This window comes from Diabrotica virgifera, chromosome 1, assembly GCF_917563875.1.
Source record: "Diabrotica virgifera virgifera chromosome 1, PGI_DIABVI_V3a".
Classification (NCBI taxonomy): Eukaryota; Metazoa; Arthropoda; class Insecta; order Coleoptera; family Chrysomelidae; genus Diabrotica; species Diabrotica virgifera.
This window is the reverse complement of record NC_065443.1, coordinates 206,942,723-207,231,080: the sequence shown is the minus strand read 5'-3', so window position 1 is coordinate 207,231,080 and position 288,358 is coordinate 206,942,723. Positions and strand designations below refer to the sequence as shown.

Sequence of the window (288,358 nt, the reverse complement as noted above, 5' to 3'; positions counted from 1 at the left end):
ATATATTGTTTTTGTTTTACTTTTTTTTTGTTTTTATTGACGATTTATGTAAATTTATTATTATTGTGTTTGTCGACGGTTCTATAAAATTGTACAATTTTCAACGACAATGAAGCATTTTTTATTCTATTCTGAAGAAAGAAATCGAAGAAAGCATTTAAAGCGTTGTGCCCCTAAGAACTGTTGAGCTGAACTTTATATGAATTCAAGGTGCTTTCTTTTTCTCTTTCTTTTCTTCAGTGGATATACTAGTATAGACACAAGAGCAGTTTTTTCTTCTTATCCACCTCTAGAATATTACCCATATCAGAAATGCGCCCAATATTTATAGGTTGTTTGTAAATAATTACTTTTTAATTATTTGACTATTAGCACATTATTGTTTTGTAATTATGTATTTTTGAATAATTAATATAATGGGCAGATAGTTGATTAATGGCTTTCGTTAAATTAGCTGGTTATTATTGGAAATTTGGAAATTTTTTTCATACGTAAAGCGCAATGGTCCTTAAGTGGTTCACAGAAATAGGAGAAAGTGCTTATAGATAGGGCTGTATCGTCGCCCCCGTTAGCGAAATTATTCCGATTCGATTTTTTTGCACAAACTTACTCAAAAAGAGGTAGTTATAACAAATCCACAGGGTGCCAGGTAATTTGCCGGGCGTTGCCACGGCGGTGCCGAAATAGTTATTTATGAAACTATCACAAGGAAAAAAAATTCCTTTTACAAGATAAGGTTTTTATTTTTATTATATTTTTATTTTTATATAACACACGCGATGTTTAGGGCACGAGCGACAACGGAGCGAATGCTATATTCATCGCGTAATTTCGCAAAAAGTACTTCACGCACAGTTTCATACAATATTTTATCTATGATGAACAAATAAAAACACTGTAATTCTTCGTCACTGGAATTTATTTCTATTCTACAATTTTTAGAACAATAACATTTAAAAATACTAACTTATTTTAAACCACAAAACTGTCAAAACTTTTGTCGTAATTTATTGCTCATTATATCATCACCATGACAACGCGAAAGTTAAGGATATTTGATTATATGAGAGTGTGTCAAAAACAGTGCGAAAATGTAAGTCCCATATAAAATACATTGTTATTTCACGCACACTTTAAACACTTCAAGCACTGCTATTTATAATGACAGTTTTCACAAACTAAAAACTTATACATAATATGACATAGAGTAAATAAAATTGTTTTTCTACAACCGTGTTAAAAATGCAGTTTTTAGCACTCCATAGGAGCGTTAAAAATGCTACTTTAAAGCACTAGTGCTTTAAAAATTTTAAGGCACTGCAGTTCAAAGTGAATTGTCAAATTGTGAAACGTCAAAATATTTATATTTCATTTATTAACATTAATATTAATAGTACAACTTGCGCAATTTGAAAAAGGTGGTTTAAAAGGTTTTTTAAAATTTAATTTAAACTGTGTTATTGCATTTTTGACACGTTTGTAGAAAGAACAAGTTTATGTAACGGTATTTTTAACGGCTAAGAATTTTTAGATTTCCCCTCGATGGTAGACAACCAGTTCTACCTTTTACGGGTCATAGGTTTCATGGTTTCAGCAATTAACCAAAAATATTGTATTTTATAAATTTATAACATTTGTAGAAAAAATATTGTATGATATACGTGTTAAAAAGTTAAAAAGTAAAATTAGAAATGAGTATATTAGGGGAAGTCTAGGTGTGGCAACAATTGATGCCAAAATGAGAGAGCATAGGTTAAGATGGTTTGGTCATGTTCAACGTCGAGACGTTAATCACCCAATACGAAGAATAGCTGAAGTGCAGATTCCTGGAAGGAGTAGGAGAGGAAGACCAAAAAAGACCTGGGGGGAGACGATAAGGCAGGACATGTTGATAAAGGGGATTAACATTGCTATGACCCAAGATAGATTTGTGTGGAGAAATGCAATTAGGGAAGCCGACCCCGCATAGGGATAAGGCAAAGAGAATGATGATGATACGTGTTAAAAAGTACATTTTTATGGCACTCATGTGAATTGCAGAATTCGCTTCGCTCATTCTGCAAACTTTCACATGCGTGCCTTAAAATTGTACTTTTAACACTTATATCATAAATAACAACTATTATCTACTCTATGTCATATTATGTAAAAGTTTTTAGTTTGTGAAAACTGTCATTATAGATAGCAGTGCGTGAAGGTTTTAAAGTGTGCGTGAAGTAACAATGTATTTTAAATGGGATTTACTTTTTCGCACACTTTCAATGGGTTTTTTGGCACACTTTCATATAATCAAATATTCTTAACTTTCGCGTTGTCATGGTGATGACAATATGAGCAATGACTTACAACAAAATTTTTGACAGTTTTGTGGTTTGAAAGTAGTTAGGATTTTTAAAAGTCAAAGATCTAAAAATTGTAGAATAGAAATGAATTAAAGTGACAAAGAGTTACAATTTTTTTATTTGTTTATCGTAGATAATAGTTATTTATGAAACAGTTTGTGAAGTATGCTATTTTTAAAGTCAGAAAGTGATCAAAGCAAAGCTTAAAACCCCTCCTTCAAAATCCTGAAGAAATTTTTGTCATTATTTTATTAGAAAGCTGTTATTTTTAACTATTAACAATTAGCGCTATAGTCGAGGCTGTATCGTCGACCCCGTTGGCGAAATTAGTTCAATTAGCTTTTTTTTGCACAAAGTTACTCAAAAAGAAGTCAAATCCACATCTTATAGCAAATCCTCAGGGTGCCAGGCGGTGCTGTGGTCGAAAAATTGTCAATTTGTTTTAAACAAATTCACAAAAATAATTTTTTTACTTCGAACAAATTTTTTTAGATAATTTGGGTCATTCTGAGCAAAAAAGGTCTCTTGTAATTTTTCTCTAAAATTGATTGTTGTCGAGTTATTAGTCGAGGAAATGAAACTGAAAAAATGGCAAACATCGGAATTTTTTCTTCCAGCATCGATTTGTATAAAAATTTGGGATTAGGCTCATTTCACCCTCTAGTTCATTTTCTATATTGAGCCGTTGTACGCTTTTGGTTTTTTATGGGTTAAAACTACCCCTAATTGTAAAAAATTTTAAAATAACATTTTAAACTTTAATATTGTCAACATTTAGTTTTTGTAGTTACATAATGATTGTTTTATGATTTAAGATATACCTACTATAATAATATTTTAAACCTTAAAACCACCCTTGTTGAAGCTCTATATAAAAAAATTACTTATCCTAAAAGAATAACTTCGGCTTGCATCGATTTACATAAAAATTTGGGATTAGGATCATCTCACCATGTACTTCATATTCTATATCATGCTCAAGGGCGTTGATTATTTTTAGGGGTGTAAACTATCTCTTATGGTCAAAAATTATATAAAAATATTGTAAACTTTAATATTGGTAAAATTTGGTCTTGATTGGTAAGATAATGATTGTTTTATGCTTTAGGTTATTATATCATAATATTTCAACCCTTAAAAACCACCCTTAATAACATTACAATTTTTATAAGCAGTTAATTTAATAAATCTATACAGAAAAGAAAGTAGAATTAAATAATTACAGAAACATTTATTTACACAAAAATACGAATTTACAAATACGTACAAATACAAATACAAATAGTTTTTTAGTCATCTTCCAGTATGGTAATGGTAATGGTATATCGGGGCAGGGCCCACTTGTGAGCCCTTCAGACACTTAGACTTCCTACGGCGGGTCCATTGTATCACCCCTATCTTGCTGATCAGATCAGGTCCATAAGAACCTGGTCTTCGGGGTTTATGGGGCCCAGGCTGCACCGAGCTCCCATGCTAGTCCCCCAGAAACCTTATGGCCTCACAGAAAGCCACAAGTCTCTTGAAAGACAACTCCCTCACCTGGCTCGGCTGCATAGATGCCGATCCCAGGATCTGCCACCTCCGATAGGCCAATACCGGGCACTCCCAGAGGACATGTGAGGAAGTTTCCTCCTCCTCGTTACATAGACGACACCATGAGCCATCCGCCAGTCCAAGCAGATGAAGGTGCCGTCGGAGTCTACAGTGGCCAGTGAGCATACCGACCACCAGGGAGCATCTTCTACGATCCAGAAGAAGCAGTTGGGCTGTAAGACTTTTGGATGGCCCCACTATGTGGAGCCTGGCCTGTCTCATACCTCCAAAACTGGTCCAGGAGTCCTGGAACCTCCGCAGAAGAGCTCTCTAAGACTACCCCGACCAGTACTGAAGGTCACTCCAATCACAGGTTCGGGTCCTACAGGCAGAGAGGATGAGCCCCGTCTTGCCAGGGCGTCAGCCCGTTCGTTACCTTCCACAACTGTGTGTCCCGGTACCCATACCAACCTAACCCTGTTGGTTATAGCAACATGATCCAGAGCTTTCTTGCACTCAAGAACCAGCTTAGAGCTGATCTTGGGTGCTTCCAGAGCCCTTAGCGCTGCCTGGCTGTCAGAGCAGATAGAGATGGTCCTGCCTGAGCAAGCCCTATCTGTAGTCTCTTGAGTACATGCCAGGATCGCAAAGATCTCGGCCTGAAAGACTGATGCATGAGAGCCGAGAGCCTGGCTAGACTCAAATCCGACTCCACCTCCATACACTCCAGCACCTGTCCGCTCGTCTGTTCTGGACCCATCTGTGAACCAGGTTAGCCCACTCCGACAGATTAGTGTAGGTTCTCGTTCTACCCATTCATCCCGGTCAGGAAATTGGACCAAGAAGGAGGATGAGAAATCAAATTGAGGGAACATGCTGTCCTGTACCATAGAAAGCACAGGACAACATTCGATAGCCTGTCTCCAAATGTTACAATGGCTCATCCGCCCATTCGTTCCCAACCAATATCCAGAGCAGTTGAGACGATAGGCTGCCATCATGGCTTCGTGCTCTACAATGAGATGTAAAGGAGGTAAATCCAGCAGAACCTCAAGAGCTGCTGTGGGAGTGGTCCCCATGGCCCCTGTGATGCCCACGCATGCCAACCGCTGTAGATGAGCCAACTGGACCTTGACTGAAGACAGTCTAGCCCGGGGCCACCACATGATTGCCGCATACGTCAGCATAGGTTTTATCATGGATTGGTATATCCAATATAGAATTTTCGGCTGCAGACCCCATTTGGCTCCGAAAGTTCTTTTGCACGCCGAATAAGCTGCAGCGGCCTTCTTCAACTTAGCGTCAAGATGTTCCTTCCATGTCAGTTTAGAATCCAGGATCACGCCTAGGTACTTCACTGACCTGGAAATCGATAATATTTTGCCATAGAAGCTAAGATTTCTAGTAGATCCGATGACCCTTCTCCGAGTAAACGGAACCACAGCCGTCTTCTCAGGATTAACCTTGAGTGACTGCCCCCGACACCGTTCTTCAACGAGCCCGAGAGCCATCTGAGCGACCTCGTGCGCTGTTCCCGGAAAGAGTCCCTCAATCAGTAAAACTACGTCATCGGCGTAGGCTTGTGCATACATACCTTGTTCGGAGAGTCGCTGAAGAAGGCCGTCAACCACCATGCACCACAGCAGGGGGATAAGACGCCTCCCTGAGGGCAACCACGAGATGCCGACACCCGAACGCAACAACCGTTCCGGTACGCAGCTATCTGCCTCTGAGAAAGCAGGACCCGGATCCACCTGACAAAGTTTCGGCCAACCCCATGCTTTTCTGCAGCATCACACATAGAGTCAAAAGTAGCGCAGCTAAATGCGCCCTCGATATCCACGAAGATACCCAAGCTGTATTGCTTCCGATCTAGCACCCGCTCCACCCTGCAGACAAGGTGATGCAGGGTCGTCTCACAAGACTTCCCAGCCTGGTAGGCATATTGACGTGTATGCAAGGGGTTGCCCCTAATTGCTCCATCGCGTATAAATAGATCCACTAGTCTCTCTAGAACCTTTAGAAGAAAGGACGAAAGATATCTTCCAGTATACGAACCGGTCCTGTGGTATTATACAGATATTGAAAATGCTCCATAAGCGGACTATTCGAATTTTTCGAAAAATTTGTTTTACAAACATAGCTCTTTTATTTTTGGCGAGAAAAAAAAATATTTTCACGAATGATTTTGTAGGATTTTTAAAGAGCTATAAGACTGTGTAAAATAAATTCCGTAAGATCCCTTAGTTTTTAATTGGGGTCGGTTTAAAGGGCTTGAATAAGGGGGTGTTTGCTCGTAAAATAGAGGTTTTAAACAGCTATATCTCGATAACCGTTCACTCCGATCATATTACGAACGAAATGATGTTGCACAGAATTGGAAAAGACGGAGAACTTTTGACTACCATCAAAAGGAGAAAAACAGCATATTTTGGGCACATGTTTAGAAAGAATAAGTACGACTTGTTATAGTTGATTTATAATCATCATCATCTAGCCGTTGCCATCCACTGCTAAACATAGGCCTGTTCTAAGTTTCTCCATATCTTTAGCTACCATCCTCCAGCTGAAAATTAAAACTGATTATGAAGGCTAAAGGGTAAAGGTACAAGGGAACAAATCCTGAACCTGAGACAACTCATTGAAAAGTCTAGAGAATTTCAAGTACCTATGATTATATGCTTCGTTGAATACCAAAAGGCATTTGATTGTGTAAGCTGGATAAATCTGTGGTCAATTTTAATAGAAATGGGCACACCAATGCACCTGGTGACACTAATTAAAAATCTGTACCAGTCTAATATAGCGAAAATATGACTAGATCAGAAGTTCTCAAACCAATTCAAGACCGAGAGAGGTGTTAGACAAGGATGCGTGTTGTCATCTGACTTATTTAACATTTATGGTGAACATGTCATGAGGATGGTTTTAGAAGGATGGGCCGGTGGAGTAACAGTAGCTGGTAGGAAAATCTCCAATTTAAGGTTTGCTGATGACACTATACTTATAGCAGCAAATGAGCAAGAAATGTTTGATCTTCTGCGAAGAGTTGATTACGAAAGCAATAGAGTTGGCCTGAAAATCAATAAAGCTAAGACAAAAATAATGGTGGTCGACAGATTTGACACTATTCAACTGACTAATATATTACACGAATACCAGATAGTAAACACCTTTGTCTATCTCGGGTCTAGTATAACTAACGATGGTAACTGTGAAGCAGAAGTTCGGAGACGTATTGGTATGGCAAAAAAACAAAAATTTGGTAAGACAGATCTATCTCTCAAGATGTCAAGATGAGACTGGTGAATACCCTTGTATTCTCAATATTTTTATACGGAGCAGAGACTTGGACTCTTCGCGGATGCGAGCGCCAAAAAATTTATGCCTTTGAGATGTGGTGCTGGAGAAGAATGCTGCGCATACCTTGGACAGCTCATAGGACAAACGTTTCCATTCTAAACCAACTCAATAATAAAAAAAGGCTGTCCACAATATGTCTGCAACGAATTCTGCAATTCTTTGGTCACGTGGTTCGCGGAGGTGACGACAGTTTTTAGAGATTAATTGTTTCTGGAAACGTTCCGGGGAGAAGATCAAGAGGACGATCACCAACTAGATGGTCTAACCAAATAAAGCATTCAGCTGGAAACTCATTCTGCGAAGCTCTTAGAGCAGCTGAAGATATAGACCAATGGAGAAACATTGTTAGGAATATTGGAAGAAATCACGATCCTCAGTAATGGGGAAACGACAGGAGAGAGAGAGATGAAGGCTAAAATCTAAGGTAAGCGGGGTTCTGGTAGACGATAAATATCCTGGCTGAAAAACATTCGCGACTAGACCGGGTTAAACACACAGATTTTTTAGGAAAAGCAGAATATTGAGACGATATTTCAATGGTTATAGCGAACCTTCATTAGTGAAGTAGGTACTAGAAGAAGAAATCGGCAAGGCAATGGGAAATGAAATAATAAATTTAATATATTGGTAACCATGGCAAAACAAAGAAAGATGGGCAAGAACTTAAAGAAAATGTGACAATTTTAAAAAATATACTGGCAAAATAAATGATTACAGCAGTGAAAAGTAGTGATGTTGAATATAGTTACTTTTGAGTATTCGTTACAAATCGTTACTTTTGTATAAACTGATCATTTACAATATTCGTTACTTTGATTACTATGATTACTTTTGTATTTGAGTACCGGTAATCATATCGAGACTCGTATTTCTCAGTAGGTAGGTATTTTGTATTTTGTATGGGTATAGATATAGACAAAAACATAGGGTACTCGAATTCGATCTTTGTTAATGACATCCATTACATATTTTTTACCTCCATTATATCTCCCTCTGTTTCATCTTCTATCTCCTAAATACCGGTCCCGTCCGTTACTTGCTGGGATACGATTGGTAGAAAGTAATTAAGTGTACTGGTTGTAGAGACAATAGTCGTTACTCGCTCTGATACTATTGGTACGAAGTAAGCAGAGTAATCAAAGTAAATACAATAGTCGTTACTCGCTCTGATACGATTGGTACGAAGTAATCAGAGTAATCAAAGTAGATACAATAGTCGTTACTCTCTCTGATACGATTGGTACGAAGTAATCAGAGTAATAAAAGTAACGATGTACTTCTCTGTATAGTAATCGTTACTTTTGGTATTCGTAAGTAACGAGTACTTTGTAACGAATAGATACTTTTTCAACATCTCTAGTGAATAGAGGTCAGCGGAAATAAAAATATCCAAAGTCAGTAGATCCAAAAATATATAGAACGAGAAACAGTATACCTATATAGGTAAATATACACTTGTTCGATGTCATTTTGTGTTTTGTTTTCATTCTGTTGCAATCACTGCACTGCACTGTACTCTACTTTTAATCACTATCACTATTATTATAATATGAATCATCTCTTAATCGTCAATGTTCATCGTCTTGGTCACATATTTGGCATAAATTTGGCATGTTCTCTCTCCTGTTAAGCTATTAGCTGTATTTCTACCTTAATGGTTTACATTCCCAGGTCTCCACAAAAATATCATGACATAACAAATAAAGATGCATGAATTATGTGGTCACCTTGAAAGATAAAACGGAAAACATATACATTCTGTTTTTTATATAATTTTATTATATTTTTTATCTTTTTTCTGGTTTGCTTAGCATTTCAGATATAGGTGTGGATCCCGCGTATGAAAAAAAAGTTGATTAATAGCAAGCCGAAAATTTGTTAATAGCTTAAGGGTGTCTAGTCGGACAAACTTTGATATATGGGAACACTGGAACAGGGGCAGTTTTAATTGTGGAACAGGTTAAAAATTTGGAACGGTCAGACCACGAAAACGGCACATTTATTTTGTCCGACAGAACAGACTTAAACTCTCCGAACAGAGATTAAACTCTCATGTAAAAATCAGACTGCTATTTATCACCTGTCATAATTCCTGTCATTTAACATATTCTACATGTTCCACTCATTAAAACGCCCATTTGGTGATAAATAGCAGTCTGATTTTTGCACGAGAGTTTAATCTCTGTTCGGAGAGTTTAAGTCTGTTCTGTCGAACAAAATACATGTGCCGTTTTCGTGGTCTGACCGTTCAAAATTTTTAACCTGTTCCACAATTAAAACTTCCCTGTTCCAGTGTTCCCATACATCAAAGTTTGTCCGACTAGACACCCTTAAGCTATTAACAAATTTTCGGCTTGCTATTAATCAACTTTTTTTCATACGCGGGATCCAGACCTAATAGTTCCAAATAAAATATTGAACTACAGGTACCGCTAGATTATTTATGACTCATGTGTATTTTTATTTTTCCCTTCCATTCGTAAAAATATAATTCATAAAAAGTCCCCATCCCTAAAACCGATTTAAACTAAAAATAAATAACAATAAGGTATTAAGTTCCAAACCAAACTCGTTATTATGTCATTAATTTTTAATATTAAATATTATATAGAATGTCTGTGCTTCATTTAAAATCCTAAACTGCAACATTTTCGTCAATCTGTAATGATTGAGTATTAAAAATCCATTTTCATAATGGATTTAGAGTGTTATTTTGACTATTTTTTTATTAGTGTCTGTTTATTAGGAAAAGTTCATAAAGTATCGACCTTTTGAACCAATTTCGACCAATTGGAAAATCATTTAAATTCACTTAGTTTCTGTAGGAAAGGACTTAACTTATAATTAAATTTATTCGAAACCACGTATTCAACTATTCATTTTGAATTATTATTCAGTTTGTAATTATTGCACCTAATGCTATTTTAAGAGTGGATCAGCTTTCTATAATGTGAAAAATAAATAAAATATACAGGGTGTCCCGAAAAGATTGGTCATAAATTATATCACAGATTCTGGGGTCAAAAATAGGTTGATTGAACCTCACTAACCTATATACAATAGTGCACACAAAAAAAGTTACAGCCCCTCTAAGTTACAAACTGAAAATCGATTTTTTTTATATATCGAAAACTCTCAGAGATTTTTGATTGAAAATGGACATGTGGCATTCTAATAGCAGCAACATCTTAAAATAAAAATTAAAGTGAAGTTTGTGCACGCTTTAATAATTTTATGGTGGTTTTGTTTCCTTAAACCCCCCAAACTTTTTTGTACGTTCCAATTAATTCATTATTGTGATACCAGTAGTTAAATACAACGTTTCTAAAACTTTTTTGCCTCTTAGTACTTTTTCGATAAGCCAGTGTTTATCGAGATATTTTGAATATTTGTCGAATCCACCACATATTTGTATATGGTTAAGTACGATTTAGTCCAGAAAGCCACTGCGCATCCGCTAGGAAAAATATTCTAATTCGGATTTTTTGCACAATCTTACTGTCCAATAATAAATATTCAGAATTCATATTCGATATTGAACAGAATTATTTTATCACCCAGTAGACCGCACGAATTTATTTATTTTATATTCACGCACGTAGATTAATTAGTTTAGATACAAATTGGTCAATTATCAACAATATAATTTGGAAATGTCACGAAACTGCTGACAAAAGTAGAATTATTTACCTTAATTAGATATACAAATCACGGGGGACTAGCGTCACCTATGACCCAATTTAAGCTTCTATAAAACTAGGCTCTTGGGCCTAGAAAGAGAGTTCTCATTCAGTCTTCAGCTAATCGCGTATCATTTATCAGTTACAGTGTTCGGCGGTTCTCCCGGGATTGAAATATATCCTTGTGTTCGTCTATATCAATAAACGTATTTATCGCTACCTACGTAATTACACATGGTCCTTATCGAGAAAAAAAGGAGGCCTACAAGTACAGTCCACACCAATCGAAATCAGTAGCAAATAGACGACACTAGGCCCGGGAGAACAGAACCAGAGCGAAGCAGAAGCCGTAACCAGAAAAATACAGGTCAGAAGCCGTATCCAGAAAACTACAGGTCAGAAGCCGTATCCAGAAAAATAACGGTCAGAAGCCGTATCCAGAAAACTACAGGTCAGAAGCCGTATCCAGAAAAATACAGGTCAGAAGCCGTATCCAGAAAACTACAGGCCAGAAGCCGTATCCAGAAAAATACAGGTCAGAAGCCGTATCCAGAAAACTACAGGTCAGAAGCCGTATCCAGAAAAATAACGGTCAGAAGCCGTAACCAGAAAAATACAGGTCAGAAGCCGTATCCAGAAAAATAACGGTCAGAAGCCGTATCCAGAAAAATACAGGTCAGAAGCCGTATCCAGAAAAATACAGGTCAGAAGCCGTATCCAGAAAACTACAGGTCAGAAGCCGTATCCAGAAAAATAACGGTCAGAAGCCGTAACCAGAAAAATACAGTTCAGAAGCCGTATCCAGAAAAATAACGGTCAGAAGCCGTAACCAGAAAAATACAGGTCAGAAGCCGTATCCAGAAAAATAACGGTCAGAAGCCGTAACCAGAAAAATACAGGTCAGAAGCCGTATCCAGAAAAATAACGGTCAGAAGCCGTAACCAGAAAAATACAGGTCAGAAGCCGTATCCAGAAAACTACTGGTCAGAAGCCGTATCCAGAAAAATACAGGTCAGAAGCCGTATCCAGAAAACTACAGGCCAGAAGCCGTATCCAGAAAGATACAGGTCAGAAGCCGTATCCAGAAAAATACAGGTCAGAAGCCGTAACCAGAAAACTACAGGCCAGAAGCCGTATCCAGAAAACTACAGGCCAGAAGCCGTACTCAGAAGAGTTACTGCAGATCCAGAAAGAAAACTGCAGGTCAGAGGGCATAGCCAGGTGCGCATACAGAGCCAGTCCAGAAACATAAAAAAGAAAAAAAAACCGTAAGTTTTTGAACAAATTAACATTTTTCCAACTATTTCGTATCGTATAACGCTATATTCTTTCCAATTTTAAACCGAATTATTCGACCTATACATATTTACAAAAATTTTAGTGCATTCTATACAATAGTTGCCATTCAAATAAATTTAAAGATTTACTAACTATTTACTCTTTTATTTTTGTTAACTATATTTGCCTATATTTATTTATTGATTCTAACTATATTTGCCTTATATATTAACTATACTTTGACTATATAATAATAATAAACGGTTAGCCCTACAAATATTTACTACCTACCTATTTCTTTATGTTACAAGTTGATAAAGAAAAAACATTATACCCTAATAATTTCATAGTGCTTGGTATTTCATTTACATAATTTTAGATCGCAATATTTTAAATACTCATCGTAATACAGAGGTTGTATTCTTATTATTCTATTTATAACTGTGCAACATAATACTTTGATTGACATTAACCCACATATAACACTGACCTACAGATAAATAAGCAAACCTCAGCAAGGTCTACAGAATTACTATTTACGATTCAGCAGAAGGTGAATCACAGTAAATTGAAAATATAAATAGTTACGAAAAAATACGGTAAAAACATTTATTACTGCATAAAATAGAAAGTAAGTGGATTTAAACATGGAAGCGTTACAGAACAAGCAAGCTGAGCTTGGAGGAGAGATTTCTAAACAGGTGTCGTCTCTTAAGAGAGACCCTGGATCTCGCAAGAATCAACAATACATTAAAGAGCGTCAGGATAGATTAGAGGATTATTGGACAAGGTTTGGGCATAACCACGAGAAATTATTAGATAGCGGAGTAACGAAAGACAAGTACTTCGAAACAAAATACTACGAGCAGGTTTTTAAGACATATATTGAGGGAAAAACCCTATTGGAAGAATATGGAAGAATATTGAAAAGAGGAAAGACAACAAAAGGAAAGGAGATACAAATAAGAAAACAAAAAATCGAGGAATTATTACAAGAATATGAACAGGAGTTGCAGTACGATGAAGAACTGCAAGCAGAATTGAAAGAACACATGGAGAAAATAAACACACTCATCATAGAAGCAACAGTAAATGATGAGCTAGACGTTATAGACAGTGACGAAGTAGAGAGGATAGATCAGCTAAGGAGGAAGGTCAGGGAAACGATAAAGAAAATGCGGCCTGCAATGCAACGACCAGACAGCACACAGAGAAGAGAGGGAGTAACATTACCGCAGGTAAAAATCCCTGTGTATGAAGGAAGATATGAAACGTGGAGAACTTTCCACGATCTGTTTACAAAGGTAATACATGAAAACGAACAGTTGTCGAGAGCAGAGAAGATGCAGTACCTCAAAACACAAGTAAGAGGGGAAGCCCACAGGATGATACAACACTTGCACATATCCGAAGCCAACTACGAAGTGGCATGGAACATGTTAAAGGAAAGATATGAGAATCCGAGGATGATACTGTTTAAACTAATAGACAGGATGTTACTAGCACAGGAAGTAAAGGATTCTTCCGCTAGAGCACTGAAATCACTACATGACACCTTCCATGAGTACCTGGAAGCCATAGGAGGGTTGGGAACAGACACGGAAGCGTGGAGCCCATTGATAGCGCTAATTAGCATAACAAAATGGGACAATGAGACAAGGAGACTATACGAAAACCACAGCGGAGACAGTAGAGAGATACCGACGTTCAAGTCAATACAAACGTTTCTACAGCGACGATTCCAAACACTGGAACTGCTGGAGTCAGAAAAGAGACAAGAGAAACAAGGAGGAACGGGTAAGAAAACAAGAATGGGTTGCGTGATATGCAACGGAGATCACGGAGTACCATACTGCAGAGAATTTCTGGAACTCAAGGTAAAAGACCGGAACAGGATAATACGAGAAAAAGAATGGTGTGCGAATTGTCTAGCACATAAGAAGGAGAAACAATGCTTTTCACAGGTTAGGTGCAAACACTGTGGCGGAGACCACCACCAAACGTTGCATTATGAAACAGGAAACACAGGCAACAGAAGAAACACAAATGAAACAAGAGGAGAACAAATACAGGAAAGAAATGGAAGAGAATCAAACAGTAGAAGAAACGGGTACCAATCGGACAGGTACAGAGGAGGAAATAATTATTCCAACAACGCCAGAGAACAAAATAACGGAAGACGAGACAATACGCAAGGGAACAATGGGCAAAGAAACAACAACACACAGCAAAGAGGACAGAACTCAGTTAACTGTGCAAGCCATAAGGAAGGTGAAGCATTACTAGCCACAGCAGTGGTACGCGTAAGGGATGCGAATGGAGAGCCTCACATAATGAGAGCATTGATCGACCAAGGGTCACAATGTGCATTTATAACGGAACAAGCGGCGACGGCGCTAGGAACAAAAAGGCAGCCAATACAGGCGACCATATCCGGAATAGGCTCGTTAGGGGAAAAGACAGCCAACTGGAGTATGAAACTACTGATCGGAAATCATTACCAAAGTGACTTCGAGATGGAAATAGAGGCACTGGTACTACCGAAAATAACAAGGGATTTACCGGAACAGGACATAGTCCTACAGGATTACAACGAGAAGAATGTGCTACTGGCAGACCCAAGATACTACAGGGTAGGAAAAATAGACTTATTGCTAGGAGTAAAAGAATATAGTTACATATTGACAGAAGGGATGCACAGAAGAAGTAATGGACTACTAAGTCAAAACACCAAACTAGGATGGATAATTTCGGGGATAGCGAAAGAAAGGGAGACTACTAAAGCAGAAGTATGCTGTATGATATCCAGACAAGAAATGGACATACAAATAAAGAAATTCTGGGAATTAGAAGAAGTGAATCAAGAAACAAGTTTATCAGTAGAAGAGCAAGAATGTGAAGAAATGTATCGTCAGACAGTAAAAAGAAATGAAGAAGGTAGATACGAAGTGAGAATTCCGTTTAAGGAAGACGTCACAAAGTTAGGAGAATCTAAGCAGCAGGCATTCGCCAGATTGATGCAACTTGAAAGGACGTTCACAAAAGACAAACAGTTAGAAACGAATTACAGACAATTCATGGAAGATTATGAAAACCAAGGTCATATGGCAATAGCGGAAGTCCAGGGAGGAGGTTACTACCTACCTCATCATCCAGTGAGAAAGGAGGACAGCACTACAACAAAAATAAGAGCCGTGTTTGATGCATCAAGTAAAAGCTCATCAACAGTAAGCCTAAATGATATTATGCACACGGGGCCAAAATTACAACAGGATTTGACAGATATACTATTGAGATGGAGATCCCATAAGGTAGCATACTCAGCGGATCTGGAGAAAATGTTTAGACAGATCAGAATGGCAGAAGAAGACCAAATGTATCAAAAAATACTCTGGAGAAAGAACACAAAGGATCCAGTGCAAGAATATAAATTGAAGACGGTGACATACGGCACGGCCGCAGCACCATTTTTAGCATTAAGAACAATACAACAGTTACAAGAGGATGAAGGAGGGAATTTCCCTACAGCAGCGAAAATAATAAAAGAAAATATGTATGTAGACGATATATTAGGAGGAGCGGAGACGTTAAAAGAGGCAGAAGCAGCCCAAAAGGAACTAATACAAATTTTTAAGAAAGGTGGATTTACACTTAGAAAATGGTTGAGCAACGAAGAAAAAATAATGGAGAACGTACCGGAAGAAATGAGGAATGTAGACTCAAAAGCATTCAAGCAAGAAGAAATACGAAAGACGTTAGGAATACATTGGTCACCCAAAGAAAATACAATCAGATTCAAGATAGAAATAACGACGACAAAGAAAATAACGAAAATACACATACTGTCAGAAGTAGCAAAACTATATGACCCATTAGGATGGATAGCACCAGTAGTAATTCAGGCGAAAATGTTCATACAAGAACTTTGGGAGCAAAAGACCAGTTGGGACAAAGAATTAACTAGCGCGCAACAAAGCCGGTGGAAAGCATATCAGGCACAATTAATAAATCTTGAGAGAATAACATTATCCAGGTGGAACAATTTAAATAAAACAAACAGAGTAGAACTATATGGATTCGCAGATGCGTCTCTGAAAGGATATGGAGCGGTAATTTATTCTAGGGTATTAGACCCGGAAATTAAAACAAATCTATTGATAGCAAAATCTAAAGTCGCACCATTGAAAGGGAAAACGACATTACCAAGATTGGAATTGTGTGCCGCGGTACTATTAGCAAATTTAATGAAGAAAACCCTACAAGCATTGAACAGGGAGAACATGGCAATATATGCATGGTCGGACTCAACAATAACCCTGGCTTGGATAAAGGGATCATCAAAAAGATGGAAAATGTTCGTCGCCAACAGAGTAGAGGAGATAAAAGGAGTTATAGCGCCAGAAAATTGGCATAAAGTGGATACGAAAGAAAACCCAGCGGACATCCTCTCACGTGGAAGTACCGCTTCAGAGTTATTAGAAGCAGAGTTATGGTGGAAGGGACCAACTTGGCTAACGAGTAAAAAAGCACTGAGGTTACCGGCAGAGGATATACCTGAAACAAATGAGGAGGAAGTCAAAACGAAAGTAACGACGCACATGGTAACGGTAAAGGAAGACATATGCGAGAGATTCTCGAATTTAGAAAAAATGAGAAGAGTGGTATCATATTGTATGAGATTTGCAAACAACTGCAGAAAGAAGGACAAAACTCAAGGACAACTTACAGTCCGAGAATTAGAGGAAACATTGTTAAAAGTGATAAAACTCACACAAATTAACAACTTCAAGCTAGAAATAAATAAACTGGAAAAGAAACAGCAACTAGACAGGAAAAACAAATTAGCATCATTGGTACCGTTCCTGGATAAACAAGGGATTCTAAGAGTCACCGGAAGGCTAAGGCACACGAAGCTACAGTACGCGGAAAAACATCCTATAATTTTACCTAAGGACAGCGCATTAACAAAGTTAATTATATCGGACAGTCATACAAAAAATCTACATAGCGGACTACAACAGACATTACAATACATAAAGAGGAAATATTGGATAATAAACGGAAGAAGAACCGTGAAAAGTCAGTTAACTAAATGTATAAAGTGTAGGAGGTATAAAGGACAAGTAGCACAACAGTTAATGGGAGACCTGCCGGAGGACAGAGTGAACCCGAGTCATCCTTTCACGAATACAGGGATAGATTACGCCGGGCCGATAAAAATAAGTACTACGAAAGGCAGAGGACAAAGGAGTTATAAAGGATACATTGCAGTATTTGTGTGTCTGTCAACAAAGGCAGTACATCTTGAGGTAGTAAGTGATATGTCTACAGATGCATTTATTGCGGCGTTCAAAAGATTTACGGCACGCAGAGGACAGTGCGTCAACATTTACAGTGATAACGGAACCACATTCGTAGGAACGGCAAACTTACTAAAAAAAGAAAATCAAAACCTAGAGGACGAGATAAAACAAGGATTAATTGCACTAGGCACCCAGTGGCACGTCATACCTGCATATGCGCCACACTTCGGAGGATTGTGGGAAAGCGCCGTGCGAATAATGAAATATCATCTGAAAAGAATCATAGGGGAAACAGTACTGACATATGAAGAACTGAGTACGGTGCTAACACAAATAGAAGCCTGTATGAATTCGAGACCATTATGTGAATCATCAGAAGACGCAGAAGGAAAAATAGCAATCACACCAGCTCACTTCCTTATAGGGAAAGAAATTGTATCACCGAATCGGGAAGAAGAGCTCACGACGTACTTGAAGATGCCAGCAAGGTGGCGAATATTGGAAAAAATAAAAAGGGATTTCTGGAAAATTTGGAGGCAAGACTACCTGCAACAGTTACAACAAAGGAATAAATGGCATAAAACACACCCAAACATAAAAAAAGAAGAAATAGTCATAATTAAGGAAGAGGATACACCTCCAGGTAGATGGCCACTAGCAAGGGTAATAGAAACACACCCTGGAGCGGAGGGATTAACCAGAGTAGTGTCAGTGAGAAAGGCAAACGGGAAAATAACAAAAAGACCTATACATAAGCTGATAAAATTAGAAGAAGAGAAACAGGAAAAACCAAAGAATTCATCAGGATAAAGATGGAAGAAAATATTAATCGCAATAATGTTTTTAACACTATTGAAACCCATGAATGCACAACTGTATAAAATATATAATCCGGAACCAGGGTTATTTACTGAAGACCTTGGAGAGGTTTACATAGATCGAGGAACATTCCGAATAAAAGTGCTAATCGAAAAAGGAAGAGTTCAAAAGGAGCATCAACTGATAGGAAGTATGATACAAGGCATACGGGATCTGTGCCAAGAGACAAAAATCGTAAATTGTAAGGAGATAATAGGGAAGTTAGAGGAAGGACAAAGGAAGGCGGAGTCAATAAGTGAAGCGTTGACAGTAGAAATAAAAGGAAGAGAAAAAAGAGGAATATTAGGCACAATATTAACCTCCATATTTGGAGTGAACGACGAAGCCTATAGTGACATTGAGACACTAGACAAAAACCAGAGAGAATTAATAAAGGGGTCACAGCATCAGGCAAAGATAATGTTAGAGACAATAACGTCAATAAACCACACGGAGATGAGGATAAATGAACAGATGAACAAGTTTAACAAAGCACTATTCACAGGCCTACAAGAAATATCAAAAGGACTCAATGAAGTAGAAGACAAAGCATTAAGACTAGAAACCGAATATAGCACGTTACGAATACAAACCATAGCATTACAAGTTACGGAGTTCATAAACGAATATATTCAATTTTACGAGGGAATATTAAACCTGCACTACAACCACGGCCATTTCGTTGATATAATAAAGCCGGGTCAAATAACCAAGTTAATAGAAAGAGCGGGGAAGATACTACCATAAGGAGTGGAAATACGACGACAACCCATTATAGAAACAGAGGTCAGCCATGACGACAAGTATATAAAGGTCATCGGCTACTTCATAGTGACAGGGAGAAATAATTACAGCATGCTCAAGATCACCGCGATACCACTTAAGGTCGAGGGGTCAGTGTTGCATTCGTTTGTCGCCCCAAGAAATCTACTGATTGTAGATTATAACACTCTCCACTACCTCGAATTGACCGCAGAAGATAAAGCAAGATGCTTACAGCTGGCACGGGCACAGATAGCGTGCTCTCCAACGGCCGTAATGAACATGGATACCAAACCAAACTGTATACTGGAAGAAATTTATGAGCGATCTAAGAATAGCACATGTCCAGTGGTTACCCGGGCAATACATCAAGCTCAGTGGAGTAAGATGGGTACACCCAACCTTTGGTTAATAATCACACCGATTCCGATACACCTGTCCATTATCTGTGATGGAAATCGGAACGAAAGAGTTCTGAAGCGAGTCTCATTTCTGAAACTCTCGCCCCGATGCATCGCCCAAACGAAAAAGATTACATTACTCCCCACTAGCAGCGGGGTGGAGACAGCGATAACCAGCTACCTGAAGACTCCGATCACTCCTGTAGCGCAGTTTCTGACGATGCCAAGACATCTGTTAAATACGATTCAACCCACACACATTAACACACAAGGCGATGAATTCCGTACTATACTATTGGACGAAGAAAGTCTGGAGCAAGAAGTAGCGCATACGCCCTGGCGAAAGATACATGAGTCACATTGGACTTATTTAACGGCCACCGGGGTCATTACTTCGATTGTGGTGATTGGTCTGCTCATATTGTGGAGATACTGTCCTGGTATACGAAAATGTCGCTCAGGCAAAGCACTTAGGCAGACACCCGACCACGAGGTAACTTCTTTAGCTCGTAACCGGAAAGACGCCTCCCCGTCGACTTCCAAAGCCGACATCCCCCTCAACACTTTTTCATCTAGTAGTCCCAATTTTGATCTAAATATAGAGTCGGACGGTGAAAGCTAAGTTAACAGTTGGAAAAATATTGATTATTCTTAAACTACTTATTAATAAATTATGTATGTTGTCATATTGGAGATATGGTTGTTATATTTTATATTTATGTTATACTTGTAAACCTCGAACACTGATATTTGGGACAGCTTCCGGCGGGCAGTATGTCCAATAATAAATATTCAGAATTCATATTCGATATTGAACAGAATTATTTTATCACCCAGTAGACCGCACGAATTTATTTATTTTATATTCACGCACGTAGATTAATTAGTTTGGATACAAATTGGTCAATTATCAACAATATAATTTGGAAATGTCACGAAACTGCTGACAAAAGTAGAATTATTTACCTTAATTAGATATACAAATCACGGGGGACTAGCGTCACCTATGACCCAATTTAAGCTTCTATAAAACTAGGCTCTTGGGCCTAGAAAGAGAGTTCTCATTCAGTCTTCAGCTAATCGCGTATCATTTATCAGTTACAGTGTTCGGCGGTTCTCCCGGGATTGAAATATATCCTTGTGTTCGTCTATATCAATAAACGTATTTATCGCTACTCACGTCTTTTACATCCTACGTATTTGCACACTTACTCAAAAAGAACTCCTTTTAACAAATTTGCATGTTGCCAGGACCAAAAGGTGGTCAAAAATTTTTTAAACGTTTTTTTTTGTTTTTTTCCTAAAATTATTTTTTTTGCACGAAAAAAAGTTTTTTTAGGTTTTTTGGATCATTCCAAACAGAAAAGGTCTTTAGTGACTTTTCTCTAAAAATGATAGTTTTTGACATATCAGCGATTAAAAATTGAAAAATTGCGAAATCGGCCATTTTTAACCCTCAAAAACTGTGTGAAACACTGAAAATTTTAATGTTGCCAAGGTAGGTAGATATTCTTTAAACATCGGTTGATGAAATCCCGAAGAGTTTTTTGCAATACAATATTCAAAACTTCTTTGTTTTTTAATTGCTAATCAAGCGTGCGCGACACTATTTTCCACCGACATCGACAGTATGGTGCAAATGAAACGAATAAATTCGTTATTTCGTAAACCGGCGACTTTAAGGAAAAATCCCGAAATAGGTCGATTTTTATTTTTAAGTTATGATTAAAGACCGGATTATATGTTCCTGTTTTGACTGAAATATGTGCATATATATGTCTGAAATATGAGTAAAATATGTTGAAAATATTCCCTAAAAGTTTAAAATATGTTCCAAATATGTGGAATATGTGAAAAACATTTTAAAGTAACAAGAAAATATGCATTACAAAATGTATAAAAGTTTTATTAAATAACGGTAAGTACATATATTGACAAAATTAACCTAAATATACGAATGTATACCTATCTAGTACCTATTACTATTACACGTTTCTACATTTTATTCCTTCTTATAAAAACAATTCACAATCAAATGTTTTTAAATATTTTCAATAGTAAAATTATGTCGCCTATCCGTTAGTAGTAATTTGTATGTTGAAAATCTTTGTTCAACATCAACTGATGTGATTGGTGCAAATTTTATAACGTTAACAATCTCCGCATTTAAATTGGTATTGACATCAAAATCGCCCCAAAAATTATTTTTTTTTGCTTCCTATAATAATAATTTTAAATCACTATTTTTCTGTAAAGTTTCAATCCATTTTTTATTTATTGACTGTCCAATTTTTCCAGAAACTTCTTCAGCGTTTTCCTTAAATTTCTGAATTAAATTAAGGGACTCTTTTAGTGGAAACGATTCAGTTTCATGATTGAGGATGGTTTTATAAACAAATTCATAATTCGATTTAATAAAACAAAGCTCATTGTGCAGTGATCTGTTTTCTAAAATTGATTTGCATTTTAAAATCGCACCAATATTTGTTTCTTCAAAACATAAAATTAGTTCTTTTATATGGAGAAAATGTTCCGCATAAAAACAGGCAGCTTTTAAATATGTTCCCCAACTTGTGATTATAGGCTCCGGTGGCAAAGGAGTATTTGGTAATTTTTCTTTATATATCTGAATCCTTAAAGACGATTTTAAAAATATTTTCTTCACGTTGCTAATTAAACTATTAAATGTAGGAAATGAATTTCGAACGCCACTCTGTCTAAACCATGCGACAAAAATTGGGATATAAAACTTTTAGTTGTTGGCCAGATTTGACCATGTATGACGCAGCATCGGAAACCATAAGCAAGATTTTGTTAGCTGGAACAATGTCGGGAAGGAAAAAGTTCATGAATGCATTATTTATAAACCTAACCATTGTTACATGGTTAACTGTGTCAAGCTGTTTAGAGCGAAAAATATGTCAAAATATGCCAAAATATGTTAAAAATATGCCAAAATATGTCAAACGGTCGAAAATATGTTCAAACCATCAAAATATGTTAAAAAACCGAAAATATTCTAAATATGTAAAATTAAATTAGTGTCAAACGCCTTTAATTATCATAATTCGTCCACATCCTGAAGCGTTTGATTGTATCTTTGATGGTTATCGATATGCAAAAAACATATAATCCGGTCTTTAGTTATGATATTGTGGCATATATGGTATACTAGTGACGTCATCCGTCTGGGCGTGATGACGTAATCGATGATTTTTTAAATGAGAATAGGGGTCGTGTGGTAGCTCATTTGAAAGGTTCTTCAATTCTTTATTCAGTAATGTAAACATTTACATAATTATTTTTACAGGGTGTCCTTCTACTTCTTTTTTTGTAAAATAATTTAATTTGATAAAAATTTTTTGGACACCCTGTATAAATAATTATGTAAATGTTTATATTACTGAATAGAGAATTGAAGAACCTTTCAAATGAGCTAGCACACGACCCCTATTCTCATTTAAAAAAATCATCAATTACGTCATCACGCCCAGATGGATGACGTCACTGGTATACCATATATGCCACAATATCGTAACTTAAAAATAAAAATCGACCTGTTTCGGGATTTTTCCTTAAAGTCGCCGGTTTACGAAATAACGAATTTATTCCTTTCATTTGCACCATACTGTCGGTGGAAAATAGTGTCGCGCACGCTTGATTAGCAATTAAAAAACAAAGGAGTTCTGAATATTGTATTGCAAAAAACTCTTCGGGATTTCATCAATCGATGTTTAAAGAATATCTATCTACCCTGGCAACATTGAAATTTTCAGTTTTTCACATAGTTATTGAGGGTTAAAAATGGCCGATTTCGCAATTTTTCAATTTTTTAATCGCTTATATGTCAAAAACTATCATTTTTAGAGAAAAGTCACTAAATACCTTTTCTGTTTGGAATGATCCAAGAAACCTAAAAAAACTTTTTTCCATGCAAAAAAAATAATTTTAGGAAAAAAACAAAAAAAAAACGTTTAAAAAATATTTGACCACCTTTTGGTCCTGGCAACATGCGAATTTGATAAAAGGAGTCCTTTTTGAGTAAGATTGTGCAAAAAATCCGAATTAGAATATTTTTCCTAGCGGATGCGCAGTGGCTTTCTGGACTAATTATAATAGAGAGCTGTTAATAATCTGAAAATTTATTTATAATTTACATTATTAGGTATATTTTGAAAAAGAAGCTACATCTCGATAAAAGGTGACTTATCAAAAAAGACTAAGAGGCAAAAAAGTTTTAAAACACTGTGTTTAGCTAATGGTACCACAATAATAGTTAAATTGGAACGTACACAAACATTTGGAGGGTTTAAAGGAACAAAACCCCCATAAAATTTTTATATAAACATATTAAAAAAGAAGCCGCATCACGATAAAACCTGGCTTATCTAAAAAACACCAAGAGGCAAAAAAGTTTTAGAAACGTTGTGTTTAACTACTGGTATCACAATACTGAATTAATTGGAACGTACACAAAAGTTTGGGGGGGTTTAAGGGAACAAAACCCCCATAAAATTTTTATGGGGTGGACAAATTGTACTATAATTTTGTTTTAAGATGTTCCTGCCATAAGAATGCTCCATGTCCATTTTCCTTAAAAAATCTCTAATAGTTTTCGATATATTGAAAAAAAAATAGATTTTCATTTTGTAACTTCAAAGGGTTGTAACTTTTTTTATGAGCACATTTGTACTAAGGTAAGTTAGGTTCAATCGAACTACTTTTGACCCCAGAATGTGTGGTATAATTTATGACCAATCTTTTCGGGATACCCTGTATATTCGGTCCAAATCTAGCGCAGAACAAAGCATTAACACTACTACCAATTTTCACAAATATTTTTAAATAAATTTTTATTTATGGAAATTTAACATTATTGAGCAAATCCATATTTTTTATGCAATCATTTATTAACAATCAGTGTCAAACAGTCTATAAGTAAATTTGATAACAAGCATAACTTTTATGTATAGACTATATAGTCCAGGGCGCACTGTTTTGAGATGGACGTTGAGAGGTGACTCATATTTTTTTGCAGAAATTTCTTGAAATTAACTTACCTAATAATAATTGAGTTATCCTCCCACTCAAAAAGGTCCTGAACATTGTTTAAATAATCAAAATGTCAAAAAATGAAGAAAAAATTCGATTTTTTTCTTCGGTTTTTGATTATAAATTTTAAAGTATTCACTTCCGAGAAAAGTTGCACTGACATAAAAGTTGCCTAACTAAATTTAATCTACAATAGAGAATTGGTAAAAATTTTTAAAAAATGTCACCCTTGTTGCAAAATAACAATAATTGTGAAAAAACCATAAAAAACATGTATTCGCATTTTACGCTTTTCAACCATTTATGCTAGAGTTAGGACCTTCATGTTTTACCCTGAAAACTATATGATATAGTAAAACAATGCTGTAAATTTCATTAGGATCGATTCAATAGATTTTGCAAAATGAATTTTGCAATCCAGCTTTCGCAAAAAAAATTCATTCAAAATGTTGCAGTACTGAAAACAAAGCAGATAATAAGTTGAAATTTTTTTTAAATATAGAAGAATACAGTACCTTTCATATACAATTTGCAAAATTAAAATCGATTTACTACCACTGCCGGCGTGAGGAATTTTTTTAAATAAACATTAATTTTTGGTGCTACGCGCAGGACAGCGGTGTTCGATTCACACAAGTTGATTTCCACCAAAATTTCTTCCAATCTTTATCTAATATATTATTTTCTTACTCTGTATTTTGTTGTATTTTAATATTTTAATTCCACAAAAATCAAACTAATTTGATTATTGTTTGTGAAATACTGTTTAAACAATTGCATATGTTTAAAAATAATAAACTTTTATTCTCTAAGTTAAAATATATGAACAAAGAAAATTTTTGCTAAAAAATTGTTATTTCAAAGGACAGAGTATGTGTTTCTATTTTGCAATAAACAAATTTATTTATTTATGTCGAAATGTACTAAGAATTAAAATTTATTAATCATTATCAAAGGTCATTGGAATGCCCAATCAGAGCAATTACCCACTATCTTGCGCGTAGCACCAAAAATTAATGTTTATTTAAAAAAATTTCTGACGCCGTTATAGTTAACCGATTTTAATTTTGCAAATTACAAATGAAAGGAACAGTGTTCTTGTATATGTAAAAAAAATTCAACTTGCTATCTGCTTTATTTTCATTCCTGCAACATTTTGAAAAAATGATTTTTTTTGCGAAAGCTGGATTGCAAAATTTCTTTTGCAAAATCTATTGCACCGATCTTAATGAAATGTACAGTGCTCTTTTATTATATCATATGGTTTTTCTAGGTGAAATATGAAGGTCCTATGTGTAGCATAAATGGTTGAAAAACGTAAAATGCGAATACTTGTTTTTTATGGTTTTATTCGCAATTATTGCTACTTGTCCACAAGGGTGACAATTTTTAAATTTTTTAGCTAAGGCTATATTGTAGGAAATTTAGTTACACAACTTTTATCTTAGTGCAACCTTTCTAGGAAATGTATACTTTTAAAGTATACGTATCTCCCCGGCAAAAATGCCATACGATATTATTATTATTATCGAGAGAAAAGCAAATGCGCGGAGGCAAAAATTCATAAAAATTTACATATTAACGCTATTTTTTTGGTATTATTTTAAGTATTAAAATTAGTGTAGTATTTAAACAAAAATAAAATTAAACTGTTTAAAATATATTTATTTCGTTAAAATCATAATAGTAGAAGTATAACTTCTTACTCGCGTACAAAGTACACACACTCTTTTTTGTTATATTTTATAGTGTTATTTGTCTTATTGTTGTTTTGATTCATTATATACGGTGACATCTGGAAAATGTTCCTTTGTTTTTTTTCATAGCACACTACGTGCTTCTATATATTTCCACTTATATGACAGCAACAATTATTTTTAAAATTTACACGTTTCTTAAGATATCTGGAGACAGAAAAAAGGTATCGACATGCGGTTTTCGGTATTCTGTTGCTAATTTTGTAATACAGGGACAAAGATACATACTTGTATTTAATATTTTCCAAAGAAAACTAGATTTCTAAAACACAATAAATAGCGTCTTCTAGCCGGCATATTACGTAATAGGCTGTTTCCAAATTATAACTATTACATTGACGAAAAATAGCTGTTTTCAACAAGACCAAGTTTATAAAAATCGATTAAGCAGAACCGGACTTACAGCGATTTTTCATAACAAAGTTCCCACTCACCCCCACCTCTTATTTGCACAGGTAGACTTAAACTTATGAAATAAAATATGCACAGAATTGTATGAAGAATACGATGATTGGATTTCCAGTGCCCATTCATTAGGCAAATTTTGTAAAATTTCGATTTTTTAATTTTTGATATTCAATTACGCCCTCTAGCGGTGGACTTACAATTACGAAAATAATTTCCAGGATTTTCTCGGGGCAACTTTTGTTATAAAATTTTTTCTCCAAAGCTGTAGTATAAACGGTTCCTGAGATATGGCCGAGAGCCATTCTTATTGGGACACACGGTACACTAATATGGCTGAGGTACATCACCCAGCAGATCACCGCAGTTTCAGCGAGGATCTATGGGCCACAATATTCGCAATCTCTTCTGTTGTTTAGTGGCTGCAGAAGTGGTAATATAAACTGGTTGGGGTGGCCTTCCAATTGGGCCATGTTAAAAAAAAGCAACCAACCCTCAATTTATAAATTAAGAGAAAATTAACTTTTTATATTTTTCTATATATTTAATTTTCTGTAGCAATTTTATTACAGCTGTATCAAAATTATCCTAATAAATTTTTACAAAAAAAAATAGCCATATTGAGGGTTGGTTTCTTTTTGCTGTTCAAAAAATTATCGAAAAAACTTTTGTTTTTAATGTTTTATATTTAAAATAAAATTTTTACAGATAATTATAAAGTTTTCATCTTATTTATTATACTATACTGATCAACGTTACCAATTTTTCAATGTCAAAATGAAGCTCTTCGGTGTTAAAGCCATCTACATATCCCCGATTATTTTGTTGCTGCCTTTAAGATTAGTATAGAACTCCAAAGAATCAGATGAAATTAGGTGGATCATCTCATTAAGGTTCTTTAACTTTGGGTGGGCTATGGGTTTACCTTGTGGCCATAGTGGTGGTACCAAAGCTTCATGAACAGTTCCATTAGCATAAGGCCTTCCCCGAATATTCTTCTTAATATTAACTTTTTGGAAACTATTTGTAAATTTGTATGTGGCTTAGCATGTGAACATCCTGTTCAGCACTGTTGATGATCTGTATTTAGATCGAAAACGTTCTGCATTTGTGCCGTAGCCCTTTAAGGGAATTTTAATAAAATATATATACATATACCTTTTATAAAGTATTTTAATTAATTTTTTGTGATATATGGTATACAGCCAGCTACAGGAAAACTTTTTCCTTGTGAATTTTTAATTCCATTTTCATTAAATCAGAATTCGCAAATTCTTGATCTGATTGTAAAACCATACAGTAGAATTTCTACTATTAAACATAATATCAATACAAATAAAAAAATATGCGATAATCAGTCTAAACAACAAACCATAATATTTAAAAAGTAAGATAAACATAACCTTTCGCGAGCCGCTTTAATTATTTTGACAGGTCTTGATTTAAACGTATTTTTCACATTCAAGATTCACATATTGCTTCATATTAATAGATATAACACAACAAATATTTTAATATTTAAGCATGAACTAATATTGGTCAGTACGACCTACACGTAAAAAAAAAACAAAAAGATGCAACATTCCAGGAACCGTAATCGGCATAACAATATCAACCCAGTTGGTTGGTACTCTTAGACAGTGCAATGTAATAATATTATGTTCAGTTGGTTCAGTCACACAAACAATCTAAGTGGGTTGATTGTCTTATGCGAAATCTTAAGTGAACTATTATTAAACAGAAATAATTTGGAGTAGTATTTTTCACGGTTTAAAATTTAGGATGGCTTGATTGCTTTTTACACAATGTAGAATACACATTTTTAAATCGATATGTGACATTATCTTGTTTTCCTCAAAAATGTGGGTTGGTTGCTTTTTGCATAACAAGGCCCAATTGTTCATGGTATCTGTTAGCTCTTTCTTGAATAACTCTGCTGAATAAAGAGATGTTTTTTGAGAATTTTGACCGTACGATGGTTGAAATTTACATAGTGGCTCGAGAAATTATATTATGCAATCTTTCTCCCTTCACCGCTTGAAACGTTCGGCGAAGGGAGAAAGATTCCGTATGATTTCTCGAGCCACTATGTAAATTTCAACCATCTCAAATTCTTATAATGTGAAAAAATTCTTATAATGTGAAAGAGCGCAAGGTTTCTATGAAGTGTTTGATTAGAAATGTATCACGGGTGATTTGCGATGGTGCATAGAATTTTTGATTGGGTTCTTTTGATTATTTTTGTCTTTGATTTGCTGGTCTAACTCCATAATTCGATTCCGGACGTCCATATAAGTCTGATGACTGTTTTATAAATGAACAGTTTGCCTCAATTGATAGTCAAGATCTTCGACCTCTACGCCAATTAATTTCTTTCACTTAGGTATAACTCAATTTGTTTCTTCTCCTTTAAAATGTGTAATGTCCAGTTTAATTTAGAATTAAGATGAAGTCCCTGGTATTTGATAATCGTGAAACTGGCCAGAGATGCACTGAAAAACAAACGCTACTACACAACTGTCTTCTTACATGTTCCCCAGACCTTCGATAAGATATGAAGATCATGATCATGAAGATGGCTTTAGAAGGATGGGTCGATGGAGTAACAGTAGCTGGCAGGAAAATCTCTAATTTAAGACTTGCTGATGACACTACACTTATAGCAGCAAATGAGCAAGAAATGTTCTAAAGCTGTTCAAAAATCAATTAAGGTAACACAAAAATGATGGTGGTCGACAGATTCGACAATATTCAACTAACATGTTACAGGAATGCCAGATAGTAAACACCTTTGTCTATCTCGGTTTGGATAACGATGGTAACTGTGAAGCAGAAGTTCGAAGACGTATTGGTATGGCAAAAAATGCAATGAGTCGCCTAACTAAAGTTTGGAAAGACAGATCTATCTCTCAAAATATCAAGGTGAGGCTGGTGAATGCCCTTGTATTCTCAATATTTCTATATGGGGCAGTGACTTGGACACTTCACGCACGCGAGCGGCAAAAAATTTATGCCTCTTAGATGTGGTGCTGGAGAAGAATGCTGCGCATACCTTGGACAGCTCATAGGACAAACGTTTCCATTTTAAACCAACTCGAGATTTAAAAAAAGCTGTCCATAATTTGTCTGCAACGAAATCTGCAATTCTTCGGTCACGTGGTTCGTAGAGGTGACGATAGTTTGGAGAGATTAATTGTTTCTGGAAACGTTCCGGGGAGAAGTTCAAGAGAACGATCACCAAGTAGATAGTCCGACCAAATTAAGAATTCAGCTGGAAACTCTTTCTGCGAAGCTCTTAGAGCAGCTGAAGGTAGAGAGCAATGGAAAAAAATTGTTAGAAATATTGGAATTAATCACGATCCTCAGTAATGGGGAAACGACAAGAAAAAGACAGTATGTGACCAAAGTAGCTAATTTTTATTTCCTTCATGGTGTTTTAAAATAATTTTTATTTTAATAAAATATAAGTTTTTCTTTAGTCAATGCCACCGAAATAATTGCTTAATAATTGCTTTATAATTGTTATTAGTCCGTTCTTTAACGGCAAAATATTGCAAAACCTCTAAATTTTAAAGAACCGCTTGGATGTACATGAAATTTGGCATACACATAGCTAACAAGTCAAAGAAAAAAAGTGATATTGTGCCGATATGTGCTTTTGCCCTGGGGGTGGTTTTCACGCCCTCTTTTTGGTGAAAAAATATTCGTCCAAAGCAAGTCCGGAAATGGATAAACTGACTAATTTTAAGTAACTTTTGTTCTATAGTGTTTTTTCACTAAGTCAATACTTTTCGAGTTATTTGCCAGTAAATATGTTCATTTTTTCAACAAAATAACCACGCTTTTAGACGGTTCTTCGCAAATAACTCAAAAAGTAAGTAGTTTGTCGAAAAAACATTCTTAGAAAAAATATAGCCTGTAAAAATTTTTAAAAAATGGTGTATATATCACGTTTCTATACCTAGTAGAAGCAGAGTTATAGCTAATGAAAAATAGGTTCATATTCGTCAAATTCCAAATGGAATATTTTAACGTGAAATAATAAAAAATGATGCACATTTCGGGAAAAACTTATTACAACTTATTTAAAGTGTTTAAAAAATCTTCATTTTTGTATTAAAAAAAAAAAATTCTAGCATCAAAAGTAAACAAGTTACGTTCAAAATAAAGTTAGTCCCTTTTTTTTGGTAAAAAAATCGGGAAAATCACCCCCTAATTAGTATCTCAAATGAACTTAATTGTTACGACTTCACAAGTTTTTTGACTCGCGTATGTATTGTCTATATAATCTGTAAGTTTGATCGGTTCAAAGTCATTATTTTTGAAAGGGCTGTAGTTAAAAGGGGCTGAACGAGTCACTGATTACGAATGTATGCCAATTTAGAAACACCAAATCTTAATCAATTTTTGTCTAACAGAAGAACAAAAAAATACATGATAATATTCAGAAAAGCAATGCTGACTTTTTTTTGTTTTTCGAGATTTTGGGTATCGCTAACAATTTTTAAGTTATTTTGAAAAACAGCATATTTTTCAAAATTAAAATTTTTAAAAATTTTACTTTAAAACCAATTTTTTTTTAAATAAGCACTTTGAATCGATGACTCTTACGTATCATATAAACACAACATATAAGTAAAATAATTTGTGGAGCGGTAACGATTAATTTCATTTAAATTGCTAATTAGAGGATGGCATCCCGATTTTTTTTGTCAAAACAAAAGGGCGTAACTTGTTTAAATTTAATGCTAGAAACTTTTTATGAAAACAGAAATAAAGCTTTTCTTAAATAGTTCAAAAAAGTTATAATAGGTTTTCTACAAAAAGTGCTTAATTTTTTGAATATTTCACGTCGAAATATTCTATTTTAAATTTGGGGAATATGAATTTATTTTTCATTGGCTATACCTCTGTTTCTACAAGGACCAGTAACCTAACGTGTACACCATTTTTTACTTTTTTACAGGCTATATTTTTTCTAAGAACGTTTTTTCCGACAAAATACTTACTTTTTGAGTTATTTGCGAAAAACCGCCTAAAAATGTGGTTATTTTGTTGAAAAATGAACATATTCACTAGCAACTAACTGGAAAAGTGTTGACTTGGCCAAAAAGCTCTATAGAACAAAATTTACTTAAAATTAGTCAGCTTACCCATTTCCGGACTTATTTTGAAAATATATTTTGTCACCCCCAAAAGGGGGTGACAGTCACCCCCAGGGCAAAAACACACATCGGCACAATATCACTTTTTTCTTTGACATGTAAGCTATGCGTATGCCAAATTTCATGTCAATCCAAGCGGTTCTTTAAAATTTAGAGCAAAAACCGTGAAAGAATGTACTATATAGATCTGTACGATTTAAAAAAAAATCTCTCGACTTCAGTTGATTGTAAAAAACTTTCATTTTTTTTAAGTCTTTCTTTTGTCTTCGACAATAATAATCTGCAAGTCATAAACTCATACCATGTAAAACCTGAAATAAGGGGTTACAAAATTATTTTACGCATTTATTTACATCAGAATATGAAAATATATGTCTTTAGGGGGAAATAGATCTATGACTAACTCTCTATGATTTTTTTTAAGTTATAGCCTTCAACCGAAGTAACAAATTAACCAATCGGACTTAACAATTTTTTTTTGTATTTGGAATTGAATGATCGTCATTTTAAAGCCGTAAAGAATACAAAAAAACTTATTGTTGCAATAAATAATGCAATTGCAAGAATTTCGGACATTTTGGGGCTGTTTTGCAATCAAAAATTAACCAAATTAAACTTTCCATAGCTCAAATTGTAGGTATTTTAATTTCCTATAGTTTTCTATTTAAAAGTTTTTCTTTAAAATGGTTTACAAACTAAAAAGGTTATAAATGAAAACCCGCCTAAAATTAGGTGTTACATTCTAGTAGACGTTGTTCCTGACATCGTCCTTTACAACACCTGATAGGTTTCAAAAATTCGTGAATTATATCCTGAAATCGACCTGTTTTTCACCCACAGCTTGGACTAGGTATATTAATAAATTAGATCTTTCCCTTGACTTTTGTAAATTTTTGTTTTCTTGCCTTTCATGTTTTTTCATGGTTTACTCCGAAAACTCTATAGATTCTGTTTCTACTATCCAGCTTACTATATTTATTTTTATTTTATTTTAAGGTAGGTTATTATTTCATTAAAATTTCATTAAACATACAACGACTACATGAGGTGTTAAAAGCAATATTGAAAACACTGATTACAATGTTGTACCGCTATGAAAGTCTTAGTTGCTCTTAGTAGCATATTTTTGTATCATAGTACCAATTAGTGTTTTAAATAGAATATTTTTGTGTATATCTGCTAACGAATTATATTAATTTATTATATTAATTATAATTGAAAATCCCTGCTATTTGGGTGCTAATGAATAGGTCAACGGCTGCCCGATATTTTTTCTATTAGCTAATTTATTATGTAAGAATATATTCGTATTTAAGAAGGTTAACTTTATATCAACTATTACATTTTGTTGAATATTAAGAAATTTTAATTTACGTTTCGTACTGTGATCTGCGTAAGATCTCAATTTTGATTAAACATTTTTTCAACCTCAAGGTCGAAGAGAAAGGAATCAGATGAAACTGTTAGTAGACCAGGGCGCATCTGTAAAAATATTAGTACTTTTGGACGTTGAGAGGTAACTCAAATTTTTTTGCAGAAATTGCTTGAAAATAACTCAAATAATAATATTTGAGTTATCCTCCCTCTCAAGAAGGTCCGAAACATTGTTTAAATAATCAAAATATCAAAAAAAGAAGGAAAAATTCGATTTTTTTTTCGTTGTTTGATTATAACTTTAAAAGTATTCATTTCCGAGAAAACTTGCACTGACATAAAAGTGGCGGAATTAAGTTTCCGACAATATAGAATTAGTTTAAAATTTAAAAAATAGTCACCCTTGTTGCAAAATAGCAATAATTGCGAAAAAACCATACAAAAACAAGTATTCACATTTTACGTTTTTCAACCATTTATGCTACAATTAGGACCTTCATATTTCACCCAGAAAAACTTTATAATACTGTAAGACAATACTGTAAATTTCATTAAGATCGGTTATATAGATTTTGCAAAATAAATTTTGAAATACAGCTCTCGCAAAAAAAATTCAATTTTTTCAAAATGTTACAGGACTGAAAATAAAGCAGATAGCAAGTTGACGTTTTCTTTGCTTATAGAAATATACTGTGTCTTTCATTTTCAATTTGAAAACTAAAATCGATTAACTACCACGGCGTCAGCAATTTTTTTTAAATAAACATTAATTATTGGTGCTACGCGCAGGACAGCGGATAGTTTGCTCTGATTGGGCATTCCAATGAACTTTGATAATGATTATTATATTTTAATTTTTATTACATTTCGATATAAATAAATAAATTTGTTTATTGCAAAATAAAAACACATACTCTATCCTTTGAAATAACACTTTTTTTAGCAAAAACTTTCTTTGTTCATATATTTTAACTTAGAGAATAAAAGTTTATTATTTTTAAACATATGCAATTGTTTAAACAATATTTCACAAACAATAATAAAATTAGTTTGATTTTTGTGGAATTAAAAATACAACAAAATATAGAGCAAGAAAATAATATAATAGATTAACATTGCAAGAAATTTTGGTGGAAATCAACTTGTGTGAATCGAACACCGCTGTCCTGCGCGTAGCACCAAAAATTAATGTTTATTTAAAAAATTTCCTGGCGCCGTGGTAATTAATCGATTTTAATTTTGCAAATTGAAAATGAAAGGTACAGTACACTTCTATAAGCAAAGATAAATTCAACTTGCTATCTGCTTTATTTTCAGTCCTGCAACATTTTAAAAAATGAATTTTTTTTGCGAAAGCTGGATTGCAAAATTTATTTTGCAAAATATATTAAATTGATCTTAATGAAACTTACAGTGTTGTTTTACTATATCATAAAGTTTATCTGGGTAAAATAAGAAGGTCCTATGTGTAGCATAAATGGTTGTAAAAACGTAAAATGCGAATACTTGTTTTTGTATGTTTTTTTTTTGGCAATTATTGCTATTTTGCAACAAGGGTGACCATTTTTTAAATTTTCAACTAATTATATGTTGTAGGAAATTTAATTACTCAACTTTTAAATTTGTCCAACTTTTCTCAAAAATGAATAGTTTTAAAATTATAATCAAAAAACCAATAAAAAAATCGAATTTTTTTCATATTTTGGCATTTTGATTATTTAAAAAATGTTCCGGGCCATTTTGAGTGGGAGGATAACTCAAATATTATTATTTGAATTATTTTCAAGCAATTTCTGCAAAAAAATTTGAGTCACCTCTCAGCGTCCATCTCAAAACAGATGCGCCGTGGACTATAGCCAGCGATGTCTATTATTTGCGTTGGCTTTGTTTTACCGGCGATTTGATGAGCTTTGTGTGTGTGGAGAGAGAGAGAGAGAGAGATGACATTAGAGAAAGAAACTTTTTGCCTTAGAATTTTGTTTTGAAGATGTTCAAATTTTTACCATAGAATCGTTAATAAACTTACTGATTAAGGTATTATACACTATTACCCCAGGCTGTGGGTGAAAAATAGGTCGATTTCAGGATGTAATTCAGGAATTTTTGAAACCTATCAGGTGTTGTAAAGGACGATGCCAGGAATAACTTCTACTAAAATGTAACCAAAAATATTGTGCGCTTTTTTTTTAATTGCGATTTTCATTTGTTAAATTTGCAATTTTTATTGATTTTTAATTTTGCAGCTTAGGATATTGATTTTAAAGAAAAACTTTTTAATAGAAAGTTGTAGTAAATTAAAAAACCTACAATTTGAGGTAGGGTAAGTTTAATTTGGTTAATTGGTTATTGCAAAACAGCCTGCGAAAAGTCCAAAATGACCGTTTTTTACAATTGCATTTATTGTACAAATATTTTTTTTTATTTTTTAAAGCTTTAAAATAAAGATCTTTCAATTCCAAACATAAAAAAAAATTGTAAAGCCAGATTAACGAATTTGTTGCTTAGATATTATAAATTGTTTATCCCAAGAGGTCAAATGTCGAAGGCTATAACTTTTTGAAAAAAAATCGTAGAGAGTTGGTAAAACATCTAATCTCCTTCTAAAGAGTTATATTTTCATATTCTGATGTAAATAAATGCGTAAAACATTTTTAAATCTCTAATTTTTGGGTTTGAAAATAAGGGGGCAAATTTCGTTATAAACATTTAGAGCTGAAGCGGCCCTGTACATCCTATGAGTTTTTAACTTACAGATTATTGTTGCTAAAGATGAAACAAAGATTTATAAAAAATAAAAAATTTCTACGACCAATTGAAGCCGAGATAATTTTTGGGTTTGGAAATAAGGGGGCATATTTCGTTATAAACATTTAGAGCTGAAGCGGCCCTGTACAACCTATGAGTTTCTAACTTACAGATTATTGTTGCTGAAGACAAATCGAAGATTCATAAAAAAATAAAAATTTTCTACAACCAACTGAAGCCGAGATAATTGTTTTTTTTTTTCCTTAAGTCGTAGTGCCTATATTTATAACAATTAAGAAATTATTTTACAGTCATTGACTAAAGAAAGACTTATGTTATCTTAAAATAAAAATTATTATAAAATATAATTACATTTAATTATTAAAAATTATTTTTAAAATCGGTGCATTTGCGAGCGGCCGAATTTTGCAAATCGCCCGGCTCGCTTCAAATCCGCGCGGTCGGAAAATTTTTACGTAGCTTGTATTAAATTTGGAGAGAAAACAATTTAATAATGTTACCATTATAATATACAGTCTATTTACCAATGTATTTGTTTTTCTTGATAAACTTGTATATGTGAAATTACATTTCTGAAGAAATAATATTACAAAAATGATACATATATATGAAATATATAACTATATTTTAATTTTTCATTGTTATATAAATATAATAATAATAATGTTACTTCTTACTATAATATACAATATAAAACTTTTTCTTTTTTTAGTGATTATTCTTTTTGGATTTCACATATAAAAGTTTATCAAGAAAAACAAATACAGTGGTAAATATACTGTATATCATAATGGTAATATTATTAAATTGTTTTCTGTCAAAATTTAATACAAGTTACGTAAAAATTTTCCGAACGCGCGGATTTGAAGCGAGCCGGGCGATTTGCAAAATTCGGCCGCTTGCAAAAGCACCGATTTAAAAAATAATTTTTAATAATTAAATGTAATTCTATTTTATAATAATTTTTATTTTAAGATAACATAAGTCTTTCCTTAGTCAATGACTGTAAAATAAATTCTTAATTATTATAAATAAAGGCACTATGATTTAAGAAAAAAAAACAATTATCTCGGCTTCAGTTGGTTGTAGAAAATTTTAATTTTTTTATTAATCTTCATTTCCTATTTAGCAACAATAATCTGTGAGTTAGAAACTCATAGGATATACAGGGCCGCCTCAGCTCTAAATGTTTATAACGAAATTTGCACCCTTATTTTCAAACCCAAAAATTATCTCGGCTTCAGTTGGTGGTAGAAATTTTTTATTTTTTTTATAAATCTTCGATTCATCTTCAGCAACAATAATATGTAAGTTAAAACTCATAGGATGTACAGGGCCGCTTCAGCTCTAAATGTTTATAACGAAATTTGCCCCCTTATTTTCAAATCCAAAAATTGGAGGTTTGCAATTGATTTACGCATTTATTTACATCAGAATATGAAAATATAAGTCTTTCAAAGGAGATTGGATGTTTCACTAACTTTCTACGATTTTTTTTCAAAAAGTTATAGCCTTCGACATTTGACCTCCTGGGATAAACAATTTATAATATCTAAGCAACAAATTCGTTAATCTGGCTTTAAAATTTTTTTTTATGTTTGGAATCGAAAAGTCTTCATTTAAAGCTTTAAAAAATAAAAAAAATTATTTGTACAATAAATAATGCAATTGTAATAAACGGCCATTTTGGACCTTTCGCAGGCTGTTTTGCAATAACCAATTAACCAAATTAAACTTACCGTACCTCAATTTGTAGGTTTTTTAATTTACTACAACTTTCTATTAAAAAGTTTTTCTCTAAAATCAATATCCTAAGCTACAAAATTAAAAATTAATAAAAATTGCAACTTTAACAAATGAAAATCGCAATTAAAAAAAAAGCGCACAATATTTTTGGTTACATTTTAGTATAAGTTATTCCTGGCATCGTCCTTTACAACACCTGATAGGTTTCAAAAATTCCTGAATTATATCACGTTTTTTCACCCACAGCCTGGGGTATATAGATTTTTCAGAATAAGATAACATATTGCATTCACTGGTAGAGTAATGTTGAGATTAATTAAAAGGCAACATCAGCGCGCAGAAAACGCGTTCCAATATTGCAGCTTTAATCTATTATGACCAGAGTTATTCTTTTTTACAATTTATTGAACAAACTAGTATGTTTTTATTAAAAATGTATAATATTAGACAAATTCGTGTCCACTCTACAATTTTTAATGCTGGACTATCTGATCGTGAAGCAGTTTATACGGAGTTTAATATCTTCAACAAATCCTTCACGAAAATCCGACGTTTAGGCAGGATTTTTTCCTCTCGGAACTTTCGTAATTTCCAAAATTTATGCTTAAATTCTGAGTGGCGCTTTCCTGCTATGGCTGTGGATAATAATTTCAGTTATTTTTTAGATAAGCTTGTCTGTATCTTCAATAAAGCATTTCCTTTAATTACAATTAAGCCAAAACATCGCAAACCCTGGACAACTTTTATCTTCCAAAAATATGCGCTGTTTACTCTACATCAAGAAATTTACTACCAAACTATAAAAACAGCTAAAAAGTCTACTACCAAAATCGTATGGGAAGCTCTAACAGTGTTGCAAAAGAAACTTGGTCCATAATAAACGATCTTCGAAATAAAACCCACACTGCTCAAACATTTTCCCTTCCAGACCCTAAAAATCTAAATGAATACTTTGTTAATGTGAGTAAGAATATTACATTAACTATTTTGCTACAACAAGATCCCATTTCCTATCTCCTTAATTCAGGAAAGGTCTCGAATTCATTCTTTATAAAACCAGTCGATAAATCTGAGATGATCCAAACAATCAATAGTATCAAAAGCAAATCTTCCTGTAGTACAGTTCACCAAACATAGCTGAAAGTATGAAATTCCCATTGCCTGTGCTAACAATGAAGTGAGAACGCAGATACAAACGGTCTGGACCGTCAGTGCGACTGCGAGGTCCGTCGTTTGACGAATGCGCATCATGATCGTCACGCGTTTTCAGACTTTCAGCTATATTTGGTGAACTGTACTGATGGTCTATCGATAAAAATTTTTTCTAATCTCCCAGAAAATGTGTTGGAAGTCCTCATTTCACTGATTAATGATTATTTTGAGAAAGGCAAATTTCCAGAGTGCCTAAAGACTGCCATCATTTTTCTTTTTCATAAGGGTGGTGAAATTTCTAATACCTGCAATTATAGACCTATTAAACTACTACCGGTACTTTTCAAAATTATTGAGAGACTCAAAAAAGCTCGACTTATGTTTTTTCTCGTTGTAAACAATATTTTATCACAAAATCAGTTCGGCTTTTTAAATAATAAATGCATCACTGATGCCATGTTTTCTGTACTTACTACATGAGGTTTATCAAGCATTGAACAATAATCTTCACACTGCCACCGTTTTTTGTGACTACGCCAAAACTTTCGATTGTGTAAATCACAACATTTTGATAAAATAACTAAATTTCTATGGAATTCGAGGTATTTCTTTGAATTAGTTCCAATCTTACTTGGATGATAGGAAACAACTGGTTAGAGCAAATGATACAGACTCTAGTGTCAAAAACATTGTATGTGGGGTACCTCAAGATTCAGTATTGGGTCCTCTAGTTTTCCTTAATTTTATTAATGATATCACTAGTTTAAAAATTGATGGAAAAACCTTTCTTTTTGCTGAAGGTACCAGTATCACTTAAAGCAACCCAAATATTGCAACTCTTCATGCTACTATACCTTCTGATCTACTTACAATATAAACCTGGTCTGATTCTAATTTACTCTCGTTTAACGTAGATAAAGCAGTAGCATTATCTTATAAAGAAGCTCTTCAGCCCTTTCCTCTTAATAACAGCCAGATCAGTACCGTTTGATTCTATAAAATTTCTTGGTATTTTTTGAGACAGCAACCTTAAATGGTCCCTCCATATCGATTTGTTAAGGAAGAAACTATCTTCAGCTTGCTGTGATATAAGATCTGTTTCGAATAAACTCAATTTAGCATCTTCCAAAATAACATATTTTTCTTTGTTCGAGTCACATCTTCGTTATGGTCTTCCTTTTTGGGGTTCTGGTACAGCTGCCCAATTAGATGTTGTTTTCAAATTACAAAAAAGAGCAATAAGATATCTGTTTAGCCTCAGAAGAACAACACATTGCAGAAGCTACTTCAAAAATCACGAAATTTGAACCCTTCCATCTTTGTATATTTTAGAAACTGTTTGCTTAATTCGTAAACATCTACATTCTACATGTCTTTCCACCAAGACCTAATCATGACTACTTCACGAGAAATTCTACCTTTGACGTCTATTTACCGACCCCGTCATCTGAGTTATTAAAGAAATCTATATTATATTCAGCAAAAAACTTTACAACCATCTCCCTCTACAACTTAAATTTGCAGCATCTTCCCTAAATTTCGTAAACTGAAAAAATCCTACCTATCTGATAGACCATATTATGCAGTAGAAGATTTTCTTAATCAATAACTAAGAAATTAGGGTACCCTTTGCACAAGTAGTATTTTTATTATTATTTTTTATCTATATTTGGGTGTCATATGCAGCAACTTAACATTTAAACTTAATTACTAGGTAGACTTTGCAATTTGCAATTATTTATTTAAATTTTTAAATTTTGCAATTGAGCCTTTCTGTTCTTCATTATTATTATTATTTTTTAATAATACTGACGATTTATGTAATTTTAGTAAATTGAATTATTATTGTTTTGTTTTCTTGTCTTTTGTAAGCTTTGTCGATAAAATTGTACAATTTTTAATGACAAAAAAGCATATTTCTATTCTATTCTATTCTATTCTATTCTATTCTATTCTATTCTATTCTATTCTATTCTCTTCTATTCTATTCTATTCTATTCTATTCTATTCTATTCTATTCTATTCTATTCTATTCTATTCTATTCTATTCTATTCTATTCTATTCTATTCTATTCTATTCTATTCTATTCTATTCTATTCTATTCTATTCTATTCTATTCTATTCTATTCTATTCTATTCTATTCTATTCTATTCTATTCTATTCCATTAAAAATTATTTAATCCAAAAACATATTAACTAACAATAGTAAAACATGTGTAAAACATAAATGTAACGCTTGGTCAAGTCATTACAGTACCGTAACTAACATAAAGTAAATTCTTAAGAAACACAATGAAATGTATTTTAAAACTAGAATGTCTTAAGGGGATGGGTACGTATTTTCGGCTGCAATGCTATTCAAACGGGATTCATTTTTTTCAAATCCTGAGAAAACTAATAAGTATTTTTGAAAAATTTAAACGCAGAATGAAATATTACGTTATTACCGAGGGCCGAAAGTCCCTGAGAACTTCTATAATGTTTATTTTAATAAGTTACAGGGGTGAAAAACTAAGACAAAATTTAGTGTGATTTTTAATTTCAAATCTCTCATTCAAAATAAACTTTTTATTTATTCTAAGGGACTTTCGGCCCTTGGTAATAATTTAGTCTTTCATTCCGCGTTTAAATTTTTCAAAAATATTTATTTGTTTTTTCAGGATTCGAAAAAAAATGAACACAATGTCCGTGGTAATATTTTCCAAATCTATCTTTGTCATACAACACACTCAGTCGAATAGAATATTGTCAGCATATTGTCAGTCAGAGAGTGACAATCAGTGAAAACTTTAAATGTTTGACATGGCATCGGGAATATTTTGAGTTGTTGATTAAATAATATCGATAGTGTATTTGATAAATAATTGATTTAAGACGTGAACTTAAGAAAAAGTTATTTATTGTGTATAATTTATGGAAGATCCAAGCAGAGACATCAGGATATATTCTGTGATCCAAGTATTTTGTTGTTAAAGATGTTCAAAATTGTAAGCGTTCCATAGTAACAATATATTATTAAAAACACACTTTTCCCCTTTTCTCGACTGAGTATTAGTTTTTGTTGTACATATAAATTATTACAATCACTGAATATATAGTTAGTGAAAAATTATTACATTTATTAACTGAATTAATATTTTGCAATTATACAAATAACAGTTATCCAAGAACATTTAAAAGCCATCCCTATAAAGCTAATAATGACATTGTCAAGTAGAATGATATTCTAATCCATACCAGTCTACACGTAATTTGCCGTGTAAAGACAGAAAAAGTAGGGATAGCCGTAAAATATTTGCAAATTATGTACCGATGGCCTTAATAGGAAAAGTATAATTATTGCAGTCAATACGCATGCCAACATAACATTTGCTGCACATTGCTTGAGTACTACTGCTACACCCTTCTCCTGCACAGCGACGTCTTTTGTTGTGAAGACTTGGCTGTCCCAAAAATGTTGCTTGCTGTTGCTAGGTTTCCAATTTTATCCACTCGCGATGAGAATGGCAATGAATTTCTTCCGCCGGAATTTGAGGATGTGGACAGTTTTTAAAAATGGCGTACCTTCTTGTTTTTGCTTCTAACATAATAATATTATCATCTAACATTTTTTCAAACAGAGCAACAGAGGGTCGTTTTCACGCTACGTATTATTGTACGTTTTGTGTGTCATACAAAACGTACGACAAAACGTACGTTTTGTCAATAAGCTGGTTTAATTTTTTCGATTCGACAAGACGTACGTTTTGCTGTTTTCACGCTACGCCTTATTGTACGTTTTGTGTGTCGACAAGACGTACTTACGTTTTGCTGTTTACACGCCACATTGTACACTGGATAAAACGTACGTTTTGTCGTACGTTTTGCATGATACACAAAACGTACAATAAGACGTAGCGTGAAAACGAGCCTTTAAAAGTCAGAATTCTTGTTCCAGTTGGTTGTAATGTTTAGCTTGCATAATTTTTTTTTGAACATCGACCCTCTCCTTCTGCTTTTCGAGATTCTCATTTTCTATAGTTTCTCTGTCTGTGTTTTGTTCGGATGCACCATCTGAAGGTGCCTCGTCATCATCACCGTGTGTATATTTTTTAAATTCAATTTACACTTTAGACAGAAGTTGACGGCTAGTTAGATTGTCCTCATCCAGAATCATCCACTGCCATAGTCCTCATTTCCAGAATCCTCAACCTTTAATTCACTAGCATCCGGAAGTTCAATGAATATGTTATCCGCATCATCTATATTTGCTAATTCTGTTGCTACTTGTAGTGATACCTAAGCCTCGTTTAGAAAGAAATAAAGAACACTAATTAGACCGGGCAGTATCGTCGCCCCCGCTAGCGAAATTATTCCGATTCGATTTTTTTGCACAAACTTACTCAAAAAGAGGTCCTTATAACATATCCACAGGGTGCCGGGCGGTGCCGTGGTCGAAAAAAAATTATTTTTAAACAAATTCACAAAAATAATTTTTTCATTTCCAACAATTTTTTTTAGATAATTTGGGTCATTCTGAGCAAAAAAGGTCTCTTGTCATTTTTCTATAAAATTGACTGTTGTCGAGTTATATATGATTAAAAATTTGAAAAATGCGAAAATGGCCATTTTTAAGGCTTCATAACTCGATTAAAAATGATTATTATGAAATTCAAAAAGTGACATAATCAAGATTTAAATACTTTCTTCAACATCATGAAGAGATTTTTGTCATTATTTTATTATAAAGCTGTTATTTTTAATTATTAACAATTAGCGCTATTAGTCCAACTGTATCGTCGCCCCCGTAAGCGGTACTATTTCGATTCAATTTTTTTGCACAAACTTACTCAAAAAGAGGTCCTTATAACATATCCACAGGGTGCCGGCCGGTGCCGTGGTCGAAAAATTTTGTAAACAATTTTTTTAAACAAATTCACAAAAATAATTTTTTCATTTCCAACAATTTTTTTTATATATAATTTGGGTAGTTCTGAGCAAAAAAAGTCTCTTGTCACTTTTCTCTAGAATTGACTGTTGTCGAGTTTGTGCGATTAAAAATTGGAAAAATGCGAAAATGGCCGTTTATAAGGCTTAATAACTCAATTAAAAATTAATATTAAAAAAGTCAGAAAGTATCCAAATCAAAATTAAAACCCTTCTTTCAAGATCCCGAATAAATTATTTTATTACAAAGATGTTATTTTCAATTACTAAAAATTAGCGCTAAGTGTGAAATTATTTTCTGGTGTTGATGTTAATGGCAACTACTCTCGTCAAGTAAAAAGCCGAATTTAATATTTTATTTAGAATCAATTATATCAATTATATATATATATATATATATATATATATATATATATTGGTAATTAAACATGTAGGTACATAATATAATAAATAAGTAAATAAACGAAAAAAAAAATTTTTTTCATTAAAACGTTTATTTTTACATTTTTTTATTTAAATTACCTACGCGGTAGCATCAGTTTCAAGTGGTTTGAAACCATCAGCGAATAGTCGACCAGCGCGAGTAGATGGGATAGCACTGGTGACTGTATTATGTTCTCTCACTGACCAACTGTTTGCTGTCGTTTTCTGACTAGTTTGACTGTTTGCTTCTATTATAAAATATTATGCATTTAACTTGGCGATAGTTGAAGAAAAATTGAATAACATTCGCAAAAAAAAATAAATAAACAATATACTTGCAAAATAAATAAACAAAACAAAGTTTTAAACTTTGATGTGGTCACTTTCTGACTTTCAATAATTTTTAACCCTTAAAAATGGCCATTTTCGCATTTTTCAAATTTTAAATCGCGTATAACTCGACAACAGTAAATTTTAGTGAAAAATGTCAAGAGACCTTTTTTGTTCAGAATGACCCAAATTATCTAAAAAAATTGTTGGAAATGAAAAAATTATTTTTGTGAATTTGTTTAAAAAAAATTGTTTAAACAATTTTTCGACCACGGCACCGGCCGACACCCTGTGGATATGTTATAAGGACCTCTTTTTGAGTAAGTTTGTGCAAAAAAATCGAATCGAAATAGTACCGCTAACGGGGGCGACGATACAGTTGGACTATAGCGCTAATTGTTAATAACTAAAAATAACAGCTTTATAATAAAATAATGACAAAAATCTCTTCATGATGTTGAAGAAAGTATTTGAATCTTGATTTTGTCACTTTTTGAATTTCATAATAATCATTTTTAATCGAGTTATGAAGCCTTAAAAATGGCCATTTTCCCATTTTTCAAATTTTTAATCGCGTATAACTCGACAACAGTCAATTTTATAGAAAAATGACGAGAGACCTTTTTTTCTCAGAATGACCCAAATTATCTAAAAAAAATTGTTGGAAATGAAAAAATTATTTTTGTGAATTTGTTTAAAAAAATTGTTTAAAAAATTTTTTAAAAAGGCACCGCCCGGCACCCTTTGGATATGTTATAAGGACCTCTTTTCGAGTAAGTTTGTGCAAAAAAATCGAATCGGAATAATTTCGCTAGCGGGGGCGACGATACTGCCCGGTCTAAATACTAAAGAATTAATACTAATTTCAAGATCGAAAACGATACGTAGGAAAGCCTAGCGTTACATATTATACAGTGTGTTCCAACGAAAATTTGACCCCCCTCCCAGAAATTCAGAATCCAAGAGTTTCTTCATAATTTAAAAAAGCACATCAATTTATTTTGGACGGGGGACGAATTTTCATTCAAAATTCATGCTCTCACATTTAACCCCCTACTGCCCCGCCCCAGTTTTTTTAAATAGCAAATGTAGTCGAGTAGCACAGCAATACTTTTTTATTTGCGGAATAACTTTAAAGATAATTTTGGATTTAACTTATTTATAATAAATTGGTTAAGTTTAAAATTATCTTTAAATTTATTACGTAAATTAAAAAAATAGAGTGTCGTATAGAGAAAAAATTTTCTTTCAAATGATGTGCCACTCGACCTCACTTGCTATTAAAAAAAAAGGCTGGACGGAAGGGCCTCCCGAGAACTTTATCATACCGATCAATTATCGTTATCGTACTAGATACTGACATTCTATAAAAATAACAAAGTTACTCGTTATTTTGATATTTTAGAAACACCTTGTATACTTGAAAATATTTTATGGTTCTAACATCATTAATTCCCGCATTTGAGAAAATGTTCGGGGACACACTATAGATTATTGCATAAATCAATAGAATATTAGTCATATTTTCATTTCAAATTAGTCCATTTTTCTGAGAAATTAATAGTTTACAATATTTGCATTTTACTGCATGGATTGTAATGAAATTTTGGGAGTAGCCCAAAGCCCAATCTCCTAATTCAAAGTCTATCCTATATACTATGGCGCTTTTATCATGGGGGCGGTTCTCACCACTTCTCGGGGATAGAACATTTTTATTTTCGAATTGCATGGAGCAGAAGGAATAATTTTAAGAAAATTTAAAAATGCGCTCTACAATTTGATCTTATTTTTTTCACCCGTCCAACTTTTTGAAAGTAGAAATAACACTATATTAAGAGGTATTGCAAAATAAAAACAATGTATTTAAATTCTGGTGAATGAGGGGTTAAATGTATGTACTTCTCATTTTTCCTTAAAGTACATTAGTCATATATTTTTTTGCACCATATCTCGCTTAGTTTGAATGTAACCGACATTTAACGGTGCTCGTTTTAAAGGCCTTTCCAAACACTACAAAAGCATGAGCACTTCGGACTGGGACGTTTCGCCGTCGCCGTTTCGCCGTCGCCATTTCGCCGTCGCCGTTTCGCCGTCGACCCACTTCGCCGTCGGCCGTTTCGCCGTCGAGCCAGTTCGCCGTCGGCCGTTTCGCCGTCGCCATCCCGGCATTGGTTAAGTTTACAAGAACGTGACAACATACTATCTTTTTTTATACTAAATGTCGCAAGAAGGTGATAATATACTAACTTTTTTTTATACTAAATGTCAGTGTACATAAAATGCTGATGTTGCTAGTAAAACCAAGTTATATTTTCGTATTCAACTATACACTGTTTTCGTCTGAAAAATAAAATATTTTCAGGGATTTCAATTTCAATTGTTTTTACTGTATCAAAAATAAAAAACTTCATTATGCAAAAGTGATAGTATATAATCGTTCGAAAACCATTCAAAACTTATATATGTTACAGTTCAAGTTGATTCTCAGTTAGAGTTGACTCCAACTAGTTGGAGTCAACTCCAACTGAAACGAGCAATAAAAGTTGATTTTAAAAATTTAAATCAACTTTTACTAGTTGGAGTTGACTCTTACTGGATCGATTCAGTAAATGTTGATTATACGAGAATCTCAAGTGCATTTTTGATGAGTGTGCGTTTCTTTGTTTTGACCGTTTCAACTACTTATTAGTATAGTCTGTAACGCCGCCTCCGTTAGGTAAATTATTCTGATTCGATTTTTTGCACAAACTTACTCAAAGAAATATGTACATACGTATAACAATCCTTATAACAAATACACAGAGTGTCACGCGGTACCGCGGTCGAAAAATTGTTTAACCAATTTTTGTTAACCAAATTCACAAAAATAAGTTTTATCTACTTTATCTCATATTATGTAAAGCAGCGGTTCTCAATCTGTACATGGTACATGTACCACTGGTGGTACATAAAATTATTTGCGGTGGTACACAAAACACACAAAAACTTAAAATAGTAGTACATAGTAAATCTTGATTATACAATCTAAAAATATAGAAATACAATAAAATAAAGTTTAGATGGTACATGACTCATAAAGATTGAGAACCGCTGATGTAAAGGTTTTATTGTGTGAAAATTGTAAATATAGATAGCAGTACATGAAGGGTTTAAAGTGTGTCTGAAGTAACAATGTATTTTAAATGGGTTTTACTTTTTCGCACTGTTTTTTAGTACACTGTCATATAATTAAACATCCTTAACTTTCGCCTTCGGGAGGAAATCAGACACGCCCTTGCAGCGGCAACTGAAATGCTCACAAAACAGCGACCACGGAAGCAAAGATGGATGACAGAAGAAATATTGGATTTAATGGATGAAAGAAGAAAATGAATATTACCATCCTTGGATTATAAGCTTTTATTTGACACATCATTTGTCATATCGGAAAAGAAATGGAAGGCAGAATTTACAAATCAGTCATCAGACCAATAATGACACACGCGGCAGAAACACAACCCGACACAGAGAGGACAAAAAGATTGCTCGAAACAGCCGAGATGAAAACCCTTCGAAAAATCGATAGTAAGACTCTATGGGACAGAGCTAGAAGTACAGATATACGACGGAGATGCAAGGTGGATAACATTAATAACTGGGTAAGAAACAGAAGAATAGAATAGAACGTAGTCAGGACAGCGAGAGACGGTTACCCAATAGGAGGACGTTCAGTGGGAAGACCACGAAAACGATGGAACGACAACTTACTAGAGGCACATTGAAAAAACAGACACAGTAATGTCTATACAAAAAGAAGAAGAAGATTTGTCATTCTACCTAGTATAATGACGGAGGAGTTATATTCGCGGACGGACGGATAGACAGCCTAGGTTAAATTTGTCACCTTTAGTACCATCCTTGGATATTAATCTTTCCTTTGACACCTCATTTGTCATTCTACCTGTTATAATTAACGAGGAGTTATACTCGCTGTGGGACAGATGGTCCTAGGCAGTACCGTGGTCGAAAAATTTTTTAATAGTTATTTATGTACCAAATCAGTAAAGTGGCTCTTTATCGAACGAGTCTGATATTACGAGCAGAGAAAGCGAAGCGAGCAACAGACGCGTTCGATAAAGAGTATTGAGATGGTCCGTACAAAATTGTATCGTCAATCATAAAAAACATTAACACTTACTTACAACTTTGAGGAAATTTTTTTAATTTTAGACGAAATAAAAAATTCGTATAACAGTAATGACAGTAATGACAGATGACTTTTGCACGACGGCCGGTTTTGATGTTTAATCGATAGTTATCAATATTGTATACTTACCTAATTACTAAATCTGTAAAGTTTTGATTTATTTTGTATGAATATAATTGCGAAACACTACAGAATTTTACTTTTTGACATAAATTTTATTAATAATAAGATAAATTTTGTACAATATTTTTAATAATTAAAGTAAATAAATTTTAATTTCACTCAAATAAATAATCCATTGCTGCCATTGACCACTTACCTACATTCAACCTCGGTTAATTTGATTAATAATCGCGGCAGGTAAAGTAACATTCTTCTTTCAATACAACAAAGTGATACTTTACTGCCGAAAATGAGGGCAAATGAGTACAATAATGAATGATTTTAGTGACGTTTGGCGATAAACAATGATTTTAAACAAATTCGCAAAAATAATTTTTTCACTTCGTACAAATTTTTTTTAGATCCTTTGGGCCTTTTTTCTCTAAAATTGACTGTTGTCGAGTTATTAGCGACTTAAAATTTGAAAATCGCCAAAATAACCATTTTCAATGTTTAATAACTCGGTTAAAGATAATTATTGTGAAAGTCGAGCGAGCGGCCGTGGAGTAACGGCATAATCGCTGGCCTCATACGCCAGTGCACGTGGGTTCGAGCCCTGCCAAAGACAAACCATTTTCATTTCCAACAATGACACGAGCCGTCTCACCGTGCCTCGGAGAGCACGTTAAGCCGTAGGTCACCCTGGGCTAGTGTACATCGACACTAGTTACTTGAAACAGGGTTAAAGGTGTAATTGGCGCCGGAACTGTCCGAAAGGCAAAAATGCCATACGATATTATATATTATGAAAGTCAGAAACTAAAAAAAAATCAAAGATTAAAGCTACCTCTATAAGATCCTGAAGAAATGTTTGTCATTATTTCATTAATAGGATATTATTTTTAATTATCAACAATGAGCGCTAACCGTGTATTGAGGCGGCCGTCAATGTGAGTGCGAGTGAGATTCACCATTGGACGGCTGGAATGGTGCATCTCTTTAGCACTCACCATTGACGGCCGCCCAATATGCACTTAGCGCTCATTGTTAATAATTAAAGATTAAGCGGGATCTTGTAAGAGGGGGCTTTCTGACTTTCATAATAATAGATTTTAACCGAGTTAATAAGCCTTGAAAGTGGCTATTTTCGCATTTTTCAAATTTTAAATCGCGTATAACTCGACAACAATTAATTTTAGAGAAAAATCACAAAATACCTTTTTTCTACGAGCGTGCAAAAATGTCTACTTTCGCGAACGTGTTTTAGTTTAGAAAGTTTTACTTTTCCGCACGCATGTTACTTTTCCGCACGCGTTTTACTTTTCCGCACTCGTTTTACTTTTCCGCACGCGTGTTAATTTAGATATGTTAATATGGGCTTAAAGTAATTATAATACATACAATAAACTAATACCTATTTAGATATTATTTACTAATTTATTTCAAATATATCTTATTGTGTTCATGTTTTAATGAAATTAACGCGAGAATTCGATGAAATAAAATAATTTTGACATAATATTCGAAAGTCAAATCAGTAGACAATAACAGTGGTTTTGAATCGTCGTCAGTGAAACCAAGATCGTCGTCATGCTAACCAATTATGCTGAAAGTTTGGTTTTGACAACCTTGTCAAAGAATTAATTTGTGTATGTATTTTCATATTAATTAAATTAATTGATTAAGATTTGGTAATTTTTTAAAGACTCGTAAAAAAAATATTGTTCCTAACGCTTGCAGAAAGTCTCTTTTCCGCACTCGACTTCTGCACTTGTTAGGAAATAGTATATTGTGCAACAAGTGCAGAAAGGTACTAATTTCTCACGAGTTTGAAAAGTTGCGGTACGAGCGCAAGCGAGTGCCGCAATTCAAACGAGTGAGAAATTACCTTTCTGCACGTGTTTCACACTATACTTTTTCTACAAGCACAGTTTTTCCTAAAAATAAAAATCACAATTTCCAAACGACGATTAATTATAATAGGTAGGTACCTATGTGATAAATTTTAAACTGTATTTAATTAATACTTACTAATCAATTTAAACTCCTTATACCTACATAAATTGCACAGAAATCAGTTAAAAAATTAATGCACTGCCTTAATTTGTTTAAATTTAAACAATTATTACACATTATTGACATTATATTTATGCAGTCACGGATTTACACAAAACCTACTTCATTCGACGTCTCTTGCACAGGTTGCTAAATCCTTATTGGTTATTTGATAATTATAAAATGTTTAATAAGAATAAAATTGTAAAATAAAACAGTTGTAACATCCATAATTTAGTTTCTATGCTATAGTTAAATATAATAATTGTCTTATAGGTTATATATTTGTCTAAAATTTAACCACGGATGTAAACAGAATATAACGTTACTCAGAATGAGGTAGTCAACTGTGCAGAAAAGAACTTTGCGGCACAAAAACGTCAGTTTGCGGCACAGAAACGTCACTTTTCTGCATACTAATGTCAAATATCTTATGCTGTGAGAAAATATCAAGTTTGCTAACATAAAACCGTGCAGAAAAGTGCACTTTGAATAGTGGTTGTAGAAAAATTATTTTGTGAAGTGAAAAAATTATTTGTGTGAATTTGTCTAAAAAAAATTGTTTAAACAATTTATCGATCAAGGTACTTCCTGGCACCCAGTAGATTTGTTATAAGGACCTCTTTTTGAGTAAGTTTGTGCAAAAAATTCGAATCGGAGTAATTTACCTAACGGGGCGACGATACAGCCTAGACTAATTTGAACACATTCAGTAACATTTAATTTCTAGAATCGGCTGTTTGTGTGAATCAGAATCAACTTTTACTAAATGGCATTGGGAAGAGTATACTTTTCCTAGTTGGAGTCTACTTTTACTAGTAAATGTTGAATATAAATCTTCATTTTATATTTATAATCAACCTTTACTGAAATCAGCCGTTAGAGTTGACTCCAACTAGTTGGAGTCAACTCCAACTGGATAATCAACTTGAACTGTAACATATACAAATAATGATCATCCCGAAATTATAAGTACGAATGCTAACAACGAAATGGCGACGGCGAAATGGCTCGACGGCGAAACGGCGACGGCGAAATGGCTCGACGGCGAAACGGCGACGGCAAAATGGCGACGGCGAAACGGCGACGGCTAAATGTCCTAGACCCTGAGCACTTTGAGCATGCACCAAAAAACAAACTCTTTTACCTACCATATCTCTTTTTGTATTATAAATAGAAAATTTACGAAGGAACGAATCTCTTTGTTATTTATAATTACAAAAAATTTTTATATAGTGTTTTTAGTTTGATGCATATTTTTTAAGGTATTCACAAAAAACCGTCCGAAAACGTGTCATTTTTAAATGAAAATGGCCAATTTTCAACTACGCATAACTCAAAAAGTATAGAGTTCTCAAAAAAAAGTATAGATCAGTTTTTGCTTAAAAATAGGTTCTCTAGCCACTTCCATGCTTATTTTGACCAATAAATTTTCCACCCCCTTGAAGGGGTGGGAAATGCCCCAAGATAAAAGCGCCATAGTATATAGGGTAGATTTTTTTTCTTGAGCTATTCCCTACTTACTGTGAAAATATCAAGTACATCGATGTAGTAGGATGGAATTCGGAGCCAAATACCCTCATCGACTGCCCTATCATAATGCTCTGCTATGATCGCGTGAGAGGGGACACACACAAGATTCTAGCAAAATTTCAATTTTCTGTAACTTTTCGAGTTTTTAAGTTACAGCAACGAGTTTTATGTCATTGGAAATATAATTTTACATTCTTTCAAAATATGTAAAAATATACAGAGCGTATGTAAAAAATTGAGATATTTTTTTCATTTTCGGTTAAACCGGAAGCCACATTGTGGGTAAAATTTATTGTGCTAATAGATAACAAAGTACTGTATATGTCTGCCAAATTTAGAATTTTAGTTCCTATTACAGAGGTAGTTACATGCACTCGAATATTTTTTTATAAAAAATTCATAACTCCCCTCCTATGAGGAGTTAAAAAATCTGACTAATGTTATTCAATTTAAAGATAGGGTATCAAAAACATATTAAAAAATAAACAAATTCTTTGGAGTCATTTTTGAGAAAATTTAGTTCAAATGTATGTCAAATTTTGACCCCTTAAATATAGGCAACCCATAACTTTTTCTGAAAAACGATAATATTCCTGTTATAGCCCCATCTTTAGGCTATATAAATGTTTTTTCAAATTAAATTTATCTTAAACAAGTTTTTAGATTGGTAGGGAAATGTATCGGGTGGGCGGTCGGCCATGCTGGCCGCCATTTTGTATGTGGAAATGTCAAATTCCGTATTTCTATTTAAATATCGATGAGCTAACTTTAAGTTAAATTTCATTCGTTTCGGTCAAAATTTGCAAAAATGGACCCCAAATAGCCCCCCTATTTCGGCCCCCCTTTGAGAGGTTTTTTTCAAAAGCTTAGTTTCTCGACAAAATTCTCTAAAACTTACTCATACCGAATTTCATCGAAATCGGTCCAGTAATTTTTGCTGAGCGGCCACCGCGGTGGCGACATACGTACGTACATACGTACATACTTCCGACATGTTTTTTTATTTGCTTTTTAGACTCAGGGGAATCAAAACGTCGAAAAAAAGTGAAATCTGAAAAAAAATTTTTTGCACGATCCTATAACTTTATCTATTATACTCATACTGCGTATGTAGTACGATAAAGTAAAAAGTGGGGGTCGGTGTGGGGCAGTAGGGGGTTACATCTGAAGACATGAATTTGGAACGAAAATTCGTCCCCCTCCCAATATAAATTGACGTGTTTTTTTAAATTTTGAAGAAGCTGTAGGTTTCTGAGTTTCTGTGGGGGTCAAATTTTCGTTGGAACAGAGTGTATATGTAAATCTACAATTCAAAGCTGTTTTTATCAAACATAAACAAAGTAACGAACTATTTTCACAGACAAAAACAAAAAAGCACTATTTAACAGTATTTTTGTAAAAATATCATGCGCTTTGCTCTAAAAATAAGATTTTTGCCGCACATACTCGAAACGAATGTTATGTTCCATGGTACTTGCTAAATTATATTTATTTCAGACTGCAACTACTCACTTATAGGGATGGGAAAAACCTACCGGTTTAAACCTAAAACCGGTTTTTTTACTTCGCAATAACCGGTTTTACCGGTTATTTTTTTGTCCCGGTTATAACCGGTTTTTTCTTTTTAAAGAAAAAACCGGTTATTAGGTTTTTACGGTGATTAGGATTAGGTTAGGTATTATTTGGGATCCCAATCATAATTATTATTCTCAAGTAACTATTCCAAAAAAAACCATAATTCAAATTTTATTTTATTTTATAAATACAGAAGCGAACTGAAAGTGCAATCTCACACCAGCCAGCAGAATCGGTTATTAAGTTTTATTTAATATTTCCTTGAAAAGGTATTTGTAATCATAATATTTACATAAGAAGTGTCTGTTTGAATTAGACGCAAGCCAAACATCATCTATTTTTCACACTAAACTCTTTAACTCTTAACTCTTGACATTGAAAGTCGGTGAATGATTTTATCTGATTACCAAAAATAATGCTCTGCCTATGCATATCGTATTACTGATTACGAATTCGAATCTCCAAGAATTTCCCTACGTTTTCAAAACGATACACTCATACAGGAAGTATTAAATGAGTTAAAATGTACCTATTCTAGAAATATATACAAACGTGTTAAAAGTAATACATGATAAATTTTTTTTGATGGTAGCAAAAATAAAAGATATATTGCATTATCCAATTTATTTTTAAGTAAAATATTTATGTTGATATTATTTTTTTTAATCCCATTTCAAAGAGTCTGGTAAATTTTTTATAAGTTGAAATGGTTGGGGAATTTTTTGATTTTGGGAGGAGAGGAAAATTGTAATTGTAAATGTAACTTTGTAACCTATTGGATTAAAAAAACCGAAAACCAGTTTTTCCAAAAACCGGTTTTTTTGACCGGTTATAACCGCCAGGTTAAACCGTAAGCAAAAAAACCGGTATAACCGAAAACCGGTTTTTTGTCAAAAACCGCCATCCCTACTCACTTATTAAAACAACTACCAGTCTGGCTTTGCAGGGAACGGTTTCTTGGGTTTGTTTTTAATACCATACACACCACCATATGCGTTATTGTAGCCAAACTGAAACTTCGTAATATATTATATATAGCCTTCTGAGTACTTCTGGAAGCGTTACATAAAAGTAACACTAGGTCATAATGGGTTAATTTTTAATATTTTGTCCAGATATTTGGCACACATATTCGTAATTAAAAAAAATACACTTTCTTCAAATAAACTTTTTAATCCCATGCCTAGGTTTTGTATCACATTGGAATTACTAAAAATCGATTATCTACAACAAGAAATCGAACTTGCCTAACTTGGCAACATTTAGCGCGCCTATTATGAGTATAATTATTATTGTTGTTACAAAAGTGTACCTTCGTCTTTGATTGTATAGTGTCACTGTCACTGTCGTACTGTCGACGCACTGTTCCGCACTGTTGAAAATTCGCAGAACTTTCGAAAAAACAAATATTGAAGACACGCTGATGTAGCCTCTTAAACATAAGATCCGAGTCTGATCGAAGAATACATGGTTTAAATATCCAATAGATTCATTACTACACGGACAGAAGGAAGTTTCAGAGATTCCAATCCCATGAAGATGCTTTGGAAAAAGATCATGGTTAAATTTTAGCCGAGTTACCATCGGCCTGGCTATTTTTGTTATCCAGATACATAAAAAAGAAAGGAAAAACACCAGCTTTCAGAACTAACAACAACTTAAGCAAATATATTACAAACAATAAGAGCCGAAAGAGAAAACAACTACAGAGTGGTGTCTACCAACTAATTTGTGGTGACTGTCCGAAAACTTACATCGGTCAAACTGGCAGAACCTTTGACAAACGGATAGCAGAGCATAAAAGGGCTTTCAACCATAGAAAAACAGACACTTCTACATACGCACTTCACCTACTGTATCATGATCATTCTTTAAATGAACAGTTTCAAATTCTGCATATTCAAAATAAATGCCTTAAGCTATCTTTATTAGAATCTATGGAAATTAATAAATTAAAAAAAGAATGTGTGTGTACTTTGTACGCACGTAAGAAGATATTCTTCTATTATATAATAGGTAATTTAAACGAAGTAAATATACTTAAAAGGTTATTTGTACTTATTTTATTTAAAAATCAAACTAACTTTCTTATCTACCACTTTCAAAAAAGAAGAAAATCATCAAAAATTATATAATAATATACTTACAATCATAAAATCTATCAAAAAAATAAAAAAATAATAACTTGCTTGGAGCTTGAACCCACTTCACGTCAACCACGCCGTACGAAAGTTGACGGCATTTCAAACTGCACCACATTCGCGTGTACGTCATGTGGGAATATACACAAACTAAACGTTTACACCATAAATGTATATGAATTTAATAAAATTATTAGTTTGATTTTTGTCGAAATAAAATACAACAAAATATAGAGTAAGAAAACGATATATGAGATGAAGATTTGTAGAAAGTTTGTTCGTAATCAGATTATGTAAATTAAAGCATTGCCTACCAATAGGTAACTACATTATTTTGTTTATATTTGTTTAGATAGGTATTGAAACTATTAGGTATTTCCAACTGAAACATTTAGAATTACGTACCTGCGGCTTTTCAAAACTATTTAAAAAGTCACTATAATTATAAATTTGATTTTACTTCTGTCCACACATCAATAAAAACTAATATTATACAATATTTTTGTTTACCGATAACCTCCATATTGAACAATTATTGACAGATCATTGCAAAATTTCAACACCCAATCAGAGCCCGTATAACAACTAATAAGATACTGTCGGTGTGCGCATGCGCGCGGATCAATCAAATTTTTCCCTCAATCCATTCGCCGCTAAAGAAGAATATCTTTAAAAATACAGATATAATTCTGAATGACCAACTCGAGACAAACAGCTCCCCACTCGTCAACCTCTTCAGTTAAAGAATTTAAAAAGGCAAACCCATAATAAACTAAATAATGAAGACGACCAATATCCATTGAGACTGTTGGGAGAAAGGCTTGTTGTTAGCCCGACTGCAACCTATTTGGGAGTACTGTTTACCAGGACTCTTAACTGGGACGCAGATCTAAAGGCAACTTTAGATAGGGTAAGGAACAGGGCCAGACTTCTCTACCCTCTCTCTGGACGAATTGGCAAGACACATAAGAAGACTCTCATTCACACTTACAAGACCTTTATTCGACCCGTAATGGAGTACAAGTCATGCCTCTACTCTCTTTGCACAAGAGCAAAACAAGAGAGGTTGTTGCGAGCGGAACGTAGAATCTTGCGTGTATGCAACTACGAGCACTGGAGATATCCCTCAAACGAAATCCATAACATTTCAAACATCCCCAAAATCACCGAGAGAATAAACTCTCTGAACAGGAACTTCACAATCAAAGTAATCAACGATCCCCCCTCCGACACACAAGAAACTTTCAAATGTTCCTGTTCATCTTCCGGCCACGTACTCTACCGAAAGCCCAAACACAAAAAGATTCATTTACCGTCCGCTCTAATGCAAACATGCATTGACGAACTCCCGGTAGAGTACGAAAACATCCTCGAGGCTACCCCGTTAGCCTACCGTACCCACCTTTAACATATCCTCTTCCCTACCCCGAACAGGGAGAAGTTGGTTTTTTGCGGTTTCCCAACTTCATTGCACAATTATACCTGTTCGTCCCAAGAAAATAGCCGCAACTATTTTCTCCACTCGAACGCTCACTGTCCACGCTGCGCTCATAAGCCACCTCCTGACCGCCCACGAGGGACGCAGGTTCGCCTGTCGTTGTACAATGGTTTCTAGGGAGACTGGTCGAGAGCAAAGCACGGACAGTACACGTAAATGTCTATGGAACCAACAACAATCCATCAAACTTTCTTCTCTGTTGACTTCTTAGCCTTCTGGACACCACCGTCCGGCATAACCCAGAAATCCAAAAAACACCAGGATACGGCACTTGCCCCAGTGTGTTTTTCGGACTGTTTGCTTTTGCTGCCAACATTTTACATTCACTACAAACCCTGAAGAGGACTAAATCCTAAACGGGGACAATCATTGAACGCATTTCTACATAGCATTATATCTATACACGCAAATCAAACAATGATAGTAGTAGTAAACTAAATCACTTGAGAAAGGTACTCTGCCGAATCAGATCAGCTGTAGTTACATAGTTATAATAAATTTTGTGGAAGTATAGAAAACAAAAGTTTTCAGTGTTTTATTGTTAGATGAAATGAACTTTCATCAAGTAACGGTCGAATCCATCAAAGTCTTTTTTCAGTTGCGTCCGTAATTTTCCAGGCTTCAACTGCATAGAAAATGACAGAGAATACATAGCATCTCAATACTGTAGTTCTAATTTCTGTTGCCATTTTTCCATTGCATAATATTGTATTCATTTTATTGAAAACGCTTCTGGCCATGTCAATGCGTCGTTTTATTTCGAGGCTGTGGACTCATTGTTCATTTAGTTCACATCCTTCATAATTGTATCTGGGTACTTTCTCTACAGTTTTTCCTTTAACGTAGATTTGTTTGTCTTCAATATTGTTCTTACTGACAATCATGATATTTGTTTTTTTTTGTTCAGAATAATTCCATATGTCTCACAGTACTGCGTAGTGCGATCAAACAAAACTTGCTTTCCGCAAAGAGTATTGTATCGTGTGCATATCTGAGATTATGCACTAATGTTCCCTTATTTAATATGCATTCATTGATATCTTCTAGTGCCTCTAAAAGCATTTCTTTTGAGCACATATTAAAAAGTAGAGGGGATAATACACATCCTTGTTGTACTCCTCTTCTTATTGGAATCCCTTTAGGTTTTTGTTAGTCTACTCGATTTATGATATCAGCATATCATAATTCGAGTATGCTTTGCTGTGCATATGCTTTCTGATATCGACATAAATTTGTAATGATTCTCACATACTGATCATCTATTGGTTTTCGGTAATATGTTTGTAAGCCGTTTGTGTGGTATTTTATCGAAGGCTTTCTCAAAGTCAACCAGATATATGAACACATCACAGTTGCCATCTCGACACCATTCATGTGTAATTGTATAATATAACATAATAAGCGAGTCTTCTACAGCTGACGCCGCTTCTCGCATCCGAATTTCCAGCGTTTTTTGTCGAAGCAATCTTCAGTTTTTAGATCTCTGGCGGTCATTGCATCCTCGACATCTTCTCTCCAGGATCGTCTTGGTCTACCTCGTTTTCTTCTTGTGGGTGGAGTCCATTGTTCTATTTTTTGGCCATCTACTTTCAGGCATTCTCTGAAGGTGTCCATAGCAGTTGAGTCTTTTGGCTTCGATTGTGTCTATTATTGTGTCATTTCTGTCCTAATATCTTCGTTTCTCACCCTATCAAGTCTAGTGAACCGGCAACATCGTCTCCGATAGTTCATTTCCGTGGCCTTAACTTTTGATTTATTTCTTTGGTTTATTTCCCAAACTTCGGACTCGTACAAACCAATACTTTCTATTATTGTTTTAGATATTCTTCTTTTATTTTCTTTTGTAATGTTATTATTCCATAATAACCCGTGTAACTGTCTGGTGGCTGATCTTACTTGGCCAATCCTGGAATGTATTTCGTCGTTACTCCCTGCTTTTGAAGTTATTTGGACTCCTAAGTATTTATAAGTTTCTCCTAAGTATTTATAGTTCCCATTTCAATTTGTAGGCTTTCTGGTGTTTCTCCTTAAACTAAGTATTCGGTTTTTGTATATTAATTGTAAGGCCTCACTTAGTGTTCTCATCTTCCAGTTTTCTGAGCATATAATCTACATCACTCTCGTCTTCAGCTAGAATAGCTTGGTCGTCATCGAAGTGTATTGTGTACAATCTATCGTCATCGATTGGGATGCCCATATTGCAGCACTTTCTTCTCCACAGTGAGAGTGTCTGATTTAAGTATATTTTAAATGGTGTAGGTGTTATGCAGCAGCCTTGCTTTAGACCCTTACTAATGGGAATTTCTCTCGTTAATTTGTTTCCAGTTTTAATGTTTACCGTCATATTTTTGTAAAGCTGTTGTACTGCTTGTATATTTTTTTGGTTATCCCTTGTTTTTCCATTGCTACCCAGAGCATTGAAAGTGGTACACTATCGTATGGCTTTGTCAGGTCTATAAAGACTACATGGGTGGAAAGGTTGTGGGCTAATCTTTTCTCAATAACCTGCTTTAGAGAAAATATGCTGTCCATACAGGATCTGCCTGCACGAAAGCCATTTTGTTCTTCTACATCTGTCATCTCCTTTTCAATTTTAGTTTTTAATATTTTTTCATAAATTCGTGAAAGTGAATTTATGACACTAAGTCCCCTATAGTTTGAACAATTTTTTATATCTCCTTTTTTGTATATGTTGTTAATATGTCATGACATATGCCGCAGAAATTTGGGTCATAAACAAAAAAACCCAAAAAAGCATTCTGGCAACCGAAATGGAATACTGGAGAAGATGCTGTAGTCTCACCAGAAGAGACAGAATAACAAATGAGGAGATAAGGAGAAGAATGCAAGTGGAAAAAGATGCCCTGCAATATATAGACGAGAGAAGACTGAAATGGTACGGCCACTTACGCAGAGCAGAAAACACTTGGATAAACAAGGTTGCAGAATGGAGCCCAAGAGGAACGAGAAGAAGAGGACGACCTAGAAGATCTTGGAAAAATGAAGTCGACGAAGCCATGTCTAAGAAAGGATTGGAAGACGGAGACTGGGAAGATCGAAAAAAATGGAAGTCCTGGCTGACGGAAGGGAAACGGCATTAGCTGTAGACAACCCTTTATATATATGTTAATATGTGCTTTTGTCCACTCCGGTGGTAAGTCATGACCTTTGTAGAATAATGTGAAAACATACGCCAGTAATTCTCGTAATACTTGTGGGCTGTGTTTTAGTAATTCGTTCGGTATTCCTTGTGGTCCGCATGACTTTCGATTTTTTAGGGTTCGTATTGCATTATTGATTTCCTGTACTGTTATTTCATCGTCTTCGTCGTATTCTACTTCATATTATGTTGTTGTACTGATGTTCGTGAATTGCGGTCTTGTTTCAGTCAAAAGTTGCGAGTAGATAATGTTCGATCCAAGATCTTTCTTCTTCGTGTAATTGTATAAATAATAAATAATACCAATACCTCTCTGGTGCCAAAGTTTTTTTTCTAAATCCCAGTTGGTTTCCTGTTATGCTATCGTCTAGTGTTTTGTATACACTTTCATGGATCACTCTCAAGAATACTTTTAAAATATGGTTCATCAAACTGATCTTCCTATATTCCTCCCATTTCATTACTTTGGGTTTTTGGGTATAGGGTGAACTCAGATATTTTAGCGATTATTTGGGAATTTCCCCGGTATAGTAAAGTTAGTTGAATATTAGTATATCCATGTGAGTCTCTGTTAGTAATCTTATTCTGTAGGTATTTGATCCGGTCTCATAGTCCTGTCGCCAGGGGGGGTACAACGGCCTCCTTAATTCAGATGGACTTACCCAAGTTTTTTTATATATTTTGACCCGCAGAATACGAATTTTTTGGGTAACAGTTGATCCGGATGTCGATAAGATTGTTATAGACAAAGAACTTGAGGAACTACATAACAGCGATTTCTCGCAAAACAAAACATCTTTTTGAATTTTTTGGGTCATTTTAAGCAAAAAATATTCCTACAAGTTTTTTCGTAGAATGCATAGTTTTCGAGATAACCGCGGTTGAACTTTCAAAAAATCGAAAAATTGTAATTTTTGAACCCGAATAACTTTTGATTAAAAAATAAAGTAGCAATTCTGCTTACCGCATTTGAAAGTTGTCAAATTATATCGGTTTTGATTATTTGCATTGCTAAAAATTTATCACTTTATTGTTAAACAAAGCTATAAACACCTAGTATGTGAGTGATGTTTTCTATGATTTCTCATTTAAAATCGAACGAGTAGGTAGAGTAGCTACAAGTGTAAGCGAGGCATTTTCTACGTAGCATGCGTTAAAACGCATGTATTAGGCACGGGAAACACTATGTGTTTATAGATTAGTTTAACAATAAAAAAATTAATTTTTAGCAATGAAAATAATCAAAACCGATATAACTTGACTTAAACTTTCAAATGCGGTTAGCAGAATTGCTACTTTATTTTTTAATCAAAAGTTATTCGGGTTCAAACATTGCAATTTTTCGATTTTTTGAAAGTTCAACCGCGGTTATCTCGAAAACTATGCATTCTACGAAAAAACTTGTAAAAATATTTTTTGCTTAAAATGACCCAAAAAATACAAAAAGATGTTTTGTTTTGCGAGAAATCGCTGTTATGTAATTCCTCAAGTTCTTTGTCTATAACAATCTTAACGACATCCGGATCAACTGTTACCCAAAAAATTCGTATTCTGCGGGTCAAAATATATAAAAAAACTTGGGTAAGTCCATCTGAATTAAGGAGGCCGTTGTACCCCCCCTGGCGACAGGACTATCATGGCTTTATCATTTTTTATACGTTTTAGAGCTTTTTCAATTTCCCCTTTAATAATTGTAGGTCCAGTTCTACCTCTTGGTTCTATTGTCTCAATTCTTTTGTCGTCGTCAAATAGCTCGTTTATATATTCTTCTCAACTATTTATTTTCTCTGCAATTTTAATTATTATTTTCAAAGTTTATTGACTGTTTCCCTTATATGCCCACTGTTTCTTAAATTTTTCTGTAAATTTTAAAGCTCGCACGTTGTTGTCTAATAATTTATATCTCTGCAAATTTTTCTGGTAGCAACAATTCCTTCGCTTCTTTGATTTTTTGTTTGATTGATTTATTTACGTTTTTGTATTGTTCGTTGTTATTTTTATATTTCCACCTTTCTCAAATGACTTTATTTCTTATGTTATCCATGGTTTGCTTTTAGGGAATGTATCATCCTCCAGTTGTTGTTGTATGATGTTCCTCAGGAACATCAACAAAGGAACAACTTCGATAACTTCATTCTTACATTCTTCTCTAACTCCCCCCATTTTTCTGTAGCATTCTGTATAAATACGAGTGCCAATGTTAAATAACTCAATACTCCCTCAAAGTTATTTATATAAAATGCATTTAAAAATTAATTAAATATGTAATTCAAAAAATAATTTAAATTTATAAGGCATTGTTTTAAGTGGAAACGGTTTGTATTTTATTAATCTATTGAATAATAAAATAGAACGCAGTAAAAATGTATTTATTTCTCGTTAAATATAAATAATTTATATGTCGTTAAACATAAATTTTAATTACCTGAAAAATATGGGAAGTATTTAAATTTTTTGCTGTTTCGGAAACGGAATAGATCAAAAAATAAAAAAGTAATCATCCAGCGAATAGACACAGAATAGAAAGATACAGATACAGAAAGAAAATAAGATAGCAATCCTCATCGTATTTAAAAATTGGAACAAAATAACGAGGTTCTTGAACAAACTAAAAAATTGGAGTTTCGAACTTATCCATATCAAAGAATTATCTCAAAGACCTACAAACTCTGAAATTATGGGAAGGAACTCAATTGTCAAAGGATGCAAGGTATAAAACGACCAAGATATCAAGTGAAAACTTTATCACACAAGATAGAAACTGTAATTAAAGAAGATTTGAAAAAGAATAAACTTAGTAAATATTATAATCATCCATTATGTCGGAAGTTTTCTCATAGTAATAGATACCTACAACAAAACGAACAAATAAAACAACAAACACAACGTAGATGTGTAAAAAAATTAATAAAAGCAATATGCACTGATAAAACAACAATGAACTTGAACAGGCAAACTAGGCAGGACACTACCAGAAATGCTCAAAAGAAAACTAAATAAAAACAAAATAAACTATATATTCACAGTCGATGCGGACGTTTTAGTATATAATATAATACATATATTAATTGTAATATTAATTCAGTACATCCTTCATATGGGTTGTCTATTAATACCGTTGATTGAAATATAACACATGAATTAGCTCTTCCGCCCATCTGATTATTGTGCTTATATCAGGTATGTATTACGCAACCCCTATTAAGCTGCACCCTACACCATCGCAAATAAAGTTCGGACAAGGCAAAAAATGTAGTGCTATTTATGTGCTGATTAGTTAATTGCTTCTAATCCGAATATGTTTTTGCTCAAGCCGTTGACCAAAAAATCGCGTTGAAAGTGGGGGGTCCAGCTTAATGGCAAGCTGGACCCCCCCACACCAAATAAAGCTAAAACTATTTGATGTGTTTGGTGAAAAATTTACTTCTATTTATGTGCTATTTAGTTGCTCTATTTCTGATTTTGTTGCTCGAAGCGTTAAGCAGGAATCGAGTTTAAAATGGGGCGGGGCCAGCTTCTCATTAGACGTACAACGAAAGACTTGTATATTATGAGCTATACCAATGAGCAATAAAATCAGATATCGGTGTATTGTGTAGAAAGAAAACAAGTTTCCAATGCAGGACAATTATTCCACATTGCAGAAGATCTAGAAGCCTTCGCAATGGTAATCGCCAACCTTCGGATAATTCTGATATGGCACGTGAAGAAGAAGACTGGTATATTTCGGTGGTACGTGTTCCCAAAATTATTTTAATACTAACTAATTTATAACAATGAACAGAGGGAGAACTACAGATGTAGTGCGGAGCAAGGTCGGTTGGGATAAACTAATGCATTTGCAAGTTCTACGGTTAGGTACAAAATCGGATACCAATATATTTCGATAGTACTTATTCCCTAGAATATTTTAATATTACTAAATATCTGCGAGCAACTAATTTATTTTAGACGAGACAGAGGAATATAAAGCGCGGTGCAATGTTGGGAGGGATAAAGTAATAATTTTTTTAAGTTATACAGTTAGCAACAAACTCGACTACAGGCATTTTTCGATAAATCATGTTCCCTAGAATATTTTAGTACCAAATATGTTACTCATTTACTAATACTAATTTTAGAATACAATTACCAAATACTAATTTGAGAATACAATTTTGGTACCAAACCTGTACTTTAGAATTGAAAGGGCGGTAATCCATTTTTACAGTAAATGGAGATATGCAGCCAATAATACACTTAAAGGTGTAATCTTTCGAATGGTGGTTAATAGGTGGTTGTACAGGCAATATTACTAAAATTGCAAGCAGGGCCTATTTTACCACTAGGCCAGTGAGGCACCTGCCTCGGGCCCGCATTTTAATGGGGCCCGGAAAGATCATCAAAAAAATGTTATTGCAATAAATTTTCAAATTTGTCAACTGTGGTCTTAGAACCACATGAGCCACACTTTGAAAATCTTTCTACGTATCATCTACAGTAGAATCAGAGATAAATGTGAAGAAGACCAGGATGAAACACAATTTGGCTTCAGAAATGGACTGGGAACCTGGATCGCACTCTTCTGCACTAAATGTATTATTGCAGAAATGCCCAGATCAAAGGAAAGACGTATTTACTGTATTTATTGACTATGAGAAGGCTTTTGATGGAGTACAACATCAAAATTAATTAAAATATTAAAGGATTAAGGAGTTGATAATCAAGATGTACGAATCATAGAAAAATTATACTGGCGTCAAACAGCGGCAGCTTGCATAAAAAGAAAATCAACAGAAATATGCAAAATACAAAGAGGTGTCAGACAGGGTTGTATACTGTCCCCACGTTATTCAATTTATATTCAGATAGAATATTTAAGGAAGCGCTCCATATTTTGGAATGAGGTGTGAAAGTTAAGATATCAGATCAGATATGCAGACGATACAGTTATTTTGAGTGATGATATGAATAGATTACAACACCTTTTAAATGCCATTGACACAGTGGGAAGAGTTTGGTCTAAACATAAACTGTTCAAAAACAAAATACATGGTATTTAGCCGTTTGGCCCATCAAGATTCACAGTTATATGTTGATGGTCATATAATTCAAAGAGTACCCAGTTTTAAATATCTTGGTTGCCATATTACTGAACAACTAGATCCAGATAAAGAGACAAAATGTAGAATCGAGATAGCCCGCACATTTTAAAAATGAGGTCATTCTTCTATAATGATAAGTTGCAGCTTAAACTTCGAAAGCGCATGATTAAATGTTACATTTGGTCAGTCCTCTTGTATGGTGTCGAAGCATGGACATTAAAAATATCGACCATTAATCGTTTGGAGGCCTTTGAAATGTGGCTGCACAGACGTACACTGAAAATACCATGGACGACTACTCTGACAAGTGTGGCAGTCCTTAAGAGAGCAAATGCTGCCCGCGAGCTGCTTGATAACATCAAATATAGAAAGATGGCCTATTTTGGACACGTAGTAAGGGGAGACCGGTATAATATTCTTCAACTTATTATGATGGGTAAAATCAAAGGACGCAGAGGAATTGGTAGAAAGCAGGCCTCTTGGTTGAAGAATATCCGGGAGTGGACAGAAATAAAGAAAGCAGAACAACTATTTACAATAGCTCGAGAAATAGACAGTTTCGCCATGTTAATCGCCAACGTCAAGAGGACTTAATAGGGCACGTTAAGAAGAAGAAGAAGGTCTTAGAACAATTAAAAAATTTGATATCAATATTAACTAATTAACCTAATTAATATTCAAATGATGAAAGGGTTGCCAATGCTAGTCCATTATACAATTGGATATGGTAATTGAGTCAATACTCGCAATCTATAGTTTGTATTTTTTATTAGTTGTTATGTAATCATGGGGCAACCGGTTTCGAGTCTTACAATATATGACTCATCATCAGGCCCAGTACAAAAAGTCTTCTCTATACAAACTACAAGCTAAAAAACACAAAACGAGAGACATGTACACATATATATAAAACATGAAAAACAACTTTGTCTTGGTTTCAATCACATACAATAAAGCCAAGCAACTGTTTAGTATTGAACTCAACAGTCCATATCATGTAAAATGAGACATTATATCATTGGGAGTGACCAATCTGATGAAAAATGCTTGGGATATAATTTGATATATATACTACCATCAATCCTTAACTAGTCAAGGGTCGATGGAGTCTTGGTAAAATAGTATGCGATCAAAAGACATAATACAAAATTTCTTTAGTAAACGGTATCTACTTACATAACAGCCATAGAAAATGTTCCACAGCTAAAGATGTACCTGGAAGTCACCAGCCCCATAAGAAAAGTTGACCAATCAAACAGCCCTTAGTCTCTTATTGTTAGTTAGTTAAGTGCAATTTGGAACCGTTCAAGAAATTGTTTTATACTGTGTTCCAAGTGGTGTGTGTGGTGTGTGTAATAACACACACCACTTGGAACACAGTATAAAACAATTTCTTGAACGGTTCCAAATTGCACTTAACTAACTAACAATAAGAGACTAAGGGCTGTTTGATTGGTCAACTTTTCTTATGGGGCTGGTGACTTCCAGGTACATCTTTAGCTGTGGAACAGTTTCTATGGCTGTTATGTGTAAGTAGATACCGTTTACTAAAGAAATTTTGTATTATGTCTTTTGATCGCATACTATTTTACCAAGACTCCATCGACCCTTGACTAGTTAAGGATTGATGGTAGTATATATATCAAATTATATACCAAGCATTTTTCATCAGGTTGGTCGCTCCCAATGATATAATGTCTCATTTTACATGATATGGACTGTTGAGTTCAATACTAAACAGTTGCTTGGCTTTATTGTATGTGATTGAAACCAAGACAAAGTTGTTTTTCATGTTTTATATATATGTGTACATGTCTCTCGTTTTGTGTTTTTTAGCTTGTAGTTTGTATAGAGAAGACTTTTTGTACTGGGCCTGATAATGAGTCATATATTGTAAGACTCGAAACCGGTTGCCCCATGATTACATAACAACTAATAAAAAATACAAACTATAGATTGCGAGTATTGACTCAATTACCATATCCAATTGTCTAATTAATATTATTATTAAATTATATTTAGGGGCCCGAAAATTATGTAGTGCCTCGGGCCTGATTTGAAGTAAAATAGGGTCTGATTGCAAGTCGGATGTCTACTGTGAAATTTGTTGTAAAAAGCCCTATGTGGTACACCGGTCTTTTTTGCATGGCACACTGATTGTTAAAAAGACGGTAGTCCAATCTCTATGGACAACCGCCTGTCAGCTGTGTAATTATTGAGGTTATAAGCTAATGTTTTTGCATGGTTTATAGATAAAAGTAACTTTTTCTTTATCGAGATTAATGTGATAATAAATAACAACCAAAAATGTCTGAATCAAGAGCAAAAAAGATGGTTCTACTGAGTTCAATCTTCATTTCAATCCCCCTAACATTGATACATGTGACACCTGTGACAGTTTTGAAAATAAGCGAAAAGAGGCATATCCTAATGTTGAAGATATTTTAAAGAAAAAAGCAGATCATTTGAATGACGCAGATAACAGATACAAGTTAAAAAGGCAGGATAAGATAAGATACAAGCAGAATTTAAAAGAAGTCGTAGCAATGATGGATTTGCAAAAATGCCTCCCTACACCTATGTTAACTAATGGAAAATCGTTTGATTTAAAGCAGTTATGGATGTTTAATTTTACCGTCTATAATGATAGTACTGCCGAAGGTTCATGCTTCATGTGGGACGAGTCTATTGCAAAAAAGGGTGGAAATGAGATAGCTTCCGCTGTAATAACGTGGTTAAAAAATTTACCTTCTACAACAGAAGAGGTAACATTTTGGTCAGACAACTGCTCTGGCCAAAACCGATTTTTTTTTATTTTGTATGTATATGTCTATAATACCTCGGTAGTTAGAATTCATCATAAATATTTACTCAAGGGGCATACACACAACGAAGCAGACACAATACATACACTAATTGAGAGGAAGAAGAAAAGACTGCGTACTATGAATATTTATGTACCTCATGAATGAGCCCAGTTTATAAGGACCTGCAGTTTGTTAAAACCATTTATTGTTTATGAGATGAAAACAAGTGACTTTTTAACTTTGAAATAATGGGCAAAGAATCGACAAGCCCGTTTGTGAGTCGGAAACGGAAGACAGACAATGAACCCTTTCTATCCTCTAAAATTGTGCACTTGAAAGTTGAAAGACCCTGGCATTATGTTTTATAAAACAACATTTTCCCAGGAAAATTTTAAATCTGTCAATTTTAAAAGGAAACTGAGAAGTTATTTCGATGGTCTCCTACCAAAGACATTGGACCAAATAAATAATGAAAATTCAATTCCAATTGATAGTTCAAAATATAACCACCTAATGGAATTGCTAGAATGGGTACCTTCTATTTACCATTCCTACTATACATCTTTAAAACAACAAAAAATAAAGTTGTCGTTAACGAAAACAATTCTTCATGTTCCGAAGATGATTAATTGCTTTTTAACTTAAGTTTTATATTATTTTTGTAATGTTAAGTTCTGATTATAACGTTCTTTTCCTAATAAAATAATACCACAAGGGCGGCTGTCCTGTTTTTTTATTGATATAGTACCACAGAACAAAAAAGGCTGTACTCCTAAATTATTTATTATTTCAATACAAAACAACTTAACGCCGATTATGTTCCTGTAAAATAAAATACAAAGCATGCTTTACCACATTCCTTTAAATCATAAAGCTGCAACATCATTTGATAATTTTAACGGCATTTAAAATTATGGTGTACAAATTAAGAGCACTAATTTTGATCTACTGCAAAACAAACTGAAAGTGACTTCCACCCTTTCAATTCTAACGTGCAGAAATATGCTTACAAAGATTTTCAACAAGCGTCTGACCCACATACAGGGTGTTTGGTAAAGAATGGGCCATAGCTTAACCTTAGATTTCTGAGGTTAAGATAGGTCGATTTAAGCTAACTTATCTTAGTACAAAAGTTGAAAATAACGGACATACAAGTTGTCAAAGTTAAACTTTTATTTTATTTAATTTTGAATATTTCCTGACAGGCATGGGACAACAACACGAAATTTGGTAAGTGGTGCTGGCACTGTATATACCCTACGAAATTATGTTAAAAAACGTTTCTGACTACTACCAGAGGCGTACGGCAGGGAAACATGAATGGTTGACCCTTCCCAAATTCTACGCCACTGGCGGAATTTCTATTTTAGTGCAATTTTTTTATTCTCCATTACTTTCCATGTAAATAATATACTCTTTATTCGTAACGATAAAGCCATTAGTTTTCGAGATACTTGAAGCTAAAAACGAAGGAGCATAATACATTAATCAGAATAAATGCCTTTTCATTTTTAACTTCAGCTAACTCGAAAACTAATGACTTTATCGTTACGAATGAAAAGTATATTATTTGCATAGAAAGTATTGAAGAATCTAAAAATTATGCTAAAATAGCACATTTGGAAAGGGTCAACCATTCACTTTCCCCTGTCGTACGCCTCTGATATTAACCACAAACGATTATTTAACATAATTTAGTAGGGTGTACAGTACCTACACTTTCTGCCAAGTACCATAAGGATATGTCAAATAGTTTTATAGTACCGGTAACACATAGTTTACATAGAGAATAAAGTTTTAAATAAATAATAAATTATTAAAAAAAGGAATACTTTAAAATAATTTGACATATCCGTGTGATAGTTGGCAGAAAGTGTAGGCACTGTACACCCTACTAAATTATGTTAAATAATCGTTTCTGGTATTTTAACATAATTTTTATATTCTCCAATACTTTCTATGCAAATAATATTCTCTTTATTCGTAACGATAAAGTAATTTGTTTTCGAGTTAGTTGAAGTTCAAAATGAAAAGACACACTTATTTTGATTTATGTATCATGCTCCTTCGTTTTTAGCTTCAAATATCTCGAAAACTAATGGCTTAATCGTTACGAATTAATTGTATGTTTTTTACAGAGATAGTATTGGAGAATCAAAAAATTGCACTACAATAGCAATTCCGCCAGTGGCGTAGAATTTGGGAAGGGTCAACCATTCACGTTCCCCCGTCGTACGCCTCTGGTAGTAGCCAGAAACGTTTGTTTAACATAACTTATTAGATTGTGTATTGTACAATGCCAGCATCACTTACCAAATTTCGTGTTGTTGTCCCACGCCAGTCAGGAAATATTCAAAAATAAATAAAATGAAAGTTTAAGTTTGACACCCTGTATTTCGGTTATTATCAACTTTTGTACTAAGGTAAGTAATCGACCTATTTTAACCTCAGGAATCTGAGGTTAAGCTATGGCCCATTTTTTACCAAACACCCTGAATGCAAACGTGGGTTAGACTATTTTTACAAATTTCTGTTTTCATATTATTTGACGAATGTGGTTTAGAACTTAGTTCACAGAAACCGCCATAACCATGGATATGGCTTATACCATTTTTGCTTACTGTAGTATGCATTATCGTAGGGGAGGAAAGTATGCTAAATTTGAAGTTACTCGAGCGGAATCGGGACCTATTGTGTTGTAAAGATTAGGTGGTAAAACCAAAAAAGCTAAGTAAAGTTTATTATATATTATGTAGCCATATATGTAACACAGAGCACGATAATAAAAAATATGCCACTACATTACTTGCACGCCGCTGATAAAGTTTCGCATTTTATTTCTTATTTTTACATAAACAATTTGCTTACCATATTCTCCATTTTCACACTTTAACTATACAGTAAAACTAAAAGTTCTTAAATTATAAGCAGAAGAGAAGTGAGCGCGGCGCAAGGCCTCACGGCATAAACTAATGGAATTGTAAGTCTTGCAGTTAGCAACAAAATCGAGTACTAGTATATTTTCATTCCTCTATTTTAATTCCTTTGTCTCGTGTAAAATAAATTAGTGGCTCCCACATATTTAGTATTAAAATAATCTAGGGAACATGTTCTATCGAAATATGTTGGTAACAGATTTTGTTGCTAACCGTAGAACTTAAAAATTGATTAGTTCATCCCACCCATACTTGCACCGCGCTTTATATTCCTCTGTCTCGTCTAAAATAAATTAGTTGCTCGCACATATTTAGTATTAAAATATTCTAGGAAAAACGTACTATCGAAATATATTGGTATCCAATTTTGTTGCTAACCGTAAAACTGTAAATGCATTAGTTTATCCCACCCGACCTTGCTGCGTACTATATGTGTCTGTGTTATATGTTATATAAATTATCAGATTAGAGCAACTAATTAGCACATAAATAGCACTAAATGTTTTGCTTAGTCCGAACTTTATTCACGATGGTGGGGGTGCAGCTTAATAGGGGTTATTACGCAAGTATAACGAGTTACTGTAGGTAAAACGAGATCTAGTAGGTATCTACTAGGTATTAGGTAGGTATCTAGGTAGGTATCTCGTTAGGTTTTAGCTCTTCTTAGCTTATTAGGTGGTCAACCCATATAATTATGAGACACCTAAGATACCACATTTCTAAAGACTGCACAATTCAGAGTTCTTATATTAAATTAGACAAGACATTAGAATTAGACATTTTTTTGCATAATTACTTGTAATACACCCCAGAATAAGGTTCAAGAAGTCGCCCACGAGAAAAGTGGTCCAAATTTTTTTAACAATTGTTTTAATCAAATTGAAAAAATTATTATTTTTGGTCTGGACAATTTTTTTAGGTTTTTTAGACCATTGTGGACAAAAAAGGTCTCTTTTAATTTGTCTCTAAAGTTAATGGTTTTCGAGTTATAAGCAATTTAAAATTTGAAAACCGCAAAAATGGCCATTTTTAAGACTTAATAACTCGGTTAAAAATTATTATTATGAAAATCAGAAAATGACTAAATCAAAATTTAAAACCCCCCTTCATGATCCTGAAGAAATTTATATCATTAACTTATTACTAAGCTGTTATTATTAATTATTAACAATAAGCCGTAAGAGCGTATTGACGCGGCTGTAAATGTGAGTGCGAGTAAGATTCCCCATTGGACTGCCGGAATGGCATCTCTCTCGCACTCACCATAGACGGCCGCCTAATACGTGCTGGCGCTTATTATTATTACTTAAAAATAACAGCTTAGTAATAAAATTATGACAAAAATTTCTTCAGGATCTTGTAGGCGGGACTTTAAACTTTGATTTAGTCACTTTCTGACGTTCATTATAATACCTTTTAACCAATTTATTAAGCCTTGAAAATCGCCATTTTTCGTTTTTTTTTTAATTTTAAATTGTTTATAACTCGAAAACGATCAACTTTAGAGAAAAATTACGAGGGACCTTTTTTGTCCAAAATGGTCCAAAAAACCTAACAAAAATTTGTACGGGCAAAAAATAATATTGATTTTTGCAATTTGATTAAAAAAATTGTTAAAAAAAATTGAACCACTTTTCACGTGGGCAACTTCTTGAACCTTATTCTGGGATGTCTCACGAATGTGATTATGCAGAAAAATCTCATGGGAATATTTCTCTAACGAATCCGCCGTTTTCGACTTGTCTAAATAACCAAGCTTCTAAAAATTTGTTTTCCTCTCAGGGACAACAGCCCACATATTTGGGAGTTCTACATTGCCGTGATGTAAAATCAAGGACAAATTCAAACATCACATATTATAATGTTAAATATTAAATGCAACAATGTAACTATTTTTATTCGAAACTAGAAATGAACAATAAACTTAAACCGGCCCTGGAACTTTCTCAATATTATTATTCTTTTCTTGAAGGATTGTTGATGCGTTTGATGTGTTTAATTTTTACATATAACAATAATATTGCTAAATAAATGTCAACAACATTAGAAGTTTTCTTCAAGGCGATTAATAGACAATCTTCTAAGTGCATCTGCAGTGGTGTTACAAGTGGTGTTAAATTTAAAAAATTCGCAAGTAAGTACATCTGATTGGTGTTACAACATTTATAACTAGGCACTTTTAATTTGCTGTGTACGGTTTTATAGCAAAGAAATATTGTTTATGATTGAAAGGACGTAGTATTTATGGGCATTTAATAACATATCATAAATATTCGTAGTTATGATAGCTATTGTGGATACTTGACGGATTCGACCGCTACTTGGTAGAAATTCACATTATCTAACAATAAAACAATGAAAACTTTTATTTTCAATATTTCCACAAAATTTATTAAAAGTTAATATCACTACAGTTGTTTAGGCAGAGTGCCTTTCTCAAGTTATGGGATTTGACAATGCGTCTACACTTTAACACTAGAAAGTCTGAGGGGCCAGTTTGGCCACTGTTAAGATTTAAAGTTATTGTATTTTTTTTTATTTGATTCAATATTAATTTCATATTTTATGACTTTTAATAATTTGACACAAAGCCTTATTTAACACAAAAAAATATTGTTTACTAAATTTTTTTAAGGGTTTTTCAAACGAATCTACCATAGAAATCTAAAGGGGACAAATTGACCCTGTGTAAATTATTATCGTTTTCTGGGAAATTCGTCGAGCCTATCTTTCAAATTCCTGTCGGATGAGTAAAATTATATTTATGCATATTTATTGTAAATGGTTGCCCTTATACTGGTACTGATCATCTACGTAATAAAGATACAATTGTTGGTGAACGCAAGTGAACACAAAAATGAACATTGTTGGTGTAGAGGACCAAATGACGCGTCTTTATACTACAAAAGTAGTCAAGTCGATGGCCTATATACGTGTTTTATAATACTCTTGACATGGAAGCAATAAATGTATGGATTATTTATAAAGAAACAACTGGATGTAGACTCAGTCTTCGTAAGTTTATTCTTCGGCTGTGTGAAGAATTATGGGCCCCATACCTTGCCTCCCGAAATCTGGAACTACGCCTAGCAACACCAGGTCTACCAACAACTATCACTGTTACTATCCAAAAACGAAAAGAATATCAGTTGAAAATATTTTGTAAAGTAAATCATACTTCCAATCATTGCCACGGCTGTAACAAGGCAACGTGTGGCAAATATCAAAAACTGCAAACTATATGGTGTTCCGAATGTTTTTGATAGGCAGCGAATGTGTTAAACAATGAAAGTAAAAAATAAAATCAGATTCTACCGTCTAGAGTAGATTTAATTTCTTTAAACTGAGTTTTAATTGATTAAAGAACGTGGGGCCAACGTATGCTAAGCCAGACTTTCTAGTGTTAAAGCCTCTATCTGAATAGGTTGAGGAGTGGGGAGCTGTTGGTCTCAAGTTAGTCATTCAGAAGTATATCTGTATTTTTCAATTTATTAATTTCTATAGATTCTCAGAAAGATAGCTTAATGTCTATATTTTGAATAAATGGAAAATTTGATAATGTTCATTAAAAGAATGATAATGATCAAAAAGGTGAAGAAATTACAGGCCGTTTTTCTATTATTCAAAGCCATTTTATGTTCTGATATGCGTTTGTCAAAGGTTCTGCCAGTTTAACCGATGTAAGTGTTTGAACAGTCATCACATACGTCAATGTTTTTCTGAAGCTATTTCCTTGTGGCATTTTTATAATTAAGTATTTTCTATGGGAAATAAGCCACAATTTTACCAATAAAATGAATTTATTAACGTTTCGATGCCCAAGTCGGGTGTCGTTGTCAAAATATAAAATAATACTAAATAAACAAAAATGTTGTTGCTTAGTAAAAAATTCTTCTAATAATTTATTTAATCTGACTCATTTATATCGGCAATTCAGGCATGTATTATACATTTTAAAGTAGAAGACTTTAAAATGATATTGCCAATATTGATGAGTCGCGTTCCTGGGACGACTTTACTAAAAGCGAGTTCATTCGATTCCATGAAATCAACCCCAACTCAAGAATATCCGCAACAAAAAATCATAGCATGTGATCTGTCTTTAAAAAGGCAACGTGTGGCCAAATGCCACGATAGCAGTAAAATTCTCGCGCTAGAGATTCCATAGTAAATCACGAGGGAAAACCAGGAAAAAACCTCGTATACTATCCCGACATCGTAAGTATTTGGGCTTACATTTAGTTTACTCTCAAAACTAATACCAAATTCTGACTTCAATATATGAATATATAATATATAATAATATATATATATATATAAATAGAAATATTTTTATTCCTGGGTTTTCCGGTCTAAATAAATGAAACACTATTCTTGCTTAAACGTTTCGGCTATTTGCCATTTTCAATAAGCACTTTAATGATTATAACTTTACACTTTTTACAATATATTTTCACATACATGTTCTATATTTTAATATTCACAAAAATGTATGCTTCATTCTCGAGATGTTAACGGAGAATGAAAGAATTAGCCCTGTCAGGCTAGGCTGGCACCATATGTTAGACACTTCAAAACGTTCTTAGGTCGTAAATCAAGATTACGTATATTATAAAGGAGATCGAATTACACATAGGAAAAAAAATTAGATTAACATTCACTATTTAGAGAAAAGAAAGAACGACCTAAGAACGTTTTGAAGTGTCTAACATATGGTGCCAGCCTAGCCTGACAGGGCTAATTCTTTCATTCTCCGTTAACATCTCGAGAATGAAGCATACATTTTTGTGAATATTAAAATATAGAACGTGTATGTGAAAATATATTGTAAAAAGTGTAATGTTATAATCATTAAAGTGCTTATTGAAAATGGCAAATAGCCGAAACGTTTAAGCAAGAATAGTGTTTCATTTATTTAGACCGAAAAACCCAGGAATAAAAATATTTCTATTTAAAAATTCACGGTCAGGAAATAACAAACTATATATATATATATATATATATATATATATATATATATATATATATATATATATATATATATATATATATATATATATATATACTATTTTAAATTATAGATAATATTATTAATACATGGATATTACATAAATAATAATAAAATATAAAATATGTACTCGATAACTCGATATGTTAATGACTTACTAATCGAGGTATTTTCTTTCTATTGACTTCCTCTTTTATTATGGGTAACCACTGCATGGGTCAGCATGGGTAAGCTTCTTTGATTTTTCTCTTTTTACTATCTGTTTCTTTTAGGACTATACTTGAATCTCTCCACTGAACTCTATGTTCATTATTCTTTGCATGTTGGCATATTTGAGATCTATCAAATTCCCTATTTTTAATATAAGGTTGATATTCACTTATTCTAACGTCTAATGGTCTTGATGTTTCACCTAAATAAAATTGTTCGCTTTCACAAGGTATTTTATAAATACAATCCTTTCTTTTTCTTGTTGATTGTTAGGTTTAGTTTTAGATATAATGAATATGAAATACTGGATATGAAACTCAAGTGTATAGGAAACCAACACACGCCAACAGATATCTCAATTACAAATCAAATCACAACATTAACGGTAAAAAGGGAATCATTAAATCTTTATATGATAGAGCTAAAAATACTTGTTTTAACGAAAATTCATTTTTAGGAGAAAAATATTTGTTGACATCTGTTTTATTAAAAAATGATTATCCTTTATTGTTTATAAATAAGGAATTGTCAAGATTGGATCGAATGGAACAGAACAACGTAGAACGGGATCCTATAACATCCACAAGAAATAATGCGAGGAAAATATCAATACCATATATAAAAGGACTATCCGAGAAACTTAAAACAATAGGAAATAAATTCAACACTTCAGCAACATTCAAAACAACAAACACATTGAGATCTATTCTATCTAAAACTAAACCTACCAATCAACAAGAAAGAACAAAGAATTGTATTTATAAAATACCTTGTGATGCGAACAATTTTATTTAGGTGAAACATCAAGACCATTAGACGTTAGAATAAGTGAACATCAATCTTATATTAAAAATAGAGAATTTGATAGATCTCAAATATGTCAACATGCATGGGATAATGAACATAGAGTTCAGTGGAGAGATTCAAGTATAGTCCTAAAAGAAACAGATAGTAAAAAGAGAAAAATCAAAGAAGCTGCTCTAATTATGCTAAATAAAAACAATTGTGTCGCAAATTCCTCGGTAGAATGCAGTAGGATGTGGTTACCCATACTAAAAGAGGAAGTCAATAGAAAGAAAATACCTCGATTAGTAAGTCATTAACATATCGAGTTAGTACATATTTTATATTTAAGTATTATTTATATAATATCTATGTATTATTAATATTATCTATAATTTAAAATAGCATATATTATACATTAAAGTCAGAATTTGGTATTAGTTTTGAGAGTAAACTAAATGTAAGCCCAAATACTTACGATGTCGGGATAGTATCACGAGGTTTTTTCCTGGTTTTCCCTCGTGATTTACTATGGAATCTCTAGCGCGAGAATTTTACTGCCATCGTGGCATTTGGTTGTCTTTTTAAAGACAGATCACATGCTATGATTTTTTGTGGCGGATATTCTTGAGTTGGGGTTGATTTCATGTAATCGAATGAACTATTTTTAGTAAAATTGTCCCAGGAACGCAACTCATTAATATTGGCAATATCATTTTAAAGTCTTCTACTCTAAAATATATAATACATGCCTGAATTGCCGATATGAATGAGTCAGATTGAATAAATTATTAGAAAAATTTTTTACTAAGCAACAACATTTTTGTTTATTTAGTATTATTTTGTATTTTGACAACGACACCCGACTTGGGCGTCGAAACGTTAATAAATTCATTTTATTGGTAAAATTGTGGCTTATTTCCCATCGAAAATACTTAATTATCACATATGTCAGTTTGTATACACCATTCTGAATTTGCTTTGTCTTGTTGTTTCCGGAACCAACAACAACTTAAACAAATACATTAAGAACAATAACAGCTAAAAGAGAAAGCAATTATAAAGTGATGTATACTAATTGAAGGGTTAAGGGAAAAACAAGGAATGTCACGTTATCTTTGTTTTGAGAAAACATAAAATTTAATGTTTGTGACTACATATCTTTAAACCGTTGCACTGAAGAAATAGTATTTATTTTTATTTAGTAACCTTAAAGTACATTGTATTTAATACACAAACACAATTTAACCAAATTTTTAAAGAACAGAGATAAAAAATTAAAAAATACCTAACTACAAATAAAAACTGCAAAAAACAAGGACTGTCCAAACGTCACGTTGTATTTTACTTTACAAAATTGTTTTACGTTACAAACATTAGTTGCAGCAGCTGATAGAAAGACTGAAAACAAAATTATGGCAACAAATATGGCAATAAAAATTATAAAAAAAGGCAATGCAATATTTCTTGGTAGTCTAATGCAATGGCCGCCTGATTTTTTTTACTTTTTGCCAGCAGCCTTTTTAAAATTATAGAATGTCTGTGCCTTACGTTTGTGTAACTCATTTTGAATTATTGTTAATTTACGAATCTCTGCAGCAACCTTGTCTAGTTTTGTCAAAAACTAGACATCGATATGAACGATACACAGATGGGATTCAGAAAAGGATTAGGTACAAGGGATGCTCTCTTTGCCTTGAACGTTCTAACACAGAGATGCCTAGATGTTAACCAAGAGGTACACGCCTGCTTTATAGACTTTGAAAATGCAAAGTACGCCACAGTAAACTCAAAGAAATCCTGGAGAGTAAGAACATTGACACCAGAGACATACAAATAATATTAAATCTGTACTGGAATCAGCGAGCTAATATAAAAATAGAAGACCAAACATCGGACGAAATAGAAATACGTAGAGGGGTACGACAGGGTTGTATATTGTAACCGCTCTTGTTTAATATCTACAGCGAACAAATATGCCAAGAAGCTCTCTCATATGCAAACGAAGGGATAATAATCAATGGAGAAGTTATCAATAACATTCTATAAGCTGACGATACTGTGATAATGGCAAGAACAGCGGAAGATCTACAACATCTAGTTGAAAGTATTAATGAGATATGTAATAACTACGGCATAAGGATGAACGTCAAAAAAACCAATTATATGACCTTCAGTAAGAATCCAATAAATGACACTAGTATCACAATAAACGGTACCCAACTTGAAAAAGTAAACGAATACAAATACTTGAGAACCCTTATCAATGAAACAGGTGACCAAAATCACGAGATAAAAAGACGTATTGAAATTGCCAGGTCTACTTTTATAAAAATGAAAAAATTATTTTGTAATCGTGATATTAATATTCATCTACGAACTAGAATGTTAAAATGCTATGTATTCAGTACTTTGCTCTACGGTGTTGAGTCATGGACTCTTAAACAGAGGAATATTAAAAATCTTGAAAGCTTTGAGATGTGGTGCTACCGCCGTATACTAAGAATAAGTTGGGTGGATAAAATTACAAATGAAGAAGTAATACGCAGAATAAATAACAAGCCAGAAGTTCTATTGAATATAAAAATGAGAAAACTTGAATACTTAGGCCACCTGATGAGGGGACAAAAGTACACATTCCTACAAAATATAATGCAAGGAAAAATCCAAGGACGAAGAAATCCAGGCCGTAGAAGAATGTCCTGGATGAGAAATTTGAGAGAGTGGTTTGGCTGTACCACTAACGAATTGTTCAAAACAGCAGCAAAATAAAATTAGAATCGCCCTAATGATATCCAATCTCCGATAGGAGAGGCACTCAAAGAAGAAGAGCAGCAACCTTGTCATAATTTAATGATTTTAGTTTCGAATGGAATTCAGCACATGCTGAACATGTGTCTGATTTTGGGTAACCAAATGACAAATTAAATTTCGTGTTAAAAATTTGCCGATATGTAACGTAAGAAACTTTAATAGTCGGATGTTTTTCTTTAAACAAGTTGAACATTTTTGTAATATTCAAACTCTCTGGTAAATATTTTTTCTTAGATTCATGTAAACTGTAATGGGATAATCTAGTTTTAAAAGACTTTGTGGTTATATATTGCTTCACGCGATTCTGGATGCAACTTTCTCTGCTGGGAACTATGCTTACCACGTTTGTCTTGTCCAGAAGTTCCTGTAGCTTTTAAATTTTTTTGTAGGTGTTCAATTTTGCCCTTAGTTACACCATGTATTGACATGAATGCGTTAAAACATACATTAATTTGTTGGGAAAACTCCATTACGCTTAACTCTTACTTCATTGGCCGTGTTCTAACACTTCAGTCTTTGGAGCTGTGGTTGTACAGAAGGATCATGAAGATACCAGGCACAAACAAGGTCACCAATGAATAAGTACTACGGCTACGGAGGATGAACACAACCGCAGATTTGGTCAACATCGTGAAGAACAGTAAGCTGCAGTACTTGGGACATATAATGAGAAATCAAGGCAGATACGAGCTACTCCAATGCAGTTTACAAGGTAAAATTGAAGAAAATAGGGCCCCAGGATGAAGAAAAATATCCTGCCTTGCTAACCTGAGAGCGTGGTATAGAAAGATCTCAACACAACTATTCCTTATAGCAACAAAGTCATCATCGCCAGAATGATCGTCAACGTTCGGACGGAACGGACAGGTACCCTAAGAAGAAGAAGAAGTTTCTAACAAACATAAACAAAGAAAACTAAACGATTAAACTCGAAATAAAACCGTTCAGTTTTTATCCTTCGCAGTACTATTTTAAATAGGCATATTTATCGGACTGTCCAAGTTATTATCTACCAATCTACTGTTAATAGTAAATACATAAAATCTCTGTTAGATAGTGTCACTATCTCAATTTCTTATTAAATGTGACATTTCCTGTTTTTTTCCTTCACCCTTTAATTGACATGTATACAGATGTATTACGCCAGTCAATTGGAGCAAGAATAGGATATTACCTCCGAATTCAATCCTACTGCATAGATTTTTATGAAATTTTGGGCCTAGCCTCTACTTATCTCCTAATTCAAAGTCTACCCTATGCCGATGTGTGCTTTTATCTTGGGGGTGGTTCCCAATCCTTCTTAGGGGTGGAAAATTTTTTGGCTAAAATTACCATGAAATTCGCTAGAGAACCTAATTCTAAGCAAAAACTGTTCTATAATTTTTTTTGAAAAAATACTTTTTGAGATATTCGTCGTTGAAAATTGGCCATTTTCATTGAAACATAATACCTTTTCGAACGGTTTTTGCGAATCCCTTACAAACTATGCATTTAACTAAAAAAACTATATTAAACATTTTTGTAGGCTATAAGAAAACAAAGAGACATTTGCCTTCACAAACCTTCTAGTTATAATACAAAAAGGGATATGGTAGGTGAAAATCGTTTGTTTTTTTGGTACATTCTCAAATTGTTGTAATTAACTTGAAATAACAGAGAAACGGTCGATTTTAGGTGTGTAATGATACTAATACCTTTTGCAGTACTTAGAATAACCTTTAAAATGAGCTATAATCATGGTCCATTACATTAAAACTAAGCGAGATATGATGCAAAGAAAATTGATATTTTAAGAAAAAATGAGAATTAATTTTAACCCCCATCCACCAAAAGGTAAATGCTTCGTTTTCCTTCCACCTTTTATTATAGTGTTATTTCTATGTTCAAAAAGTTGGACGGGTTTAAAATAAATGGTTTTTGAAAAAAAAAAGATCAAATTATAGAGAGCATTTTTAAATTTTCTTAAAAATCTTCCTTTTCCTCCATGTAACTTGAAAATGATAAGAGGTACAGTAATGAAAAATTAAAAGGAAATTTTTAACTGAAAAAGCCCTACATTTTTATGTGGTATCTTTTTTTCGTATCTCTTATCATTTTCGAGTTACATGGAGGAAAAGAAGATTCTTAAGAAAATGTGAAAATGCGCTCTATAATTTGATCTTATTTTTTTCAAAAACCATTCATTTTAATCCAATCCAACTTTTTGAACATAGAAATAACAATATAATAAAAAGTATTGTAGAAGGAAAACGATGTATTTAAATTCTAATGGATGAGGAGTTAAATATATTTTTCTTCTTAAAATACATTAGTCATCAACTTTTTTGCAGAATATCTCGCTTAGTTTGAATGTAATAGACATTTAGTATTGCTCATTCTACAAAAGTTTTTGTATCATTATACACTTAAAATCGACAGTTTCTCTGTTACTTCAAGTTGAATACACCGATTTGAGCATGCAGCAAAAAACAAACTGTTCTTACCTACCATATCCCTCTTTGTATTTTAAATAGAAGGTTTATGAAGGAACGAATCTCTTTGTTTTTTTATAAGCTACAAAAATATTTTATATAGTTTTTTTGTTAGATGCATAGTTTTTAAGGTATTCGCAAAAATCCGTCCGAAAAGGTGTCATTTTTCAATGAAAATGGCCAATTTTCAACCACGAAAAACTCAAAAAGTTTTGAGTTTTCACAAAATAACTATAGAACAGTTTTTGCTTAAAATTAGGTTCTCTAAGGTTCTCTAAGAAATACACAATAATATGTTTCATTTAATTTGTATAAATGGATAATAATGCGTTTTTATGAAGCACATTTGTTCGGAACACACTGTAACTGTAATCGAATGAAGGTGATATTTTAGAATAAATTGGTAACATTTGTTTGACAGTTGCGGTGATGACAGTTCATATTTGTTTATATTCTTTACTATAAGTATCTGTTCTATTATATTTACTGTTTTTATTATTAGTCCATTCTTTCACGGTTTTTGCTATAAATTTTAAAAAACCGCTTGGATTGACATGAAATTTGGCATGAGTATAGCTTACATGTCAAAGAAAAAAAGTGATATTGTGCCGATGTGTGCTTTTTCCCTGGGGGTGACTTTCACCCCCTTTTGGGGGTGAAAAAATATATGTCCAAAATAAGTCCGGAAATGGGTAAACTAACTAATTTTAAGTAACTTTTGTTCCATAGAGCTTTTTCGCCAAGTCAACACTTTTCGAGTTAATTGCGAGTGAATATATGTTCATTTTTCGGTTTTTAGCAAATAACTCAAAAAGTAAGTATTTTGTCGAAAAAAAAGTTCTTAGCAAAAATACAGCATGTAAAGAAGTTAAAAAAAATGGTGTACGCGTTAGGTCATTGGATCTCGTAGAACTAGAGTTATAGCCAATGAAAAATATATTCATATTCACCAAATTTCAAATAGAATATTTCGACGTGAAATATCGCAAAAATTAAGCACTTTTTGGGGAAAACTCATTATAACTTTTTTAAAGTGTTTAAAAAAAGCTTTATTTCTGTTTTTCCAAAAAGTTTCTAGCATTAAATTTAAGCAAGTTACGCTCAAAATAATGTTAGTCCCTTTTGTTTTTGCAAAAACAGATCGGGAAGACCAACCCCTAACTAGCAACTTAAATGAAATTAATCGTTACCGCTCCACAAATTATTTTACTTATGTTGTGTTTATATGATCTGTAAGTTTCATCGATTGAAAGTGCTTATTTTTGAAAAAATTTGGTTTCAAAGTAAAATCTTTAAAAAATTAAATTTTGAAAAATATGTTTTTTTTAAATAACTTAAAAATTGTTAGAGATACCAAAAATCTCGAAAAAAAAGTCAGATTTGCTTTTCTGAATATCATGTATTTTTTTGTTTTTCTGTTAGACAAAAATTGATTAAGATTTGGTGTTTCTAAATTTGCATACATTCGTGATCAGTGACTCGTTCAACCCCTTTTAACTACAGCCCTTTCAATAGTAAGGCCTTTGAACCAATGAAACTTACAGATCATATTAACAATATATACACGAGTCAAGAAACTTGTGAAGTCGTAACGATTAAGTTCATTTCAGATAGTAATTAGGGGGTGATTTTCTCGATTTTTTTACCCAAACCAAAAGGGACTAACTTTATTTTGAGCGTAACTTGTTTAATTTTGATGCTAGAATTTTTTTTATAAAACAAAAGTGAAGCTTTTTTTAAACACTTCAAATAAGTTGTAATTAGTTTTCCCCGAAATGTGGTGCTTCATTTTTGGTTATTTCACGTTAAAATATTCCATTTGGAATTTGACGAATATGAACCTATTTTTCATTAGCTATAACTCTGTTTCTACAAGGTGTAGAGACGTGATGTATACACCATTTTTTTAAATTTTTTACAGGCTATATTTTTGCTACGAATGTTTTTTCGACAAAATACTTACTATTTGAGTTATTTGCGAAAAACTGTCTAAAAGCGTGGTTATTTTGTTGAAAAAATGAACATATTCACTGCCAAATAACTCGAAAAGTATTGACTTAGTGAAAAAACTCTATAGAACAAAAGTTACTTAAAATTAGCTAGTTTATCCATTTCCTGACTTTATTTGGACGAATATTTTTTCACCACCAAGAGGGGGTGAAAACCACCCCCAGGGCAAAAGCACATATCGGCACAAAATTACTTTTTTTCTTTGACTTGTTAGCCATGGGTATGCCAAATTTCATGTCAATCCAAGCGGTTCTTTAAAATTTAGAGGTTTTGCAATATTTTACCGTTAAAGAACGGACTATATTTACTTTACTATAAAAAGATCCTATACTATAAAAATATAAATTTCACCTAATTTTATCACGACTTGGAATAATCGAGGTGTCTGACAACTTTTTTAGTTGTTATTGTAGACATATAGGTACAAAGAAACCTATCGGCTTCTCCCAAGGGTTCGGAGCCGTTTTTTAATAATTAAACAATGCAGTGCAAAAACGCTTGCACTGCAAATCTTAAATGTGTATAACTTAATCCTTGTTCTCCTCTTCTTTTCTAAGTTTTTATTTATTTACATTGAATATTAATTTGTTTTGTTGTATAATCCACGTTTACAATAATTATGTGATCTATTTGATTTAAAATGGATTCAGGATTTTTTTATACTTTGGCAACTATGTCAACTTAGATCTCTGGCGTAGATAATGACGTGCAACGGTAAGTAAATTAGACGGACTGTACATAACTTGAAAGATTTAGTAACTAAACGCCATACTGTCTGTGTGCGCATGCGCGCAGAGTTATGAAATTTTACTCTCAATCGCGCCTAAAGAAGTATAACTTCAAAAAATAAAAAGTGGTAACGTGAAAAATTCGATTTATTTTTTTAATAACAGCTTTGCTAAAAGTTATTTTAAAATAAAACTAATAGCGTGTAAGTTCCTCTAACTCCCCGAACTTCTGCAAAATGTCCAGACATGCTTTCAATCACGTTTCCAATAGTTTCTTGATCTTTGTAGTTGTTCCCATTCTTACACGAGATCTTCCTCGGCATGTTGTAGGTTTTTTAGTGGCTGAAAATCCATCAAGCTCTTTCCGAGTGTATCCTAAATGTGTTCAATGGGATTTAAATCCGTGGTCTCCTGGCCACTCCATAATCTGGATATTGTGAGTAGTTAAATAATTTTGCACTATCCCGGTCTCGCATTATCTTGCTGAAGGATAAATTCTGGACCCATATTCTCAACACATGGGATATGTGGTTCAAGAACTTCGTTAATATATCGCTCTGCCGGCATCGCCACTCGTCGAATAATTACTAGGTCAGAGCGTTCATTTAAAGTTATCCCACCCCAAACCATAATTAAACATTCATAAAGAGCCTGGCTTACAGAACTCAAAAATCAAAGAAGAATTAAAGCAACAGATAAATGGTAACCTAAGAATGTTGTCTACAAAGGAACCAAACACGCACGTGGAAAACAAGTGGCAAGACTTAAAAGAAGCCCTAATAAAACCCGCTCAGAATATCCTTAGCAGAGGAAATACGACAAAAAGACAAGAATGGATGACAGAGAAAATTTTAAGTCTCATGGAGGAACGAAGACAGTTTAAGGGAAAATGCAAACAAAAATACAACGAGATACACAAGCAAATTAGAGATGAAATAAGGTCAGCGAAAGAAAACTTTTACAAAAGAAAATGTGAAGAAATGGAAGAACTGCAATTAAAACATGATACGTTTAACCTACATAAAAAGGTAAAAGAATTGGCAGGTATACAAAAAAGGAAGCATCCCAATGTGCTATACAACGCAAATGGACAAATAATAACTGACCTACAAGAAAAGCTTACGACCTGGAAGAATTATATAGAAGAACTCTTTGCCGATGAAAGAGAGGATCATGATATTGGTAACATACAAGGTGAGGAAGGACCAAAAATCTAAAGAAGAAATACTATATGATATAAAAACAATGAAAAATGGCAAATCACCGGGTCCAGATGGACTTCCATCGGAACTTCTTAAGCTTGTGGAAGATGAAACAGTAAATGTTTTGGTTGACCTCTTTTAAGGAATGGCTTCTGTCAACTTTTGTGACTATTCCAAAGAAAACAAACGCAAAACTGTGCACCGACCATCGCACCATAAGCTTAATGGGACACACACTAAAAGTATTTCTTAAAGTGATACATACAAGAATTCACAAAAAACTAGACGCTGACATCAGTGATACTCAGTTCGGGTTTCGAAACGGGCTTGGAACAAGGGAAGCACTATTTGTACTTAATATCATGTGCCAAAGATGCCTGGATGTTAACCAGGATATATATATATATATGTGCTTTATTGACTACAACAAGGCGTTCGATAAAGTTCGCCACGAACACCTGATGAGACTGTTGGTAGAGAAAAACTTGGATAAAAGGGACCTCAGAATTATTTTCAATATTTACTATAACCAGAAGGCGAATATTAGAGTAGAACGGGAAACAACCGAGGAACTCGAGATCAAAAAAGGCGTAAGGCAGGGATGCATACTTTCACCAACCTTGTTTAACTTATATTCAGAAGATATTATAAACAGAACCCTTTCTGACCAAGATATAGGAGTTAAAATAAATGGCACTTTAATAAACAATTTGAGATACGCTGATGACACAGTATTAATAGCAGAAACCCCGGAAGATCTCCAAACACTGATAAACAGAATAGTAGAGTGCAGCGAAAAGTTCGGTTTATCACTTAACATCAAAAAAACAAAAATAATGATGGTGTCGAAATCTCCACAAAATTTTTCTGACATAACCGTACATGATCAAAGAATTGAGCGTGTTAGAAAATATAATTACCTGGGAACTGTGATTAATGAAAACAACGACAACTCTGAAGAAATCAAGATCAGAATAGAAAAAGCTAGAGCTACTTTTACCAAAATGAAAACAGTTTTATGCGGAAGAGGGCTAAGTTTAAATCTTAAAATTCGCCTGATGAGATGTTACGTGATGTCAGTTCTTTTCTATGGAATGGAAGCTTGGACACTGAAAAAGATCGATACAAGGAAAATAGAAGCATTCGAGATGTGGATGTACCGCAGGATACTGAGAATATCGTGGACAGAGAGAGTGACAAACATGGAAGTGTTGCGAAGGATGCAGAAAGAAAAAGAACTTGCGCTTACTATTAAAAAGCGCAAACTGCAGTACTTGGGACATATAATGAGGGGACAAAAGTACCAGCTACTACAATTAATTATTCAGGGAAAAATAATAGGTAAAAGATCCATTGGCAGAAGAAAACATTCATGGTTGAAGAATTTAAGAGATTGGTACAAGTGCAGCAGCTGCCAATTATTTAGATCTACGGTATCAAAAATACGCATAGCCTTGATGATAGCCAAACTTCGAAACGAAGACGGCACCTGAAGATGAAGAAAGAGCCTGGTCTTCTACAGTCTCTAATACGTATATGAACATGATTTACGCCACTGTGACATGGTCCAATTCATGTATTCTTCTGCAAAAAAGCATCTGGCTCTACGATGCGCAATGGTGAAAGAAGGTACTCTAGCTTGCCTTCTTGCATACAACCCATGTTCGTAAAGCCGATTACGTATAGTTTGTGTGTATATACTCTTTTAGCCGTAGTTTCTATTTACTCATTTTGTAGCATTCGAGCAGAGTAGGTACTTCGACGCTCTCTGACGTCCCATAGTTGTAAAAGTTGATCTTCTCTAGCTGTAGGCGCCCTTGTAAGATGCATGTAAAGTGGTCTTATAATATCTCCATACATTTTATGTCTGCTTCAGGCTATATTTATCACAGCATGACTAACATTTAACATTTCTGCTGTACGGTGTCTTAAGTAACAGTCTTGAATCAAAGATTCTTGAATCTCTGTGAGATACACTCTGCGCCTTCGGGGCCTACAAGTACGTACATCAAAATCCATCATTAATTCTTAACAATTATTGTAAAGTAAATATCGACAGAAATTCAATAACAGAATAAATTTTATTACAAAATGTTTTAATTTTTTATTGAATACAAGAAAAACCAACATAAAAAATTAGTTTTTTCCTTTCATTTATAAAAATTATGTTTCTACTGGGTGAACGTACATTTAACTTTCAATAGTAATTGCACAAGAGCTCTAAAATTATCGAATTCTTCCCGAGTGACACTTTGACAGTTTTAATTTCACGACCCGAAGGGGAGTGAAATTATGTCAAAGTGTCACGAGGGCAAAAATTCGATAATAATTTTAGAGATCGAGATTTGTTGCGATTATTTCATGAATAAAACTGTTCAAAACCAAAATTTTATTGTAATTTATTTATGTAAGTACAAATTAGTACATACAATTAAACACACAGTTGTTATAAATATTTGACGGTTGAAATTCATCACTTTTTAAATTTTTAAAACAAATTGTCATTAATGTCACCGAACGTATTTTTTCGTAGCAACGAAGGGCATCTGACGTAATATACTTGACGACGGGATATTATCAGTAGTAATTGCACAAGAGCTCTAAAACTATTGAATTTTTCCCGAGTGACACTTTGACAGTTTTAATTTCACGAGCCGTAGGCGAGTGAAATTATGTCAAAGTGTCACGAGGGCAAAAATTCTATATTAATTTAAGAGATCGAGTGCAATCTGTTGCGATTATTTCATGAATAAATCTGTTCAAAACCGAAATTTTATTGTAATTTATTTATGTAAGTACAAATTAGTACAATTAAACACACAGTTGTTAGAAATATGTATTTGACGGTTGAAAGTCATCACCTTTATAATTTTAAAACATTTGCCATTAATGTCTCTTAATGTATTTTTTCGTAGCAACGAAGGGAATCTGACGTAATATGCTTGACGACGGGCAATTATCAAAAAAGTTATCAGTTTAATTTAGATTTTTGTAGCTTTCTATTGGTCAGAATCTCCTATGAATGAAATAATCAGCAGTAATTGCACAAGAGCTCTAAAATTATTGAATTTTTCCCGAGTGACACTTTGACAGTTTTAATTTCACGAGCCAAAGGCGAGTGAAATGATGTCAAAGTGTCACGAGGGCAAAAACTCTATATTAATTTTAGAGTTCGAGTGCAATTTGTTGCGATTATTTCATAAATAAAACTGTTCAAAACCAAAATTTTATTGTAATTTATTTATGTAAGTACAAATTAGTACAATTTTGTTTGTAGTACAAGTTTTTATAAATATTTGACTATTGAAAGTGTCACTTTTATAATTTTTAAAACATTAATTGTCATTAATGTCACTGAATGTATTTTTTCGTAGCAACGAAGGGCATCTGAAGTAATATACTTAACGACGGGCAATTATCAAAAATTATCGATTTAATTCAGATTTCTGTAGCTTTCTATTGGTCAGAATCTCCTATGAATGAAATAATAAAAAATTATATAATACAATAAATAAATTAATAAAGATTTCTAATTCACTTTAATATTTACGCACTAACATAAATAGAATTACGTGATGTACCTACAAGAAAGAAAAATTAAAAACATTTGAATGTTATTGTTAAATAGGTGAAATTCTAACTAAATAAATATTTACTTATAAAACATTATAAATGATGACCTTAACCTACAAGTAGCAACACAAATCATTAACCTTTAACAAGCGCTTTCTTGAAAATGGCTAAATTTGGGTTCAAGCCAGTTTCGTCAAATTTATATTTGATATTACCCTATACGCTTTTAGTAATACTTAATTTTATATTAATTGTGGTTGCATTACTTAATAAATGTTTGTGCAACTATCACGACTAGACATTGAAAGTTAAAAAATGGATTTTTTATTCTTGTGCCAAAGGCAGTCTGTCCCACATTCGATATTTGAAGAAATATTTAAAGAAAAAGAGACTTGATTGTAAGCTGCATGTTAACAAAAATATACCACTCAAAAAAATTTAGGCCATAAATCTTTATGTATTTTTAATTATAACAGGTTTTTTCATACCCACTTTTTAATTGCTCAACCCTCTTTTTTAAATCTGCTTTCATATTATGTTACATATAATTTTAATTACTTGAAGACGTCGTCGCGTCGTCCAATGATTGATTGAACACTATTTCAGTTGTCTATTGAATTACCGGAAACAGTAAAATTGTATTAGGACTCCCTTTTATATCCCTGTTCATATTTTCTGTTAATTTTGTCCCATGTGAATCCTTTTTCTTATGTTTAACATTCACATTTGTTTTTATTGTTCTCTCCTATATTGTTTTATTTCGCTTCTTACTTTAATGTCCGTCCAGCACCAACAACTTACATTAAGGGCTTACAGTCTCCATTTTGTACTCCTTATATTGACTTATAATATATTCCTTTTCTGTTAAAAGACAGTTTATTTAGACATATTAAAAAAGTTGCACGTAAACCTAACTAATAGGTAATCCTAAATAATAGACTAATAAATAAACTAATAGACCTAAAACACTAGATCATTTAAGAAAAGTGAAGAGGTCTTGACACGAGGAATTTGACTTGACACGAGAGAAGTCACGATCTTTAGTAAGCAAACAATAATACATAATTGTTAAGATCAAAAAAAGGATGTTTTTAACTGTATCATCGATAATGTAAACCACAAACTGATGATAAAATACCTACAACAGTTGGAATTAAGAATAATAAGAATTATCGCCAATCTATATTGGGAACAGACAGCAACAGTACGTCTTTAAGATTTCAACGAAATAGAAGATTTCTCAATTAAAAAATGGGTAAGGCAAAGTTGGATACTGTCTCCACTGTTGTTCAATTTATACGTTGAAAAAGCCTTCACAGAAGCAGTGGCCGACTCTACAATATACGCCAGTTAATGGGAGCAAGAATAGGATATTACCTCCGAATTCTATGCTACTGCATGGATTTTAATGAAATTTTGGTAATAGCCTCTACATATCTCCTAATTCAAACTATACCCTATGCCGATGTGTGCTTTTATCTTGGGGGTGGTTCCCGCCCCTTCTCAAGGGTGGAAAATTTTTTGGTTAAAATAACTGCGGAATTCGCTAGAGAATCTTTGATTCTAAGAAAAACGGTTTTGTAGTTTTTTTTTTGAAAACTCAATACTTTTTAAGTTATTCGTGGTTGAAAATTGGCCATTTTGGTTGAAACTTAACACCTTTTCGAACGGTTTTTTCGAATACCTTAAAAACTATGCATCTAACTAAAAAAACTATATAAAACATTTTTGTAGGTTATAAAAAAACAAAGAGACATAAATCTTCATAAATCTTCTGGTTATAACACAAAAAGAGATACGGTAGGTGAAAAGAGTTTTTTTTTTGGTACATGTTCAAATTGGTGTATTCGACTTGAAATAACAGAGAAACGGTCGATTTTAGATGTATAATGCTCGCAATTTCTTTTGTAGCGCTTGAAAAGACCTTTAAAATGAGCAATATTAAAGGTCGATTATGTTCAAACTAAGCGAGATATGCTGCAAACAAAATTGATAACTAATGTATTTCAAGAAAAAATGAGAAGTAATTTTAACCCTCATCCACCAGAATGTAAATGCATCGTTTTACTTCTACAATACCTTTTATTATAGTGTTATTTGGATAGATTTAAAATAAATGGTTTTTGAAAAAAATAAGATTAAATTATAGGGCGCATTTTTAAATTGTCTTAAAATCTTCCTTTTTCTCCGTGTAACTTGAAAATGATAAGAGATACAGAAATGAAATATAAAAACGAAATTTTTATCTAAAAAATCTGTTATTTTTGTGTGGTATCTCTTTTTCGTATATCTTATCATTTTCGAGTAACATGGAGAAAAAGTAATATTTTTAAGAAAATTTTAAGATGTGCTCTATAATTTGATCTTATTTTTTTTAAAACCATTCATTTTAAACGAATTCAACTTTTGGAACATAGAAATAATACTATATCAAAAGTATTGCAGAAGGAAAACGATGTATTTAAATAAATAATTTTGATGGATGAGCGGCTAAATATATTTCTGATTTCTTCTTAAAATACATTAGTGATAAATTTTTTGCATCATATCTCGCTTAGTTTGAATGTAATCGACATATAATAGTGCTCGTTTTAAAGGTTTTTTCAAAAAGTACAAAAGTTATTGGTATCAGTATACACCTAAAATTGACCGTTTCTCTGTTATTTCAAGTTGAATACACCGATTTGAGCATGCACCAAAAAAAAACAAACTCTCCTCACCTATCATATCCTTTTTTGTATTATAACTAGAAGATCTATGAAGGAACGAATCTCTTCTGTTTTTTAAAAGCTTCAAAAATATTTCATATAGTTTTTTTGTTAGATGCATAGTTTTTAAGGTATTCGCCAAAATCCGTCCGAGATGGTTTCATTTTTCAATGAAAATGGGGAATGTTCAGTCGCGAATAACTCAAAAAGTATTGAGTTTTAAAAAATAGTTATAGAACAGTTTTTGCTTAGAATTAGGTTCTCTAGCCTATTCCGTGGCTATTTTAATTAAAAAAAAATTCACCCACGAGAAGGGGTGGGAACCACTTCCAAGAAAACAGCGCACATCGGCATAGGGTAGACTTTATTTCTTGAGCTATTCGCTACTTACAGTGAAAATATCAAGTAAATCAATGTAGTAGGATCGAATTCGGAGCCAAATACCCTCATTGACTGTCCTAATAATAAGGTTATTAAAGTTAACGGCATATTTATTAATAACATCAGGTATGCCGATGACACAGCAATTTGAAAATAAATATCAAGAAGACAAAAACAATGTTTATAAGTAGAAATGATTACTCCAACACACAGTTTTACATCTCTAGGGGAAAATGGAACAATTCTGTCAACTTAAGTACTTGGGTTTTCTGCTGAACGAGGGTTGGGACCCTGAGAATGGAAGCAAGAGCAGAGTAGAACAAGCCAGAAATGCTTTTTTGAGGCTTCGTAAATTTCTGACTGATAGCAAGTTGGATTTCCACCTCCTATACAAGATGCTAAAGTGTTAGGTTTGGCCTATACTCTTGTACGGAATGGAAGCATGGACGTTAAAGGCCAGTTCCATTAAAAAACTTGAAGTCTTTGAAATGCGGTATTTGCGTCGAACGCTTAGAATATAATGGACGGGCAGAGTTATAATTGAGGAAGTACTAAGAAGGACGGGCTTACAGGATAGAGAACTTTTTAATTATGATAAAAGTAAGGAAACTGCATACTTAGGCACATATTACGAGTAGTTTTGCCCAAAATCGGTCTTGATCTTGCAGTCTTGGTCTTGTTCTTGCGTTTTCGCAAGACCAAGACCAAGACCAAGACCCCCTAATTATAGCAAGACCAAGACCAAGGCTTACCGTGGACAGTGCAAGACTTGAGCAAGAACAAGACTAAGCCTGCGAGACTTTTGCGTCTTGCAGTTAGAACTGAAGGTCGTTTTAGGGAGTATATAAGTTCGGCTATATTCTCAGATACTTTATGAGAAACAAAAAAAAAATTGTAAAAAAAAATTTTAAAAATTGGATTTATGCGCATTACGAACAATACCATAAAGATACATAGCGAATCAAAATATCCATTAAAAAACACGACACATTTGACATGTACTCAGAGGTCATTATTATAATGTAAAAAAATATTTTGTACATCTTTCCAGCAGCCGAATTCTTCGCTCTAAAATTAATTGGCCAGATTTTGAGAATAGTCGTCTTCTAATTATAATATAACATTCCTGCGTTGCGACGCCTACAGTAATATCGAATATCGGAGAGAAACTTTTTAAAAATGTGTGACCTTAGCTAATAGAACATAGACTTTTAATAATAAGTATATAAGCAATTAAATTTTTTTCATTATAAGTTTTCTAGGACTCGAAACACCAGAAATCGGTATACATAATATTATAGTAAGACTATTATGTATTGTTTACGCTGACTGTACTATGAGGTCACTCGGCTAAACAAAATTTGCCGAAACAGCGCGGATATTATTTAAAAGTATCATAAGATAATGATACGAGACAAAAGTACAGATAATGCCGGATATCGTGTAAACAAAAAACCGAAATATTATTTTAAAGCTATACCTACACTTCTCCAAGAAATTTTACGCACCACCTTAAAAACGGAACATTTTTAATTTCTCAAACTTTCTAAACCTGTACCTGTCCGATTTAAGTGATTTTTTTAATATGTTGTCTTATTTATAAGTATTACTGTAATAATATTGTTGCTAGACAGGTCAATTATTGTCATTGTATACCGGGTGTACCAATCAAACTATGTTTTTTTCACTCTGTGGAATATTCTAACATTATGCTAACTTATTATTCAAGCATGCAATAGCATACTGAAATTAAAACCCAACTATAGCCTCATATTTTCTTAGCATTATGTTTTTTTATTCATTCACTTATATTGGATAATAAAAAAGTTAGGTACGTTTTTAACCAGCAAGGTTTTTCATCAATACAGGATGTTTATAAATAAGTATGGCAAACTTTAATCGGCAATTCTGCACGAAAAAGTAATGACAGTTGCTTCATAAACGTTTACTTTATAAATGCTTCATTTTAAATATACAAAGAACAAGATTAAGCATTAACCTCAAAATAACAAGATTCAGCACTATGCCGTCACTTGTAAGCAGTCCAACTGAGTGCTGGTGAGAATTCAAAAGTGCAGGTAGAGTGGGTACATTTTGGTCATATATTTTTGTACGGCCTTTTTACCATCGATAGATCCATAAAAAATAATAAGAAAGCGCGCAGTGCCGTAATAAAATGATGAACCACAAAGTTGGTAATTTTTTTTTATTTTCTGACAATTTCCAGGGTAAATTTGGTCATTTGATTCTGTACGGCATCAGTTTCATACTGTTTCAATACAACTTCTAATCCATTATTCCGCAACGCCGTACAAAAATCATGCGACAAGTGGAAAAAATCGAGTGTTGCAATCCCCTCTCTTTCCGTGGCCCCGGGGGTGATTTGAAACAACATAAAATTAATTTATTTTGAAAGTATTTTATGCATAGATAACATTATTTTACATGCCGTACATTTTCGTTGGTCCAAAGGTGTGTAGGGAAAAAAAAACTCAAGAAAAAATCCACAGAATAAAATGTAAAAAAAATCGATATAACGAAATGTAAGGTGAAATTTATGACGATATTTTTTTATACGGCATTTAGATAGTTCATTTGTTCTTAATGCAATAATTTATAAAAAGTTAACGCCGTACAAATCTGAAAGTTCATATTGATAAAAAAAGTAATAAAAATATTAAATAAATATAATTTACATAATATATCGCTTAAGGAGCAACGTTCTGTTACGACGTTTAGTATTTGTAGGCATATATCTACACCTACCTATAATACTGTACTGTGTGCTAAGTAGTCGTTTTCTAGTAGTAATTTTTCTAAAAGTAGTTGCTTTATTTATTCGCATCATTACAATGAAACAAATCAAATATATACATGTATCAATAATGTTTGAAGTATATATATATATATATATATATATATATATATATATATATATATATATATATATATATATATATATATATATATTAAACCAAAAAGTATACAAAATTGTTGATACTGGGATTTAGTTTCAATTCTTGGATATTATATACCTACATTCACTTCAGTTAGACGTCATAATGATTTTATCATATAATCAATAATTATTGTTCTCTTCAAAAATATGTTAATACCGTACAGTATCAAATGACCATAAATAGTTCAGAGAAATAAGGAAAAAGAATATCCTGTTGGTAACACAACCCCCTCCAGGCCAAAACTAAATTTTTTGAGTAGTATGGACATCTATATTAATAACCTATATGTTTCCTGCAGCAGATTTTGATGAAATACATAGTTATAAACAAATGAAAACCAAAAAACGGTAAATTTTCTCCTTTTTCGTCTATAACCAGAAAGTTAAGTATTTTAAACAAATTTGAGAATGACAATCTCATAAATCGTATAAAACACTTCAATATGGCGTTTGCTGTATATGTCTATCCTTATTGGTTGCTTAGAAAATTGCAAAATAAATAATAAATTTTGAGTTTTTATAAATATTCATAACTTACGTAAAAATTAACTTAGAACATTCTTATTACACATGATCCTGAGACTTCTGGTGCTTAAATCATACCCTAAACTTCAAAGCAATTGGTCAAATAGTTTAGAAGGTATTTAATTTGTTTTTTCCAAATTCATTTTTTTTTCAACGCTATAAGTCAGAAAATGATGAAGTTACACTAATACTTTGGATATTTTATGAAAGAAGAAAATTTATAATATTAATTTAATTAAAAAACATATCAAAAATAATTCTAAATACCGCAAAATTATTTTGCAAAAACATGTAAATTAAAAAAAGGGGGCTAACTTCGTCCCTAATTGTCCTAGGACAATTATTGTTTTCTTTCCAAATATGTATAAAAATTCATTCTTTCCAAATATGAAAAAATCATTTTTCTACGGGTAACTGTTAAAAAGTTATTCTAATTGTTTATAAGTAACCAAAAATTCGACGTGTTTTTGCAAAATAATTTTACACTGTTTAAAATTACTTTTTGTCATTTTTTTAATTAAGTCAATAGTATAAATGTTCTTCTTCCATAAACTATCAGAAGTCTTACTGGAACCTCATAATTTTCTGACTTATAGTGTTGCAAAAAAAAATGAATTTGGAAAAAACAAATTAAATAACTTTTAAACTATTTGACCAATTGCTTTGAAATGTAAAATATAATTTAAGAACCAGAAGTCTCAGCAAGTCGTGTAATAAGAAGGTTCTAAGTTAATTTTTACATAAGTTACGAATATTTACAAAAACTCAAAATTTATGATTTATTTTGCAATTTTCTAAGCAACCAATACCAATAAGGATAGACATATTCAGCGAAGGCCATATTGAAATTTTTTAGACGATTTATGAGTTTCTTCATCTCAAATTTGTTTAAAATGCTTAACTTTTTGGTTATAGACGAAATAAGCGAAAATTTACCGTTTTTTGATCTTCATTTGTTTATAACTATTATGTATATCATCAAAATCGGCTGCAGGAAACATTAAGGTTATTAATACAGATGTACATATTACTCAAAAAATTTGGTTTCGGCCTGGAGGGGGATGTGTCACGAGAAAAATCTTATTTCTCTGGACTAAAAGGACTGCACCTTTAAGATGGTAGCGTCATTTTCATCAGCCTAAAAGATATTATGGTCTGCATTAAAATGTACGGCATCATTTTTTCCTAATTTATTTATCTTAATACTATTTAAAACAAAGGATAAATGTAGAAAATTGTTATATTTTGTTAATCTATGAATATTTCAACTTTTGCAATAATTTAAAAAATTTCTGTTTTTGTATTTCTCTATAATTTTTTTTAGAACAGTTTCTTTTGGACTGCAATACTATTGGTAGGGGAGCCCAAGCGGGGATTTTTGCAGTTACTCGAGCGCGTCAGATTATCATATGGGGAGAAACCTGGTACTCTGCAGATGTACCTCTACCATATATTGGCTCTTAACACAGGGGAGTTCGTTAAGGGGGGCCCGAAAAAAAAAATCTATCCTTAAAAAAACTCGAAATTGTCAGATTAAGATAAGGTAAGTTAAGCACATGCAAAAGAGTGTATATTTAAAAAATCTGACGATTTGAGCCGGGCATAAGGAAATGGGTGGGTCCCAAAATTTCACTAGAAAAAAGCGAATATTTCGCGAAATGAATGACAGATCGAAAAACTAAAAAATATGTGCTTAATATTTTTTAAAAATCTATCGAATGATACCAAACACGACTTCCCACGGAGAGGGGTGGGGGTAAATTTAATATTTTAAATACGAATTCCGCGATATTTCGCGAAATGAAGATCAGATCGAAAAACTGTAAAATACACTTATTCAATATTTTTGAAAAATCTATCGAATGGCATCAAACACGACCCCCTAGGGAGGTGGGGTGGGGGGCTACTTTAAAATCTTAAATAGGAACTCTCATTTTTTATTGCAGATTTGGATTCCTTACGTAAAAATAAGTAACTTTTATTCGAAACATTTTTTAGAATTATGGATAGATGGCGTTATAATCGGAAAAAACGATTGTTGGAAATGGAAAATTAAATTAAAAAATGGCAAGCGCCCGCTAAAATGGAAAACTTTACTTAACTTTTTTTGATTTTAAGACCTACTCTTCACATCCCAATAGGTCCCCAAAGCGCTCGAGTGACTGCACATTTAGCATACTTTGCTCCCCTACCATATATAACAATTTTATTTTACAATATCATGTTAAAAAAAAAGTTGCCGTAGAGAGTCAAATGATTTTTTTAGCTTTATAAATCAAGTATACCATGAAATTAATATAATTATTAATATACATTCAAATGAACAATAATTTTTTGACGGCATTATTTTTAATAGTACTTTTGAGTGCTAGATAATGTTTTGGAACCGAAGCCGTACTTTTTCAAATCACCCCCAGACCACGGAAAGAGAGCGGATTGCAACCCTCGATTTTCCCCTTGTCGCATGATTTTTGTACGGCGTTGCGGAATAATGGATTAGAAGTTGTATTGAAACAGTATGAAACTGATGCCGTACAGAGTGAAATGACCAAATTTACCCTGGAAATTGTCAGAAAATCAAAAAAAATTACCAATTTTGTGACTCACCATTTTTTTACGGCACTGGGCGCTTTCTTATTATTTTTCATGGATCTATCGATGGTAAAAATGCCGTACAAATATATATGACCAAAATGTACCCACTCTACGTGCACTATTGAATTCTCACCAGCACCCAGTTGGACTGCTTACAAGTGACGGCATAGTGCTGAGTCTTATTATTTTATGCTCTTATATCGTCCTATATACGTCACCTGGTGGTTCATATGACCTATCCATTTTTGGACATGGGCCTGTAGTCTATTGTTGCCAAAAATTTTAACTAAATACGAATTTTCCAAAAAAATTATATAATAATATACTTATAATCATAAAATGTATAAAAAAAAACAAAAAAAAATAGTAACTTGCATTGGGGATCGAACCCGCTTCCCGTCGATCCCGTCGATCCCGCCGATCGAAAATCAAAGGGCTTTCCCATTTCGCCAACTTCGCGTGTCTGTCATGTGGGAATATACACCAACTGAACGTTTACACTATAAACTTTTTGACAGTAGTTGTTTATTACTTATATGAATTTAACCAAATCAGTTTGATTTTTGTGGAATTAAAGGAATATTTGGTGGAAAAACAATATATTAGGTGAATATCGGTAGAAATTTTGATGGTAATCAAATTATGTATGTAATGATATTTATAGGAATAAGGACAGCTGTGTTGCTCTAGAATAAAGTATTTTATTAAAACATGTTTTAATACAACATTTACAATATTTACCTAGAATAAAGAAACGACATTTAATGTCAATATTCCCAATCTATGATTATTTCTACAAATAAGTGAAAATAAAAGTTTCATAAATGCTTGACATTTCATAAATGACGACGTCTGTCAATCCAATCTCTTCTCAGCTAGTGACGGTTCGGCAGGCCAGGAGTGTGTTCCGAATTTCTAACGTTGGCTGACTGCGTTCCAATTTGAAATTCCAATTTGAGATGACATCTTGGAGCACAGCAATATTAAAATGATGAAAGTATAATATGTAGTTTCATTACATCATCCTTCCCAAAGGTGAAAATATTCAAATATTTTCGTTACCATCTTCATCTTGACCTTCTTCCTGTATAGGGAATGGAACCAGCTTCGAGATATGGAATAGATTAGAGTCTGACTTCTTCCGATTCATATTTACTTTATAAATGGAATTTGATAGTTTTTCTGTTATTTCATATGGTCCAATTTTTAATTCGTCCAATTTTTTTCGGTTTAACCTGTTTCCATTTTCGGCAAACACCAAATCACCTATGTTGAAGTCCACATGTTTACGGTTCTTGTCATAAATTTGTTTATTATATTTGTGAGATCTTTTCGTTCTTTCTAAAGCAAGATTTTTGTTTCTTATCCAATCTTTTTCTGAATCTACTTCTTTCAGTTCAGATGGCAGTGTTGTTACTTTTTTGCCATACATTAAATATGATGGTGAGAAACCAGTTACAGTATGTTCGGTATCATTGTATTTGCCCACACATTCTTGTGCTATTGTTGTCCAAGCTTTTTTTTCTTTTGTCTCGTTAATTCTACACCTAATTTTATTAACCAGGGTTTGATTTAGTCTCTCATTGAGACCATTAGAAAAAGGAGAGTTAGCAGCAGTGAATATTAGTTTCGTAAACTTTTTCTCTAAAAACTTTTTAAAATCATTTGAATTTATTCCTGGATATTGGTCTGATAGAATCATTTCGATTTGATCATTTTCTGGAATACTATTTACAAGTTTAATGAAATCATTTGCAGTTTGAGTTTTCGATGTCAATATATATGCATATCGTGTGAAGTGGTCTACTAGAATATGTAAATATTTTTTTGTAGAACGGGAACCTCCAAAACCTCCTACTGTGTCTCTACTGACAATGCTGAAAGGCTTTGTGGCTGGTCCCAAATGTGACATTAATCCGAATTTTTCTAATCCCCTTGATTTATTTCTAATGCATACTGAGCATTTTTGGCAGGTTTCTCTAATGTTTTTTGTTAAGTTTTTTGCTGTATAATATGTTCCAATCATATTATGCATTTGTTTCACTCCTATGTGACACAAGTTTCTATGAACGTTTTTTAAAAATTCTCTACTAAAGTCTTCAGTCAAAAGGATTTTTTCTCTTCCTTTTATATTTTTGTAATAAACATTATGTTTATTTATTAATTTATACTTGTTTTCCTGTATGTCTCTATTTTTTTCTTGATCTTCCAGTATATCTTGGATAGTTATTGAATTTACAATTTTTAACTGTTCCTCAGTATTTTTATCTGGGCCTAGGACAGGATTTCTGCTAAGGCAATCAGCTTCTAAGTTATGTTTCCCAGGACAATATTTAACATCAAAATCATATTGTGATAAATAATATGTTAGATCTCCTAGTTCCTCATCAGTCCTAGATTTTATATTCATATTTTCTAATGGTTTATGATCAGAAAAAACAGTAAATTTCTTACCAATTAAGTAATGTTGCCAATACCTAACACATTCTTTAATGGCCAAACACTCCAAGTATATGGCCTTTTTTCTTTTTTGAACTTCATTTAATTTTTTTGAAAAATAAGCCACTGGTTTTTCTTCTTTGTTTTCCTGTGGTTGTTTTAATACCCCTGCTACTCCCAATAAGCTGGCATCAGTATAAATATGTATTGGTAGATTTGGATCAAATATAGTTAATACAGGTTGAGTTAACAATATGTTTTTTAATTTGTCAAACGAATTTTGGCATTCTGTAGTCCAAATAAATGGTTGTCCTTTTCTCAACAGGTTGTGTAATGGGTTCAATGTTATTGCAATGTTTGGCACATATTTGTGGTAAAAATTTATCTTTCCTAGAAATTGTCTTACATGTTTTTGTGTTCTAGGTATTGGAAATTCCTTTATTGAAATTAAGTTGTCCTTCAGTGGTCGTACACTATTATTTTGTATTATATGACCCAAGTATTTTACAGATTCCGCAGCAAATGTGCATTTTGTAAGCTTTAATCTGAATCCTTCACTTTTGATAGCTGTAAATAGTTGTGTTAGATGTCTGATATGTTCTGAGAATGATTTTGAAAAAACTAGTATGTCATCTATGTAGCTCACTGCAAAGTCAGCAAGTTTGTGTTTTCTTATTATATTACACATTATTCGCTGAAATATAGCTGGGGATGTTTTCAGCCCAAATGGTAAACAAGTCCACTGAAAATGTCCCTCTTGTGTAACAAATCCTGTTTTGTATCTATCTGTAATACGCATAGGAATTGACCAAAATGCAGAATTGATATCAAGGGTTGAGAAAAATTTACAGTTTCTCGTCTTTTGCATTAAATCTTCAATATGAGGAAATGGTTGTGATTGTGGCACAACAATTTTATTCAGGTCTCTAAAATCAATGCATAATCGTGATTTTGTATTTTCCTCTCTCTTGTAAGCTAATGTAACTGGTGCTGCGAAGGGGCTGTATGATTCTTCGATTAGCTTTTTGTCTAATAGCATTGCAATTTGCTTTTCAATTTCCTTTCTATCCTCAATTGAGTTTCTATATGGCCTTCTGCTGCAATATTTTTCTTCTAATAAATCAATGTGTGCTTCATAATCCTTTACTGTTCCTACATCATACTTATCTTTGGCAAATATGGATTTGTTTTCATTTATTAATTCATCTATTCTTAATTGTTGATAGCGATCTAAATGGTTTACATAAATTTCAAAAATTTGATTTTCAAAGTGTTCATTAAAATTTATTAAATGTTTATTTCCCATTTCATTTGACATATCAGATACCTTTGAATTATCATTTGTTTCCTTAGAAGCAAATATTATTTCTTCATTAATTTCCTTAGAAATTTTAGCATTTGTTTGAAAAGTTTTTTCTATTTCCTTAGAAATAGTATCTATATGTATAGGTGGTTTTTGACTTATTTTCAGGTTTTCATCTTGACATAAATAAAAATTTTTTATACAGTCTAAACCAATTAGAAAATCATAATCAAAATTATCCTTGTCAATCACAAAGACTTCAGTTTCTTTTTCTACGTCAAAAATTTTTATACTTAATTTGACCATTCCATTTGTTTTTTTAAGGCCATTAATAGTTTTTAAATTAGTACCTCTAGGATTAATTAGTCTTTCATTATTTATTTTCAACAATTTTGAATTTATTAATGAGACATTTGAACCTGAATCATATATTCCAAAAATCTCAAAATTGCTATTCAGTACTAATTTTACTTTTATTAATGGCAACACTAGCAGTTTTTTTGATTTTCATTTTGTAGTTCACATTCTATTTCTGAGTTGTTGATAAGTTGAATTTGACTATCTTTGTCATTGTGATTATCTTTTGCCTTATACCAACATGCTGATTCTAAGTGGTAACGTGTTCCTTTTTTAAGCTTTTCACAAATACTGCATATGTGTTTTTGTTCTTTGTATAATCTTTGGCTGGTTTTGTATTGTTTTTCTTCAACTTTTTCTTTAAAATCTAAGAATACTTTCTGTCTTTTACCTTGCTTGTTTACCAAGTATTCATTCTTGTTCAACTCACTAAATAGATGAGTAGTTGAAATCAATGAATATTTATCAAGTTTATTCATTATGTCGTCTGGCAAACCTAATACAATAAGGTTTATTAATGTGTCATTGTCGATTGTTTTATTTACTTCCAATAATAATCTTTCTTTTTTTGTTGCATATTCTATAAGAGAACCACTTTGATATTTGAATGTGAATGCGTATTTGATTTGAGACCAACCTTTCTTTTCATATGCATCACAAAAGTTTGTTTTCCAAATTTTCCAATCTGATTGTACTGTGTATTTAATTATCATGCTACTGTACCAATCTAAACATTGTTTTTCAAGTAAGTATTTTAATGACTCTATTTTCTGTTCATCATCTATGATTTCAAATCGTTCGCACTCTCTCTCAAAGTCTTCCATCCACTGACAAGCATTCGGTATTTTTATAGAAAATTTTTCAATCAAAAAACTTTCAGTTACTCTGCTTAAATTTTTTATTGATGGTATTTCTTTTTCATAAGTAGCAACTACAGATTGTGTTTTCTCATCTAAATACTGTTCCCCAAATTGTAAATTCTCACCATCATCTAAATATATCTTTCTCATTTCAATATCTAATGGTACCCATAAATTTCTTTTTTGACCTCTTTTTTTCAAAGAATTTTTTACTTTCATAAATACATTAGATTTCGCTAGGTATGTATGTTTATTTACCTGCTTGAATTCTTCTGGGAGCTCAAAAACACGTCCATCTGGAGTTTCAATTGCTGTTATACATATTTCATTCGTTTTTCCATCTGCGGATCCCTGTATTGTAAACTGGAACTTTAATTTCTCCATTTTTTTGACTAGTAATGTCGTTTTGTAATGATATTTATAGGAATAAGGACAGCTGTGTTGCTCTAGAATAAAGTATTTTATTAAAACATGTTTTAATACAACATTTACAATATTTACCTAGAATAAAGAAACGACATTTAATGTCAATATTCCCAATCTATGATTATTTCTACAAATAAGTGAAAATAAAAGTTTCATAAATGCTTGACATTTCATAAATGACGACGTCTGTCAATCCAATCTCTTCTCAGCTAGTGACGGTTCGGCAGGCCAGGAGTGTGTTCCGAATTTCTAACGTTGGCTGACTGCGTTCCAATTTGAAATTCCAATTTGAGATGACATCTTGGAGCACAGCAATATTAAAATGATGAAAGTATAATATGTAGTTTCATTACATGTATATCAAAGCTTTACATACTATTTTGGTAGATTCATTTTAAATTTTCAAATTAGGTAGGTACCTATGTATTTTTTTATTAGGATACTGAAACATTTACTATTATTACGTACCTGTCACTTATAAAAAACTATTTAAAAAGTCACTACAAATATAAACTTGCTTTTCTCTCTGCCATCACAACAGTAAAAACTAATATACACAACATTTTTTTTCCATAATCTCCATATTGAACAATTATTGACAGATGATTTTAACACCCAATCAGATCCCGTATAACGTTTGAGCGATTAATACAATAGGTACTGTCAATGTGCGCATGCGCCAGGGAATGTAAAAATTCACCCTCGTGCCTAAAGAAGTATAACTTCAAAAATCTCTACTAAAGTGGGGTTCCATAGATCTAATAATATCAAAAATTTAAAAAAGAGAATTTGTAATCAGGTAAGACTTACTCGAAAAAAAAAACGTTATTTGAAGTGTTGGAAGAATTTAGGAATAATTGTCTTGAATATTAGGAGGAAGTTGCCTAGCATCCATTTAAAACAATCAATTTAATTTTTAAATTGCTCTTCTTCTTTTTTCTTTATATAGGGTGGAAGGAAGGGGTATTATATCTTAAATAATAATCAAGTAGTAGAACCTGAAGATCTAACGGTTGGAACATATACTTTTGAAGGGGTAAGAGAGTTCGTATATCTAGGCTCACAAATCAACCAAAGTAGTACAGTAACTGTAGAAATTAACAGACGTATATATCCAGGAAATAGAGCGTACTATTTATTAAAAACACTTTTAACATCAAACATAGTTTAAAGCATCTTTTAATATTTTTTGTTCAAACTTGACACACAGTTTACAAATGTTATGGCACGTCCGCATTGGTGTTGTGCTTATTGAACTAATGGATTAATGCAACAGCTGGTACGCACGAAAAATTTACCAATGGGTACGCGGCATTAGGATACTATAATTAGTGTTAAAAAGATAGTTTTCCAGAGGCGTGTTGTAGGGATACATACTTCCTTTTCGCCCCTTTCCCCCTTACAATCTACGCCACTGTCGTAATAATCATTTCAGCATGTTTTTTTGATTTTTCGTTACTTTTTACGTAAATATCATACTTTCGTCTCAATGCGATATAGTAAGTAGTTTTCAAGTTATTTGCCTTTAAATGTAATGGATTCAATGGGATTATGTATTTTAAACACATAATCTTATTATTTAATGCAGTTTAAAATACATATTCTTATGGAATCCATTATCTTTAAACGCAAGTAACTTGAAAACTACATACTCTATCGCAATGAGACAAAAGGATGATTGATATTAATGTAAAAAGTAACAGGGAATCAAAAAACATGCTGAAATGATTCTTACGACAGTGGCGTAGATTGTGAGGGGGGAATTAAGTATATATCCCTACAGCACGCCTCTGGTAACAGCGGAAAACTATCTTTTCACACCAGTTAGAGTATCCTAACACGTGTAAACTGTTTGTCAAGTTTGAACAAAAATAAATGGAAGGTGTTAAAACAATGGGCTAAAATCATTTTAGAATATTTGTAATAAAACACTTTATCTCTGTAAGGAGGAATATTTTATTTAAGGCTATGGGTACATAATTCGCAAATATTTTAAGTGTATCCCTACTTTTTCTGTCTTTAAACGGCAAATTACGTGTAGTAAAATTCACACTGGTATGGATATGTAAACATTACTAGAATGTCACTCTACTTGAAAATGTCATCATTAATTTAAAGAGATGGGTTTTGAATGTTCTTGGATAACTGTTATTTTTATAATTGCAAATTATTAGATCAGTTAATAAATGTGAAAATTTTTTCACTAACTATGTATTCAGTGATTGTAATAATTTATTTGTACAACAAAGACTAATACTCAATCGAGAAAAGAGGAAAAGTGTAAGTGATTTTTTAATAATATACAGGGTGTTTCATTAATAATTGTCCATATAGTAACTGGAGAAACTTTTGCACAAAATACGAAGATTTAACCTAAAACACTTAAATAAAATGTGATTCCTTACTGAGTTACAGGGTGTTTTATCTAAACATTTAAAAATTATTTTTGCTCAGAATTTTAAAACTATTCGACATATACTTTTCATATTTGGCAGAAAGTGCGATGACTATACACCCTACTAAATTATGATAAACAAACGTTTCTAGCTACTACCAGAGGCGCACGACAGGGGATAGTGAAAGGTCGACCCTTCTCAAATTCTACGCCACTGGAAGAATTACTATTTTAGTGCCATTTTTAGATTCTCCAATACTTTCTACATAAATAATATTCTCTTCATTGGTAACGATAAAGTCATTAGTTTTCGAGATATTTGAAGTTAAATATGAAACGGCACAGTTATTTTGATTAATTTATGATATAATTCATATGATTAAAATTTAAAAATTATTTGTATCCAGTACTTTAAAACTATTTGGGATATCCTTATCATACTTGGCAGAAAGTGTAGGTACTGTACACCCTACTAAATTAAGATAAACAAACGTTTCCAGCTACTACCAGAGGCGTACGACAGGGGATAGTGACTGGTTGACCCTTTCCAAATTGTCCGCCACTGAAGAAATTTCTATTTTAGTGTAATTTTCTTATTTTCCAATACTTTTTATGTAAATAATATACTCTTCATTCGTAACGATGAAATGGTTAGTTTTCGAGATATTTGAAATTAAGAATGAAGCGATACAATACATTAATCAAAATAACCGTGTCGTTTCACTTATAACTTTAAAGATCTCGAAAACTAATGACTTTATCGTTACGAATGAGGAGTATATTATTTTCATAGATGGTATTGAAGAATCCAAAAATTGAACTAAAATAGCAATTCCGCCAGTGGCGTAGAATTTGGAAAGGGTAAACCATTCACTTTCCCCCGTCGTACGCCTCTGGTAACAGCCAGAAACGTGTGTTTAACATAATTTAGTATTTTGTACAGTACCTATACTTCCTGCCAAGTATGAAAAGGATACGTCAAATAGTTTTAAAATGCTGAGCAAAAATAATTTTTAAATTTTTTGGTAAAACACCCTGTAACTCATTAAGGAACCACATTGTATTTAAGTGTTTCAGATTAAATATTCGTATTTTGTGCTAAGGTTTCCCCAGTTACTATATGGACAATTATTAATGAAACACCCTGTATTGTTATGGAACGCTTACAATTTTGAACATCTTTAACAACAAAACACTTGGATCACAGAATATATTATCCTGATGTATTCTCTGCTTGGATCTTCCACAAATAATACACAATAAATAACTTTTTATTAAGTTCACGTCTTAAATCAATTATTTATCAAATACACTATATCAATAATATTTAATCAATAACTCAACATATTCCCGATGCAATGTCAAATATTTAAAATTGTCACTGATTGTCAGTGTCTGACTGACAATATATGCTGACAATATTATATTAGGCTGAGTGCGTTGTAAGACAAAGATAGATTTGGAAAATATTACCACCGCATTGTGTTCATTTTTTTCGAATCCTGAAAAAACCAATAAATATTTTTGAAAAATTTAAACGCAGAATGAAAGACCAAATTATTACCGAGGGCCAAAAGTCCCTTAGAATAAATAAAAAGTTTATTTTGAGTGATATATTTGACATTAAAAAGCACCCTAAATTTTCTCTTAGTTTTTCACCCCTGTAACTTATTAAAATAAACATTATAGAAGTTCTCAGGGACTTTCGGCCCTCGCTAATAACGTAATCTTTCATTCTGCGTTTAAATTTTTCAAAAATACTTATTAGTTTTCTCAGGATTCGAAAAAAATGAATCCCCATTTGAATAGCATTGCAGCCGAAAATACGTACCGATCCTCTTAAGTGTTTTAGGTTAAATCTTCGTATAGACCATTCCAGGGTGACGTCATTTGAAAGCGACTGCAGGGCAAAGATCTTGTAAACAAAGTAGGTTAAGTGTAGAAAACCATTGTTTAATTTAAGAATATGATTAAAATACCAGCGTTTTGTTCAGTTGTAATGTGTTCCAGTAAAAGTAAAAGAGATAAAGTGAGTTTTTTTATAGTACCAGCCGCATTTAAAGACCGAGATGTTTTAAATCACTATAATCACAATGCACTGTAAACAGAACGACGATATGGGTCAAGAAAACTGATTTTCTGATTATACCGGGTTTTTGCATCCCCTATATCCTATATTGCGTCCTATATCTAATATTTGAAATTTTTGTAGTTAAAACCACAGATTTCTTATAATAAAACGAGAAAGTAGCAAAAAGTACACCAAAAACACAATTTTTGCCCCTCAGCGACGCTGTCAAAGTCACGTGACCTGGAATGGTAAATTGTGTGCTAAATATACATCAATGTAATATTTGGGATAGGGTAACGATTGTTTATTTCGTAAGGATTTATATTACAATGGTCCCCGTTTAGGACGTTTGTCCTCTTCAGGGTTCGTGTTGGATGTTTCTTGTGAGCCGCAAAAGCAAACAGTCCGAAAAAACTCTGGGGCAAGTTGTGGTGGCGCTCTGCGATGTCGGACGTTGTTGGTTCAGCCAGCTATCAGAAGTCAGAAAAAGAGGTTTGACCGTTGGTGGTGGTTCTTATGGACATATGTGTGTACTGTCCATGCTTTATCCTCGACCAGTCTCCCTAGAAACCATTGTACGCCAACTGGCAAGCCAGCGGCCCTCGTCGGCGGTCAGGAGGTGGTTTTTGGACCGCGCACGGACAGTGACCGTTCGAATGTTAGAATGTTAGAAAATAGTTGCGGCTATTTTCTTGGGGCCAACAGGTGTAATTGTGGTGCAATGAAGTTGGAAAACCGCAAAAAACCAACTTCTCCCTGTTCGGGGTAAGGATGAGGATTAGATGAGGAGGGTGCGGAAGGCTAGCGGGGTAGCCTCAAGGATATCTTCGTACTCAGCCGGGAAATCGTCAATGCATGATTGCATTAGAATGGACGGTGGATGGAGTTTTTTCCGTTTGGGCTTTCGGTTGCGTACGTGGCCAAAAGAAGAGCAGGAACATTTTAGAGTGTTTTGGGTGTCGGATTGGGGACCGTTGATAATTTTTGTTGTGAAGTTCCTGTTCAGTGAGAGTATCCTCTCAGTAATTTTGGGGACGTTTGAAATGTTATGTATTTCGTTACTGGGATATCTCCAGGGCTTGTAGTTCGCTGCACGCAGGATTCTGCGTTCCGCTTGCAACAACCTACGATTTTGATCACGATTGAATAGGCAATAGAGGCCTGATTTATATTCAATGACGGGTCGAATATAGGTTTTATAAGTGTGCATGAGAGTCTTTCTGTGTGTCTTGCCAATTGCCCCAGCGAGGGGATTAAGGAGTCTGGCTCTATTTCTTACCCTATCTAAAGTTGCCTTTAGGTCTGCATCCCAGTTGAGAGTTTTGGTAAACAGGACTCCCAAGTAGTTAGCAGTCGGGCTGAGCAAGAGCCTTTCTCCCATCAAACTCAGTAGATATTGGTCGTCTTCATTTCTAATGATATTGTGTGACACAGAGGGAGCGCGAAACACAATGGTTGTTGTTTTATTCGCGTTTAATGTGACTCTCCACTTATTGCACCATTCTTCGACCGCGTTCAACAGAGTCTGTGCTCTTCTATGAATGAGTGGTGGGTTATATCGCATGGATGTTGTGAGCAGAGCCGTGTCGTCAGCGTACAGGAACAGACGAGTAGCTGGGATATTTTGGTTTGAGAGGTCACTGTTGTAGATGATGTACAACAGTGGTGCTAGGACTGAACCCTGGGGGACTCCAGCTTGTGGAGTAAAGGGGGTTGACTTATTGTGTGCTAAGGTTTCTCCAGTTACTATATGGACAATTCTTAATGAGACACTCTGCATAAATGTGCGCTTTTTAAACATACACTTAAATATACAGGTTGTATCGAATAAGCCTAGCATGGTCCATAAACTTTATTAATAATGGAACACCCTGTATATTTTTAAATTTTTAAAAGCTGCTTAACAACTTTATTTCAATGACCTATAATATGTATGGTTTATTATGAATAATACAGGGTGAAAATTTGAAATTATAATGTATGGAAACCACTTATGGAATAAAATTGTTCTGTAATGTGTAATCAGGGTATAGTATGCCTAATGTTCTCAGGTTTAGACAGTTTTTAAAGCATTGCTTTTGCTTTAACATATTCAATTTCCTTATGCTTTTTATTTTCATTGATTGGTATGCACATGCACATTATATTAAAATTAATTTTACCTTCAACAAGTAAAGATTTTCCATTCCATTAAATATACACTAAAAATAAAACTAAATGTGTTATTTTCAAAAGCACACTACCCATTAAAATCAAGTTAACGTAAATAAAGGCTCGTCTAATTCGTCTCGGCTAATAATTGGAATTAAATGACATGCAATGATATGACATAAATAATCGCAATTGGAGGATTTTTAAGAAATATTAATTTGGCAATAGTTTGAATAGAAATATTTCATGTTTTTAGAATGGACTATACTAAATTTACAATCAAGATGGAGTATAAATAAACAAACCAAGGCACGTTAAATGCTACAAGCAGCACTTCCGAATCATAATTTACAACGTATATGTTACGGTAAAAGTAGATAATCTGGTAATTGTACACAATTGTACCAGTAATTGTATACAATTACCAGAGTCGACGGTAAATGGAGGAAATATTCTTTAAAAACCCTTTATTTCCTACTTATACCGGTAATTGTATACATTTCCCAGAGGATCTTGGTAAAAGTAAGAAAATCAAATTGTAACGATCGACACGCAATCGGAATGCCACAATACATAACTGTAGAAATCATAGCGATTTATTTGGATCTCTGTGAAACATGCCAGAAAAAAATCTAAAGTTGCCAAAAAAGGTTTAGTAGTGAAACCTTTACTGTCAAAAAAAAATGAATAGTAGATGTCAAATAGATTTGATTGATATGCAATACCAAGCAGATAATTAAATCAAGTTCACTTTTATCTATCAAGATCACTAACAAAACTTGTACAATTATGGCCGTTGAAAACGAAACTTGCAGAAGAAGTTGAATTAGTTCTTCTTGACATATTTTTTGCCTTTGGAGCTCCTACCATTCTTCAATGGACGAGAATTCTTTAACATAATTATAGAAGAACTGTGTTCCATGTGAAAAAATTTGAAGATAGTGGATGGTAAGCCAAGACACAGTCAGTCACAAGGATCTGTTGAACGTGTGAATAAAGACATTGAAAATATGCTAAGTTCCTAGTTGGAAATCACCCAAACAAATAAGTTGTCAGAGGGTCTTTGATCTGTACATCTGTACAATTCGCCAAGAACCGAGCTTACCCTTCTGGCATCAAGTGCAATCCGTATGAAGCTATGTTTTTGATTCCTGCCAAAATTGGTTTCAAACCTTCATCACTGCCAGATGATGCTCTAGAAAATCTATTGATTGAAGAAGATTTTGAAGTCGAGGAACAAGTAGAAGAAACCCAGCCATGTTCTGATTCTGAAGAACGTGAATCAGCAGAAATTAGCTTTTAATAGAACAAGATGCAGAAAAACCTGAGCAACCATCAGTGAATGAATCTGATGCAATTCTAGAAGAACTATTTTCTAATAAAATTTCAGAGAGGCGAGATTCTCTTGCAATTAAACGGACATGTGCAAAGGAAGGTCTTGAAAATGAAGCGAAGAAAATGCTTATAACATCAAACTTGAAATTTCCCCCTGATAATGTCGGTGATACGGTAAAATTAGGAGTGCCATATGATGAACAGGGCACGAAGTGATTCTAGAAGAATTATACGAATTGGGTACTAAAGAAGGGCGACTGCCATAGTTGTATAGCACAAATCAATTTACCATCTGCAAAGAATAATTTATTTCTCTAGAAGTAGAGTATGTTAGAAAAATATATTTTTCAGGTGGGCAAGACTATCAGCAATGCGCTTGAAAAAGTAAATATATAAGACAGATAAGTGTAAATGTAAAAAAATGTAAAATTGTTGTAATTCCAAGACCCATGAGAGTTTACCATGTGACAATAAATACTAAGTAAGTAAAGTAGTAATATTAATTCAGACAAAAACCTCAATTCAGGTTAAATAAAATGTGTCTTGTTTTTAATTCAGTTCAATAAAAAATCACTTCCTTAATATCTGTTGGAATTTATTGTCTTGATTTCATTATTTTACTTACTTTTACCGCTGGCCCTTGGTAATTGTATACAATTACCGGTAAAAGTAGATAATTGAAAATAATTTCCTACATTTACCGTCGCCTCTGGTAATTGTATAAAATTACCGGTAATTGTATACACTTACCAATTATCTACTTTTTTCGTAACATATATATGTTACACACAGAAACATATATATGATACTGTTCGAATTCGGACAATATCCGAAGTTTTTACTCACTTCGCGATGTGGACAACGTGGATTACCCACGTCGCGGAGTGAGCATTTTGATCGGACATTAGCCAAAGCGAAATACCCAGAACGCGTTGTGAGTAAACGAAAGTAGTCAATTGCCGAAATTTTGACGTTAACCGGAGAGTGAACAAAACCATAATACCCATAAACCGACGTGAGTAATCTATTTTACCTACGTCGGGTTTTAGGTATTTGTAATTTGCGCAAACGCCAAAAAGCCTCCAAGCACTACCATACCCCAAACTAGGGCTTCCAATCCCGCAGCCTGAGTTCAATATCGGTATTTGCGGGACTACGAATTTTCAATCCCGCGGGATCTCGGTATTTGCGGGATCCCGCATATTGAAAATAGTCATATTTTCATATAGTCATATATTCAAACAATAACAAATACTGAAAAAACAAAAAATCTATCTTCTTCAAAAAATACACCAACAAAATTTTAAAAATCAACCAAAAGAACCCATTTTCAATTAAAACCGTGAGCATAAATTCCGAGTACGTTCTCATGGGTATTAGCATAATGTATAAGTTTATACTACATTTCACATGAATAAAAATATGTTGATGTGATGAGTTTCTACCATAGATATAATAACCTGTAGATTAGGCTAGCTATGGGCCGCTCTGTGCATCGAGGTGTAACGCCGATATCAAGGACGCCATTGGTCAATATTCATTTTGAGTGGTCTAGCCATCTTTGTTCATATGAGCGGTATCGCTTAGTAAAAGAGATCGATAGACCACCGATAAACTGCCGCACGTTACGCTTTTTTGCTCAGTATGCATTGTCTACGGTTAACATGTCTCTGGTTTCTATTCACCGTACATAAGAGTAGATACTACCACGTGGAGTATGTACTCCAAAATTTGGAGTATAAACTACATTCTCATTTTTATTCATACCAGCCAATATCTAAATCTAAACTGTCATCTGCCAAACTCCTGCGTATTTTAGACACAATATAGCCAGCAGCAGAAAATGCCCTTTCGGTTTCCATACGTCGACGGTATTCCTTTTTTAGGCTTTATATGTAAATGTAAGATATTTTCCCATTGACTCCCCAGATTCATTTCTATTTTAATAATGGACTCAAGCGTATTAGCTCGAGATGGCGACGGGCAAAGTAAATACATTACATGCTGACGATATAGTAAACTCTAACTCCTGTTCCAATGTAAGATCAAGATCGGAACCCGATGATAGAACCTCTACATTGTTTCTCACGTGTTTCTTACTTGATCAGCCTCTTCGTCATAATTGCTCTCAAATGAATTTAAAAGGCTGAAGTTCATTCCCGTTACAAAATCATTAATTTCTTTTCGAAGTAAACTTTTCGGTGGGAGGAAAAGTTTCATCGTCACACGAGGCTTGGTAACTACGAGGTTTTTGGAGATAAATCAGTAGTGCAGTCACATTTCTATGTCATTGTAAAATACGGCGCAAAGACAGTTTTTTGATAATTTTGAGCGTAGCTACAGCAGTAATGTACGCTTTTTTTAGTCCCGCAAATCGCGCGGATCCCGCGCCTGTAATCCCGCATCACGCGGGATTGGAAAATGACGCGGGATCCCGCAATACCGAGATCTCGTTTTTGCGGGATTTTGCTACCCTAAACTAATTCCATAATAACAAGTAAAATCAAATCAATTTTCCTTGAAATTCCATTTATTGTAATTTAAAAAAAAACTAAACAGTAAAATGCAATAAGTATCTTATTATTGAAAATAAAAAAATTTCTATATGTATGAAAACTTTTTTATACATATACGTCTTTTATACGTATTTTATGAGTATTTTTCATACATGTACCGCTTTTAATGTTTATTACAGTTCTTTTCAGAAAATACTCCCTTTACTAGTTAGCACAAGAAGTGCTACCGTGACATTTAGAATTGCATTTTATGTTTGATTTTAAACATTTGCAAGATTTGCTCGAATAGTTTGCATACATATCTGATGAAACTATGAAACCTTCAATTCATGTCTCGACCTGCACTGCACGTCTGAACTGTGAGAAACTGATTTCGGCGTTTGCACAAACTAGAAATACCCACAACCCGACGTGGGTAAAATAGATTACCCACGTCGGGTTATGGGTATTATGGATTTGCTCAATCTCCGGTGAACGTGTTGATTTCGGCAAATGAGTACTTTTGTTTACCCACAACGCGTTCTGGGTATTGCGCTTCGGCCAATTTCCGATTAAAATGCTCACCCTGCAACGTGGGTAATTCACGTTGTCCACATCGCGAAGTGAGTAAAAATTTCGGACATTGTCCGAATTCGGAGTTTGAGCATAACATATACATTGTAAATCCCAAATCATGATTTCCAAAGTTTATACATTGTAAATTATGATCCGGGAGTGCTCCTAGTAGCATATAACGTGTCTTGGTTTGTTTATTTCTACTGCATCTTGATTGTAAATTTAGTATAGTTTATTATGTTCTGTTTTCGTCCCTTCTCTTCTAATGATGCCTATCCAACATATTTACAGATGCTAGCGTGTTTTGGCACCAGGGTGTTGAAACCTGTGAGGTTTTGGAAATACAGTACATTTGCAAATACATACTAACAAATTTGGACACCAGAGTGTTAAAACCAGTGAGCTTTTGTATTGGCTATAGATGCACAGATGTTAACGGCTATTGACACTGATTTTAAATGCGGCCCTCATGGCTTCTGTCACGTTGCCGGTTTGCTAAAAGATATTCGGAGGATATAACATACAGTATACATAAATGGGTATAAAAAATTATTTAATAAACAAACTTAATCAACAAGCGAGATAAGGTTGTAAAGACGAAATGAATAATTTCGACAAAAACATAGAAAAAAAAAAGAAAAAAACCTAGAAACCTGATGAGAAACATCACACAGAATCAACCTAACGCTAAAGGATATACTCATTATTACTCATTAACCTAATATTACTTCTTCAAGTTGTTCTTTTGTCTTAATATTAAATGTGCCAACAACATTGAACTGTTTATTAACACCTAAATCACTTAAATATTTTTCCACAGTGGTGGGTATTTAAAATGAACCATAAACATCAGACAGTGGCGACGAAAAGTATCCGACAACGCAGAATGGAAGAACATTGTTAAGCAGGCCAAGATTCATAAAGGATTGTAGCGTCATTAGAACAAGAAGAAGAGGTATTTAAAATGAAGTGAAAATAGCCGTTAGCATCTATGCATGTATAGCCACTACAAAAGCTCACTGATTTCAACACTCAGTCAATTTGTACTCTATGAGCCCCCTAGTGGGAAAGTTTTGGGGTAGTTCTGATTTCTTTAATTACATATGTATTTTGGGCTGCTGAATCCGAATATGAGGTTTGCGGACAAAATTTCGTGACGGAACATTGAGTAAATCGCGAAAAAAGCGAAAAATTTCTGCTTTTTCCAGCTTTTTTGCTTAAATCTCGAAAAATGTTAACTTTAAGTAAATGGTCTGTTAACAGAAATTAAAGTTTTTTTTTGTAACGTTTATTTAGCAATCTGTTAGTTATAAAAATTCTAACAGTAAGCGTCTTTGGGGTTTGAAATAAAAAAAAATTGACGTTAGAGAGGTCAGTCCAATGACTGGACCTCTAGTATGGAACCAACATGACATTCCGATAATATGCTACATACAAACATGCATCTTACATTTACAAATTAAAGTACTTAAAATTCTCTACAAATATCACTATGTACTTTTTTTTCAGACCAACCGTTCGGTCTAGAGTGCAAGTTGCAAGTTGCCATTTTTAACGGTCTCTGCAAAACCAACTTTTTACATTTCAAAACTTCATTTTTTATTAGAATCCTGTCATTTGATAAATGTCTCCTAGTTTTCTGCACAAATAATTAAAAAGGTCGAAATTGTACAAATTCAGTATCACAAAACTTCACAATCACTTCAATGGCATCGTATCCTGGCTCAGAGTCTGATTACTCCATCGTCAGCTTCAGGGGTCGTTCTCCTGGAAGATAAAAGAGGTAGTGAGATACTGACTTCTGATCATAATATTATGTCAAAGAGAGATGACAGATTACGAAATAACTTTTTAAGATTTTACATACCTCTTTCTCTTTCTTCAGTCACTTCTACGTCTATATCAAAGCTATTTTCCGGGAGCTCAATGTTGTCACACAGTCTTTCGCATGATGCGCAAATTGGAGAACAATGGAGGCCCGTCTTCCTGCATCCACAATTGGTTGGCACTGGCACGAAACCACTAGTAGTTTTTTCCCAACCCCACCCACTTGAATCTTTTTGTTGCTCGTCAAGTATGGCTTGATATAAAGATAGCCATTGCTGCACCTGATAGTAAACTCTAAGTGAATGTTCTCGTGCAGCAGATTCGGTGGGGGGTAATGAGACAATGTTGGTCTTATTTTTGTATGATGAAGATACGTATTGCCTATATCTCAAATATTTCAGACTGGTTTCTTTTTTCTTCCATATAGAGCTATCAGTGGCGGCTCGTGATTTTTACAATAGGGGAGGCTATACCTAACTGTAAAATATCTAGACAAATTTGCACTAGCAAAAAAATGCGCCAAAAAATGTAATTTAAGGCCCCATCTTTTGACCATTTTTTATTTACATTTCATAATATCATCCTAATTCATAATTTCATGATATCATTTTAAAAATAGTTAGTCTAATAGTAAAAGTTTAATACCAAAGTTTGTGTCGTTTATTTGTTAACAATTCCATCTATTTGTAAATAGATACCTATGCATATCAAAATAAATACAGATTTGAAGTTTTGCAGTCCATACATAATGAAGCTTCAAATTTTTTAAGATACTCAACTGAATTTTTTTAATTCTAAACGCGGCCTACTGCGAATTCAAAAACACGATAAATTACCGATATTTTGCTTTGAGTTAGAGATATCGGAAAAAGTTATTTGAGCAAATTGTTCCAAATATTATTATAACCCCACATACCAAATTTCATAACAAAATTCGCACTTTTAGATTTTTCATTATTTTTAGCCAGGACCCTAAAATTCGTTGTCCCGAGACGCACCCAACCACCCAACGGAGCTGAGAATCTACTCTGCCTCCCTTGGTATATCTCCGGGCAGCGTGTGATGGCGCCGTAGATGCCACTGTTAGGAGACCGGGCCTCCTTAAACGCCTGCTGCGCTGCACGGAGCATTAGCAAGGGAGAATGCTGGGCTTCTCGGCTCCGTTCGTGCATCTCGGGATAACCCAGGGTCCTGCCTACAATAATATGTAATAAAACTGAGACGCGATCATGCGTTCTAATGCTAATGCGTAATGCTCCGTACGTATGGATAATTAGTGATAATATGGAATTTACACGTTGTATAATAGTGAGAGTAATTGTTGTTTTCGCGATTCATGATAAACAAAACAGTATAGAGTGTGTAAAAAATTTATGGGGAGGCTGAGCCTCCCTTGCCTCCTCTGACGAGCCGCCACTGAGAGCTATGCCATATGAGAAACATGTTTCCTTCTGTAGCAACCGCATCCTGATGTGCATTAGGGTCTTTAAAAGCCTCCATGGTTAGTTGCAAGTATGTGTTTTTCTGCAGGACTTTAAGGAATTTCAGTTTCCCCTGATTAAACAATGCGGAAGTAGTATCACAACCACTCATCGCATGACATGGGATCCTACATTGTAGGAATAAGATATGGTCCATTTAGCCTAATAAAATAAAAAAAAGTCAAAATGTAAATTCGTACAGGTTAAAACAAATTTTATATCAAAGTTTAGATGGGTAAAAAAGATATTTTCAAGAAAGTATCCAAATCATACAAGGGGATCATTGTTTAAATAATTAAAAAGGGGTCATTTTTGCAAGAAAATACTGTTTTAACTGCTGAGGTCATTCACTTATTAATGAAGGTCTCTTGGATTTTTTTTCTACAAAGTTGAAGGGTAAATCTTTCACATAAGACTTGCTAAATTAAATTTGACCCCCTATTTATTTAAATCATTGTATATAAAACTTTAAAAACAAATTTGCAAAAAATTATTTTAAGCGTTTTAAATAAGCACTATAAAATATCTCATTTTACAGACTAAGTTGCGCTATGTTACCAGTATTAAGCAAAAAAAAATTGGTCGAAAAATATTTAATATTTTTTGATATATTGAATTTGTTTATTAAATGTTACTATATTTTCAATTGCAAAAACGCGGTTGTTGTCAAAGAAATATTCACTTGCTTAAGATCTCATTATTTTTATTTTTATGCATATTTTCGATAAATGTACTGATAAATTCAAATTTCAATTAAACTCCCCCCTAAAATGGCATTTTAAAATTATTCAAATTTGTTTATAATTTTTTTTTTTATAACGTCGCGGGGATTAAGTATTTTGAAATGCCGTTTCAATAATTGGGTTCCTGGGAATTTTTTACTAATTAACTAATATATTTTACTAATTTTTTCTTCTTCTTTTTTTTCTTGGAGTTATATTACTACGGGCCCCTTTAGGGTTAAATTTTATTAAGAATGTCGAATCTCTGAGTTGTAGATTCTAGACCTCAAAATATTAAGATTGGTCAAAAATCACCTAAATAAAATGTGGCTACTTACTGAGTTACAGGGTGTTTTATTTAAAAATTTAAAAATTATATTTACCAAGTACTTTAAAACTATTTGACGTATCCTTATCATACTTGGCAGATAGTGTGGGTATTATACACCCTACTAAATTGTAATTAGTAAACGTTTCTAGATAGTGCCAGAGGCGTACGACAGGGCATGGTGAATGATTGACACTTCCCAAATTCTACGCCACTGATTGAATTACTATTTTAGCGAAATTTTTCGATCCTCCAATACTTTCTATGTAATTAACTTTATTGGTATCGATAAAGTCATCAGTTTGAGAGATATTGGAAGTTTAAAATGAATGAATGAATGAATCAAAATAACTATGCCGTTTCATTTATAACGTCCAATATCTCGAAAACTACTGACTTAATCGTTACCAGTAAAGAGTATATTATTTACATAAAAAGTATTGGAGAATTGAAAAATTTCGCTAAAATAGTAATTCCCTCAGTGGCGTAGAATTTGGGAAGGGTCAAACATTAACTATCCCCCGTCGTACGCCTCTGGCACTAGCTAGAAACATTTACTAATCACAATTTAGTAGGGTGTATAATAGCTACACTATCTACCAAGTATGATAAGGATACATCAAATAGTTTTAAAGTACTTGGTAAAAATAATTTTTAAATTTTTAAATAAAACACCCTGTAACTCAGTAAGTAGCCACATTTTATTAAAGAGATTTTAGTTAAATCTTAATATTTTTAGGTCTAGAATCTACGACTTAGAGATTCGATATTCTTAATGAAAATTAACCCTAAAAGGGCCCGCAGTAATATAACTCCAAGAAAAAAAAAGAAGAGGAAAAAAAGACAAAAAAATTTGTTAATTAGCGAAAAATTCCCAGGAATCCAATTATCTAAACGGCATTTCAAAATATTTAATCCCCGCGACGTTATTAAAAAAACAAATTATAAACAAATTTTAATAATTTTCAAATGCCATTTTAGTGGGAAGTTTAATTGAAATTTGAATTTATCAATACACTTATCGAAAACATACATAAAAATAAAAATAATAGGATTTATTACAGGTGAATATTTCTTTGGCAACAACAGCGTCTTTGCAATTGAAAATATAGTAACATTTATTAACCAAATTCAATATCTCAAAAAATATTAAATGTTTTTGAACCAATTTTTTTGGTTAATACTGATAACATAGCGCAACTTCTCCTGTAAAATAAGATATTTTATAGTGCTAATTTAAAACGCTAAAAGTAATTTTTTACAAATTTGTTTTTAAAGTTTTATACATAATTATTTAAATAAATAGGGGGTCAAATTTAATTTAGTAACTCTTATGTGAAAGATTTAGCCTTCAACTTTGCAGAAGACAATCCTATATACGTTCATTAGTAATTGGATGACCTCAGCATTTAAAAAAGTAATTTTTTTGCAAAAATGACCCCTTTTTAATTATTTAAACAATGATCCCCTTGTATGATTTGGATACTTTCTTGAAAATATCGTTTGTACCCACCTAAACTTTAATATAAAATTTGTTTCAACCTGTACGAATTTACATTTTTATTTACATGTAGTGTAATTTTATTTTACTAGACTAATTAGGATTTTTTCAGCAGTCAGATGAGGACTGTAGAAGCTTTGCGAAACCTTTCCTTTTCCTGGTTTCAGAAAAAATATATTTTTTGTGTTAGGACTACACAGGCCAATCAAAATGACCAGAAGGTCAATATCATCCCCCACCACAGTCACATGTCCACTTGACGGTGCCATCTCAAGAGCAATCGTATTAATTAGAATATCAGCATCCTCTATAGGATGGAGGATGTAAATTTATCAAATGACAGCATTCTAATAAAAAATAAAGTTTTTGAATGTAAAAAATGGGTTTTGCAGAGACCGTTAAAAATTGGCAATTTTCAACTTGCACTTTAGACCGAACGGTTAGTCTGAAAAAAAAGTAAATAGTGATATTTTTAGAGAATTTTAAGTACTTTAATTTTTCCTAACAGACCATTTACTAAAAGGTAATAGTTTTCGAGATTTAAGCAACAAAGCCGGAAAAGGCAGAAATTGTTCGCTTTTTTTCGGATTCAGCAGCCCAAAATACATACATAACGGAAGAAATCAAAACTACCCCAAAACTTTCCTAGTCAAAACACAATTTGATTGAATTTTCTGGTGTCCAAATCTGTTAGTTTTTACAAATGAACTGTTTTTCCAAAACCACACAGATTTCAACAATTTGGTGCCAACACACGCTAGCATCTGTAAATATGCATCCGGTACGGAGGTTGGACACTAACATGGCTATTTTGACTTTGTTGACTGCTGCCAGAGGTCAAGTTAAACCAATTTCGTAGGTTACGAAGCGATGATATTCTTCATCCTGAACCTCTTTTTCCATGCACCTTACAGTGAAGTATGGTCCATAGTAGCTCGTATCTTTGTTCATTGCACAATAGGTATATGGCCCAGGAATTCCAGTTTGCGACGTTTTATGGTTTTTTAATTCCCACGCATTTTGTGTAGAATTTCTTCGTTGATAACTTTGTCTATCGACGTAATGGTCGACATGCTGTATACGGGGTGTTTCATTGGGAAACGGAAATACTTTATTGGTGAATAAAGGTCACCGAGCCGGTTCTAGATATAGTACATTTTTGCCCTACCCACTCTTATAACCGAGTTACAGGGTGTTTTATCGATTTTGCCCATTTCTTTCCTAAGCCATAACTTTAGAACCACCCCGTATATTTTTTTGATATTTGGTACACATATGTCTCATTCAAAACCCAAACGACCGACATACTATCCATAAGAAAAATCCAGGTCCGGATTAACAAAAAATTATAAAGTAATTGTGACCTTAAAACAACAACCTGTATATTGAAATTTTGAAAATCTGTTTGCATATTTGAAAAGAGCACAAAAAAGTAAGCTTAGTGGTTGGCTTCAATTTTTCGGCCAGACAATTTTATGACTTTCATTTTGAAATTACATATATTGAATTTGTTAAAATCTTTGACATTAAAAAGCAGATATTATAGTTTTAGTTATAAATTATTAAAGTTAATGAATAAATACTCATTTTAAAAATAACCAATACTTATTTACCACATTGGAACGACCCAATTACTAATGACAAGAAAAATCCAGGATCCGGATCAAGAAAGAAATATAAAGTAATTGAAACAACACCCTGTATATTGAAATTTTGAAAATTTGTTTGTGTATTTTAAAAGAGCATAAAAACTGCGTTAAAAGGTGCATGTCAAATTTTTGCGCAGATAATTTAATTACGGCAATTTTGAAAACATATTGATTAATTCTGTCAAGGTAACAAGAAGCTGCCAGAAAAATGAAGAACAATCCAAATGTACTTAGAAAATCGATTCGAAATATTTTAAAACGTGCAAGGAAATGCATCGAACAAAATGGCGGACATTTTGAGCAACTGTTATAGTTCAAATATTTTTAATTTATGTTAAATTTTTGAATTGTAACGAATTTTTGTTTTATTAGATATAGCAGTTTTTTTAATTCTTTACTAAATCATTAAAATATCCCAATTCTCGCAATTCTAATTTTTAATGATGTGCATATAGCTACAAATCAAGAGAATATATACAGGGTGATTGATTAGTAGGGTAAAGCTCAATAGCTCCGCTATAGTAATAGATAGCAATAAAAGTTAATAACAAAAATTTTAGCCACCTTTGAGCTTCACATTACAAAATTAGTTATAATGTTATAGGGTGTTCGATAACACAGTGGCAGACTAAATTTATGTTTTTTTAAATAGAACACCCTATATTTTATTTTAAATTCGAAATCCTGTTAACTTCTCCATCACAAAAATATAAAGGTTTGTTATGTTATACAGGGTATTTACAAAGTGATAACCAATTTTATATGAAAATCGTAACAAGTTCAACTCCCTGTATAAATATAAATAAGCAAAACAACAATGGTTTATTAATGCCATATTTTTTAACGTATTTTAAAAATTTTCAAGAATGGTCGATATTACTAATTTTCTTTATATCAAATACAGGCTGAGTCAAAACGCAAGTACATTATTTTCTCAGTAATTTTAAATGGAACACACTGTATTTTATATCACTATTGAAAAGTACCATTACCGTATTTTAATTTTTAGAAAACATTCCCTATGTCTAAATTTATTAGTTTTCGAGATATTTTCATTTTTCAATGGACCAGTAGCGTGGCCAACCAAATCACTAGAATTTAATAAACTGCACTGATTTTTTGGGGTTACGTTAATAATGAAGTTTATAAAATACCTACAACAAGGGATGAGATGAAAAATAGAATACAAAGTGTATTTTGATGTGTTAATTTACAAATGCTCCGTAGAGTAAGTAGCTCATTCAATGATCGTTTTTAGGCGTACATAAATGTGTTATGAGATAATTTTGAACACCTTATGTAATTAAATATTAAAAATATTATATTAAAAGTAACTTCTAATTTTTTCAAACATGTTTTTTGCAAAATGTATTACTGATAAATTATGTTTCGTTCTTTATTTGCTACATTGTTATATTTACATACAAAAGTAGTGTTTAATTGTCTTCACAAAATATTGTATTTTGTGTTGGTGTGTTTTTTTTGTAAAATTTATTACTAATTTTCTTTGTTTATTTGTTGCATTTACATAAAAAGATAATTTTTAATTGTTTCAAAAATGTTGCATGTAGTGGTTGTGTTTTTGTTTGTAAAATGTATTACTAATAAATTGTTTTTATTTCTTTATTTGCTACAGTGTTACACATTGATTACCGGATTGATAATCGGTAATCTTCAATTGTCGATTCAGTCATGGCTTACTTAAAATTTATATAAATTAAACACCTAAAATACTTTGCTCTGAAAAATGAAAATATCTCGAAAACTAATCAATTTGGGCATAGGGAATGTTATATAAAAATTAAAGTACGTTAATGTTACTTTTCAATAATGATATAAAATACAAGGTGTTCCATTTAACATTACTGAGAAAATAATGTACTTGCGTTTTGACTCACCCTGTATTTGATATAAAGAAAATTAGCAATATCAATAATTCTTAAAAATTTTGACAATAAATAAAAAAATATGGCATTAATAAACCATTGCTGTTGTGCTTATTTTTATTTATACGGGGAGTTGAACTTGTTACGATTTTCATACAAAATTGGTTATAACTTTGTAAATACCCTGTATAACATTACAAACCTTTATATTTTTGTGATGAAAAAGTTAACAGGATTTCGAATATAAAATAAAATATAGTGTGTTCTATTTAAAAAAACATAAGTTAGGTCTGCCACTGTGTTATCGTAACATTCTAACTAATTTTGTAATGTGAAACTCAAAGGTGGCTAAAATTTTTGTTATTAACTTTTATTGCTATCTATTACTATAGCGGAGCTATTGAGCTTTAACCTACTAATCAATCACCCTGTATGAAGCCAGCGTAGTAAATAAGTATTAGGTATTTTTAAAATAAGTATTGATTCATTAACATTAAATTATTATTAAAAGTTAACAATACCTGGTTTTTAATCTCAGAGTTTTTTGAAAGTTCAATATAATTTCAAATTGAATTAAATCAACAGAGAAAAAATTTAAATAAGCCTTTAATCACAGTTTTTCATGCTCTTTTCAAATTTTTAAAATTTAAATATACAGGGTGTTGGTTCAAGGTCACAATTACTTTGTATTTTTTTCTTAATCCGGACCTGGATTTTTCTGGTCATTAGTAATTTGGTCGTTCCAATGTGGTAAATAAGTATTAATTATTTTTAAAATAAGTATTTATTCATTAACTTTAATAATTTATAACTAAAAGATAATAATATCGGCTTTTTAATGTCAAAGTTCTTAAAAAATTCAATATAATTTCAAAATGAACGTCATAAAATTGTCTGGCCGTAAAATTGAAGCGAACCATTAAACTTACTTTTTTGTGCTCTTTTCAAATATGCAAACAGATTTTCAAAATTTCAATATACAGGGTGTTGTTTTAGGGTCACAAATACTTTATAATTTTGTGTTAATCCGGACCTGGATTTTTGTTATGGTTAGTATGTCGGTCGTTTGGGTTTTGAATGAGACATATGTGTACCAAAAATCACAAAAATATACAGGGTGGTTCTAAAGTTATGGCTTAGGAAAGAAATGGGCAAAATCGATAAAACACCCTCTAACACGGTTATAAAAGTCGGTAGGGCAAAAAATGTACTATATCTAGAACCGACTCGGTGACCTCTATTCACCATTAAATTATTTCCGTTTCCCAATGAAACACCCTGTATATAGCACCACGATTCAAATTTTTCGAGTCTCTTTAGTGATGCTTTACATAAAAGAACAGAGATTTTATAGCTTTTTGTTGAACAAATTTTATTTCCAATTTTATATTGTTACTGTTAATTTTTTTTTTTTTTCATTTTGAAGAAAGATGATCTTGCCTTCATAGTACGGGATCCGAATAGGAGGTCGAAATGTACCCATCTGCTTGCCAGATGAAAAATTCTTTTTATTTTATTTCATACATACATAGACAAACACGACCAGCCCATGCCTATCAAAATCGTGTTATAGCTATCCCTATAGTCTAAGAGCTGGAAGCGGATTTTGTGCGTGATAAGTAATATGGAAAAACTATACGGGGATATGTTGAATTAGTTGTGTACATGACTTTCACCAACGGCCGGAAACCAGAGTCGGGGCCGAGGGTAGTTATAAGGGGTCAAAGTCGCGATTTTTATTATTTTTTTTGTGACGCTCATGATCGAGATAGTGCACCAAAATTTGGGAAGAAGTAGGTCATGACGTAACTAAGTAAAATCTCTAGCGGCGGAACGCTGCGTGGCCGTCAAAGGGGTGGGGGTAGGGGTGAATATAAAAAATATAAAGGGTTTTTTGCGACGTTCGTGATTGAGATAGTGGACCAAAATTTGGGAATAAGTAGATCATGACATTACTAAGTAAAATCCCCAGAGCCGGAAACCACAGTTGGGGACGAGGGTAGTCATAAGGGTGAAAGTCGCGTTTTTATTATTGTTTTTGTGACGCTCATGATCGAGATAGTACGCCAAAATTTGGGAATAAGTAGATCATGACGTAACTAAGTAATTTCTCCAGGAGTGGAACGCTGCGTGGTCGACAAAGGGGTGGGGCAGGGGTGAATATAAAAAAATGAAAGGGGTTTTTTGCGACGTTCGTGATAGAGATAGTGCACCAAAATTTGGAAATAAGTAGACCATGACATTACTAAATAAAATCTCCAGGGGCGGAACGCTGCGTGGGGGACAAATGTTGTGCCGGGTCACAAAAAATATAATATACACTGCGATTTTGACCCCTTAAAACTACCCTTATCCCCAACTCTGTTTTCCGGCTCAGGGGATTTTACTTAGCTAAGTCATGGTCTACCTATTCCCAAATTTTGGTGCACCATCTCAATCTAGCACGTCGCAAAAAACCCCTTATATTTTTTATATTCACACCTACCCCCACCTCTTTATCGGCCACGCAGCGTTCCACCCCTGGAGATTGTACTTAGTTACCTCATAAACTACTTTTTCCCAAATTTTGGTGCATCTCGATCATGAGCGTCACAAAAAAAATAATAAAAACGGCGATTTTGACCCCTTATAACTACCCTCATGCACAACTCTGGTTTCCGGCTCTGAGGATTTTACTTAGCTATGTCATGGTCTACTTATTCCCAAATTTTGGTGAACTCTGTCAATCACGAACGTCGCAAAAAAACTCCTTATATTTTTTGTATTCACCGCTGCCCCACCCCTTTGTCGGCCACGCAGAGTGCCACCCCTGGAGATTTTACTTAGTTACGTCATGACCTACTTATTCCCAAATTTTGGTGCACTCTCTCGATCATGAGCGTCACAAAAAAAAATAATAAAAACGGCGATTTTGACCCCTTATAACTACCCTCATCCCCAACTCTGGTTTCCGGCTCTGGGGATTTTACTTAGTAATGTCATGATCTACTTATTCCCAAATTTTGGTCCACTATCTCAATCACGAACGTCGCAAAAAACCCTTTATATTTTTTATATTCACCCCTACCCCCACCCCTTTGTCGGCCACGCAACGTTTTGCCCCTAGAGATTTTACTTAGTTACGTCATGACCTACTTATTCCCAAATTTTGGTGCACTATCTCGATCATGAGCGTCATAAAAAAATAATAAAATCCGTGACTTTGACCCCTTATAACTACCCTCGGCCCCAACTCTGGTTTCCGGCCTTTGGTGAAAGTCATGTACACAACTAATTCAACATATCCCCGTATAGTTTTTCCATATTACTTACCACGCACAAAATCCGCTTCTATCTCTCCGACTATTAAGGGGGCGTAGGCATATGCAGTATACTTCGTAGATTACTCGTAGAATTTTGCGGTGGACATCAGAACGCATCACTGGATCACGGTAAACACAAAATTCAAAAAGATTTTATTAGCTTTATGAGTTTCTCGAGGTAATGCTCTCGAAGTTTTTTCGCAGAGTAATTTTCTAAAGAAAATGAGAACAGCTGTTGACCGTTGTTCACTACGTTCAAGCGTGGTGGCGCGAACCTGCTGTAAATCGAGTCGAAGATAGGGCTATTCAACACTATCTCCCTACCTCCCTTCCTTCGACTCGCTTTGCAGCAAGTTCGTGCCAGCGCGCTTGAGCGTAGTGAGAAACGGTCAACAGTTGTTCTTATTTACTTTTGTAAATTACAAGGGCGGATCCAAGGAGGGTGCCATGGGGGCCATGGCCCCCTCCGAGGATTTAAAAAAATATTTAAATTTAAATATTTGCAGTTGAAATGTTTTTAGTTTTAAACACATGTATATATACAAAACAGGGGATAAGTACATATTATGTCTTCAGGGCTAAAATTTAACACAAGCAGTAAAGGAAACTTCAAGAATGACATAGGATGTTTGGTCAATCAAAATGTTAGAACGACCTCGACAGCCGTCAAAATCGTATAAATTTCCATATTCTATACACACAAAGAATAAAAACGAAATGAAGCTTTACTTGGGTCACCAGCACTTGTAACAAAGGAGTTCGTTGGTACTTTCGCACCTCGGGCGCCAATATAAAAATTTTCAGGGGGGGGGGGGCAGACGTAAAGATGTTGCTCATTATATTTTGTTTACTTTGGGTAACCATTACCATTGGGCGCCCAATGTTTAGCAAATGCAAAAGGGATTGTTCTGCAAGTACTGCGTTTTATTTGTCTAATGAAAAATATGGTCAGAATAAAGGGATGACAGCCCAAAGCCTTGTCACGAAACCTTTAGCATCTTTCGCCAAAATTATGGGTAAAGACGGAGCCATACACACCCATGAAGAAACATCATATCACAAGGAGTGCAGGTTGGGCTAGATTTTCTACAAAGTTATCGCAACCCGCAAAAGTCAGTCCGTAACCAGATAGACTCTCAGAGGTCTAAACAGATATAAGAAAGTAGAGAAAGAACGACAAATAGTAGTCTATAGTGTTCTTTAGGTCGACAAAATATTCCTCTGAGGGGCCATCGTGATGATGGCCTTCTGTTTCTGGACGAAGATGCTGGAATTAGTAATGAGGGGAACTGTTCAGGTTTAAAGTCGCATCAAAAGATAAGACTTAAACAACACCTATCCACAGCATCTTCCCGAACAACATAAATTAGTAACACCAGTCAAAATCAAATATTGATAACATGTTGTGATAAGAAATAATTGAACCAATAATGAATCAGGGTCAAAGTGCAAATTATTACTCTGTCATATTTAAAGAAACGACCGACGTATTCCACGTGGAACAGCTTTCTTTAAATTTGAGATACATACACAATAACAACATTCGTGAAGACTTTGTTAAGTTGATTGACGCTTATGAGAACAAAGATAATTAGTGAAAATCAACAAAGAGGGGAAGAACAAGGTCTGACAGGAGAAACATTGGGAAAAATAAGTATTAAACTTGTTGAAAGAACTGCACTTGGATCCGAAGAAATGTGTAGGAATCGGTACTGACTTTATTGATACTTTAGTAACGATAAATTTTGAATGTCTTTATGGCACTCAAAAGTGTGTGAAAAATGCCTTAAAACTCATCATTGTAACCCTAATTTTTAAAAATTACCCCCGGTACCCCTCCCCAAAAAAGTTCGTGGCCCCTCCCGAAAGTCGGCCCTGGATCCGCCCTTGGTAAATTACTCCGCGATTTAAAACCATATTCCGAAAACCATATTTAACAGACAAAAAAGAAATTGAAAATAAAAGTTGACAATACTTTAATCGCGTTCTTCTCAAAACTGCATTTTTCAGGTTGTAGACATTGTAGCTCAAAAACTACTTGACTAACTCACCTAGGATTTTCTATATTTTCTTTAAGCTTTCCTTGAGGTAACGCTGTTAAGATATTTTTTGTTTTATGCTTATTATTTGTTTAACAATAATAAATATGTTGATTTTCACTCTTTTTTGCAAAAAATTATTTGTTTAGACTTCTAAGTGATATCAAAAAGTCAAAATTAAATAAAACTAAAAAAACTCAATAGCGTTACCTCGAGAAACACATAAGCTAACAAAATATTTTTGTTTACTATAATCCAATGATAAGTTCTAATGTCCAATGCAAAATTAATTATATTTTGAGATGTCTTTTAAAAATTTTGCCACTGTTAGCTTATTTTTCTGAATTTTTTCTTAAATTTTTTCTTAAGTAATCTATGAATTGTACTGAATATGCCTATTTAATTTAAAAACAAAATAATTTTACCATACTTTCACAAGAAAAATGTGTTTGGAATATTGATTTCAACCCCTTCGTCCCCCCTTTAAGGATAGCTATGACACGATTTTGATAGGCAACCCATGCTGGTCGTGTTTGTCTATGTATGAAATTTAATAAAAAAATGTTTCATTCGGCAAGCAGATGGGTACATTTCGTCCTCCTATTCGGATCTTATACTATCACTATTCTTATCTTAATTTCTATTCAGTGTTCTCACTGTTCGTTTAACTTTGTGCGCTACTTAATTCTGTTAAACCTGGAAAAAAGCATTTGCACACCTTCCAGGCTGTCTGCAACAATGACTGTCATCAGCATACCTTATGTTTTTTGCGGAAATAAAAGGCAGGTATTGAGCATAGCATTGAGTTTATTAACCTTCGAGTGGTAACGTACGGTCCCTGACACCGACGTAATGGATTTTTCGCGGTAAAACTCAAACGGGCATATTTTTTTGTCCGCGCGGCTAGTTAGCTTTCAAATCCTCATCACACTATTCAGTCTTGAAAAATCTGTGGCCAAGTGTGGATAGTTCATATGTTATTTGACCTGACGGTGTGAGAGACCGAGGTTACCATTTGTGTTATACTTATTGGTAAGTTTTTGTCGTTTTTGGTCCATAGTCAGTTTAAATAATAGATATTAATTTTAGGAGTTGTATGTGAATATTGATTACGAAAGAAAACAAATCAGGTTGCAACAACTTTTTGGCGAAATTGTTGCTAATGTTGAACCAGAACCGTACAGTGCGGTGCAGTGGAGTGTATAAGAAAATGAGGAAACAAACGGACAATAATTTCAGTTTGTGTTGGACATTTGTTGAATAATTATATTTTTTTTGTGACATTTAAACCCTTGTCCATATGACTGTTGATATTTTGTTTTCAAAAATTTGACATGTTTTTGTAAATTGTTTATCAATTATGTTAGTATCTAAAAGAAGCCAATTTTTTTAATGTGCGTTTTTTTCCCGAATATAAATAAATATTGATCATTTCTTACTGTATTGTTATTTAAATATAGTTATGTTAAACATTTAGTCACATCAAAATATTAACAGAAAATCACAACCTAAGATATTCATTATTAAAAAAGTCGGTGTGGCAGACCGACGTTACCAACTATGTTACAAGAATTCACGTTACCGGCGGAAGGTTAAATCATGCCCAAGTATACTTTCGTTCCTATAGCATCATAGCTCCCAAGTCAGGTAAATACATATATGTAGAAGATGAAGATATTATTATATATATACATTACAAATATGTAAAGACAACAAACAAACAAACTTCTTTTGGAACATTAAACAAATTAAAGTTATTGTTATTGTTTATGGTTAAAAATCACTAAGAATGTTTAATGTTCTATGCAACAAAAAATATAATTAATTTAATTAATTAAAATAAATTAAATTAACTCTAGATCTAGAGCTGTTTCTAGCCTAATGGTAGAGCCTTGGATATAAAATTTGCAGTTACTCGAGCGTTATCGGGACCTATTGTGTTTTGAAGATTAGGTCCTAAAATTAAAAAAAGTTAGGTTTAGTTTTTCATTTTAGAGGTGATTTTCCATTTTTTTTAATTTAATTTTACCTTTCCAAAAATCTTTTTATTCCCATCTATGCACAATTCGAAAATATGTCTCGAATAAAAGTTACTTATTTTTAAACAAATATTTTAGGCGTATTTTTCAGCTTTTCCATCTGATGTTCAGTTCCCGACATATCGCAGGTGTTCCTATAAATATTTTAGAGAATCAAATTACGTCTCAACAGCTACTGAACTAATGTTTTTTTCGTTATTGATATTTTAACCCGTGTTGAGCTGCCCCCCCCCCCCCACTTGCAAAAGTTAAAAAACAAATAGCCCTGATTTATGAGCTATTTATGAGCTCTCATATTCCTCAAATTAAAAATTTTGAGCTCGTTCCACTGAGCAGGAATTTAATACTTTATTGGGAGGGGCTGAGTCAGCCCCCCCCCACTAAAGTATGGTGTTTGGCTGTGTGGGTTAGGCGTTTTTTTGGACCAATTACACTATACTACCTTCGAAACTTTGGAACCGTTCATTTTAGAAGGATTATGCATAGGACCTTTTTTATTTCAAATTTAATGTAGAACATTTTTGTATGGAAAATGGCTCATGCTGAACCGCATAGTTTTAGAAACATTGATGAATTGACTTCTTAAGCCAGAAGTTTTGAACTCCGTCTGGTCCAGGAGATTTCCAGTTATGAAGCTCTTTGATGATATTTGAGACTTTTTCAGTGGTGAAGGGTTCGTAGAGAGTAGTAGTGTAGTGTTGGCAGTTCTGTGTCGTATCTTCTATCCATCCAGCATATTAGGATTATTATTAAGGGGTTTTTTGTGACGCTCGTGATTGAGAGAGTGCACCAAAATTTGGAAATAAGTAGACCATGACATAACTAAGTAAAATGCTCAGAGCGAGAAACCCGAGGTGGGGGACGAGGGTAGTTATAAGGGGTCAAAGTCGCCGTTTTTATTATTTTTTGTGACGTTCATGATTGAGATAGTGCACCAAAATTTGGTAATAAGTAGGTCATGAGGTAACTAATTATAATCTCCAGGGGTGGAAAGCTGCGTGGCCGATAAAGGGGTGGGGCAGGGGTGAATACAACAAATATAAGGGTTTTTTGTGACGTTCGTGATTGAGAGAGTGCACCAAAATTTGGAAATAAGTAGACCATGACATAATTAAGTAAAATCCTCAGAGCTGGAAACCCGAGGTGGGGGACGAGAGTAGTTATAAGGGGTCAAATTCGCCGTTTTTATTATTTGTTTTTGTGACGTTCATGATTGAGATAGTGCACCAAAATTTGGTAATAAGTAGGTCATGAGGTAACTAAGTATAATCTCCAGGGGTGGAAAGCTGCGTGGCCGATAAAGGGGTGGGGGTAGGTGTGAATATAAAAAATATAAGGGGTTTTTGCAACGGCCTAGATTGAGATAGTGCACCAAAATTTGGTAAGTAAATTTGGTAATAATAAGTAGACCATGACTTAGCTAAGTAAAATCCCCAGAGCTGGAAACCAGAGTTGGGGATGAGGGTAGTTTTAAGGAGTCAAAGTCGCAGTGTGTATTATTTTTTTTGTGACCCGGCACAACATCTGTCCCCCACGCAGCGTTCCGCCCCTGGAGATTTTACTTAGTAATGTCATTATCTACTTATTCCCAAATTTTGGTGCACTATCTCGATCACGAACGGCGAAAAAACCCCATATATTTTTATACTCTCCCCTGCCTACCATGCCTTTGTACACCAAGCAGCATTCCGCCCCTGGAGATTTTACTTAGTTACGTCATGACCTACTTACTCCCAAATTTTGGTGCACTATCTCCATCATGAGCGCCACAAAAAAAATAATAAAAACCGCGGATTTTACCCCTTATAACTACCCTCGTCCGCCACTCTGGTTTCCGCCTCTGGGGATATTACTTAGTTATATCATGGTCTATTTATTCCCAAACTTTGGTGCACTATCTCAATCACGAACGTCGCAAAAAAACCCTTACATTTTGTTATATTCACCTTAAATTTTGGAGCATTATCTCGATCATGAGCGTCACAAAAAAAATAATAAAAAACGGGACTTTGACCCCTTATAACCTTCCTCCCCCACTCTGGTTTCCGGCTCTGGGGATTTTACTTATTTATGTCATGATCTACTTATACCCAAATTTTGGTGCACTATCTCAATCACGAACGTCGCAAAAAAACCCTTATATTTTTTATATTCACCCCTACCCCCACCTCTTTGTCGGCCACGCAGTGTTGCGCCCCTAGACATTTTACTTAGGTACGTCATGACCTACTTATTCCCAAATTTTGGTGCACTATCTCGATCATGAGCGTCATAAAAAAATAATAAAAACCGCGACTTTGACCCCTTATAACTACCCTCGGCCCCGACTCTAGTTTCCGGCCGTTGGTGAAAGGCATGTACACAACTAATTCAACATATCCCCGTATAGTTTTTCAATATTACTTCTCACGCACAAAATCCGTTCCGAGCCCTTAGACTATTAATTAAGTATAAAACAAGCTGAAAATGCGAGCATTGTCATAACGAAAACTTTGTAGTATATTTACGTATTTTAATTCATAATATGGAAAACTTCTATTATGAAAAGTAGTTTAGAATTAATAATTATGTTTTAATGTGCAATTATATCATTCTAATTTAAAAGTTATGAACTATAAAGGTAGTTTACTCTTGATCGAAATTCATATTTTTTATACAGGGTGTTTCATTAATAATTGTCCATATAGTAACTGGAGAAACCTTAGCACAAAATACGAAGATTTAACCTAAAACACTTAAATAAAATGTAGTTCCTTACTGAGTTGCAGGGTGTTTTATCTACAAATTTAAAAATTATTTTTGCTCAGCATTTTAAAACTATTCGATGTCTCGTTTTCATACTTGGCATAAAATGAGACTACTATACACCCTACTAAATTATGATAAACAAACGATTCTAGCTACTACCAGAGGCGTACGACAGGGGATAGTGGATGGTTGACCCTTCTCAAATTCTACGCCACTGGAGGAATTACTATTTTTGGACCATTTTTAGATTCGCCACTATTTTCTACGTAAATAATATACTATTCATTGGTAACGATAAATTCATTAGTTTTCGAGATATTTGAAGTTAAATATGAAACGGCACAGTTATTTTGATTAATTTATGATATGATTCATATGGTTAAAATTTAAAAATTATTTGTACCCGATACTTTAAAACTATTTGGCGTATCCTTATAATACTTGACAGAAAGTGTAGGTACCTACTGTACACCCTACTAAATTAAGATAAATAAACGTTTCTAGCTACTACCAGTGGCGTACGACAGGGGATAGTGGCTGGTTGACCCTTCGCAAATTCTACGCCACTGACGAAATTACTATTTTAGTGTAATTTTTTTATTTTTCAATACTTTTTATGTAAATAATATACTCTTCATTTGTAACGATAAAATGATAAGTTTTCGAGATATTTGAAATTAAAAATGAAGCGACACAATACATTAATCAAAATAACCGTGTCGTTTCATTTTTAACTTCAAAGATCTCGAAAACTAATGACTTTATCGATACGAATTAAGAGTATATTATTTTCACAGAAAGTATTGGAGAATCCAAAAATTGAACTAAAATAGCAATTCCGCCAGTGGCGTAGAATTTGGAAAGGGTCAACCATTCACTTTCCCCCGTCGTACACCTCTGGTAATAGACAGAAACGTTTGTTTAACATAATTGAGTAGTTTATACAGTACCTATACTTCCTTCCAAGTATGAAAAGAATACGTTGAATAGTTTTAAAATTCTGAGCAAAAATATTTTTAAAATTTTAGATAAAACACCCTGTAACTCATTAAGGAACGACATTTTATTTAAGTATTTTAGGTTAAATCTTCGTATTTTGTGCTAAGGTTTCTCCAGTTTCTATATGGACAATTATTAATGAAACACCCTGTATACCTCGTATAAAATTAATAAAATTTTATGTGTCCCAAAAGTAGCGGAACGGTCGAATATTTCGCGAACTAAACATCGGATCGAAAAACTGAAAAAAAAGTGTTCAATCATTTTCAAAAATCTATCCAATGACACCAAACACCAACCTCCGCTACACCCCCTGGAGGTGGGGTGGGGGGTAACTTTAAAATCTCAAATAGAAACCCCTAGATTTTCTTGCAGATTTGGATTCGTTACGTAAAAGTAAGCAACTTTTATTCAAGACATTTTTTCGAACTGTGGATAGATGACGCTATAATTGGGAAAAACAATTTATCCTGATACCATGGGTAAATTATAGAAACGGTCTAATATCTCGAGAAATACACTTCCAAATGAGAAAGCAAACAAATTTTTTTAATAGTTTTCGAAAACCTATCGAATAACACTAAACATAACCCTCCAACACACCCCCTGGAGGTGGGGTGGGGGGTAACTTTAAAATATTAAATAGCAACCTCCACTTTTTATTACAGATTCGGATTTGTCATGAAAAACTAAGCAACATTTATTCAAAACATTTTTTAGAATTGTTGATAGATGGCGCTTTAATTGGAAAAATACGATTTATTAGCGACATCTGTCAGCATTTTTAAAAAATGTTTCGAATAAATGTTGCTTAATTTTTCATGACGAATTCGAATCTGCAATAAAAAGTGGGGGTTGCTATTTAAGATTTTAAAGTTACCCCCCACCCCACCTCCAGGGGGTGGGTTGGAGGGTCATGTTTAGTGTTTATCGATAGGTTTTCGAAAAATATTAAAAACCTGTTTTTTGGTTTCTTATTTGGAAGTGTATTTCTCGAGATATTAGACCGTTTCTATAATTTACCTATGGTATCAGGATAAATCGTTTTTCCCAATTATAGCGCCATGTATCCACAGTTCGAAAAAATGTCTTGGATAAAACTCGCTTACTTTTACCTAACGAATGCAAATCTGCATGAAAAACTAGGAGTTTCCATTTACGATTTTAAAGTTACCCCCTACCCCACCTCCAGGGGGTGCAGTGGGAGTTGGTGTTTGATGTCATTGGATAGATTTTTGAAAATGATTGAACACGTATTTTTCAGTTTTTCCATTTGATGTTTAGTTCGCGAAATATTCGACCGTTCCCCTACTTTTGGGACACCCTATATAATATGATGGTTGCATCATAAATCTTAGAACATGAAGAGCTTTTTATGAAGAATATCTTTAATTTGTCAAATTAAAAATAAAAGAGTTATAAATTAAATTGTTCTTGGTATCCATAATTTGAGAAAAATCTTCAAATATTTTTTTCCATTAGAAGGATGTACACAGACACAATACTGGCTAGTGATTTTAGTCAATAATTTTGCCAATTCGACAAAAAAATAATTTCTAAATAGTTAATAATTATTACTAAATAATTAGTAGTTTTGCCAATTTCGGCAAAATTCTCAAAAAAACAAAAAAATTACCTTCTACAATCACTAGCCAGTTGTGTCGAGTTTAGGGAACGACTAGGTATACATAATATTTTAATTTTATAGCAAATGGAACAGTCCATTTATCATAAAGGGGAGGCCGTATTTATACTGCTATAAACCTTTTTAAAACTGTTAATACATTATTGCTTTTAAAAGATTTATACTCAAATTGTATTTTTGAACATCTTATTTATTTTATATAATAATTAAATTCACTATCAAATGTCATTGATGGTTTATTAATACTTAATTTAAAATTTAGTTTGACATTCACCAAGTGTCAAACTCACATGTAAATAACCTATGCTTGGCAAATCGAGATTTAAAAAAAAAGTATGTAGCCTACTTCCTAATCAACCATTTGAGCTGACGTTTAGTGCGTCTGTAGGAAATAACCGGATTGTGATGTCACATTTTAGACTTTGAGGTCGATTATCTCGAAGACGGTTAGATATATCGAAATGCCCTTTTCAGATTTGGATTCAGAAGGCAAAACTGCATAAGAATCCATCGATACACCTGCTCTAAGTATTGCAGGAGCGGCAACGCAATAACACACAGACTTTTGCAAATTTATAAACGAAAAGTTTTCGTTGAAAATTTTGCCGGTAATACATCAATGTTTTTTATGTTTGTGATATTGCTTTGATTTTAAAATTACACTGCGTGGCATAAGTTAAAAATATTGAAAATATAAGCTCATTTTCATAGTTGATTTTTTCGTAAACGTATTCACGGATTTCACTAATTTTTTTTTATTATTTTATATATTTATTTATTATTTACACAGTTGTGCAAAAATTTATTCAAACTTCTGTTTTGTACTTATACCGGGTGGAAGAACAGTAATGTTTTTTTATGTTAAGTTTGAAACACCCTGTAGGGAGAACTAGGTACAAATCTAAGTATAGATTGGAATCAGTGGCGGATCTACGGGGAGCGAAAAAGGGGAATTTTCCCCCTAAGAAGGTCCAAAATTAAAGAAAAACATTGTTGAAACATAAAAATATATTAGCTGACATGAAACTTAAACCACAGGCAGACCAATTCAACCCAATAAAAACACGCTAGGAAAATAAAGGGAACTTAATGCATATAAGTTATTATTTATGATTTTTATGTAGTTTGGGTTTACCTTTTTTATGTCTTTTGGTTGGTATTTCATTGGAAGTCCCCCCCCCCCAATACAAATTTCCCTCCCAGAACGCCACTGATCGGAATTTTATTGTAGTCTTATGTTTTGTAAACACATTGTTATTTAATCTCCCTGATATCTTTAGAAACAAAGAAAATAGGTGGTTTTACTCCTTAACATGTGTTTTAACTGAAACAAAACTAAATTAACAATAAAAAATAACAGTTAACAAAACTTTAAAAACAGAAAAGCACATATCGTACACCGTTCTAATCGCCACCTATAAGAGTTATTTTGTCGACCAGGTAAGTGGTATGAACAGCGCAACATAAGAGAAACGAGATTGTTTAAAGGAGGCTCTGTGATGTTTTGGGGTGGAATTTCCCTGAAAGTAATACGGATTTGGTGTCTACGTAGAGGCTCTTTAAATATCTAGAGGGACATTACACATATTTTTTTTCTTTAAACACCCTTTTCCTTTCGTACTATATATAGGAAATAATTTCATCTTAGTGGTATGATAAGACATGGCTCCCTCACGTATCGCAGTCGTCAGTTAAAACACATATTAAAGGGTAAAATCGTCTAGTTTCTTTGTTATTAAAGATATTAGAGAAATTAAAAAAAATAGAAGGTTCACAAAATACGACACTACAACATAGTATCTATCGATGTATAACCACCTTTTTACCGTTTCCTCCCTACAGGGTGTCTCATACTTTTGTTTCGGTTAAAACATATGTTAAAATGCAAAACCGTCTATTTTCTTTGTTTCTAAAGATATCAGGGATATTCGAAAAACAGAATGTTCACAAAGCATAAGACTACAATAAGATTTCGATCTATACTCAGAGTTGTACCTCGTTATCCCTACAGGGTGTTTCAAACTTAACATAAGAAAAACATTTCTTTTCTTCCACCCGATATAAGTACAAAAAATAAGTAAATATTTGCACAACTGTGTAAATACTAAAAAAATTTCTAAAATAATAAAAAAAGATTAGGGAAATCCGTTAATCCGTTCACAAAAAAATCAAGTATGAAAATGAGCATACATTTTCTATATCCTTATCTGAAATAAACCCAAATAAATTTCGAGGCAAACTAAAATCGTACCTATTGCAAAATTGTTGCTATAGTGTAAACGAATATATGGGTGATGTAAATAACTAATTCTATGTACTGTTTGTATTTTATCTTATAATAATTTTTAAGTGATATTTTATATATGCATATATTTGTATTTTAAACTGACGTATCCTATATCATATAAATGATCTTGCAGGACAAATAAAGTATTCTATTCTATTCTTTTCTATTCTATTCCTAACTTATGCATCGCAGTGTAGTTTTCATCTATTTAACTTAATAATGATATGAAATGTATGTAAATTAAATATGTTATTTTTCCATCGTTATTCAATTTGCACACAAAACACTCAATTTTTTGGATTGTTTTTATTAAATAATTGAGACACTGCTATATACGTGATTGTAACCACTTTGTAACTATTGTAAACCCAAAATACTATGAAACTATTGTCAAAAAAAAACAAGCAGAGCAGGTGAGTGTTTACATTATACCAATAAGCATCATCATCATCATTGGCGCTATGTTTGTCAGTCCTGTGCCACTAATTCCCATTGTCGCACTCTCATTTTCTCTAGATCTTCTTTGACTGCATATTTCCACCTTTTTCTAGGCCGTCCTACAGACCTTCTTCCATCTGGCCTTTCCCAGAACACATTGCCAATACCAATAAGCGGGAAGTTGAATTTTAAAACTGAGTCATTTAAGAAAGTTATACAGTGATTAGCGCGCTAATAACCGGCAAAATAATGCAAAATATGGAAAACAGGGAAATAAAAGAAGGTGAAACTAGTAGAGGTGGAAATTGTCGGTATAAACGTATAAATTAACAGACTAAGTTTTTAATCTAATAGCATATAAAACAACACCAAAAATGTTGCTCTACATCCTACCAGATCGAAAACAATGGGAAACTTCTCTGGTTACACCTCCGAGGCTTCTAAAATTTGCAAGCCATAACGGATGCTGAGACTAAGGAAGATGACTGAATTTTACAATTTATAATTCACGTCCCATCTACTCAGCGCGGTAAAGTTCCAACGAGAATGGTTCCCTTCGTACTCCAATCAGATTAAATGTGTAAATAAAAAATGAATAACCATTTTCAATTTTGTTGCAACACGAAACTACAGCCGCGCCATATCCCAGTCCAATCAGAGAGTGCCGCAAGCACCTCTACCTGTTTCGAAACTTACTAGTCTCTCATTAGGAGGCACATATGCTGCTCTCTCTGACTCAACAAGGACAAACCTCGACGTGCAGTCACGCATCGCAACGAACGAAATGGCAGGGATGCCCTAGCGGCAACTGCTAGCAAAAGTTTTCAATATAATAGCATATAAAATAACACCAAAAATATTGTTCTACGTCCTACCAGATTGAAAACATGGAAACCTTCTCTGGTTACACCTCCGAGGCTTCTAAAATTTACAAGCCGTAACGGATGCTGAGACTAAGGAAGATTAGGGAATTTTACAATGTATAATTCACGTCCCAATTTTTCCCGTCCCGTCCCAATTCACACCCCGTTTACAATTTATAATTTTAGAAGCCTCGGAAGTGTAACCCATTGTTTTCAATCTAGTAGGATGTAGAGCAACATTTTTGGTGTTGTTTTATATGCTATTAGATTGAAAACTTAGTCTTTTGCTAGCAATTGCCGCTAGGGCATCCCTGCCATTTCGTTCGTTGCGATGCGTGACTGCACGTCGAGGTTTGTCCTTGTTGAGTGAGAGAGAGCAGCATATGTGCCTCCTGATGAGAGACTAATAAGTCTCGAAATCGGTAGAGGTGCTTGCGGCACTCTCTGATTGGACTGGGATATGGCGCGGCTGTAGTTTCGTGTTGCAACGAAATTGAACATGGTTATTCATTTTTGGTATAAATTTACATTAAATTACATAGTTTCCCATCTTTAGATGTCTGTGACAGGAGTATTTTATAAAATTCTACTGTCATAATGACAGTTGCCATACTCCTCCGATACGTCTAAAGGTGGGAAACTATGTAATGTACCTAATGTTTAATTTATACTTCTATATCGATCATTTCCATCTCTACTAGTTAGACTAGTTTTATCTCTTCTTACTTCATAATGTATCATGATTTCCATCTTTCCGTTATTTTGCTGGTTATTAGCGTGATCATCACTGTATAATAAATATAATTGTTTTATAAATGATTTTTGACCCTGATTAATTTTTTAGTAATAGTAGGGGAGGATAGTATGCTAAATGTGTTGTGCAGTCACTCGAGCGTTATGGGGACCTATTGGGTCCTAAAACTAAAAAAACTTAAGTTAAGGTTTTAATTTTGGTGGATGTTTTCTATTTTTTAATTTATTTTCCATTTCCAAAAATCGTTTTTTTTTTATTATGACGCCATCTATTCATATTTCGAAAAAATGTGTGGAATAAAAGCGTTATCTGCAAAAAATGTGGGTTTCTATTTAAAATATTAAAGGAACCCTTCACCCCACCTATATGAGGAGTCGTGTTTGGTGTCACTCGATAGATTTTTGAAAAATATTGAAGTCGTAAATTTCAGTTTTTCAATCTGATGTTTATTTCGTAAAATATCGCCGGGTTTCTATTTAAAATTTTAAAGTTATTCCCAACCCCATCCGTGAGAGGTCGTGTCTGGTATCATTCGATAGATTTTTGAAAAATATTGAAAACGTACTTTCCAGTTTTTCGATCTAATGTTCATTTCGCAGAATAATCGGTTTTTTGTCAGTCAGAATTCTTAAGTATAGGTACATTCTTCTTCAAGCATTTAACTTACAGTTGATCCCAAACCCTTTTTTCAGTGCGTCATAGATTATCGAATTCTCTCTAACGCATTATAGTTGGAAGTAACAGAAAAAACGTAACTCATTATTATTATAAACATATTATAAACAAACGTAAGTCATTATTATACATTGAACTTGGAAAATTATGTATTCGTTAACGCGTATTGGCTAAATAGATAACCAATCAATGATGCGAATAAAGATAATTTGACGTAAAAGTAATCGGTCGTGAGAGTATTTTCACAATATCATCGGGTAAAATGACAATTGTAATTTCTAGGTTAGTATTTTTCAGCGTCGTAAGTATAAATATTTTATGTCATTGGTATATTCGGACATTGTATATTGAAATTTGATTTTATATTTATTTAATTTTATAATAAAATATTTTGAATATTAATATTCGGGCAAATATTTGTATAAATATTGATGTTTATGGTAGGGGAGCTCAAGCGGGGAATTTTGCAGTTACTCGAGCGTGTCAGATTATCATATGGGCAGAAACCTCGTACCCTGCAGATGTACCTCTACCATATATTGGCTCTTAACACAGGGGAGTTCGTTAAGGGGGGTCCGAAAAAAAATCTATCCTTAAAAATACTCGAAATTGTCAGATTAAGATAGGGTAAGTTAAGTACATGCAAAAGAGTGTATATTTCAAAAATCTCCCAAGAGTCCCAAAATTTCACAAGAAAAAAGAGAATATTTCGCGAAACGAACGTCAGATCGAAAAACTAAAAACTACGTGTTCAATATTTTTCAAAAATCTATCGAATGATACCAAACATGACCCATCACGGAGAGGGGTGGGGAGTAAATTTAAAATTTTAAATACAAATCCCGCGATATTTCGCAAAATAAACATCAGATCGAAAAACTGCAAAATATACTTATTCAATATTTTTGAAAAATCTATCAAACGTACCAAACACGACCCCACGCTGACTTGAGGTGGGGGGTTACTTTAAAATCTTAAATAGGTGCCCCAAATTTTTATTGCAGATTTGGATTATTTACGTAAAAATAAACAACTTTTATTCGAAACATTGAAACATTTTTTCGAATTATGGATAGATGGCGCTATAATCCGAAAAATCGATTGTTGGAAATGGAAAATTAAATTAAGAAATGAGAAGCCTGACTCAAATGGAAAATTTTACTTAATTTTTTTTGGTTTTAGGGCCTAATTCAGAACCCAATAAGTCCCCACAGCACTCGGGTGACTGCACATTTAGCATACTTTGCTCTCCTACCATTATATAAATATAAATTCTGATAACTGTCAGATTGAACTAAGATGTCATGTAATAATTTGCGACATTCTTAAAATCCTACACCACGTAAAAATTAATGACACACTGTAAAAAGGATTTGGGATGAGATGTACCATATCTTAATATGACGTTTCTGAGTTTTTCTAAGGATATATTTTTTACGGATTGCCCCCTACGCACGCCCCTGTATTAAGAATTACAAGTGGTATGGGTACATTTACAGGGTAAAAGGTTTTTTCCCGTGTGGTTTTCTGATGGGTCTAGGAAAGTTAGTTGACAACACTTCGTCGACGGAAAATTAGTCGACAACATTTGGTCGACAAACAATAATTGGTCGAATGCACAATTCATCGAATGTACAATTCGTCGACGAACATTTGTTCGAATGGATTTTTTGTCGACAAACTGTTAGGTATCTTTAGGGTAAAGCAGCGTTTCTCATCCTTTTACCCTTTGCGACCCAATCTTCCATAATTGTTTTCACCGCGCCGCCCCCCTCGTTCAATAATTTTGACAAAAAACAGTAAAATCTTACTCTTTAGTATTGAGTACTATTTATGATTATAACTCCTATTCAGTGTTCATGTGTATTTTATTTTGTCAGAATTTTGTTTTGCTTTGATTTTAGTAAATTAGTTAATAATGGTGTATTTTTTATATACTCACGCCCCCCCATTACTAAAAGCGCGCCCCCATAGGGGGGCGCGCCCCACAGGTTGAGAATCGCTGGGGTAAAGGGATTAATGGTGACAAACGACGAATTATTGGTTTTTATTTTGTTAACTGGAATATTGTATTATACATATCCGAATTTTTTTTTGGGGTATTGTTAATTTTTTTTTGTAAATCTTAATTATTTTTAAATATACTGAAAAAATTGGCTACGGTGGGAGAGTAGACAGCAAATATAAACCGTTATTTTAATTAGTGGTGTTGTACCGTTCTATTTCCGGACAATTAATACTTATCAACATTTTAGACTACTGCAGAAAATTTAAACAAAATCTTGAAAAAAAAATAAAAATCAATAATCCTTCATTTGTCACCATTATTCCCTTTGGAACTTTGTCGACGAAAAATCTATTCGATCAAATGTTAGTCGACGAATTGTACATTCGATGAATTGTGCATTCGACCAACTGTTTGTCGACCAAATGTTGTCGACTAATTTTCCGTCGACGAAGTGTTCTCGACCAACTTTCCAACACCGTTTCTGATGCGCTAGAGTAACACGCAAAATCTCCACCTGGGCTCCCCTACCATAACTAGTATTGCGTATAGTTATGAAAGTATAAGAGTACATATAAATATTATATTAAACATAGTATTACTCCTCCTCCTCCTCAGTCGTTTCCTCATTGCTGAGTGTCGTGATTCTCTATAATACGAGCAACTATCTCTTTCCATCGGCTTCTGTGCTGAGCTTCCCTCATGGATTCAGATAATGTTTTTCCACTGGCTTTCTGTACTTGATTTGTCCATCGAGTAGGTGAGCGACTTCTGCGTTCTTCAACGTTTCCCGAAATTATAAGTCTCTCAAGATTATCATCACTTCTTCGTGCAATATGGCCGAAAATTTTAAGACGGTGGAGAGGCAAATAGAGGAAAGTCGAGTCTGAATATTAAGCTCTTGGAGGATTGAGTGATTTGTTCTGTGTTCCGTCCATGAGATCCGAAGCATTCTTCTCCAGCACCACATTTCAAAGGCGTCAATCCTTTTTCTGTCGTCATTCTGTCGATGTAATAGTATTACAAAAACAATTAATTTATTTATATTTTCGTATCAAGCGGGGTATTAAAAAAATAGTAAATATATTTCATAAGATAATTTAAACATCAGATTACATTTATTTTTTTAAAACTATGATGGAAAAGTTTGTAGGTTATTAATAAAAAATATAGACAACATTTATACTTATAAACGCAAGTAGTATAGTATAGTTGATCCAAAAGATGGCATAACCCAGACATCCAAAGTGAAAGTTATCCTTCAACACCAAATTATTCTATATGGTCCACACAATGTCCAGAAAAAAGTCACACCAATTTGAGCGTCGGGTTTGGGGGGCAGATGGGGGAGAAATCGGTAAATTCGTAGTTTTTTAAGATTCTCGCCAATATTTCTAAAACTATGCGATTTAGCATGAACAACCCTCTATACAAAATTGTTCTACATTAAATTTGAAATAAAAAAGGCCCTATGCATAATCTTTCTAAAATGAACGGTTCCAAAGTTACGGAGGTAGTATAGTATAACTGGTCCAAAAAAAGGCCTAACCCTAACATCCAAAGTAGAAGTTTTCCTCCAACACCAAAATGTTCTATATGGTCCACATATTGTTTAGTAAAAAGTTACACCATTTTGAGCGTCCGGTTTGGGAGGGAGATGGGAGAGAAACCGGTAAATTAGTAGTTTTTTTAAGTTTTCCGTCAATATTTCTAAAACTATGCTTTAGCGTAAACAATGTTATATACAAAAATGTTTCACATGAAATTTAAAACAAAAAATGTTCGACCTATAATTGTTATAAAATCAACGGTTCCAGAGTTACGGAGGGTGAAAAGTCGAGGTTTTCGATACTTTTTTTATTTTTTGGGCAATATTTATGATATAACTATAACAAAAACCCAGACATCCAAAGTGAAAGTTATCCTCCAACACAAAATTGTTCTATATGGTCCACATAATGTTCAAAAAAAAGTCACACCATTTTGAGCGTCGGGTTTGGGGGGAGAGGGAGGAGAAATCAGTAAATATAAAAAGCATCGAAAACCTCCACTTTTCACCCTCCGTAACTCTGGAACCGTTGATTTTATAACAATTATGTATAGAACCTTTTTTGTTGTAAATTTTATGTAGAACATTTTTCTATAGAACATTCCTTACGCTAAAGCATAGTTTTAGAAATATTGACGAAAAACTTAAAAAAACTACTAATTTATCGACTTCTCCCCCATCTCCCCCCCCCAAACCGGACGCTCAAAATGGTGTAACTTTTTACTGAACAATATGTGGACCACATAGAACCATTTGGTGTTAAAGGAAAACGTTTACTTTGGATGTCTGGGTTAGGCCTTTTTTTGGACCAATTATACTATACTACCTCCGTAACTTTGGAACCGTTCATTTTAGAAGGGTTATGCATAGGACCTTTTTTATTTCAAATTTAACGTAGAACAATTTTGTGTAGAAGGTTGTTCATGCTAAACCGCTTAGTTTTAGAAATATTGGCGAGAAACTTAAAAAACTACGAATTCACCGATTTCTCCCCCCTCTCCCCCCCAAACCCGACGCTCAAAATGGTGTGACTTTTTTCTGGACATTGTGTGGACCATATAGAACAATTTGGTGTTGAAGGATAACTTTCACTTTGGATGTCTGGGTTTGGGTCTAACTATACCATACTAAAGGCACTATTTTCGATAGCAAAATCAATATAAATTTTTTTTCTTTTTTTTTATTTAGCTAATGCCTCGACAACTAATGGCCATTGGCATGGTAGGTACGGTGAATTTTTGCAGTTAGGTACCTAAAAGTGTCCTAAAAGTGTTCGGTACCTAAAAGTTTTAGTGTCATGTGTAGTGTGTGTGTTGAGTTAGTGTCTTGTTACTTTGCAATGTCGACGTTATTGTCTTTGCAAAGAGACGCTAATTGTATCCGACGATATAACATTTATTTTCTTTTAATTTTTGTGAAAACGACCCTATTTCACTAATTATTATAGACCATTTACGACAAAAAACACCGCGGAATGAATTGATTTTTAAATACAGCACCTCTCGACTTGCAACTTTTTGCATTGTGTTCGGGATGACGATGACGCCAAATAAAAAAATACAGTGCTTAAAATAATGTATCCAAGAGTGCACAAACATGTCAAAATCGTTCGGGGGTTTTTGGGGTCTCTGAACATGAATACTCAATCAAAGGACTGTTGTAGCACGTCATCTGGCATTTCGATGGTTTTCGGCACTAATTTAATGCAAACAGATTATTCGGGGATTTTTGGAAAAGCTGAATACGAATACGTCATCAGAATATAGAATATCAACCCCAGGTGCCCAGAGTCACAACCACTGGACGTGGTTTTCGGCACTAAATTGATGAGAACAGATTACTCGGGAGATTTTTGGGGTTGCTGAATATGACATCAGATCCGACCTTCGCAGCACCTAGTGTCCAAAAATATTGATATGTACGTCATCTTCTGGAATTTCGAGTGTTTTCGGTTTTCGGAGGACGGTTCTGATGGCATATTCGTGTTCATTAACCTCAAAAACGCCCCGAGTAATCTATTTTTAAAACTTTTTTATATACTTGACTTGGTTGGTGTCACGGAATCCGCAAATTTTGTAATCCATTTTAAAAATAGGTCTAGGCTACGTAGGTACCTGAAATTTTCAGAATAGCTTTAAACTAGCTAACAATGCAATATTTAACTTCTATTATACAGGGTGATTGATTAGTAGGGTAAAGCTCCGTAGATCCGTTATAGTAATGGATAACGATAAAAGTTAATAACAAAAATTGTAGCCAACTTTGAGCTTCACATTACAAAATTAGTTAGAATTTTACAGGATGTTCTATAACACCGTGGCAGATCAAACTTTTGTTTTTTTAAATAGAATACCCTATATTTGATTTTATATTCGAAATCTTCTTAACTTCTCCATTACAAAAATATAAAAGTTTGGTGTGTTGTACAGGGTATTTACAAAGTTATAACAAATTTTATATGAAAATCGTAACAAGTTCAACTCCCTGTATAAATAAAAATAAGCAGAACGGCAATGGTTTATTGATAGCATACTTTTTTACTTATTGTCAAAATTTTCATAAATGATTGATATTCCTGATTTTCTTTATATTGAATACAGGATGAGTCAAAACGCAAGTACATTATTTTCTCAGTAATTTTAAATAAAACTATTTTATATCACTATCGAAAAGTACTATTACCTTACTTTAATTTATATAAAACATTCAATATGTCTAAGGGCCGGTTGTTCGAACGCTAATCAAGAAGTTGATTCAAATTAAGTCTCATTAACAACCATCAAATAACAAAATCCGTTGTTCGTACGCCAATCAGTTGATTGTAATCAATTATGTTAATTATCATTATGATAATTAACATAATTGATTGATTAATTAATTATTAATTATTAATTAACATAACAATTATTAACATAATTTATTAACTAATCAATTAATCTCATAATTGTAATTAATTACGTTTTCAGCAACCCAATCAAAGTTGACATTGACAATTGATGAAAGTAATTAAATATTTGATAATGATCAGTTGATTCCATTTTTGATTAGCGTTCGAACAACCGGCCCTAAATTTATTGGTTTTTGAGATATTTTCATTTTTCAGAGCAAATTATTATTTATGGGTCTAAATTATTTTAGGTAAGCCATGTCTAAAACTGGCAATTTACGATTACTGATTATCAATCTGTAATCAAAGTTGGCTACAATTTTTGTTATTAACTTTTATTGCTATCTATTACTATAACGGATCTACGGAGCTTCCCCCACTAATCAATCACCCTGAATGGATAAATCGATTTTTTTTTTATTTCAAACTATTTTAAAAATGTGGCTAATGTAATGATATTTTAAAGTACGTTAATAAATCGATATCTACAAATTGATGGTGGGTCAGTGGCATTAGACTGCAGACCGAGAGTTTTCTAGTTCGAACACGGCTGTTGCGTATCTTTCTTAAATTTTTTTAATAAATAATTAAAAGTTAATATACTTAAAATTCGTATTTTATAAGTTAATTATTATATATAAATATTATAAAATACCGTTTTAAACAATCGTGGTATTATAAAAAGTACTTTTTTATACTAGTGTAATTTTTGGAATTATAATTTTAACAGTTAGTACACCTAAGTCGTTGAGATAGAAGCGAATTTTGTGCGTGATAAGGAATATGGAAAAACTATACGGGGATATGTTAAATTAGTTGTGTACATTACTTTCTCCAACGGCCAGAAACCAGAGTGGCGGACGAGGGTAGTTATAAGGGGTCAAATTCGCGGTTTTATTATTTTTTTTGTGGCGCTCATGATCGAGATAGTGCACCAAAATTTGGAAATAAGTAGGTCATGACGTAACTAAGTAAAATCTCCAGGGGTGGCACGCTGCGTGATCGAGAAAAGGGTGGGACAGGGGTGAATATAAAAAATACAAGGGGTTTTTTGCGACGTTCGTGATTGAGAGAATGCACCAAAATTTGGGAATAAGTAGACCATGACATAACTAAGTAAAACTCTGAGACGGAAACCCGAGGTGGGGACGAGGTTAGTTATAATATAAGGGGCCAAAGTCGCCGTTTTTATTATTATTTTTTGTGACGCTCATGATCGAGATAGTGCACCAAAATTTGATAATAAGTAGGTCACGACGTAAGTAAGTAAAATCTCCAGTACGGAACGCTGCGTTGCCGACAAAAGGGTGGGGACAGGGATGAATATAAAAATTATAAGGAATTTTTTGTGACGTTCGTGATCGAGATGGTGAACCAAAAATTGGGAGTAAGTAGATCATGACGTAACTAAGCAAAATCTCCAGGGTCGGAAAACAGAGTTGGGGATAAGAATAGTTTTAACGGGTCAAAGTCGCAGTTTGTATTATTTTTTTGTAACGCAGCACAACATTTGTCCACCACGCAGCGTTCCGCCCCTGTAGATTTTACTTAGCAATGTCATGATCTACTTATTCTCAAATTTTGGTGCTGAATGAATGTCTGTCAGTTTGAAGCCAAGATTAAGACCACACTATAGTACCACTACTCTTCTAAATTCTTTAAACATCGAATTATTGTCGACATTGTTTTGGTTGAAATGGCCTAATTATTGTAATATTAAGGTCTCTTGACCTAACTATGTAGCTAGTTCCAACTACTTTGGATCTAAAGTTTTCTACCTCATGATGGACTGATTGGTCCGAAAACGTTTGTGTGTTTTTTGTACTATAGATGTACCCACTTCAATCCAATTTGGATAATTTTAGATACAAATTTTAATAAATTTATATACCATCTACCTACAAGTGAAGTTTTACTTCCTTAGTAAGTTTTTTATTATGGTATACAGCCAATGAGAGGAATCTTTTATAAAATATTTTGGGATCCACGGGGAAATACATGATTAGTCAAAAATGGTTCCAAAGAAAATTACTAAGACTTTCGACAGCAATATCGTCAATGACTTTATCAGCAATAATTGGACTTTTTCATTTTCTAAATGATAAGCTAATAGGTTTTCTTAATAACCCTCATTAGTACCTCATACGTAGAATATTTACGACAATATTAGGTCTTTAATTATAAAAATAATTTATTAGCTTTGTTCTTAAATATATTAGAGCAGATAGCGTCAGTTTAAAAAAGAATAAAAATATAATGTAACAATGACTTATGTATTTGGTAATTTATTTAATTACTGCCTTTTCCAAGTTTATATAAAAATAAATTGTTTATTTACTAAAATGTTGGTTAAAAATAGGACAAAAAGCTGATACCATTATCCAAATGCGGTTTCGATGTTCAGAGATAAAATATTCAAACGGACATTAGCTATCATTGTCAAGATTATGGTCTAGAGTTCTAGAGTCTAGAGTCTAGAACTAGCCCAGTCCGGATAGCATTTGACCTTGCAATACGAGCTGCCCCAAATTTTATTTACCTAATCTTTAGGGGGGGTCAATAGTAGTGTAAATTTAAAATCTCGACTGAATTACATCGTTGCGTTAGCCGCCATACTGATTTTAAATGAGAACCGTTTTTGCTCAATATCTCCGCCATTTTCAACTTTTCCACAAAAAGTATAGATGCCAAAATTGTTGAGAATGTGATTTTCTATAATTTTTATTCTTACAATTTTTTCGAGCGGTCGATATTTTCCAAGTTATGGTGGAAAATAGTGACAGTTAGAGCATAATTATTACATTATCTCATTTATTATTAGTTTTACGACAAAAATGTCCTAAACAAAAATAGAGAGAATTAAATTCTACACAATTATAATCTCTTTAATTTTTTTTCTAAAACTAATATTTAAGGTAGTACGTAGGCGGTAATGGCGCGAGGGTAAGACCTGATTGATTTTATAGCAACTGCTTTTGTTCAATATTTGCGCCATTTTCAACTAAAATTGTTCCAAATATGATTTCTTACAATTTCTTTTTAACAATTTTTTCATGCGGTTAATATTTTCTGAGTTAGGTTAAAAATAGTCAATGGTGGTGGGGGGAGCATAATTATTCAACTGAATCTTTGTTTCCGAGCTGCCCAAATTTTATAATTCTATCGTCAAGCGGAGATCAGTATTAGTGTAAATTTAAAAGTAAAATCTCGACTGAATTCCGCGGTTGCATTAGCCGCCATATTGATTTTATAGGAAAACTGTTGTTGCTTAATATCTCCGCCATTTTCAACTTTTCCACGAAAACGGTAGAAACTAAAATTGTTGGAAATGCAATTTCCTACAATTTTTTTTGCACAACTTTTTATGCGATCAATATTTTCCGAGTTAAGGGGGAAAATAGTGGAAGCGGAGGAAAAGCATAATTATTGAATTGTCTCATTTATTATTAAGTTTACGCTAACAAAGCTTTAGCTTAAAAAAGAAATAAGAGTAATAAAAATTGTTTAGCATTACTAGAACAATAATATGAATTGAATACAATAATTAATTGTTACATTTTCTTTCATTTTAATTTTTTGCTAAAATTTCTTTATTTAAGATATGGTTGAATGTTTGAATATATAAATTTTAAATTAATTAATATTCATCTCCTAGTATTGCCAATAATGCAGCCCCCGAATAATTAGTTTAAACTGTTTGTCCTTTGTCTACTCTATGTACGTTATTTACATATATAATTTTTAAGTAAATGGCTACGACATTCCGGAATGTGCTGGATAGCTTCCTTTTTTGACGAAATGCCCCTGAAGATACTCTGAAAGCGAAAGTACTCAGGCAAGATTTAATAAACAACTGTGATCGATATTTACCATTTATTTGTAATTTTTTGAAGTTATATTTCTTTAGGCGCGATTTCATTGAGGATGAAATTTTATTGATCTGCGCGCATGCGCACACTGACAGTATGGTATTAGTCGTTATACGGGCTCTGATTGGGTGTTGAAATGATCTGTCAATAATTGTTCAATATGGAAGTTTTCGGTAAACAAAAATATTGCATATATTAGTTTTTATTGTTGTGAGGACAGAAATAAAGTCACATTTATAAATATAGTGACTTTTTAAATTGTTTTGAAAAGCCGCAGGTACGTAATTCTAAATGTTTCAGTTGTATTTCAATAAAAAAATATCTTCATACCTATCTATTTGGCAAATGTAAATTACAATTCTTTAATTTACATAATCTGATTACGAACAAACTTTCTACAAATCTACATCTAATATATCGTTTTCCTACTCTATATTTTGTTGTATTTTAATTCGACAAAAATCAAACTAATAATTTGATTCATATAAATAAACAAAATGTCAAAAAGTTTATGGTGTAAACGTTTTGGGTTGTGTATATTCCCACATGACGTATACGCGAATGTGGTGTAGTGGGAAATCGCTTCAACTCTCGTACGGCGCGGTAGACGTGAAGTTGGTTCAAGCCTCAAGCAAGTTGTTATTTTTTTATTTTTTTTTATAGATTTTATGATTGTAAGTATATTATTATATATTTTTTTTTTCAGAAAATACGTATTTAATTAAAATTTTTGGCAACAGTTATTGTTCAAAAATCATTTGTGGCATTTTTCAATGTGTTTGTGTGTGTTTTATTCTTTTATTTTTTAATTTTTGGTATTGTTTTAATAAAAATTTTTGGAAAGTAGTAGAGAAACTGTTAAAGTATATTGATTTCGTTGAAATCATATAATAGAAGTATAACTTCTTACGTGCGTACAAAGTACACACACATTCTTTTTTTTATTTATTGAAATTCTTCTTTTTTAATTTTGCGTTTATCTCTTACATACATATACATTTCTTCATCATTTGATTTTTGTATCTTGGGTTATAGTAGTATCAATTATATTATAAAGTCTTCTTTTTGTGCACAGTTTCGTTACGTTACGTTCCGGTTTGTGTTCCTTACAACTAATTCGCACTCTGGAGAACACGACACACACAAGTTAGCGTGAGAAGACCCTGGAAAGGATAACCTTATGACATGAAGAGTCTGAAGAAAGTAGATAGTTTCAATAGCCCAGTCGGGATACCATTTGACCTTGCATTAGGAGCTGCTTAAGTTTTGTTTTTATAATTTTTAGGGGAGGTCAATAGTAGTATAAATTTAAAATCTCGACTGAATTTGACCGTTGAGTTAGCCGCCATCTTGATTTTAAACGAGAATCGTTTTTGCTCAATATCTCCGCCATTTTTAACTTTTCGACAAAAATATATAAACTGAAATTGTTGAAAATGCGATTTTCTATAATTTCGTTTATTATAATTTTTTTCGTGCGGTCCATATTTTCCGAGGTATGGGGAAAACAGTGACAGTTAAAGCATAATTATTGATTTATTGAATTATCTTGTTTATGATTACTTTTACAACAAATTTTGACCTACACAAAAATGAAGAGAATGAAATTTTGTACAATTTTGATCTCTTTCATTTTTTTGATAAAATCAATATTTAAGGTAGTACGTATGCGGAAAAGGCTCAAGACCCGATTGATTTTAAAGCAATTGTTTTTGTTCAATATCTTCCCCATTTTCAACTTTTCGACAAAAAGTGTAAGGACTGAAATTGTTGCAATTACGATTTACTACAATTTTTCGAGAGAACCAGTGGCGGGTCTAAGAGGGGGGATGGGAAAATTCCCCCCAACGGGGTCCAAAAGTAAAAAAAAAATTGTTGAAATATTAAAATATGTTAGCTGACATGAAACTTAATTATCGACAGACAAACTCAACCAATAAAACCCGCTAGTTAATAAAATTAAGTGAACTTGATGCATATAAGTTATTATTTGTCTTTTATGTACTTAGCTTGGTTGGTGTTTTATTGGAAGTTTCAAAAATTGTATAAAATATAATTCTCTTTATTTTTGTTTATGTACAATTATCTCGTAAAGTTAATAATAAATGAGACAGTTCAATAATTATGCTTCCCCTCTGCTTCCACTATTTTCCTCCTTAACTCGGAGAATATTGATCGCATAAAAAATTGTGGAAAGAAATTTTAGGAAATTGCGTTTCCAACAATTTTAGTTCCTACCGTTTTTGTCGAAAAGTTGAAAATGGCGGAGATATTAAGCAACAATAGTTCACCTTTAAAATCAATATGGCGGCTAATGCAACCGCGGAATTCAGTCGAGATTTTAAATTTACACTACTATTGATCTCCCCTAAAGGATAGAATTATAAAATTTGGGGCAGCTCGGAAAAAAGATTCAATTCAGTAATTATGCTCCCCCCACCACTTTTTATTATTTTCCCATTTAACTCGGAAAATATCAACCGCATGAAAAAAATTGTTAAAAGGAAATTGTAGGAAATCATATTTGGAACAATTTAAGTTGAAAATGACGTAGATATTTAACAAAAACAATTGCTACAAAATCAATCAGGTCTTACGCTCGCGCCATTGTCGCATACATACTACCTTAAATATTAACTTTAGCAAAAAAAATGAAAGAAACTAAAATTGTGTAGAATTCAATTCTCTCTATTTTTGCGTAGGAACATTTTTGTCGTAAAACTAACAATAAACGAGATAATTCAATAATTATGCTCTATTTATATATAACTGTCATTATTTTCCGCTATAACTCAGAAAATATCGATGGCACGAAAAAATTGTAAAAATAGAAATGATAGACAACAATTTTCAACAATTTTGGTTTTTATACTTTTTGTCAAAAAGTTGAAAATGGCGGAGATATTGAGCAAAAACATTTCTAACGGCGGCTAACGCAATGGCGTAATTTAGTCGAGATTTTAAAATTACACTACTATTGACCCCCTTAAAGATTAAAAAAATAAAATTTGGGGCAGCTCCTAATGCAAGGTTAGGCCTGTTATTCGTCTAACCCGACTGGACTACAACAAGAAAGATAGCACGGAGAAATATGAAAGAGCCACTATATTCTGGAGTCGTCATCAGAAAGGGTTTGAAGAAGAAGAACTCAAATAACCTGATTTAAAGTAGTGGGAATGATAGACAAAGAACCTAAACAAGCACTTGTCTGTAAACCAAAAAGAGAAAGATATATTTGGAAAAGGTCCATTGGATGAAGGATGAAGATAGGACAGTGCCGATTAGATATTCTGAGTCATATCAGGTTTCGTTATTGGATATTTGATAACTGCATACAGGGTGAGTCATGAGGAACTGTACCGGGTGTCCCAATAAGAATGGCTCTCGGCCATATCTCAGGAACCGTTTATAGTAGAGCTTTGAAATAAAAAATTTTATAACAAAAGTTGCCTCAGGAAAAGCCTGGAAATTATTTTCATAATTGTGGGTCCACCGCTAGAGGGCGTAATTGAATATCAAAAATAAAAAAATCTAAATTTTACAAAATTTTCCTAATGAAGGGGCACTGGAAATCCGATTATTGTATTCTTCATCAAATTCTGCGCATATTTGATTTAACAAGTTTAACTCTACCTTTGTAAATAAGAGGTGGGGGTGAGTGGGAACCTTGTTATGAAAGAATGGCTGTAAGTCCGGTTCTGCTAAATCAAATTTTGAAAACTGGCTCTTGTTGAAGACAGATCTTTTTCTTCAATGTAAACGTGATAATTTTGAACCATTCTAATAAGTAATAAGCCAGCTGGGAGGCGTTATTTAATTTTTCAGAAATCTAGTTTTCTTTGGAAAATATTAAATACAACTATGCATTTTTAATCATACTTTATAAAATTAGATTAAATTAGCAATAGAATAGCGAAAACCGCATGTCGATACCTTTTTTCTATCTCAAGATATCTCGAGAAACGTGTAAATTTTATACATATATGTTACTATCACCGGTAAACTAAGTTAATGAAAAGTAGTGTGATGTGGAAAAAAACAAAATAACATTTTCCAGATGTCAACGTATAAAAATATAATTAATTAAAACAACAATATAAAGAGAAACAATACTATTAAAATTAAATATAACACAGAACAAAAAGAACTACTTAGTGACGACTTAAATATTCAAATTGTTGCCCATCATACACTACTCTAGAATACATTATCCAGAGAATACTAAACGCCATTCAAAGCATATCGAGAGCAGAAATTGAGACTGCTGTTCAATCTACTCTTGAAAGAGTAAATGTTTGCAACGAAAATGATGGGCAAAAATTTGAACGTTTATGTCATCACTAAATAGTTGTTTTTATTTCTTTGTAATAGGGCTTTTCAACGCTTCTCATTTGTTTCGAGCCTCTGTCATATGCCGTATAATCCGTGTATAATATTAATATACGAGATATGAACGAGGCTCCCAACAAATGAGAAGCGTTGAAAAGACCTAATATACGTTGACAGCTGGAAAATGTTTCTTTGTTGTTTCCATAGCACACTACTTTTAATGAATTTCGTTTACCGGTGACAGTAACAGTTATGTTTTTAAATTTACACGTTTTGTAAGATATCTCGAGATAGAAAAAAGGTATTAACATGCGGTTTTCGCTATTCTGTTGCTAATTTTGTCTAATTTTGTAATATGGTATTAAAAATGCATGTTTGTATTTAATATTTTCCAAGGAACACTAGATTTCTGAAAAAAATTAAATAACGCCTTCTAGCTGGCATATTACTCAGTAAGTTGGTTCGAAATCATAACTTTTACATTGACGAAAAAGATCTGTCTTCAACAAGACCAAGTTTGCAAAATTTGATTAAGCAGAACCGGACTCACAGCCACTTTTTCATAACAAGGTTCCCACTCACCCCCACCTCTTATTTCTAAAGGTAGACCTAAACTTGTTAAATCAAATATACGTAGAATTTTATGAAGAATACGACGATCGGATTTCCAGTGCCCCTTCATTGGGAAAATTTTGTAAAATTTAGATTTTTTAATTTTTGATATTAAATTACGCCCTCCAGCGGTGGTCCCACAATTATGAAAATAATTTCCAGGCTTTTCCTGAGGCAACTTTTGTTATAAAATTTTTTATTTCAAAGCTCTACTATAAACGGTTCCCGAGATATGGCGAAGAGCCATTCTTATTGGGACACCCGGTACATAATCCAACCTCGTATAGAGGCCCCTATGGGGAATATCAAATGACCATTAAAAAGTATCTGCTCCCAATGTTTAATAATATACACGGCGAGTTTCGCATTTTGACAGAAACTTGTATTCGTCATAATTTTTGAACGGTCAGATCGATGTGTCTCTTATTTTTGGTCAATCGTTACACTATTACCACCTAATCAGCTGATGTAGTCAAACTAGAAAAATATCAGGTCCGGCTTTAAAAAATTAGTTCGTTTTGGTCTTAGAAACAATTTCACCCTGTATACGCTTTTTGAAAACTCTAATATGAATTTTACAAATTAGACATATATGCAATTAAAATGGCATATTTATTTTTCCCCACACGATTATTTAATTTTTTATTAAAAAATCAAATTTTTCAAAATCGCTATTTTACCATAAAAATAAAAAAAATTAAACAACGTTTTTCTTAAAATTAAAAGTTTCACCATTTTTTTTTTCTATAACACGTCTAGATCTAAAACTCCCCATACACTTCTCTTTGGACTCTATAGTTTAACATAGACGTAATCAAATAGATAAATTTTAAATATTTTCACTTAATTTTTGCGATTTAACTTTGCAATTCACGAATCTGCACCTTTTATTTTTAAAAATTCATAACTTTTACGAGAAGAAGACTGAAAGTCTACAACAATTTTCATAGTCTTCACAATGGTAAGAGATATGTGCTGTAAAAATTTCAGAAAAAAAATATTAAAATGGAACAGAGTTGTAGCGAGTTACCGTGATTTCATCTTTTTTTTTTTCATTTTTAGGTTAAAATTCCGATTTTGACAAATTTGATTTTTTAATAAAAAATTAAGTAATCGTGTGGGGAAAAAATGAATTTGCCATTTTAATTGCCTATTTGTCTAATTTGTAAAATTCAGATTATAGTTTTCAAAAAGCGTATACCGGGTGAAATTTTTTCTAAGACGAAAGCGAACTAATTTTTTTAAGCCGGGCCTGATTTTTTTTCTAGTTTAAATAAATCAGTTGATTGGATGGTAACATAAATTAAATATTTGTTAAAAAAAAATTAATTTTTGTAATAAAAGTTAATTTTTTTAAATCTATGGTTCACTTTACCAAACTTTTAATAAAATTCATGGTGACGTTTCAATTATTACTTTAATCATCGTCAGAATAATAAGTTTCTTGAGCAGATGCCTTAAAATAATTTTAAAGGAACAAACAATAATTAATGAAAACGTAAAAATGACATCGACAATCATTGGGTTAAGTCAATAATTTCAAACACGCCATGTCTTGTTGTGTGTTTAAGGGTGGCTTCAAAAGAAATATGGATAATGCCTCCTTGATGCTGAGTTCCGTTGATTGTCAATGTCATTTTTACGTTTTCATTAATTATTATTTGTTCCTTTAAAATTATTTTAAAGCATCCGCTCAAGAAACTTATTATTCTGACGATGATTAAAGTAATAATTGAAACGTCACCATGAATTTTAATTTAGTTATGGGTTTTATCTTTAAGTTTATTATTTTTATCAAGTTTAATGGTGTGTCCTTATCTACAAACTTTTAATAATTAATTATTCATAGTTAAATTTGATTTTTTTATAAAAAATTAAGTAATCGTGTAGGGAAAAAAATAAATATGCCATTTTAATTGCCTATTTGTCTAATTTGTAAAATTCATATTAGAGTTTTCAAAAAGCGTATACAGGGTGAAATTTTTTTTAAGACCCAAACGAACTAATTTTTTAAAGCCGAACCTGATTTTTTTTCTAGTTTGACTAAATCAGTTGATTGGGAGGTAATAGTGTAACGATTGACCAAGATAAGAGACACATCGATCTGACCGTTCAAAAATTATGACGAATACAATTTCTGTCAAAATGCGAAACTCGCCCTGTATATTATTAAACAATGGGAGCAGACACTTTTTAATGGTCATTTGTTATTCCCCATAGGAGCCTCTATACGAGGTAGGAGTATGTACAGTTCCTCATGACTCACCCTGTATAATGAGACTGTTTTTTGGAGACTTTAACTGCAGGCTCTGTAATAGAGGACTTAAAATCATCAACCACATCCTGCATGACTGCAAAGCATTAGATCTCAGATGAAAAATACTGTTTTTCGGAGACAATCAAGTGACTCCAAAAATATATGGTTCCAATCTCTTAGACAAATATAAGCTGGTACAGAGTTTAAGAATCCTAGACTGGATGTCATGAATGAATAGAAGCAATTGTAAAAAACTTAAATTATGCGAACTTCGATTTATTATGAATATCTCTTTTATTTTGTTGTTTACTCTTCTGAAGTATGTCATTCAATAATAAGTTTTCTCAAAAATAAGATTCTATCTCGATAAAAAATTATAGGAAGTTATCCGAGATTTTTAATTTGTTAATGTGGTTTGAAAAAATTAAAAAAAAATATATATATAAAAAAAAACACATAATAAAATAATAACAAAAAAAATAATAAATAAAAAAAAAAAGAAAAAAAAAATAGAAACAAACATAAAAAAAAAATAGAAACAAACATAAATAAAAAAGGAAAAAAAAAATAGAAACAAACATAAAAAAAAAGAAGTGTTTCGCACAAATTAAAATATATTTTATATTTAAAAAACAGTAAAATAATTTAAAAAAAAAAACAAAATAAAAAAAGCTACACAATGTACCAATGTATCTATAAAAATAATATTGTAGAATGTACTTATGTTTATAAGAAATTTATGACTATGAATCTGCAATCAATCACAAACAAGTCTGGCTAATTGGCTCTGCCAAAGCCATTTTTCAAAAAAAAAAAAAAAATCACTAATATCACCCTTTTCTATTTTATTATTTAGCCTCATAGCAAATGAATCGGTCCCAAAATTACATGTGTTGGAGTTTCATATATAACAGCTAAAACCTCACACAACGTGTGAATAACAACAATTTCACGGTATTGCGAAGAGTTAATGATGTGTCATTACTACATTCTTTCCTTTTGTTAATACCTACTTTCTAAAATGTTAAAAATCAATTGGTTATTAATTTGTTTTGCTGGATAATTAGCCATTTTCAAATAGGTGCTTATGCAAAAACTTTGTACGATTCCTATAGGTATAATGGAAAATTTCTGAGCAGGATTTTATGAAATGGAGATTTTCATTTAAATGTCATTATAATAATAGTCAAATATACGATATAAGGTCGACCTGCACCGATTGTTTAATGGATAAAAATTATTATTTGATTATTATTATTACTCTGGGCTAATTAGCAAAATTCATGGAAAAGTTATTTACCAGCAATTTTATTGCTCGAATCGAATTATAAGATCCTATATATTAATAATGTAGGTATGCAAAGTCCGCAGATAGTGTGCTACTTTTTTTATAAACAAAATGGCGCCGACAAATCTTATTTTTTTCAATTATTGCTCTATAACTCCGAAGATTTTAACTTTACAACAAAAACACCCAAATAAAAATTCACCGCAATTAAATTCTGCATAGAGATATGTTTTTCACGATTTGCTCTGACGAAAATTTTCCTCGGAAAATGCGGGTTTTCCTAACAGAAACTCTAATTTTCAAATAAAGTTTTAGGTAAATAATTATTAATCAATAATTAATTAACTTAGTGACATCAAAGCTTTCTTGGTATAGATTGTAATTCCAGAAGCCGGTGAAAATTAAACGAATATTTTAGCAACAATTCAATTGTTAATTAACAATTTACGATCGCAATAATAACCAAAATAATCATGATACATTGATCAAACTTATGAAGGTTATAAAGATGAGATGCTTATTTAATATTTTATCGACAAAATATAAATTTTTCTTTTTTTTGCATAATCTTTAAATTTTGAAAAAAAAATAGTTATAATACGCTGGTATAATTAGTAAAGTACAAAGAAAGGTTATTTACCAGCAATTTTATTGCTGGAATCGACTTATAAGATCCTATATGTTATTAATATAGGTATGCAAAGTCCGCAGATAGTGTGCTACTTTTTTATAAACAAAATGGCGCCGACAAATCGTATTTTTTTCAATTATTGCTCTATAACTCCGAAGATTTTAACTTTACACCAAAAACACTTAAATAAAAATTCACCCCAATTTAATTCTATATAGAAGCATGTTTTTCCCGATTTGTTCCGATGAAAATTTTCCTCGGAAAATATGGGTTTTCCCAACAAAATCTCGAATTTTCAAATAAATTTTTTCGGCCAGTAATTATTTATCAATAATTATATAGCTTGGTGAAATAAAAGCTTTCTTGGTATAGATTATAAATTCAGAAGCCGGTGAAAATGAAACAAGTATTTTAGCAACAATTCAATTGTTAACTAACAATTTACAGTCGCAATAACAACCAAAATAGTCATGAGACATTGATCAAACTTAGAAAGATTATAAAGGCCTATTTAATATTTTGTCGACAAAATATAATTTTTTAATTTTTTTGCATAATCTTTAATTGTTTAAAAAAAATTGTTATAAACAAACTAACGTTTCTCAGAAATTGTTTATTATATTCTAATTTTAAAAATACTTAAAATGCGAATTTCGTAGGTCTTGAAAATGAATGCTTTAAAAAAAATTTCCAACCATTTGCAAAAAAGTTATGAAACAGCAAATAAATATACGATTTCTCCGTTGTTTATAATTTGTTTTAATTGTTTCAAAGCTTAAAAGTGAGTCTATGGTATAATCCAATTACTCACAAAGAATGTCAAAAATTAGTGCAATGGTTATATTTTAATCAAAGACTAAAAATACTTTTTTTGTAATTTTTTAGCGCAAAAGTAGGCCTGATACAGAGTCGGAGCTAAAATGTTCACTCGAAGCGACTGACACGCAGCATATATTATTTATTAAAAGTGTACGTGGCGCGGCCGATCGTCGCTCCGAGTGAAAATTTTAGCTACAGTACTGTATTAGTCTACTTTCGCGCGTGTAATTTACAAAAAAATATATTTATAATGTTTAATTAAAATATAACCATTAAACTGATAATCGATATTTTTTTGTAAATAATTATCTAGTACTTTAAACTCACTTCTACGCTTTGAAAGAATTAAAAAAATTATAAACACCGTAGTAATCGTATGTTTATTTTGCTGTTTCATAACTTTTTTGCAAATGGTTGCAAAATAGTTTTAAAGCATTTATTTTCAAGATATTTGAAATGCGCATTTTAGTTATTTTTTAAAATTGTAATATAATAAAAACTTTCTGAGAAACGTTAATTTGTTTATAACTATTATTTTTAAACATTTAAAGATTATGCAAAAAAATAAAAAAATTATATTTTGTCGACAAAATATTAAATAGGCATCTCATCTTTATAAGATTTCAAAGTTTGATAAGTGTAACGTAATTATTTTGGTTATTATTGCGACCGTAAATTATTAATTAACAATTGAATTGTTACTAAAATATTCGTTTAATTTTCACCAGCTTCTGGAACTATAATCTAAACCAAGAAGGGTTTTAAGTAACCAAATTATTTAATTATTGGTAGATAATTACTTATCTAAAACTTTATTTGAAAATTAAAGATTTTGTTGGTAAAACCCGCATTTTCCGAGGAAAATTTTCGTCGGAGCATATCGGCAAAAACAAGTCTCTATGCAGAATTTAATTGCGGTGAATTTTATTTTGAGTGTTTTTGTTGTAAAGTTAAGATCTTCGGAGTTATAGAGCAATAATTGAAAAAAACACGATTTTCGGGCGCCATTTTGTTTATAAAAAAAGTAGCACACTATCTGAGGAATTTGCATACCTATATTATTAATATATGTATAGGATCTTATAATTCGATTCCAGCAATAAAATTGCTGGTAAATAACTTTTCCCAAAAATGGCCTATTCTCCGATAATCAGCCCAGACTATATGTAATTTAAGTAGTATGTTCAAAAAAAAAAACAAGGTGTGCAGATATAATTTTGTTCTGACTGTAATTAATCATTAAAAAATTACTGTTTTTATAAATTAAAAAAGAAGTCGGCCTGGCATTTTTTGAGGCCAGATATTATTTATAAGATTTTTTGGTTCATTCGAAACAAAAAAGGTCTTTTGTAATTATTTTTCCCTTAAGTTCATCATTATGACGGTTACAAATCTATTTCTATCAGTTCATAATAAGTACTTTGGACTTATTTCATTTTAAAATACATATTATATTTTAGTTGTACAGTCGATCTCCCGTCTTCTTATAAGGAACCTTCCTCATCAACAATTGAAAAAATAATATATCTTAGAATTAAACATGGCAAAAATTTTTATCGGGACCTGGTAGAAGAAGGTTTGAAATTGAATATTGTACTTTGTACTTGATGATTACAAAAAATAATATTTTTACTTGTGTTTTTGATACTTGAAAATCGTCATTTTTCGTTTTTTTTTTTTAGTTTTAAATTGTTTATAACTCGAAAACAATCAACTTACAAGAAAAAGTAGAAAAGCCCTTTTTTTCGAATGATCCAAAAAATCTAAAATAATATGTGCCCAGGCCGAACACTTTTTATTAAACTTATAATTAAATCATTTTAATTAATAATTATAGTCAGTACAAAATTATATCGGCACCCTGTTAAAAGTACAATTTTAAGGCACGCATGTGAAAGTTTGCAGAATGAGCGAAGCGAATTCTACAATTCACATAAATGCCTTAAAAATGTACTTTTTAACACGTATATCATACAATATTTTTTCTACAAACGTCTTATATATCAACAATTATAATTTATTCATTCTCAATTACAGGACAATATCTACAAAAACTTTTACTTGAACTTGACTGACATTCCATTTTTATATTTTTCTTGACATTACATCAAAACTGCCTACACTGTCAATATGTAAATCATAACAAATATAGAATAACATCTTACTTTTATTGTTGTATATTCTAACAAATTTTAATAGTTTTTTCTACAAACGTGTTAAAAATGCTATAATACAGTTTAAATTAAATTTAAAAAAAAACTCAAACCACCTTTTTCAAATTGCGCAAGTTGTACTATTAATATTAATGTTAATAAATGAAATATAAATATTTTGACGTTTCACAATTTGACAATTCACTAATAAAAACGAAACACATACAGAAGGAAACTTAAGCAGACTATTTTCGATCTCTGTTTGCTAAAGATAACGATAACGAACCACCAACACCTGAAGTGACAACAAACGAAGAAACAAATATTGAAGAAGCAGAGGTAACGGAAGCATTAAGGAAATTAAAAAATATAAAATCACCAGGAGAAGACAGAATATCGAATGAACTCCTAAAGTATGAAGGACAAGACCTGACCAAACAATTATTAAAACTAATCCAAAAAATAATATAACAAAACAGAATACCACAAGAATGGAGATCAAGCATCCTAATACCTCTCTTCAAAAAGGGAGAAAAATCGGATCCGGAGAATGACAGAGGAATTAATTTATTAAACACAACACTAAAATTAACGACCAAAGTGATAACAAACAAACTAAATAAAATTATGACATTAGCAGAAGAACAACAAAGTTTTAGGTCGGGAAGATCATGCACCGACGCTATATTTATAATGAGGCAGATTCAAGAAAAATCGTGAGAATACAACAAACCGGCATACTTATGTTTCGTGGACCTTAAGAAGGCATTCGACAGGGTGAAATTAAAGGACGTAATCCATTTATTGTACGCAAGAGAGGTACCTCTAGGAATAATTAAAACGATCGAAAATATCTACCAGAACAACACAATAAAAGTAAAAGTAGATGATGAACTAACTGACTCAATTGAAGCTGGCAATGGGATAAGACAGGGAGATTCCCTGAGTCTGTTGTTCAACCTGATCATGGACGAAATAATAAAAAAAGTAAGAACAAAAAAAGGATACCAAATGGGAGAAAAACAACTTAAAATAATCTGCTATGCAGACGACGCAATACTAATCTCTCAAAGTGATTTACAACGTATGCTGCACGAATTTAATATAACCGCTAGAAAATTTAACATGTTAATTTCCCCAAAAAAACTAAATGCATGGTTATAACAGCAGATCTAATAAGGTGTAAATTAGAGCTGGAGGGTCAAATAATAGAACAAGTCATGGAGTTTAAATATCTAGGCATCACACTATGCAGCTACGGAAAGCTCGAAACAGAAGTGGAAGATCAGGTGAATAAAGCAAACAGAGCCACAGGTTGCCTGAATGAAACAGTATGGAGAAATAAAAACATCGGAAAAGAAGTGAAAGCCAGAATTTACAAAACAGTCATCAGACCAATAATGACATAAGGCGGCAGAAACACGACCTGATACAGAAAGGACAAAAATAATGCTAGAAACAGCAGAGATGAAAACATTGCGAAAAATCGATGGTAAGACGCTGTGGGATAGAGCTAGAAGTGCAGATATACGAAGGAGATGCAAGGTGGACAACATTAATAACTGGGTGAAAAGCAGAAGAGTAGAATGGAACGACCACATAAGCCGAATGACAACAAATAGAGTAGTAAGGACGGCGAGAGACGGTTCCCCAATAGGAAGACGACCAGTGGGAAGACCACGAAAAAGATGGAATGACAACTTACTGGAGGCACATTGAAAAAGAGACAGAGTAATGTCTATATAAAAAGAAGAAGAAGAAGAAGACTTTCAACTGCAGTGCCTTAAATTTTTTAAAGCACTAGTGCTTTAAAGTAGCATTTTTAACGCTTCTATGGAGTGCTAAAAATTGCATTTATCTACTCTATGTCATATTATGTATCAGTTTTTAGTTTGTGAAAACTGTCATTATAGATAGCAGTGCGTGAAGCGTTTAAAGTGTGCGTGAAGTAACAATGTATTTTCAATGGGATTTACTTTTTCGCACACTTTCAATGGGTTTTTTGGCACACTTTCATATAATCAAGTATCCTTAACTTTCGCGTTGTCATGGTGATGACAATATGAGCAATGACTTACAGCAAAATTTTTGACAGTTTTGTGGTTTGAAAGTAGTTAGGATTTTTAAATGTTAAAGTTCTAAAAATTGTAGAATAGAAATCAATTCCAGTGACGAAAAGTTACAGTTTTTTTATTTGTTTATCGAAGAGTAGATAAAATATTGTATGGAACTGTGCGTGAAGTACTTTTTGCGAACTTACGCGATGTTACTCTAAATAACGCGTGCGTTCGCCAAAAGCATACTTCACGAACTGTTTCATAAATAACTATTTTAACACGGTTGTAGAAAATAGTATATTGTTCAACAAGAGAGAAAAAAGACATATTTCTCACGAGCGCAGAAGTTTGTTGGCACGAGCCGAGGTACGAGGCGAGTGCCGCAAATCAAGCGAGGGAGAAATATGTCGTTTTCTCACGTGTTGTACACTGTACTTTTTTTATGGATTCGTTTTTGTCAAGAGTTCAAACTTCAAAATTAAATCATTTAGGTGCTTTTATGTAGATTATATGCCAAAATTGAAATAAAATACATATCATACACATTACACATATGGAGGTATTTAATATTCTTAATATTTATATACTTTTATTTATTTAAAATTATAGTTACCAGTTATATTTGAACAGTTTTGAAAGGTAATTTCTGGTATTAAATTTTGATTTGACACATTTTATTTGACAAAAATATTTGTGTTTGTATTGTGCATGCTACCACGGAAACCGCGATTCTACGCATGGAACCCGTGAGAAAAAATATTTCTCACTGCAATGGCCGACTTTTCTCACAGCCTGAGAAATTGTTCGTTTTGAATGGATGCAAGCAGTGAGAGAAGTTGCATATTGTATAGCATCCATAGAAAAAAATTATTATTTGATTATGTAATTAAAGTAGTATGTTCAATAATTAAAAGAAACAAGGGGTGCCGATATAATTTTGTTCTGACTATAATTAATTAATAATTAAAAATTACTGTTTTTATAAATTAAAAAATATGTCGGCCTGGATATTTTTTTCGGCCAGATATTATTTAAGATTTTTTGGTTCATTCGAAACAAAGAAGGTCTTTTGTAATTATTTTTCTCTTAAGTTGATCGTTATGACGATTACAAATCTATTTCTATGAGTTCATAATAAGTACTTTGGACTTATTTCATTTTAGAATATTAGATTTTAGTTGTACAGCCGATCTCTCGTCTTCCCATAAGGAACCTTCCTTATCAACAATTGAAAAAATAATATATCTTAGAATTAAACATGGCAAAGATTTTTATCAGGACCTGGTAGAAGAAGGTTTGAAATTGAATGATTGTACTTTGTACTTGATGATTACAAAAATAATATTTTTACTTGTATTTTTGATCCTTGAAATTCGTCATTTTTCGTTTTTTTTTTTAGTTTTAAACTAGAAAACAATCAACTTATGAGAAAAAGTACAAAAGCCCTTTTTTTCGAATGATCCAAAAAATCTAAAAAATATCTGCCCAGGCCGAACAATTTTTAATAAACTTATAATTAAATAATTTTTTTAATAATAAATAATTATAGTCAGTACAGAATTATATCGACACCCCTTGTTTTCTATAATAATTGTTAACATACTAAGTTACACACGTCGGAAAAATGAAAGACTACCCATGAACGATCAGATCAATCACTTATGGTGTATTTGCATTCTTTTTCTATAAATAACAAACGTTTGTTATAGAAAAAGACAGCAAATACAAAATAAGTGATTGATGTGATCGTTCATGGGTATTCTTTCATTTTTCCGACGTATAAATAATATTTAAACAGATCGGTGCAGATATATAGTGAGGAGCAAAATTATGGAATAAATTTATTTTCTCGAGAATGGGAGATTTTGGAGAAAAATCCTGAAACAGGCCGATTTTTATTTTTAAATTATGATTTTTTTTGGCATATTATGTATCATATTAGTGACGTCAATCATCTGAGCTTTATGACGTAAGTTCATTTGAAAGGTTGTTTAATTGTCTTTTCAATAACATAAACATTACCATAATGTTTTATACAGGGTGGCAAAAAAAATTTTTTGAATTAAATTATTTCATAAAAAAGAAGAACGTATGTAATTTATTTAAATTGGAAATAAATTTAAATGCTCTCAAAAAACAGAAAAAAATACAGAAAAAATGAATACGCAAATTCAATACTTTTTCCCCATCCAAGAAGTGCACAACGTACCTAAAGAAGTTTTCACTTCAAATATTTATTTCGTCGAAGCGATGACGGTCGTTAATTTAATATTTTTCCCCATCCAAAAAGTGCACAACGTACCTGAAGAAGTTTTGACTTCAAATATTTATTGCGTCGAAGCGATGACGGTCGTTAATTTAATAATTTTCCCCATCCAAAAAATGCACAATGTCCCTAAAGAAGTTTTCACTTCAAAAATTTATTTCGTCGAAGCGATGATGGTCACTAATTTAATAATCTTTCCCCATCCAAAAAGTGCACAACGTCCCTCAAGAAGTTTTCATTTCAAAAATTTATTTCATCAAAGCGATAACGGTCGCTAATTTATTACTTTTATCCATCCAAAAAAGAGCACAACGTCCCTAAAGAAGTTTTCACTTCAAATGCTTATTTGGTCGAAGCGATGAAAGTCGCTAATTTATTACTTTTTCCCTTCCAAAAAGTCCACAACGTCCCTAAAGATGTTCTCACTTCAAAAATTTATTTCGTCGAAGTGATGACGGTCGGTCATTCAATAATTTTTCCCCATCCAAAAAGTGCACAACGTCCCTAAAGAAGTTTTCACTTCAAAAATTTATTTCGTCGAAGAGATGACGGTCGCGAAATAAATCCTTTTTCCCCATTCAAAAATAGGTTTTACATTTATTTTAAATTTAAATACTTCTATGCAATTTATGTATAGATACACATAATATAGATACGTACAAAATTTATTTCGTCGAAGAGATGACGGTCGCCAAATAAATCCTTTATCCCCATCCTAAAATAGGTTTTACATTTATTTTAAATTTAAATACTTCTATAAAATTTATATATACATACAAATAATATATAGCATAAGCGATGACGGTCTCAATGACGGTCGCGATGAGGGTCGCGATGAGGGTCGCGATGACGGTCGCGAATTCAATGCTTTTTCCCCTATCCAAAAATCGTACAACGTCCCTAAAGAAGTTTTCACTTCAAAAAATCATCCTTCTTCACGATTATATAGTGGATAAATTATTAATTTGGTAAAAGTTAATGTGTGCAATTTTTTGTTTTGTGTTAGGAAAAGTTAAAAAATACAAATATCTTAATACAATTATTAATGAAATAAACGAGTATACAGAAGAAATAAAAATGAGAATTTTACAAGTTAGAGCAACATTTAAAATATGTGTTTTCGGTGCTGCTGTATGAGGTGGAGGCCTGGACTTTAAAGAAAGAAATAAGCGAATACTGAAGAATATTAAAAATAAGTTGGGTAGAGAGAATCACAAATGTTTGAGGTCCTCAGAAAGATAAAAAAGGAAAAGGAAATCATGAATACGATTAAGATAAGAAAATTACAATATCTCGGCCACGTTATGGGAGGAGATAAATATGTGTTAGTTCAAACCATAATGCAGGGTAAAATACAGGAAAAGTAAAGTTTTGAAGAAGACGCATCTCCTGGCTCAACAACCTGTAAAAATGGTAAAATTACAGTTCCATCGATTTGTTCAGAGCTGCAATCTCAAAAGTGAAAATAGCTGTGATGATTACGAACTCCCTTAAAGGAGATGGTACCTAAAGAAGACGATGAAAAATCTACTGCACTCTACGCTCCATTTTAATATCCAAAAACAAACAAACTAATAGGTAGGACTCATTTTCATACAGCGCAATTTGTATACATATCTGTAACTAGCTTCTTTATTACATCTAATGATTATACCGGGAAACTACATCTAATGAGGCTCTGGGAAATTCAGACTGCGTACTATAGATAAAATATAGTTATTATTTAATATAAAACATTAAATATAATAAATAACATTAAAAGTAATTGTGAAAATTACCGAGGAATAATTTATTGTAACCGTAACCAGTATATTATAACCGTATGAGTAGAATATATTCTACGAAGAAGATACATATATATGGTACATATGGTTTGAAGAATCCAATCGACAAAGAATATTTTGATTCTGAAGAAGAAGGGCAAGCTGGATTTCATACGAGTCAATCCACTATTGTCCACATTTTCGCCTTAACTCAGATGAGAGAAAAAAGATGGCAAAGCATCAAGAAATTCATGTAATGTTTCTCGACCCATGGAAAGCCTACAAAAGCGTTCCACTGAAGAAGCTGTGGCAATCAATCAAGCAAAAGTCGATAAAGATCCATGGAGTCAACACATAACAAAAATAAAAAGAGCGACACAAATAACAACAGGATTTGTAACATCAAAGGGATTGAAGCAGGGATGTTGCTTGACCTCCATTTTATTTAAAATATGCCTCGTAAGTACTTTAAAAAGATGGAAACACAAATGTAGAACAATGGAGATACCACGTGCAAACACTATGGTATACACACTCAAGCGTGTAACCTTGCAGACGATCAAGTAATAATGCCTCCAGATTATGGCGATTTCAATTTTATGACCCCAAAAACAATTGAAGAGTATGATACATGGAGTCTTAAAGTCAATAAAAAGAAAACCGAATACTTATGCGATGGAGCACAACAAAGAGAAATCATGCCCACGATAAAGCACTGATCCGACTATAAATAGGTATCCCACTGAAAGTGATCGGAGAAAGGCTCTTGCTCAGCCCGACTGCAACCTATTTGGGAGTACTGTTTATCAGGACTCTCAGCTGGGATGCAGATCTAAAGGCAACTTTAGAAAGGGTAAGGAATAGAGCCAGACTACTCCACCCTCTCTCTGGGAAACTTGGCAAGACACACACCAAAACTCTCATCCACATTTATAAGACATATATTCGACCCGTCATTGAGTACAAAAAATCAGGTCTCCATTGTCTATTCAATAGACTACAAAACCTAAAATTGCTGCGTCCAGAATGTAGAATCCTCATCATCATCATCACGTAGCGCTACAACCCTGGGTTGGTCCTGGCTGACTGTACAACTTTCTTCCAATTTCTTCGGTCTTCCATCAACCTAGGGTCAAATGGAATGTTATTTTGAATGGAATGTCATTTTCTGGAGATCTGCTTGGATGTTATCTCTCCATCGCATTCTGGGACGTCCAAGTGGTCTTTTGTCTGTAGGAATCTCCTCCCATACCAGTTTTACAAGTCTTTCGTTATGAAGTCTGTGAACGTGGCCTGCCCATCTTAGTCGCTGTGATTTAATTTCTTGGACAATATCGGTGTCATTGTAAAGTGCTTTTAATTCGATGTTGGTTCTGATCCTATACTGGTTTGTGTTAGTGTCGTGGTGAGGTCTGAAAATTTTTCTAAGTATTTTTCGTTCAAAACGTCTGAGCTTTTCTTCGTTTGATTTGGTCATGGTCCACGTTTCGCATCCATATGTTAGTACTGGTCTGACGATGGATTTATAAATTTTGATCTTGGAACTTCTTGTAAGATTTTTGCTTTTATAAGCTTATCCAGTGCGAATAGAGAGTGATTTTCTCATTGGATTCTGTCAATTATTTCTTCAGTAACATCGTTGTCACCTGTGATTACGGCCCCCAGATACTTAAAACGTTGTACTCTTTCGAAATTGAAGGTGTTGACCGTCACATTTTGTCCTATTCTGTCTCTTCGTGTCGTTCTATTTATATACATATATTTCGTCTTCTCTTAATTAATCCTCAGCCCTACTTCGCTTGTTGCTCCTTCCACCTTGTTGAAAATGGCTTTTGTGGATAGGATGGAGTCTCCAACGAGATCAATGTCATCTGCGTAAGCTAGTAATAACTTGGGACCTTGAACCGATAGTGGTTCTGTCCTTATTTCGGCCGACCTCATGGCTTTCTCTAATACAAGGTTAAAAAGTAGTGGAGATAACGCATCACCCTGTTTACGATAACGTAGGATCCTGCGTGGAGCAAACTACACAGCCTGGAGACTCCCCTCAAATCAAATCCACAACATTTCTAATATCTCCACAATTATTATCGAGAAAATGAACTCTCTGAACAGGAACCTCACAACTAAAGTTAGCAACGGCCCCCTCTCCAATACCCAACAATCTCTAAAATGTTCATGTTCTTCTCTCGGCCACGTACTCTGCCGCCGAAAGCCCAAACGAAAAAAACTTCACCCATTGTCTGCTCTAATGCAAACATGCATTGAGGAACTCCCGGCAGAGTACGAAGAAATCTTTGAGGCTACTCAGTTAGCCTACCGTACCCTCATTGTCTGATTCCTTTTCATTCCCCCGAACAGGGAGAAGTTGGTTTTTTGCGGTTTTTCAACTTCATAGCACAATTATACCTGTTCGTACCGAGCAAATAGCCGCAACTATTTTCTCTCACTCAAACGCTTACACTCCATGCAATGTCCAAAGCCACCTCCTGACCGCCGACGAAGACTGTAGGCTTGCCTGTCCAGTGTACAACGGTTTCTAGGGAGCTTGGTCGAGGGCAAAGCATAGACAGCACACACATATGTCAAATGGAAAGAACATCATTTTTCAACTCAAACTTTCTTCTCTGGTTTCTGATAGTCAGCTGGACTAATACCGTCCAGCATCCTGCAGGCCACACAACATTTTGCCCCAGCGCTTTTTCGGACTGCTTGCTTTTGCTGCCTACAAATGCCATTCAACCACATACCCTGAAGAGGACCATAATCCTAAACAGGGACAACACGATGTATTTCTCTCGAATAAAGTTATCATTTACCTACCCTCATATCGTACATTGTATTAATTGATTGAGGTATCAATATTTCACACGATGATAAGAGAAAGAAATACGGTATATGTCATCGGCAAGTAGAAATACGGCAGGTAGAAAAGTCATCACAATTTTAAACAGTATTTTATTGTACCAATACATCAGAAAATAAAATAAAAAGAGAATTCAGGAGACTATAGTGAAAAGTATAACTCTATAGTTATACTTTTGCTAGAGAGCAACGGAAATGGATATTTCTAGAAGAGCTGCAGGAAGATCTATAAGAGAAAGGATTACCAAAGAACACATTAGAGAAATAATGGGAATCAAATGAACAATCACAGCTGACTTATCATCAAAACAACTTAAATGGTTCGGACATGTACAAAAAATGAATCAACACCGAATATCAAAAAAAAAATACTTAAATGGCAACTAGAAGGAAAGATAAAACTAGGTAGACCGAGAAAAAGTTCTCTCCTTAGTAACTTTTCATGAGTTTTTCTTGCTGTTCAAGTTATCTTTAGCATCTGTCTTTGAATCCACATTCCCACTGCGTCAATTATGTTCATGGTAGATACTTTAATGTCCACACTTCTGCACCATACAAAAGTACATACCAAACATAGAACGTGCCCATTCTTTGTCTTAGTTCTAAAGGTGATAAATGATTATTGTGAAGAAATGTCTTAATTTTTATAATAGTAGTTTTAATCATTGCTATTTTGCGCTTTTTTGCTATGTCTGGATCTAGTTGGTCCATTATAACAGTTCTCAGATATGCCATTTTGTGAACTTTTTTAACTTGGACTCCATTTAATTGAAGTTCTACATCTGTATGTGGGTTACGACTAAACTAAAAATTTGGATTTTTTTGGGTTTAATTTAATGCCCATTTTGAAGCAGAGTTTGGAGACCTTCAAAATTTTCTGAAATACCTTATGTAGTAACCTTAGTTTTTTTCATTCCATATGGCTGTCTCTCAAGTGCCGTTTTAAATAACCGGTCCGATTAAACATTGAATAATATTGGGGGCAAAATGCAACTTTGCCTGACTCTTAGTTGTAGTTGTATGGAGATTTCGTTGCAGTTACTTCCAATTTTTACGCCAGCAGTTTGATTCCAACACAAAGATTTAATTACACAAATATCTTTGTCATCTATTTCTATATTTTTAATTCCTGCATCAATTTTACATGCTGTATCTTACCGAATGCCTGTTTGAAGTCCAGAAAACATTCAAATACGTTCTTGCCTTCAATCACAGCATTTTTTAGGATATTTAGCACAAAAAGTGCCACCCTGGATCCCATAGTGTGTATCTTCGAGATCTTGTTCACATTTGCGTCTAATTCTGTTGTGAAGTATTCTTGGGAAAATCTTGTTCGTGTGGTTCATTAGGCTAATTATTCGATCTTCTGGGAATATTCTAGCACTGTGTTTTTTAGGTACTGCGACAAAGATGAATTTAAGCCAGTCTGTGGGAATCACTCCAGCGTAATATACAGGGTGTAACTAAAAAGCAGGTCATAAATTAAAACACATATTCTGGGACCAAAAATAGTTCGATTAAACCTAACTTGCCTTAATCCAAATGTGCAGCTAAAACGAGTTACAGCTCTTTGAAGTGACAAAATTAAAATCGATTTTTTTTTCAATATATCTAAAACTATTAGACATTTATTATTAAAACTGAACATGTGGCATTCTTATGGCAGGAGTATCTTATAAAAAATACCAGTGTTTGTACACCGGATAAAAATTTTATGGGGTTTTGTTCTATTAACCCCCCCCCCCCAAACTCTTGTGTACGTTCCAGTTAAATTATTATTGTAATAACATTTGTTAAACAAAATGTTTTTAAAACTTTTTTGCCTCTTAGAATTTTTTCGAGAAGTCAGTTTTTATCGAGATGCGTCTTTTTTTAATATGTTTACATACAAATTTTATGGGGTTTTGTTCCTTTAAACACCCCAAATATTTGTTTACGTTCCCATTAAACTATTATTGTGGTACTATTAGTTAAACACAGTATTTTTAAAACTTTTTTGCCTCTTAGTGTTTTTTAAATAAGCGACCTTTTATCGAGATGTGGCTTCTTTTTTAAAATGTTTCAAAATATACTTAAAAATGTAAATGATAAAATAAATGAAAAATGAATAACCATTTTCAATTTCGTTGCAAAACGAAAATACAGCCGAACCATATTCTAGTCCAATCAGAGAGTGCTGCAAGCACCTCTACCGGTTTCGAATCTTATTAGTCTCTCATCAGGAGGCACATATGCTGCTCTCCCTGATCCAACCAAAACAAACCCCAGCGTGCAGTCCCGGATTGCAACGAACGAAATGGCATGGATGCCCTAGCGGCAACTGCTAGCAAAAAGACTAAGTTTTCACTCTAATGGTATATAAAACAACATAATGCTATTCTACATCCCACCAGAATGAAAACAATGGGAACCTTCTCTGGTTACACCTCCGAGGCTTCTACAATTTGCAAGCCATACGGATGCTGAGACTAAGGAAGATGAGGGAATTCTACAATTTGCAATTCACGTTTGCAAATTGTAGAATTCCCTCATCTTCCTTAGTCTCAGCATCCGTATGGCTTGCAAATTGTAGAAGCCTCGGAGGTGTAACCAGAGAAGGTTCCCATTGTTTTCATTCTGGTGGGATGTAGAATAGCATTATGTTGTTTTATATGCCATTAGAGTGAAAACTTAGTCTTTTTTTATAAAATAAATTTTCAGATATTAACAGGTCTCTCTAGTCGTACTTACCATATACAAGTATGTGGTAGATACGACAAATATTCAGAATATCTCGATAAACACTGGCTTATCGAAAAAGTACTGGGAGGCAAAAAAGTTTCAAAAATATTGTGTTTAACTAATGGTACCACAATAATAATTTAATTGGGACGTACACAAAAGTTTGGGGGGATTCAATGGAACAAAACCCCAATAAAATTTTTGTGGGGTGCAAAAATGTCACTATAATTTTTAAAGATGTTCCTACCATAAGAATGCCACATGTCTATTTTAGATCAAAAATCTCTAATAGTTTTCGATATATTGAAAAAAATCGAGTTTCCTTTTATAACTTCAAAGGGCTGTAACTTTTATTATGTGCACATTTGTACAAGGATAATTTAGGTTCAATCGAACTATTTTTGGTCCTAGAATATGTGTTTTAATTTATGCCTGAATTTTTGTTACACCCTGTATATTACATTAAAAAGTTTGACTACTACTTTTACGTTATCTTCCTTTATTGGCTGAAGCATCTCATTTACAACAATTTTGTTGTTATTGTCAACAAGCACAGAAAGAATTTGCTGTTTAAAAATTTTGCTTATTTCTTCTACTTTTTTGTGCACATTAAATAAGTTGTGCCTACCTCCATTTCGTCGCACCTTTCTCTGATCCATTTTCCTTTGGGAATATGATCTCCCTTTGCATAATGACTAAGCAGCTAAATTTTTATCTTTATGAAAACCGTTAAAGAAATTATAACTAACCCCTCGTATACTTTAGTCTAGTTAACTTAAAGCTCACCACAAACGAGGGATTTACATTTTTTTTTTTGTCATAGGCAATTAAAAACGCATATTGCCCCACCAAGAACTTGTCAATTACCATTAAGACAAAACGTTAGATACTAGGAAAATATCCCCACTACCACCATATCTTAAGAAAGTGGCAAACAGAATTCTCATTCTCACGCTAAGGGCTGCCGATAGAATATAGCTATAGCAGTTATTTACTGTCTAGGATTAGTGAAAGTGTTTCGTCGGCTGCCGGCCAAAAATTGATGGGCTTCCGATAATCGCCCGTTATTATTTTTGTGATTGCTTGGTGGTTTTCCTTTATTAGAAAATAAATAGTGTTACTTTTAAAATAAGTGAAGATTTTATTATTAGGTTCGTACATTTTTATTATTAAATTAGGTTAAGAATAATCTCGAAATATTTTTTATTTAATCTGAATACTTAAGGGGGTTTATATATTTTTTATTACAAACTTTTTATTAAACAATAATTTTAGGGCTTTTTATACATACTTTATAGATAGGTAATTTTATCACCGCAATTTTTTTAAAAATACGGGAAACTGAATATAGCTTTTTAATTCTAATTAATAATTGAAGAGATAAGTGGATAAAGGTCATATGTCACATTTTTTGAGAAAATTGTTTTATTAGGTTTTTGTTCTTCTAATGTGCTGTTTAACCTTTTAAAATTTTAAAATTACCTATTTTTAGCAAAATAAAAATAACAGGAAGATATTAAATCAATATGTCACACTATGATTTTCGAATTGTAGTGGATAAAGGTATTACATATGTGCAAAATTGCGTTTGGACATAATACCTTTATCGACGTGAAATGTGTAAATATGGAGAATTTTCTACTATTTACTATTTGGCTTAAGGTAACTTTTTTTAAATTAAATTTAAAGTGTAAAAAAGTACCTTTAGATACCTGTTTAAAAAAGTATAGCAATGCAAATTTATAAAACAAATAATTAACTCGGAATAAAAGACACTAAAATGCTCATTACTCAAAAACATTATTTTGTGACATATGACCTTTATCCAGTTATGTCTTCAATTATTTTATAGACTGAACCAAAATATAAAATATACGGATACAAAATATTGTTATGTTTTTTAAACTGTCAGATAAAATAAAATAACATTTATATATAGTTATGTTATATGGTATATTGTCGTAGATGTATGCTTTTTTCGGGTTTTCCTCGTGATTTAAAATGGACTTACTATTATGATTGGATAGATGGGATGTGTGGCATTACAAAAGGGAACTCACATTCTATATTATTTGTCCGAGATACGCAATTGAATTATAGTTTAGTTCACGTTATCACATGAAGGGTCAGGGGGAAGGACGATGAATGTCTTTCTGCAAGCTTTTTCGGTAAAATAAGAAACAAAGTTACATATTCATTGTTTTCCACCTTGCGCCCAATATTTTGACGTGCTTTTAAGACGATTATCATCTTTATTTCCCCTTGGCCATTCCCAGGTTGATAGTACTCTTTCTAAGCTAACAGACTGCACAAAAATTGCAAAATGGCAAAAAATTGACATTTATCATTTTTCCCTCTGACCCTTCATGCAATATCCCTAAATAAAGCCGTCGCAGTAATGCGTCTAATAAATATTACTATTCTGAAATACTTACTTATTTTCGTGATTGCTTGGTGTTTTTCCTTTATTAGAGAATAGTGTTACTTTTAAAACACGTGAAGGTTTATTATTAGGTTCGTACATTTTTAATTTTTTTTATATTGTTTTTATTTGAATTTGCAAGAGGTTAAAAATATTTTTTAGATATTTTTTATTGAATCCGAATTCCTAAGGGTTTAGAGGTTTGTTTAAAAGTTATTGCGACTTTTTTTTTGCAAAACTGGAAAAAACCTTTCATTTAAGAATAACGAAATCCAATATGACCCTTAATTTAATTTAATAATTATAAAGAAAGCTTGAAAAACGTATTTTCAAAAAATAGTATTTACATTATAAATAAACACTATAAAATTAATATTTAGTTTTTAAGGAGACCATCCAGTGTAACAATTTTTAATAACTTCGTGGTGATTAAAAATTTTTGAAACACATTTTCTATATTCTTGTTTCTGTTATTCACACATTAAAACAAAATTTCTATAATCTTTTTTGCCGAGATAATTTATAATTTAATAATTATAAAGTAAGCCTGAAAAACGTATTTAAAAAAAAATAGTTTTTGCATTATAAATAAACACTATAAAATAAATATTTTATATTTAAGGAGGCCATCATACCAGTGTAACAATTTTAAATAACTTTTAATAACATTAAAAAAAAATTTTATAACCTTTTTTGCCGAGATAGCTTTTCATACTTTAAAAATCCTATACTCATATTTTTTATATGTATATACTTTTATGTGTATAAAAATGTATACAACATCTCAATGTTTGCTGTCATAAAGCTTATAAAACTACATGTAAAATATAATTATTGTATAATACCAAGACAAAAATTTTTATGTTTCTTTAGCAAATTTTTAATGTTAATTCAGCACTATTTTGTTACTTTTACGATATAAAATTTATTTTAATAGATGCTGTTTTGGGGTTGTCTTGTGTGCCAATTTTTATTTATCACAATATTATTAAAGAAAAAAAAATTGAAAAAAATTTTTTCTAATAAATTAATGAATATTTATTGCAAATAGGGTCGTGCAGATATTATTAGGTATATTTATATGGCACCCAAAAAAATTGCAGTGGTGCATAATTAACGGATATATTGCAAACTAATTTCTCCACCATTTTTCACTAAAAAAATTTTCATTCAATATCTCTACAAAATGTTGTTCTGAAGCTATATGGGAAATAAGCCACAATTAAATTGAAAAAAATAATTTTGTTGCTAAGTAAAAAATTCTTCCAATAATTTATTTAATCTGACTCATTTATATTGGCAATTCAGACATATATTATACATTTTAAAGTAGAGGACATTAAAATTACATAAAATCAACCCCAACTCAAGAATATCCTTCACAAAAAAAGCATAGCATGTGATCTGTCTTTAAAAAGACAACCAAATGCAACGATGACAGTAAAATTCTCGCATGAAGTAATCGAAAGAACTAAGTATATTTCAGTAAAACCGTCCCAGGAACGCAACTCATAAATATTGGCAATATCATTTTAAAGTCCTCTACTTTAAAATGTATAATATATGTCTGAATTGCCAATATAAATGAGTCAGATTAAATAAATTATTAGAAGAATTTTTTACTTAGCAACAACATTTTTGCTTAATAGTAGTTTTTTGTATTTTGACAACGACACCCGATTTGGGCGTCGAAATGTTAATAACATTATTTTTTTCAATTTAATTGTGGCTTATTTCCCATATAAATAGTTAATCATCTCTACGAAAACCCTTATTTTAAAAAAATTCTACAATTTTTACTGTATGTAATGGTAGTGTTGAGTAGTAGGGTTGACAGATGTACTCACGCAGTTTTAAATGTTAATGTTGATACATAAACAAATTATGAATTTTTAAATTTGGAAAAGCTATCTCAGCAAAATATGAACCTAAGAAATATTTTTGAATGTGTGGAAAATTCCCAGGAACATGAATATCGAAACATCATTAAAACATTTTTAATCCCGCTACGTTATTAGAAAAACAAGTTATGAAACTCCATTTGGATATGATATGATTTGGATATATTTGGATATGATATGATTTGGATATATTTGGATATGAATATTAATTAGACAAGGCGAAAACGGCGGGTTCGTTGAGAAAAATATACCCATGAGATTTTTTTACATAATTACATTCGTGAGACATCCCAGAATAAGGTTCAAGAAGTCGCCCACGTGAAAAGTGGGCCAAATTTTTTTTAACAATTTTTTTTAATCAAATTGCAAAAATCAATATTTTTGGACCGGACAGTTTTTTTGTAGGTTTTTTGGACCATTTTGGATAAAAAAGTTCTCTTATATTTTTCTCTAAAGTTGATCGTTTTCGAGATATAAGCAATTTAAAATTGAAAAAAACGAAAAATTGCGATTTTTAAGGCTTAATAAATCGGTTAAAAGTTATTATTTTCACAGTAGGAAAGTGACTAAATCAAAGTTTAATGTCCCCCCTACAAGATCCTGAAGACATTTTTGTCATTATTTCATTACTAAGATGCACAATTGGACTGCCGGGGTGGCATCTCTCTCGCACTCAGCATTTACGGCTGGCTACCACGTGCATGGCGCTCAATATTATTACTTAAAAATAACAGCTTAGTAATAAAATAATGACAAAAATTTCTTCAGGATCTTGTAGGGGGGCATTCAACTTTGATTTGGTCACTTTCTGACTTTCATAATAATAACTTTTAACCGAGTTATTAAGCCTTGAAAATCGCCATTTTTCATTTTTTTCTTAATTTTAAATTGCTTATAACTCAAAAACGATCAACTTTAGAGAAAAATTATAAGGGACCTTTTTTATCCAGAATGATCCAAAAAATCTACAAAAAAATTGTCCGGGCCAAAAATATTGATTTTTGCAATTTGATTAAATTTTTTTTTTTAATTTGGCCCACATATCACGTGGTTGACTTCTTGAACCTTATTTTGGGATGTGTCACGAATTCAATTATGAAAAAAAAATCTCATGGAAATATTTTCCCAACGAACCCGCCGTTTTCGTCTTGTCTAAATTGAAATTTTGATTTCTCACTACATTTATCGAAAATATATCTACTTAACCGCCTGTTCATCCGTAAACTCAACTCCTCAGTCAAAATACCAGATAGAATGACAGATGAGGTGTCGAATAAAAGCTTATCACCTAAGGAAGGTACTAAATGGATGAGAAATTTGACCTCGGCATTCCGGTTTTAGAAATATAATCGGAAGTATTGTTTTAAAATAGCCGGAATGCTACAAGCGATATATTAGTTGACGCGCTTTGGCAAGACGAGAACAAATATATACTTCCCGTTTTATGACTGTCTGTCCGTCCGTCCGCGAATTCCTCCGTTATTAATAAAGATAGAATGAGAAATTTGATGTCGAATGAAAGCTTATAAGCCAAGTATAGTATTAAAGATGAAAAATTTGACCCCGGACTTCCGGTTTTAGAGTTGCGACAGAAGTACCGTTTTAAAGTCACCGAAATGGTTTATTCGACGTGCCTTAGCAAGATTAGAGTAAATGTATATTGTGGCTGTCAGTCTGTTGAATTGTTTTCTGTTTTTTTTTTCGAATTTGTGTGTTTTGTTTTTTTTTATGCAGTGTGTCCCGAAAAGATTGGTAAATATAAAATTATACCGCACATTCTGGGGTCAAAAATAGTTCGATTGAACCTAACTTACCTTAGTACAAATGTGCTCATAAAAAAAGTTACAGCCCTTTGAAGTTACAAAATGAAAATCGATTTTTTTCAATATATCGAAAACTATTAGAGCTTTTTTATTGAAAACGGACATGTATCATTCTTATGTCAGATACATCTTAAAACAAAATATAGTGAAATTTGTCCACCCCATAAAAATTTTATGGGGGTTTTGTTCCCTTAACCCCCTCCCCCCAAACTTTTGTCTACGTTTCAATTAATTCATTATTGTGGTACCGTTAGTTAAACACATTGTTTCTAGAACTTTTTGTCTCTTAGTATTTTTTCGATAAGCCAGTTTTTATCGAGATGCTGCTTCTTTTTTAATATAATTACAAACAATTTTCTGTGGGTTTTGCTCCTTTAAGCCCCCCAAATGTTTGTGTACGTTCCAGTTAAACTATTATTGTGGTACCATTAGTTAAAGACAGTGTTTTTAAAACTTTTTTGTCTCTTAGTCTTTTTTTGATAAGTCACCTTTTATCGAGATGTGGCTTCTTTTTCAAAATATACCTAAAAATGTAAATTATAAATAAATTTTCAGATTATTAACAGGTCTCTATAATCGTACTTTTAACCATATAGAAATATGTGGTGGATTCGTCAAATATTCAAAATATCTCGGTAAACACTGGCTTATCGAAAAATTACTAAGAGGCAAAAAAAGTTTTAAAAACATTGTGTTTAACTAATGGAAACACAATATTAATTTAATTGGAACGTACACAAAAGTTTGGGCGGGTTTAAGGAAACAAAACCCCCATAAAATGTTTATAAGGTGCACAAATTTCACTTTAATTTTTTTCAAGATGTTGCTGCCAAAAGAATGCCGCATGTCCATTTTCAATAAAAAATCTCTAAGAGTTTTCGATATATGAAAAAAAATCGTTTATCATTTTGTAACTCTAAAGGGATGTAACTTTTTTTGTGTGCACTATCGTATATAGGTAGGTGAGGTTCAATCAACCTATTCTTGACCCCATAATCTGTGGTATAATTTATGACCAATCTTTTCGGGACACACCCTGTATTACACAAACAGTTGTTTTCACAACTAATTTTATATTAGAGTTTGAAATTTTATGGTAAGTGTATTTTATTTTGCCATAAATTTTTACAACAAACAAAGATGTAATAAACAATTTACAACAAAACAGTTAAGGAATGGTTTTGTTTAAGTTTCCGCCAAAGTGAATAAAAGGACAAAAAGAAAATTTGTTATTGAAGTTTTATATAAATTTTTTGAATATTTATATATCACTAATAATCTTAAACAATTTATTACTATTTCAAATGTAGCTGAAATTCTGCACCAAAATTTTAAATTAAAATTTACATGACATTGACATTCTAATTATTTGATAACGTAAAATTTTATAATATAACCCTTATTCGGATCAGCAGCCGTCACTTACTGTCACTTGCTGTTGCGTTTAGTACATTTCCTACTAATTTCGTATGCTTTAAATGATGACGCACAGTCATGACATAAAAATTAGTGAAATCGTATATGAATCGCGCAAAGTTACACGAAGAGTTCAAATAGCGACTTCTGTTCTGGTTCTACCTTCGGTCACTTTGGGTGAAAATCTAGGACTAACGACTTAACCTTAGGCCCCACCGTATATTTACAAATAGCTACTACTCTTCTTGTACTTTTCGTAATAAGAAGTAACCTAGTTGAAATTGACAATATTCTAATATAACTTTCCCTTCTCTCTTTTCCAGGAATATGAAAAAATTGAAAAAGAACATTTAAAATACTAAGCACACTTATTTCTCTCTTCTAAGATCAACATACTGTTTTCTATTACTAAATTTAATAACACCCGCAAATAAATATGTATAATCGCACGTTTTAATTTCAACCGTATATAGAAAAGATTTCTAAACGAATAACTGACGTTACAAAACAGTTAAACATAGGTACGAGTATACTCAAGAAATTTAATCTAAAAAAGTATATTTTGCAATAGATATAATTTTAACGAATTATCTTTTTAGTTATGTATACAAAATCTGGGTTGTATGTAATACAAGGTAGGCCAAATTTGAATATTGCGTTTACTAAATTCGTGAAGCAAATATTGTTGCAAAAGAAAAATTTTATTACTCTCTTGAACAGTATAGTGTTCGAATATTGCGTGGGATATCTGGGATCCTTACTTCTTACCGGCAAAAATATCGAAATATTTTTAAAAATGCTCTAGGGCTCCAGGTCGACTCAGTTTTGGATAGGTTCAAAACATACCATTTTCTCGTATACTTTTCTGTTAGCGTCAATTATGACTATTATTAGTGTGCACAAACGGGAATAAACTCATTTTTTATCATCAAATTATAAATTCAAAAAAAGAATCATTTTTGTCTAATTACTTAAAAAATCCATGAAAAAAGATAAATTAGTTTTGCGTATCTTGTGTAAAAAGGAATTAATTTTTTTTACAGAAACATAACTTGAAAAAAATTTAGGACAATACGTCCAGTTCAGAATTACAACGATTCCTTATGTGTTTTAATAAGTTTGACTATTTTTAATTTTGCATTTTTGTTATAGTCTAATTTATTCATGTTAATGTTATATTCTTATAAATAGCTATATTTATATCTTCACTACATTTTGTATTTTCAATCATTTGGTTTAGTTTGGCCCAAAATATTATTGTGTTAGTTTATTATATTATTTTACCTCCTAAAATATTTGTTTTTGAAACTAATTTCTCCGCTTATTTTTTGGAACTGGCATCCGCTGTTAAAAATAGCTGCTGACATCCCAGTACCGAAACCGAGTACCTTAGCTAGTCTGTATCTCTAATCAGCCCTAATAATCCATCCTTGGATATAGGCCTCCTCTTCCTTCCTCCGAACCTCTCTACCTAGGATATTTTTCATCAATTTTGACCAGCCGTGTTTCTTCAGTGAATCTGACCATCACATTATGTGTGGCCTTTCTCTTTTTAGTTTGTGGTTCCATGATCTCCAATGTATTATCATCTTAGTCCACCTTTCATCTTTCTGCCTTAGGTTATGTCCTGCGAACTTCTGATGACTGATTTCTATTTTCGATCCCAATTGTCTAGTTCGAACCTCCAGTTCCACTTTCCCTATACCACTGCGGAATACCCAATATACGCCGACCCTGTGCACCTACATATATATCGATTGATTATATTGGTTTCGATATCTATAGTATCGATATGGATATTATTTATATAGATTCGAATGAAGTATCGCAAACTAAAATGCAATTTACTGTAACGTTATAACCTATTGGGTTTTGGATATTAATTCAAAAAACCGAAAACCGGTTTTAGAATAACCGGTTTTGTTTGACCGGTTATAACTGTTAGGTTAAACCGTAATTAAGAAAAACCGGTATAACCAAAAACCGGTTTTTTTATCAACAACTGCCATCCCTACTATTATAGGAAAAGAAATAAAACATTAAACCTCTAATTTTTTAAATTAAGACGGATCGTTATAAAACCTTTTGCATTTGATTCGGGAGAGTTTCAGGAAAATTGTTAACCACTTGGCATGAGAGACGAATGGAAATTGCATTGTTGTAGGCGGAAAATGCATCTCAAACTGTTCACAAAATAAAAATTCACAACTCACATAGTGTTCTGAAAATAATGCAAATGAGTTCAATTTGCACACTAAGGGGTTTTTGTGGTCGCTGAACAGGAATATTATGTCGGTGAAGCTGTTAGAGGTACCTGGTGCCCGGTATATACATAGCTTCCTGGAGTTTTATTGACATTAGTTATGGAAATTATTGAAATTTATTGTCTCGGGGTTTTTAAAGTTGCTGGACACGAATATTGCATCCAAGATACTGTACGAGGTACCTGGTGCCCAGTATATACGCCATCTCTTAGAGTTTTTAATAATTTAAAATATTTTAAAATATTAAATAATATTATTTTAAATTGAAAATTTATTTGTATAATAAAAATAATTTACTGTTACTGTTATTCATTGTTGAATTTTATAACGGATCTCCATAAAACTGTAGGAGATGACGTAGATACCGGGCACCAGGTACCTCGTACAGCATCTTCGATGCAATATTCGTGTCCAGCGATCTCAAAAAGCTTGAGATAAAAAATTTCAACTATAATAAATTTCAACTAGGTATGGGTAGCGAGAAAGTATGGAAACAAGGTAATTTCTCGGAAACCGCTAGAACAATTTTTATAGATTTTGGTGGATAAGGGTGTTCTAATGCGGCCGATATTATAGTGGTAATTACATTGTTGACACATCTTCCGTTTCTCTGGAAATCTAATGAACTTTGTTATTTTAAATAAAATACCCTGTATATTTTTTGCGTTTTGAAGTTATTACAAGATATTGATTACTGTTCATGTTATATTACCTATACCTAAATGCCATAATTTCGGAGTTCGGTGCTATATTTATTAAAAAAAAATTTAACCAAATTATAAAAATTAATTTTCTCGGCCCGGATAGACATTATATTAGGTTCTTTGGATCATTGGAAACAAAAAAAGTCTTTTGTAATTTTCCTCAAAAGTTAATCGTTTCCGAGTTATAAACAATTTAAACCTGAAAAAAATCAAAAAATGATGATTTCAAGGTTCAAAAACACAAGTAAAAAATACTATTTTTGAAACCATAAAGTATCTAAATTCAAGTTCAAACCTTATTTTATCAGGTACCGATAAGTAATTTGGTCTTATGTAATTCTAAAACATTGTTTTTTAGTTGTTTAATGCAGCCCGATCACCCGTCCTCTAATATGCGCTTTAATAACAATTAAAAAAACAATGTTTTAGAATAAAATATGTCAAAAATTATTATAGGGAGCTGATAGCAGATGGTCTGAACTTGAATTCAGGTACTTTGTAATTTCAAAAATAATTTTTTTTTCTTGTGTTTTTGAACCTTGATAATAATTGTCATTTTCGATTTTTTTCAGATTTAAATTGTTTATAACTCGGAAACGATAATTTTTTGAAGAAAATTACAAAAGATCTTTTTTGTTCCCAATGATCTAAAGAACGTAAAATAATTTCTACACGGGCCGAAAAATGTGTTTTTTTAAATTTGTTTAATTTTTTTTAATACATGTAGCAATAATTACCACATTATGGCATTTAGGTATAGGGAATATAACAGTAAATATAATCAGCATTTCTTAAGGACTTTAAAACACAAAAATATACAGGGTGTTCCGTTTGAAATAAGAAAGTTCATTAGATTTCCAGAAAAGCGGAAGATGTGACAACAATGTAATTACCACTATAATATCGGCCGCATTAGGAGACCCTTACGCAAGGTTCATAAAAAGACAGGTTGCATGGTAACTTTCCACCAATCAGCGTCGATAATCTAATGGCGGGAGTGACGTCACCCAGAATGCTGCATTCAAATTCATTCACTTCACTCATTGAAATGAACTCGGAAAGTAGGAATGTATTGAAAATATGTATATTTAAAAAGAAATACGTTTGGATTTTTAATGACTATTTATTTCATATATTCTTTAAAAAATGTGGTAGATACCTGTAGAGTTACAAAAATCATATAATATAATTGCAATTAAATATATTATGCAGTAGAATAGCATTACTACATACTTAATTAAAGCATAAGTAGCTTCTTTCTTGTGTATATATGGGACTAAATCATTCAAATATCCTAGGTATATTCCATATTAATAATGGGTTGAATACAATTTACTTTTTTAAATGATTTTGAGTAGGTATATAATAATTTTGAATTGGGGATAATGCATGTAGTACATTATTATAAATTCCTCCTAACATGTCAACCATGGTGAAAAAGATATTCAACTAAAGATTTATGTATCAAAACTAGTATTTTTTCCCTTAAGAGCATCTGATTACGTTAGGTACTGGATTATAATATCTAAAACTATTAAAACATTATGATTCCATTCAATAGGTACCTCTGAAGTTTTACATTAACAGTATATTATAAAAAAATACAATTTCAGTGCAATAAAGGGAATTTTCCCCATTTTATATATTCATTTAGTTTATAATTGTTTATTCAAATTCAAACGATCTTCAGATGGATGCAATCCAGTAAGTAAGTAGGTACTTAACACAACCACATTAAAATGTATCTTAACACTTGTAAAAGAGTTTTGGGTTTAAGTTATTATACTAAAAACACTTAATGATATCTATAGATACATTATATCTCAAGATATAAACACAAATTAAAACACTAACGATATTTAATAACAAAATATAGCCTCCAAACCACGTATCCTATTATGTTTACAAACAATTCGTAAAATTAATCGTCTGGGTGACGTCACGATGACAATATTTCATTTGTCAATGTCAAAGTTACCATACAACCTATGGTATATGGACCTTGACCCTTACGCACCAAAATCTATAAAAATGGGTCTAGCAGTTTCCGAGAAATTACCGTGTTTCCATATTTTCTCGCTACCCTGTATACATTCAACAAAATAAAAGCAAGATCTGAATTCGGTGTCATTTGTGCAGTAAAATGTTGGTGACAAACAACAATTTGACAGCTGACTGTTGTCAGAGTTCAGAGTTGTGAAGAGGATAACGCGTTTTTCTGAACAATATTTTACAAATAATGAAACATTGTACACAATTTGCAATTTATATAAATTTAAAAGCTTAATTTGGTGATGTTAAACATGCTGGTGGTCCAAAACAAGGCGCTAAAATTTAAATATTCATGAACTTAAGATTCACTTAAAAGTTCATGAACATCAATTTTCGTCGTGTTATGGCTTTGTTAATCGTCAAAATTTCCGTATTTGAACTTCTGAGAACCCACATGTGAATGGTGCAAACAAAAATGCATCTAAACGTGCCACTGTTTTTCTAGCGAATTTCTTTGCTGGAGGTATCATTGGACCAAAATCCTTTGCAAATGAGGCTGATCAAGCAGTGACTTATTGGTGCTTGATATCGCAATAGAAATTGCTTCTGCCTATCTTAGATGATACTGATGTGGATGGGTATGGCATTTAATTTCTGCATGAGATATTTCCTGGTCGTGTATTCTTTCGTTGCTGTGATAAGAAGTGACTCCCTAGATTATCTGATTTAACACTATTGGATTTTTTACGGGGTTGTGGGGCTGTGGACGGCCGTAGCTCAGCGGCAAGGTACTGGCTTCATAAGTCAGAGACCACGAGTTCTATTGCCAGGGTTATGGTAGTAATGAAGTCGAGGTGCGATACATAGGTGAATAGTATTGGTAAAAAAAAATAAAAAATGTAATTAAGGCTTAAAATCTAACTTCAACACACAGTTTTTTAACCCAAAATGAATGGAGAATTAACTGCTATGGTAACACAAGTCAACTTGCAGAATTCACTTTTTTAAAATCATTTTTACAGCTGTTTAATGACCCAATGTTACGACAGCCATAACGCACCTTAAATAAAAATATACTTTATGGTGTCCATCAACGCCCATAAAATCTAATAGGTTTATTGCTCTTTCTTCTACTACGCCCATGGCTACTAAAATTCGTATACATAAAAAATAAGAGCTGTTGTACTAGACGAAAATGTGGTAACTTTTATATTACAATCTTACTAATCTTTAAATGATTAACAACTATTTCTTCATGGCCTACTTACTGAAAAGTCTATAGTGTTTCAAGGCCGCAGAAATATTAATAATGCTGCAGGTGAAGTCAAAATTTGAATATTTTTATTATTTTATTTTGACGCTTTTTCGGCGGACTATAAATAATTGATGTCCATTAGAAAATTTATTCATGTTTTCCTTTTCTTAATAAAATACAAGGTTTTCATATCAGTGTGAGAAGGGATTATGAAAAACCTTCATATTAATTTTTTTAATTACCATAAGTTAAGCATTAAGTTAATTTTCTTAATAAAAAGCAAGGTTTTTATCAGTAAAAGAATAAATAAAACAGAAGCAAATACATCTATTAAAAACAATACATCCATTTTTGCAGTTACGTATATAGGGTGAGGCAGATAAAGGGCCTATTAGAAATATCTCGAGAACTAAAGTAAAGAAAATTATGAAAATTGGAATATAGGGGTTTTGAGGTGTGAACTATTTAATGAAAATATTTTGGTCTCTTTGCTACTTCCGGTTATACCGGTTACATTGTAACTTCGTTTTTTTAAATAGACACTCTATATATTTTTACGTTTTTGGATTCTCCTCGATTTCTTATTTCTTAAAATATAAGGTTTTGTAATATTATACAGGGTAGATTAAAAGGTAATTACGTTTTTTTATTAATTTCGTAGCAAAATTCACACTCTGTAGAATTGTAGTAGTTTTACATCAAAATCCCTTTATATGTTCAAATGGTTTTTAATATGGTCTACTATTCTTACCAAAATTATTAGTATAGCTAAATTTTGAATTTTAGTATACAGGGTGGGTCGAAACCGGAATGTGTATTTTCTGAGTTTTCTTAAATGGAACACACTATATTTTAGCATTCTAATGAAATGGTATTTTATGGTACTTTTTAATTGCTTAAGCATTCTCTATACCCAACTGCTTTAATTTGTGCTTAATTATTAATCGCACCAACAATCTTAACTACGTAGATATTTTGATACCTCGACCATTATTGTCAATTTTAAGTATCAGTCTCGATTAGTATGTATTTATTTCCGAAAAATTATTTGTGATTGAATATTTTTAAGGCCAACCTAATAAAATTTCAGGTATTTTGTGTTGCAATTAATGTTTGGCTTGAATCACCAATGACTCACAAATTGAGGCAGTTAGGTATAATGATTGCTTAAGAAATTAAAAAGTATCCTAAAATAGAATTTCATTACAATACTAAAATACAAGGTGTTCCATTTAAGAAAACTCAAAAAATACTCATTCTGAGTTTCGACCAACCCTGTATACAAAAAAGGAAAAATTTAACTATACCAATAATTCTTAACATAGTAGACTATATTAAAAATCATTTGAACATAAACAGAGTTTATTATGTCAAACTACTACAATTCTACAGGGTGTGAATTTTGCTACGAAATTAATAAAAAAACGTCCTTTTCTTCATCTTTTAACTTACCCTGTATAATATTACAGAAACTTATATTTTAAGAAAGAAGAAATCAAGGAGAATCCAAAATGTAAAAATATACAGGGTGTCCCATTAAAAAAAACGAAGTTACAACCAACTTCCGGTATAACCGGAGGTAGCAAAGAGACCAAAATATTTTCATTAAATAGTTCACACCTCAAACCCCCTGTATTCCGATGTTCATAATTTTCTTACCTTGAGTTCTCGAGATATTTCTAATAGGCCCTTTATCTGCCTCACCCTGTATTGTACAAGAATAAAAAACCGCTAAACGCCGGGGCAACTTTAGACACCGCTCGTCAGCTTGCATGTGACAGGGATAGTTTTGTACATTCCAGTCTGGCATGTCTTCCGATGTAATGCAAGAAGATATATCTTCATTTAAAACTCTTCGAAGAACTGGTGGAGAAGATAGTTTTGTAACATTCCAGTCTATTATTTCAGTGTAGGCCTGTGCTTGAAAATTTAAAGTAGGAGGGATGGAATTTCTAATACTTTTGCGCTTGGCTTTAGTCTTTCCGGCTTTTAACACTCTCCTTGCCCTAGCTCTCTAATGTGTTTCCTTTCTCCCTACTACTTAAAATTTTGAAGCACAGGACTAAACTAAAATGATAGACTGGAATGTTTCAAAACTTTCTTCTCCACCACTTCCTCGAAGAGTTTCAAATGAAGATATAACTCCTTGTATTACATCGGGCGACATGTCAGACTGGAATGTACAAAACTATCCCTGCCACAAGCCAACTGATGAGCGGTGTCTAAAGTTGGCCACGGAAGCATCGTCTAATGCTAATGTATGTGGGCCTCAATCAAGAGATGGTTTCATCAGGACAACACTTAAATCAAGGTCCAGCTGCCAGATTTTACCAAGAAATCACAATGCAGAGTTGGTGTTTGAGAGCTGGACACAAACAGATGAAAAATAAATGTACATATGTAAATAATGTAAAAAACACACACTCATTGGTTGGTTGGAGAGAAGGGTGCGTGTGGAGCTAGAAGTGCAACCACCCCCTCGTTTTGAGATCTGGGATGTTTAAATATTGTCATACAATAGCTAAACAAGCGAAGAGCTTCACAATGTAACAAAAAATGAGATAACTTAATGTTTTTTAATTTTTCAAATCATCAAAAATTTCAATTTTTGACAGATTTTGATTGGCTTTGCGGGATCAGAAAGTATCCGTTAAATGCGTAAAAGAATTTTTTTTAGTACCCAACCGTGCAAACTGTAAATAAATTTTACTATAGCGATAAATAAAACGTACTCGAAGGATAAATAAAAATTTTTGAAAAAAGGTAAAATTTCATTTTTTTTCATAATTTTTGGGTCCGTTGCGGGATCGGAAGATAAAGTCCGATTTAAATAATTCTTTTTTTGTTTTTCTGGTAATTACCAATCGCAACTTTTTCGCACTGTAGGGATACGGAATTATCAACTTGACTTTTTTAGCACCACCCTAATATATATCCTTATATTATAACTTAAAAAACTCCACAGAGGAATAGTGGATCAGAGATAATAGAATCAGAAATTTTAGAATCTTAAGTCCTACAAAAAATTTTAACCCATTTTTTCTGTTTCAGATATAGTAATGATTCAGACAATATAATATTAAATATTACCCTTCAACATCCAAAGACTTTGACCTCTAGACTTCCAAAATGATTGCTACATTAACGCAACTATCCGATGAATCCCAACCATTAGTGCGTGATCCTGTAAGCAAAACCATATTGACGCTCCCTAAATGCAACGGTAATGAACTACCAATAGTCTCAACTAGTAATATTAGTAAAGAAGAACTGGAAAAACCAAAAGAAACAGAAGAACTCGAGGAATTAGATGAATTAGAAGAAGTGGGTGATGCCAACGAAATTAGTGATATTAGCGATATTAGCGATGAAGAAGAAAATGTAGAAAATAATAATAATGTAGAAAATATTAAAGATGATGCAGGCGAAAATAATAAAAACCAGAAACCACTACCTAACTATGAGAAATACAAATTTCTTTTTTGGGAGTTCGAAACGCCAATCATTTGGGTTAGCGTCTTTTTCATTTTTTTGTGGCATGCTTTGTCTGTCTACATGGTATGCACTTTTCCATTAATGGATGAGATACCTCTGGTATTGTATGGTAAGTAATAATTTAATTTCATTATTGATTAAATGCAATCCTACTTTTTATTAGGTTTGAAACCATCAGCGAATAGTGGACCAGCGCGAGTAGAGGGGATAGCACTGGTGACTGTATTATCTATCACTGACCAAATGTTTGCTGACAGTTTCTGACTAGTTTGACTGTTTGCTAGAACAAACCTATTGTTAACTAATGACTATAGAACTAATAGGGGAGTCAATATCGAACGAAAACATATATTGTTTCGGAAAAATTCAAACAAGCTTATATTTTTACTAAAACTTTTTTTGTTATCTAAAGCTTATTTATCTGTTAAAGTAAAAGGTTTTACTCACAGCCTTAGCCGCCAATAGTTTATTAACTGTTTAAACAATAACAATTATTTTATATAAATAATTTTATAAACATCGCAGAACACATCATTTTACTTTGAATAAATGTTTCAATTTTGTTTTTGTTTATGCTGGACCCGAAGATGTCATTATAATTTGAAAATTAAAAAAAATTGAGCTCTTATACAGTATGTCTGCGTAATTAGGAACCATATGGGAAACTTTTTTTATTATCAGTTTTACGAAACATAACTTATTCTTCGTATAATGCTCAGCATAGTCTAAAATCTAAAACTCAACCATCAGATATCAAATTTTATCAATTTTATACGAGGTATGTCAAAAATTTGAATTTCGTTAAAGAGTAAAGTACCTTTGTATTTCAGGATATCAAGAATTATATACAATACAACTAGTTGTTTGGAATTAAAAACTATGTTTTAATATGCAATTACATCCTTCTAATTGAAAAAAAAATCTTTTTTTTTTCTCAAATTACGGATACCAAATAATATTTTATTACAATTGTGATAACTATTTTTTTATCAATTTTATCAATACCTGGTCTAAAATCTAACATAGAATCATCAGATATCAAACTTTTTCAATGCTATACGTGGTATGTAAAAAATTATGAACTTTGCTTAACAGTTATAGATTCGAAGCTTTTTAGTTCACAAAATGTCAATTAGAAGCATGTAATTGATGAATCGTGACGCATGGGAAAAGTTATAGCCGACGAACAATATCTGATGGTTGCATCTTAGATTCTATACGATGCAGAGCATTTTATAAAGAATATTTTTTTTTTGTAAAACTGATAACAAAAAAGTTATCAACAGGTCTCAAGTTACGTAGACATAGGTACTGTATGTATAAGAACTAAAAAAATTTAACATTTATTATTTTTTAAGCTTGTTATTAAATGTATTTTAGGTAAGTTGTACAAAAAAAGTTTTGATGACTTGAGTAGTGATTATGTAAAACTATGAGATTTTCAAAAATTACATTTTTTGAGACATCGTATTATTTGAACTAATTATTTGAGATTTTTTTAAATAAAACTTAATTTTGTAAGACGTTTGAAATGAAAGTTGTGCAAATTTGAGAGTTGTATAAGTAAAATTGTATTATCAATGGGAAATAATCGATATTTTTACCAAAAAAAATAGTATATTGTACAACAAGAGAGAAAAAAGACATATTTCTCACGAGCGCAGAAGTTTGTTGGCAAATCAAGCGAGGGAGAAATATGTCGTTTTCTCACGTGTTGTACACTGTACTTTTTCTATGGATGCGTTTTTGTCAAGAGTTCAATCTTGAAAATTAAATAAATTAGGTGCTATTATGTGGATTATATGAAAACAATGGAAATAAAATACATATTACACACATATGTATTAGGTATTTAATATTTTTAATATTTATATACTTTTATTTATTTAAAATTATAGTTACCAGTTATATTTGAACATTTTTGAAAGGTAATTCCTGGTAAGTTTTGATTTGACACATTTTATTTGACAAAAATATTTGTGTTTGTATTGTGCATGTTACCATGGAAACCGCGATTCTACGTATGGAACCCGTGAGAAAAATATTTCTCACTGCAATGGCCGACTTTTCTCACAGCCTGAGAAATTGTTCGTTTTGAATGTATGTGAGTAGTGAGAGAAGTTGCACATTGTATAGCATTAATAGAAAAAATGATTTTATTAACATTTCGACGCCCAAGGAGGGTGTCATTGCCACCCGACTTGGGCGTCGAAACGTTAATAAAATCATTTTTTTGGTAAAATTGTGGCTTATCTCCCATTAAAAATAGTTGATTATAAAAATGCCACAAGGAAATAGCTTCAGCACAACATTAAAATTAATGTAAGTCTCAATTTCCGCCCAAACCGTGCTTACGCCTATTTCTTTTTTTCTTTTGTATATCTTTTTATTATAACCTTAGGATAGCTTAATTGTTTTTCTTTCATCTCCAAGTTGTAAAATTTGATTTGATCTATTATTTAAAGAATTATATTAAAATAACTCAACTGTGCGCTTCGTCGAACGCTACTATGCAGTCCATGTTTGTGAGAAGTGTGACTTTTAGGGTCATAAACAAAAAAATTGTAGAAGTTATAGATTTAATTTTAGAAAAATCATTATATAAGATTTTTTGTGTAAAATATTTTGAATTTTTCATTGGTCAAGTCAGTTTTTTTCTAAGATTTATATTTTGTCGGTATTTAAAAAAATAGCTAATTTTGCAGTTCATTTGTTTAACAAAAAATGAAACACCCACTTATGGAGTAGAATTTTTTGTTTCTTTTTGTTTGATTTTTTCCGTAAGAAAAAACACTATTGACTCCCCTAAAATATTTCAATCAACATATCAAATAAACACATTGATTTACTTTGAACGTCACGTCAACGGTAGAACTTATTAGAAATATTTAAAAATAGACAGGGTGTTTGGTAAAGAATGGGCCATAGCTTAACCTCAGGTTCCTGAGGTTAAAATAGGCCGATTTTAGCTAACTTACCTTAGTACAAAGTTTATAATAACCGAGATACAGGGTGTCAAAGTTAAACTTTTTTTTTATTTATTATTGAATATTTCCTGACAGGTATGAGATAACAACATGAAAATTGATATGTGGGGGTTTTTTGGGTCGGGAAAACTAAATTCTCTACCAAAAATTATGTATTGCCCAGAGGGCGCCACATACGCCTTTCAGCACTCATTTATTACGTTCAATTTTTTTATGCCTCACTCTGCATAATTTTGACATTAAAATTTTTTTTCTTCTATTAGTTTTACTTCAAAAAGCTATACTTCTTTCATCTTCCTAAACTCAGCCGTTTTTGAGATAAACACATTTTAAATCTGCGATACACCATCATTTTTAGCATAATATCATTGTAGTTCCACCCGAAAAATAACTTAAAACCATAATAATTGTGCCAGTTCTCAAATTTATGTCATTGCATCGCAAATTCCATTTGAAGAAATTTGCGATACATTTTTGGATAATTTTATGGTTTTAAGTTATTTTTCGGGTGTAACTACAATGATATTATGCTAAAAATGATGGTGTATCGCAGATTTAAAATGCGTTTATCTCGAAAACGGTTGAGTTTAGGGAGATGAAAGAAGTATACATTTTTTAAGTAAAACTAATAGGAGAATAAATTTTAATGTCAAAATTATACAGAGTGAGGGATAAAAAAAATTGAACGTAACAAATGAGTGCTGAAAGGCGTATGTGGCGCCCTCTGGGCAATACATATTTTCGGTAGGGAATTTAATTTTATCGACCCAAAAACCCCCACATACCAAATTTCATGTTGTTATCTCATACCTGTCAGGAAATATTCAATAATAAATAAAAAATAAGTTTAATTTTGACACCCTGTATCTCGGTTATTATAAACTTTGTACTAAGGTAAGTTAGCTTAAATCGGCCTATTTTAACCTCAGCAACCTGAGGTTAAGCTATGCCCCATTCTTTACCAAGCACCCTGTATAGGGCGAAAGGCACTTATTATGGAATAAAATTATGTCTGTCTATGTTTTAAAAAATTATAAAAAATACTGAGACCCGTCAATTTTTATATTATAAATTTGCGTCTTTTAAATATAAATTTAAATGTACAGGGTGATTCATGCAAGCCTAGCAGAGTCCATAAGATTTATTTTTAATAGAACATCCTATATAATATATCCTTTATAGGATATATAGGAACATCCTATATAGGATATAAATAGGAACTTGGTCATCATTTGCAGCTATTTTTTTAGTCTTCTAGTTCTTTTTTTTTTTTCAATGTGAATCAAGTAAGTAAGTAAGTCATATCGTTTTGTGGTGTTCTCACCGATCGTCATCCTATTGGGGAACCGTCTCTCGCCGTTGTTAATTACTACTCTATATTTGTTGTCATTCAGCCTATGCAGTCGTTCCATTCTACCCTTCTGTTTTTTATCCAGTTATTAATGTTGTCCACCTTGCATCTCCGTGTATATATTATATAATATACACTTCTAACTCTGTGCCATAGTGTCCTTCCATCGACTTTTCGAAGGGTTTGCACCTCAGTTTAGTGATGTTGAAAAAGTAACTATTCGTTACAAAGTACTCATTACTTGCGAATACCGAAAGTAACGATTAGTATACAGAGAGGCAAATCGTTACTATGATTACTCTGATTACTTCGTTACTTCGTACCAATCGTATCAGAGCTAGCAACGACTATTGTATCTACTTTGATTACTTTGATTACTCTGATTACTTCGTAACTTCATACGAATCGTATTAGAGCGAGTAACGACTATTGTATCTACTTTAGTTACTCTGATTACTTCGTACCAATCGTATCAGAGCGAATAACGACTATTACTAGTATCTACTTTGATTACTCTGATTACTTCGTACCAATCGTAACAGAGTGAGTAACGACTATTGTATCTACTTTGATTACTTTGATTACTCTGATTACTTCGTACTTCGTGAATGTCGATATTATATCGGAATACCTATACAAAATACCTACCTACTGAGAAATACGATTCTCGATATGATTACCAGTACTCAAATACAAAAGTAACAAAAGTAATCATAGTAATCAAAATAACGAATATTGTAAATGATTACTTTATAAAAAAGTAACGATTTGATGTCTATTAAGCTAGAAAGACCATTTCATAAGGGAGCCATGAGACACACCCCATATTTTTTTGCTATTTTATTGCTAATTTATTACGCAAATTAAAAATTTATTGCTTCATCCCCTTCAGAGAAACAGGTGGCCATTCCAGCTTAATATTAAGCTAGAAAGGCCAACATTCATATATTCGGAACGAAAGTAGATAGAGAGTTGCTTCCGGTGGCCTATTTTATTGCTAATTAATTGCTAATTTATTACGCAAAACAAAAATTTATTGCTTCATCCCCTTCAGAGAAACAGGTGGCCATTCCAGCTTAATATTAAGCTAGAAAGGCCAACATTCATATATCCGGAACGAAAGTAGATAGAGAGTTGCTTCCAGTGGCCTATTTTATTGCTAATTAATTGCTGAAAGATTGAGTTTACAAGAATTTACAAACTCACCCCCTTCAACCCCTACCGATATCATCATTCCCCGGAATCCACAAAAAGTGAAAATAACCAGTTTAAAGAGCTAAAACCAAGTACGTATTTTTTGCTTATTCATTGCTACAGGTCTAAGCCACAAATGAATTTTTTGCTTCCTCCCGTAACGAGCCACAATGGCTACTGCGGTTTAATACTTAAGGCTACAATACTCAACACTCCTATTTCAGGAAAGAAAGCAGATAGAGGGTCGCTTCTGGCGGCATATTTAATTTTTAATTAATTGCTGAAAGATGGGGTATACCAGAATTTACAAACTCACCCCCTCCAACCCCTACCGTTATCGTCGTTCCACGGATTTCACAAACAGTGAAAATAATCAGTTTAAAAACTTAAAACCAAGTGGGTATTTTTTTCTAATTAACAGCTGCAGATCTACGCCAAAAACCAATTTTTTGCTTCATCCCCTAACGAGAAACAATGGCTACTGCGGTTTAATCCTTATGCTACAATATCCAACACTCCTATTTCAGGAACGAAAACAGATAGAAGGTCCAGCGGCATATTTTGTTGCTAATTAATTTCTGAAAGATATGGTATACAACAATTTGCAAACACACCCCTCCAACCCCCACCGTTGTTCTCATTCCCCGGATTTCACAGAAAGTCAAAATTACTAGTTTAAAAACCTACGACCAAGTGGGTAATTTTTTCCTAAGCAACTGCTGCAGGTCTACACCAAAAACGATTTTATTGCTTCATCTCCTAACGAGCAACAATGGCTACTGCGGTTGAATACTTAAACTACAACACTCAATTCTCCTGTTTCAGTAACGAAAACAGATAGAGCGTCGCTTCCGGCGGCCTATTTTATTACTAATTAATTGCTTATTTATTACGCAAATTACAAATTTATAGCTTCAACCCCTTCAGAGAAACAGGTGGCTAGTCTAGCTTAATATTAAGCTAGAAGAGCCAGCATTCATATTTCTGGAAAGAAAGTAGATAGAGAGTAGTTTTCGGCGGTATATTTTACTGCTAATTAATTGCTGAAAGATTGGGTATACCAGAATTTACAAACTCACCCCCTCCAACCCCTACCGTTATCGTCGTTACACGGATTTCACAAACAGTGAAAATAATCAGTTTAAAAACTTAAAACCAAGTGGGTATTTTTTTCTAATTAACAGCTGCAGGTCTACGCCAAAAACCAATTTTTTGCTTCATCCCCTAACGAGAAACAATGGCTACTGCGGTTTAATCCTTATGCTACAATACCCAACACTCCTATTTCCGGAACGAAAACAGATAGAAGGTCGTTTCCAGCGGCATATTTTATTGCCAATTAATTTCTGAAAGATATGGTATACAACAATATGCAAACACACCCCCTCCAACCCCCACCGTTGTTCTCATTCCCCGGATTTCACAGAAAGTCAAAATTACTAGTTTAAAAACCTACGACCAAGTGGGTATTTTTTTCCTAAGCAACTGCTGCAGGTCTACACCAAAAACGATTTTATTGCTTCATCTCCTAACGAGCAACAATGGCTACTGCGGTTGAATACTTAAACTACAACACTCAATTCTCCTGTTTCAGTAACGAAAACAGATAGAGCGTCGCTTCCGGCGGCCTATTTAATTACTAATTATTTGCTTATTTATTACGCAAATTACAAATTTATAGCTTCAACCCCTTCAGAGAAACAGGTGGCTATTCTAGCTTAATATTAAGCTAGAAGAGCCAGCATTCATATTTCTGGAAAGAAAGTAGATAGAGAGTAGTTTTTGGCGGTATATTTTACTGCTAATTAATTGCTGAAATATTGGGTATACCAGAATTTACAAACTCATCCCCTCCAACCCCTACCATTATCATCGCGCATCGCTCTACGGATTTCACAGAAAGTGAAAATTACCAGTTTAAAAATCTAAGACCAAGTGGGTATTTTTTCCTAAGCAACTGCTGCAGGTCTACGCCAAATTCGATTTTATCGCTTCATCCCCTAACCAGTAAAAATGGCTACTGCGGTTGAATACTTAAGCTACAACACTCAATTCTCCTATTTCAGTAACGAAAGTAGATAGAGGGTCGCTTCCAGCGGCACATTTTATTGCTAATTAATTTCTGAAAGGTATGGTATACAACAATTTAAAAACTCACCGCCTCCAACCCCCACCGTTATCATCATTCCCCGGATTTCACAGAAAGTCAAAATTACTAGTTTAAAAACCTATGACCAAGTGGGTATTTTTTTCCTAAGCAACTGCTGCAGGTCTACGCCAAAAACGATTTTATTGCTTCATCTCCTAACGAGCAACAATGGCTACTGCGGTTGAATACTTAAACTACAACACTCAATTCTCCTGTTTCAGTAACGGAAGCAGATAGAGCGTCGCTTCCGGCGGCCTATTTTATTGCTAATTAATTGCTTGTTTATTACGCAAATTACAAATTTATGCTTCAACCCCTTCGGAGAAACAGGTGGCTATTCTAGCTTAATATTAAGCTAGAAGAGCCAACATTCATATTTATGGAACAAAAGTAGATAGAGGGTAGCTTCCAGCGGCATATTGTTTTGCTAATTAATTGACGAAAGATTGGGTATGCAGAATTTACAAACTCACCCCTTCAACCCCTACCGTTATCATCATTCCTCGGAATCCACAAAAAGTGAAAATAACCAGTATAAAGACCTAAAACCAAGTGGGCATTTTTTGCTTATTAATTGTTACAGGTCTACGCGAAAAAGGAATTGTTTGCTTCATCGCCGTAACGACCAACAATGGCTACTGCGATTTAATACTTAAACTACAATACCCAACACTAATATTTCAGGAACGAAAGTAGGTAAAGAGTCGCTTGCGGCGCTATATTTTATTGCCAATTAATTACTGAAAGGTGGCGTATAGAAGTATTTACAGACACTCCCTCTCCAACCCCTACTGTTATTTTCATCCCCTTAATTTCACAAAATGTGAAAATACCCAGTTTGGAGATTTAAATCAAGTGTGCATTTTTTTGCTAATTAATTGCTGCAGGTCTACGCCAAAAATGAATTTTTTTCTTCATCCCCTTACGAGCAAGAATGGCTACTGCACTTTTATAATAAACCCACAGTACCCAACACTCATATTTCATTTATAATTTTCTTAAATGCTCATTAAGAATATCTGTACAGTTCAATATTGATTTGTAGAGTTTTTTATACTTTAGAGTCTATGTTATATTGTCGATATCCATTATCACATATTTGTAGCACGTGACCCAATGCTCAGATTTTGTATATCGTTTTTTAATAACTAAATGGTAATATTATCAGATTCTCTAAAATCTGTACATTTAAAATAAAGTATGCAACGTCCTTAAAAAACGAATATATTAAGACAGTTGGGCATATTTTTTGCATTTATGCGTGCTAATAATCAGCTGCGAAAGAATTTAAGCATAGGTACCAAAAAATTAAGGCAAGTGTTGTTTACTTAATTTTAATTTATTTTATCTTTGATGTACATTAATAATCTGAGCGCTATTTTTTTTGTTTCTTTAACGAAAAATGATTTTTCTAGTAAATCATCGAAGCCCATCCAAGATGTGTTTCCTCTTCGATAGGTATAGGTTATGTAGTGAACACCTCGATTTTCATTAAAATCAGACAAACTGGTTCCTCCTACACCAGTGTATCCGATAGCACCCATTAATACTAGCTGATGATCGTCGTCGTGAAGTATGTTTAAATTTTTATGGAGTATCTTTAATGGTATGGTTTTAATTTCTTCATGTTCATTACAGACTTGAAAAACCACAACATCCCCTGCAATGAATGTAAATTAATTAACTTTTGTTTTTTATAAAATACCTGTAGAGAATTTGGAATGAAATTCAGTACAAAAAAGACAAAAAGGGTGGTCATTATCAAGCACCTAAACAGAAGTGGATCCAGCTGGAGGTTGCATAGAACTTTTTGCATTTTATAAAACACTGTACGTTCCTTTTCCAGATGTGTTCTTACTTCCAGTGAGTGGTACACACTTTTATCAAGGTTGCTTTCAAGGTACGTTATTCTTGTTACTCCTCACTCCTTCCAGATCTTTATTTTGTCACAGTGTGAAGGTCAATGTTTTGTCGACATTGACCTTCACACTTCTGTTTAGGTGCTTGCTAATGACCACCCTCTTTGTCTTTTTTTGTACTGAATTTCATTCCAAATTCTCTACAGGTATTTTATAAAAAACAAAAGTTAACTAATTTACATTCATTGCAGGGGATGTTTCGGTTTTTCAAGTCTATAATGAACATGAAGAAATTAAAACCATACCATTAAAGACACTCAATAAAAATTTAAACATACCCCACGACGACGATCATCAGGTAGTATTAATGGGTGCTATCGGATACACTGGTGTAGGAGGAACCAGTTTGTCTGATTTTAATGAAAATCGAGGTGGTCACTATATAACCTATACCTATCGAAGAGGAAACACATCTTGGATGGGCTTCGATGATTTACTAGAAAAATCATTTTTCGTTAAAGAAACAAAAAAAAATAGCGCTCAGATTATTAATGTGCATTAAAGATAAAATAAATTAAAATTAAATAAACAACACTTGCTTTAATTGTTTGGTACCTATGCTTAAATTCTTTCGCAGCTTATTATTAGCACGCATAAATGCAAAAATTATGGTCAACTCTCTTAGTATATTCGTTTTTTTAAGGACGTTGCATACTTTATTTTAAATGTACAGATTTTAGAGAATCTGCCAATATTACCATTTAGTTATTAAAAAACGATATACAAAATCTGAGCATTGGGTCACGTGCTACATATATGTGATAATGGATATCGACAATTTAACATAGACTCTAAAGTATAAAAAACTCTACAAATCAATATTGAACTGTACAGATATTCTTAATGAGCATTTAAGAAAATTATAAATGAAATATGAGTGTTGGGTACTGTGGGTTCATCATAAAACTGCAGTAGCCATTCTTGCTCGTAAGGGGATGAAGCAAAAAATTCATTTTTGGCGTAGACCTGCAGCAATTAATTAGCAAAAAAATGCACACTTGATTTAAATCTCTAAACTGGGTATTTTCACATTTTGTGAAATTAAGGGGATGAAAATAACATTAGGGGTTGGAGAGGGAGTGTCTGTAAATGCTTCTATACCCCACCTTTCAATAATTAATTGGCAATAAAATATAGCGCCGCAAGCGACTCTTTATCTACTTTCGTTCCTGAAATATTAGTGTTGGGTATTGTAGCATAAGTATTAAACCGCAGTAGCCATTGTTGGTCGTTACGGGGATGAAGCAAACAATTCCTTTTTCTCGTAAACCTGCAGCAGTTGCTTAGGAAAAAAATACCCACTTGGTCATAGGTTTTTAAACTAGTAATTTTGACTTTCTGTGAAATCCGGGGAATGATGATAACGGTGGGGGTTGGAGGGGGTGAGTTTTTAAATTGTTGTATACCATATCTTTCAGAAATTAATTAGCAATAAAATATGCCGCTGAAAGCGACCCTCTATCTACTTTCGTTACTGAAATAGGAGAATTGAGTGTTGTAGCTTAAGTATTCAACCGCAGTAGCCATTTTTGCTGGTTAGGGGATGAAGCGATAAAATCGATTTTGGCGTAGACTTGCAGCAGTTGCTTAGGAAAAAAATACCCACTTGGTCTTAGGTTTTTAAACTGGTAATTTTCACTTTCTGTGAAATCCGTTGAGCGATGATAATGGTAGGGGTTGGAGGGGGTGAGTTTGTAAATTCTGGTATACCCAATCTTTCAGCAATTAATTAGCAATAAAATATACCGCCGAAAGCTACTCTCTATCTACTTTCGTTCCAGAAATATGAATGTTGGCTCTTCTAGCTTAATATTAAGCTAGAATAGCCACCTGTTTCTCTGAAGGGGTTGAAGCTATAAATTTGTAATTTGCGTAATAAATAAGCAATTAATTAGTAATAAAATAGGCCGCCGGAAGCGACGCTCTATCTGTTTTAGTTACTGAAACAGGAGAATTGAGTGTTGTAGTTTAAATATTCAATCGCAGTAGCCATTGTTGCTCGTTAGGGGATGAAGCAATAAAATCGTTTTTGGTGTAGACCTGCAGCAGTTGCTTAGGAAAAAAATACCCACTTGGTCATAGGTTTTTAAACTAGTAATTTTGACTTTCTGTGAAATCCGGGGAATGAGAACAACGGTGGGGGTTGGAGGGGGTGTGTTTGCAAATTGTTGTATACCATATCTTTCAGAAATTAATTAGCAATAAAATATGCCGCTGGAACCGACCCTCTATCTGTTTTCGTTCCTGAAATAGGAGTGTTTTGTATTGTAGCATAAGGATTAAACCGCAGTAGCCATTGTTTCTCGTTAGGGGATGAAGCAACAAATTGGTTTTTGGCGTAGACCTGCAGCTATTAATTACAAAAAATACCCACTTGGTTTTAAGTTTTTAAACTGATTATTTTCACTCTTTGTGAAATCCGTGGAACGATGAAAACGGTAGGGGTTGGAGGGGGTGAGTTTGTAAATTCTGGTATACCCCATCTTTTAGAAATTAATTAAAAATTAAATATTCCGCCAGAAGCGACCGTCTATCTGCTTTCTTTCCTGAAATAGGAGTGTTGAGTATTGTAGCCTTAAGTATTAAACCGCAGTAGCCATTGTGGCTCGTTAGGGGAGGAAGCAAAACATTCATTTTTGGCTTAGACCTGTAGCAATGAATAAGCAAAAAATACGTACTTGGTTTTAGCTCTTTAAACTGGTTATTTTCACGTTTTGTGGATTCCGGGGAATGATGATATCGGTAGGGGTTGAAGGGGGTGAGTTGGTAAATTCTTGTAAACTCAATCTTTCAGCAATTAATTAGCAATAAAATAGGCCACCGGAAGCAACTCTCTATCTACTTTAGTTCCGGATATATGAATGTTGGCCTTTCTAGCTTAATATTAAGCTGGAATGGCCACCTGTTTCTCTGAAGGGGATGAAGCAATAAATTTTTGTTTTGCGTAATAAATTAGCAATTAATTAGCAATAAAATAGGCCACCGGAAGCAACTCTCTATCTGCTTTCGTTCCGGATATATGAATGTTGGCCTTTCTAGCTTAATATTAAGCTGGAATGGCCACCTGTTTCTCTGAAGGGGATGAAGCAATAAATTTTTGTTTTGCGTAATAAATTAGCAATTAATTAGCAATAAAATAGGCCACCGGAAGCAACTCTCTATCTACTTTTGTTCCGGATATATGAATGTTGGCCTTTCTAGCTTAATATTAAGCTGGAATGGCCACCTGTTTCTCTGAAGGGGATGAAGCAATAAATTTTTAATTTGCGTAATAAATTAGCAATAAAATAGCAAAAAAATATGGGGTGTGTCTCATGGCTCCCTTATGAAATGGTCTTTCTAGCTTAATAGACATAACGATTTGTAACGAATACTCGAAAGTAACTATAATCAACATCACTACCTTAGTTGTCATTTCAAGGGTTGTCCTCTCTGTATCAGGTCGTGTTTCTGCCGAGTATTTTATTGTTGGTCTTTTGGGTGTTTTGTAAATTCTGTCTCTCATTTATTTTCCGACATTTTTATTTCTCCATATTGTTTCACTCAGGCAACCTACGGCTCTCTTTGCTCTATTCACCATATTATAAACATATATTATTTAACTTAGACATGTCATAATAAAACAGTTTGAGAACCATTTGAAATAAAAATATTGTTTTAGCTACGGTTATAGGAGGAATTTCAGGATTCGGAGTAACAGGTGGTGCCCACAGATACTTCACACACAGAGCCTACAAGGCGAGGTTACCATTAAAGATCATTCTTCTGATTTGTTACAGCGTTGCTGGTCAAGTAAGTAATATTTATTTAATACAGTTTACTTTTTAATATACAGTCGAACCCGCTTATTAGAGTACCGCTTATAGGAATATCCCGGTTTATGGAATAAAAATTCGAGGTCCCGAAACGTTTCCATTTACTCTTTAATAAATTTATCCGTTTATTATAATACGATTTAGTAAAATCGTACCGCTTTATAAAATATTCTTCATGTCAACGAATACATTTTTACCTACAATTTCCTAAAAATTTAAATTATGTCTGGTATTATGGATTGTCGACAAAGGTGTCGAAGGACTATAATGCTGTTTAATATATTTTTAGGGTTTGTCAAGTAATACACTTTATTACTTTGTTATTAGTACGAATTCAATCTTTTGCTGACACAGGTCATAAAATAATTTCATCTGTCTGCAAATTTCTTTACAAATTGCCACTCATTTGCCTGTTATAAAAAATTTTTAGAAACAGCTAATCGGCTATCCTAACCGCTCGTATGTAAGAAGTTTTCTGGACTGTCAATCCAATGGAAATTTTTCTAATTTTTATAATTTAGAGCAACAACTGATTAGTAGTTTAAGCAACAAAAAAAAACAAGTACAAATTACCTATTATTTTTTAAGACAAAATAAGTAACTCTTTTATATGTATTTTAATAGACAATATTTACACATCTATATATTGTATACATTTCATATTAATTCCAGTATGCATCCACATTATATAATGCAATTTGGTTTTTAATAAATAAGTACCTAATAGTTACACTACTGTATTATTGACATAAAAAGACCTAAAACCATATACATATATTTTATACATGTTAATACATTTACATGTTAATACCATTTATACATGTTATTTATACATGTTAACACAAGCGCGGATCCAGGGAGGGAGCCATGGGGGCCATGGCTCAGTTGCCATTAAGTCATTGAAATGTAATCAACTCAATTTGGATCCCACGTGTTGGGAAATCTGTATACATTACCTTAGCGCATTATCCTGGTTGCCATGTGACCATCACAGGGCTTTTTATTGAAGTATGCACTTTTAAGGCATCTATATTATATGTAAAGGGTTTTTACCCAGATATTTTTCTTTTGTGGCTCAGCTAGCATCCAGTTTATCGAACACTGATGATGATTTTTTATAAAAATCGAAAAAGTTTTGTTGTGATGTAGCCCTTTTAAGGGATTTTAATAAAAAAATTTTATACCTTTTACAAAGGATTTCTTTCCAATTTTTATTTTTCTTACCTTAATTGATATGGGCTCACATTTGTATATATCAGCACATTCAACATATATATTTAATTACATAGAAATGATTCTATAGCCTCATTGTATATGGAGATGTATATTGCGCCAAAAATATTTAAGATATGGATCTTTTATCTTACTAGATAGAAACCATTTTCATTATTTAAATAAGCATAACATGAAACATCCCGTTCTTTACATCAGTTACTACATAATTGGAATTAATGTACACCAATCTTAATATAGTAATTAGGAAAATATTACTACTTTCTACTCTAAAAAACCAAAACCGTTTACTTAATATGAACTGCAATAATTTTAGAAGCGATAGATACAGTTTTCGTAAGCAACCCACACACCTAACTTATTGTTATGCAAAATGTATCTTATTAACTGATCCAGGGACAGAAGAAATTAATTTACAGAGCTTTATAATAAAATAGAAATAAATAAAGTTTGTTTAGCAGTAAATGGTTGACTTCAATTAGTGCGGTCATAAATATTATTAAATTTATTTGACTTGACCCATTGTTAATATCGGTCCGGAGCGATAAGCAAACGAGGTAGATAGACGGTATATCTATAATAAAGCAAAGGATCCACAAAATTTACAATAATTACGACGACAAAAACAAAAAAACGGATGTAAAATATATTGCTATGCCTTATATACCCGAAATTAATGTTTTCAAATGAGTTTTAAAATAAATTAAATCAACATTAAGAAATGAAGATTGACAAGTTTTACCAGGAAACATATTTAAATTTTACCTGAAACCGGGCCTTTTATACTATTATCGGTTAACCCAGGATGTTTATAGTCAGTACTAATTGAAGTCAACCATTTACTGCCAAACAAACTTTATCTAAGGGTACGATTCCGACATCGACTGCAGGCGGCAGAAGGCAACTGCAGGCGGCAGTTAGAGTTGTCACCATGACGACGTCATTACTTTGCACTATTAATTTGTATAATTTTTAGCAACAACTACTGTCTGGCAGAACATCAGTTGCTAATAAATATAGAAATTAATAGTGCTAATAAATATACAAATTAATAGTGCAAAGTCATGACGTCGTCACGGTGACAACTCTAAGGCCCGGCGCAAATTGAACCTAAGGGAGACACAACCTGCACCGGCTAACTGCGTAGACAGTTTTGCGCATCCTACTATCAGTGCATTCGTTCGCAGGTCTCGCTTGGGAACGTTTGTCATCGGCGTTCAGTTTTCTTGAGCCGTGGGACGCGTGACTCACCGCAGGATGTTTATTTTTACTTGTTTTTTTGCGAGATGGGCTTATCTGAAATGAATAGGGATTTACCTAAGTACAATTTATTATGATAAATAAAAATATTAGCATAGTCAACACCCCGAGTGAAAACTGCGTTGTCTTTGACATTAAATTCTGATAACTTTTCGTAGATTAAATAAGCGGCGATACGAAATTAATAATCAAAGTTATGCCTTTACAAAAACACATAATTAGAAAAATAGGGTGAAAAATTATTCATGTTACTTAAAACCGTGATCGATAAAAATATCTTATTACCCTCAAATTCAACTTGTCGGCCTATTACATTTTTGTTTATTACATATTACATTTTTCATGCTTAAAAATTAAAAACGAAATATGCAGATAGTGTTATTTTTTATGACCGATCAGTAGCGGAGGGATTATGAATTATTATGACCTGCAGTAATTGTAGATGATTGCGATCCTGCAGTAATTATAAATGATTGTGATCCGAGCAGTAAATTGAGGAATATGAGTTATGACCGAGCAGTAGGGGAGATATTATTTTAAATATGTAGGTATTATGTGCAGAAATAAAATAGTGAGTGTAAGATATCTTTTTATGCACCCGCTTATGATCAAATTCGATGTTTTCGAAAGTCATACCGCTACGTCTACTAGCGACGTGTAAGATATTTTTTAAACGTTACTAGTTACAAGTACGGAAATGCCGATTTTAAGTTGCCTACTCAATTCAGTACAAGGATCAGATACATCAGTATTTTGTAATCAGTATTTGTACTCAGTACCACTGAGAACCGGTATCAAAAGTAACCGTTTCATATCCGCACTGATTTTGCCGGTCTCTATTCGCTACGTCGATAGCCAACGGTTGAGTTGGGTTGTGTTTAATTTGCGGAACGCTAGAAAAATAAATGCACGGGTCACCCGCCCCGCCGGCGTAGGTTGTGTCAATTTGCGCCGGGCCTAACTGCTTCCTGCAGTTTCCGTCTGACGCCTGCCGCCTGCAGTCGATGTCGGAATCGTACCTTTATGTGTATCGTTTTAAATGAGTTTTCAAAATTAAATTCTATTACGTATATAACAATAAAAGTGACGTAGAGAATATAGTGGTAATTCTCCCACTCGCTGTCTTACTCGGACCCAAACACTCGGTTCTTGTTCTCAGTCCGGCTCTGGTATTTGCCCGAGTAATATCAAACGACAGTGGCTTGATACTCTTTCTAGCGGTGTTTTCGTTTAAAAGTAGTGAAGTTTTCACTACTTTTTATACTATTTAACGATTTAAAACTGGCTGAAAAGTGGGTCTTGTGTTAAAGAGAAAACTGCAATCTACTGATCAGGGTATTCTTATTGGTCCATCTTTTAGCAATGACGCTAAAGTGCCCCCAGTAATTTCAAATGTTAAGAAAGGGAAAAAATGTTACGAAAATATTGTCCTGAATACCTTCAATATGGTTTCACGTTCATAGGTACGGAAGAAGAACCTATACCCCAATGTACCTACACATTTGTTTCGAAACCTGGACTAAACCTTCAGCCTTTCGAAAGTATGAAGCCTTTAAAACTTCATTTCAATCACATTTCACCACCTTAAATAAACCTTTGATGTTTTTTCAAAGAATGTGGCGTCGGGACAAGGTAATAAGTAAACTTACCATGGCCTCTGACCAGTTGCTGTCTTTGCTAATAGCAAAAAATAGCGCTCCGCACACATTAGGCGAGAGTCTCATTTTGCTCGAGGAAGAAATAATTCGTCACTTCTGTTTGACGAAAAAGCAGATCAACAAATATGTAAAATATACCTATCCAAAACTACAGTGAAACGTCGAATCAAGAAAATGTCTGTTAACGTAAAAAAGAGTTTAATATCTGCTATTAAAGAAAATTACTTTTATTCTTTACAATTAGACGAAAGTACAGATAATGCTGACAAAGTTAATTTGTTATGCTTAGTTAGGTTTAGTTTCAATGGATCAGTTGAAGAAATGTTATTTTGCCACACATCAAACCGCACTACAACTGACCAAGACATTTTCTATTCTTTGGACAGTTTTATTCGCGAAAATGTATCGGAATTAAAACCGATAGAGGTGAGGGATGGGTCGCGAATATGAAAAAACATTATAAGGTGGTTCGCCAGACATAAAATAGAGAAAGCACATAGGAGGAGGAGGACCGAGTATCTGACGCAGTTTATTGCGTTGAAGTTTGTACAGTTTTCCTTTAGCCCACCTTAATTTGAAAGAAGAAGATATGGAAGAAGAATTGGAATTGTTGACATAGCTACTTAACGTTTTTTTATGTAGATTAATTTTGTTTTCTATACTGGTTTTGTAAATTGCATTTTCCAAATACATTTTTTATTAATACATTTAAATCAGTATAAAATTATTTCAACCACTGAAAACACAAAAAAGAGAACTACCCTGATATACAGTCCAGATCCAACCCCAATTTTATTCAATGTTAGTACACAGGAACGGACATTGGTTGCACTGGAGCAGGTGGACCATGTCTGGGTGTTGGCGGCACGTAAATATGGTGTCATTTTCATCAAGCTGGCTCCGTCTTGATCTGTTGATCGAGCAAACACGTCTGATTTTATTTGGTTCAGTATTGCCCTTTTCCTCTATTCGCAACTCAAACCAGTCAGTGTGTTTGGTTTCGGAGAACACCAGGCTGGATATTCCATGAGTATGCCACTGATAATATCTTTTTTGGATAATCTGATAGGTAATCATGAAGTGCTCTTCCGCACCGAACTTTTTCTATCGTAAAATAACGGTCTAAAGCGCTCGGTTTACTCCATGGTTTGTCTTCGCAAGCCTGGTAGATCGAATGATGCACACCGATATATGCAGTTTCTTTAGTGGAGTTTCTTTCAGTTTCTTTCAGACACCCTGTTGCTATTCAGCATGCTTCGTTTAGGAATACGTATACTCTCTTAGCTTTTGCCGATCCACCCCAAAACAGAGCATACATACGCGCTCGTGGAGAAGCTGTGAGCCTTGGTTCTAGTGGTTCTAGTTAGAAAGAACATTTAGAGCAGTGGAGTTTGCGAACCAGGTTGCTACCTCCAGAGCGGTCTTTTGGTAGTGTGCTTTATAAGTTAGTGTTCAGCCTAGCTTTACTTCGATCTCGATCTTAGCTGGAAAGAGCAAAATTGGGCTTTTGTGGGGTAAGGCTGTAGCGAGTTTCTGTCATAATAAATTATTAGTCTCGATGAGGCCGCTGTGAGCGGCCGTGGGTAACGGCATAAACGCTGGCCTCATACGCCAGTAGACGTGGGTTCGATCCCTGCCAAAGACAAACCATTTTCATTTCCAATAATGACACGAGCCGTCTCACCGTGCCTCGGAGAGTACGTTAAGCCGTCGGTCTCCCTGGGCTAGTGTACATCGACACTAGTTACTTGAAACAGGGTTAAAGATGTAATTGGCGCTGGAACTATCCGAAAGGATTTCCCCGGCAAAAATGCCATACGATATTATTATTATATATTAGTCTCGATGTGCTTTCTTGAGACCCCTTCGAAAGTTCTGTTCTGTATGACCAAAGCAGTGACGTCAGCATACAGGAAGTGCTCGGCAGTTTTAATGATTGGTTGATCATTAGTGTAAGCGTTAATCAGCATCGGTGATTGCAATCTACCCTGCACTAGTCCATTCTTCTGGTTCCGCCAGTCTTCACTACCACTTCATAAATCCTTGATTAAAGCTACACTTTTATTTTTTGACTGAGGGACGAAGCTCATAATAGTATTGAAGGGTTGAATTTTATTAGTTAAATGAGAAACGAAAAGTACAGCCTCGCGCAACTGATCATCCAGGGTAAGATTGAAGGAAAAAAGGTTTTTTCTAGGCCGTCGTCCTTCTCCCATCTGGCCTTTCTCAAAACACATTATTTATAAGGCGATTGCCGTTACTGCGTATCACATGCTCTACCCATCTTAATGTATTGGTCTTTATATCTGACTAGATATTCCTTTTCGAAGAGAAACTAAGTGGTTTCAACTATCTTTTATTTTGCAGTTATTTATTATTTTATTTATTTATGTACTTCTATTTATTTACCGTAGTTTTATATGATTTGATCTGTTTCACTGTATAAAAAGCTGGTGAGCCTACACTGGTAATGAATAGTATGTTCTCGTTACCGTTGGTCATTCTTTTCAACATTCACTCTTTCACTGCCAAGACCAAGATTATATAACTAGATTCGACACATAATATGTACCTAAATGTTTCTTTTCAGACTTTAGACACACGGATTATGTAACTGGGCTATGCATTTGGAACTGAAAATTTAGAATTTGGAGCCTTGTTGTTCCTGTGTTGAAATTTGTTTTAGAAATAATCAATTAGTCTATTATTATACTTTATGTCAGTATGTATCGAACATATTTGTTGCTCTTGTTATACTACATATAAAACTAAAAACATGTACCTATGTCAAATATTTTGATTTTACTACAAAAGTAAATTCGTTGCTTCACGGACTTAATCGTGTTTTCAAAATAGGTCCTTTCATGGTTCTTTTCTGAGATTATTGGCTCTTATATTTATTTCTGTGATATCTGTCCTGTCATTTTTAAAATTAGTATGTACTATAATATAGAACGAAAAGCTATTTTTATTTCACACACATTTTGTTATTCCGCTTGCAATTTTTCCTCGGAATTTAACAGCTTTTTCAGAAAAATTATATTTTAAGATAATTTAACTAATCTATATTACTATAGTCCTTCCCACCTTGACTTTACAGTATAAGGAACATAGGCAATGCAGTCCTTATGAGAGTTTTTAGCTCGGTGATGCCGATTTTATCAAAAATAATTTGTAATCGAACATTAGCGAAATTAAATTACAACTATTTTGGAATAGCCCAATAAATGACCGTTTTGGAGTGTAATTTCCAGGGGCAACTCCGAATTGCATGAAAATTTGGATTTAGGTTCTACTTACCCTCCACTTCAAAGTTGAATTTGTGCCGTTGGTTGCTTTTACTTGGGGGTGACATTTACCCCTTCTCGGGGATGAAAAACGCGTGTTTAAAATAAGGCAGGAAATGGATAAATTGACTTTTTTTAAGCACCTTTTGTTCTATAAAGTTTTTTATGTAAGTCAATACTTTTCGAGTTATTCGCGATTTAAAATGTTGATTTTTCGACAAAAAAAACTACGTTTTCAGACTGTTTTTCCCAAATAACTCAAAAAGTAGATATTTTATCGAAATAAATATTTTTATCAAAAGTGTAGCCTATAAAAAAACGAAAAAAATGGTGTACCAGTAAAGTCTACAAATTGAGCAGAAGCAAAGTTGTAGCTCATGAAAAATACGTTCTTATTCGTCTAATTTCAAATCGAATAATTCAACGTGAAATCACCGAAGAAAGAAGCGTTTTTCGGGAAAACCTTATTAACATTTTTAAAGTATCGAAAAAAAGCTTATTATTTGTTTTTTACAAAAGTTTACAGCATCAAAAATAAGCGAGTTACACTGAAAAAAAAAATTTGGCCCCTTTTTTTGGTAAAAGAAATCGTGAAAACCTCCCTCTACTTAGCACCCTAAATGAAATTAATCGTTTGGCTTTACCATCTATTTTAACTGTATGTGTATTGTTTATATGATCTGTAAGTTTGATTGGTTTGAAGTGCTTATTTTTGTAAACATTTGATTTTATATTAAAAAAAAAATTCTAAAAATTTTTGAAAAATTTCATTTTTTTTTAAATAGCTTAAAAAGTATTAGTGGTAAGAAAAATCTTTAAGAGTAAAAAAATGTAGGTTTTGCTATTATAAATATGCTAGTTTCATTTTGTTTCTCTGTAAGACAAAAATTGGTTAAGATATGGCTGTTCAAAATTTGCAGACACTCGTGATTAGTGACCCATTCAAGCTTTCTCAGTTATTACCCTTTCAAAAATAAACACTTTAAACCGGTGAGACTGACAGATCATATAAAAAATAGATAGGTAAGTAAATTGTTTGTAAAGCGGTAGCGATTAATTTCATTTGGGGAGCTAAACACGGCGATATTTTCATGATTTTTTACAAAAAAAAGAGGGCCAACTTTATTTTGAGCGTAACTCGCTTATTTTTAATGCTAAAACTTTTGTTAACAATTAATACAAATCTTTTTATAAACACTTTAAAAAAGTTTAAATGGGTTTTTCCCGAAAAGTGCTTAATTTTTCGGTGATTTCACCTTGAAATATTCGATTTGGAATTAGATGAATAAGAGCGTATTTTTCATGAGCTACAACTTTGTTTTTATTTGATTGATAGACTTTACTGATGCACCATTTTTTTGGGATTTTTATAAGCTACACTTTTGCTAAGAATATTTTTTTCGATAAAATATTTACTTTTTGAGTTATTTGCGAAAAACCGTCTGAAAACGTAGTTTTTTTTGTCGAAAAATCAACATTTTCAATGGCAAATAACTCGAAAAGTATTGACTTACGTAAAAAAGTCTATAGAACAAAAGTTGCTTAAAATCAGTCAATTTATCCATTTACCGTCTTATCTTGAACGTATGTTTTTTCACCCCCGAGAATGGGTGACTGTCACCCCGCAAGTAAAAGCAACCAACGGCACAATTTTAACTTTGAAGTGGAGGGTAAGTAGAACCTAAATCCAAATTTTCATGCAATTCGGAGTTGCCCCTGAAAATTACACGGTATCGCCGAATTTCCCGTTCATTTACTGGGCTAGAAGGGCAATCTTAAATTTTAGGATACATATGCGTTTAAGTATATTTGATATACTACAGTTTTTACGCATATGAATCCTAAAATTTTAGATTGCCTTTCTAAAACAATTTTAGTTTAATCTGTCTAATGTTCGATTACAAATTATTTTTGATAAAATCGGCATCACCGTGATAAAAACTCTCATAAGGACTGCATTGCCTATGTTCCTTATACTGTAAAATCAAGTTGAGACGACCTATAGTTCTTTTGGAGATTCTGGTGTTAGTTAATCGAGTTTTATTTTATGTTACATTATTAAAAATATTTAATAATCATTAATTGTGATTCAAAAAAGGCTGTCCACAATATGTCTGCAACGAATTCTGCAATTCTTCAGTCACGTGGTTCGCAGATGTGACGATAGTTTGGAGAGATTAATTGTTTCTGGAAACCTTCCGGGGAAAAGATCAAGAGGACGATCACCAACTAGATGGTCCGACCAAATTAAGAATTCAGCTGGAAACTCATTCTGCGAAGCTCTTAGAGCAGCTGAAGATAGAGACCAATGGAAAAGAATTGTTAGGAATATTGGAAGAAATCACGATCCTCAGTCATAAGGAAACGATAAGAGAGAGAGAGAGAGAGGGAGAGAGAGAGAGAGAGAGAGAGAGAGAGAGAGAGAGAGAGAGAGAGAGAGAGAGAGAGATTAAGAATATTTGTTGACGAGCACTAGGTATACTCTTTCGGTCTTGGCTTGTTCTATTATTTTCCACCATTCTGATCTAATCATTACAGCACGACCAAATTCACTTTGTATTTGAGATTTGGATGCGCTCTGTTGTTGACGTTTGGTTTTTCCACAGTTTTGGAATTTTATTTTGGTACCGTGCAGGTATTTTACTTAGCGACACGCTACCAAAATACAATTCAAAAAATTTGGAAAAACCGAACGTCAACAAGTCAACACCATCCAAATCTCGAATAAAAAGTAAATTTGGTCATGCTGTACTTTTTTTACAATGAGTAGGTTATCTTGAAAGTTTTCAAATCGTGTTCCATTTTTCTTTTATCGTAAAGTTGGTGTTTTCCTTGTAACCTTCTTACTGCTATTTTCCTTATAATTTTCTTTGGTAGTTCACTCTCATATATTCTTCCAATATAGCCCATCCAGCGTAAACGTCCAAATTTTATGAATATGATGTCAGGTCAAGTTCTTTGTATGCTTTAAATGGGATTGCATTTAAAGTTTACAAAGAACTTGGTCACCTACACGGTGGACTGACGAAGGCGGTCCTACACGGTGAGAAAGCGAAATAAAAACTGGATGAGTGCTATGCATAATTGACGGGATTGGAAACTCGAGAAAGAGGCATATTTTCGGCAGTAGACTTTTGAAGCTGAATGGTAATGAAATTTTTGTTCAAGTTACTATTTCCATTGTTTCAGTACTTGGTCTAACTCTCTTTCAGCATTTCCTATTTTAACACTTCCACATCAGTCTTCATTAAGCAGCAATCTAAGCCAACCCTAATGAGAATAGATATAGCATACGACTGAGCTCTAAGCAATTCTACGTTGACTAGTAATTTTGCCGGTCGCAATGCGACATGGACACAATCAATTGTCATCTTTAGTTGGCAATTTATTCATAGTTACTCCACTTAATTTTTTCTGACTTTCTCCAAATTTTTATGACTCCCTTTAATTATTTCTGACTCCCTCTGCTTTTTCTAACTCTCTATAATGTTTTTTGACTCTCTCTAACTTTTTCTGCTATTTTATCGTATCTCCCTCTAATTTTCTTGACTCGTTCCTATTTTATCGTATTGCTGGAGCAAACCTATTCACGCATATTCATGAGAGTAAATCCATTCACACATATTCAAGGGAGTAAACCCTTTCGGACACATTCACGGGAGTAAACCCAATCATGGGGGTAAACCTATTCAAGGGAGTAAACCCATTTAAGGGAGTAAACCTATTCACGGGTGTAATCCCAGTCACAAGAGCAAGTTCGTTGTACTTTGGATATAGGATGTGTCAAGAACAGATCATAATGCAAGTATAAAATAAACACGAAAAACAAAAATTACTTCGAATCATTCGGGAAAAAAACCAGTAACTGAATTTGTACAGACAAAGGGGATACCAACTGAGACATGGAAAAAATATTTCAAAGAACTCTACAAAGGTGAAGACGTCAATGACGAACACGATTACAATACAGAAGACAGGTATATCACTATAAAAACTTAAGTAGAAGCGAAAATGAAGATCTTAAGAAATAGACGATCGCAAGGTACTGATGGAATATCGAACGAACTGCTGAAATACGGCAGTCAGAAACTCACTAATTGTCTCACAACATTGTTTAACAAAATCTTAGACAGAGCAGAGATACCACAAGATTGGCACACCAGTATCACAATACCGATTTTTAAGAAAGGACAAAGATCATGCCCGGACAACTACAGAGGAATAACTCTCTTAAATACAACAATGAAGGTATTCACAGGCATACTCAAGGATAAATTGGAATCACAGATAAAGAACAGAGAAGAACAGCAAGGATTCAGAAAAGACAGGTCGACGACGGACGCAATATTTGTCATGAAACAAGTGAAAGGGAAGTCGATAGAATATAACAAATCTGCATATATTTGCTTCGTAGACCTAACGAAAGCATTTGACAGAGTCAAACTTAGCGATATAATATAGAAAATTAAGCAAAAAAGGACACCGGCAAACATTGTTGAAGTCATAAAACAAATGAACAATAACAACACGAGAAAAATTGAAGGGCTCAGGGCAATAAGGGACCTAAGCCTCATTTGAAAAGTTTTGAGTTAATCACGTTTAAAGTTTTTGACTAAATCCTGAAATCATATTTTTATATTTTATAATGTTTACCTTAATTCCTTACATGCATAATTAATTATTAAATATATTTTTTTCAAAGAAACATACAAAATGAAATTGCACTTGTGAAGAAAAAATTTATTAAACAAATATTTGTGGCTTATGACCTTTTTGAAAATAACAAAATGAATCATTTTAAAATCAAGAATACACCTACAATATTATTTTTTATTTAAAAAAAATCGGTTTCATCATCCTTGTCTACTTCCTCTGCCTCATCAACTTGGTTATAGTCTTGTTCAATGTTACTTGTACTGATTCCAATAATACTGAGGTTAAACTGCTGGTTTACGAGAGGAATATATTGTAAAAGTTTCTTTATATCCTGAATTTTTTTGATGCTCAGTACTATTGGTCCTCCATATATATGTTTTTTAAACTTTTTGTTGTCACCAAACTTTACAACACTCTTACCAACATTTACTTCATCAAACGCTCCATTTAGGGTATGTTTAACCCATTTAGCGCCAAAGGTGCGAAAACGCACCATTTTTTTGTAGAATTTTTTTTTTGGCAATTCGTTAATTTTTTTTAAATCTTTGTATTTTTTAAGCAACCAGAAGATATAAGTGTAACTAAATTTAATTTTGTTTAATTTCCAAACTCATGCTTTCATCACAAAAATATTTTCTAAATGTCCGACATTTTCAATCCTTCGACGCAACTTTATTTTTACTGTAGTAATTTTATCGGCATAACACTTTTGTGGTCAAATAAATTAAAACATTATTTTTTTAACCTATTTGTACACCAATTGCTATAAAAATACAAAAAAAATAATTTCTGAGTCATCAAATTTCGTGTTTGAAAATAATGGTTCGATAACAAACCATTGGCGGAAGTCGACATATAATCCTGTCTGATCAGGAATAAGTTCAAGGTGATGCACAGGCAGTAATTTGTTGGGATATTTCTTTATTATGTGTAAAAGCACGTATCCACTATGCTTGCACTCCGAGCTCCTGCAACTGCTCCACATAGTGGACACGTTTGGGGCTCCCGGGCTGTGCAATTGTGCGCACTCTGCCTCGGCGCTCCAATCTGGGGCGGTTTATATGTAAGGGAGCGCATACCGTATCGACTGGAGCAGTTGCAGGGAGCGCGGAGCGCAAGAAGTTCGTGAACATAGTGGACGGTTGGCGCTCCCGGACCATGCAACAGTGTGCGCTCCGCCTCAACGGTCCAATAGGTGGCGGTTTATATGTAGAGGAGCGCATGCATGTAGATGGGAGCAGTTGCAGGGAGCGCGGAGCGCAAGAGGTTTGTAAACATAGTGAATGGTAGGCACTCCCGGACCGTGCAACAGTGCGCGCTCCGCCTCGGCGTTCCAATTGGTGTCGGTTTATATGTAGAGGAACGCATACCGTATCGATTGGAGCAGTTGCAGGGAGCGCGGAGTGCAAGAGGTTCGTGAACATAGTGGATGGTTGGCGCCCCCGGGCCGTGCAACAGTGCGCCAACGACCGTGCGGCAGTGCCTCGGTGGTCCAATATTACGAACATAGTGGATACGTACCTTTAAAAAGACGGGTATTCTGGTATTCAGTTTTGTTATAATCTAGGGTGGGGGAGGGGGCGGCTCCATAAGGGAGTTTGTGTAGTGTTGTAGACAGTAGACAATATGTCGATTTGTCGAATCTATGCAACTGGCACAGTGCAAGATACAGGATTGGAAAGTGTAAACTTGAAATATCTAAAATAATTTCTAAAAAGGATAGAGGGCTGTTCGACTTCGTTTTTGACAAAGAAGCTGAAGAAGGTGTAGGCAATGTTCTAACCATATTATTTTTGTTTATGAAAACTTCCAGGTCCATTTACACTCTAAATGTTTTGAGACTTTTCACAACAAATAAAATTGTGTATTTCAATTTTTATATCTCATTTCCGCCAAAGGTTCGAAAACGAACCATTTTGTTGTTGTGACACCTGCCATTATCAAAATGTAAAAAAAAATTTTTACGAATGTTTAAGTTTATTTTACTCTAGTTAATCAAATATATTACATATTATTGCAGTATTTCTTTGCTTGGCGGTTAATGGGTTAATGAATATGGAATTTGGGTGTTCGCTATCGAACCCAGAAGGGACCAAGCCAAATACTAAATAAAATACTTTTTTGGTCTTAAAACGTGTTATTGACAACCGAATTTAAATAGAATATTAGTCTTAATGGCTCTTTATCAATATAAAATTTAAAACAGGTTACTTATGGCTACGTTTTACTAAAAAAGTAAATTCATTGTTATTATAACTTATTAAGACACAAGCCACATATCCTACAGCAAGAAGGTCTCAAGCCACTAAAATGTTTTCTTACCTTTTTCGGAGAAGATTCAACACTTTCACTGGAACTCTTGTGCGGAGAATATTCTCGATCCTTTACAGAATCGTCAGAGTCAAAATCCAAACCTGAACTACTGTATTTTTCCTTATAAAATAATTGTTTTTCTTTCAACACTCTTCGACACCGTGTCGCCATATTGATTTTACTGTGGCTTATGACGTTCTTGCTTAAAAATTTTCCATGATTTTGCAAGTCGGCAACAAGGTCGTTATAGCTTGGTGGCCACATCTATTGCCCAATAGCCGTAAAACTTCGCTGGTGGCTTGAGATCATTGTTACAGAGCCAGTTTTACTAAAATCTTCAAATTTCAAAAAATGTGGCTTAGGTCCCATATTGCCCCGAGCCCTTCAATTAAAACAAACGACACCACTACGGCCAACATACCAACACCAAGAGGAATCAGGTAGGGAGACAGCCTCAGTCAATTTCTATTCAATATGCTAATGGATGAAATAATAGAAGATGTGGAATCGCTACAACTAGGATACACACTCGGCCACAGTAGAATCCGTAGAGTGTGCTATGCGGATGATGCAGCCCTGATTGCAGAGGACAAGGATGACCTACAAAGACAACTTTATCGATTCTATCAAGTATGTCGACGACTCAACATGAACATATCCATGCAGAAAACAAAATGCATTACCATTGCGAAACACCCAATTAGATGCAAGCTCGTGGTAGAGGGGAAACCCATAGAACAGCTAAACCAGTTCAAATATCTAGGTGTAGAGTTATCAAGTTATCATGACCCAGCCAGAGACCTCAAAGGACAAACTAACAAGGCCGCTGTCTTGTCCGGATATTTGAGAGATGTGGTCTGGAATAACCCATATATGAGAATGGACAGCAAAGTTAGAATTTATAAAACTTGCATCAGACCTCTTATGACCTATGGCATTGAATCAAGAGACGACACCAATAAAACCAAAAGCATGCTAGGAACAGCCGAAATGAAGACATTAAGAGCAATAGCAGGGAAGACAAGAAGAGATAGAATACGAAACAACATCATCAGGGAACGATGTGGCGTGCAAGATGTAATCAGATGGGGCAGGCAAAGACGAAGAGAATGGTTCAGTCATGTAAAAAGAATGGAGGAGCACTGACTACCCAGAATTGCTCTAGAAGGAAAACCAGCAGGCAAGCGTCCACCGGGGAGACCACCAAAAAGATGGAGAGATAGCTGACAGTCAACCTCTCAACAAATACTTCAACGTCGGAATTAACATATCGACAGATCTACAACAAGTATAAGAAGAAGAACACTTCGAATCATTGGTATACTCATTCGTGACAACTTATTTTAATTTCGGAATAATTACGTACATACATAATCGATGATCCTCTTATACCGTAAGGTGTCGAGGTTCGGAATAATTATTTAAATAATTTTCGATACAACTTTACAAAACATTTCCTTGCGACGCGACGCGACGGTATATCCACAATTTTGACACTTACGTTTGATTTTCCATTCACTCTTAAAAATGGGAAGTATAACTGTCGGCATGTCCCAAGCAACCAAACGACGTTTTTATAACAAAGATACACGTCATAAAAATGACCAATTGACGTGTTTCTATGAGGTAGTACTAACGTTGAAAATCACGTGTATTTGTCTCATCGATTTGACGTCATAATGGTGACGATTTTAAAACGTAATCGTATCTACGTTTTTTTCACGTCGAGATCGTGACGATTTTCCAACGTCAAAAAGATAACGACCTTTATACGTCGGTAAAATCACGTCTTTAATACTTTCAAAAAGTGACCTCTTTCAAATGTTTCAAAATATTATAAAAAAATAGGTAACATGAAACATATAGGCCTACTTCCCATGTGTCGAAAGTATACTACCAATTGTTTAAGATCGCTTGTGCGCTAGAAGCAACAATGACTGCGTTCACCAGATGCAAACACGTTCACAAATGTTTGCGCTTTGATTCTAAACTTGTTGACAGCGAACTGAACGGTTGGTTATTTAGGTTAAAATTTGACATTTTGCTTGCTTGGTTTGAACGTAACCTAAAATAAATTTTCTCAATAAATACGTTTTTGAATTTATTTTTTTTTTATTAAAGGAAAAAAGAAAATTTATTTAATAGATAATAACGTACCGGAATGTCTTCAGTAGCCTTTATTTTATATATAAAACCCTTATCAATATATTCTACAATATATACAATTTAAATTCCCGCCATATTTCAACACGTTTGCAAAGTTCAACTTAAATATCTTATGTTTGCAAAAATGGCGACCGCTTTCCAAACATGTTTGACGTTAGCAAGTCGTTGTTCAGAACCATAAAGCGCAAACTGATTGCCAACGTTTGCATCTGGTGAACGCGCCCATTGATTCTGCATGATTGTACCAGCCCTCACATCATAGAATTTTCACTAGTTAGTGAATTACTGCATTAAACTAACTCACTGAGCAAAAACGCATAAACATCTCTTAATTAACACGTTTCTTCAACTACATATCTAAATGAAAAGTCTTATTTTATCACACAAGACACAAACCGCATAAACAATAAATGAGAAATTTTTTATGAGTTATTCGAGTTATGCAACATTTAGCGAAATTGTTGGAATATACCTAAACGAAATTGTTTTGAGTCAATACAAATAAGCAAGCTCCTCAAAATTTTGTGACGTCAGACTTACGCTGTCTGAAATTAAAACCTTTTTTAAACGTAATTTTAACGTCATTAACCTTACGTACTTAAAATCACCTACAAAAGACGTCTATATGACGTGATGTTCAAACACGTGTTATACTCAACCAAAAACTAACGTCTCCTCAACGTTATATGACGTCACTTGGTTGCCTGGGGTATAGTATGAACATGTCAGTTGGAATTTTAGATTTCTTTCCTAGGTGGCGCTGGTAGTTATCGTCCCGGACAAACTGAGTTTTGGCTTGACGTGTTGTCCTAACCTTTTATTAGATTATTGTTTCTTAATAGGGAGTTTTTGTGCACACAAATACGTAAACGTAACGCATCTTTTTGACATATACGCTTGCGCATTAATGGTTGAACTCCCGTATCGCGATACGTATTACCTAAGGTTACGGGCTGGTACGTTAGGTTCATACGCATCCCTATCGAGCCGAAAGTCACCGAATGCACACGAGGATCTTGCCCGATTACCTACCAAATGAACATTTTATCAGCGTACTACTCGTTTCTAAACATTTTAAGGTTATATTGGTTATTGGTTTATTCTATTTGAGTAAAATTATTCTGTGTTTGTAATTGGAAATTGGAACTTCATAATAGATTTAAAATTTTATTGTTTTTAAGTTGTCTATTAATAAAGCAAAACAAACAAATCTTGTATTAATTTAAGAAATACAGTAGTGATCACCACAATTAATAACTAGATAAACAAATGACCTAGTTTCAGTAAAATTTTCAAATAAATATTACCACACTATTTACATTATACCTACTGGAATTCTGATGTAGGTATACAATAATTTACAACTAAAAAGTAGGTATAAACAAAAATAAAAAAATTTTAACCTAAGGAAAAATAATATTTTTATATTTAAATAGAAGCAATTAAAACCATACAATTTCATCATTCATTTATCTTTTTTTAAATTTGTATATTAATTGTATATTGTGTGAACATTGTTTTATTTTTTTTAATGTCAACAGAATTTAAAAATGACTTTACGATTTGCTTTACGTTACGTTAAGGCAGTTACAAAAACTACCTATTTTAACATTCATCCTCTACGTCACGTTAGTTGCTTTACGTATACGGAGATGCGTACGTTACGTAGCAACAAAAACTCCCTATTAGCTGGCCTGGCCACCAATAGCAGCGGGTAGAAGAAATGGATAAGAGGCGGAGCCCGATATTCGACGTCCTGAAGAGGGTACTAAGGGTTATAAGAAAGAAAGAAGTTTTTTATTATTTATTAATAAATTCCTACATTAAAGGTAGAATAACATAATATTTTTATATTTCAGAACACGCTATACGACTGGGTACGCGACCACAGAGTCCATCACAGATTTAGCGAAACCGACGCAGATCCACACAACGCCAAGCGAGGTTTCTTTTTCTCACACGTAGGATGGCTTATGATGAGAAAACATCCGGAAGTTATTAGAAAAGGACGCATGATAAATCTAAAAGACATTACTGAAGATCCCTGGGTCGCCTTCAACGTGAAGTAAGTGATGATTATAAATACTGTAAATAAATAAATACATAAATAAGTAAATAAATAAATAAATAAATAAATAAATAAATAAATAAATAAATAAATAAATAAATAAATAAATAAATAAATAAATAAATAAATAAATAAATAAATAAATAAATAAATAAATAAATAAATAAATAAATAATAAATAAATAAATAAATAAATAAATAAATAAATAAATAAATAAGTAAGTAAATAAATAAATAAATAAATAAATCATATATAAATTAATTAATTAATTAACACCTACATAAATATATAAAATATTTTTATGAAATTGCAAGTAACTTCGCAATATATAAATTATTCACGGTATTTTTACAATTTTGTAGCAATTTTTTTTATAAACTCCTACAAATATCCTTGTCGCAGGTTAAAAGTAAATTAGAAGACACATTCAATTTCAATATCCAAAGCTACTTACGTCGCTTATTGCCCCTATGCTTTTAACGACGTTCTACACCTTCGTTGCGGGGTATGCCTCTCAGAGGAAAGGGGGGGAAACTTATATGCAAGCGAAAGTTGGTAACAATGCATTTATAGCTGAATACTCAAATCATATGTTTCAGTATTGAATACTTTATAAAAATAAATTATAATAAATTACTGAAATTACGGAATAAATTACGGAATTAATTATAATAAATAAATTAAAAATAAATGGTACGGTAAACAATCCTCATTTTTTAATATGTTATTCCTTACAAAAAAACCTTTAATCTAAGCACAAATAATTAAAAATCGTAAATTTGGGTCAAAAGTTATTAAATTTTTAAGAATTCCCATAAGAGCCCATGTTAAAACTTAACTTTGACCCTTAATAGTAATTAAACGGCACGGTAAAATTTTTTTTTTAAATCAAGTCTTAGTTTTTTGAAGTAAACTATAACATACTAAAATTTCATGCAAATCCTTAATTCCTTGCCGAAGGTGTAGAACGTCGTTAAACTTCCATACTTACTACTTATGTTTTAATAATAATTATACTTAAGTACCTAATAATGGTATGATCACTTAAGAAACCTGACCTAATTCAGGATTACCAGAAACTGGCATGTTTTGCGGTTTAATAATGTGAGAAGTTTCTTTATAATGTAAAAGAATACAAATCGCCAACTTACAAGGAAGTTCTAAGAAAAATTAAGAAGGAACCGGAGGTTTGTTTACCATCAAACGCATAAAATTGCAGTATCTGTGACACGTTATGAGAAATCAGCACCGTTACTCCCTGCTGCAGTCAATATTGCAAGGTAAAATCAAAGGTAAGCGGGACCCGGTAGAAGGAGAATATCGTGGCTGCGAGATTTGAGAACATGGTTTAAGAAAACCTCAACGGAATTGTTTCGAGACGCAGCGAGCAAGGTATGATTGCCAATATGATTTCCAACATCCCAAACAGATAGGAACCAGAAGAAGAAGAACTTACTAAGAGTATTGATGCGGTAATTGGGAATAGGTATGGAAAGTCATATACTACCGTATCAATCATCGTTTGCTATCACACATATGTAAACTTTTCACAAAAATTATCAAAAAAGGACGAGGCTAAGTTAAAGCTATCAAAAGGACAAGCTGAATTTAGATCGGCATATAGCACTTCTTCTTCTTAAAGTTCCCTCTCCTATCGGAGGTTGGATATCATAATGGCTATGGTAACTTTGTTGGCTGCTGCTCTGAATAGTTGTAATGAACTACAGTTAAACCATTCTCTAAGGTTCCTCAGCCAGGAGATGCGTCTTCTTCCTATGCTTCTTCTTCTTTGGATCCTTCCTTGCATAATAATTCTCAGCCGCTCATATTTTTCTCCTCTGATAATGTGACCCAAATATTCCAGTTTTCTAGTTTTTATGCTTTTCATAATTTCTAACTCCTTATTTAAACGCCGTAGCACTTCAACATTGGTAATTCTTTGAACCCACTGAATTTTCAATATTCTTCTGTAACACCACATTTCGAAAGCTTCTATTCTTCTTATGTGTGGTCTCTTCAATGTCAAAGCTTCCATTCCGTACAGCAATATAGAAAATATGTAGCATCTTAGAGCCCTCAATCTGAAAGGCAACTGAAGATCATTGTTTGTAAACAGTGTCTTCATTTTTATAAATGCTTGCCTTGCAGTTTCAATTCGGTCGTTAATTTCTTTGCTTTGTTCATTTTTGTCATCAACCCAGGATCCCAGACATTTAAATGTCTTATCTTTTTCTATTTGGGTTTGCTCTATCATTAACCTTTCATTTCCATGTTCTGTTTTTGAGACAATCATAAATTTAGTTTTTTTCTTGTTTATTTTTAGTCCGTATCGAATGCAATAATCGTTAATTCTATTTAGCAATTCTTGTATCGATTTCAGCGTGTCTGCCATTATAACGGTGTCATCAGCGAATCTCATGTTATTTACTATTCTTCCGTTTATAGAGATTCCATCACTTAGCTCCGCTATCGCTTCCTAAAATATGGCTTCACTGTACAGGTTAAACAGTAGCGGCCACAAAACACAACCCTGTCTTACTCCTCTCTTTATATCAATATTCTCGGATTGTTGTTCTTCTGTCTTTATATTGGCCTTTTGATTCCAATACAGATTGATGATAATTCGTAAATCTCGTCTGTCTATATCTCTGTTTTTCAATAATTCTATTAGTTTTTCATGTCGGACCCTGTCGACCGCTTTTTCTAAGTCGATGAAACAGGAATAAATATCCAGGTTCATATCTAAGCATCTTTGAGAGAGGACATTAAACGCAAACAATGCCTCTCTTGTTCCAAGTCCTGTGCGGAACCCAAATTGGGTATCATCCATATCATATTTTAGCTTTCTGTATAATCTTTCATAAATCACCTTTAGAAATATTTTGAGGGTATGGCTTATTAGTGATATTGTCCTATAGTCCGAACAATCTTTGGCATATATTGTTTTTGGTATTGTTACAAAGGTGGACACCATCCATTCCTGAGGGATTTTTCCGGTTTTATATACTTTATTAAACAGATCCAGTAGTACCGGTAGAGTTTCATCGTCGAGACATTTCAGTAATTCCGCAAGTATTTCGTCTGGACCGACAGTTTTTCCGTTTTTTGCGTTTCGTATTGCTTGTTCGATTTCCTCCATTATGATCTCTGGTCCCGTTTCGCTGTCGATTTCTTCCGGTTCTTGTCTATTATCCTCAAACAGATCTGTTATGTATGTCTTCCACTTTTTTAATTTCTCCTTGACTTCTATAATAATTCTTCCATTTATGTCTTTAATAAGCCCATCTTTCTTTTTTCGCTGTGTATTTGTGATTTCCTTTATTTTCTTGTGCATGTTCAAGCTATCATACTTTTTAGAATATTCTTCTATTTCACTACATTGATTTGCCAGCCAGGTGGATTTGGCCTCTTTTATTTTCTTTCCTATTAATCTCTGGATTTCCTTGTACTTTGCCTTACTCCTGCCTTTATGTTTCCTTCTTTCCGTCATTAGCTCTATGATTTCTGAAGTCATCCATCTCTGTTTTTTTATTATTTTTGTGGGTAATATCTTCTTTCGTGCCTCTACTAACGTTTCTTGAATCATGTTCCATTTGTCATTTACATCTGTTGTTTTTATCACGTCTTGTTTGACTTTCTTTAAATTATCATTTATTTCTTCTTTTAGCCTCTGGCGTACAGGTTCTTCTTTTATATTTAAGACATCAAATCATGGTATATTTTTTTGTTTTTGGATCTTTTCAGTTTTATCTTCATTGCGCCTACTAATGGATTATGATCTGAATTTATGTCAGCTCCGGGGTATGTTCTCACAGACTTGTGTTTGTAGTGTTTTTATATCTGGATTTGATTAAAATGTAATCTGTCTGGTTCCTTACAATGTGATCTTCCGAATCCGCCGGTGATATCCAGGTATAAAGTCTTCTTTTAGGTAATTTAAATAAGGTATTCATTACTACCAGCTCCTTGCTTTGGCAGAATTCGACAAGTCTGCCCCCCTTTCATTTCTTTCTCCCAAGCCAAATTCTCCAACACATCCATCCACTTTTCCTTTTTCAATCTTGGCTTTGAAATCTCCCATCACCAACAATATGTCATCTTTTTTTGTGGATCTTATGATTTCGTTCAATTGCATGTAGAACCTTTCTATCTCGGCCTGATCTTTGTCGGCAGTAGGTGCATATATTTGGACAACGTTTATCTTTTTAGAGAATGTTTGTAACTGAATCATCATCAATCTTTCTGAGTAGGGAGTAAAACCAACGACAGATTTATTTGTCTCTTTTTCTACAAGTATGGCAACTCCATATCGATATCTTGGATCATTGTTTGCCTTTCATTTCTTTCTCCCAAGCCAAATCCTCCAACACATCCATCCACTTTTCCTTTTTCAATCTTGGCGTTGAAATCTCCCATCATCAACAATATGTCATCTTTTTTTGTGGATCTTATGATTTCGTTCAATTGCATGTAGAACCTTTCTATCTCGGGCTCATCTTTGTCGGCAGTAGGTACATATATTTGGACAACATTTATCTTTTTAGAGAATGTTTGTAACTGAATCATCATCAATCTTTTTGAGTAGGGGGTAAAACCAACGACAGATTTATTTGCCTCTTTTTCTACAAGTATGGAAACTCCATATCGATGTCTTGGATCATTGTTACCAACATAATACATTATGCCGTTGTTTGTGGTTAGTTTTCCTGAATCGGGATACCGAATATATTTATCTTAAGGCGATCCATTTCAGCTGTTAGGTTATCGAGTTTATCTGGTTGATACAAACTCTTCACGTTCCATGTGGCCAGTCTTAGGGTTCTTCATTTTTATATTTTTTCTATACCAATGGTTTTCTTGGTTTCCTCTGATTATGAGGGTTTCGTTTGCTGACGACCTGAGAGGCCTCATATTCTTCAAGTGTACCTCTCCTGCCGGATCTTGGTTTCCGACTTCCATGATCAGTAAGGTGTCTTTGGGCTTTCTCAAATGCCATTATGATTGTCTAGGAATGCCATTTTAGACCTTTAATACAGTGGTTTTCCGTTCCCTTCCGTATCCTTATGCCGTTGACCACTTCATTGGTTCATCCGCCTTTAGGGCCAATTTCTTGACCCTAGGACAAAAGAGTGCCCTACCACTTACCAACTCATCCGCCCGAAGGTGTTGGTCAGTAAGTGGGGGATTGCTTATACCGGCAGTCATTCGGTGAAGAGTATGTAGTAGAAAGAAATATAGTGACCCGTCTGCCCTCGGAAACGTAATAGCCATTCGGGGTCGGAAGAAACAAGAGTTAGCCAAGAAAGGCTGATAGGAAAGATTAAAGACATCTCACTCAAGACTAGTTGAAAATGAGTAAAATGTGAAGATTCTTACGATCCGCCGGGTGCGTTTCATAAGCGTATGAGTATTGTTACACTTTGTATTCCCGCTCATACTTCGGGGTGTTGACTACAGGCTGTATGGCTCGTCCAGCATGCCATAGCATGAAGGATAGGATGTACGCCATTTTACAATGTAGACATCCCAGCTCCATGGCCTGACAACCACATGGCATATAGCACTAACGACCACTTACTAGTGATAAAGAACCTCATAGAGAAGTCTGCAGAATTCAAAAAACTATTGGCAGTTATATTTGTGGACTTAAGTCATTTATGATATTCAAACAATTTTTTTGCAATAGACCTTTGAGTGTCGACATAAAAAATAGGCATGCTAAAATGTTACCTATTTAGTATCCTCCTATGCTATACTATACGCATATGCACAGAGATAGCCACTCTGACTACAGAGATAATGAGACAAGTAGAAGTCTTCGAGATGTGACTTTACAGATGAATCCTGTTAATATCTTAAGTAGACAGAGTTACGAATAAAGAAATCTTGCGAAGATTTTTAAAAGAAACAGAACTGAATAAGGAATGTCATGAGAGGAACAAAATATCATCTTTAACAGAACATCATGCAGTGAACGATTTTAGGAAAGCGTAGCGTTGGAAGGCGACGAATTTCATGCCTGTATTGTAGCTAGAGCAGTACTTCACAAGCACTTCAAAAGGTAAGGAAAGGAAAATCAGTTGGACCAAATGATATTTCTGGGAAAGTGTGGAGAGCATTAGGAGAGACAGGAGGAAGTTGGCTAACAGGTTTATTCAATACAATTATGCAAGTTGGACAAATGCCAGACGAATGGAGAAGCAGTATATTAGTACCTGTTTAAAAAACAAGGAAGATATACCACAATGCACAAACTACAGGTCCATAAAACTACTTAGTCACACCATGAAAATATGGGAAAGAGTAATTGATAGACGGATTACGTGAAGAAACCGAAATAACCAATAATCAATTTGGCTTCGAAAAAAGACGGCACTTTAAGAAGAAGACAAATGTAGAAAGACTTCCCACTGAAATACGTTAATTCTCCTTTCATTGAATAACATTTTTTTATATTTTAGGTACTGGTTTTGGTGCAAACTGTTCTGTTGCTTTATCATTCCTTCTTCTATTCCTCCACTGCTATGGGGAGAAAGTTGGTACCACAGTATATGTGCAATATGTTTTGTGAGATATGTCATATCTCTAAATTCTACGTGGGCAGTCAACAGTTTTGCTCATTTCTTTGGAAATAAACCTTATGACAAGTAAGTATTCAGTGAAAAATTAAAAGATATTATTCCTAAATTAAAAACATGTGTATTTTTCGAACCAAGGTAGATTAAAAGGAAGATATTAACATTAGCTTTAATCAAAGTACGTATAGTAAATGAACGCGAAATACGGCGATACCGTGTAATTTTCAGAGTCAACTCCGAATTACATGAAAATTTGAATTTAGATTCTGCTTACCCTCCAATTCAAAGTTGGCCTTGTGCCGTTGGTTATTTTACGTGGGATGAAAGTCACCCCTTCTCGGGGATGAAAGTCACCCTTTACCGGGGGTGAAAAAATATACGTAAAAAATAAGTCTGGGAATAGATCAATTAACTAATTCTAAGCAAATTGTGTCCTATAGAGTTTTTTCACTATGTCAATACTTTTTGAGTTACTCGGGAGTGAATATGTTTATTTTATTTTTAACAACAAAAACACTTATTTGGACGGGTTTTCGCAAATATCTCACAAAACAAGTATTTTATCGAAAAAAATATTCTTAACAATTATGTAACGTATAAAAAAAACAAATAAATGTTGTATTTGGGAAGTCTATAGACCCAGTAAAAGCAAAGAATAAAAATAAACCTTTTTTAAAAATGTTTTAATGATTTTTCCCCAAAGTGTGCTTCATTTTTTGGTTATTTCACGTTGAAATAGTCGATTTGGAATTTGACGAATAAGAAAGTATTTTTCAATAAGCTACAACCAGTGGCGTAGCTGAAGATTGGGCCCCCCCGCGACAATTTTTGTGGACCCCCGTATGATAAACATAACGACAACTATTAACAGTATAATTACTAAAATATGTGCAAATGACAATATTTGGCCTTTCTTTAATAAGTCTTCATCAGTTAGTGTTAATAGATTTTTTTGGGAATATACATGAAAACAATATTAGTAAGTTGTTGCAATATTATATCTAAATTTACTTTGAAAGCATTAACTTCAAAACCTTTTTTGCTATAAGTTATTTTTTCGTTGCAGCTGAGCTCATCGTAAAATTGTTTTATACATTTTATCCGTTTATTTTTAAATTCCGATATAATATCCCACTATTCTACTATTCCTGCTGCTTTTGCTAAAACTGTAAAAGTTCTCATTTCTCGAAGATTATTACGAGTTTTTTCAAAAAGTTGAAGGGCGACCGTTAACTCTGCCGTTTCAGATTGCAAACGTTTTGATGTTAGATTAATAAAGATAAGGATTTTAGGTCTGGATCCCGCGTATGAAAAAAAAGTTGATTAATAGCAAGCTGAAAATTTGTTAATAGATTAAGGGTGTCTAGTCGGATAAACTTTGATATATGGGAACACTGGAACAGGGGCAGTTTTAATTGTGGAACAGGTTAAAAATTTGGAACGGTCAGACCACGAAAACTGCACATTTATTTTGTCCGACAGAACAGACTTAAACTCTCCGAACAGAGATTAAACTCTCATGCAAAAATCAGACTGCTATTTATCACCTGTCATAATTCCTGTCATTTGACATGCTCTACATGTTCCACTCATTAAAACGCCTATTTGGTGATAATAAGCAGTCTGATTTTTGCATGAGAGTTTAATCTCTGTTCGGAGAGTTTAAGTCTGTTCTGTCGGACAAAATACATGTGCCGTTTTCGTGGTCTGACCGTTCCAAATTTTTAACCTGTTCCACAATTAAAACTTCCCCTGTTTCAGTGTTCCCATATATCAAAGTTTGTCCGACTAGACACCCTTAAGCTATTAACAAATTTTCAGCTTGCTATTAATCAACTTTTTTTCATACGCGGGATCCAGACCTATTTTAGATTGAATAGTAATGTTAATGATAAATGCATTAGCTTCTAATTTTTCATCGTTTTTTATATAGCAATGAAATTTTCGTAAAAGATTTCATTACTTGTCGGAAAATTCAACGCAAAGTCATAACAGCATCATGTCTTTATAACCAGCGTGTTTCACATAAACTTTTAAGTGTTGGCAAACGCGATGAATCTAAAGTCATAATAGTATATATGTAGCACATCCCATCTTTAATTACTTGCACTAAAAAAACACAATCTTTTAATTATATCCTAAAAAACCAACTCCTGTACACCAGAAACGGATCAGTAACGGCATCATTTAACACTGGGTGCAAATTATGGAATGCACAATGAACATAGGAAGCTGGTATTTCAATGTCAGTTATGCGCCTTTGTACGCCTGAATTGAATATACACCACTTATAACGCTTGCCTCATCATACCCCTTTCCTCTGCAGTTGTGTAGAAACCTACGGAAAGGTGCTTTGATTGTATAAATTTTAAAATTTCATTTGCGAGACCTTCTGCACTTTGGTCTAATATGCGAATAAATGTCAAAAAATGTTCAAAAACTTCTGCTTTGGAAGGTAAATTGTTTTCATCGTAAGTTATTTTTACATACCGGAGAATAAAACTAAGATGATCGTGTTTTGAAATATCTTAAGTGGTATCAAGAATTATTGAATAAAAACAACCTTCTTTAATTAAATTACTCAATTGTTTTCAATTTCTTGAGCCAGCAAATTTATAACTTCGTTTTGTATTTGGGGGCTCAAGTAATTTGTTTTTTCCTAATTGTTTTTATCGAATAATTTAGCTAAAGCAGGATCACATTTAGCTAGTAAAAGAACCACCGACAAAAAATTACCTTTTTGGGATTCACTTTTATCTAAACTACCATGTCCACGAAACGCTAAATTGCACCCGGAAAGAGTAAGAGTTATGTCAATTACCCGCTTCATTACTTCCTTCCAAATTCCCTATTTTGATGCTAATTAGGAAAATATGTATTTAAAGAAAGTAGAAGTATTAAGCTTGAAGGCTTAGGAGGGCCTGTCAGCTACGCCACTGGCTACAATTTTGTTTTTATCGGGTCTATATAGACTTCAAGAATACACCATATTTTTAGTTTTTTTTTTATACATTTTTTTTTTCGTTAAAGTACTTACTTTTTGAGTTATTTTGAAACATCAACATTTTCACTAGCAAATAACTCAAAAACTACAAAAAGTATTGATTGGAATTGGTCAGTTTGTCCATTTCCAGATTTATTTTAAACATAAATGTTTTCACCCCGAGAACATAGGCGTAACCAGGATAATCCTAAGGGGGGGTTACAACTACTGGAAGGTCTCTGAGGAGTATTGTGTTAAGCGTATAGAGCTCAAAGTACATCTCAATGGGGGGGTTATAACCCCCCAAAACTCCCCCTGGTTAAGCCTATGCCCGAGAAGGGCGGGTGCCTTTCACCTCCCAAGTAAAAGCAACCAACGGCAGGTGAAAAGCAAGTCCAACTTTGAAGTGGAGGGTAATTAGAACCTAAATCCAAATTTTCATGCCATTCGGAGTTGACCCTGAAAATTACATTCCAAAACGGTCATTTACTGAGCTATCTTTAACAAAAGTACGTATGTATATGTTTAAGTTTTCTTAAACAAAAAATAATAATAACAAAATGACATTGCATTTAATTTGTTGTAAAATATTTAACTACAGTGTTTTGAAAAATCTCAATATTTACATGTATGTGCGTTTTGACACAAACAAATATTTGCTAACAAGAATCATAAATATTATATCCGATAAGTTTATTTAGTTATAGTGTGTTTACTTATTGAGAAAGGTCACTTGTGCAAACTATTATTATATCAATATTAAAGTAAATATTAGTTATGTTCAATGAAACAAAGTCAAAATAGTTAACACCTTAAGTGCCAAGATTATTCACCGGCAAGTTATGTCACTGGCCTTGTAGTCCATTCACTCACGGTATAATATTATTGCAAAACCTCCTAATTTTAAAGAACTGCTTGGATTGACATGAACTTTGGCATAGACATAGTTAACATTGCAGGCGCGACTAACGTGCAAAAGCTACTCAACAAAGTTTGTGATAGTGGGGAACAGTTTGGTTTAACAATAAGCATAAATAAAAAAACAAAACTATGGTTATCAGTAGAGCTCGGGAAATATGCAAAATGCATATTAAGTGCATATTTGCATATTTTGGATAAATTTTATAAGTGCATATGCATTTATTAAAAGTGCATATTTTGAGTTATTTATGAAAAGACGCTTTAAAACATTCATTTTTCACGAAAAATCAAAATTTTTGTTCTTTGATAACTCAAAAAGTATTGATTTATTTATTTTCCTTAGAATTTTTCCCTCTATCGATTTGTGCGGTTTTTTATTTATTTTATTTAACGATATGAAGTCGCCAAATAATTAATTTGTTTCATTTTACCTACAATACAATTCTTTCTTAAGCCGGGAAGATGCGGAGGTTTTCTTGTAAAGGGGTTGTAGGAGAATAATCGAAATGCGCGTATCTTAAAAGTTTATTCTAGTCTAGAAAGCCACTGCGCATCCGCTAGGAAAAATATTCCGATTCGGATTTTTTGCACAATCTTACTCAAAAAGGACCCCTTTTTAACAAATTTGCATGTTGCCAGGACCAAAAGTGGGTCAAAAATTATTTAAACGTTTTTTTTTTGTTTTTTTTTCTTAAAATTATTTTTCTTGCATGCAACAAAGTTTTTTTAGGTTTTTTGGATCATTCCAAACATAAAAGGTCTTTAGTGACTTTTCTCTAAAGTTGATAGTTTTTGACATATAAGCGATTAACAATTGAAAAATTGCAAAGTCGGCCATTTTTAACCAAAAACTATGTGAAAAACTGAAAATTTGAATGTTGTCAAGGTAGGGAGATATTCTTTAAACATCGATTGATGAAATCCCGAAGAGTTTTTTGCAATTCAAAATTCCTTTGTTTTTTAATTGCTAATCAAGCGTGCGCGACACTATTTTGCACCGTTGCATGTGTGTACAGTATGGTGCAAATGAAAGGAATAAATTCGTTACTTCGTAAAAAGGCGACTTTAAGGAAAAATCCCGAAACAGGTCGATTTTTATTTTTAAGTTATGATATTGTGGCATATATATGGTATACTAGTGACGTCATCCATCTGGGCGTGATGACGTAATCGATGATTTTTTTTAAATAAGAATAGGGGTCGTGTGGTAGCTCATTTGAAAGGTTCTTCAATTCTCTATTCAGTAATATAAACATTTACATAATTATTTATACAGGGTGTCCAAAAAATTTTTATTAAATTAAATTATTTGATAAAAAGGTAAGTAGAAGGACACCCTGTATAAATAATTATGTAAATGTTTATATTACTGAATAGAGAATTGATAGCGAATTACTCATTTAAAAAAATCATCGATTACGTCATCACGCCCAGATAGATGACGTCACTAGTATACCATATATGCCACAATATCATAACTTAAAAATAAAAATCGACCTGTTTCGGGATTTTTCCTTAAAATCGCCGGTTTACGAAATAACGAATTTAATCCTTTCATTTGCACCATACTGTCGGTATAAAATAGTGTCGCGCACGCTTGATTAGCAATTAAAAAACAAAGGAGTTTTGAATATTGTATTGCAAAAAACTCTTCGGGATTTCATCAATCGATGTTTAAAGAATATCTGCCTACCTTGGCAACGTTAAAATTTTCAGTTTTTCACATAGTTTTTGAGAGTTAAAAATGGCCAATTTCGCAATTTTTCAATTTTTAATCGCTTATATGTCAAAAACTATCAACTTTAGAGAAATGTCACTACAGACCTTTTCTATTTGGAATGATTCAAAAAACTTAAAAAAACTTTGTTCCGTGCAAGAAAAATAATTTTAGGAAAAAACAAAAAAAAAGCTTTAAAAAATTTTTTACCCACTTTTGGTCCTGGCAACATGAAAATTTGTTAAAAGGGGTCCTTTTTGAGTGAGATTGTGCAAAAAATCCGAATCGGAATATTTTTCCTAGCGGATGAGCAGTGGCTTCCTGGACTATTCGTAGAATTTATATGCTATAGTAATTATATCCGCGATATGATACATTTTAATTTTTCTCAACATTTTTCTCTTGAGTTGAATCAATTAAGGGGTTGTTTGGGGCTTAAGGGGATAAGCTCAAATAGCTCGCAATTCTGCCGCAAAGATCGATTGAATATCTCGACTTTTAAGTAACTCGATTTTTAAGTATCTCGATTTTTAAGAACCCAAAATTTTGAATTGAATCTACGGTAGGTGTTTGATAGCTCATAAATTGTATTTTAATTTCTACAATATCAGCTTAACAGTTTAAAGAAGTGTTTTCGCGTATAAATAATTATTATCAGATAGACGGCACAATTTTCCTTTAGGGAATTTACAAAAAAACTATAATCATGTATAGTTTTAACTTTAATAATAATATAATAAAGAATGATGAGGATGATGATGAATATAAAGAATAAATGAATATAAAGATATAGGTGACAAAAATTTCAATACATATTTTTTGTTATTCAGCATAAAAAAATTAAATACTTTTTCCACCTACCTCTACCGACAGTATACTTTTCCGGACCTGATTGTAGGGGGCAAAGTTGTACTTTTCCTCCCTAGGGAGGAAAAGTAAAAGTGACGTCATGGTATTTCATTCATGAAATATAACTTATTGACGCCCTGTACAATATCTATTTTCTATTACGTAAGTATTTATACATTTCAACGTTTATTTAAAAACACTCTGTATTTTGCAGAATGATAAAAAACAGTAAATTGTTATTCTGATTTAACAATGTTTACATTAATAATTTGACTTATATTTGACAGTTGACAGTTATATTGTACCTACTTGTTAGTTTTAGTTCTAATAAATTTTGTTGGTTAGTTACATAAATAAATTAAGTAAAAATGAAAAAATGACCTGTTATTTGAGGAAGGTGGAAAAACCATATGTATAACATGGGAGTAGTGCCTTTTCCTCCCTTGAATGATTACTGCGGGAGGAAAAGTAGCACTTTCCTCCCTTGTTATACAAATAGCTATTAATACAAGAATTACTGCGTTTTTTATGTACATGCATTAAATGCATAAAAGCATATTTTAGTGCATATTTCAACTGTTTTTTGTGCATATTTGCATACATATTTTAGGGTTTTTTAAGTGCCTATTTCCCGAGCTCTAGTTATCAATAAGAGGGACAAAGTCGTTACAATGATCCAGATAAAAAATGAAGCTATTGAACAAGTGGACAAAATGAAATACTTAGGAATATGGATTATGGAAGTTTTAAATCAGAAATCAGAAATTTCATCAAGAAAAGAGCAATCAAGAGCAGCCTTTTTGGAGGTGAAGAAATTTCTGAGCAACCAATGACTCAATCTGCAAATCCGATATCGGATGGTAAAATTTTATATTCACTCTATTCTTCTTTATGGTGTCGAATCCTGGACTGTTAATGTTGACTTAATGAGAAAGCTGGAAGCTTTCGAGAAGTGGCTTTTTAGGAGAAGTTTGAAAATACCATGGACCGATCATATTACGAATGAAACGGTGTTACACATGATGGATAAAGACAGAGAGCTTTTGACGGTCATTAAAAGGAGAAAAACGTCATATTTGGGGCACATACTTAGAAACGATAAGTAAAAGTGGTTGCATGCAGCTGATTATAAAGCGTAAAATCGAAGGAAAATTGGTCCTGTTAGATCGCAAATATCCTGGCTGAAAAACATTTGCGACTCGACCGGGTTAACACTCAGACGCTTTTAAGAAAAGTAGAAAATAGAGACGAATTTGCAATGGTTATAGCCAACCTTCATTAGTGGAGTCAGCACTAGAAGACGAAGATACTTAACATGTCAAAGAAAAAAAGTGATAATGTGCCGATGTGTGCGTTTTCACAGGGAGTGAATTTCACCCGTTCTCCAGGGTGAACACAATTATGTTCAAATAATTCTGGAAATGGATAAATTGACTAATTTTAATGTTTGTTCTATAGAGTTTTTTCATTACTTGTCGAGTTATTGGGGAGAGAACATGTTCATTGTTCAACAAAATAAACTCGTTTTTAGATGTTTTTTCGCAAAAAACTGAAAAATAAGTGTTTTATGGAAAAGAATATTGTTAGCAAAAATATAGCTTATAAAAAAACGAAATATAATCCGTTCGCTAAACTCAGACACAATTGGCTAGTAATTTTAGAAAATAATTTTGCCAATTTGATAAAATCAGCAAAAAAGTAATTACTAAATACTTAATAATTAGTAAATAGTTAGTAATTTTGCCAATTTTGGCAAAATTGGCCAAAAACAAAAAAATTACCCACTAAAATCACTAGCCAGTTGTGTCTGAGTTTAGCGAACAGACTATAATAGTGTATTCATGAAGTCTATAGAGCCAGTCTGTATCAACGAAAACTATAGACCTAGTAAAAGCAAAGTTGTAGCTCATGAAAAATACATTCCTATTCGTCAAATTTCATCAATTATCGAATATTTCAACGTGAAATAACAAAAAAAATGAAGCACTTTTCGAAGAAAACTCATCACGATTAGGTTTTTAAGAAAAGCTGTATTTTTGTGTTTTAAAACAGTTTTTAGCATTAAAAGTAAGCAAGTTACCCTCAAAATTAAAACAGTTTCCTTTTTTTTAACAAAAATTGTGAAAATCACCCCCTAATTAGCATCTCAAATAAAATTAATCGTTATTTCTTCACAAGTTACCTTACTCATGTATTGTTTATGAGCTGTAATCTGTATAATATCTGTAAGTTTCATCGGTTCAAAGTGCTAATTTTTTATAGATTACACCAAGTATTTTATGTATATACATTTCTTTCACTCTCTCTGGGCCCTGATTCTAATTCAAATTTCGACTGAAAACAAGTCGCTTTCAATATGGCGACGTTGAAATGCGACTGTGCGAGCCTTGTGGATTTTAGGTGAACTATAACGAAATGACGTCACAAAATAACGACTATCGAAATTAATAGCGACTCCAAAAAAGTGGTTGATATTATAATTTCGAGTCGAAATTATTGTGACACGGATATGAATGAATTGCCGAAAGTGAGGTTAGGTTTAGTTTAAGAGATGCGTTTTGTTTATTTCTTGCAAGGAAAACTAAAGCAAAAGCCCACATAACAATTTCATGTTCTTAGTAGATTCATAGAACATACTTTTCAGAAAAAGTATATACTGAGAATATGCGTAATTACCATTGGGAAGGTGCAGAGCACATACTGAGTATATACTACATTACAGTACTTAAACGTTTTATGTATATACTTACAATGTACTACCGAACTTCTTTTCAGTATATACTAAGAATATACTTTTTAGGATATTCCAAGGACGTGCTATAAACCTTCTATTTATATACTTAGAACGTACTACCGTACATCTTTTTAGTATCTGTAAAGAATATACTTTTAAGAATATCCCAAGGAAGTGCTATATTGCTCAGAAGTATGTTTTCAGCATCACATAATCTCATCTTAGGTTCTACTGGTTCTACCAAGTACCTAGTTACATATTCTAATTGCATATGAGAATGTAGTTAGTACATTCTACAATATTACTTAAAAAGTAAGTATATATAAATTTTAGTTATTTATTATAAATATTATATAATATTTATCTAAACTAACCTATACGTAACTAAAATTTATATACTTAAGTATATGTACTTACCTACTATTTAAGTAATATTAAGTTACCAAAATGAATCATATTTTGAAGCACCGCAAACAAAATAAAGAGATTATGTATGTTCCTAATAGTCCTACTCCTTTTACTACTTTATCGTTCGCCTTCATCCTTAACACTGCATAATTAGAGACAAATGTCTGTTTTCGTTTTCATATTTTACCGTTGCGTACTTAATCCCTATCCAGGTAGGAAATGGTCAGAATGAGACTGGCCGTTTGCAGTTGAATGGAAAGGCCCATATCACGTCGATATAATTCCGATCCGATCTTTTATAAATACTTGCTTCTACGATCTGGTGATAAAAATGGTGGATGATGTATTCTTTCAGTTCTTTGTAACTGAATGTACCTATAATCCAACGATGTAAAAATACTCACGGCAAACTCGAAATGGTAAATTCATTCCAATTATGAAAACGAATATTTTTGTTTGGTTAATACAAGTAATGCTTAAACTTTTTTACCATACAATTAAAACAATTTTAAGAAATTAATTCGTCCAATACTAATTACATACATAAATTTTATTAATTATTCTATAAATAACGAAGTTAATTATCCATCAAGCTAACATTATTAGATATATAATATTTTTAAGATATTTTAAATGTATGTATGTACTTATAAGTATGTGTTAAGAATATACTCAAATATACTTATAAAGAATATTCGATAAAGGTATATTCTAAGAATAAACTTTTACGAATATTCTGAGATACTACGTACACGAATGTGCTCTGTATATTCGGTACGAGAATATTCTTTGAAGTATATGCAAAGAACATGAAATTTAGAATGTTTTTTAAGGTACATGCTATGCATGTACTACACATATACTAAAAAGAATATACTCCGACGAATGTTGGTAGTATATGCTTTGAACATGATGCGAACATCATTGTTATGTGGGAATATGGCTGGGTTTTATGGAAATTTGCTAGTTTTGGAGGAATTAGATAGAATAGTATTAAATTAAAAATATAATAATTATTGAAAATTTTCACAATGTGAATTATCAACTAAATGAAAGATGTAAGTAAGGTAATAATCTGGGAAAATTAGTATAAAACAAGGAAAATTATGTACCAGCTATTTTATTGCCCGACATATTGGAATCAAATCTTAAGATATAATATTAGTAATATAGCTATTCAAAGTCCGCAGAAAGTGTGCTATTTGGTTTATAAACAAATTAGCGCTCCGAAATCTTTTTTCCAATTATTGCTCTGTAACTCAGAAGATTTTAACGTTAAACCAAAAACACTCACATAAAAATTTCGTGTTATTTAATTCTGCACATAGATATTTTTTCCGATTTCAGACGGCGAAAATTTTCCTCGGAAAATTAGGGGTTTCCAAACAAAATCTTTAATTTTCAACTAAAATTAGTAAAAACTAAAAATAGTAATTATTTATCAATAATTAAATAACTTTGGTGACGTAAATCTATTTTGTTATGAGTGTCTTGAAGATATGAGAATTTGTATGTACAAAGAGGACCGGAATAAAAAGGTAATGGTTCAAAGATTGAAATCCTGTTGTTTATAACTCTGTCGCAAATGCTGGTCAAATATGACCGGTCATACCTGGAACCACTCCTAGCAATTCAATTTTTTTTCTTCGAAAAGGGCACAAAAGCCGTGCCCTTTTCAACAGCGTTAACTTAATTTAATTTAATCTAATATTTTCTGAGGGGTTCTATTTGTTTATAAGACAAAAAATTGTTTCTTTATAACATTCCTGAGACCGCTCAAATAGTCCAATTTCTATTCTGTAAAGTACGTTGAATAGGTCTACAGTGATGAGCGTACTAATAACCGGCAAAATAACGCAAAAGATGGAAAACATATTCAAGTAGTGAGATAAAAAGAGATGAACCTAGTGGAGATGTTAAATTTAGCGATTGTAACTTATAGATTGATATTATATTGATTGTTTCCCACCTTTAGACGTATCGGACGAGTTTCAGAAATGCCACTGTCACAATGACAGTTTTAGTTGACATACTCCTCTGATACGTCTAAAGGTGGGAAACAATCAATATAATGTCAATTTATATGTTACTATCGCTAAATTTAACAACTCTACCAGTTTTATTTCTTTTTATCTCACGATTTAATATGTTTTCCATCTTTTGCGCTATTTTGCCGGTTATTAGCGCGCTTATCACTGTATAGAGCTTTTATATAAGAAAGTCATAGTTAATCTGGTGTATAATCTTTCTAGTTATTATTTCGACCGAAATTTTTTAATTAACATTTTAATTATTGCTAAACTATTGGTTAGATTGTCGCCGGCCTGCTGATATACAGTGCGGTGGAATAAGTGTTACCCCCCCCCCCTGTTAACTTGTTTATTTCAAGAATATAAGCAAAACGCTCAGACAATTCGATTTTTAAACTAATCATAGTATATTATAGCATCAACGTTTCGAACTTTACGTTTCGATCCTTTCGAGGGATCGTTTTGCGATCCCTCTTCAGGTGACAGACATAACTTTGATTTTTTTAAATGGGAAAGTGCATCATGTGACACCTCATTTAAAATCTTTTAAAATACTGATTAAAAAAATGTATAATACTTTAGTCCTATTTGAGAGCGTAAAAATTTCGGTCGAAATATTTTAAAATGCATTTATTTTTTTCGAATTCTGAGAAAACGAATAAGTATTTTTGAAAAATTTAAACGCATAATGAAAGATTAGATTATTACGAAGGGCTGAAAGTCCCTTAGCCTAAACAAAAGTTTATTTTGAATGATAGATTTGAAATTACATATTAGACTAGATTTTCTCATTTTTTTCACCCCTTTTGAAATCAGTATTTTGAGAGCCTTTAAATGAGGTGTCACATGAAGTACTTTCCCATTTAAAAAAATCAAAGTTATGGCGGTCACCTGAAGAGGGATCGCGTAAAGTTCGAAACGTTGATGCTATAATATACTATGGTTAGTTTAAAAATCGACCTGTCCGAGCGTTTTGCTTATATTGTTAAAATAAACAAGTTAACGTGGGGGGGGGGGTAACACTTATTCCACCGCACTATATAATCTGCTATGAAAAGTCTTTCATGTCATCAATTTATTTAATTATTGATAAATAATTACTTCCCTAAAATTTTAATTGAAAATTGCAGATTTATTTGGAAAAACTCGGATTTTCCGAATAAAATTTTTGTTGAAGGAAATCGGAAAAAAATAACTTTGTGCAGAACTAAATTACGGTGAATTTTTATTTGAGTCTTTTTGGTTTAAAGAAAAGATTTAGGAGTGCTAATTGATTTATAAATAAAATAACACACTTTCTGCGGACTTGTCATACCCCATATTACTATTAGATGCAATCTTAAGATTCGATTTTCAGCAATAAAATAGCTGGTAAATAACTTTTCCCAAAAATGGCATTTTTTTGGAATATTTCATTCATAAGAGATTCTGACCAATAGAAAGCTACAGAAATAAAAATTAAACTGATAATTTTTGATAATTTTTGATAATTTCCCGTCGTCAAGTATATTACGTCAGATGTCCTTCGTTGCTATGAAAAAATACATTCAGGGACATTAATGACAATTAATGTTTTAAAAATTATAAAAGTGATGACTTTCAACCGTCAAATATTTATAACAATTGTGTGTTTAATTATTGTACTAATTTGTATTTACATAAATAAATTACACTACAATTTTGGTTTTCAACAGTTTTATTCATGAAATAATCGCAACAAATTGCACTCGATCTCTAAATTTAATATAGAATTTTTGACCCCGTGACACTTTGACATAATTTCCCTCGCATTCGGTTCGTGAAACCTGTCAAAGTGTCACTCGGGAAAAATTCAATAATTTTAGAGCTCTTGTTGAATTACTACTGATAATTTTCCCAGATTATCAACAAATGTTTCGCTGGTTGCGTAGCCAATAAATCTAAACCCACATAACAATGCTGTTCGCATCATGTTTAAAGCATATACTACCAACATTCGGTAGAGTATATTCTTTTTAGTACATGCATAGTACAAGCGTAGCATGTACCATAAAAATATTCTAAATTTCATGTTCTTGATCGAATATACTTTAAAAGTATGTGCTTAACACATACTTGTACGTATGCATTTTTAAAATATCTTAAAAAAAATATGTATGAATAGGAAGAATAATGTTAGCCTTATAGATTATCAACTTATTATTTTTATAATAATTAATAAAATTTATGTATGTACATAGGTATCCCAGACGAATTCTTTTCTCAAAATTGGTTTAATTGTAGGTATGGTAAAAAAGTTTAAAAATTAATTTGTGTTAAATAAAAAAAAATTCGTTTTCATTTTGATTTTACCATGAGTATTTTTGGAATTCAGGAAAATGGCCATCTGATTGGTGTACCTCAATTTATATCCCACTACACAAAAAAGGAACTACTACCAGATGTGAAAACTACCGCACACTGTCACTAATAACACATGCTAGTAAAATCTTGTTGCATATCATCAAAAACAGATTAAAAACCTATCTACATTACCAAATACCTCAGGAACAAGCGGGGTTTGTAAAGGGTAAAGGTACAAGGGAACAAATCCTGAACCTAAGACAACTCATTGAAAAGTCTAGAGAATTTCAAGTACCTATGAGTATATGCTTCGTTGACTACCAAAAGGCATTTGATTGTGTAAGCTGGATAAATCTGTGGTCAATTTTAATAGAAATGGGCGCACCAATGCACCTGGTGACACTTATTAAAAATCTGTACCAGTCTAATATAATAATAATAATAATAATAATAAATGTCTTTATTAGTATTCCAAAAATTATACAACAAAACAAAAATATTAATTGGTCTGTAGGGCGAGGTTCAGCTTGTACATCATTGAAGGACAGCAATGTACAGCTGCTCTTCCACCTAACCCCCATTTCCTAATAGAAGGGCGAAAAACTATATTTTGTATATAAATATACTTACATATACTGATACTACTAGATAGTATGCAAATTAGGTACTCTAAAAATCGTAGGCTTGGCATTACTGCTCAGATAACAAATATTTAAACATTTTTTCCTTAAAACTATGTCCGGATAATGTACGAATATCATAATCAAAATTATTCAAATGACTCGCAATTGAAAAAGAAAATGAGCGTTTGAAAAAATGCGTTACGTGACGTGGTAAAGAGAGAGTGTTCCTATGTCTTAGATTAAGGTTATGGACATCAGTTCTATAAGTTATTCTATTGTATAGGTAAGGAGGTACCCCTTCCCGAAGAATCTTATGGTAGAAACATAAAGCATGAAGTTTTCTGCGGTCTTTCATGTTTAACCACTTATTTAAAGTAAAAGTATGGCTAATACTTTGATACTTTCTAATTCCAAAAATTAATCGCAAACAGGAGTTTTGTAATTTCTGTATTCTCCTAGAATCAGTCTCAGTAAGGCATGAGTTATAAAGCACATCGCAATAATTTAATTTTGATAAAATTAAAGATTCACACAACAAGGATTTGGTAGCACTGTTTAATATATTACGACTTTGGTATAGAAGCTTAAGTACCCCGTATGCTCTTTGTAAACAAAGACTAACATGGTGTGTAAATCTTAAGTCTTCATCCAACCAAACCCCCAGGTTTTTTACCTTTTTGCTAAAAATTAAGTTACCATTTTCTAAAAGCAGTCTATTTGAGTAAGTTTCTAAAAATATTTTTCGATGAGAGGATCTACCAAAAACAATAGCCTGAGTTTTGGACGCATTCAGTTTTAGGCAATGATTTTGAGAAAAAATCTGCATATTTAATAAATCATAATTTATTGCATGAACTGCTTGTTCACACTCGTCTAAATTAAATGACATATAAAGTTGTGTATCATCAGCATAGTAGTGTTGAGTGCAAGACAAAAAAGCAGAAGGAAAATTTGATGTATACACAGAGAATAAAATGGGACCTAGTATCGATCCTTGAGGAACACCATTGTTAAGTTCTAAAAAAGAAGAAATTTCTTGATGAAGTTTTACAGCTTGATATCTATTTGATAGATAAGATTTCATTAACTCGACTGCTCCTTCATCTAACCCAGAGAACTGTAGAATATAGGATAATAAATCATGGTTAATTGTATCAAAGGCTTTCGAGTAATCCAAAAGAATTAGAATTGATATTTTATTTTGATCATAAGCTTTGAAGATGTCATCAGTAATGTTTACTAAAGCAGACAGACAACTATGCCCAGACCTGAAACCGGACTGTATAGAAGGAATAATTTTATTCTTATTTAAGTGAGTACTTAACTGATTTTCAATTACCTTTTCTAGAATTTTGGATAATGTTGGCAGAACACTTACAGGTCTAAGATCATTTAAACTATTAGGAATTTTAGTTTTAGGTAATGGAATAACATGCGCACGTTTCCAGTTATTAGGAAAAACAGAATGTTTTAAACAAAAGTTGATAATATGCGTGATATACGGAAGAAGATAGGGAATACACAACTGTAATGTTAATATGTTAATACCATCATGTCCAACAGCTTTACTCTTTATCTTATTTATTATATATAAAATATCAGTATCAGAGACTGGTTTAAAATTAAGCAATTTGTTAAAATAAGTTTTAACATTGTTTTGATAAAACATTTTTGTATCTAAGTCCTCTTTCATTTTTGGTATAACTTCAATAAAGTGTTTATTAATGTCATTTATATTCCATTTGCTACTTACATCAAAACTTTTCTCATGCTTATCGTCATTTATCAAATATTTTAAATTGCTCCACATATCTTTGGCAGATCTAACATGAATATTTTTAAAAAATGATTTTTTTTCTTTTATAGTGACTGCTGATACTAAATTACGTAATTTTTTGTAGTTATTCCAATGTGCAATATTTTTAGAAATTTTGTAACTTAAAAATGCTTTGTCCCTATCCAGCATTAAAGCTCTAATCGTATCAGTCAGCCATGGAGCATATTTCTTTGTAATTCTGTAAGTCCTAATTGGGACATGAATATCAAGCAATGTAACAATATTTTCAGACAAAAAAGTTACTTTACTATCTACATCTGTGAGGTCATAAATATTTCTCCATGGTATGGACTCCAGATCAGATTTAAATTGATTATAATTTAAGTTTTTAAAGTTACGACCAGTAATAAATTTTGTTTTATTGGTTTTAACCTCACAACTTACCTTTAACATTATCATTTCATGATCACTTATTTCAGGAATATGTTTTATTTCAACTGAAATTATTTTATCCTCACTTGATGTGATCACATAATCCAGTAGGGTGGATGTAGATTTTGTGATTCTTGTTGCTTGATTTACCAGCTGTTTTAACCCAAGACCATTTAATAAATCAATAACGAATTGTGTAGAATAATTGCTAAAGTTTAATAGATCAACATTAAAGTCACCCAAGCACAGTATATGATCTACTAAGGGCAATATTGAAGATACAACTGTTTCAAAAGAGTCGAAAAAAGTTTTATAAAATATTTCATTGGGATTATAGCACACACCGATTGCTAATGTTTCATTTTTAAACGAAAGTTTTAACCATATCTGTTCTATTTCATTTGTTGATTGTATAATGTTATAATTTATATTACTCTTTAAATAAACTCCTACACCTCCACCCGTAGTATTTCTATTTCTATCAACTCTTACAAACTGATAACCAGGAATATCAATAATATGATTAGAAACACCTCTACTTAACCAGGTCTCACTTACACCTAATACGTCCAAATCATTATCCAGAACAAGCCTTTTTACATCATTGAAATGAGCAACTAAAGATCTAGAATTAATGTGAGCACATTTTAGATTATTCATGATTTTCTTAAATCGGATGCATATATTATATATTTAAATAACATTTCTTACAAATAGTATCAGTGGCTGCTTATAAATTATAATTAACAAAAAAATCTCCCCAAATTACCTGTACTAATTGTAGTAAATAATAAATCTCTGAAATGTAAACAAGTATACGAACCTAAATAAAACAAAAAGCAAACTTTAACTGCCAGTAACAATACCTACTTAAAAATGAGCAACTAATGCCCAATGTATCAATTAAATTAGAAAAATACTATTTTAAATACAGCATAGATACAAAAATACATAAACAAATAGATAAATAGATAAACAAATCAGATTGAGATTTGTCAAGCTCCGAGCAATTGTCCCATGTAAATTTAATGTTTAATTAATTGCATTTATAAATTACTATGTCGAAAGGTCATTTTCAGATGATATGAGTTTCCTAGAACCATTTTGAAAAGCATAGATTTTACCTTGAAATGTCCAGCAATTCTTTACCCCGAAAGTTGATCGAACTTTTTTAAATAATTCCTGACCACTGGGTGATAACATCTCACTAAACACCACACCACAGCCTTTAAGATTCTTCTTTTGATTGAACACATGTTCTTTTAACCACTTGTTTATAAATACCACAGCAATTGGTCTTGGTCTCCTATCATTGCTCCGCTTTTTTCCTAGTCGATAACAACAATCAAAACTGGTTGGTGAAATATTTATTTTTAATTTATTGCCAATTAAGTTCGCCACAACGTCAGGAAGGTCTTCTTTCTCTTTTTCACTAACGCCCATTATAACAAGAGATTTATTTCGTTTGTCTTGTTTTAAGTACTCTATATCGGATTGATTCTGTAGCACCATTTTTTGAACTTTATTTAGCTCCTCTTTAATAGAATCTATCAATTCCAAAGCATTTTTCTCGAATTCATTGATCTGGGTAAAATGCGTACCTGGATTACTGCTGGTTATCTGCGATTTTAAATCCATTATGCCCTTTTGAAGGAATTCCTCAAGCTTCGCGACACGTGTAGCGATTGATTTGCTGTCCATTTCAGGATTGTTCCTTGTGGTCGGCATATTATTACTCACACACACGTTTGTACAGGGATTAACACTTAAAACCACTAACAGAATGCAATTAATTACAAATAAATCAAAAATTCTCGGATCTCGACATAAACACGACTTACTCGTTTAGCGCCATCTCGTACTGTCGCATATAGCGACAGTACGACTAGATCAGAAGTTCTCAAACTAATTCAAGACCGAGAGAGGTGTTAGACAAGGATGCGTGTTGTCACCTGAGTTATTTAACATTTATGGTGAACATGTCATGAGGATGGTTTTAGAAGGATGGGCCGGTGGAGTAACAGTAGCTGGTAGGAAAATCTCCAATTTAAGATTTGCTGATGACACTACACTTATAGCAGCAAATGAGCAAGAAATGTTTGATCTTTTGCGAAGAATTGAGTACGAAAGCAATAAAGTTGGTCTGAAAATCAATAAAGCCAAGACAAAAATAATGGTGGTCGACAGATTTGACACTATTCAACTGACTAACATATTACAGGAATACCAGATAGTAAACACCTTTGTCTATCTCGGGTCTAGTATAACTAACGATGGTAACTGTGAAACAGAAGTTCGGAGACGTATTGGTATGGCAAAAAATGCGATGAGTCGCCTAACTAAAGTTTGGAAAGACAGATCTATCTCTCAAAATATTAAGATGAGACTGGTGAATGCCCTTGTATTCTCAATATTTCTATACGGAGCAGAGACTTGGACTCTTCGCGCATGCGAGCGCCAAAAAATTGATGCCTTTGAGATGTGGTGCTGGAGAAGAATGCTGCGCATACCTTGAACAGCTCATAGGACAAACGTTTCCATTCTAAACCAACTCAATATTAAAAAAAGGCTGTCCACAATATGTCTGCAACGAATTCTGCAATTCTTTGGTCACGTGGTTCGCAGAGGTGACGACAGTTTGGAGAGATTAATTGTTTCTGGAAACGTTCCGGGGAGAAGATCAAGAGGACGATCACCAACTAGATGGTCTGACCAAATAAAGCATTCAGCTGGAAACTCATTCTGCGAAGCTCTTAGAGCAGCTGAAGATAGAGCCCAATGGAGAACCATTGTTAGGAATATTGGAAGAAATCACGATCCTCAATAATGGGGAAACGACAGGAGAGAGAGATGAGTATTTTTACATCGTTGGAATTTAAAGTTTGGAAAGAATACACCATAACCAGATCGTAAAAGATGGAGATAATGCAAACGGAAATGACCCTTCTCATTCTACCTGCGTAGGAATTAACCAGAATTAAAAAAGGTTTTATGAAAATGAAAATACAAACATTGAACAGGCACAGGGCACAGGCATTATTTGTATTTGCATCCAATCTATGCTTGATGCTGTTAGGAGAAAGACGAACGACAAAAAATACTAGGAACTAGGACTAGGAACATACATAATATCTTTATTTTGTTTGTAGTGCTTGAAAATATTAAATTCATTTTGGGAACTCAATATTACTTAAATATTAGGTAAGTACAAAATATATAAATTTTAGTTATAGTTTATTTCACTAAATATTATATAATATTTATATTTAGGTATTTTATACATTCAGCATGTTTATTTTGATATACTCATAATACCTAAATATAATTTATTTTTTTTTTTTAATTAATTTGATGGCTTTGGTAGGGACCAATTAGCCAGACAATTTTTTCTTTAACTATAACAATTCTTTTTGTTTTTTATTTTTTTTTTAATTTAAAACTCATCCTTCCTCACGATTACAATGCTCAAAATATTAGTAAGGTAAGATTAATGTGTGCAAATTTTTCTTTTGTTTTCTTTATAATTTAATTTTTTACTTATCTTTTTATATGTATAATTTATTTTGCTTTTTTTTTTCTTTATATTCTTTTTTACTATTGTTTTTTTTTTGTTTTTTTTTATTATTATTTTTTTTTAATTTTTTTTAAATTTTTTTTTTTTTTTTTTTAAATTTTTTTTTTTTATATTTTTTTTTTATATTTTTTCGGTGCACACGTACAAAATATAATTAGTTGCAGAATTGCTAACAAAGATGTGGTTAGTAATTTACAATTTCATTTTGCACCTCTTGGTGTGATTATATAAGAAATACAATATATTATTATTCGTATTGAAAATTATACAATTTAAATTTATGGGTAAAAAAATGTTGTTATTAACTATTTCATTATAGAATTTATCAGTGCTTGCACTATTTAATGAACACCCGAGTATAATATGAGTTAAGTCTCCCAGTTCACCACATAAACATGAAGAATCATCAATTAAACCAATTTTAAATTTATAAGTTGGTGACATTGCATGATTTGCTCTTATTCGGTTAATGGTAATAATAAAGTTTCTGTTGTTTTGGTTGTGGAACCATCTTAGCCTCGGGATCTGGACTTGACATGATTTGTAATTTAGTCCTGTTTGTTTGCTGTTATACAATTCTTGCCATTTGGTTTTGAGCTGAATTTTAAGTATGGAATTCAAATCGGTATAAGGAATACGCTGATTAATACACTCTCTGTCTAAGTCTGACGCAGCCTTTGCAAACTTATCGGCAATTTCATTTCCTTGAATACCCGAATGTCCTTTTATCCAAACTATTATCACCTTTCGTTGTGAGCTACGTATTTCGTAATTGGTCTGTAATATTTCTACTTCTAGATGATTTAAGTTCTTCGACGCACCTATATTCTTTAGTCTCTCCACGACACTTTTGCTATCTGTAAATATAATACTTTTCGATCTATCAGTCCTAAGTATATACTTTAGAGCTTCACTTATTGCAAACATTTCTGCTGTATATATCGTTGCCTCATCTGGTAATCTGACCTCTTCGTGATATTTTGTGGTGTGATCGTAAAAAGTGGCGCCTGTACGAATTTGTTTTGATCCATCGGTGTAAATCTGGTTGTAGTCGGGCCATCGTTGATTAACCGTTTCGAGAAAGTGGTGTTTGTCGATCTGAAATGTCTTGATTTGTTTAGAAAACAGAATATGTGGACGTTCTGAAAATATTGGTTGGATTTTTGATGTGTATAGTGACAACCTGTATTGAGAAAGAGTGGTGTAACTTTCACAGATAAGTGGAGTTTTCTTTTTTAGCCAATACGACTGAGTGAGTACTGAAACTGAAAGTTCATGGATAAGTGTTATATAACTTGCGGATTTGGAAAATGCTTTCGTGATGAACTTGTTACTAATTAGTTGCCTTCTCAGTTGTAATGGTGGTTCTACGGCTTCTGCTTCCATAATATTTATTGGAGTTGACTTGAGATATCCAAGACATATTCTCAAGCTTTTGTTTTTTTGGTTTTCTATTTTATCTAAATGCGTTTGTGCCGCTGATCCATACAAATGGCTACCATAATCCAGGATTGATCTTATCATAGTTCTATAAAACAACAAGGCAATATTTGGGTCAGCTCCCCATTTGGTATAACAGAAAGCTCTCAGTATGTTAATAGCATTCTCAGACTTTTTAGTTATTTGATGTATACAGTCTTTCCATAGCAGTTTCCGATCTAGATATAATCCTAAGTATTTCACTACATTTTTTATTTGGAAATTATAAGGTCCCAGTTTTACATGATCCTGCTCAATGTTTCGTTTTCGGCTAAATACACACACCTCTGTTTTTTGTTCAGAGAGTGTAAAATTATTTTCATTCAGCCACTCATTAAAGATGTCATAGGTTTTGTTCAGTTCATATTCACATGTTTCAAAGTTTTTCCTGGTACAATAAAAAACAATATCATCTACAAATTGTATTGTTCGTATATTTTTGAGTTTAACACTGGCATCCATTGTATATAATATAAACAAAAGTGGACTTAAAATGCTGCCTTGGGGGAGTCCAAGGTTCGTGATTCTAGGTTTGGTGATTTCTTGATTTATTTTTAAATGAATTTTTCTGTTGGTGTACAGGGAAGTTATAAAGTTCGCTAATTGTTTATGAAATCCAATTGAAATCAGTTTGTTCGTTAGAACATTTAGGTTAACGTTATCAAATGCTCCTGTAATATCGTTGAAACCTGCCATAGTCATAAAGTTACTAGAAAATCCAGCTAAAGTGTCTGTTACTATTACTGTTAATGCCTCCAATGCTGACCTAGATTTTCTGAAACCATATTGTGTGTCAGGCAGAATATGTTCTTTCTCTAACCATTGCTCAAGACGATTTTTGATAAGCCTCTCAAAGGTTTTCATTACACATGAAGCTAATGATATGGGTCTATAAGAAGTTGGAATGGAATCCGGTTTATCATATTTTTTTATTGGGATGATAATATACTCCTTCCAGCTTTCAGGGATTGTTGTTTGTCCTGTCCATATTGCATTATATATACTTAAAAGATATTTTTTCTGATTCATTGGCAAATTATAAAGCATGGAATATGAAATATTGTCTATACCAGGAGAGCTATTGTTGGTATGTTTCATACATCGTTCCAGTTCCCACATAAAAAAACTATCGCTTAGATTGGTCATGTTCCTTGGTACTGACGAAATTTGGGGATCATATGCAACTTGGTTGGTTGGTACCCATGGCGGTGAAATTTTGATGTGAAATTCTTCTATCCAATTCGCATTTGGGTCTATTGGTAGTCTATTTTGGACTTTCCGATTTTTATATGAGTTTACCTTTTTCCAAATTTGTGAAATTGGTGTATGATGGTTTAAACTTTCACAGTACTCAATCCATTTTTGCCTTTTTGTGAGTTTGAAAGTGCGTTTGGCAAAAGCGTCCATTTTTTTGAATTCTATTAAATTTTCACGATTTGGAGTTCTCTTATATTTGATGAAAGCTATTTTTCTTTGATGAGCAGCGTTGTTACAAGTTTCGTTCCACCAAGGCTTCGGACAGTGATTACGGTGCTTAGTCTGACTAGAGAATTTTCTTGGGATGGAGATTTCTGCAGCTTCATTAATCATAGAAAGGAATTCATCATAATTTTGAGCTATATCTCTGGATTCAAGAATAGCTACATATAGATTCCAGTTTGCATTTTTTAACTGCCATCTGTTGTGCTCCGAGGATACAGCTACTTGATGATCATCTTCCACATCGAGTGTAATTAATATGGGTAGGTGATTTGATCCATGTGGGTCCTCAATTGTGGTCCATGTAAAAAATTGTACAATATCGTGAGAGCATAGAGTTAAGTCGATTGCGCTTTTACAACTTAAAGGAACTAATGTTGGAGATCCGCTGTTTAGATAAACAAGGTTACATTGATTTATTGCATCAGATAAAATATTCCCATATGTGTCATTAAAATCGCAACCCCAAGAAACATGGTGGGCATTAAAATCACCTGCTATTACAAAAGGTTTTGGTACATTATCAAAAAATTCAGTCCACTCTTGCAGCGCTATCTTCTTTCTTGGCTCAATATATAATGAAACTATATGAATTGTTTTTTTATTAGGTAAAAGCTTAAGAGCAATGCATTTATGAGAAAAATTGACTATAGTATTTATTATTATTTCTTTATATAAAATGTTTGCTTTAATTAATATTGCTACCCCTCCAAATCCGTCTGGGCGATCCTGACGACTAACATTGTAATTTTTAAAGTTATAATACTTTCCTTGTTTGAACCAAGTTTCAGATAACACTGCAAGAGCAGCATCATACTCGTGAAGAAGGAATTCCAAGTTCTCTTTATTTGAAACTGCTGATCGGCAGTTCCATTGAATTATATTTATTTTTTGTATTGTATCTGCGAATTTAATGTGTTTTCTGATGAGTCTATATTTAATTGTTTACTAATTATATATTCTAGTTCCGTTTTTGAAATATCATAATTATTGGTTCTCCTAATTGTTGAGATAATGTTTGCCACTAATTCTAAAATAATTTTGACATTTTCTTAGCCTAGCCCTGAATGATGAGTTGAAAAATCTGAGGTGTTTAAATTCTTAACGTAACTGTTATTGGTTAAAATATTAGAATCTGGCCCTAGAGTCCTAGGTTGGGAAACAATATCTCGATGTGCTATTTCTATGGGGTCTGGGCTATTTGGCCTCAGCCTTTTAACTGGTTTGTGAAACGTACCAGTTGATTGTTTATGATGAACTTTACTGTATGTTTGTGTGTGGTGTGAAGGGCTTTCTCCGAAGATGTTATAGTTTGGAGGAGGTCGAGTTGAACATGAGGGTAGAAGCTCAAAACGGGTTGGAGGTGGGATGGACATATTTTGAAAGGTCATGTTTTTATTTGGGATGTTGCTAGTGTTATTTGAACGATTTGCAGTAATAGAAGCGTAGGTGTTTCTAGGGATTTGTTTATTAGCATCATGATAATTTAAATTTGTTGATGACATAGTTTCTTTGATTAATTTTTGTCGGTGAAACTCCGGGCAATCTTTCAAATTAATAGTGAAATGATCTCCCATGCAACTGAAACATTTTGGTGATATTTCTTCTTCCGTACACTCTTTTGAATTATGATCCTTATTGCATTTGAAACAGCGGGGATGAGACTTACAGTGCCTCCCCAGGTGCCCGTAACGCAAACAATTGAAGCAAAGCAATACTTTTTGTTTGTATGTCTCTACCTCTTTAATAACTTTATTGATAATTACATATTTGGGTAATATTTGTGTTTTGAAACTGACAACACACGATTTGGTTGGCACAAATTCTGTCATTTCATCTTTTGTAACCTTACGATTTATTCTCTTAACATTTAAAACCTCGAAAGGCAGATGATTATCATAAGATTTAATTTTATTTTTGAGATACTCTTCAGAAAATTCCGTCGCAATATCTCTTATTACTCCTTGTCTGACAATAATAAATTTAGGAACATAAATATCTAAATTGTTGTCGATAAATACTTTAGCGTTTTTGTTACTGACAAGATAATTAGCATTTTTTGGGTCCTTCATTTTTATTCGAATTCTATTGCGACCTATTGTATCTATACTTAAAATTTTATTGTCAAGTTCAGGAAAATTTGATAAAATTAAATCCCCGACTTTTAATGAATTTAGCCTACCCGAAAAGTTCGTTTGATTATTTTCAACACATAAATGGTAAGGTCCTTGATCGTTTGATTCATACTTAAATACCTGTTTCTCCCTTTGGGGTTGTAATTGGGAGGTGTTTCCGTCTTTCAAAGGATTAGTTTGCTCGATATTTGAAGAAATTGGTGTACTTACGTTTTGATTTCCCTGTGTATTGAATATACCTGAATCCGTAACTTGCATATTAATATCTTGCGGTTCTGTAGAATCGATTGGAGGATGAGTGGGGGGGTCTTTCCCCCCCAAATTGACACTCATTGTGTGTCCCTACACTACCACTATTTCAGTTTGTTTTTTATAGAAATAATTTAACAAGTTTTAATACAAATCTGTTGACTATTAAGCACTCGATATCACCGGCCGATGTAAATAGATACGTGTGGTTCTCTCGAAGATCCGTACGAAACTGCCAAATATAATTTAAGTAAGTATATATTATATACTTACATATATAATATTTATATAAATAGGTAACTAAAATTTATATGTACCTACTTACTTTTTAAGTAATATTGTAAAATGTATTAATTATATTCTCGTATGCAATTTGAATATGTAAATATGATAGTTGGTGCCACAACTCTGGTGCCACACACACATTCACAACCATAAACACAATATTTATGCCTAGGTGAGGATTCAACTGATATGATATTGGACAATAATCATAAAATAACTAGCTGTGATAAATATAAGTATTTGGGCATTAATTTCAACAAGGAAGGTACTGACGATGACGATGCAGAAATTACGAGCAGAATAAATAAAGCAAGAACGATAATTAAATCATTGAACGGAGTTTTATAAAGTACCGAGATAGGGAAACAAAGAAAAATGCGAATATACAACACCATGATTAAGAGCACATTGGTATACGGATCCGAAACATGGAGAATAAAGGAACACGTACCTAAAACGAAAATTAGAAGCTACTGAGATGGACGCCCTAAGAAGAGCAAGTAGAACATCGAGATTGGACCGGGTTAGAAATGAGGAAGTAAAGCGAAGAATGAATTTACAAGAAACGGTTGTAGAATGCATTGAGAAGAAACAATTAACGTGGTACGGACATGTTCAGAGAATGGGGGAGGAAAGACTGCCAAAGAAAATTATGAAATGGATACCCACAGAAAACAGAAAAAGAGGAAGGCCAAGAACGACATGGATACAAGGAGTAAGACGATCAATGAGTGTACGAGGATTAGAAGATGAAAACTGCAATGATAGAAGATATTGGCAACAAGGCATCGGACAACGTCGGAGGACGTTTTGAATCCGAATTTATTTATATATATAAATATGATAGTTGGTAGAACCTAGGATGAGATTAGGTGATGCTAAAAACATACTTCTGAGCAATATAGCATTTGCTTGGAATAATCTTAAAAGTATATTCTTCCCACATACTAAAAAGATGTGCAGTAGTATATTCTAAGTATATAAATAGAATATATTCGAAAAAGTACGTTCCTGGTATAAACTAAAAAGATGTGCGGTAGTACGTTCTAAGTATATAAATAGAAGGTTTATAGCACTTCCTTGGAATGTTCTAAAAAGTACATTCTTGGTATATACTGAAAAGAAGTGCGGTAGTACATTCTAAGTATATACATAGTTTGTTTAAGTACTGTAATGTAGTATATACTCAGCATCTGCTCTGCACATTCGTAATGGTAATTACGCATATTCTCGGCATATACTTTTTCTGAAAAGTATGTTCTATGAATCTACTAAGAATATGAAATTGTTATGTGGAAATAAATCCAATAAACCGGAGCGCCAACGCAAATTCTGAGCAGTGTCAACACGATAACGTTAATATCCCCAGTTGTAACTAATATCGAAATGAATACGAATCGCTATCAATTGCGACCATCATGGCGGACTCGAAATTAAATTGCGACGTCGAAATGAATTAGAATCAGCCCCCTGGTATCAAGTTCGTTTGATAGATTTTCATATGCGGCCGGGCCCTTACACGATCAATATCACTGATGATCAGTATCCCCTTCACTGCTAAAATACTGATGGGGAATGTCAGAATATCTAGCTATTTCGTCAATATCTCGTCAGTATTTTTCACTGTTTCATTACACGGTCAATAATACTATCATTACTTGCAACTACTGTCGATAATACTGATTGTGTAAGGACGCTATACGATTTTGTTCTTGTTGAGTGTACCCAGCTATGTACTTTCGCTTTCTGTTTGGCGATCTTTTTTTTTCCTTTCGAAAAGTTTTCCTTTTATGTGCAGTTTGGCTTGTTTCCTGTTTTTCTTGAACTTCTTTTGAACACTGTTCAAAATATTTTTAAATTTAAAAATAGTTTTAAACAAATATTTTTTACAAAATGGAAAATAATACTTGTTTTAATATTTTAATATAATTTATAATAAGCGATAATTTAAATTAAAAATGATTTTAGTGAAGTTTCGAGTTCCAACTCGGACGTCGTTATCAAAATACAAAATATTACTAAAAAACAAAAATGTTTTTGCTGAGTAAAAAAATTCTTCTGATAATTAAATTTAATCTGACTTATTTATATCGGCAATTCAGACATATATTATACATTCTAAAGTAGAAGACTTTAAAATGATATTGCCAATTTATGAGTTGCGTTCCTGGGACGATTTTATTAAAAGATAGTTCATTCGATTACACGGAATCAACTTTAACTCAAGAATATCCGTCACAAAAAAGTCATAGCATGTGATTTGTCTTCAAAAAGACAACCACATGCAATGGTGGCAGTAAAATTCTCGTGTTAGTGATTCCATAGCAAATCACGAGGAAAAACCAGGAAAAATCCTCATGATACTATCCCGACATTGTAAGTATTTTGTCTTACATTCAGTTTACTCTCAAAATAAATCACATACTATAACTTTTTTGTGACGGATATTCTTGAATTAAAGTTAATTTCATGTAATCAAATGAACTATCTTTCAATAAATTCGTCCCAGGAACGCAACTCATAAATATTTTCAATATCATTTTAAAGTCTTCTACTTTAAAATGTATAATATATGTCTGAATTGCCCATATGAATGAGTCAGATTAAATTAAATTATTAAGTATAATATTTTTTTTACTAAGCAAGAACATTTTTGTTTAATTTAGTAATATTAAATTAAGTTAATATTAAGGTAAATTTCCCATTTAGAATATGTAACAAATTACATAAATGCCACAAATACATAGCTTCAGAACAATTTTAATATAATATTATAGTAAGTATACGCCAGCTATGTCGTAGTGTCTTAAGAGAAAATCTGAACTTGTACAAACCCTTGCAAGGCAAAAAACGAGTAAAAACTAAAAAAAAAAAAAGGACAAAAAAACCAATTCAATACAATATTTTTACAAATTTAAACAATACATTATTTTTTCTTATCTTCCTGATGTTAATTTTTTTCTCATTTTAGAACCATCCGCCCATCAGAAAACCTCGCCGTATCCCTTTTCGCTATGGGTGAAGGATACCACAATTACCACCACACATTCCCTTGGGACTATCGGGCTGCAGAATTGGGCCAGATGCTAAACGTTACGACGATGTGGATAAATATCTTCGAAAAAATCGGCTGGGCCTATGAGCTCAGAGCTCCTACCAGTGATATGATCCAGAAAATAACCAGAAACCGTGGAGATGGTTCCCACCTCAAGTGGGGTCACAAAGTTCCAAAAACTTACAGTTGCCCAGTTGCCACAGAAGTGCGAAAAGAGCAATAAATTATTATTTAATATTTAATATTTAATATTGTTGGGATATTATAGTTTTGTCTGGTTAGTTCGTTAGTTTTAAAAATAAATGTTAAGATAATTTTAATACATCATTTATGTCCATTATACTACCTACCCAAAGTTTTAAGCAATAATAGTCTAAGATTCCACTTCAAAATCACTACGTTTATAAGTTATTTATTTAAAATTACATGTCATTTTTATATACATTTATGAAAATGAAAATACATTGATTGCCTGTCATTGCACTGAATACAGGTTGCCTGTCAAAAATGGGCCACAAATAATTTTAATTAAATTAATAGTAATTCATTTTTGAAAAAAAAAATCGTTCATGATGTAGATGCATTTCCCCTTAACACATTCACTGCATACTACTATAGTAAAGTCGCAATAGCGCTGCCGGTTAGAATAAAATCGAAAAAATGTTGTTTAACTACTATAAAAACACTGTTTATTATTAAAACTTTAAAAGGGTAAACCCTGTAGTTGGCTGTATACCTTTGTTAAGACAACGTAGAATGAAGTAAACACTTCTGTTGTATGTAGGTATATAAATTTATTAAAAAATTCTTAAAATTTATCCACAAGGGAGTGGAAGTACAACAAAACGTTTTCGGTCAAACTGACCATCCTCAGTGTAAACCTGGAAATAAGTGAACCACCTAGATTGAAATGCAAAAGGGTGAAATTTTGACAGTTAAAAAAAGAAAATGTGGTTACTTACGTCCAGTGTACAAGTAATTGAAACTAGCCACTTGCATGAATAGGTGTAAAACCTCAAAATAACATTATTGCTACATTATGAGCTGTATAGTAATCGACAATAATGGTAGGGGAGCCCAAGCGGGGATTTTTGCAGTTACTCGAGCGCGTCAGATTATCATATGGGGAGAAACGTGGTACCCTGCAGATGTACCTCTGCCATATATTGGCTCTTAACACAGGGGAGTTCGTTTAGGGGGGCCCGAAAATGAAAATCTATCCTTAAAAATACTCGAAATTGTCAGATTAAGATAAGGTAAGTTAACTACATGCAAAACAGTGTATATTTAAAAAATCTGACGATTTGAGCGGGGCGTAAGGAAATTGGTGAGTCACAAAGTTTCACAAGAAAAAAGCGAATATTTCGCGAAATGAACGTCAGATTGAAAAACTAAAAACTGCACGTTCAATATTTTTCAAAAATCTATCGAAAGATACCAAACATGACCTCTCACAGAGAGGGGTGGGGGGTAAATTTAAAATTTTAAATACAAATCCCGCAATATTTAGCAAAATAAACATCACATCGAAAAACTGCAAAATACACTTATTTAATATTTTTGAAAAATATATTGAATGGTAACAAACGCGACCCCCCACGGAGGTGGGGTGGGGGGTTACTTTAAAAGTTTAAATGGGAACCCCCATTTTTTATTGCAGATTTGGATTATCTGCATAAAAATAAGCAACTTTTATTCGAACCCTTTTTTCGAATTATGGATAGATGGCGCTATAATCGGAAAAAACAATTAATGGAAATGGAAAATTAAAATAAAAAATAGCAAGCGCCCGCTAAAATGGAAAATTTTACTTAACTTTTTTTGGTTTTAGGACCTAATAATCATAACCCAATAGGTCCCCAAAGCGCTCGAGTGACTACACATTTAGCATACTTTGCTCCCCTACCATAAGTCGATGTCTTAAGATTAAAAATATATCACATGTGGATGTATGTCATCCTTGCTCGGAATTTGCACAAGGTTGTTGTGATCAGGTGAGAGGTTAACAACCAACTGATTAGACAGATTGGTGCCTGAAAATTCATGACAAGATGACAAAGAAGATAGGTGGATTTCTCAAATGTCAACCGGAAAAATTTGACAGAGTGAATTAATATTTAACTTAATTATTAAATTGAGAATATGCAACTATTAAAATGTTTGTTATGAATTCTAAGTTGTAAATAAAGGTTAATAAGCTGTAATAATATATTCATTAGTGCACCGAAAACAAAGGCAAAATTCTACTCATATGCTGTGACGTCATAGACTGTTTGTCAACTGTATAGGACTGAGAATAATTATATTTATTTGAGTAAAGTTATAATGAATGAATATTATTGAAAATTATATAGAAAATTTTTTAAAAAGAAAATTTTTAAATATGATATTTTAATAGAGTAGCAGCTGTAGAATTGGAAGAAATGCTAATAGGGAATGGTCGGTTGCATATGTTTCAGGGAACCAACGAATATAATGAGGAAATACCAATCTATAGATCTGTAATGTAAATTATTGGAGGTATTAAAGGAAATGGTATTAAATGTAACATTTAATACCATTTCCTTTAATACCTCCAATAATTTACATTACAGGTCTATAGATTGGTATTTCCTCATTATATTCGTTGGTTCCCTGAAACATATGCAACCGACCATTCCCTATTAGCATTTCTTCCAATTCTACAGCTGCTACTCTATTAAAATATCATATTTAAAAATTTTCTTTTTAAAAAATTTTCTATATAATTTTCAATAATATTCATTCATTATAACTTTACTCAAATAAATATAATTATTCTCAGTCCTATACAGTTGACAAACAGTCTATGACGTCACAGCATATGAGTAGAATTTTGCCTTTGTTTTCGGTGCACTAGTGAATATATTATTACAGCTTATTAACCTTTTTTTAGAACTTAGAATTCATAACAAACATTTTAATAGTTGCATATTCCCAATTTAATAATTAAGTTAAATATTAATTCACTCTGTCAAATTTTTCCGGTTGACATTTGAGAAATCCACCTATCTTCTTTGTCATCTTGTCATGAATTTTCAGGCACCAATCTGTCTAATCGGTTGGTTGTTAACGTTAACCTCTCACCTGATCACAACAACCTTGTGCAAATTCCGAGCAAGGATGACATACATCCACATGTGATATATTTTTAATCTTAAGACATCGACTTATTGTCGATTACTATACAGCTCATAATGTAGCAATAATGTTATTTTGAGGTTTTACACCTATTCAAGTGGCTAGTTTCAATTACTTGTACACTGGACGTAAGTAACCACATTTTCTTTTTTTAACTGTCAAAATTTCACCCTTTTGCATTTCAATCTAAGTGGTTCACTTATTTCCAGGTTTACACTGAGGATGGTCAGTTTGACCGAAAACGTTTTGTTGTACTTCCACTCCCTTGTGGATAAATTTTAAGAATTTTTTAATAAATTTATATACCTACATACAACAGAAGTGTTTACTTCATTCTACGTTGACTGTTTATTATTATACTTTATTTAAAAAATATAATTTTCGTTATATAAGAAAAAACACCTATAGGTGTAGACGGTTCCTCTAATGAAAATTTCATTACCAGTGACAATTACACCTATAGGTGATTTTGAATTTATACGAACATTGTATCCTTTATGAAAAATAAAAAAACATTCAACGCAAAATCCTGGTGAACCATCACAGGCATTACACACGTACATAGTTGCTGTTCTCTTCTTTAGAATTCTACAAACTTTACACTCTTTTCTTGCTACTCTTTTCATTTTCTTCAATTTTTGATCAGATGCTTTATATTCTTCCTCGGTAATTGTATCAATTTTTTGTAATTCGTGTAGGGTTGCAGTAGCCTTGGGGTCAACTTTTGGTGGCGCAATGTTTTTCGGATACATGGATAGTATTACTGCATTTAATCATGCTGGTCAATGCCTGACATGCATTTATTATAATTAATAACTGCGAGTGGTTTCAATGTTACCTGGTCTCTTTTATTTCGAGATTCAGCCATTTCGTTTCCGTATTCACTCGTTATATATTTTTTTTTTATGCTTTATTGTCATGAAAAATTGTACAATTTTATCGACAAAGCTTATAAAAAGTCAAGACAACAAAACAATAACAATTCAATTTACTAAAATTACATAAATCGTCAATATATTTACAATAATAACAATAATAATGAAGTTAAACAGAAGTAGTCAATTGCAAAATTTAAGTAAATTGCAAATGCATAGTCTACCTAGTAATTAATAAGTTTAAAAGTTAAGCTGCTGCATATGACACCCAAATATAGACAAAAAAAATGATAATAAAAATACTACTTGTGCAAAGGGTACTGTAATTTCTTAGTTATTGATTAAGAAAATCTTCTACTGAATAATATGGTCTTTCAGATAGGTAGACTTTTGTCAGTTTACGGAATTTGGGGAAAGATGCTGCAGATTTAAGTTGTAGAGGGAGATGGTTGTAAAGTTTTTTTGCGGAATATAATATAGATTTCTTTACTAACTCAGAGGACGGGGTCGGCATATAGACGTCAAACGTAGAAGTTCTCGTGAAGTAGTCATGATTAGATCTTGGTGGAAAGACATGTAGATGTTTACGAATTAAGCAAACAGTTTCTAAAATATACAAAGATGGAAGGGTTAAAATTTTGTGATCTTTGAAGTAACTTCTGCAATGTGTTGTTCTTCTGAGGCCAAACAGATATCTAATTGCTCTTTTTTGTAATTTGAAAATAACATCGAATTGGGCAGCTGTACCAGAACCCCAAAAAGGAAGACCATAACGAAGATGTGACTCGAACAAAGAAAAATATGTTATTTTGGAAGATGCTAAATTGAGTTCATTCGAAACAGATCTTATAGCATAGCAAGCTGAGGATAGTTTCTTCCTTAACAAATCGATATGGTGGGACCATTTAAGGTTGCTGTCTAAAAAAATACCAAGAAATTTCACAGAATCAACGGTACTGATCTGGCTGTTATTAAGAGGTAAGGGTTGAAGGACTCCTTTATAAGACAATGCTACTGTTTTATCTACGTTAAACGAGAGTAAATTAGAGTCAGACCAGGTTTTTATTGTAAGTAGATCAGAAGTTATAGTAGCATGAAGAGTTGCAATATTTGAGTTGCTCCAAGTGATACTGGTATCATCAGCAAAAAGAAAGATTTTTCCATCGATTTTTAAACTAGTGATGTCATTAATAAAGATAAGGAAAAGTAGAGGACCCAATACTGAACCTTGAGGTACCCCACATACAATGTTTTTGAGACTAGAGTCTGTATAATTTGCTCCAACCAGTTGTTTCCTATCATCCAAGTAAGATTGGAACCAATCTAAAGGAATACCTCGAATTCCGTAGAAATTTAGTTTTCTTATCAAAATGTTATGATTTAAACAATCAAAAGCTTTGGCGTAGTCACACAAAACGGTGGCAGTGTGAAGATTATTGTTCAGTGCTTGATAAACCTCATGTAGTACAGAAAAGATGGCATCAGTGGTGCATTTATTATTTAAAAAGCCGAACTGATTTTGTGATAAAATGTTGTTTTCAACTAGAAAGGACATAAGTCGGGCTTTTATGAGTCTCTCAATAATTTTGGAGAGTACCGGTAGTAGTGCAATAGGTCTATAATTGCAGGTATTAGATATTTCACCACCCTTATGAAGAGGAATAATGATGGCTGTCTTCAGGCACTCTGGAAATTTACCTTTCTCAAAGGAATCATTAATTAGTGAGATGAGGACTTCTAACACATTTTCTGGGAGATTAGAAAAAATTTTTATTGATAGACCATCAGTACTACAGGAGGATTTGCTTTTGATACTATTGATTGTTTGGATCAGTTCAGATTTATCGACTGGTTTTATAAAGAATGAATTCGAGACCTTTCTTGAATTAGGGAGATAAGCAATGGGATCTTGTTGTGGCAAATTAGTTGATGTAATATTTTTACTCACATTAACAAAGTATTCATTTAGATTTTCAGGGTCTGGAAGGGAAATTGTTTTAGCAGTGTGGGTTTTATTTCGAAGATCGTTTATTATGGACCAAGTTTCTTTTGCAACACTTTTTGATCTTCCCAAACGGTAATGGTAGTAGTCTTTTTTAGCTGATTTTATAAGTTTAAGATAGGTTGCCCTGTACTTGGTGATATATTCAGTGATAGAAACGTTGGTAGTAAATTTCCTGATATAGAGAAGAGAACGCATATTCTTGGAAGATATTCGGATACCTTTAGTAGTCCAGGGTTTGCGATGTTTTGGCTTAATTGCAATTAAAGGAAATGCTTTATTGAAGGTACGGACAAGCTTATCCAAAAAAGCACTGAAATTATTATCCACGTCCATAGCAGGAAAGCGCCACTCAGAGGTTAAGCATAAATTTTGGAAATTACGAAAGTTCCGGGTGGAAAAAATCCTGCCTAAACGTCGGGTTTTCGAGGAGGGTTTGCTCAAGATATTAAACTTCGTATAAACTGCTTCATGATCAGATAGTCCAGCATTAATAATTGTAGAGTGGACATCAAGGGGTGAAAAATCTGAGACAGTATAATCAATTATGGTAGATGAAGTTTTTGTAATCCTTGTAGGAGAATCAACGTGCATTGTTAGACCATACGATTCAAATATGTTGACCAAGGATATTTGTGTAGCACTAGCAGCAGCATAATCAATGTTAAAGTCCCCGCATAAAATTTTTCTACTTTTATGGGGCAGGTCATCTAACAAATTTAGCAGGTTCTGAAAAAATAGTTCCACGGAAGAGTTAGGTGATCTATAAATGCAAATAATATAAAGATTAAGATTCTTATTGTAAATTAACGAAAACTCAAAGAAGGCTTCACTTAGCAGAAAGTCATATTTTGTTACCGAAGAAAAATCATTGCTCGTAGATAGAATTAGGGTGCCTCCGTAAGCTGAGCTTGGACGATCATACCTAGCAATTGTGGTGTATTTTTCTACAAAAAAAGGCTCGTTGACTTCAAGCCAGTGCTCTGTAACCGCAACTATCGGTGGAAACCCTAATTCCTCTAGAAACAGAAATAATTCATCAGTTTTATATCTTATAGAACGAATATTAATCAGAACCATGCTAAAGTTGTTATCACTAAAACAATTTGAGGATTCTAGTCCCTCAGAACACGTCGTGATGTTTAAAAATTTCGTTTTGGAGAGGCAGCGGAATAGTAATTTCGGTGACATTCCCTTGATTTCTGCAGGTGAATAATTCTTTCAGAAGTGAGAAAGGATCTGTAAGCATCAAGATCAGCTTCCACCTCATCTGGACCAATCCCATAAGCATTGTTAAATTCCAGCAGAATTCGTCGTAGATCTTCAGTCTTAGTGGGAAGTCCCTCGGAAGCCAAAAAGAGTTTAACGCTTGTATTGGTAAATCCATCGTAAAACACTGAAGCTGGTTGGTCGTGTAGATAAGCAAGATGAAGTTTAATGGCTTTTAAGATATCCGGTTCCCTTAATCTGGCTAGAAGATATCGACTATTCGAGTTATTGGTTAATCTAACTCTTGGTGGGGTCAAAGGATTTAGATTTATCGAAGGTTCTAAAGTATCCTTCTTAAAGAAATTTACAGGCGAATGGAACGGATTCTTAGATTTCCAAACTTCGATGGCCTGCTTGTCTGTACGTATGTTTGTGTTTTCTACTTCATCTTTGTTCTTGCGAGAATTGGTAATTGGATTTTCCAAGGTGACAGGACTTCTGAGATTCTTCGGATTCTTATGTGACTCAGATGAAAGCGTTGGTTCAGAATTGGATGATTCTATAGACCATTTGATGTTAACACCAGGTGGCCAAATTTCCTTATTAAATAATAGGTTAACAGCTGTTCTAGATTTTATACCTATTTTGAACGAAGAGCCAGTTGCTGTGTCGGCATCTTTAAGGAGTGTGTAACATCTAATGTATTCCTTAATGCCTAGCCTCTCTTTGATATAGTGCACAACTTGTATAGGGGTGTACGTTGGGGTCAAGTTACTAATAACTACAAAGTGACATTTATCTTCTGTAATTTTTGGCTTTTGCTCTGGACTTGGTTCGAGATGTCGGGGATCTTCAGTTTGGGTACTTGCGGTGGCATAAGATGTATTTTTCTTCAATATCTCTTTTTTAGTTGGTATATTAGATAGATTTTTTGTAAGACTGCTCATTTGATTTGACATATCACCGATATTTGAAGAGAGCCTTTCTAATCCCAACTTAATCTCAGTTGAATTTGTGTCTTGGATTTCAACCTTGATAGTCTCATCTGAAGAAGAGCCGAAAAAAACTGACGATATATTAAAAATATCGTGTTCCATCTGCCTTACAGATTTTAAAACCTTCTCAGGATTCAGCAGGTTGTTTAGTTTGTGGATCTCGTCAATTTTTTTCGTAAGATAGTCCAGTTTGCCGTCATTTTTAGTTAATAGGTCATAAGTCTCGATGAAAACAGGCAAATTGTCATTTAGTTTTTTAGTAACTTGAATTAAGGCCTCAAAGTTCTCTAAAGGTATTTGATTTTTTGATAAATTTGTAATTTTGTCATTTAAATAATTTAAACTTGGAGAGTCACATACGGTACAAAAGAATCTAAGGTGAGAAGACTTTTGGTCCAATAGGGCTTTAGTGATGGTCTTGTTTAATTTTGTACATTTCATACAGAAGTTTCTTTGGCAATCTCCATTACATCTTAACTGGTTGTATTTATCCGAGTCAGAATATTGTGTAAGACAATGTTCACAAGTGTACGTCATTTTCAAGGTTAGATGTGCAAAAATATATATTATACATCACATCGCGTTTGGATCTCCATTTACCAATGTGCACGCCATTACGAAGTAAGGACTTATTCTCTCCTGGTTTTAGTTTTGCTTGCTGAATGACTCGTGGATTACTTTTTCTTTTTATATTTAAGGTCCCAGTACAGTAAGTCTCTTTTTGTAAAAGGTCTGAAGCTAACTCATAGCTATTATAATAATGATCCATATAAACCGAATGTCCCCGGTGTAGCCTTTCTTGTAACAAATTTTTAACTACTTTTGAGGTATGACCAGTTCCGCCCAATGCATCCAGTGACCCACTATAAATCGTAAATTTTTGGACTAATCCGTTGGGTTCCGTCAGCATGTAAAGTTTCACCCCATATTTATGTTTCTTATTCTTAATATACTGGCGGGAGATTAAACGTCCTCGCCATAACACCATGGACTTATCAAGAGAAAGTTCCTTTCCAGGGTTGTAAATAGCCTGCATTTTATTATTGAAGTGGTTCATGATGGGGCGTACTCTTGCTAAACGATCTTCGTTATTTTCTCCAACAGGTGAGAAGTGCAAATATCTCAATATCAGTAAAAATCTATTTTTGGACATATACTCGCCAAAACAACTTCTGTAGAATCGATGTGTCTTCCATAGTGATGTGAGTTGTAAAATTACATAACTTACGTTACATAAATTACACGTAACTTACGGTAATATTACATGATACCCGTAACTTAATGTAATTTATGTAATTTTTGGAATTTACGTAATTTATGAAATTTAACGTAACTTATGATAAATTTACATAAATTACCGTAATTTATGTAATTACTGGTAAAATTACATATATTATGGCAACTTATGCGCGCGCAATTGTCGTAAGTGCGGTGCGCCGGTGCCGGCGCGCGCGAACCAGTGGGTGCTATTACGCTCGTCGCTCGTTAGTCGTTCCTTAGTCTGAGTCAGGCAGGTTATGTTTACATTTCTGTTATTGTATGTGTAATGTGTATGTATAAGTTAGTTTTCGACTGTTCTTTCTCTATTCATTCACGCAGCGTTGGTTACTTTACATTTATTTATAAGGAAGCACAGAAACTATAAGGTAAGAAATATATTATTTCTACAAACAGCAAAACACGTGCCGGTGATGTCCATAGCAACCTTAGATTGGGAAACACAGGGGCGGGCCTATCGCATATCGACTGTACGTTAAATCTAACGCGCGTCATTTTATATGTGGCTACAGTACTTAATTCTGAATTCGGTTTACCAAGTTTTATTCGATTTTTTAGATTAGTTTACTGTACAATAACTATAAGAATGATAGGAGCAACGGGGTACTTGTGCATGTAGCATGTGTAATTGAATTACACTGACATAACTTACTAAATAAAAAATTTTGATAACGTTGAGGGCAAAATAATGTAGTTGTCCGATCCAGTATTCTGCTTATTCGAATTTCATTAAATTGTTACACAGATTCAATTTTAATCTTTCTTCTATTTAAGGATGCCTAACAATTTTTTATGCCCTCGTGCCCATCAAATACTTTGAAAAATAATGTTTTTTCCCTTCTTAATGTTTAAGTCTACCTGAATATTTTTTTTAGGTCATAAAACATGGTGAAACGTAAGACAGATATCTGGCTTTATTTTGAAGTGTTACCTGCGGGTTCTTCTAATCAAAAGACCATAAATGTGAGGTGTAAATTTTGCAAGAGTGTACATGCAAAAAATGCTACAAGAATGAAATCTCATCTTCAACAATGCACTTATGTGCCGCATATGATAAAACTTAAATTCAATATTTTAACTCCAAAGTCAAAGGGGAATCACTCTAAATTTCCATTTGAAACATCCATGAAAAAGATCACATCGGCAAAATTGGATAACGATAACACTGATGCTGCTTGTACATCATCAACGGTTTCCACAGCATCAACATCTGCTTCTGATAACATTCATGTGGAAACACCTGTTTGCACAAAAATCAACAGAATACAATCATTTTGTGATCGAATGACACACGAACAAAATAACGAATTGAATATTTTGCTTGCTAGAGCTATTTACACCAGTTCAGCACCACATTCAATTACCGAGAATGAAGATTGGAAATTGTTTTTTAAAAAAATTAGACCTTCATACACCTTACCATCGAGATATATGTTATCAAATCGTCTCCTGACCGAAGAGTACGAGCGAGTTGAAGTTCAAGTTAATGATAAAATTAAGCAAGCTGACAATTTATCATTGCAATGCGATGGTTGGTCCAACTTGCGAAATGAAAGTGTAATTAATTTCATTGTTACAACACCCGAACCGTTATTTGTCAAATCAGTACTAACAAAAGCAGAGAAGCATACCGCAGAATATATAACAAAATTAATGGTTGAAGTTCTGGAGGAGTATGGACCTAAAAAATTTTTCGCTATTGTGACTGATAACGCAAAGAATATGAGGAAGGCTGTGAGACAATGTGAAGAGATGTATCCCCATCTTGTATCATACGGCTGTTTAGCGCACACATTACATTTATTGTGCAGCGATATTTTGAAATTATCTTCAATAGAGACACATTTGTCACATATTATACATATCGTTAAAACTATTAACCAGTGTCAAGTACTGAGAGCTCAATTCACAGAAATAAGAAATGAGATGAAGTGTGGAGTGTCTCTTAGCCTACCTGTAAAAACAAGATGGGGTTCACATGTAAAATGTCTTCAAGATCTGACTAAATGCAAGTCCGTCCTACAACGTCTAGCAATATCTCCAGATAAAACAATTCAAGATAGAATACGCAGCGCAAAAGCAAATTTACTTGATGAAGGATTCTGGATAAATTCTAGCGCTCTTGTTGAATTGCTTAAGCCAATTACTGAAGCAATAACACGTCTTGAAGGAGATTCTTCGTCAATTCATTTGGTTTGTGAAACTTTCGCGAAAATCGGTAGTAACATATCTACTCATTTAGAATGCGTGAAACTAACGGATTGCGAAAAAACAGAAGCGATGGATAAATTTATATCAAGGAAGGAATACGCCCTTCAACCGATCCATTTTGCCGCAGACTTACTAAACCCTCGGTCTGTTGGTGCAAATTTATCATCAGCCGAAAGGATTGAAGCGATGAAATACATTACTACTATGTCAACCACGACCACGATAGAGATTGGTGATGAAGGAGTGTCAAAGATTACTGAGGATTTAGGAAACTATTTAGCTAAAACAGACTTTTTTGGCGAAACATTTTTATGGAACATACTCGATAATGTCTCTTTGGTTACATGGTGGAAAGGATTTTGTGGACATTCATGCCTCTCCAAAGTTGCAGTCAGGATATTGACAATGCCGTGCACTTCTGCGGCAACAGAGAGAAGCTTTAGCTCCCAGAGCAGCATTCATACGAAGAGAAGAAATCGCCTAACAACTCAAAGGGCAGCAAATTTAAATTATATACAATATAATTCAAAATTGCTGAAACGTTCACGACAACATCACATACAAAGTCAATATCCTATAGAAGAGACTGTACAGAACAACGTTTCGATAGAAGGTAGAAACTTACAGAAGGAGATAGAAGTAATTGAAAACCATATTTCCGAAGAGGAAGAATTAGACGAGGTAATTTTAAATTTAGGCATTTTTTAGATATGTGATATGTGCATGTGATATATGCAGTTTGCTTCTTTTCCGATTTTCCAATGCATTCCACCGTTTTCGAATAAAAAATTATAAATCTTATGTTTTCAGACAATATCATCATGGCATTCAAATACAACAGGAAATGGAAATTCCGACGATGATTTTAATTTTGCTGACTTTGCAATGACCGATGATGAAATTGATCAAAGAATGGAAACTAGGGAACAGAGACCAGCACGCATTTTGAGACAAAGCAAAGTGAACATTTTAGAAAACGTCTTAATGAAATCGGTAAATTAGTGTAAACACATACATATTTATTGTTTATATTCCAAAATTATCAATTTCAGGGTAAAGGCACAGAACAACCCCAAAAAAAAACGGAAGTCGAGAAGGATACTTCAGATGCCGAAAACAAGGTAGTTAGATCTGTATATATTATATTATAAACCCATTATTTTTACTCTCTATGTTTACACTTTCCTATTTAATTTCAGGATGCAGTTCTGGATTTGCCGGAGATAAAAAAAATTACACAAGGCTCATTGGAAGAGCAAACAATTGAAACTTCGACGTTTTATAACAAGAAGGTCTCCAGTTGTCTGCGAAAAAGGAAGTTGTGATTTATAAAAGCCGCTTAAAACAAAACTAAAGAACCTATGTTTTCATTTCTTTATTATTTGTATGTATTTCTTATCCACTTTTCTTTATTTCATAAGTATGTAGTTACTTTGTGTTTATTATATTCAATATGAATGCAAACAATTGATTTTTTAATACAATGAACATAAATTACATAAGTTACATAAATTACATCTGGTTTGTAATTTTTGGGTAATTTTACACGTGTAACTTACAATTTCTGAAATTACACGTAATTTCACATCGCTAGTCTTCCAGAAGTCGGTTAATCTAGAATATTGAACTGTCCCTGTAAGCAGCAGCAAGCCAATAAATGTCCTCAATTCATCAACTGTCAGATGTTTCCAGTATGTAATACGGGATTGTTCACGTGTCTGTTCTCAAAAAAAAAAAAGATTGACGGCATACTCGTTAGTTTGCTCTACAATTAAATTCATTATTTCTTGATCAAAAAATAAATTAAAAAAGTCAACAGGATGTTTTCCAATCATATTTGGAACAAATGATTGAGTTCCCGCAAACTTAATTTTCTTTAGAGCTCCATCACTCCACGTCGTGTTTTGATCATTGGACGTATTTGTTGCTGTAATTGCGTTCTGTATGTCATCAATTCCATGCTCGTCAGTAGTATCACTCGCACTGTCTGTTGTATGTCCTTCATCGCTGTGTACAGAAAAGTTATCATCACTTTCATCGTTTTCCGACTCTAAAATATGTCGCATCTCTTCTACCGTTAGTGGACAAGTCATCTCCCTATTTGTTAATTTCCTTTTAACGCCAGAAGGTCCCGGTTGACTTTCCATTTTAAAATGACCACTATTTAATAATAAAACACAACAAACTTGTCAAAAATAACAGAATAATCGTTTACCTGACGTTTATCTAATGAAATAATAGTATGGTATAGTTAGACCCAAACCCAGACATCCAAAGTGAAAGTTATCCTCCAACACCAAATTGTTCTATATGGTCCACATAATGTTTAGAAAAAAGGTTTGGGGGGGGGGAGGGGGGAGAAATCTGCAAATTCGTAGTTTTTTACGTTTTTCGTCAATATTTCTAAAAGCGGTTTAGCATGAACAACCCTCTACACAAAATTGTTCTACATTAAATTCGAAATAAGAAAGGCCCTATGCATAACCCTTCTAAAATGAACGGTTCGTCAAACCCCAACACGTGGTTTTGCAAAAGCCTTGTGTTCTGTGAAGTGACTTCGTGTGTGTGGTCTTCTAGCCGTTGTTTGTATTTTAATGTTTTACAGATGCAAGATTCTTATCGCCTGTTTTAGATAGTTAACAATGTTAGCATTCAACTTTTATATGGAAAAGATGAAATACACAGCTCCTTCGATTATCATGATTTTCATTGTAAAAAAACCTAAACCCCCAGATTAGTTATTATTACTAACATAACATTACATATATGTGTTCGGTTACCCAATATATTTATGTAATAATTCGTGACCCATCTCGTCGCTTGTACATATTATAATGTCTAATAAACGAGAAAGTATTCCAGAAGATTGGAGTTTGGCGTGCATACGCTCTATCCACAAAAAAGGCGACAAAAAGAAATGTAAAAATTACAGAAGTATAAGCGTTATTAGCTCGCTGGATATATTGTACCTACGGTCCATTAATACAAGAAGGAATCGAAAACCAATATACGAAAATAGAAGATCAGAGTGAATTCCGTAATGGCAGATCTTGTGTTGATAATATATAATATTTGTAGTTTAACAAATTATAGATTAAAGAACAGCTAGAAATTTACCGACTCATTTAATGTTCGTTGACTTAAAGAAGGTCCGTGATACATTACCCTTAAATAGATTCATTGAAATATTAGCGAACATGTACATAAATGCAAAAAGTGTCGTTAAAATGGAGAATAAAATTTCAGACGCATTTTATGTCACAAAATTCTTAAGAGAAGAGTTTTCTTCTTATATTCAGGAAGCATTAAATAACTGGAGGAGAAAATGCACAGGAATGAAAATAGAACTTGGAAATAAGTACATAACAAATCTTTACAGTTGTTAAATGGACCTGGTGAACATTTCTTGTCCTTCACACAAGACGGGAACCAGCTTGTGTAGTGGTTGTTAACGTAGGCTCTGATAATTTTTGTCGAGGCGAAGCAAGGTGTAAATCGGTGTTGAAATGAGTAATAAACGTAGGGTAATTATTTTATTTTGTAACAAAAACACTATTTACAAATCACTGTACAGAAATAACTATTACTGGGTTTAATACAAAACATACATACCACATACTGTCGTCGTCACGGCAAAACTCACTAAGTCCATTTTTGTCAAAATTGAGTTAAGTGTACTGATCGATTCACAATATCAATTTTCATGGTCTGGCAGATATAACGAAGTCCTACAAAGCACGTAGAGTTGGCTGCCTAAAGCACTGAATATACTTAAGTCCAAAATTACCATTTTGTTATCAGACAGAAGTCACTATATAACTGGACGTAATGACGTTTGCCTGATTACGATGCGACAGATACTAGTAAAGAGTATCAGTTAATGAACGATAATATCAATCGGTTATTTTGTATTTGCTGTCTCTTTCTATAACAAACGTTTGTTATTTATAAAAAAAGACAGCAGATACTAAATAAGTGATTGATATGATCCTAATGTTGTTCTGAAGTTATTTCCTTGTGGCATTTTTATAATGAACTATTTTAAATGGGAAATAAGCCACAATTTTACCAAAAAAATGAATTTATTAACGTTTCGACGCCCAAGTCGGGTGTCATTGTCAAAATACAAAATAATGTAGGTATATTTTGTATTTTGACAACGACACCCGACTTGGGCGTCGAAACGTTAATAAATTCATTTTTTTTGGTAAAATTTTGGCTTATTTGTCATTTAAAATAGTTCATTATTGATATGACCGTTCATGGGTAATCTTTCATATTTCCAACTGTAGTGTGAGCACATGTTGATTTGTATAGATCGTAAGTGTTGTGTAGAAGATTAAGACTCTGGTTCTACAGATGATAACGGTAGTTATATGATTCTTTATGAAATGAAAGATTTTTAACTTGACTTTTTTGTAGAAGTGCAAGAGACATGCAGGAAAAGAAGTCGATGGAGTAAAGGAGATAAGTCTCAGTGGAAGCGTCATTTAATAAAAAACGTAGAAACCTGAATTGTATGTTACAAAAGAAGGAGAATTCCCACCAAAAACTCCGAAACGTGTAAACTGTTCTCGTTGCAGATTTCACTGCACAGACAATTTTAGTGAAGAAGAAAGGATGCAATTGTGTTCCACGTACTGGGAACTTGAATCGTATAATTGAAAAAAGATTTCATTTTACAGAATGTAAAATTACATACACCAAGAAGACAACGGCCTCGACAAGAATGTGGCAAATGTGGCCACAAGTAGTGATGGATCACCCTTATACTACAGTAGAAAATTGTCTGCCTTTAATTTACGCATTTATGAAGGAGCTCCCCCAAATAATGCACACTGTTTTACCTGGACTTAACTTAATGGTGCCAGAGGGAGCTTAGAAATTGTGACATGTTTCCCAGGCAACCAAGTGACGTCAACAACGTCGAGGAAACGTCAGTATTTGGTGGAATATATACACGTGGTTGAACATTACGTCATATCGACGTCTTTTGAAGGCGATTTTAAATACGTAAGATTTATGACGTTAAAATACGTTTAAAAGACGTTTTCATTTCAGCCAGCCTAAGTCTGACGTCACGAAATTGGGAGGAGCTTGGAGATTAAATTTACAAAACTAAGGTTATGTTTGTATCGTCGTTGTCGTTTCATTTCATTGTTTGTTTGTCCTAGTATTTTGCCTATTTTGGAATTTTGGATTCATTCGGATTTTGTTGGCTGTTTTGTGTGTATTTTTTAAAACTTTTTTTTTTGTCATTTGTGAATTTTATAAATTTACCACAATGCAAAGTGATTATTTAAGGAAATTATTATTGGAAACTCCGCAGATATTTTAGAAAGGTAGGCGAAACAACTTTTATTTACTATTCATTTTTCCCTGATATTTATCAATAATGATGAATTTTGCAAGCAATAACATTATTTCTTTTATTGTTTTAGATATTCATTGAAGCTGAAAATAATTGGAGATTTAGATCCATATACAATTCAGTCATCAGAATTGGATTTTACAGTGCATTCCATCAATTACTGTTATAATGCTATTATAGATAAACTGGTAGAGTCTCACAGTTCCCAGCAAACAGACCGACGTGTTAATTATGTGAATTTTGGGTACATTTGTCACCAATATACGTAAATTTCTTACGTGAATTTCACGTGAAAATTTGGTTGAAATGTCACATTGAAAATACGTCTTTAAATTACGTGAAAAACTCGTCTTCAATAGACGTGTTATTTACCTTAAATATCAATAAAATGTTTCGGGAAATTCACGTTGCAAATACGTGTTGATTAACGTATTTTTACGGAATGTATATATTAGTATTCACGTGAAAGATACGTCCTCGATTCACGTAAATAATTCAACCTTAATTAACTTATGAATCACGTAATTAGTATCCTCATATGATATAAATAAAACAAGCATATTAGTCTGGGCTGATTATCGGAGAATAGGCCATTTTTGGGAAAAGTTATTTACCAGCAATTTTATTGCTGGAATCGAATCTTATGATTGTATATATTAATAATATAAGTATGCAAAGTCCGCAGATAGTGTGCTACTTTTTTTTAAACAAAATGGCGCCTGAAAATCGTTTTTTTTTTTAAATTTTTGCTCTATAACTCCAAAGCTTTTAACTTTACACCAAAAACACTCAAATAAAAATTCACCGCAATTAAATTCTGCATAGAGACATGTCTTTTTCGATTTACTTCGACGAAAACTTTTCCCGAAAAAAGCGGCTTTTTCTAACAAAATCTTTAATTTTCAACTAAACTTTTAGATAAGTAATTGTTAATCAATAATTAAATAGCTTGATAATTTAAAAGCCCTTTTTAATAGATTATAATTACAGAAGCCGATGGAAATTGAATGAACAGATTAGCAACAATTGAATTGTTAATTAAAAATTTACGGTCGCTATAATAACGACAATAATTATGATGCATAAGAATAATTATGATTTTTTCATAAAAAGATACTATACCTATCTAACGTACTTTACAGAATTGAAATTGGACTATTTAAGCGGCCTCAGGAATATTCTAAAATTATAAAGAATTTTTTTGGCTTATAAACAAATAGAATATCTCGGGAAATATTAAACTAAATTAAATTGTAAAGACGGTATTTGAAAAACAGTCGCAGGATGCTCCTTTTAAAAGAAAAAACGATTAATTATGTTGAGTAGTTCCTGAGATAAAACCGGTAAAAATTGACCGAAATTTACTAAAAAGATATAAATAATAGGATCATAATTTTCAAACCATCACCTTTTTATTTTTGTCCTCTTTCTCCAAACCAATTTTCATACCCTTAAAATACTCATAACATATATTATTATAATAAAAACGGTCGATAATACGTGTGAAAATTGCCAAAAATAGCAAAATTCCAATCAAAAATTAGGTTGGAGAAAATGTAACCCTCAAAATTCAAAATCGGTATACGTTAAAACATGCATTTTCTCGGCTTCCCATGGAGCAATTTCCTTCATTCTTTTTTTGTTCCCAAGTAACTCGAGTAGAGCCATCTAACTAATGCATTATTAAATGTCAAACTTGCTTTTGTTTTGTTATAATAAATTAATTTAGTTATTATAAAACAAAATTTTAATTTGTTTAAATAAAAATTGTTTAAATAATTATACAGCTTTCAAATGAGAATATTTATGTTTTTAACTTTAAAAGGTACACTTGTAGTAAGTTTATCTAAAAAAAGCCTACAACTGGAAAAAATATGTAGTTTTCTGTTCTTATAAATAAATTAATCTATTATATCAAAACAAAAGCAAGTTTGACATTTAATAATGAGTTAGTTCGATGGCTCTACTCGAGTTATTAGGGAACAAAAAAAGAATGAAGGAGATTGCTCCATGGGAAGCCGAGAAAATGCATTTTTTTAACGTATACCGATTTTGAACTTTGAGGGTTACATTTTCTCCAACCTAATTTTTGATTGGAATTTTGCTATTTTTGGCAATTTTCACACGTACTATCGATAGTTTTTATTATAATAATATATGTTATGAGTATTTTAAAGATATGAAAATTGGTGTGGAGAAAGAGGACAAAAGTAAAAAGGTGATGGTTTGAAAATTATGATCCTATTGTTTATATCTTTGCCGTAAATTCCGGTCAAGTTTACCGGTTGTATCTCAGGAATCACTCGTCGTAATTAAACGTTTTTTCTTTTAAAAGAAGCATCCTATCACTTCTTTTTGAATACCGTTTTCACAATTTAATTTAGTTTAATATTTCCCGAGATATTCTATTTGATTATAAGCCAAAAAATTGTTTATAATTTTAAAATATTCCTGAGGCCGCTTAAATAGTCCAATTTCAATTCTGTAAAGTACATTAGATAGGTATAGTGTCGATTTATGAAAAATCATAGTTATTCTTATGTGTCATAATTATTGTCGTTATTATAGCGACCGTAAATATTTAATTAACAGTTCAATTATTGCTTAACTGTTCATTTAATTTACATCGGCTTCTGGAATTATAATTTATACGAAAAGGGCTTTTAGATTACCAAGTTATTTAATTATTGATTAGCAATTACTTATCTAAAATTTTAGTTGAAAATTAAAGATTTTGTTGGAAAAACCCGCTTTTTCCGGGGAAAGTTTTCGTCGAAGTAAATCGGGAAAAACACGTCTCTATGCAGAATTTAATTGCGGTGAATTTTTATTTGAGTGTTTTTGGTGTAAAGTTAAAATCTTTGGAGTTATAGAGCAAAAATTGAAAAAAACACGATTTTCAGGCGCCATTTTGTTTATAAAAAAAGTAGCACACAATCTGCGGACTTTGCATACCTATATTATTAATACATACAATAATAAGATTCGATTCCAGCAATAAAATTGCTGGTAAATAACTTTTCCTTGTATTTTGCTAATTAGCCCAGAGTATATAAAGTATTAACATAACAATGTATTTATTTAGTAGAATTTAGAGACTTTAAAATATTTTTCTTGTATAATTATTATACAAGATAATGAACCAAAAATGGTACCGACCTACAGACACATTAAAAAATCTGCCAACACAAAACACAACACAGGTCACTTTTTATTTCGAGAATGACACTTTCTTGTTTTTTCTAATTGCATCATCGGACTTCAACCCTCGAGCAGTGAGGTAAACGTTAATACGAAAGACAATATTATAAATAAACCCGCTTAAAATAAAACGAGGGAAATAAAGCTCTTCACGTTTCACTTTTTGTTGTGTGTGAGAAATGTGAGAAGCTGATATTAGAGGTTATGATCATCGATTGTAAAAATCGATTATTTTTAAATTACAGTTAAACTATTCTACTTACTTTAAATTAGTATTACGTATTTTCTTTTTGTTTTTAAATTTCTTCTATTATTAACTAATTGGTGTTACTAAAAATCTATTTCAATACCAGAATAATATAAAAAAAAAATCCTATCGAAACGTATCTTTTATTCGATAAATCGATTAATTTAGTTTTCGAACCAACTATGTTAGTCACGTACCGTGGTTACGTGATAGTATTTAAAGGAGGAGAAAGGTTTGGTAGTACGTCATCACCGAGCTCGATTTGAAAATTAGACTAAACATCATTTTAGCTACTGTGATATTTTTAAAGAAAAAAATAGCAAAAATAGCTTCAAATCAAGGTTGGATTGAAATAGTTATGCTAAATGATTTTAAAAGCGAAATCATAAACTTTTTGTTTAAATATTATTATTATTTACATTACTTTTACGTGAAATACATCTAATTTTTCGACGTCCATAAAATACAGTGAGTAAAATCCAAGCGATACGTATTTAACCAACACCGTTGTAAAATTTTTTTTCCAAAATATTTCTCAAAATTTAACCAAAGGAAGTTATTTCTGTTTCGTGATTATTACGTGAAATAAACGTACCTTTGCGATGTAACCGACATTCACACCTATTATAAAAAACATGTACTATATTCGTCATTATGATTTTATATTATTCTAATGTCAAATATGTATAAAGGAAGCACTAATATATAGGTGAATGATTTGGCACTGAAATACGTTTTTTCCCGTCATAAATCACCGAGTTACGTATTCGTTGAAATTTGCCGTAAATTTAACGTAATCATCACGTAACTGGGCTCAAACCTGTTTGCTGGGTTACTAATTTAAGCAGCAGATGAAAGCATACAAAAGCCTTCAGGCACATAAAAGCCTTCACAACTGGATTTGTTTTGAAACATTTGATGTTTTGATGATTTACTATATTATTGTTGGAAAGGTAAGTCTTTATTTTGTTTATTCACCATTAAGAAATATATGGATAACAGTATTAGTGTCTTTCGGATAAATGGGTTTTAAATATTAGATTTATTTAAGTTTATACGGGGTGTTTCATTTGGTCAGGCCGTGGAGTTGGAGTATTTACATTGTAAAAATGTCGTGTACCCCATCCTCGATGCTATGGCATGCTGGACGAGCCATACAGTCTGTAGGCAACACCCCGAGGTATGAGCGGGAACACAAAGTGTATCAATACTCTTACGCTTATGAAGCGCACCTGGCGCATTATAAGGGCCTTCACATTTTACTCTTTTTCAACTTGTCTTGAGTAAAATGTCTTTAATCTTTCCTATCAGCCTCTCTTGGCTAACTCTTGTTTCTTCTGACCCCGAATGGCGATTAGGTTTCCGAAAGCAGACGGGTCACTATATTTCCTTCTAGTACACCCTCTAGTAACCGAGCGATTACCGGTATAAGTAATCCCCCATCTACCGGCCAACGGCTTCGGGCGGATGAGCTGATAAATGGCAGGGCACTCTGTTGTCCTGAGACTGAGAAATCGGTCTCGAAGGCGGAGGAACCAAGACTGTGGTCAACGGCATCAGGATGCTGAAGGCAACGGGAAACCACTGCATTAAATATCCAAATAGATTCCCTTGTAAAAAACCATCAATAACAATGTTTAAAACGAAAAATTCCGGAGTAAAATGTTCCCCAATCGGATCTCCGGGGGGAACAGTGACGAACAAAGTCGTTAAACTTAAAAATAAAGTTATGAGAATAGCTACTTGGAATGCAAGAAGCTTTTATGCAGCCGAGAAATTAATAAACGTAACAACAGAAATGGAAGGACTACATGTGAAAATACTTGGTATCAGCGACGTACAGTGGAAAGGATCCGGCAAATGTCCAACTAGAAACGGCATGTTCTACTATTCGGGAACTGATGATACAAACCACCGGTATGGCGTCGGAGTAATAGTCGAAAGGAAAGTCAGCAAATCAGTAATAAGTTTTACCCCATACTCAGAACGAATCATAGTAATCCAACTAAAGTCGAACAAAGGAAAAATTAACATTATTCAAGTCTATGCACCGACAGCGGAGAAAGAGGATGAGGAAATAGAAGATTTCTACAAGCAACTCGAAGACATTCTGGAATCAACCAAAAAAGAAGAGGTCACCGTAATCATGGGCGATTTCAACGCTAAAGTTGGTAAGGTGAAAACTGATGGATGCACTGGTGAATTTGGACTTGGACAACAAAACGACCGAGGTGAACGTCTGGTACAATTTTGCCAAGAAAAAGAATTTGTAGTAATGAACACAATGTTCAGATTACCAAACCGTAGATTGTACACGTGGACATCACCAAGGGATAATGCAGACAACATCGTCAGGAATCAAATCGATTATATACTAATCAGAAGTCGGTTTAAAAACTCCATCATGTCTACAAAAACCTATCCAGGCACTGATATAGAATCGGATCACAATCCGGTGGTGGCTGTAGTAAATATAAGATTCAAGAAACTACAGAAAAATGCAGCCAAACAAAAGATAGACGTTAAGCAACTGAAAGACGCAACTATACTGGAAAGGACAAGAAAACAGGTAAACAACAATCTTAGAAACCTCGCTGCAAAAAATAGGAACACAGACAATGTAGAGGACAAATGGATGGAGATAGAAAAGGCCCTTATGACAGCTGGTGAAGGCTCCTTAGCTCCAAGCAAAATTAAGAAAAAGGAATGGATGACAAACGAAATTTTGGACCTCATGGAGGAAAGGCGAAGAAATAAAAACAACAAGACAAAATACAAAGAAGTGAACAGTGAGATTAAAAAAAAATTAGAGAAGCCAAAGAGAAGTGGGTTCTGGAAAACTGCAAGGAAATAGAAGAATGTGAAAGAAAGTACGATAGCTTTAACATGCATAAAAAGATCAAGGAAATAACGGGTAAAAAAGAGAAACAAGCATCCATCGTAAAAGACAAAAAAGGTAAAATAATTACAGATTTAAATGAAAAACTGGCAAGATGGACAGAATACATTGAAGAACTTTTTGCAGACGAAAGACCAGGAATAGCAGTGGCAGAACCTGTTGACGACACAACAGGGCCTGAAATCATAAAAAGCGAGATAGAATATGCTATAAGGAACACTAAAGGGGGTAAAGCTGCAGGACCAGATGAAATTCCTGTAGAATTGTTGAAACTTATAGACGACGACACACTTGAAATAATGGTGAACCTCTTTAACACAATTTATAGAACAGGCATCATACCAAAGAAATGGCTCTCCTCTACTTTTGTCACAATTCCGAAGACGAATAACGCCAGAGAGTGTTCAGACCACAGAACTATAGCATTGATGAGCCACACACTGAAAGTATTTTTAAAAATAATTCACAAAAGAATATTTAATAAACTAGAAGAGGACATAAGCGCCACACAGTTTGGATTCAGAAGTGGACTGGGAACACGGGAAGCTTTGTTTGGTCTGAATGTGTTAATGCAAAGATGTTTGGATGTAAACCAAAACCTCTACGTAGGTTTTATAGATTTTGAGAAGGCCTTCGATAAAGTCAGACACCAAAAGCTGTATAAAATCCTAAGAAGCAAAAACATCGACAGTCGCGACATTAATATTATATCCAGGTTGTATTGGGGACAAACAGCAAAAATCAAGGTTGATAATGAATTAACCGAAGAAATTGAGATTCGTCGAGGTGTGCGTCAGGGTTGTGTGCTTTCTCCACTACTATTCAATATATATAGCGAAACAATATGTCAGGAAGCACTCCTAGAGCAAAATATTGGTATGAACATTAACGGAGAGATAATTAACAATATACGATACGCTGATGACACGCTAGTAGTAGCAGATAACCTAGCAAATTTACAGTATTTGATGGAAAACGTAAACACCCATACCAATAAATATGGTCTGAAACTGAACATCAAAAACTAAATTCATGATTGTAATGAAGAAACTATACACCAATGTGAATTTAACAATAAATAATCAGCCAGTTGAAAGAGTTACGTCCTACAAATATTTAGGGGTTGGCGTCACTGATACTAATGACCAGACAAGAGAAATCAAGAGGCGAATAGAGATAGCGAGACAATCGTTTGTCAAAATGAAAAAGTTCCTATGCAGCCGGGACATAAATATAAACTTAAGAACAAGAATGTTGAGGTGCTATGTTTTCTCCGTTCTGCTGTACGGCATGGAAGCTTGGACGCTGAAAAAGACAAACATCAAAAACATTGAGGCATTCGAGATGTGGTGTTACAGGAGAATGTGGAAAATACCATGGACAGAAAGAGTAACAAATCAAGATGTTCTGCTGAAGATGGGGAAGGAATGCGAAGTCATAAAAACCATACAAACGAAAAAACTGGAATATCTAGGCCACATAATGAGAGGAAAAAGTACTCTCTGCTAAGACTCATCATCCAAGGAAAAATCTCGGGAAAGAGAAATGTGGGACGTAGGAGGATTTCCTGGTTGCGAAATTTAAGAGAGTGGTATGGGTGCAGTTCAATACAGTTGTTCAGAGCTGCAGCCAACAAAGGTAAGATTGCTGTGATGGTAGCCAACCTCCGATAGGAGACGGTACTGCAAGAAGAAGAAGGGGTGTTTCATTAATAATTGTCCATATAGTAACTGGAGAAACCTTAGCACAAAATACGAAGATTTAACCTAAAACAGTTAAATAAAATGTGGTTCCTTACTGAGTTACAGGGTGTTTTATCTAAAAATTTAAAAATTATTTTTGCTTAGCATATTAAAACTATTCGACGTTTCCTTTTCATACTTAACAGAAAGTGCGACTACTAGACACCCTATTAAATTACGATAAACAAACGTTTCTAGCTACTACCAGAGGCGTACGACAGGGGATGGTGAATGGTTGACCCTTCTCAAATTCTACGCCACTGGAAGAATTACTATTTTAGTATCATTTTCATCATTTTCAGATTCTCCAATACTTTTTACGTAAATAATATGCTCTTCATTGGTAACGATAAAGTCATTAGTTTTCGAAATATTTGAAGTTAAATATGAAACGGCACAGTTATTTTGATTAATTTATAAAATGATTCTTATGATTAAAATTTAAAAATTATTTGTACAAAGTACTTTAAAACTATTTGGTTTATCCTTATAATACTTGGCAGAAAGTGTAAGTACTGTACACCCTACTAAATTAAGATAAATAAACTTTTCTAGCTACTACCAGAGGCGTACGACAGGGAATAGTGGCTGGTTGACCCTTCCCAAATTCTACTACACTGACGAAATTGCTATTTAAGTATACATTTTTGATTTTGCAATACCTTTTATGTAAATAATATACTCTTTACTCGTAACGATAAAATGATTAGTTTTCGAGATATTTGAAATTAAAAATGAAGCGACACAATACATTAATCAAAATAACCGTGTCGTTTCATTTTTAACTTCAAAGATCTCGAAAACTAATGACTTTATCGTTACGAATGAAGAGTATATTATTTTCATAGAAAGTATTGGAGAATCCAAAAATTGAACTAAAATAGCA

The 288,358-nt window shown here is 33.0% G+C and overlaps 1 protein-coding gene across 2 annotated transcripts; it reads left to right on the top strand.

The window, feature by feature from the left end:
• The first annotated feature begins 73,651 nt into the window (after window positions 1–73,651).
• LOC126881966 (acyl-CoA Delta-9 desaturase-like) lies at window positions 73,652–262,603 on the top strand. 2 transcript variants are annotated; one of them, XM_050646717.1, is made up of 6 exons: window positions 73,652–73,829; window positions 194,153–194,705; window positions 207,858–207,988; window positions 226,444–226,649; window positions 233,115–233,300; window positions 262,200–262,603. In XM_050646717.1, the coding sequence occupies exons 2-6, from the start codon at window positions 194,231–194,233 to the stop codon at window positions 262,504–262,506; spliced, it is 1,305 nt and encodes a 434-aa protein (XP_050502674.1). In that variant the 5' UTR covers window positions 73,652–73,829; window positions 194,153–194,230; the 3' UTR covers window positions 262,507–262,603. The 2 variants fall into 2 exon arrangements, with proteins under 2 accessions (XP_050502674.1, XP_050502681.1); XM_050646724.1 differs by lacking the exon at window positions 73,652–73,829 and adding an exon at window positions 178,223–178,475.
• The last annotated feature ends 25,755 nt before the right edge of the window (window positions 262,604–288,358 follow it).

What these genes read in the sequence shown, in the direction of transcription:
- LOC126881966 (XM_050646717.1), top strand. Translation starts at nt 194,231, where the DNA reads ATGATTGCTACATTAACGCAACTATCCGATGAATCCCAACCATTAGTG. An exon ending in GATACCTCTGGTATTGTATG is followed by an intron (nt 194,706 to 207,857) that starts GTAAGTAATAAT and finishes ATATTGTTTTAG; the next exon opens with CTACGGTTATAGGAGGAATT. An exon ending in GTTACAGCGTTGCTGGTCAA is followed by an intron (nt 207,989 to 226,443) that starts GTAAGTAATATT and finishes TTTATATTTCAG; the next exon opens with AACACGCTATACGACTGGGT.